This window comes from Haliotis rubra, unplaced genomic scaffold, assembly GCF_003918875.1.
Source record: "Haliotis rubra isolate DU_JTF1 unplaced genomic scaffold, ASM391887v1 Scf212, whole genome shotgun sequence".
In the NCBI taxonomy this organism is placed as follows: Eukaryota; Metazoa; Mollusca; class Gastropoda; order Lepetellida; family Haliotidae; genus Haliotis; species Haliotis rubra.
In genome coordinates, this window is record NW_025766137.1 from 29,922 (window position 1) to 318,279 (window position 288,358).

General features: G+C 40.3%; 3 protein-coding genes and 2 long non-coding RNA genes across 5 annotated transcripts in view; 1 reads left to right on the forward strand and 4 right to left on the reverse strand.

The window, feature by feature from the left end:
- Positions 1–19,603: 19,603 nt before the first annotated feature.
- Positions 19,604–19,791, reverse strand: LOC124276725. The gene is made up of 2 exons (XR_006898633.1): positions 19,752–19,791; positions 19,604–19,704 (listed from the first exon to the last, which is right to left on the reverse strand). It is a non-coding gene; the product is annotated as an uncharacterized LOC124276725 (long non-coding RNA).
- Positions 19,792–26,522: 6,731 nt separating this feature from the next.
- LOC124276722 (GRIP and coiled-coil domain-containing protein 1-like) lies at positions 26,523–110,328 on the reverse strand. The gene is made up of 7 exons (XM_046712364.1): positions 110,324–110,328; positions 103,900–103,904; positions 89,810–89,940; positions 79,558–79,749; positions 78,337–78,703; positions 44,680–44,819; positions 26,523–27,829 (listed from the first exon to the last, which is right to left on the reverse strand). The coding sequence occupies exons 3-7, from the start codon at positions 89,873–89,875 to the stop codon at positions 27,038–27,040; spliced, it is 1,557 nt and encodes a 518-aa protein (XP_046568320.1). The 5' UTR covers positions 89,876–89,940; positions 103,900–103,904; positions 110,324–110,328; the 3' UTR covers positions 26,523–27,037.
- LOC124276726 lies at positions 36,837–52,424 on the forward strand. The gene is made up of 3 exons (XR_006898634.1): positions 36,837–37,085; positions 43,459–43,463; positions 52,415–52,424. It is a non-coding gene; the product is annotated as an uncharacterized LOC124276726 (long non-coding RNA).
- Positions 110,329–113,175: 2,847 nt separating the features above from the next.
- Positions 113,176–150,869, reverse strand: LOC124276723. Its single transcript, XM_046712365.1, has 6 exons — positions 150,792–150,869; positions 140,017–140,129; positions 121,366–121,520; positions 119,901–120,023; positions 114,268–114,478; positions 113,176–114,087 (listed from the first exon to the last, which is right to left on the reverse strand). Exons 2-6 carry the CDS (start codon positions 140,099–140,101, stop codon positions 113,945–113,947), a joined length of 717 nt encoding a protein of 238 aa, XP_046568321.1. The 5' UTR covers positions 140,102–140,129; positions 150,792–150,869; the 3' UTR covers positions 113,176–113,944.
- Positions 150,870–288,031: 137,162 nt separating this feature from the next.
- The window catches only part of LOC124276716 (adhesive plaque matrix protein-like), a 951-nt gene continuing 624 nt past the window's right edge, over positions 288,032–288,358 (reverse strand). The window contains 1 exon segment of the mRNA XM_046712358.1: positions 288,032–288,121. Coding sequence (XP_046568314.1) covers positions 288,032–288,121 — 90 coding nt within the window.

Consider the following 288,358-nt stretch of genomic DNA (forward strand, 5'->3'; position numbering starts at 1 on the left):
GGACCCTTTACACACTGTGATGAACCTAGGTACCAAACATGGAAAGAATCTAGTGAACGGTTCTTAAGATATTCCAATTCGTACGTACCGACGGAAGGACGGAGCCTAATACTATATCCCCCGCCGCGTGAAGATCCTGGTTAGAATTGATCTTCAGTAAACCATGCTTGTCGTAAGAGGCGACTAACGGGATCGGGTGGTCAGGCTCACTGACTGGGTTAACACATATCATCGTATCCCCAATTGCGTAGATCGATGCTCATGCTGTTGATCCCTGGATTGTCTGGTCCAGACTCGATTATTTACAGACCGCCGCCATATTGCTGGAACATTGCTGAGTGCGGCGTAAAACTAAACTCACTCACTTATCATTAATGGTCGTTTTGGCGAAAACTACATGTAAAGGTTGCAGTTTAGTTGATTACTGTATTTGCTCATTTAATATGTTGAAAACAATAACACATTTCAGTGTACTGGAGTACTGGATTTTGCCCCTGCACTCTCAGATGCTCATTGTGCCTTGAGTTTTAACATGTGTAATGTAAACATTACGAACTGTCAATCAAGACCAGAAACTGACAATAACACGGGCTCCACGTGCTCCCACCGCCGCTGGGACAAACGACTTGCTTCTCAATTTCATCATTGCAATTGGTCATGTATATTTAAAAAATCTTGTTTCTGATATCAACAATGTTTTATTGATTGTGCTAAAAATGTTTTTGGTTTTAGAAAACCCCAAATGTCATTCAGTTGCATAATAGGCGACGTCAAAAACCTTGGTTTGGTCGCTATTGTAAGATCAGTCGAGGAAAATATCATCATGCTTAATCTATTTTTCAAAAACAAAGTTATGGAAAATAAAATAAAAATCGTACAAAAAACTTTGGCCAAATTTCACAGAAATGATTTACAGGGTAAACTATCAAAATTATGGAAAGATGATTCAAAATCATTTTTGGAAACTGTTATGAAACGACAATACAGATAAAGATCCACCAATACTTGAGGAACTTTATTCATATTTCAAAGAGTTAAATTCTGATTTGCACGCTGAAGAACCTGATGATCTCGCTGATCAGTTTGACGTAAACACTGAACAATGTAACGCATTTCTTAACAGTGCAATTTCATGTGAAGAAATTCTGTTTGCTATTTCTAATTTGAACAATAATAAAGCCTTTGGCCCGGATGGTATAATTAATAAATATTTTAAAACTACTCAAGATGTCTTATAACCTGTTTATGCCAAATTGTTTAATACAATTTTAGATGATGGTATCTATGCAGCACAGTACCTATTTATAAAGGTAAAGGTGGCCAAATATAATCCAGAAAATTTCAGTCCAATTAGTCTCGTAAGTTGTTTTGGTAAATTATTTACAAGCATCCTTAGTAATAAAATTCAAAATTTTACAGATCAAAATATTTTATCACAAGCACAAGTAAGATTTCGTAAATCATATTCTACAAATGATCATCTATTTACTCTCCATTGTTTGATAGAGTTATTAAGATATAGAAAGAAGAAATTGTTTCATTGATTTTAAAAAGGTTTTTGATAGTTGATGGAGGGCAGCATTATGGAGTTAAATTGCTTGAAAAAAGTATCTCCAGTTATAATTTCTCCGTTTTTAAATGATTAAGAATCATTTTAATGTCCAGAGATTGTCTGAGTTTAATTATCAACTCAGAAGCATTCAATACCATGTTGAACTTCTCCATGATTTTGTTGTTGTTCTTTTTCATGCCAACGACAGTCCTCATAGCTTCCTCAAGGGTTGATCCCTAAAAAGTCGTTAATCATTTTGAATTGTATTGTAAAACATGGAAGTTAACTATAAATATACAAAAGACGAAAATTCTTGTATTTTGGTGGTAATAAAAAAGATATTTCTCTTCATAATGTTCCCATCGAATATGTTAATGAGTATAAATATCTTGGAGTTATTTTTGACGGAAAATGTTCTTTCAAATTGTCTATTTCAAATCTGTCAACAAGCTACTAAAGCCATGTATTTTGTTTTACGCAGAAGTCAAATGTTAAACTTACAACAATGTCAACTACTGTCTGTATACACATCTCTTTAAATTTGATTCAATGGTGAAACCAATCTTGTTGTACGGTTGAGAAACTTGTGGATATGTTAATTCAAACAAATTGAAAATGTACTTATTTGTTTTACGAGACAATTATTACCTGTTAAGAAAAGTACCCCACTGAATATATACTCCTCACAATAAGCAACACAAATTTTTAGTCTCATTACATTTTCATTTATTGAAAATGCAAATCATGGTATGATGCAATAGAAAGGTGAAACATACATACATATGATTAACAAATGAAATGAAATGGGATTTATCAATAATAGACTTACAAATCATCAAAAGAAACTGACAATAACACTGGCTCCATCATCAAGAGAATGTACCCGTGAAACAGTCCTCCCAAGGTCCTCCCAGATTGTATCACCTATTTCAGCACGGCTCCCTTGGGGGCTGCATAAATCGCCTTACAGGCGCATGCCGCGCGTCGTTGGATAGCTGTGTCCTGTAGCTACACGAGAATGTTTCCGTTTGTTTTTACGCAACTTTATAGCCGAGCAATTAAGGTTTCTGTGATTTTAAGCTGTGCGTTTTTCTTCCACGTAGGCCCCGGTGGAAGAAATTTGTTCCACCCAGCCTCCGGTGGAAGTCGCCTGCGCCATGGCATTTTTCAAGCCTTCTACTTTGCCATATCTATGCATGTTATACGTTCTTGGAAACCTGGGGAAACGCTCTCTCCAAATATGCAAACGTGAATATTGTGCTGCCCCTGGTAACCAGTCCAGATTGAAACTCCGACGTGATGTTTTGTGTAATGCTGGTGTTGCATGGGAGTGAAGGGGCGACCCTTAGAGGAGAGGCAATGACGGCGAAACGGTAGCTGGCGCAGGCAAACCAGTTCGAGTCCCGGCAGTGGCTCAGAGGCGACTTGGCAGTAAGAAAGCGCAAACAGTGGTGGATTTCTGCTGGAAGCAGGACGAAATGATGGTGTTGCATGGGAGTGAAGGGGCGACCCTTAAAGGAGAGGCGATGGTGGCGATACGTTGGCGGGCGAGGCAAACCAGTTCGAGTCCCCGGCAGTGGCTCAGAGGCGACTTGGCAGTAAGCAAGCGCGAACGGTGGTGGATTTCTCCTGGAAGCAGGACGAAATGCTGGTGTTGCATGGGAGTGAAGGGGCGACCCTTAGAGAGGAGGCGATGGTGGCGAAACGTTGGCTGGCGAGGCAAACCAGTTCGAGTCCCGAAGTGGCTCAGAGGCGATTTGGCAGTAAGCAAGCGAACGGTGGTGGATTTCTCCTGGAAGCAGGGCGAAATGATGGTGTTGCATGGGAGTTGAGGGCGACCCTTAGAGGAGAGGCGATGGTTCGCGAATCGCTGGTTGGCGAGGCAAAACCAGTTCGAGTCCGGCAGTGGCTGAGAGGCGACTTGGCAGTAAGCAAGCGCAAACGGTGGTGGATTTCTCCTGGAAGCAGGACGAAATGATGGTGTTGCATGGGAGTTGAGGGGCGACCCTTAAAGGAGAGGCAATGATGGCGAAACGGTAGCTGGCGCAGGCAAACCAGTTCGAGTCCCGGCTGTGGCTCAGAGGCGACTTGGCAGTAAGCAAGCGCAAACGGTGGTGGATTTCTGCTGGAAGCAGGACGAAATGATGGTGTTGCATGTGAGTGGAGGGGCGACCCTTAAAGGAGAGGCAATGACGGCGAAACGGTAGCTGGCGCAGGCAAACCAGTTCGAGTCCCGCAGTGGCTCAGAGGCGAATTTGGCAGTAAGAAAAGCGCGAACGGTGGTGGATTTCTCCTGGAAGCAGGACGAAATGCTGGCGTTGCATGGGAGTTGAGGGGCGACCCTTTAGAGGAGGCAATGACGGCAAAACGGTAGCTGGCGCAGGCAAACCAGTTCGAGTCCCAGCAGTGGCTCAGAGGCGACTTTGGCAGTAAGCAAGCATAAGAACGGTGGTGGATTTCTCCTGGAAGCAGGGACGAAATGCTGGTGTTGCATGGGAGTGAAGGGGCGACCCTTAGAGGAGAGGCGATGGTGGCGAAACGTTGGCTGGTGCAGGCAAACCAGTTCGAGTCCCGGCAGTGGCTCAGAGGCGACTTGGCAGTAAGCAAGCGCAAACGTTGGTGGATTTCTCCTGGAAGCAGGACGAAATGATGGTGTTGCATGGGAGTTGAGGGGCGACCCTTAGAGGAGAGGCAATGGTGGCGAAACGTTGGCTGGCGCAGGCAAACCAGTTCGAGTCCCGGCAGTGGCTCAGAGGCGACTTGGCAGTAAGCAAGCGCAATCGGTGGTGGATTTCTCCTGGAAGCAGGACGAAAAGATGGTGTTGCATGTGAGTGAAGGGGCGACCCTTAGAGGAGAGGCGATGGTGGCGAAACGTTGGCTGGTGCAGGCAAACCAGTTCGAGTCCCGGCAGTGGCTGAGAGGCGACTTGGCAGTAAGCAAGCGCAAACGGTGGTGGATTTCTCCTGGAAGCAGGACGAAATGATGGAAATGCATGGGAGTTGAGGGGCGACCCTTAAAGGAGAGGCAATGACGGCGAAACGGTAGCTGGCGCAGGCAAACCAGTTCGAGTCCCGGCAGTGGCTCAGAGGCGACTTGGCAGTAAGCAAGCGCAAACGGTGGTGGATTTCTGCTGGAAGCAGGACGAAATGATGGTGTTGCATGGGAGTGAAGGGGCGACCGTTAGAGGAGAGGCGATGGTGGCGAAACGTTGGCTGGCGCAGGCAAACCAGTTCGAGTCCCGGCAGTGGCTCAGAGGCGACTTGGCAGTAAGCAAAAAGCAAAACGGTGGTGGATTTCTCCTGGAAGCAGGACGAAATGCTGGTGTTGCATGGGAGTGAAGGCGCGACTATAGAGGAGAGGCAATGACGGCGAAGCGGTAAGCTGGCGAGGCAAACCAGTTCGAGTCCCGGCAGTGGCTCAGAGGCTTAATTTGGCAGTAAGAAAGCGCAAACAGTGGTGGATTTCTGCTGGAAGCAGGGACGAAATGATGGTGTTGCATGGGAGTGAAAGGCGACCCTTAAAGGAGAGGCGATGGTGGCGATCACGTTGGCTGGCGCAGGCAAACCAGTTCTAGTCCCGGCAGTGGCTCAGAGGCGATTTGGCAGTAAGCAAGCATAAGCGGTGGTGGATTTCTCCTGGAAGCAGGACGAAATGCTGGTGTTGAATGGGAGTGAAGGGCGACCCTTAGAGGAGAGGCGATGGTGGCGAAACGTTGGCTGGCGCGAGGCAAACCAGTTCGAGTCCCGGAAGTGGCTCAGAGGCGAATTTGGCAGTAAGCAAGCATAAGCGGTGGTGGATTTCTCCTGGAAGCAGGACGAAATGATGGTGTTGCATGGGAGTTGAGGGGCGACCCTTAGAGGAGAGGCGATGGTTGCGAATCGTTGGTTGGCGCAGGCAAACCAGTTCGAGTCCCGGCAGTGGCTCAGAGGCGACTTGGCAGTAAGCAAGCGCAAACGGTGGTGGATTTCTCCTGGAAGCAGGACGAAATGATGGTGTTGCATGGGAGTTGAGGGGCGACCCTTAAAGGAGAGGCAATGATGGCGAAACGGTAGCTGGCGCAGGCAAACCAGTTCGAGTCCCGGCTGTGGCTCAGAGGCGACTTGGCAGTAAGCAAGCGCAAACGGTGGTGGATTTCTGCTGGAAGCAGGACGAAATGATGGTGTTGCATGGGAGTTGAGGGGCGACCCTTAAAGGAGAGGCAATGGCGGCGAAACGGTAGCTGGTGCAGGCAAACCAGTTCGAGTCCCGGAAGTGGCTCAGAGGCGACTTGGCAGTAAGCAAGCGCAAACGGTGGTGGATTTCTCCTGGAAGCAGGACGAAATGCTGGTGTTGCATGGGAGTTGAGGGGCGACCCTTAGAGGAGAGGCAATGACGGCGAAACGGTAGCTGGCGCAGGCAAACCAGTTCGAGTCCCGGCAGTGGCTCAGAGGCGACTTGGCAGTAAGAAAGCGCAAACAGTGGTGGATTTCTGCTGGAAGCAGGACGAAATGATGGTGTTGCATGGGAGTGAAGGGGCGACCCTTAAAGGAGAGGCGATGGTGGCGATACGTTGGCTGGCGCAGGCAAACCAGTTCGAGTCCCGGCAGTGGCTCAGAGGCGACTTGGCAGTAAGCAAGCGCAAACGGTGGTGGATTTCTCCTGGAAGCAGGACGAAATGCTGGTGTTGCATGGGAGTGAAGGGGCGACCCTTAGAGGAGAGGCGATGGTGGCGAAACGTTGGCTGGCGCAGGCAAACCAGTTCGAGTCCCGGAAGTGGCTCAGAGGCGACTTGGCAGTAAGCAAGCGCAAACGGTGGTGGATTTCTCCTGGAAGCAGGACGAAATGATGGTGTTGCATGTGAGTGGAGGGGCGACCCTTAAAGGAGAGGCAATGACGGCGAAACGGTAGCTGGCGCAGGCAAACCAGTTCGAGTCCCGGCAGTGGCTCAGAGGCGACTTGGCAGTAAGAAAGTGCAAACGGTGGTGGATTTCTCCTGGAAGCAGGACGAAATGCTGGCGTTGCATGGGAGTTGAGGGGCGACCCTTAGAGGAGAGGCAATGACGGCAAAACGGTAGCTGGCGCAGGCAAACCAGTTCGAGTCCCAGCAGTGGCTCAGAGGCGACTTGGCAGTAAGCAAGTGCAAACGGTGGTGGATTTCTCCTGGAAGCAGGACGAAATGCTGGTGTTGCATGGGAGTGAAGGGGCGACCCTTAGAGGAGAGGCGATGGTGGCGAAACGTTGGCTGGTGCAGGCAAACCAGTTCGAGTCCCGGCAGTGGCTCAGAGGCGACTTGGCAGTAAGCAAAGCATAAGCGGTGGTGGATTTCTCCTGGAAGCAGGGCGAAATGATGGTGTTGCATGGGAGTTGAGGGGCGACCCTTAGAGGAGAGGCAATGGTGGCGAACGTTGGCTGCGCGAGGCAAACCAGTTCGAGTCCGGCAGTGGCTCAGAGGCGATTTGGCAGTAAGCAAAGTTTAATCGGTGGTGGATTTCTCCTGGAAGCAGGGACGAAAAGATGGTGTTGCATGTGAGTGAAGGGGCGACCCCTTAGAGGAGAGGCGATGGTGGCTTAAACGTTGGCTGGTGCAGGCAAACCAGTTCGAGTCCCGGCAGTGGCTGAGAGGCGACTTGGCAGTAAGCAAGCCGCATAAACGGTGGTGGATTTCTCCTGGAAGCAGGGGACGAAATGATGGAAATGCATGGGAGTTGAGGGCGACCCTTTAGAGGAGAGGCAATGGTGGCGAAAGCGGTAGCTGGCGCAAGGCAAACCAGTTCGAGTCCGGCAGTGGCTCAGAAGGCGACTTGGCAGTAAGCAAGCGCAAACGGTGGTGGATTTCTCCTGGAAGCAGGGACGAAATGATGGTGTTGCATGGGAGTGAAGGGGCGACCCTTAGAGGAGAGAAGCGATGGTGGCGAAAGCGTTGGCTGGCTGGCGGCAGGCAAACCAGTTCGAGTCCGGCAGTGGCTCAGAGGCTTAATTTGGCAGTAAGCAAAGCATAAACGGTGGTGGATTTCTCCTGGAAGCAGGACGAAATGATGGTGTTGCATGGGAGTGAAGGGGCGACCCTTAGAGGAGAGGCAATGACGGCGAAAGCGGTAGCTGGCGCAGGCAAACCAGTTCGAGTCCCGGAAGTGGCTCAGAGGCGAATTTGGCAGTAAGCAAGCGTTTAAGCGGTGGTGGATTTCTCCTGGAAGCAGGACGAAATGCTGGTGTTGCATGGGAGTGAAGGGGCGACCCTTTAGAGGAGAGGCGATGGTGGTGGCGAAACGTTGGCTGGCGAGGCAAACCAGTTCGAGTCCCGGAAGTGGCTCAGAAGGCGACTTGGCAGTAAGCAAGCGCGAAGCGGTGGTGGATTTCTCCTGGAAGCAGGACGAAATGATGGTGTTGCATGGGAGTTGAGGGCGACCCTTAGAGGAGAGGCAATGGCGAAAGCGGTAGCTGGGTGCAGGCAAACCAGTTCGAGTCCCCGCAGTGGCTCAGAGGCGACTTGGCAGTAAGCAAAGCATAAGCGGTGGTGGATTTCTCCTGGAAGCAGGGACGAAATGCTGGTGTTGCATGGGAGTGAAGGGGCGACCCTTAGAGGAGAGGCGATGGTGGCGTAAACGTTGTCTGGTGCAGGCAAACCAGTTCGAGTCCCGGAAGTGGCTCAGAAGGCGACTTGGCAGTAAGCAAAGCATAAGCGGTGGTGGATTTCTCCTGGAAGCAGGGACGAAATGATGGTGTTGCATGGGAGTTGAGGGGCGACCCTTAGAGGAGAGGCAATGACGGCGAAACGGTAGCTGGCGCAGGCAAACCAGTTCGAGTCCCGGCAGTGGCTGAGAGGCGACTTGGCAGTAAGCAAGCGCAAACGGTGGTGGTTTCTGCTGGAAGCAGGACGAAATGATGGTGTTGCATGTGAGTGAAGGGGCGACCCTTAGAGGAGAGGCGATGGTGGCGAAACGTTGGCTGGTGCAGGCAAACCAGTTCGAGTCCCGGAAGTGGCTCAGAGGCGACTTGGCAGTAAGCAAGCACAAACGGTGGTGGATTTCTCCTGGAAGCAGGACGAAATGATGGGAGTGAAGAGGCGACCTTTAGAGGAGAGGCGATGGTGGCGAAACGTTGGCTGGTGCAGGCAAACCAGTTCGAGTCCCGGCAGGGGTTCAGAGGCGACTTGGCAGTAAGCAAGCGCAAATGGTGGTGGATTTCTCCTGGAAGCAGGGCGAAATGCTGGTGTTGCATGGGAGTTGAGGGGCGACCCTTAGAGGAGAGGCAATGACGGCGAAACGGTAGCTGGCGCAGGCAAATGGTGGTGGTTTCTGCTGGATGCAGGACGAAATGCTGGTGTTGCATGGGAGTGAAGGGGCGACCCTTGGAAGAGGAGCGAGGGTGTGAAAACGGTAGCCAGTTTGAGTCTCGGCAGTGGCTCAGAGGCGACTTGGCGGTAACTGTGCATGATTTGCCGTGTCAAATCTTTGCAATTCCCTAAGGTGTGGCATATGGGAAAGGAGAGGTATATTGCTGTAGTGTCTACAGCTATGTATGCGAGTCACCCAATTGATGGGTAGACGCGATGGCATTACATGCCAGACGGACATTGACGTTTTCTGACGTTTGTTATGTATGTTGATGTAAATTGTAGTATGTGTTGTACATCACGTGTAGCAGCTCCACTGACATTATCAACAGTACCTGAAGAATTCACAGAGATCTGATCTACCACGACGACCTTCCTACGTAGACTCAACTGCGCCTTCACAGCAATCGGACTTTGAAATCAAAGTTGTATCCTTCCAGGTTTAATGTTTCGTATTATATATTTGTGCTGACATGTTTGAATTATCTGTCCATTATGCAATTGTTAGGTATTGAATTCGTGAGCTATGGTTATCCATGTGGGTATATGACTGTGATGCACAAATGCTTCGTCATGATCATGTTCGTCATACAAATGGGGAATGCAAAATAAAGTACAAGTTAACAAACACTCGCTCTAAACTAACACTAACCACAAACCGATGTAACATAAAACTAGCGTGAAAAGGCAATAAGTCCTTTCTCTCTAATCTAAAACGCTAACCCAAAAAGCGAAAAACATAAATTAAAACTAAAGCTCTACGGCCTTCTCTTTAAGCTGAATCACTAACCCAAACCGCAATAACATAAACTTAAAACAAAGAAGGTTAAAACGTAAAATAACAATAACAACACGAAACAAAGAACTAATAATACCGGTAAATTAAAGGGGAAAAAACATCGAGGTGGGCAATAAGTCCTTCTCTCCCAAAACCGAAAAAAACATAAATTAAAACTAAAAGCCTACGGTCTTCTCTTTAAGCTGAATCCCTAACCCAAACCGCAATGACATAAACTTAAAACAAAGAAGGTTAAAACGTAAACCAAAACCGAAAAAAAACATAAATTAAAACTAAAAGCCCACGGCCTTCTCTTTAAGCTGAATCACTAACCCAAACCGCAATAACATAATCTTAAAACAAAGAAGGTTAAAACGTAAAATAACAATAACAACACGAAACAAAAACTAATAATACCGGTAAATTAAAGGGGAAAAACATCGAGGTGGGCAATAAGTCCTTCTCTCCCAAAACCGAAAAAAACATAAATTAAAACTAAAAGCCTACGGTCTTCTCTTTAAGCTGAATCCCTAACCCAAACCGCAATGACATAAACTTAAAACAAAGACGGTTAAATCGTAAAATAACAATAACAACAAAGAACTAATAATAACCATAAATTAAAGGGGAAAAAACATCGAGGTAAAGTCGGGCATGTGAAACTGAAATATAATCCTTGGCTCAAGTTCTATGAATTGAGTCGGTCGGTCGGCCGGCCGAGGCATTGATAGTATTGTTTCCAGGTGAGGGGAACATGCTTTCAATGTCTACGAACTAGCCCGGATATTTGTCTTCAATTCCACCTGGTGTGATGGCGAACTGAATTTTTGCTATGTTTGCACTTGGTGTGATGTTGTCTGGAAGGATGAATAAAACGTTTTCTTTGCTGCGTTTAGCCTTGGTATTGTCTTTATTTCCATGTGAAGAGAAAACGGAGAGACGTTTTTTGTGATATTTAATTCTTATTGTTTGTTACTAAAGGTCACCTTCACACAATTACATTCCTAAAGTAGCTTCATAGTGAGTTCTTACTCACCTCATTGTCTTCAAATGAGCCTTGATTGGTGTCACGTTTGCAGAGGCACTTGTTGTGGTGGGGCACACAGGCTTTGCTCTGATGTTTTGATTGTAATGCCTAATCCGAGAGTTTCTGAGTGAGACATGGAAGCCAACCAAGTGGCGGGAATTATGACTGAAAGCGCCAATCGTTGATCGGTTGTTTAATCGCATAAGTGAATGGGATGAGTGAGTCGTGTCAGGTTTAAGCTACCAACCGCCTTAATCCATGAATGATTGATTGACTCTGTGACCTCAAGGCAGAGCTTAATACAAACACTTTTCAATCGCTTTCGGGCTATATATACCTAGCAGTCAGATACAAGCATCACTGCACTTGTGCTAACATTGTTTGACACAACTCATTGTTGAAGACTTCATTCAAGCCATGGCCTACACACTTTTAAAGGTCCTGTTTCAAAGCCCGTCCACTTTGCCATCCTGGGACATAGCTTCGCGGCGCGGCGACTTGATCAAGTCTGTCCCCCTCCGCGTGGCATCATCACTCCGCGGCGGATAGGAGGGGCGACTGTCGCCGGATGAAAGCAGTGGTGGATGCCCTTGATGCAGGTTTCCAGGGCATTGTTTTCTTTCAAGTGGGAGAGAACGACGGTCGTCGGCCAACTGATCCTCAGAACCTGGTTGAGGACTTGCTGGATCTTCTGGACTACCTTCGATTGGAAACGGCCGGGCTCCAGAGCAGTGATAGGAAGTCTGTTTCGAGGGTAAAACCAAGGAACATGGCGGTCTCTGCCTACAAAGCGGAAGGTGGAGGAGGCGAATCGGCGCTTTGAAGAGGATGTTCGCGCCGCCCGTCTGGATGCCACCTTTTGGGACCACAGCCAGCACATGAGGATGGGACCTGCACTGTTAGGCAAGGATGAAGCGTCCACTTGACATCAAAAGCCAATGCCCAGTTCTGGCTTTCCATTCGTAAGTGTATGTGTAGGTACGTTTGAGCGCCCATGCCCTGTCCGGTAGAACATCATTTTATCTTAATTCCAAAACTCAATAATTGTCGTTTCGGCCCATTGTGTTTATATACAGCAGTGGCAAAAGGGTTCCGCGTGTGAGACAATCAGTGCAAACGGGACGCACAGATCAGTCAAATCTGAGCGCACGGGGCTTAGCTTGGGATGGCTTTAAGGGTGGGAAAACGTGACGACATCCGCACGTGTCGCACATGACGTGAAAGCTAAGACACGGGGCTTTCGATCCATAGTAACAATAAAAGCCTGTGGTTGATGTACGAAACATAACAAGCATCTGCAGCGTGAAATACTACCGTAAATCGGGTCAATTCGGGCTTAAAAGCGCCCCGGCTTCTACACCTCTTTGGATTGACCAAACAAATGAAGCATTACAGTTGCTGTTGTGGAATGTTCTGCCATTCTCTCTGTAACGCCTGCTCAAGGTCATCCAGAGTCTGGGGGTGAACATTGAGACCGTAAACACGACTTCCAATAGTTTTACGCCGCACTCAGCAATATTCCAGCTATATGGTGGCGGTCTGTAAATATAAAATATATAATAATAATATGTAATAATAAAAGCCTGTGGTTGATGTACGAAACATAACAAGCATCTGCAGCGTGAAATACTACCGTAAATCGGGTCAATTCGGGCTTAAAAGCGCCCCGGCTTCGAACCCGTTAAAGACAGGTCACTTCTGATGATACCACCAGTTGGCCCTGGGAACCAGCTTCACGTCGATGTGCAACATGTCAATGGGTTGTGTATATTTGTCGTCCACGAGACGTATAAAAGATGATCGCAGAGCAAGGCTCTTTTCTTGGTAAAAAGACATGTCTATATCAGATGGCCAAATGGACGTGGACGTCCAACCAGGTGCCCCACGTCGACCCCCTGACGATCCCAGGTGCCTTATGCGCGTGGCAACATTTTCATATATGATATGTGTGCATATGTTTCTTTCTCCGGGTGCTAGAGGCGATTAGTGCAAGCGGGATGCAGGGATCAAACCCCTTTGATATGAAATCTGAGCTGTTGTGGCTCCCCGTCACACGCGACGGGCTTAGCTTCGGGGCTTTAAGGGTGGGAAAACGTGATCGACACCCGCCGCATGTGTCGCACATGACGTAAAAGCTAAGACACGGGGCTTTCGATCCATAGTAACAACAAAACCCTGTGATTGATGTACGAAACAAAACAAGCATCTGCAGCGTGAAATACTGCCGTAAATCGGGTCAAATCGGGCTTAAAAGCGCCCCGTCTTCGAACCCGTTAAAGACAGGTCACTTCTGATGATACCACCAGTTGGCCCTGGGAACCAGCTTCACGTTGATGTGCAACATGTCAATGGATTGTGTATAGTCGTCGTCCACGCGACGTTTAAACAACAACACCCACCGTTTCTGGCCCCTGATATAGGGCTGCAAAATGTGCTGCATTGATGGAGCAAAATGTTAACATTAAGGGTCAAGTCAGTTTTGGACAGTGAAGCAGTGTTCAGTAACGAATATGACCACCATGAGCACAAATGCAAGCTTCTACACCTCTTTGGATTGACCAAACAAATGAAGCATTACAGTTGCTGTTGTGGAATGTTCTGCCATTCTCTCTGTAACGCCTGCTCAAGGTCATCCAGAGTCTTGGGGTGAACATTGAGACCGTAAACACAACTTCCAATAGTTTTACGCCGCACTCAGCAATATTCCAGCTATATGGTGGCGATCTGTAAATAATCGAGTCTGGACCAGACAATCCAGTGATCAACAGCATGAGCATCGATCTTCACAATTGGGAACCGATGACATGTGTCAACCAAGTCAGCGAGCCTGACCACCCGACATTAAGGGTCAAGTCAGTTTTGGACAGTGAAGCAGTGTTCAGTAACGAATATGACCACCATGAGCACAAATGCAAGCTTCTACACCTCTTTGGATTGACCAAACAAATGAAGCATTACAGTTGCTGTTGTGGAATGTTCTGCCATTCTCTCTGTAACGCCTGCTCAAGGTCATCCAGAGTCTGGGGGTGAACATTGAGACCGTAAACACAACTTCCAATAGTTTTACGCCGCACTCAGCAATATTCCAGCTATATGGTGGCGATCTGTAAATAATCGAGTCTGGACCAGACAATCCAGTGATCAACAGCATGAGCATCGATCTTCACAATTGGGAACCGATGACATGTGTCAACCAAGTCAGCGAGCCTGACCACCCGATCCCGTTAGTCGCCTCTTACGACAAGCATAGTCGCCTTTTGTGGCAAGCATGGGTTGCTTAAGACCTATTCTACCCCGGATCTACACGGGTCCACGACTTCCAATAATGTCTCAAGCATGTTCAATGGGATTAAGAACAAGTGACCTTGCAGGCCAGTCCATATGTGTGATGTTGTTGATCTAAACAACATCGTTAACAACTCTTTCTCAGGCATTATTATCCATGGACGGGCATTATCATCCATAAAATGTGAAGTTAGGACCCGCTTGTTGTACCAGAGGAAAGATTACAGGTAGGTTTACACTGTATGTGTGAAGAGTAGAGAACATTCATGCCACACATTGTGCATGTTGTTTCTGAGGGTGGTTGTTTTCGGGTGATGTTATCAATGTTATCAGATAAATCAATTTGACAGTCACTGAAGATTATGTATTCTTTGAATAATTACTTTTCAGTAACATGTCCGCAATAATCGTTATCGAGATTTATAAGGATATTACACTGAAAATACTTGTTGCTTCATTTTTTTGTGAGGAGTATTTATGCTTTATGGTGAATTAGGTAGAGTCCCACTTTCTGTTGATGTTAAAACTTGTATGTTAACATTTTGGTCTAAATTATTTACATACAATTCACCAAAGCTGTCTTCAATGTTTTATTCTATTGCATATAATCTTCATAATGAAGGTATTCACAGCTGTAGCTGGATTTCATGTATAGAGAATATTTTTAATAACATTGGTTATATACTAGCCACATAAAGAAACTGTGCATTGTCAAAATATTATCACAGTTGATAAGTACGATAATAATGTCAAAGGTACATATAAACTTTAATGGAGGGATCATGAGACCATAACAAGTCGGGAGAATTTAAACTGAAAAGTCAATCACAATGACGTCACGAGTCTACAAGCGGGACAGGGGTCAAACGACCATGTCACAAACTCAATAACGGGTATGTCCACCATCGGCATTGAGAACAGCAGTGCATCGACGACGCATAGACCCTATCAAACCTGCAAGGAAGGCTTGTGGGATGTCACGCCAGATTCTCTCAAGTTCTGTTGCAAGGTCAAGGACGTTATCTGGCGGATGAGGAAGACGGCGTAGACGTCGATCCATCTCGTCCCAAACATGCTCTATCGGGGAGAGATCCAGTGAATTTGCAGGCTAAGGCAGTAAGTCAACATTGTGGTGTTGCAAGAAATCCATAGCAACCCTTGCCGTATGAGGGCGGGCATTGTCCTGTTGGAATGCTAACCCAGGGCCATGACGTTGTAGAAAAGGAATTGCCACAGGTCGAAAAATCTGATCCCTGTAGCCCACACCAGTTAAGTTTCCCCTGACAATCACCAAAGGAGTTCTTTGGCGTGCTGTTATTCCACCCCAAATCACCACGGAACCATCACCAAAGCGATTCCTCTCCAAGACACAGGCCTGTGCATAACGTTCTCCCATGCGTCTATAGGCACGTTGACGTCCATCACTATGGGAAATGTTAAACTTGGACTCATCTGTAAAAACAACATTTCTCCACCAAAACAAGGGTCTGCGGACATGATTTCGGCACCACATTCGGCGAGCTTGTCGATGACGTTGTGTCAGGATAGGCCCTATGGCGGGACGTCGTGGTCTGATCCCGTGATGACGTAAACGTTGTCGAACTGTGTTGGGGTGGATACGGCAAAGTCCTGGGATAGTTCGGGCAGTCATCACTGCAGTCTGAAACCTGTGGCGAAGATGGGTCACCCTTATCCATCTGTCCTGTCTTGGCGTTGTTACACGTGGACGTCCAGAACGTGGCCGATCGATGACGTCATTTGTTTTCTGGTAGCGTCTCACCAGTGCAGAAATGGTGAGCCTTGGCATGCTATGCGTTTCAATAGCCGTTTAATTTTTTGAACGATCGCAAGGGCAGGGGTTGAGCTTTCCAAAGTTACAGTATTGTGTGGCATTCATTTGCTCTGTTTCTCTTTCCCGGACTGCACGTGCAACAAAGTATTGCACGTCTCAAGGACGAACCCACTGCCGTCACAGAACGTGGCACGTGCATGCATGTTGGATACATGTCACTAATCTCTCGGAGTTGAAATCCTTATGTTTCTACACAGGTTTGATAAATTTAGATTTAAATTTTTGTATGTACAGTTTCTTTATGTGCCTAGTATATATGGCTTTCACAGTCTCCTATTTCATCTTCCTGGACCAAAAATACAGCTCATTCCATTTTAAATGCAAATGCTATTCAAATCTGGAGCTCAGAGGTGGAAAATTCCAAAAAAGGTCAAACATATTCTCTTTTGAAATCTCAATTTAATTTTGAAAATGATCTAACGTCCCTACCCTTTAACAAAGTTATCCCCTTAGTACATTTTCATACTTCATGCCACCATTTACCAGCTGAAAAAAAGGAAGATGGAATAGGATACCAATAGATGAAAGAAAATGTAAATTATGTTATATGAATGATGTGGGTGATGAGTTTCATTATATTTTTAATGTATTTATACTCACAGAAATGAATAAGGGAACACATGAAAGTACAATTGTTCCTTTATTCTTTTCCAGGTTTCTTCACAAGGTATGTATTGCACTGTGGGTGAAATTCTGGAAATAAATAAAGGAACACTTGTACTTTCATGTGTTCCCTTTTTCGTTTCCATGAGTATATTTTAGAAAGGAAACATCAATGTACATACAGCTTCCTTTTATAAAAAGACCAACTGTACTGAACCGCAAAAGAAACGCCACACCACTAGAGGTTTCTTAAACCACACACTTTAATTTGCCCTAATCAACAATCAAATCCCACGATTGAGTTCAAACCTGACAATTATGGTCAAAATATTTTCGGGAATCACATTAAGAGTTCACACAAACAAAATCACCAAAAAGGTTACTATTAGGATACCTCAAAGTCAGTATCGTGTGTGGCCTCTATGGGCATCGATGGCGGCGTTGCATCGTCTCTACGTGGAATGAATTAGCTGGTTGATGAAGGCCATAGGCTCTTGAGTCCATACTCTGTGAAATGCCTGATCGAGTCCAGTCACAGTTGTCGGCCTTGGTTGGAGGTCATTCAGTCTTCTTCAAATCTCGTCCCAAAGGTGTCCTATTGGACTTAAATCTGGACTGAGTGCAGGCCATAGTAGGGTTTGGATGCCATGTTGTCTTATTAAGTCCAATGTTACTCTGACAGTGTGGGCACGAGCGTTTTCTTGCTGGAAGATGTGATTTCTGTGACGTCCAAAATGTGGTACAAAGTGGGGTTTTATGACTTGGTCAGTATAGCGAGTAGCTGCCACGCCATTTCCTCATCCTGGACTGAGAACCTGGAACACCACAGGGCCAACTCCCTGGTTCATTGCACCCCACACCATGATGCTTACTTAGACCATCCCATGAGTATCTTTCAAATACACTCATTGGAAACCGTTCCCAACACCTTCGCCATATTCTCACTCTGCCATCAGCTGTCGAAACACATTATCTGCTTTCATCAGATAAAGAGCACAGTTCTCCATTGTTGATAACCCAATTGCGATGCTGAGTTGCTCACTGCAATTGGTTTTGGCGGTGAGGAGTCCTGAGGACAGGATCATGATATGGTCTGTGACAGCAGAGGTTTCTTCCGCGCAAACGTCAACACACCGTATCGGTTCTAATGGGTCTGTTCTAATGAGTTCCAGTGGTCTGGTGTGCTGTTTTCGTCGCTCTGGGGAAGCGATCCTGCAGATGGTTGCGTACAATCTGTCGGTCTTGACATTGTGATGTTACTGAAGGTCCGTCTTGGATGGTGTTAGTGGCCTGACACCACTCCTGCAGTTGGTAGATTGTCCTAACATGAACATTAAAATGATTGGCTACCCTCCCTGCAGTCTGACTAAAGTACTGTCGGAAATGCTAGAAAAATCCTTTTTGACTTTTATGTAAAAATCACAGATATTACAGTTACTTAAATAACAAATATCACTAAGAAACATCTACCTAATGTAGACCGAGGGAATAAATTTTGAGACGTGCCCTAAAATGTGTTTTTACATATGAAAATATAAAAAACTAGAAAAATAAGGAGTAGTGGAACATTATTTGATACTAACATTAACTGCCTGTGTTATGTCATCAGCATGCACGGTACCAACAGGTGAAATTGACACTTGAGCACAGCTAGGGTGAGGGGTCATCTCAATACATTTTCTTCTTCATAATGTTGAATATGTGTCCGTATAGTATACGTATTGGTTATGAACGGGATCATGTGATATCCACATTTCGCACACCACCAACACCTATAGATATATTTATTTATATATGTGTGTTTGTTTTGAAATAAACATACGAATTATTGTGCATGAGAAAGAATCCCATCACTTGTTATTTTATTGATTGATTGTAGAAATGTGCAACGTTTTAATAAACGTTTTGCATGTCAACAGTATATTTCTTTGCAAAAATATGGATGTCAATTTAATCCAGTTGTGAACATTGGCCAAAGATTTAACGAAGTCAGTGGTATAGCTTCTTTAGAACAGATATATTGTCAGCGATGAGATCTGGCTATGTCGAAGTTGAAACGGATGAGCAATGATAACTTGTTACCTTGTTGTTTGTTTGCTGGAAAGTCACTGTATGAAAATAATCAGTTAATCAAAGTAAATTTATGATGGCCCGATGTGTATAAAACCAACTGTGTGAACGAAAATTTAACTCGATGCAAGTACACATTTTACTCAACTATAACAGACATTGGAATGAAGACCAGTAGAACACTTAATCCGAATGTGACGAGTCTGAATCTGTGTCTTGGTGCACTGGGATCACAACAGGTGTCACAACACTGATGTCCACTCTGTCACGTTACGGTATTGGCGTTCAATGTCATGGACGTGGGCCTCTGCCTTCTGCCAAACGATGCATGGATCAACTCCTTCACTTACGAGAGCTTGAAGGTAGTGTTGTTCCTCACAACGAACCCTTTACAGTTTGCCCAGATAACTTAGATTGTGTTCAGTTCACAATGTCTCACAGGTGAACGTAACACAACGTGACCGTGTTGAGCAGCCATCGGCCCTGTACTGAATGGGCTTCCTGTTCATGCGGATCTTCTCCATCAGCTGTATCTTTGTGTCTGCCGATCTGTAGTGAACACTACACGATGTGAGGAAATCCTGCATCGTCTTCTTCAGGCTTCTCATTGTCAGTGTGATGCTACATGTTTCCCGAACATTATGGTAGCTGGCATTGTCCATCACTATGACAGTGGGCTGATAAAGATTGGGCAAAAAGCTGATGTTCCATCCAAACCATGAAGACATCTCCGTTCATCTCCTGATGGTAATCTCCACTTGATTTCTTTGCCTCAAAGACCAACTCGCAACCGTTGATCAAACCTGTGTCTCAGCTTCCTGCATAAAGTACAATCATTCGGTTGCCCTGCCCAGATGGTACCACTGGGGCTCTCTGTCGGTCCGTAGAATGGTTCTTGTTGACCCAAGTTTCATCCAGGTAAACTATCTGGAAGCCAAGGGCACGGTACTCTGCCACAGTTCTCAAGTAAAGGGTTCTCATGGACCCAATAAAGACAGCTCTGTTATCACCACGGCCTTTGTACTTGAACCCCATCTCATGGAGGGCAATGATGAGGGTGGTTCTAGAGACGTTGATACTGTCCTTAATTTCCTCTCTGATACTCCTACATGTAGGTGGAATCTTCTTCTCATAAAGTTTGTAGACCGCCCGTCTAATCACTCCCTTGTCAAAGTTATCAAGGATGGTTTTACCTCCCGGTTTTGGTTTTGAGACGGTCCCTGTCTTGGAAGATTTGTTTACAATATTGTAAACTTGTTGGTAAGATATACCAACAGCTCTACAAGTTCTGTAATAAACCCTTTCTAAACTCTGTCTTTCTCAAGCACAAAAAACTTATAAACCTTTGCAACAATCGACTGCAAATCGTTGGCCATAGTAAACATTGTGATAAAGACGTGCATGCATGACAGGAAACTTATTTATTAAGATTTAAGATTTATCTTCATTTTTCTTCAATGAAGAAACGATAATTAAGTCAAGTAGCACAAACATTCAACATTTATTTGTTTAAAAGAAACGTTTATTTATATTTTTGCACCACCTGTATTATTAGCTAATAATACAGGTGGTGCAAAAAATATAAATAAACGTTTCTATTTTAGATTTCTCATATTTAACTGAAAAAATCTTGAGTTGTTGATTTGGTACGAAATTCTCTCCTGTAAACTGCCCGTTAAATGCATGGGAATGTTAAATAGATTGAAATAAAAATTAGGTACACTATAGGCGAGTTGATATGTTGACAACATAGTACATTTATCACCTTTATCAAAGTATTAAGGCTAAAAAGCATTTTTCTAGCATTTCCGACAGTACTTTAGTCATCCCAAGGCTTGGTTCCTCTGATATCTCTTAAGTCGTGGCATGGCGATTGTGTCAAAACAAGGATGATTTCAGGTGAGTTTGGGACTCATTTTCATTGGTAGGGTTGTCACGCTATGCTCATGCATTTTCATTTTCATTATTGTCATACCAACCTTTTACCACGTCTGCATTTTTAGGTGAGTTTGGTAGATATGCTTTTTCATCAGAAAACACACTGATTTTTGTAATAACTGTCAATTTGGATTGCAAAACATGTTAACAATCTGTTACAATCATAAAAAATACGGCACCTTGTCAGAAAGAGAATTTGCATTAGGTTTTGAAAGGTTGCGTTTCTTTTTTGGTTCAGTATATGTTAGTGACATTACAATTATTTGCACGATAATCGAGCAAACAAAAGATGTCGAAAACCCATAACACATTGATATGTTTATTAAAAGGAATCAAAATCATCTGAATTTTAAACTCATCCTCACGGTTTGTGGACATCAGGCATGTCCTTGCTCTGTGAAATGAGGCTGTATTTACAAATGATCCTGGAAAAGAATTGTACCTCATATGCCGAGGATATCAGCCTGAGTGTAATAAAGTTCTGTTCTGTATTCAACAAGGAAGCTGTCCTAGACTTCTCATCCTCTGAGTGTCAGTCGTAGTCACACTTGTGATTGGTTGCTTCATAAATCCCCTTTGTTATACTCAACACAAATTTCCAGGGAGTGGGTGGTCCCAAATTACGTGATTTCTTATGTGAGGCCCCTTTCGGTCTTCAGGCCCAGACTGTCCCTAGTATCCATATCATTACAACTTGGTAAGCTCTATGTTTAATGTTCTATGTTAGCTCTATGTTCCAATCCTAAGCAGCTGATCCTCAATTTTATATCGTAAACTGAAATAAGTTCTAAATACGATGTTTCTCTAACTTCCGGAAGTTAACAGCCTTTCAACGTAGTCTCGTGAGAAAAAACGAGATCTCGTCCCCATTTCTCTGGCATCCAAAAGTCTTACACTTACCTTTTACGCTCTTTGAGTTTCAGCCTTTACAAAAGTTATTATTTCGTCTTTACGTACGTTACTAGTTTTTTTCTTGTAGGGGAAGTGTCCCTTTACATTTTTGGGTACTTGGTTTGCTCGTACCGTTAGTGTTCGCTGTTGGTCGAACTGTCTTTATGCCTTATAGTGCCTAGCCAAGAGGCAGAACAATCAAGCCAAGTGGCAGAAAACAGTGTTCAAATCACTGCAGATGGTTCCTTTGAGGAAGAATCAAACCGCGGTCGTAAGAGAAAACGAGTGGACTGGAAAGGTTTCATGATACCGAAGAAACGTGATCAGGCGAAGGCCGTTTTGAGGTCATCTAGCAGCGATGTTTCAGATTCATACGATTCGAGCAGTGTTTCGTCTGATTCGTCAAGTCCTACGTTTTCCAGTGATTCAGACTCTTGTGTTGAAATCATCCAAAAGAAATCAAAATCTAAATAGAAGAAATAGTGCCACTCTTGGAAAACATTACGTGACACGAGATCCAAAATGGCGGACGAGTATGTTCGTTTTCAGCCGTCAACTACGAAAGTGAGTTCTACCATTGCTGATGACATGGTTGATTATGCCTCGAAACTATTCACTACCTATGAGAAAGACCAGGTGTTAGATACCTCGATTCTTGAGGAAAACCCAGTGCCCGAAGGTATTCGGGTCCAGAAATTGGACGATGAATGGCAGGACATGCTAGAAGAAGGCAAATATGCGTCTGTCAAAGCCACAGAAGCTGCCCTAAAGCATATTCAGACGCGAATCATGAACGTCATGGGGCCCCTAACTAAAACATGGGCTATTATGGAGAATGTTAGGAAACATGGAAGTGAGAATTTAGAAGTCCATGATTTTCTGGCCCTAATAGAGAAATCTGTGTGTTTGCTGGGACAGGCAAATGTTGTGACTGTTTTTCACAGGAGACTTAACATCCTGGCCAAAATAATGAAGAATCAGAAGAAAGCCCAGCGATTCTTGACTAAGAATGCTAAACATCTCTCTTCAAAGAAATTGTTTGGGAAGACATTCTACAAGAAATTGGATAAAGTATCCAGAGAACGCAAGAAGCGAAAGTCAATTGAAAACCAGTTCACCTTTTCTCATAAGAGACCGAAGCTGTTCAAGCAAGACAGAGAGGTGACCTTTCAAGCACCCTTTCAAGGGAGGCCTCCCGTCAAGAACAGAGGCGGAGGCCGATTTCCTTATGCCAACCCAGTCACTTACAGTCGACAGCACAGCAGAGGCCGCCTCAACAGTTATAACAGAGGCAGAGGTTCAGGAAACAACGCCATGCCCAACAGCAATCAAACCAAAAGGTATGTCACTTTCATTATCAAACCCACAAATACTGCATGCTCAGCCTCTGAAATATCCCATGAATATCCCAGTGTCACAGAACCAGCCTCAAATAGATCAGTTAACCCTTCTAGACATACACTCAACAGAAATTGGTGTGTGTGTGTGTGTGTGTGTGTTTCGTGGGGTGGGCGGGCATCAGACACTTTGTAAGCAATTGGGAGAAGATAACCAAAGACCAAACCATATTGCAAACAGTAAAAGGGTGCAAAATAATGTTCAATCAAAGACCATACCAGAACAACCCGGTCGCACAATGTCCAGTCAAGACAAACAGATCATGTCAACAGAGATAGACAAAATGCTACAGATGGGGGCAATTTGCAAAGTCCTACTGAACAATTCGCAATTCTTGAGCACAATCTCTGTAACAGACAAAAAGTCAGGAGGATACCGACCAGTATTCAATGCCAAATGATTGAACAAGTTTGTGACTTATCAACATTTCAAGATGGAAGGAATGGTGACAGTCACAGAGATGCTGATGGAGAACAATTATATGATAAAACTAGATCTGAAGGACGCATATTTCTGCGTACCAATACACAACAAGCACAAGCAATTTCTGTTTCCAATGGGAAACAGAAACTTACCAGTTTCAATGCCTTCCATTCGGCTCGGCATCAGCACCCAGAGTTTCCACAAAACTCATGAAGCCCGTCATATCCATACTCAGACGTCTGGGCATGAGGATCGCAATTTACTTAGACGATCTGATTATCACCAATCAGAATCAGGAACACCTTATCATGGACAAAAACTCTGCCATCTTACTACTGCAGAAACTGGGCTTCGTGATCAACTGGAAAAAGTCCATGTTAGAACCATCACAACAGATGGAGTTTTGGGGGTTCAAAATAGACACGAAGAAAATGACCTTAGCATTACCGTCAAACAAAACAGACAAAATAATACAGGAATGCAGAACAATGATCTCCCAGAGGAACACTACAGCACGAGAGTTATCAAAACTAATAGGGATGTGCACAGCTTCAATAATGGCAATTCTACCAGCCCCTTTGTATTACAGGAAACTGCAAATGTTGAAGACACGAGCATTGTCAACAAAGACAATACGACGACAAGATAGAAATCTCAGATGTGTGCAAAGAAGAACTCAAATGGTGGATAGACCACCTGAACGAGTGGAATGGAAAGTCATTCATCAACCCATCTCCAGACCTAACGATCACCACAGACTTATCCCTATTAGGTTGGGGAGCAGTCTGCCAATCACAAATGACGGGGGGACGGTGAAGCCCAGAAGAACAAGTGCATCACATAAACGCACTGGAATTGAAGGCAAGCCTACGAACCATACAAACATTTGTGAAAGCAAAATCGCAAATACAAGTTCACATCAGAATGGACAACAAAACAGCAGTGGCTTACATCAACAAGAAAGGCGGAACGAGGTCCATTGTCCTAGTCAACCTGGCCCAACAAATCTGGGACTTCTGCATAGAGAGAAGATATCATTAACAGCAGAATACCTCCCAGGGAAGGAGAATCCGATGGCAGACTGGGAATCCAGGCATTTCACAGATCCAGCAACTGGATGCTGAAGAAGTCAGTATTCGATCAGATCAATCGATTAAGGGGAGCATTGCAAATTGATCTATTTGCAGACAGATTAAATTACCAATTTGACATTTACGCCAGTTGGAGACCAGACCCCCACTGGAGTAGTTGGTGTGTTGAAAGGGAAGTTGATCCGTTTCAAGCCATTTTGGCAGATATAATCAACTTCCTCAGTGACACTTCGATCAGCTATTTCTTAGATACATCCTAAAATTAATGGGATACCAGTAGGTCAGTATGACGCTATCAAAGAAACAATGACTGCCATTTTCAATGAGAGACCACCAGCCCGCAAATACTCTGACATCTGGGATGTTGGAATAGTACTGAACTACATTTCAAAACTAGGGCAGAATGAGGCTTTACCAGACAAAACCTTGACGCACAAACTAGCTATGTTACTAGCATTGACTAACGCTAGTCAAGCTTGTGAGATACACAGCATCAATCCAGAGCACATTCAGGATTTGGGAGATAAAGTTGAAATGACTTTAATCAGACACACAAAAACTAAGAAAGTTGGTTTCAAATCAGAGAAAATAACTCTGTATCCGTTCACTCAAACGACTCTGGATCCGATTATCACACTTAAAGCCTACTTAAAACGGACAAAACATTGGCGTACAAACACAGAACAAAAACAGCAACTCTTCTTAGGGTACACGGCTCCACACAAACCAGTCGTTACATGTACCGTTTCCAATTGGTTGAAGAACATTATGTCACTGGCAGGGATTGACGTGGACAAATTCCAAGCTCACTCAACCAGGGCAGCGGCTACATCGAAAGCCAAAGCTCAGGGAATGTCTGTAGAAGACATAATGAAATGTGCCAATTGGTCTAAAGCAGGCATATTTAACAGGTTCTACAACAAACAAATTGATGGTTCGGATACAAGTTTATTTGCAAAAAAAGTACTACACAGGTAACTTTCAACCATCGTATTTAGACCTTATTTCAGTTTACTCACAAAATTATAATTTCATTTCGCATGCTACGCATGCTTATAAAATTCCCCATTATTACCCTGCATAACCCAAGCTGCCTGTTAAGCACTAGAAACTGAAATAGTCATATGACATCTCCCACCAGGTACACAGTTTCTGCTGGGTGAACAGAGCCAATTTTGAAGAAACTCACTTGCATAAGGTGAGACAACATGAGTGCTCGTAAGAGTAGAGGATAGTGAATAGTGTGGATCACCTCACCGGTTGATCACATCTGAAATGCTATGGTGGTTCAGTTCTCTGACAGGGCAAAGCGACAGTTTTTCTGTATCATCAGGCCCAAGAATCGTTGACAGCAGTGGAATAGTAAAAAGTCTATCTGGCTGTCCTGGCAAGTGATTCTTCACTGTAAAATCAAATTGGAGACCAAGGAAAACTTTGGTGTTCTTCCGCTTAAACTGACACAGTTCACATACAGCACATGGTGTCTCAGTACTATTGATAGATCCAACAATGGTGGACGAAACTTTCTGGATTGATCTGCCAGCTAGTAAGAGTGCAACGAGGATTGGAGTTCACTCACATTTTCAAACTTTTGTAGCAGTCACTGTAGCTACAAATGTGTTAATCACACCTTTAACAAACAGAAGTCAGGGCTTTTCAGGCCAGAGACATTGTGACTATGGCTCATTTCTAAAGTAATGTTCCAGAGGTTATTCAAAGCAGATTTATAGCATACAACATCCTCTTGATCTCTTTACCCAAAAGAACCAGTTCCGATCATCAGTGGTGAATTGTTCCATACACTGTGTGAAACCTATTCACATGGGTGCTCTCTATTGAGAACATTGGAGATTATATACTATTCACACTTTGCTGAGGATCAAATCATTGATTCAACAGAAAACTATGATGTGGGGTCTAATTTGGTTTAAATATCTAAGCTTATTGTAATCATGAATCCTAGGTTTCAGTATGTCACTGCATCTGGTGGATCCCATACCTGCTATTGACATGTGTTGTTTATTTGTCAATGACTTGTTCCATGATTTGCAAAATGGTTGATTGGTGCCATGAAAACCTTTTTTATAGTTCCTCATATCAAGTGCATAAGGTTAGATTAAAGTGGCTGTTTGCCTAAAGAGGGGTTACCATGTCATTATTTATCTAGTTTTAAATGGATACAATTTCAAATTATAAATCTATGTTTAGTAAAGTTGGGAATTCTTGTGATCCTTAGCAAAGTGTGAGTAGTATAGGTCTTTGAATGGCATTCAGAAGTGATACACATAAGGAAGAGAGATTTTATGGATGTCAACTTCTATATTATGAGGAACAATGCAAACATATACTCCGAAATGTTGTGTTCCTCCTAATAAAGAAGTTGACATCCATAAAAACTCTTTTCCTTATTGGAGATTATATACACCATCCCAAACTTGAATAAGTGCCTTGAATCCTGCATCAAGGAATGTGGATATTTGACAGAACAAAGTGATAATGGCTGTAACCTGATCCTTGATGAAAAAAGTTGATATTCACTGATGAAATGCTCTTGGATAGATGCAGTTTATCAGCTATCCATGTCAACAAAGACACTGTGTCAATACTCTTGATACTACACAAGAGTTGAAGGAGGATCGGTTTGTTTCACATTCTTATGAGCAATGCACGTTGCTTGGACCACTGTCTACTGTAGGTAGGATGGTTGAGTGTACTGTAAAAATTTCAGTGTATGATTCATGGAAAAAAGAAGTATCTGGACAAAAAAGGGGAAATTTTGTCTCAACAGTAAATATGACTGCATAATTTTCAGCACCCTACAAAGAAGCATTTGAATTTACCATATCTTTCTCTTTTGGACTGAACTGCAATATTGTCATAATGGCCTTTAACATCTGCTTTTTGCCACTTTTATCTGAGCTTATGAGAAAATTATACACTACATTTTTTAAGTACTCCAGATTGGCATTTTCTCGCGTGACATTTCTTTGCTGTTTCCATAGTTCTTCTGTTAACTTCTCATTTTCTTCTCTGAGTTTATCTTGCCTTAGGGTACTGGCATGTTCGATATCCCTTAATGCTCCTTCTAACTGTCTTTTATGTTTCCTCAAACTTGACAGCTCCACATCCCTTCGTGCCTGTTCTTGGGAAAAGTGTAACAGCAAAGTTTCTCCCGGATGTCCATGTGACTGAGCAAGAAGTTCTTTCACTGCATCTTTCCCATCAGTATCTTCTTGCTTGCCAGGTTCCATGGCAACATCTGAGCATTCATTCATATCACTGACATATTCTGGGTTCACATTGTGACTTGTAAAAGTTTTCAGTGCTGCGATTTCTCCATCCTTCTCTGCTAACATTGCAATGGTCCTCTCCCTCTGCTTCTTTAATTCATACTCCATTTCCTTGATTTGTTTGGCATGTTGAGATTTAATTGTTATGAGTGTTTGTCTGTGTTGTTCCTGATCTGCCTGCAGTGTTTTACTTAGGTGGTTGATTTTCAAATCTTTGGCTTCTATGACCTCCTTATGCTCCTGGTGACCTTGCCTTAGTTTCTCTCGCAGTTGGCTGATTTGATCTTTCAACATCTCCAGATCTTTGTTGGATGAATCCTGCAACAAATCAAAGATCATGTACACAGTGCATTGGAACAGATGAAATGTTCAGACAAAAATGTGAAAAAATCAGGAGTAAATTTAGTTCATTTTAAACATAGCATCATGGCTTACCTGACTAGTGACATTTTTCATATTGTGCACATGAACAAGATCAGGGTGAAATTCAAGGTTTTCAGTGAGACGTCTCAGCATGTTGCTGTACATTTCAGTGATAAAAAAACAACAGAAATTTGTTCTGATATTGTCTGAAACTCAAGTGGCAGCATGGAAACACTTTCTAATTTTTCCTAAGGTACTCTGGGACTACTGGGCCATTTATGGGTGGGCCTAAACCTCACATATTAGAGGTAGTATTCTAAGAATTATTATCATTGTTGATAATGTTAAAAATTCTTATGAATACATAATAATATCCAGGTAGCCATGAATCATCTAGATGGAATTCCCCTGACACTTACATCTTAACTGTTTCTCTTAACTCGGTCCTTGGTTTTTCATGATATGAGCGGGTAGCACGATTCACATGCATGTGGATTGTGTTTGGCAAACCCTTTCAAAATGAAAACTTGTTTTTCATTACCTATTCAATGGCACCATTGACATATGATCATCATCGATAGCTACATTACTAAGATGAAATATATCAGGGGGTTCTTATTAAGTTCCATGTGTATATATGCTAATCAATTCTGGAGGTTGGGGTTTGATTGATGCAGTGGCTCTTCATGATAGAATTTTATTGTGTACTTTTGCACATATTTATTCATCAGATGACCCTCTGGTGATGCATGTCAAAGACTCATGAAGAAAACAAGGCGTTCCACAGCTATTTTAAGCATGTAATGGCTGGACAAAATCTCAAAGTTGAAGTTGATTTTGTTGATGGTGATGGACTGTGGGACAGAATAGTGATGGGGATAACCAGGTGAAGTTATTCACCAAGTTTGCCCAGAATCGGTCATTAAAGGAGCAGCTTTCTGGGAAACCACTGCATCATGTATATATGTAGGATTTAGATCTATGGCGGGTTTCCTAATCTGTTTGATTGTTCAATTTTTACATGACGTCTTTGCATAATGATGTCATTACGCGATAACATAATCGCTAACCGTTCCCGATGTTATTCGACACTAACCGTTCATGGCGATAATAATCTCAGGAAAATCTTCAAAGCTAAGAAAATGGGAACCATAGAAAATGATGGTTTTGTAATTGCAGAGCCACCTACAAAGAAGAAGAAACCTGTATCAAAAGATCCCAATGCAGAAACATTTTGGAACAACATGGAAACAATATGTGAGATTACAAAACTGAAAACGCTTAATCCAAAATGGGGAAGTGTAATGATTTGCAAGATCTTCTTGTTTGCAGCCAATGAAAGAATGGTAAGGAATATCCTTGAGAATTATTTCTTTGACGAAACATCACAAGTGATTTTTAAGAAAAGTGTTGAATAAGACACCCCACATCGGCCATGTTGCACTAAAGAAGAAATGGTAAAAATCATTGTTAAAAACCACACACTGGATCGGCGGCCATTTATTAAAGCATTCGCCGCTCTGTTTTCCCGGTTGTACGGGAAGCTGTTAAGGTGTTGTTTGACATCAATGTAAAATGTGAGGAATGCAACAGTGCAGTGAATTTACCCAAAACCACCCGGACGAGGAAGCCAATTCCTGCGACTTATCCTAACTCCCGGTAGCAAATAGATCTTAAGAAGATGCCCACCTAGAAAGGGTTCAACTATGTTTGTAACATTGTGGAGTGCCTTTCCCGGTTTGCACTCTGGAAAGCTGTTATAGTGACTAATTCAGGACAGCCATCGTCCAAATATTTAAAAAGTCCCAAAACTATGTAGCCAAGAAATGTGAGAGAGTTATTGTAAAAAATTTATTCTGCATTCTTAATCCCTATCACTACCGCAGGTGGTTAATGTTTTTGTAAGGTTCAAATCATAGTTCATCCCTTTGCCTGCCCGGCAGTTAATGCTATGCACCTGTGTCGATATGCTAAATTTATTCGATGGGAGGTTTCTGTTATATCACATTTTCTATCTATGATATCCCCCCACAAAAAAAATGGTGATTTCCAAAAATTTCCAATTTGAAAATATCATTTCCAAAAATTGGAAAATTAGGAAGGATTTTACCACTACTTCTTTCAGTTTCTCCTTTACCCAAGGATCCCCATGAGTGTGTAGACTTACTATTTCATGCATCTTTTGTTCTGTAAGAGTTCTTACTGTTGATATACATAATGCATCTTGCATATGACATATCTATTTATGAGAACTGCAGGAATATAAGCAGTATTTTGATATTATCCATTTGTGCTTTATATTAATGTAACTGCATCTGATGCGTGAAGAGATACATTTTTGAAAGTTGGGATCTTGTTTAAAGGAAGTGTTTTCTATTCGTCGTCCTATGCGATCAACTAGGAACCAATTCTATATACAGTATTCACTCATCTGCATCCTTCTCGTTCTAAGTGTCAAAAATTGATATTGACTGTTATATTTGCCCCTAGTATGGCTAGCATATTCCAAAATACTGTTTTAAGTGCATGTTTTACTTGTTATCCACAGAAGCGCAAATATTTTCCTCTGTCACGGTTTGTATAAACACAAATTACATAGACCTACATTACATCATGGACTAAATATACGTTTACCGGACTCACTGACTGACTGGACAAGGTTTATTACATGTCATAAAAGTGAACCCTTGCCTGGGAATAAAAAACAATCTCTAATTGGTACCCTCTAATTAACCCCTGCCACAAGTGATGGACTGTTTGGGTGGTTTATCATTGCGTAATCAACAGTCAACAAAGCATGAAATGTTGTTTTAAGACTAGGCGAATAGGGATGTAGGCGAATAGAGAACAACCCATTTGGGTTTGTGGTCAGAGACGGTGTTATGCAATTGGTGTATTCACGAAATATCATGAACTTGTTAATAGATAATTGGTTATGTTGTCCACACACGGGTGGACTGAGGCAAAAAAACAACCCAAATGAATTCCTTCTTAAAAACTTCATAGTGTAACTAATTAATTTGGTTATTTACAATACAAAGTGACTGAATGTTTAATACATTATTAAGTTTAGATCACGTTAAATAATTTCTAGAGAAATCAGTACACAAGTTCATATTATACAGATGTTTCCAGAGGCAAATAGTTTATGAGATTCTAGTTTAACTTTATGAAAAGCATGATATTCCAAAATAAGCAAGCCAATCTGATCTTTAATGCTCAGGAATTATTACCACTTACATGACAATTATAGTCTGAGAAGGTGTAGGCTCAGGAAACCGACCTTTCGATTCTTATAAGGCTCAGGACGTCGACAAGCGGTACGCTTTGAAGTTTGGGTGATATAAAATGGCTAATCTCATGTGACGTGTTATTACAAGGCTGATGGTTGATGGAAGTGAACACATCGCACACGGAAGCCGATCGTGTCAAAACATGATCAAAACATGATAATGATGAACACATTTAAAGGGGCACTGATCCAGAGCAATTTCCATGGACTGGTTGTTGCTTTTGCTACTGTTTTTCTCACCTGAGTACCCGGATGATATCCCAGTATTCTTGACTGGTCCGTGATCACTGTTGCGCCACCCGCATGCACAATAGATAGTATAGGTATAGATTGATGAACAAAAATGAAATCTTTTTTACTCAATAATATTTCCATGTATTTCTTATGCAACAATGAAGTTCTTTTCATATCCTCCAAACAGTGTCGGCCCATAAGTTTTTTCAGGCAAATTAAATTGCATGTAATATAGCGAATACTACTCCCTTGTTGTAACCCATGCTTGGTGGTAGAAACGCTGATTGATTAATTGCTTTTATCTTGCACAGCGGATTTGTCAAAAGGTAGTGTTTATGTATGTAGATTTACTAATCTATACTGAATACACCCTGTTGTAAAGTACCTGTGTAAAAACAACGTCTTTCCTTCAAAGGATTAACCGCCAATACGTTGATTGATTGCTCATTATTGGCTAACTAAATTACTTTTTTAAAGAATGGTGGACATCATGCAATTAGTTGCCAGGTGTGCTATCTTGGGTGACCAATGGGACTATATACCGATGTGAAAAACCTGAAACAGTGACGTGATCAGTTGAGAAACTACCACTAGTTATCAATCAATCAATCGTTTATTCCACCATGGCTACGTGAAATGCTCGAATTTGATTGGTCAGTCAATAAAATCAGACGGTATCAATTTGGATTGAAAATGCGTCTGATTTCACGGCGCTTCACTCCGCATGTATACAACACTGTCGCACGACTTCAGCTTGGCCACCAACATGACTAATATCAACACAACAGACGTGATGGAAATGAGAAATTCGCACGATAACGGTCTTGCGAAACACAAAATATTAGCCACTCATACTCCATCATGTCCCGTTGCATCGTTCAAAATGTCAAAAATTGAACCACGAGAATTCCGCTCTCTGCCTCCTTGCCTGCAAGGCTGTCACTGCTATATTCGTACACTTTGAAAAGCTTGGCCACAATTGTGTCCCAAATGATGAGAACAATGTTGCAAGGAATCCCAAGTTAGTCGCATGTACACAAAGCAGCACTGTCTGTCACTCTTTCGTCGCATGCCCGGGTGGAGGCACGTACGTGAAATCATGATCGACACTTGCCAGTCATAAAAATTAACAGTCTTTGAAGAGTTACAGGTCATAGGTCGATCAGAAAAAGATGTATTCTTCGATTCTGCAGGGTTCAGGTTCGACAGTCAGTCAAGTATTTTCCACTGTCACTTCGAATTTCAACCTTTCGCAAAATGTAAACACTGGCTCGTCCGCCATTTCAAACTGTTGCGTAACTGTCTACTTCTAAGAAAATAAGTAGGTCAGACGATTCCATTATAGTGTGGCCAGGGGGGTACAGTAACACGGGACACAAAACAATAGGCTGGTTTCGGTCGTGTGGAGTTATGAGTATAAAAACCAAGTTCTTAGGTGTTACATTATTGCATTGAATAAACAGTAGTTTGTTTTCTTTGGACAGAATATTTTTTATGTTGCAATGTTAAAAAAAATACGAACGGCACCTACCACTCCCTTCACAGACGATTTCAATGCGCCTCTTGTCCCATGCCGGATTACGCAGTGTCTTCCGCAGGACGAGGAAGTTCGATGTTAAATCAGTTATGGTAGAATGGAGATAAACATACTGTGTTTGGAAATTAGATGAATGTTAGACTGAATTGATTGTCTCTAAATTAATCATTTGAAACCTCATGCTACGCGTTCGGCTTCAAATGAAATTTACAGACTATCAATTTGGTCTAACATTCATCTAATTTTCAAACACAGTACGTTTATCTCCTAATTCCGCATATGTGGCCTCCGGCCCATATACAGATGATGCAACAGGTTGGCATTTGCATGTTACAAACTTTAGTATCTCAGACGTAGTGCACAGTGAAAATAATGTTGTAGCTTAATAATAATGTTTGTATCATTAGATGCCATTAGGTTGATGAAACTAGTTTTTATATTATAGGATGTACAGACAAACAGTAGGTATTTAGATCTTAAGCTTTCATATGCTGGACATATCATAACAAAATGAAATTCATCTTCAATCATGGCTAACTTACACACTTTACACAGTCGCAGTGACCACTAGTTATAACGACATATCACTTTTTCACATATTAGACTGTTAAAAGACACATGACATGGAATGGGATTCTTTGTCAGCTGCAGATGAATGGCATCTCATTCCTTTATGTTGATATTGGTGGATACATTCCTCGAACAAGGTAATAGCCTGACATAGTTGCTATAACTTTTGTCTGTTTTAATTTTAATATTTGCATTCTGTTTTTCTTCATTTGTTGTAGCATTCAACAGAATCATTTTTTCGCCGTGAAGTGTAATGAGACAGACAACATAAACTAGGTCGCACTAAGGGCGTGTGTGTGAATATGATTCTCGTTGGCAATCTATAAAATGTCTACATATTACAGTCATGTTATAAATTCACTATAAGTATAAGCAGATTGTGTGCCTTTTATTAAGTTTCAAAATGCATACAAATATGATGATAAACTAATTAGGATCATAAGACAAAATACTAAAATACAAAGACGTACATTGACTTCGTTATTTTTCAGTCCTAACATGCTTTACCACCGGCAGATGGTTAAACTTAAAAATGTTTTTTTTAATTATCATAATAATGAAGATGGAAATATTATTGAGAAAAAAGATTCCATTTTTTGTTGTTGCTCAGTCTATAACCTTATACTATCAATTGCGCATTTTGATGGTGCAGCAGAGGTCACGGACCAGTCAAGAATTCTGGGATATCATCCGGGTACAAAAACAAAAACAAAAGCAACAACCAGTCCACGGAAATTGCTCTGGATCAGTGCCCCTTTAAATATCGAGGTAAAAAAACACAGAAATAAGATCAAATTGGATCAGTCACTATACCATCTATGCATTAGAAAATCTAAAAAAGCCTACACTACTGGGATACTTTATTGCAGTCAAACAGGAACTATCGGGGGTATTTTCAAATAACGGCATCTGATGGGCATCCACCCTTCCTAATGTCCCGCTGTTTAGGTTGAAGAAATTTTGTCAAGGTGGCCAGAAGCCCAGTCCCTGTGTCCATCATGGTCGAGGGAGCAGATACTGAACAGCTTGCAGCTTGGTTTCGTAATAAGACTGTTGGCGAGAAACATTAATCGCGCTGGATCAGTGCCCCTCTAACTACATGGGGATATATAATGAGAAGAAGCATGAAAGTGTACATTTGATTTCGAAATGGCTAATGCTCAGCTTGAACATAAGTATATTCCTACCTCTTGTTGGTGCAATATGCTGGAGGCCAGACAACCCACGAAGAAGAAATACCGATACCTGGAACGTCGTCTTCAAGAACTGAGACACCAGGTTCAACTGGTCAGACAGTTTGCTGATTCAGCGTCTCTTCTTTTACATCTTTAATTATGTTTTAATGTACGTATAAATGTGCATGTATATTTAAAATTTTGTAATATTTTGTAACATTTCGTAATATGATGTAATATAGCTATTTATAATTCCTGTAAAATGTAGCATGTTGTAACATGGTTAAATAAATCTGTCCATATAGTCCCCCGTTAGCACTCGTGGCTTATGCCTTGTATGTGTTTTATGTTTTAATGTATATATACTAAGTGAACTGAGACTGAAATAAACACTATCTTTATACATATATTTGGCTTGTTATATCATTAGGTGTGCTCTCAGCCACATAATCCGGATTATCCTCTTCTAACAACACGTAGGCCCATCATTCTCTCTATAATCCAATGTTATTTGCTAACGGACGTGAAGTTTGGACCAAAGGTCGACGTCCTGAGCCCTAACCGTTAGAGAAGAGTGTTCAAATCTGCAGTTGCCTGCTGTTTAATGCGACTCTTAAAAGGCTTGAAGCGACATTTGCATGTTCATCTTTTGATGATTGATATAAAATATGTTTCCGTAGTGACACCCGTGCCAAAAGAACTTTTTTTTTGTTTAGAAAATGTTAAAACCTGCCAATCGTAATCCAATGCTTGTTTGATCGGCATTCTTACAGTACGACTTTACAGATGCCGATTTCTTGTTGATGCATAGAGAGGAGTTTCCATGTTTATTCTCACGCCGTTATCAAGACAAAAGTTACTACAACCAGGTGAATACTAGTAGAAGTATATATGCATAGTGACAAGCAGTAAATTAACAACAACAGGTAATTTAGCAAGTAGCACATCGTTGGTCGGGGCCAGCAGGAGAGTAAGATCAACAAATTGTAAACAGGTTGATTGGATGCTAGTTGAACAGCTAATTGACAGATTCTATCTGTAGTCTAAATCCACGCCATTGTCCAAGTAATGGAATCAATCAACATTCAATCAGCTTGTTTATCCTGAACGATGTACAATGAAATGCTGCTCTATTCAATAACCAGGGAGTTGTTATCACGCAAGTGGTACAGTACCTGGCCATAAGTATACGTGATTTTGACGTTCACAATGTCATGCGCACGGGAAAAGGAGGGGAAACTCAAACAACGTAACTTGATAATGCTTGAAAGTCTTACCATAATATTTTGTCAGTTGACCCTTCATATGCAGCACTTCCGGTGCACGGTCAGGTAAAGACCGATATAAGTCTCTAACATAATCAAGTGAGAGCTTTTCCCACACATGCAGAATTTCTGCGTAAGGTTTGTCAGGTTTGTTGATGCGATGTGCGACGGACTGCAACCGCCTCTTAATTGTTAACCAGAAATTTTCAATTAGATTGAGATCAGGAGACTGTGGGGGCCATTCTGTGTCAATAATACCATTTTCTTCTTTGTAGTTTTTCACACTTCTGGCCCGATGTACGGGAGCATTATCGTCCATGAATACATATGGCTCGTTTGTAGAATGATGGGTAAGGAAGGGCTATAACTGGCCAAAGATTGTTTTCAAGGATGTCTATATACTTTGCAGCATTGATGTTACCATTTACTGGGGTAAGAGTTCCAATCCCCTTGAAGGTGACACCCCCCCATATCGTACTTTACGTTGCGAGGGCCGACACACTAAATGCATCCAGTTTACTTCATCGCCCTTTCTCCACACATACACACGCTTGTCACCTCCAATAACAACCTTACATTCGTTAGAAAACATGTATTTACTCCAGTTATTATCAACTGTGAAATTCCTGCGTTCCTGACACCACAATCTGCGTTTTTTTCAAGTTAACCTCCCGAATTGACACTGATTTTTTGGCAATCCGTCGTTTATATCCTTAGAAATTGAATTTTCTTCTGACAGTTCCCTCACTGAATGTTCGAGTCTTATTTTTGTTAAATTTGTTTGTAATATTTCCCAATGTTGCCCGACAATTGTTTTTGACACACCTGATTAACGACGTTCGATCACGATCAGTGAATAGTCTTCTTCGACCGCTTCGCAGCTTTCGTGTCAGTTGTCAATTCATGTGATATACGACCCATTGGCGCGGACGATTGCCAGAGGGGAAGTAAACAAGCAGACAATAACTTGTAGGCATGTCACGTGACAGGCACATGACAGGGAATCTATTTTTAGAAAATCAGTGTTTCTAAACACTGAATGTGTCTCACGGTGCGAATCTAAACGGCGCATTCGTTTTAGCAAAAACAACGTCATTTCCAAAATCACGAATACTTATGGCCAGGTACTGTATGTTTCGTTATGTATCCCTATACTGTTTACTGCAGTATAAGTGAGATCTGATTCAGTTTGCGAATGACCAATATTTTGAAGCTGATTTAAGTTCTACTTTAGTAAACTGCTACCTAACAGATTGATCTCAGATTAAAACATATCATTCCAAATTCGTTTAATCCTATTTCAGGTACTAAGAAATGATGAAATTTTACATATTAGATATAAATCTATCGGTACCAGTTCGACGTGTGTGGTCATGAGTTAACTAACATAGTGATTATATATTTTTAACCATTACATGTGTCATTAAGCATCATTTATGCCATTATAATGTTCTCTGATCCATTCCATCATACAGCATTTATTTCATTCAATGTTTTGAAGCTCACATGATGACATGAAAAATGTTACTGTTCCAGTTAATTTTGAAGTGTAAAATGATTTTCATTCTTCAAGTGTTCCAACCAATATAGTCATTATGGTTACAAATGGCCTGATTTTTAACACCTCTCAAGTAAGATGTTAATTCAGGAGTGTACGCACACACGTCCACACAAAACATCTGTAATTTGTGAATTCTGTTCGGACGAAAAAAAAATATCTAATTTGATAAGAATTATTATATAAATTATCTTCCCTCACTCTGAGAGAAGCATGGCATAATTCGTTCACTTTTTCATAATTTTATCTGCATGAAAGGAATTATAAAAACTGTGAAACAAACCACCGTATATTACCATTTCACCAACATTGCGATATTGACCATGGAATAATGTTAAGTCCAGTCTGTTTTCAATATCACACATACATACAAACAGCTTAACACAAAACAATATGCAATCAACCAAATTCCATACAATACAACTTTTACCGCCTGTGCATACCACACTGTTGACGAATCTCTCAGGCGTATTAGAGCAATAATCACATCGCGACATGTCAAACAAACCTACAGCTCTGTAGATTTAAATAACTTACCTTTTTAATAAGAAAAGCAAGATTTATGGATGTCAACTTCTTTATTGTGAATAACACGACGTTTCTGAGCGTATGCTTGCTCCTTCATCAGGTGAAAATCGGGTCGCAACAAGTGTAGAAGTGAGCACAGCTCACATACCCCCGCTTCCCACTTTGGGACATGGAAATGACTGATATTGATATATATAAAGTGACAAGGATCAGCAGCTCACAAGACTTTCTCCTTGACTCTACTAAACTTTATATACATGTTAGATAATAGTTTTGCCATGTACTGATTACAGTAATAATTTATGGAAACATTTTTATTTTTTTTATCTCATGGAAACCTGACATACAATTGAACTTGACTGTCTCATGTTGCACACAATGAAGTGGACGTAGATGAAGATTGTTATTTTTTAGCACATGGCATATCTGTGGGTCATGATTAACTTGTGTATTAAGTTTGGTGAACCTAGCATGTATAGTTTCGATGATATGCTGTGGCCAGGTAACCATCAAACACATTTTGCACAAAGTCATGTTTCCATGGAAACAACAACAAAACAAATTCTGAATTTTTTTTTTATTAAAATAGCAAAAGGCACATCAATGGGTAATGATTAACATGTGTGTGAAGTTTGGTGAACCTAGCATGTAAACTTTATGAGATATGCTCCGGAAAACCATCAAACACATTTGGCACCAAGTCGTGTTTCCATGGAAACAGCAAAAAAACAAAATTCTGAAAAAAAATTAAAAGGCACATCAATGGGTAATGATTAACATGTAAACTTTAAGAGATATGCTCCGGACAAACTTTCGGGACGGACGGAAGGACAGAATGAACACTATATACCCCTGTTACTTCGTAGCTTTTTGATTTAAGAAATAGTTTGACCTTGAATTTGGTGAGAAGCCTGATATAATAGCATTGTTTGAATGTAAGGCTAACTAAGTACATGGGGAGTCTTGAGGAGAGTAGTGAGCTTGGGTTCACTACTAGTCAATCTGAATGTTGTATTAAATGGCATTCTTTTGATAACAAATGAAAACATTTTAAGTTTAACCATCTGCCAGTGGTACAAAATGTTAGGACTGAAATAACGAAGTCAATGTACGTCTTTATATTTTGTCTTATAATCCTAATTAGTATATTATCATATTTATATGCATTTTGAAACTTAATAAAATGCACATGATCTGCTTATACTTAGTGAATTTATAACATGACTGTAATATCTAGACATCTTATAGATTGCCAATGTGTATTATATTTCACACACGCCCAAGTGCGACCTAGTGTATGTTGTCTGTGTCATTACACTTCACGGCAGAACATTTTTATTCTGTTGAATGTCATAACAAAAAAATACAAACAAAGTGCAAATATTAAAATTAAAACAGACTAAAGTTATAGCAACAATATCAGGCTATTACCTTGTTCAGGGATTGTATCAATCAATATCAACATAAAGGAATGAGATGCCATTCACCTGCAGCTGACAAAGAATCCTGTTCCATGTCATGTGTCTTTTAACAGTCTAATATGTGAAAAAGTGATATGTCGTTATAACTAGTGGTCACTGCGACTGTGTAAAGTGTGTAAGTTAGCCATGATTGAAGATGAATTTCATTTTGTTATGATATGTCCAGCGTATGAAAGCTTAAGCTCTAAATACCTACTGCTTGTCTGTACATCCTATAATATAAAAACTAGTTTCATCAAAGTTTCAGGTTTTTCACATAGGTGTATCCCATTGGTCAACCAAGATAGCACGCCTCACAACTAATTGCATGATGTCCACCATTCTTTAAACAAGAGTCATCAGAAGATGACATATCCCCCCGGGGGACTCATATATCTGCCAAGTTTTGCTGAAAGATATTAAGACGTTTTCCAGTTGTGCTTCGGAAATGAAACCTACCCCTCACTTTTGAGACTAAGTCCGAATTGTTTCCATGGAAACTGAGAAAATAATAAATCACAAAAATCTGTAAATAGCAAAAGGCACCACTTCAAGATCTGCCTCACATATCTGCCAAGTTTTGCTGAAAGATATTGAGAAGTTTTCGAGTTGTGCTCCGGAAACGAAACCCACCCCTCCTTTTGGGACTAAGCGTTTCCACGGAAACCGGGAAAAATAAAAATGACAAAAATCTGCAAATAGCAAAAGGCACAACTTTAGGATCTGTTTGATATATCTACCAAGTTTTGTTGAAAAATATTATACGGTTTTTGAGTTTTGCTCCGGAAACAAAAGCAATCCTTACTTTTTGAGACTAAGTCCAAAATGTTTCCATGGAAACCAATAAAAATTAAAATGCCAAAAATCTGCAAATAGCAAAAGGCACCACTTAAGGTTCTGTTTGATATATCTACCAATTTTTGTTGAAAAATATCGAACGGTCTTTGAGTTATGCTCCGGAAACAAAATGATGACGGACGGACGGACAGACGGACGAGGCGACGACTATATCCCACCGCATTACATGCCGGTGGGATAAAAAGTAATTTAGTTAGCCAATAATGAGCAATCAATCAATGTATTGGCGGTTAAACCTTTGAAGGAAGGACGTTGTTTCCACAAAGAGACTTTACGACAGGGTGTGTTCAGTATAGATTAGTAAATCTAAATACATAAACACTACCTTTTGACAAATCCAATGTGCAGGATAAAAGCAATTAATTAATCAGCATGTTATCGGTTACTCAGCTGATAATTCCTCTTGCTGCACTTCCATGCGCATATTACATAAGATGTAAAATATTTGCCACATCAGACCTCAATTTATAATGATGAGTATTTACTCCAGACACAAGAAATGCCAACCTTTGTCGGGTAATCATTGTGGTGTTATCTGACTGACTGACTGAGTTTGGTTTTATGCCGCTTTTAGCAATATTCCAGTAACATCACGGCGGGGGACACCAGAAATGGGCTTCACACATTGTACCCATGTGGGGGATTCGAACCCGGGTCTTCGGCGTGTCGAGCCAACGCTTTAACCATTAGGCTACCCCACCGGCCCCATTGTGGTGTTATCACTAATTATACCTGTTATATATTCATTAACTGACCATCAAGTGAACGATGACAAATACATGTGTAGGTTTACCACCAAACAAGGTTTACAGCAAGAGAGAAGTAATCGCTGTATTGCATGCAAGTTTGATTGTCTGAAAAAAAACCTTATGGGCTGACACTGTTTTGAGGATACGAACGGATCGAACTTCATTGTTACATAAGAAATATATATAAGCATTTGCTGTGTACTTAGTTAAAAACTGTATATACCTAAGTAAAATTTCAGAGTTTTTAGCAATGGCAAAGTGGGGTTGTTTAGTTTATCGATTCAAATATATCAAATGTGTGTTTTTGATATCTTAGCATACGTAATAGACATCATATTTTTACATGATTAAATATTGAGGTAAAAACACAGAAATAGGATCAAATTGGATCAGTCACTGTACCATCCAAACATTTGAAAATCTGAAAAAGCCTACACTACTGGAATACTTTGTTACAATCAGACAAGAACTGTAGGGGATATTTTCAAATAACGGCATCTGATGGGCATCCACCCTTCCTAATGTCCCACTGATTAGGTTGAAGAAATTCTGCCAAGGTGGACAGTAGCCCAGTCCCCATGTCCGTCACGGTCGAGGGAGAAGGGGCTGACCAGTTTGCAGCTAGGTTTCGTAATTAGACTGTTGGCTGGAAACATTATTGCTCTGGATCAGTGGCCCTTTAACTGCCTTGACTCACTCATTAACAAGGCAGTAGTCAGTAGGCCTTGTTAATTGGTGAATCTTAAAGGTCACATGCGATGTAAAACACAACTTCGCAGATTCTGATACCTTTCGTTATGGACTTACCGAAACAAATCATCAAAAGTGCAAATACAACTTATAAAGTTGAAAAATAACGCGATGAAAAAAACCGTGTGAAATCGGAGTTCAAACGATTCACTAATTTTCCCCCAGCGCTTGGTGAAAAGTGGTTTCAACAGCTGGGCTGCGCTGCGCCGGGCTGCGCTCATATAGCACACGTGCAGTGAAATAGGTTCGCGCAGCTTGGAAGCGGGTTGTCCGGTGAATACTCGGTGAAGGCTTTGGTGTGAGCTATTTTTCTAATGTTTTGTTGCTATTTCACAGGCGCAAGCTTTTTATATGTTATGACAGTAGATTACCGATTTAACTGTTTATATAATTTCATTTGTCTATTTCACCACATGTTCTTCTTACCGAGTCACTTTTTTCAGTTCGATACTTAAAAGCAATGTCATTATTTTAGCATTGACAGAATTTCTAACTGTGATATAAATTTGTCGTTGTCACAGACAAAACTCAATGTCTGTTTTATTGACACCTATGTGTCTGCCTGCCTGTCTGCTAGTGACAATATTCAATACACAACTTCGATCACTGACCACATGCAATTTGAACTTAACACCTATCAGGCTATACACCATAAACAAAACGCATTGATTTATGGCCCGAGTTCGGTCTCTGTCACATTATGTCACAGACAGGCAGGTGTGATACTTGTACACATGACATATTATGATGTCTGTTGATTGCCAAATGCTATACACAAAAAATGAGTATGTATTTACAAACCCCAACATCTCTATATACACACACAATGAGTCGTGAGGGCATCTGCAAATGAACCAGCCGTTATAATTGAGTGCACACCCACCTGCTCTGACTGGGTTCGGGATCCCGGCTGCTTCGTTTCTTGGGAAGTAAACCCAAGTACAAAATATTGCACTTTTGATTTGCGATTGTACGCTTATACTTTTGTTTATATGTTTTTTCATAATCAGCAATGTATATTATATGTCATGAATAAGTGATAATTGTGTTTTAATTATGTATCATTTTTTGGTTGCATGTGACCTTTAACTGCCTTGACTCACTCATCAATTATCAAGGGAATAGGTCTGGGGGCGTACACAGAACAATCATTTACCATCACCCACCAGTTATCTCCCCTTGTGGACATTTCCAAAATTGTAAATCTCATATTTCCAAAATTGGAAATGTCTTGGAAACATCATCTTACCAAGGCATTTCCAAGCTTGTAAATGTGGATTTTTTTTCCCAGTGTATATTGCCAAATTGGACGATAAGAGTGTATGAATATCGATCACGCAATAGCTAGGATTATACCTTGAGTGGGTTGCTTGTAACAGTCCTTTAACAGTATGAAAATGTTTGTTATTATGTGTAACATTTTCATCCTGCTTCATGAATGTAGATTCTATGTCACAAAGCCTGCCTTATTATCCACGTTAGTTAGCAGTCTACTATCACTATTAGAGAACAATGTGAGTAGGTAAATCTCCATAATTGTGCACCCTGGCACGATGGGGGTTAAAACTGTTATTTTGGAAAACTACAGTTAACCCGTACTGTTTGCAGGTCCCGTATGCGACTTAGACTAAAGAGGAGCCTGAGTTCTTAGCTCAGGTTCACATGGATGTAGAGGACGAGGACTGCAGCGACAGGTCAGCTTGGGATGAGGGGTCCAGGAGGAGGGGACGAGGGGGACCAGGAGGAAGGGAGCAGGGACGCTCAGAGGAGAGCAGACACAGTTGGAGGGGAGCACGCGGTACATGAGTCGACCCGTCCGAACCGGAAAAACACATCTGGTGAGTATGCTTTCAATCACCCTCGTTTTACCAAATTGTAGATAAGTTTTAAATTCCCAAATAATTATTAGACTATCATTTTAGCTCTATATGAAATATGTGGACTACACGTATCCACTTTAATCTTATGAACTGTGTCGACTATCTTCTTTAACCCTAAGACTATAATCTTAATCACAAGCCTTGGCTTGGCTACTTTGATTCTTACTAAACGTAAGACATAGACATAGACATAGACTGAAATTGGTGATAGTGCTCCTATTCTGGAGCAGAACTTTAAAAACCTTTCAATACTCTCCTTCCACTTTTCTATATACACACCTAAATATTTGACATAATCATAACTCGTAGGCATAATCATGAGTATTTTGCCATTGCGGGGGATATTGATGACTTTGTCTTCTTGTTTTTCACTGTTTTTAACAATGTTTCATTTCACTCAAACTCAACAAATATTGAATCAGTTGCTTCACTGCATGTTCCAACATGTCGTTTAAAGTGCCCACTAAGCACACAAAAAGTTGCATTTACCTTAGTGTATAAATGACCTCACCACGTTTATATACGACTATCAAATTTTAGGGTGTTCCCTTATTTTTTGTTTGTAGTATATCCACAAGTCTTGCAGATAAATATTGAACGGTTTTTGAGTTATGCTCCGGAAACGAAGCCCACCCCTCCCTTTAAGACTAAGTCCGAATCGTTTCCATAGAAACCGGGAAAAATAATGCCAAAAATCTGTAAATAGCAAAAGGCACCACCTTAGGTTCTGTTTGATATATCCACCAATTTTTGTTGAAAAATATTGAAAGGTCTTTGAGTTACGCTCTGGAAACAAAATGATTATAGACAGACGGACGGACGGACTAGGCGTCAACTAAATCCCAACCGGGGGGATAAGAACTTTGACTGTAAGTCCTGATAATTTGTACTAATGCACACACTCGGAATCTGTGATCTACAAAATGAAAAACTAATGCAGATAACTCACCTTGTTTTTGTTTTTGAGAACAGACTGTGCTCGCAACTTGTATCTTTCAAATTCCTCCTTGACATGTTCTAATTCTTCTTTGTACTGAGCACATTGTGGATGCTGGCTGTCTGTCTTTTCATTATCCCCCTTCAACAGACCTACAAAAAAGGGTTAATATATGATGATAATGTGGTAATTAAAATAGTTCCCTATTTTGATACTCAAACAATAATATTAGTGTTTTTTTCTCAAAATTTGCCCAACACAGCAAGTCAACTAAACAATTACTTTGCAGGTTTTAATACATCAGACCCTACTTAATCAGGACTTTTAGGCCAAAACTAAGTTTAGAAAGCAGAAATATGGTAAAAGACAATTTAAATGACTGACAAAATTGTCCCCCACAACAAATTTTCAACTAGGGGAATTCATCTGGCTGGGTGTTTGACCTGCAAAATTTTAACAACTGGGTCACCCAGTCAGTCCAGTCAGCCTGCTTCTATCGTAGATGATTTAATTCCATTACAGAGCTTTTTTGTACACTGGAACTGGTGTCTTCACACACCTTATGTGTTAACTTCAGCCTTGGCCAAGTCACGTTTTTACTTTGTATATGAAGTGTACCTCTCCTTTTTCAAAATATTGTGGATCGGCCTTTGCTTTTTGATAACCTTGTCCACAATTAATGTCAAGTGTAAGCCTTAGTGGTTTGTCACAAACCAAAAGTAGACCTTATGGATATTCAGCACATATTACTACAAATGGAAAATAAAACCTGTTTAGGCTAAATATGTTTTTTACATTACAACCTCATTTCACAAACAGTAGCATGAAACAGTGACATTATCCACAAGATAATATAGGTAATCAGGGTATCTTGTACTAATCAGCACAAATATAAATCCAATCACATTCAGATGGCGAGGCAAACAATGGTCAAAAGTACACACGAGTCCACTGAAGGTCCATAAACACAGACTGTCCATAAACACAGACTGTCCATAAACACAGACTGTCCACAACAAAATAGCCCATGGATGTAATCCTGTATACGATGTGTAACAGTTCTGTTTGTTGCTGTCATCCAGAATAGTGTAGTACTGCCTTATATGTCTTGAAGAACTCTTGGATACGAAACCAGAAGTGGGAGCAATTTCCCCCCCGAGTCTGAAATAATAAAATACCTACTCACTAGCCATTGTCTGCAAGTAACAATGTTAAAAGACAAATATTGTCTAATCTTCAACACCAAGGCGATAACTCTACTTATGTAACTTTGTTAAAGAAACCAGAAACGTACTCACAAAAAGGCCTTCTCCTCGACAGTATGAAGTTAAACTGTGTTAAATTCAACTTATCAAGACTTTATATAGCAGATTTTGAGAACCAAATGCATGCTTTCAACATGAATGAAATGGTGTGTTTGGGAGATCTGTTCCCACATTAAGGCTGACATCCACCTCTACCAAAATACACCCTGAATAACTTTCATAAAAGAGCATGAAATGTGACAAGGTTACAACAATGAAGCTGTCAGGATTTAATCCCTGGCAGGAACTGTCTGGAAAAGGACTTGGGGCAGAAAGGGCTCTACTGCACCCAAACAGGATAGTAGAAATAAAAACCTAGTTCAGATTGTTGATTGTTTTTTTTAGATAGCATAATCTCAGGGATGAGATCAAAGGCAGTGTCCAATGCATACAACAAAGCACGGAATATTAATTTTTCTGTATGAGATGAACAAATAGGAACAATTACAAGTATTGTTAGTAAATTTACCTCTGGATTATGGTTGCCATATTCCTGTGGTTACCCCATTTCTGGTGTCCCCCGCCGTGATATTGCTGGAATATTGCTAAAAGCGTTGTAAAACCAAAATTCACTCACTCACTCCTGTGGTTACCACAGACACATACAGAAAAAATGGAAATAAAAACGATCCCTACATCATAGTTCCCCTGGTGGTATGCCTCACGGACCAGTCAGTATCACACCGCATGCAGACATCTCTGATCAACCGCTCGCCCCCCTCTGGAGCCGGACTGACGTAGACTGGAAGCTTGTTGTTGCGAAGGAAGATGCGTGTCTAGATCTAAGTGTCTGTTTTGGTTGATCTGTCTGTTTTGAATAAAATCCTGAATTGACGTCAGCAATCCTAGGAATGACATCCAATATCATAGAGAGGTTGGAGGCACACTGATGAGGTGTAGAATCCTGTCTCTCAGGATTAACCAGCGGTCCGGAGGAGGATAAATGTAAGACACTCGAGAGTCCAAGATTGCCCTCCAAAACTTGATTCTCGAAGTTGGGACTAACTCTGATTTGTCGGGATCCACAATTAGTCCAAATGAGTAAACACATGGACGATGAACTTGGTTTGCTTGAGTAGAGTTTGCGTGATAGTATTCCTTGCTAAAAAATCGTCCAGGTATCCATGAATGGCAATGTTCCTGCGATGGAAGAAATTTAGTATGGGATTAATCATTACGGTGAAGAGCCAAGGCGCTAGGGATATTCCAAACAGAAGCACTTGAAACTGAAATTTCCTGCCGTTGACTGCAAATCTGAGATATTTCTGGGAATGTGTAAATATGCATCCTTCAGATCTATGCTTATGAATTTCGAGTGAGGATGGATGAGTGTGCGGAGGTTGCTGAGCGACTCCATCTTGAAATTTGGTGGTTTTAGGAGAACACAAGAAAGACACACTGGAGAGTAAAATCCCTGGAAGGTATCGTCACTGGGAAGCTCTACTACTGCCCGTTTCTCCAAACATTTACCTATTGTCTGAGTCGCTGAAGAAAAGCGTGGTTCCTGCAGGAAAAATCTCCGTCCTGTGGGCTGAGTCGTCACTGGAGGTAAACTCTCCCATGGTAGAATAAATCCCCTCTTCACAACTGAGAGGATCCAAGGGACCGGCATGATCTGTTTCCAATTGTCTATGTACAGGGAAAGCCAGCCCCTCCACAGGGGAAGGAGTAACTGGTATCATAAAAACGTGGTCTAGCTCTGTCCGTTGACATAACTGGGTTGTAAGGCTGAGAGGAAAGCGTTTTTGGAATGTGCACGTCAAAATCCCTTCCGCCCCCTCTTGAGGAGCGAAAGGAACCTCTACCCCTATTTCTTCCTCCGAAACTCTGTCACTGCTCCCAGGAAGGTGAGGTGAGGTGAAATTGGGTTTAACGTGGTGCTTGAGAATATTTTGCTCATATGACGACGTGCATGCGTGTGTATGTGTATGTGCGGCTGCTTGTACTAGCCCAGACTTAAGCTGGTTTTATAGTGCTAGCCCACTGAGATACCATGCCGCAGTGAAGCATGAATACCCCACTCAGACACATTATACTGACTCCTAGCCGACCAGTCCTTGTTGTACACATTAATGCCGAGCGCCAGACAGGGACCAACAAGTACCATATTTTAACGTCTATTGGTATGACGCGGTCGGGGATCAAACCCGTGACCTTCCGCTCTCCGGGCGGATGCTCTCAGCTCCCGGGAAGGAACAGAAGATGAGCGTGATCTGGATTCCAACATACGGTCAAAGGTTGATTTTTGTAAGGAGTCTGAACGACCCAAGGAGGAGGAGCGAGGCATAGTAGATGATGGAGTACCTCTCCTACTTCTAGGAACACTCCTGAATCTATTTGAGTAAGCATAGCAGAGGCTAATTGCTGATTAAGATTACGCGAGGTCACAGCATCCTTAGTCGTAATGGCCTGATGACACTATCCATTAATGATGGCAGAGGAGTTAATGGGTTGCTGAAAAATTTGATCCTTCAAGGAATCTGGGAGGTTCCTCACAGAGTGTAAATGTTGAGAATGAACCACGGCAGTCAAACGTCCTAAGGTGTTAACTTGGGCATGCATAGCATCACTGACCCCCTGGTAAACTATGTCAAGGAAAGAGTGCACTAAGGCAACTTCGTGGGCTGACATCGCATCTAAGGTATCCTTCTTTACCCTCTTTGCCCTAACACGGCCACAAACCAATTCACATATGATAATATATCTACAGAAGATCTAGCTGCCATATCTAAGTCACGCACATCCTTGTTAGATAGGTGAATGAAGTGTTCCTTAGGAGCCTTAGAGTCCAGTTGAGAATAATCATCATCCAGCTCAGGTGGAGCAGAGGGTAATAATCTTCATGAATACTGTAACCCAGGTTTTGAGAGATCCTAGGTAAACCAGATACATTCATGGTCTTGGCAAGTTGCGTCTTGACTATAGATGAGTGAGGTAGTGAAAGTCCAGAGGCACGTTCAGATGGAAGACATCCCGATGTCCCCAGCTAATTTCCAGCGCTGGTTGATTAGATGGAGGAGGCACCGTAGATGATGAAGTTCATGAATGAGTTCAATTTTCTCTCTAAGAGACCATTCTGGTACGTAATCATTAGCTTCCATATCCATGGAAGGGACTGTCAACATACCGTCTCTCAAAACAATGGCTGGATGCGAAACGGGTAAACACTAGATACGTGCTGATCCAAAAAATCCGGGACTAACGGAATAATAGGAGGGTTGTCAATATCCAGTGACCTGGACTCCCCAGCCACCTGATCAAACGTGCCGCCCGTGGCTAAGGTTGAGGACCACTGAGCTTCACATGCCATCCAAGCCAGCCGTGCTAACCCTAACTTGACCCTGGGCTGACCCAGTGACAGCTATGTGATCAAAGACATCCGAGTCAAGACCACCCGACCTGTGCAGCATGCTTGCGTCGTGTGCAGCTTCAGACGGCAGGAGATGACCCTCTCTCTGGGACAGAACTCCTGAACCGCCTACGGATACTAATCCTAGACTGTGTCCCAGGCCGACATCTTACGGGACTAATCGACTTAAAGGGGCACTCATCCGGAGCAAATACTGTAGACTGGTTGTTGCTTTTGTTATTGTTTTTCTCCCGTGAGTACCCGGATGATATCCCAGAATTCTTGACTGGTTCATGACCTCTGCTGCACCACCCGCATGTGCAATTGATAGTATAAGTATAGACTGATCAACAAAGAGGAAATCTTTTTTTACTCAATAATATTTCCATCTTCATTATTTTGATAACAATTGAAAACATTTTGATCGTGGTAAAACATGTTTGGACTGAAAAATAACAAAGTCAATGTACGTCTATTAGTGGTGGTCCGATTAATTGAAATAAACGAAGAATGGTCGCAATCACTAAACGACCAAACAATCAATCATGTTTTCTCATAATCGACCACAAACAATTCTGGAACATTCGTTTGCATTAACAATATATTTCACAAGGTTGGTTTTGTCTGTTACATTTCATAAGCACTACAAGATCATTCCAAGTCAGGATTGAATTTATCTTGAAGACTCAAGGAAAATTATGTTTCTAACATACTAGTCCTCCTCTAAAGATGTGAAATTTGAAAATGCATTTTGTGCAATTTGCTAAAAAAACTCTCAAGAACTACATGTTTTTTCTATATTTTTTTGTGCATTAACAAACATAACCAGGAAAATTTGATAAATGACGCTAATCAATTATTTTCGATGATTGATCGATTGTAATGAACCAATCATCAATTATGAGATTTTAAACAATTCCCAACACTAACGTCTATATATTTTGTCTTATAATCCAAATTAGTTTATTATCATATCTATATGCATTTTTAAACCTAATAAAATGCACATGATCTGCTTAAACTTATTGTGAATTTATAACATGACTGTAATAACTAGACATTTTATAGCTTGCCAACGTTGATTATATATTATTTCACAAACACGCCCTTAGTGCGACCTAGTGTATGTTGTCTGTCTCATTACACTTTACGGCTAAAAAAAAAAAAGATTCTGTATAATGCTACAACAAATGAATAAAAACAAAATGTAATTTTTTTATTAAAATTGATATTTTATACTTATCCTGACTCCTCCTTAATTGCTTGTCTCTTTCTTCTTGCGAATGATAGTGGAACACTTGAATCCCCTTTTGAAGCTCCCTTAAAAAAAGCGGATGTAAAATCACTCACCCAGTGTTATCTCCCTTTTGACTCTTTTGGCGAGAAAATGTGTCACATGATCCGACATGCCCCTCACTCTCTCCTGAATAAGCGCCCGACACCTGGATTACAGGGAATCCAGAGTGCCACGAGGGGAGGTTGGGAGGGCTTACCTCATGAGTCAGGATAAGTATAAAATATCAATTTGAATAAAAAAATAACATATTTTTCCTTATCCTGACTCATGCTTAATTGCTTGTAGAATCCAACAGAAATGGTGGTGGGTCAAGCCACTCTGGATGCCATGCTGATTTACGTCCTGCATACCCCCCTGAGGGAACTTCTTATAGTACTATGCTGATCCTTCCTTCCAGCTTCCTCTGATGAGTTTGGGGGGACCACAACTTAACAGATTTTCCGGAACCGCTTCTCCTGACAATAAAAGTGGATTTATACGCCTCCATGACTTGATTTCCGCATCAAATGGAGAAGTGACCCTTCTTCATATATGAGTAAGTCCTTACAAGTATAGGGTCTGTCACTCATGCTAGCCTATCTTAGTGTCGGCTTTTACAAGTCATGTGATAACGGGTGAGATTCATCTCAGCGTCTTTGAGGAACCGTCAATTGTTGTGCTACAACAAGAGGCCAAAACTGGTGGATACCGGAGACATCCTCGGTAGCAATGTCTCTGAGGTAGTGGTTGGCAAACACCGTCTCCGACTTCCAGAAGCAGCCCTCCATTATTGTCGAGATGTAGCAGTTTCCATGTAGAGCAAGTGTCGATGCCAGTGCTCTGACTTCATGAGGATTGGAAGCTCGTGGTGGCTCGAGTCCTGCTGCTTTATAGGCTCTCAATATGACGGCTCTCATCCATATTGATATTGTTGTACGTGAGATTTCCGTAGGTGTCTCAAGCAGGCACTTTGAATTTCTTTTGTTGGTCTTCCAACTTAAAGGAGCGTAGTAGAGCTAGTATCTCTGGTACTTTAGTCAGTTTCACACCCGTCTTCATGGTGATAACTGTACTGAGGGCCGCTAGGTATGTAGAGAGTGTTGAACCTTTTAACCGCCTTGTTTGTCTTAGATGACAAAGATATTCCGCCACTTGAGGATGTGTTGCTTCCATTACCGTGAAGCCCTTCCTTAAAGCGTATTTCTCAAAACTCTGCCACTTGTCGCCGTACAAGCTGCGGGTTGATCTACGTAGAGCTAATGTGACTGCATTCGCTGCTCTGGCGGAGGATCCTCTTTTCTTCAAGCAAGTTTTAATACGTTCCATGCTATAGTTGGAATATTGTTGGATTGCCGTGTACTTGCTTGGTGTGCGGATGAATTAGTAGGTTCGGCCACTCTGGAAGTTGTAGGGTTGGATTTCCGAGTTCTTTAATGAGGATGGGAAACCACACCCTCGCTGGCCAGTAGGGCGCGACCAAAATCAGATGCAGGTTCTTCGTCTGCTTGATTTTCTGTAATACCTGCGGTATTAGAGCTGGAGGTGGAAACGCGTATGCGTTTAGTCCTTCCCAGGGTGTGCTTAGAGCATCTGTTGCCCATGCTTGTGGATCCGGAATCGGAGAGATGAATGTTGGTATTTGTTTGTTGAACCTTGTAGCAAACAGGTCTATCAGAGGAGATCCTATCCTCTGTATGATGCATCTGAATGAGACAGGGCGTCTGCTATCACATTCTTGGCTCCGGGAATGTGACATGCTTTCACATCGATGTTCAAATTGTCTATTATGCTGAACAGATGAAAGCTGAGATCTAGAAGTTTCGTTGACCTTGTTGATCCTTGTTTGGTGACGTAGAACGCCACTATGGAGTTGTCCGTATGGATCATCAGTTGTGCGTTCCTTAGTATGCTGGACCAGTGTAGTAAGGCGTTTATTATTGCTTTCATCTCGAACATTCGACTTCCGAGTCCACCATAGGAGATATGGTTTTAGTCCGTCCGGTAGTCCGAAGGAGTCTGGACTGTCTAGATGAGCGTTCATAAACACTTGTAGTGGCCGCAGTTGTAGTCTTCCTCTGCGTGTCATGTCTTGTGCTGACATGAGAAGACCAAGTAGGCTCTGCCAACTTCGTAGTAGTAACGGAGAGAGTAGTGCCTGTATCTTGACCCAACGCTCCTCTGGGACGACTATGCGATTCTGCGATGTGATGAACCGTATTCCTAGGAATTGCAGATCCTGTGTGGGTTCTAGTTCCGATTTGAGGAGATTACTAGCCATCCTAGTTGTGTGAGTAGCCTGATTGTGAAGTCTATAGCTAGTTGCAGTTCGGGTTGACTGGGATCTTGATGAGCTTGAATCCCGTCGTCCAGGTAAAACGCACTGTGTAGACCTCGATGATGTAGATAAGTGATGATTGGCTTTGTCACTCGAGTAAACAACCAGGGGGCCGACGATATTCCAAATGGTAGAACCTTCCATTGGAAATGACATCCGTTGAAGAGGAATCGTAGGTATTTCCTTGAGTCCGGATGTATCCGGATGTGAAGATACTCATCCTGTAGATCTATGCTGGCGAGGTAGTCTAATGGACGTACGAGTTGTTGCAGTTGAGGCAGATGTATCATTCTGAACTTTGAGGGGCTGCATAGATAATCTTGGTTGAATTTCCTCATGTTGTATATAAGTCGGAACTTTCCCTGGAATTTTTCTTTGGTACTAAGAAGATTGGGGAGTAAAAAACGGGCGTGACGAATTCCTGTTTTATTTCTTCGATCGCTTCCTTCTCGAGTAGAGTTGTGATAGCGTCAAGTAGGTTCTCCCTCTGGTCGGCAGCATAGTTGTGGGCCAGAGAGTTGCTTGTCAATGGTGGTACTGCTTGTAGTTGTATCTTGTATCCTCTGTGTAGGATCTGGGATACGCAGTCGTCCTGAAGTATTCCCCAATTCTTCCAGTAGCGTTGTAGACATCCGCCCACTGTTGAAGGTTGTATGGGAACGGCTGGGGGTGGAAGACTCCAGTCGTTCCGAACCCGTCCTTCAGCGTCTAAAGTTCCTGGCACCTCTGGATGCCCTGCCTCTTCCGGGGTTACCTCTGGGAGCTCCGGTTGGGCGATGAAAAGAATCCTTGCCTCCTCAGGATCCGCCATATTTCTTTTCCCTGGCTCTTTGTATTCCTGTAAACTTCGACTTGCCAGAGTAGCGTTGCGAGGTCTGATGGATAACACTGGCTAGTGTGTCGATGGACTTGATCATCATTACCTCCCTTGACTCTTTCGTTACTTCCTTGGCTACCTCCTCAATTTCCCCTGCGAAGATAGATGGTGCTGACCACGGAGCTCTGTATAGTGACTTGGTGAAGCGTTCACTCCACGTACAGGAAGACAGCAATCCTTGTCTTCTTAATAGTGTCAGTCCTGCTGACGTAGATGCCAGACGTTCAGACATGAACTGATGATCTTTCTTCTGGGCTAGTAATGCCGAGTAGATCATTCTATCTTCTTCCATGGTCGAGTTCCTAAACTTCGCGATGAGAGTTTCGTTGATGGCTCTTGAAGGTACGTCTGGTAGTTGTGTCTAGTTGTGCCAACTTCTTATCTTCCACTTTGTAAGTCCTGGCTCGGGAGTCGTTGATGATCTTGTAGTTCTCATCTATCTCGGGGGCCTTCGTGAAGGGTTCCATGTGGTGAAGAGAGAACTTCTTAGCGTTGAATGGTGGGACGCTCTGACTCTGGCACCTCATTGCCTTCCTGAAGGCTGTGCTGAGGTTTCCTGGTACATCTGTGACAGGATCGATGGGTGGAAGAGTAAGTGTATCGAAGTCCTCGTTAGACATCCTGTACTGAAACGCTTCATTATCCTCTTTAGAAGGTGATGCAAGTTCTAGTCCATTTGCCATCCAAGATTTAATCTCTGATTCCCCCATCATCTTCAGATTTGGAGGCTTCTAGTTCTGGAGATGGTTGCCATTCTGTCTCTTTCCTGCGTGGAGATCTGCGTGGAGATCTGCGTGGAGACCTGCATGGAGACCTGCATGGAGACCTTCGTGGACACCTGCACGGAGACCTTCACGAAAGCGACGAATTCGGAAAAGGATCCTCCTTGGAGTCTTGAGATGTATCTCTGTGCCTTCGCGAAGGTGTAGATTCTCTTCTATGGTGCCTTTGCAAAGGCTCCTGATGGCTGTCCATATCGGAGGAGGATGATCTGCGATCCTCCGGTGAACGTCTGGTTCAGCTCCTTCACGAAGGCTCCTCCGCTGAAGGTGTCGTGGTATGTCGTAGAGTGTGTGATCCTTCATGCAGGCTTCCTCCTTCGCGCAGGCTGCTATCCTCGGTGGGATGTGATCTGCAGGCTGCTTGTCCTTCGCGCAGGCTCGATGTGGATGGGGCCTCCGTCGCTGCTTTCTCCTGCGCGAACATCCGTTCCATCAGGTCCAACATCTGCTGTGTAAACTGCTGCATGAAGACCCTGGGGTTGAAGCTCTGCGCGATGACGACTGCTGCTGCTGCACTGCGGATGACGCATCTGAGAGTACCGAGGCTTCTCCCAAGGACTGCTGCACTTGTGACGAACTGCCATCTCTATGTGATGTCTGCGTTGATAAAACGACTTCTTCTTCTGAGAAGACGATGCCCTCATCTTCTTCGACTGCGATGAGGTTATAGTTGATGTAGATGACCTCTTCTGTGGAGCCGGGGCTGCCATCAGTCACAGCGACCTGCTCCGCAGACGCAGCCGGTAAACCACTGGAAAGGTGAATGTCAGTAGACAACAACAAACGGTTATCAACGCAATCATTTGGTTTAGTCATGACTTGTGAAAGTCATCTAGACCTGTCCTTGGCACGCCTAATAATGGAATATAAATAATTATTAAATTCAAATTCAGATAAATACTGACAAAGTTGACAGCGAAAGCTGGAAGAACATGGAGAAGTACAATTAGGACATATTAAACGCGGATCAGCAAACGACAACCGGTATCTGCAACGACTGCAAGCTTTCATCAAATGTAAACACGATGAAAAACATGTCAACAACGTGAATAAATACAGATAATTTGGACAAAATTTCAAACCATATTGTTGGTATATCAATCCTAAAGCCGTATACAGGTAATTTAGAAGCAAAGGCCTAACATTTAAAGGATATAACGCCGTATAGGGGACCCAGGCGCTCTCACAACCGTCCTCAAGGGTGAAGAAGGAGAGAGTGAGGGGCATGTCGGATCATGTGACACAAAGGGAGATAACACTGGGTGAGTGATTGTACGTCCGCTTTTTTGAAGGGAGCTTCAAAAGGGGATTCAAGTGTTCCACTATGATTCGCAAGAAGAAAGAGACAAGCAATTAAGCATGAATCAGGATAAGGAAACATTATAAAAATTAAAACAGACTAAAGTTATAGCAACAATGTCAGGCTACTACCTTGTTCGAGGAATGTATCCATCAATATCCACATAAAGGAATGATATGCCATTCGTCTGCAGCTGACAAAGAATCCTGCTCCATATGTCATGTGTCTTTCAATAGTCTAATATGCGAAAAAAGGATATATCATTTCAGGTTTTTCACATTGGTGTCTCATTGGTCACTCAAAATAGCACACGTGTCAACAACTTGCATGATGTCCACCATTCTTTAAAAAAGTAATTCAGACAGAAATAAAATAATTAGCAATCAATAAATTTATTGACGGTAAATCCTTTGAAGGAAGGACATTGTTTTTACACAGGCACTTTACGACAGGGTGTATTCAGTATAGATTAGTAAATCTACATACATAAACACTACCTTTTGACAAACCCACTGTGCGAGATAAAAGTAATTAATCAATCAGCGTTTATCCTTTGATCGGTGTTTGTTATCTGATGTTATCGCCCAAAGGCGCTCTGAGTCCACGCTGGAGCTAAAGGTAAGCTTTGGTAAAAAAGATGAGACTTTAACTGGCTTTTGAAAGATGCAAGTTCAGTCAGTGATCAAAGTTCTTGTGGTAGATTTTTCCAGAGTTTTGCACCATTTGAAGAGAATGCTCGGTCACCAAATGACTTTGTTCTTGTACATTGAATTTGCAGAAGAGATTGGTCACTGGAGCGAAGAGATCGGGTTGGCACATAGGGTTTTACAAGTTGTGAAAGATACCCTGGAACCAGTCCATGGATGCATTTAAAAACAAGAAGCAATACTTTGTATTGGATTCTGAATTTGATTGGGAGCCAATGGAGATTTTTCATGACAGGGGTAATATGGTCAATTTTCTTTGTTCTGCTGATCAATCTTGTGGCTGAATTCTGGACTCTCTGTAGTTTGTGTAGCACATGATTTGGAAGACCACTGAGCAACGAGTTGCAGTAATCAATGCGTGATGTTACATACGCCTGCACCAGAGCACGCGTTGTTTTCTCGTCAAGGTACCTGCGGATCAGGCCGATATTTCGAATGTGGAAATAAGTGCTGCGACAAACACTGTTGACATGTGGTTCCATGCAGAGAGATGAGTCAAATACAACACCAAGATTCTGGACTTGAGAACTTGGTGTGATTTCACAGTGCCCAATAGAGAAAGTGGGAAGATCAAGTTTTGCTGGGGTCTGAAAACGATGAGCTCGGTTTTGTCGTCATTTAATTTCAACCAGTGCGTTGACATCCAAATTGTGATACAGTCAACACATTCCTGGACTGCTGTGAATGTGAAAGAAGTTGAGGCAGAATCGAGAGGCTTGAAGGACACGTAAACCTGTGTGTCATCCGCATAAAGATGCATACTGAGGTTAAAGGACCTGACATTATCACCAAGAGGGGTTGTGTAGGCAGTAAAAAGCAACATGTGTAGGTTTACCACCAAACACATGTTACAGCAAAGGAGTAGTAATCGCTGTAAGGGAGGGTCACCCATTTTGTTCTGGGGAGCTAGGGGTGGTGGTGGGGGTGTCAGCAATTTTGTACACACGTACTAGAGGGGTCAGCTATTTTGTACATTACAAGAAGACAAAGTCATCAATATCCCCCGCAATGGCAAAATACTCTTCATGATTATGTCTATGAGTTATGATTATGTCAAATATTTAGGTGTGTATATAGAAAAGTGGAAGGAGAGTATTGAAAGGTTTTTAAAGTTCTGCTCTAGAAAGGAACACTATCACCAATTTCAGTCTATGTCAAACTTGTTGCCAAGGAAATGCCAAAAATATTTTATTCAGAAATCCAAAACTACCAAAAGGCACCAGTACACCACCAGATCTATGTATGTGCCAAGTTTGGTGAAGAAACATTGAACGGTTTTAGGGTTCAGCTCCGGAAAAGAGCACTACCACCAATTTCAGGCTAAGTCAAACTTGTTGCCATGGCAACGCCAAAAATATTTTATTCAGAATTTCAAAACTACCAAAAGGCACCAGTACACCACCAGATCTATCTATGTGCCAAGTTTGGTGAAGAAGTAGAGAACGGTTTTAGAGTTCTGCTCCGGAAAAGACAAATGTGCACGGACGGACGGACTGACGCACGCACGCACTGAGTCCATTTTAATACCCCCGTCAAAACGTGTTGTGGGGATAAAAATATGCTTAAAATTATGCTTAGAAATTATGGGAAGTGGAGGGGGGTCACTTATTTTGCACATGCTTCTACATAAAAATCATCATCACCCCCCCTAGCCATAAATTATGAACAGTCCCTAATTGCCTAAAAAACTTATTGGCTTTGAAGTCTTACTGTTTTGAGGATACTAACGAAACTTCATTGTTGCATAAGAAATACATATAAGCATTTGTTAAAAAATGTATTTACCTCCATTTACTTAAGTAAATTTTCAGACTTTTCTAGCAATGGCAAAGTGGGGTTGTTTAGTTTACGGATTCAAATACATCAAATGTGTGTTTTTAATATCATAGCATAAAAAAACATCATATTTTAACATGACATGATTCAATGTCGAGGTAAAAAACTCAGAAATAGGATCAAATTGGATCAGTCATTATACCATCAAGGCATAGAAAATCTGCTGGGGTACTTGATTACAATCAGACAAGAACTACTGGAGTATTTTCAAAAAACAGCATCTGATGGGCATCCACCCTTCCTTATGTCCCACTGTTTAAGTTGTAGAAATTCTGCCAAGGTCTGTCACGTCACGGTCGAGGGAGCAGGTACGGACCAGCTTGCAGCTTGGTTTCGTAATTAAACTGTTGGTGAGACACATAAATCGCTCTGGATCAGTGCCCCTTATAGGTCGACTGGGACTCAATTTGCTTCTGCAGATTGGAAAACTTGAGATCATTACGTGACTCCAGCCCATTTAAAGATTTATTTACAGAGTCTGAAAGTTTGTCTCTAAGGGAATCAAACAAATTAGTAATGGGGGCCAGATCAAACCATGCAGAAGACTTGGATTTTGAGGAAGAAGAACAGGAACTACTTTTGCTAGTGCTGTCAGATTGACTACATTGGGAATCTGAGGAATATTTAGCACGTTTTTGAGAGTCAGAAGACAGAGGATTTCCTCTGTTTAACAGAATTCCTGGCGGCGTCCATTTTGATCCAGTCGTCAGGGTTAAGACTTGAGCACAATATACACCTATCGTCTATGGTACAGGGAGGATCCTTCAGACACACTGCACACAAGGCATGAGGATCTAAAGTCACAAAGTTAATAAATGAGATTGTTGCACCAAGCAATGCGATTGCACTTACCACTCTGTTGAATTGATCTTGATAATTCACAGATAAATCGATAACAACAAATCACAGTAGAAAATCTTTTCCAATTTCCTGAATACGTCCTGTGCGTAGCACATACAGAAAAATTGTGTGGTTTAAAAGGGCGTGCTCTGATGTCACAAATTAAGGGGAGATAACTCGGGGCAACAACTTTGACTTAGGGATCGTTTTTTCTTTTCCATTTTTTCTGTATGTGTCTGTGGTAACCACAGGAATAAGGCAGCCATAATCCAGAGGGAATGTTTACGCCTATAATTATAGATGATATGTGTTGCTATTCAGGATAGATTTGTTTTGGAAGGCGGTTACGATGCAAGTTACTTCAGCACTTTCTCTTCACCAATCAAATACTTTCCACTAATATACTGATTCTGTTCAACTAAAATTCTGTTCCTTGATACTTTGATACTCTAGATCCACAAGAAGGATATATTAGGATGCATACATACATAAACTATTAGTTTCAGCAAAGCTACAGGTAACTTTTTAGGTCATTGAGTTATGTACTCGCTTGTGTTCATATCAATTGGGTATCCTGTATGTTTATTTAATATACATACAAGTAAAAAAATTGGGTATCCCAATTTTCCTTGAATAACCAAATAAATTGTACCCACTTCACTCAAAAACTCAATTGGGTATTAAACATTTTATTCATCCACGAACACACACACACCTACCTCTTTAATATCTGACATTAGACTTCAGAATATATTCTTGGGTCTTAGACATGAAAAATAAAATATGAAAATAAACAAAAGAATAGGACATTTTACTATTGCTGCTCTTCTGAAGAAAACAAGCATTGTCACTAAGGTGACATAATTCCCCGCCACAAATTATCAAATCAAACTTAAAAAGTAATGAAAGTGAAGGTCGTAGTTTAAGATAAATGTCAACAAAACATGACCAGTCAACCTCTCTTGATATCTTGCTCTTCAGTTTTTCAAACACAAATATTTTCAAGACTCACTTTGACCTTGACATGAATGTCATAGTGTATGAAATATGAAATAGTAATAAAGAAATTGCTTATTGAAAAACATTCAAGTGAAGTCTTGAAAGTCTATGAAGAAAATCCAGTAAACCATTCTTGAGATATCTTGCTGACAATCTTAACAAGCGCCAAGCTAGTGATCCAGCGACCTTGAGGTGTCGGGATCGAGCCCACCTGTGACCGGGTGTAAAAACCTTGGAGTCAACTTTGTGTGCAGACTCTTTCAGTGTTGTCACAACCCCTAGTGTACAGTACACAACCCTGTGCACTTAAAAGAACCCACGAATCCGTTGGTATATGACCAGATGGTGGACACATGAATACGTGCAAACACTTAGTTGCAGGTACAGCAACGTGCAGTGAACTTGGACAAAGTACTGTGACTGTGTCCCTGTCCACCCAGCTGTGAATGGGTACCTCGTGAGGGTGAGAAAGCCGTGAAACTCAGTGCGCCTAGTGGCTGCAAGAGTTGTATGCTCCCTGGGGAGTTGAGATTGATAATACAATGTGCCGTTGAGATTGACATCCAGTGATCGAGGGAAATACCAGCGCCTTGAGCATGTACTAGTCACGTGGATATGTGCGCAATATAAATATCATGTAATAATAACATGCAGTTTAGTATGCTGAAATCTTCAAAGTGTCAAATAAAGTGAAGGTCACCAAAATCGACTGGGCCCTGCGCCTTAACTAGATAAAGCAAGGTGTCAAATATGAAGAAAGTCCAGTGAATGGTTCTTGAGATATCTCGCTGACAAGCTTAACATTCAGGTTAACTTGCTGAAATCTTCAAAGTGTCGCAATGACCTTGAAAATTATGTGAAGGTCCCTAAAGTTGACTGGGCCCTGCGCCTTCTATAGATAAGGCTTGATATTGAATATGAAGGAAATCCAGTGAATGGTTTTTGAGGTATCTCGCTGACAGGCTTAAAATGCAGGTTAACATGCTGAAATCTTCATGTCTCCGTGACCTTGAAAATTAAGGGAAGGTCACCAAATTCAACTGGGCTCTGTGCCTTGCCAAGATAAAGCAAGGTGTTGAATATGAAGAAAATTCAGTAAACGGTAAAGGGTAAAACGTTAAAGTCCCCTTGTGACCTTGAAATGAAGGTCAAGGTCACCAAACCTGACTAGGACCTTTCTTATACCGTTATGAACCTAGGTACCAAATATGAAAAGAATCTAGTCAACAGTTCTTAAGATCTTCCAATTCGTACGTATGTACGGATGGACGGACGGAGCCTAATACTATATCCCCCGCTTCACGTTAATCGCGTGGCGGGGAATAATAAAATATGATACAACATCCCAGACTGATGAAATTTATCAGCAGTAAAATTGCTTAAGGATATGTCTCAATTGGGTATTTTGCCTTTATCCATTAATAATTATTGTAAAAATATAATAGTTTAAATGTTGGTTTACGAGTTATTTATGCTTGATCTGTAATATGAGAAACGATAAGAAAGACTGCAAGTTGCCAAGTTCAAGTGCTAAAACAGAACCTCACAATATACCTCAGTTATTTCATCTATCCTCAGCTTACGCCAAATTCTAGTAGGTTTGGTGACAGGAACTAATTCCCCAATATATAAGCTAAGATTTGACATTTTTGTGTGTACGCATGTAAGATCATATTTATTGAATATTTACAAAAATTCAAGCGTACTTGTATGCAACAGACTTTATAGGAATTGAGTTTTGAATTTACACAGATATGCAGCTTATCTGTACCTCTGTTTCAGCATGATCAATAATAGTTTATAGATAAATGTCTAAGGTGATAAAAATCAATACCCCAAACAAACTATTCACAGAGAAACAACTTACATCTACACAGTTTACAATATACTTCAAGATAAATCATAGACTGAGGGAACATGAACCCATCACTAAGACACACTATTCTATAAAACAACAGTTATGTCTGCATAGTATAATACACTGCCCAGATCTATTTTATACAAGTAAACTGTCGGGCACACCTCACTGTGCCGGCACGATTTTTCAGGACATTAACTGGGTAAGCACAAGACAGAGCGACTTGTTCCTGCAAGACCTCTGGAAAGACTTCCAGTATAGTCCAGTCTTGTCTTCTTGCTGCATATTGAAAAAAGCTGGTACAATATCACATGCTGTCAGAGCATGAAACATAAGATTTCTCCTGGTCCAAGACCTGCTTTGATTTCATGAGTAACGAAAACATTTTCCTGTCCCACAGGCGAGCCACAGTTTGGACTGAATTGGCAAGAATATCTGTGAAACCATAACAGCAAGCACTACACCAACTGTGCATATTATAATCATGTTTGCAGCATGGGCAATATAAACCCGAACTTTCTTTTCTTGCTCCTGGACATACTGAATAAGAGCTTTTGAGAAAAATTGGAAAAGCTCCCCTATCTTCATGTAGTACCAATGACATGACTATGAACACCTTTGACCAATTGAGCTCTGTCTGTTGGTTGTGTATCTATCCCCGATCAGATGCCAATGTGGTACCTCACTAGCATATTTATCACATGCTTTTTGACAGTAGCAGGTTTCAACATTTGAACAGTAACAGCTCGGTCTATATCAAGCTGGAACCCTTGCTTCAAGACAAGCCAACAGATCACATCTTGTTCCAATGTGCAGGGAAACCTGTCTGATTTCCATGACGGAAAAGTTCATCTAAATTTCCCCCACGTTTGACACCAAATATACAGCCTAGAGAAGAGTTCCATGTCACTTTCCATTATTTTTAGTCCTTATTTACCATTTTTAGCAGCCTTTGCTTTTGAGTTGCCAAACAAAATTATATCGTTTGGTGAAATAAACCTTGTTCTCTACACAAGTTGTTCATTTGTAGTTCTTTTGCCACATAGTATGTGTATCAGTCAATATTGATTAGATCAAAAAACATTTCAAAATGCTGTCAGCCTGCCACCATTTAGGATAGAGAGTGTATTTATTGTTTTGAAATGTTAGCTATTATTGTAAAGTAATCTATTTCTTCTCTTTGCATGTACCTGTAAAATATTTATTGTAATTAAATGGTATACCGGGATAAACCTTCCTCTTGGACTAATAACCAAACACTATACCTTCCCTGGGGAAAAAGTACAGCAGGTCATTTTCCCCCACCCGTCCACAACATCTCCTTCCCAGTTAGGCAATATCCTATCCTAACTGGATTTCAGATATACTAAAAATAAGAAGGGGCATGGTTTAGACAAGGCTATATATTGCCCCAACTGATGAGGCCCTTGTCAGATTTACTGAACATGATGTTGGGAAAGGTTCAACCTTGGATGGATTATTTCCGAATAGATTTCTGGTGCAAGTTGGAGTCATGAAAGGCAGAACAGAACAGTCCTCAAGAGTTTAATGTTACCCTCCCTAAAGCATCTTTTCACCATGTTTCCTAATCAAAAAATGAATATAATAAATGATGTACAAAAAAGATGTGTTAGGTTTGTGTGGAAGGATAAACCCGATAAAATAAAATGTACTACTGTAATACAGACCTATCTGGACTTCCCTCGACCTCGGTCGTTTTTCCTGGCATATCTTCCTCGTCCTAAAAAAGGACTGTTAACTCCTCGGCCTCTACCACATGTGTAGCTGCCATATTGTTGATATGGATGAGGCCCTCTGTCCAACTCGATGTACCCCACCAATATCTTTCAATTGTTTCACTACATCCACTCTAAACAATAACTCCGGAGTAGATTCCAACAAAGTGGAACAAATCCCTCTAAATTCTGGTTTCAGCTCGCTTTGAGCGCATACTTATGCCTCGTGACAAGTTCGCTATTACAGCATCCCAGAATTCCTAGCCTAGCAACGATTTCATGTCTTCGTACACTTTGTATTCCAGGCCAGATATATTTGCGAACAAAGTGTCAACCACCTTGCAAATAGCTGTCGCACCTTTGATAATACCTGTCTGCACTTTCTGTAATGCTCTATCAGAATTTCTGGCATAATTGTCCCGATTGATTTTATTTTAATTCAGGGACATTCAGGGACTTGCAATTTCCGTTTCTTAGTGTGACTTCAATCTATCATCATTGATTTCCTCTCAGTCCCTGTTTTGTCTAGGTTTTAGATTAAACAGCGATTCCACTATTTTCGCTAATTGTGGGTTGACTGCTGTACCCAGTCTTTCAGACAAACCAACACTGTCACGCATTGCACTGAAATCATGGTCCTCAACAGGAGAAACAATGGGCGCTATTCAGATCGTCATTCAATGACTGAAACTGATCGGCACATGACTGAAAATCATTGCTGGCATTCTCATGATATTCCTCGTCAAAAGTGTCACCATCGCCCTCATAATGGTCATAATCATAGCCCTCATCATCATCATTTTGAGACTGTTCATGCACCGACCGGAAAGATTCATGCACGCTTGAAAATCCTTTGTTCATGCTATAATTCATGTTTCGTATTTCACCAATCAATAATTCCAAGTTATTTGAGTTACTGGTGGAGGGCTGTGTGTCCAGTAGGTTAGTTGTGGTATATTCTGGCTTTCTATTCGAATTAGCTTTAGACTACTTAGCCTTCTCTTTAATTTTCCTCCACCAAGGTGGACTGCTCAGTGGATTCCTCCATGTTTGAACAACACCATCACCACAAAAATTATGTAGAGACACACTCACAAAGGACGTAACAATAGCAACCAATAGTATCCAAACCCCCCAGTTATATACACTCCCCTCCTAAAGATGTAAGGAAATAATCTTGGAAAGCAAATTCTTTACGAGAGCCACTGAGATGTGTGTGTACCTGATGCTGTCGGAACAAGCACCGATGTCTACACGTGCAACACGCAATCTCATGGGACCGACTTATCATGTGACTGGATTGATAGAATTATTATTTCAAGACAATATGTAATTTTACAAGCACAAAATAATGGTCAAATAACAAAATCTACTTTTAGTAGTTCATTGAAATCATTTGAAAATGAGATATATTACCATTACTTGCAGCGTCATGAAGTGTGGTTGACAAAAAGGAAGAATGAAATAATTTTAGTGATACATTCTGATGGACATATCTGAGTAGACACCACAGGGTATAGCTAAAACATTATGCCATGACAAAGAATGTAATTTTCTGACTTAAATTGATATTTTCTACTTATCCTGACTCATGCTAATTATGCTTGTCTCCTTCCTCTTGCGAATGATAGTGGAACACTTGAAATCCCTTGAAGTTCCCTTTAAAAAAGCTGACGTAAAATCACTCACCCAGAGTAGCGTCCCTTCCTCCCTGTGGCTCCCTTTTGGTCACCTGACCGACCATGCCTTGTCATTCTCTCCGTATGAATGCCCGACACCCGGATTTACAGGGAAATCCAGAGTGCCATAAGAGGGGAGGTTGGGAGGGCTAACCTCATGAGTCAGGATAAGTATAAAATATCAATTTTAGTCAGAAAATTACATATTTTTCCTTATCCTGACTCATGCTAATTATGCTTGCAGAATCCGTCGGAAACTGTGGTGGGTCAGGCCACGTTCTGGATTCACTAGTTGTAGACTTACGTCCTGTATTACCCCCCATGGGAACTTATGACGGCACTGTTGAAGATTCTGTTCTTTCAACTTCCCTCTGATGAGACTGGGGGGAACCGCAACTTGTCAGATTTCTTCCGAAACTTCTCCTGACATTTTCATGTGGATTTAGATATACTAATATTCCATTAGTTATCTATTGCAACTCCATCTCTTTATGCGCGCATCAAATGGAGATGCAACCCTTCTTCATGTACGAGTATGTCCTATACAAGTACAGGGTCTATCACTCATGCTAGTCTGTCCTAGATGTGTGCATGGACTTACAGCCATTGCTCTCCAGAGCGTTGGTTTTCACAAGTCACGTGATTAAAGGGGTGAGATTTACTCAGCGCCTTTGTGGAACCGATTAGTTGTTGTGCTACAACAAGTGGCCCAAACTGGTGAATGCCCGAGACGTCTTCGGTGGCAATGTCTCTGAGGTAGTGGCTGGAAAACACTGTGTTCGATCTCCAAAAGCAGCCCTCCATTATAGTTGTAATTGAGCAGTTTTCATGCAGAGCAAGTGTTGATGCCAGGGCTGTGACTTTGTGTGGGTTGGAGGCTCGTGGAGGCTCAAGTCCTGCTGCTTTATAGGCCCTTAGTATAATGGCTCTCATCCAGATAGATATTGTTGTCCGTGAGACTTCCGTGGGCATCTCAGTGGATAAGGGTATGAATAGGAGCTTGAATTTTTGTCTCCTTTTTTTAGTTCTCTGTAGGTAGACTTTAAGTGCTCTGACTGGGCATAAGGATAAATCCTGCATATCCTGTGGCCTAAGGACTGTAGATAGTGTTGGGATGTGGAACTGTCTGTCAGGCTGACCGGTCAGTTGGTTCTTGGCGATAAAATCCCATCTCATCCAAGATGTACGATGTCACGATGTCTTGTTTCAAATGGTTTTCGTTCAAAGTCCAGAGCATGTATTTCTGACATCCGTGCAGCTGTTGCTTGGGCGATCTGGAACAGCGTTTTCTGAGTTAGTAGCTCAAAGGATGTCCGTTCTAGAGGCTTGTAGGCATCACTGGTGAGATGTTGTAGATCTATGTTGAGATCCCAGGCAGGAGCCTTAAATTTCTTTTGTTGGTCTTCCAACTTGAACGAGCATAGTAATGCCAGAATCTCTGGTACTTTGGTCAGCTTGATACCCGTTTTCATGGTGATAACTGTACTGAGGGCAGCCAAGTAAGTTGAGAGTGTTGAACCTTTTAAGTGTCTCGTCTGTTGAAGATGACATAAGTATTCCGCCACTTGAGGATGTGTTGCTTTCACGGCTGTAAAGCCTTTCCTCTTTGCATACTGTTCAAATTTCTGGCACTTGTCGTCGTACAAGTTGAGTTGATCTGCGTAGAGCTAGTGTAACTGCTTTAGATGCTCTGGCGGAGTACCCTCTGGTCTTCAGGCAAGCTTTAATACGCTCCACGCATGTAGCTGAACAGTGTCGGGTTCCTGTGAGCTTGCTTGGTGTGTGGATGGACGAGTAGGTTCGACCACTCTGGTAGTTTCAGGGTTGGACTTCAGGGTTGGACGGGAAACCATACCCTCGCTGGCAAATAGAGAGCGACCAAAATCAGTTGCAACGTAGTAGTCTGCTTGATTTTCTGTAGTACTTGTGGTAGCAGTGCAGGAGGTGGAAACGTGTAAGCGGTTAGTCCTTCCCATGAGATGCTTAGAGCGTCTGTTGCCCATGCCTGAGGATCTGGAGTCGTTGAGACAAATGTTGGTTGCTGTTTGTTGAACTTTTTTGCAAACAGGACTATTAGTGCGGATCCTATAGTCTGTATGATGAACTGGAATGCTTCTGGATGCAACATCCATTCTGTCGGGGATGGTTGTAGTGGACGAGATAGGGCGTCTGCTATGACATTCCTTGCTCCCGGAATGTGGCATGCCTTCATGTAGATGTTCAGGTCGTTGACTATGCTGAACAGGAGAAAGCTGAGTTGTAGCAGACTTGTTGATCTTGTTGACCCTTGTTTGTTGATGTAAAAAGCAACTGTGGAGTTGTCCGTGTGTACCATGAGTCGTGCGTTCTTTAGTACGCTGGACCAATGTTGTAAAGCGTTGATTACTGCTTTCATCTCCACACAGATTGATGCTTGACATCTGATCCTGACTCGACCACTTCCCTCCTGCCACTTCGTTGTTGAAGTGTGCACCCTATTCTTGTAGGGATGAGTGTTGCAAACCGGCTCTGTCCAAAAGGTTCCTCTGCAAACATTCGACTTTCGAGTCCACCATAAGAGATATGGTTTCAGGCTGTCCGGTAGTATTAACGGATCTAGGCTGTCTAGGTGGGCGTTCACAAATACTTGTAGTGGCCGCAACTGTAGTCTCCCTCTGCGAGTCATGGCTTGAGCTGAGGTGAGTAGACTGAGCATGCCTTGCCAAGCACGTAGTGTCAACGGACAGTGCATTGCTTGAGATATCATCTGTTGTATCTTGACCCAACGATCCTCTGGAACGACTATGTGATACACTGGTGTGATGAGTCGAATTCCTAGAAATTGCAGATCTTGTTTCAGCTCCATTTCCGACTTGAGGAGATTTACTAGCCATCCTAGTTGAGTGAGCAGCCTGATGGTGAAGTCTAGTTGCAGTCTGAGTTGACTGGGATCTTGATGAGCTTGAATCCCGTCGTCCAGGTAAAACGCACTGCGTAGACCTCGACAATGTAAATATGTAACGATGGGCTTGGTCACTCGAGTAAACAACCAGGGGGATGACAATATTCCAAACGGTAGAACCTTCCACTGGAAGTGATGTCCGTTGAACAGGAATCGTAGGTATTTCCTTGAGTATGGATGTATCGGGATGTGGACGTACGCGTCTTGCAGATCTATGCTGGCGAGGTAGTCTGCTGGACGAACGAGATGTCGGAGCTGAGGAAGATGTATTATCTTGAATTTTGCTGGTCTGCATAGAAACTCCCGGTTGAACTTCCTCATGTTGTAGATGAGCCGAAATTTCTCCTTGGAATTCTTCTTCGGCACAAGGAAAATTGGGGAGTAGAACCCGGGCCTGATGAGATCTTGATCTATATCTTCTACTGCCTCTTTGTCGAGCAGGGTCTTGATAGCGTCGTCCAGTTTCTCTACCTGGTCGGCTGCAAAGTTGAAGGCCATCAGGCTGCTTGTGAGCGGCGGGGTGGCTTCCAACTGTATCTTGTACCCTCTGCTTAGTATCTGGGACACATTGTCGTCTTGTAGAATTCCCAATTTCCCAGTATCGTTGAAGACGTCCACCCACTGTCGAAGGTTGTACAGGAAGAGCTGGGGTCGGAAGACTGGCCTTCAGCGCTTGATTCCCCTTGCACCCCTAGGTGCTCGGCCTCTTCCGGGTAACCTCTAGGAGCTCCGGTTGGGTGACGAAAGGAGCCTCTTCCTCCTTTCATGCTGGAATACTTCTTTTCTCTGGCTCTCTGGACTCCTGCAAACTTGGATTTATTGGAGTAGCGCTGGGATGTCTGACGAATCACATTAGCCAAGGTGTCGATGGATTTAATCATCATAACCTCCCTCAAGTCGTGAGAGACTTCTCTGGCAACTTCAATTCCTCCTCCAAAGATGTAAGATGCTGACCATGGGGCTCTGTATAAGGACTTGGTGAAGCGTTCACTCCAAGTGCATTCTGACAATAACCCTTGTCTTCTTTCTCAGGAGAGTCAGGCTCGCTGATGTGGATGCTAAGTGCTCCGACATAAACTGATGATCCCTCTTCCGCATTAGTAGAGCGGAGTATATCATCCGGTCTTCTTCGGCGGAGGAGTTCTTGAACTTCGAGATGAGTGTTTCGTTGATAGCCCTCAATCTGGCTAATCCGAAGAAAATACGTCTGGTGGTTGTATCCAGCTGCGCTAACTTCTTATCCTCAATCTTGAAAGTTTTCTGACGGCAGTCTGGAGCCTTCAGGAAGGGTTCCATCCTATGTAGTGGGAATTTCCTGGCGTTGAACGTCGGGATGTGCTGACTCTGAGACTTGGTGGCTTTATCAAAAGCTGCGCTGAGGTTGTCTGGCAATCCAGGAGTTCACTTCCGTATCAGAGAATATGCCTTCACCTTCTTCCTCTGATTTGGACATCTCTCGCTCTATGGATCCACGACGACTTGAGTCTCTATGAGATGATCTGTATGAGGAGCTTCGCGCAGGCGAGCGATCCCGATGCGATCGTGTATCCTTTCTGGAGTCTTGAGATGATTCTCTAGGTCTTCATGAAGGTGGGTTTCTGGACATAGCTTCCCCTCTGTAGGAGTGCCTTCGCACAGGTTCTCAATGGGCGTCAGAGTCCGATGGAGATGAAGACTCATATCTGCGACGTCTATGGGGTTCAGGAGAAGCCTCGATTTCTTCCTGCGTGGAGACTTCTTAGAAGCAATCTCTGGAGCGTCTACGGCTGAACTGACGTTGGTAGCGGTGTCCAGACTCCTCACTTCAGATTGGGAAGATCGTCGTGTCCGTGAGCCTTCGCACAGGCTTCCCTCTTCATCCGGATGTGGTGGAGAGAGTGTAGAACCTTCACTCAGTCTAGTCGTTGTAGAGGTCTTCATAGCAGCCTTCTCCTGAGCAAAGCGTTGTTCCATCATCGACATCATCTGGTCTGTAAACTGTTGCATGAACAGTCCCGGGTTGAAGTTCTGCGTTGTCTGAAGAGACTGCTGCAGGGATGATGCATCTGATACTGAAGAGACATCAACTAAGGCTCGCTGCACTTGTGAACAGTTGACGCTGCTGCTATCTCTGGTACCCAATGTCTGCGTTGATAGAAGGTCTTCTGTCAATTTCTGCGCTGATAACAGGCTTCGTCTTCTTACTGACGATGGAGACTTCCAGTATGAGGATGGGTGGATCATCATAAATGTCTGCTTTTTCCGGAGGAACAATCTTGGCTGAGAAAGACCTCGTCTCCTGCGTAGAGCTGAGCATAGACTTAGATGAAGTCTTCAAGGTAGTAGCCTTCTTCTTCTGCGTAGAAGATGATTTAGCCTTCTTCATCTGCAACAAGGTCAGCTCAGTAGACGATGATCTCTTATGGCCTCCAGCGTTCACCAGTGGTACATCGACCTGCTCCCGAGAAACGTTCAGCAATTCACTGGAATTATGAATGTTATCAGCGCAATCACTCGATTTAGAATACCTACGTACCCAGTCCTTAGCACGTCTATGGATGGGAAAAAAGGTAATTAGTAAATCAGGTTAAATTTACACAAAACTTACAGCGAGAGCTGAAAGAACGTGAAACAGTACAATTAGGGCATAATAAATGAGGGTCAGCCGCAGACACTCAGTACCTACAACGAATACAGGTTTTCATCAAATGTAAACACAATGAAAACAGAAGTCAAACAACGGAAAATTTAGAACAAATTTCAAACCGTAATGTAGAATATAATCCTAAAAACCGTATACAGCAATAATTTTGATGTAAGGTCCGAAATTATGAAAGGATACGTGCTGTATAGGGACCCAGGTGCTGTCACAACCGTTCTCAAGGGCGAAGCAGGAGAGAGTGACAAGGCATGGTCGGTCAGGTGACCAAAAGGGCGCCAAAGAGGAAGGAGACAAGCATAATTAGCATGAGTCAGGATAAGGAAAAATATGTAATTTTTTGAGTAAAATTGATATTTTATACTTATCCTGACTCATGCTCTTTTTGCTTGTCCCCTTCCTCTTGCGAACATAGTGGAACACTTGTATCTCCTTAATTGAAGCTCCCTTCAATGTAAAATCACTAATTGGTACTCACCCAAGAGTTGCCTCCCCTGCCGCAAGCGCGGGAACAGGTGTCGCCACCCTCTGGCCTCATGCTTCACTCTCTCCTGATTTTGCGAGCCCAACACTTGAATTTACAGGGAAATCCAAAGTGTTATGTGGGGAGGATGGGAGGGCTAACCTCATGAGTCAGGATAAGTATAAAATATCAATTTTACTAAAAAAATTACATATTTTTCCTTATCCTGACTCATGCTCTTTTGCTTGTAGAATCCACCCGGAGTGGTGGTGGGCATAAACAGAATACTTTGGATTAATAATTAGTGATTTAAATAACTTATACTGTAATAACCCCTGCGGGAACTTCATAAAGGCATTGACTTAGGATATTTCCTTTATAATAAGCCATAGGTTATATATACCATAACTGGGGTATTACATTACTAATAGACTGATATACCAAATTATAGATATAACAAGCTACTCTGATAGAGAAGCTGTACAACTGAACATAAAACTCAGTATGAGCTTAAGGTTGAATAACCTAAGCTAAATATATACATAGCCCTAGAACTCCGTGGAGTTATAAGCTAACTAATGTATGTATAATATACATAATAATCTCGTGGGGGTGAATATTAACGCCTACGAGGGACTGTCAGTTGCTGGGCGAGGACCAAAGGACGAAATGGTGAATGCCAGAGACGTCCTCGGTGGTGATATCTCTCAGATAGTGATTAGCAAACACCATGTTTGATTTCCAGAAGCATCCTTCCATAATTGTATTCAATGAACAGTTACCGTGAAGGGCGAGGGTGGAGGCCAATGCCCTGATTTCATGTGGATTTGATGCTGTTGGAGGGTCCAGTCCTGCTGCCTTGTAGGCGCGTAGAATGACAGTTCTTATCCATATAGATATGGTGGTACGAGAGACTTCTGTCTGATTAGTAGGCGATAACGGGATGAACAATCTTCTGAGCGATCTTCGCCTTGTTTTGAAACGACGTAAATAGATTTTGAGAGCTCGTACTGGGCATAGAGATAAGTCCAATGTATCTTGAGATCAGAGAATCGAGGATAGCGCAGGGACGTGAAATAACCTGTCTGGTTGTCCTGGTAGTTGATTTTTGGCGATGAAATCCCATCTTAATCCAAGGGGCGCTGTGTTTTGATTGTCATCAAACTGTATCCTCTCATAATCTAGAGCGTGAATTTCAGATATTCTGGCTGCCGTGGCTAGCGATAACAGGAAAATTGTTTTCTGTGAGAGAAATTCAAAGGTTGTCGATTCCAATGGTTCATAATCCTCACTTGTGAGGTGTTGTAGCACTACATTCAGATCCCAAGCTGGGGCGTGGAACTTCCGCTTTTGGTCCTCCAATCGGAAAGCACGTAGTAAGGCCAGTAACTCTGGTGTTTTTGTCAATTTAACACCCGTTCTCATAGAAATCACAGAACTAAGCGCGCGGCAAGATATGTTGACAATGTCGAGCCTTTTAAATGTTTGTTTTGCCGTAAGTAACACAAATAGTCTGCCACTTGAGGATGCGTAGCATCTCTTGCTGTAAAACCCTTGTTTGCTGCATAATTTTGAAACTGTGCCACTTGTCGTCGTACAAGCCACGCGTTGAGTATCGTAAAGAGCAAAGCGTGACGCTTTTGCGCCCTGGTAGAATATCCTCTCTTGTTTAAACACATTTTAATACAGTCCATCGTGAAGTTTGAATACTTCTGGGTTTCTGTGCACCGTTTGGTGTGTGGATGTATTAACAGCTTTGCGCTTGGGTAGCTCTAGTGCCGGTTGACCCGATTTCTTGTATTAGAGCGGAAACCACGTTCTGGCCGACCAGTAGGGTAGCGACCAAAATGAGTTGTAGGCTCTGTGTTTGGCTGATTTTCTGTAATACTTGAGGTATTATTGCTTGGGGAGGAAACAGCGCACGCATTGAGGCCTTCCCATGATATGCTTAAATCCGTTGCCCATGCTTGTGGGTCTGGAACTGGTGACACGAATGTCGGTAGTTGATTGTTGAATCTTGTGGCGAATAGATCTACTAGCGGCTCCTATTTGCTTGATTATCTGTGCAAATATATCTCTGTATTGAGCATCCATTCTGTCGGGCGACGGTAGATGTGGCGAGAGAGTCGTCTGCTAGTATATTCCTGGCTCGGGGAATGTGGCATGCTTTGACATGTAGATTTAGATCTTGGATTAATTCGAACAGTTGAAAGGTTAAAGTCAAAAGGTTCGGCGATCTCGTTGAGCCTTGCCTGTTCACATAGAACGCCACTGTCGAGTTGTCGGTATGTATCATCAGGTGCGCATTCTGTAGAATGTTGCTCCAATGTCTTGTGGCGTTGATTACAGCTTTCATCTCTAATGAGTTTATGTGGAGCTTGCTTTCTAGCTGATTCCATAACCCTGATGCCGTCTGGTTGGTGAGATGAGCTCCCCAACCTTGGAGCGACGCGTCTACATATAGATGGGTTTTGAATTCCTGCTCTGCTAAACAGATCCCTTCGCAGACATTCGATTTCTTGGTCCACCATAGTAGATGAGGTCTGAGATGTTCCGGTAGACTGAATGGTTGTAGGTCGTCGAGATGTGTGTTGATGAAGACCTGTAAGGGACGTAACTGTAATCTGCCTATGACTGTCAAGTCTTGGGCTGATGTTAGAAGACCTAGTAAACTCTGCCATTGTCGAAGTGGTAGCGGAGAGAGTAGGGCTGGAGGAATGATCTGTTGGATCTTGAGCCAGCGGTCTTCTGAAATGCGACTATACGGTTGAGATTGGTGATAAATCGAATGCCTAGGAATTGCAGATCTTCGCGATGGTACTAGGTCCGACTTGTGTAAGTTTACTAACCATCCCAGCTGTGTTAGTAGCTTTATGATGTAGTTTAACTGTAGTTTGAGATGCTGTGGATCTTGATCTACTTGTATCCCGTCGTCGAGGAAGAACACACTGCGTAGCCCTTGACGATGTAGATAGGTGACAATCGGTTTCGTTATCCTCGTGAATAACCATGGGGCTGATGTTATTCCGAATGGGAGTACTTTCCACTGGTAATGTAACCCGTCTAGAGTAAACCGTACGTATTTCCTGAATTCGGGATGTATAGGGATGTGCAGATAGGCATCTTGTAGATCTATACTGCCCATGTAGTCCATGGGAAGAATCATGTGCCATAACTGCGGTAGATGTATCATGTGGAACTCCGGTGGTCTGCGTAGATAAGTCTTGTTGAAGAAGCTCATGTTGTAAATGAGTCTGTATTTCTCCTTGGACTTTTTCTTGGGTACTAGGAAAACTGGGGAGTAGAAACCTGGTTCGATGTTTCCTTGATCTATTACTTCTATGGCCTGCTTGGTTAGGAGTAATGTAACAGCCTCTCTTAACTTTAGTAGTTGCTGTGCCTGTACCTCGAACTTGGGAGGGTTGACTGTTAGTGGAGGCTTGGCCTGTAGTGGGATCTGAAATCAGCGTTGAAGAATGTTGGAGACATAGGTGTCTTGAAGTATTCCCCAGTTTTCCCAGTGTAGTTGGAGGCGTCCACCCACTTGTGACGGTTGTACTGGAACGGCTGGGGTGGAAGACTCCAGTCGTTCGAACCTGTCTTTCAGCGTTTATAGTTGCGGGAACCTCTGGGTGTCCTGCCTCTTCCTGACCCTCCTCTATAGTTGCCATATGGGCGTTAAAAGAATCTCTTCCCCTGGAACTGGCTATCTTCCTGTCTCTTGCTCTTTGTAGGCCCGTGAATTTAGATCTCCTGAGTATCTTTGTGAAGTCTGTCGAATGACACTGGCTAACGTGTCCATCGATTTAATCATCAGGACTTCTCTGGAATCCTTGGTGACTTCCTTGGAGACTTTGTCTATTCCTCCGTCAAAGATGGATGGGGAAGACCACGGGCTGTATATAGTGGAGCTGTAAAGTTCTCACCCCAGTTGCAGGAAGCGAGGAGGCCTTGACGACGAGCTAAGGTCAGTGCTGCTGAGACAGACGTGAGATGATCTGTTAACAACTGCTGGTCCTTCTTTTGCATCAGTAGGACCGAGTAAATCATTCTATCATCTTCAGAGGTAGGTATTCACGAAATCTGGTGATAAGTGTCTCATTTATTGTTCTAGATCTATTTAGACCAAAGAACATACTCGTCATGGTTTCTATCTGAACCAATTTTCGATCATCAATCTTGTAGTACTTGTTCTTGGCATCGGAGATCAGCTTGTAGTTCTCATCGATGTCTTGCGCCTTGAAGAAGGGGTCCATATTATGCGTGGAGAACTTCTTGGCGTGAAAGTTTGGCAGATGTGGTGTTTGAACCTTCGTGGCTTTGTTGAATGCTGTATCTAGGTTCTGTGGTACCGCCGCAATCGGGTCGATTGGGGGTAGTGTAATAGCATCTGCATCATCTTCTTTCATCAGATAAGTCTGCGTCGAATTGCCACTCTTGGAAGGTGATGAGAGATCTAGATTATTGACCATCCAATATCTTATCTCTGCATCTGAGAAAATAATTCCTCCATCATCTTCCATTCCATCATCATAAATGAGAGGTTGTTGCTCTTCTGATGTAGGACTGTGTGGCTCTATCTCTATATCGTTTGACGCTTGTGGAGATCTAGTTGTAGGCTTATGTGCAGACCTGTGAGGTGATCGACGTGGTGATATATGTGGAGATCGGGCGTGGTGATCGGCGAGGCGATCGTCTTGGTGATCTACATCGATAGGTTGATCTTCTTGGCGACCTATGAGAGGGACCGTTGGTAGCTTGAAGCTCTTGTGTAGTCCCTCAATGTCCTTTTGATGATGATGATCTGGGTTCAGGGTGTCCTTCGCGAACGCCAGCGAAGCTTCCTCTGCGTCGGTCCTGGGGAGCGGTGATATGACAACCAGCGAAGGCTTCCGTGAGGTCTGATGATCAGATTCCGTGTATCTGAGTATGGCGCCGAAGAGGGTGATGATCTTTCCCGCCTTCGCGAAGGCTGTACATCTGGGTCCTTCGTGGAGGTGGTCTGTGACTTCCTTCGCGAAGGGGCATCGTCGTGGCTGCTACGTTGACTGGGGGTGCCTCTGGGGTGCTGTCTCACGTTGAAGCCTTCGAAGGCTTCCGGACCCTGGGATGGCTGCTTCTCCAGTCTGTAGTGGCCTTCCATCATGATCATGATCTGCTTCATTAGATCGTCTGGGATGATCTGCGGCGTAGTAGATGGTGCCCTCTCTGCGCTGATAGCGGTGGGGCCCTCCAGCGATCTCGTCTGACATCAGTGTAGAGGCATCAGGCTGCATGGTGATCTCTGCTGAAGTCACTGTCGCTGTCACTGGTAAGCTTCTTGTGGCGTATGTCGGGTATGATGATTGGTTGATCATCGTAGAGGCCCAATTCTGCTGCTGGAACGATCTCTGCTGAGAAAGTTCTCGATGACTTCGAGATTTCCCTTTGGAGGATGACGCTGCCCTGGGGAGTCTGAAGTCTGCGTTGAGAAGAGCGTTGAGGCCCTCTTGGACTTTATCTGCGATGACGGGATGTCTGGGGAGGCGGTCGCTTCTTAGAGGTGACGGACTGCATCCCACGCCTCTTCCGATGGGGTCTCAAGCAGAACACCAGACGGGAGGATCGCTTCGACAGCAGCTGACTGGATGGGAAATCCGATGTATCGGCCATGTCTACACCTAGTTTGCGTGACCTATCTGCAACACGTCTCAAGACGCAAAGATGGTATTTATTAAAGGCAGAATTGGTTAAATTAATGCAGTAACTGCAGCGTGAATCAAACGCACAAGCGTAGTACAACTAGGGCATACTACATGCGGATCCGCAGCGGAAAAACGTAATCTACAAATAGTACAGTTTTTCATCAACGTAATACTAGCTGAACAATCACGAATTCACGTGAATAAACAGTAGAAATACGATTAATTATCAATGCAAATTAATGAAGGATACTAGCTATACCTTTATCGTAAACTATAAGAGGTAACTAACTAAGAAAACCAAAGGATATAGTGTGTAAGGAGACACAGGTGCTCTCACATCCTGCTCACTGGGCGAAGAAGGAGAGAGTGAAGCATGAGGCCAGAAGGTGGCGACACCTGTTCCCGCGCTTGAGGCAGGGGAGGCAACTCTTGGGTGAGTACCAATTAGTGATTTTACATTGAAGGGAGCTTCAATTAAGGAGATACAAGTGTTCCACTATGTTCGCAAGAGGAAGGGGACAAGCAAAAGAGCATGAGTCAGGATAAGGAAAAATAAGGGTTTTTTCATATTTAATGGAGTAATGTACATCTGAAAATGGAAGAATTGAGAATTTCACACAGGACACCACTTTCTTTTGAAACAGTGTAAATTTGTAAGAAGTTTTTGTTCTTTAATTCAATAAAACGCTCATGTATATGCATAGTTACCTATATGAAATAAATGCTCTCTAACAAACTTAACAACCTCAAAGTTTATGAATAAGTAAGGGTTGAATATGAGATAAACTCAATCCATGAAAATCTAACATGTAACTTAACAAATGTCGCACAGTCTCACTCTTTCTTGGATGGCAGTGATCAGTTTCCAACTGGGTCCCTGGCCATCCCTCTGCAGTCAACAGATTATTTATATTATTGTGTATAAAGAAGGAAAATGAGTCCTCTGTACTAACTAGAAAGCAAATTCAAACAAACAGTTTAAAGTTTCAACTGTGTATCTGTCGTGTTGCAGATGGCAGACAAGACAATGACATGCCAACACCAACTGAGGCAAAATATACACACCTTGAATGTTAATAGGACTTTCCAGAGTTGTATTGGCAGCATTAAGCAGATGTGATAGATGAACTATTCTCTCCACTATTGCTTCAGGATCCAAGTGACTATCTTCTACTGGAAGGGAAGAGACGGCAGCTGTTGCCAGGACTGTGTTCTCGTGATCAAGCTGACTAACCCTCTCCTTCAGCCTGGTGATCACCTCCTGGTCTTTCACCCTCTTCTTGTCATAGTTGCCCACAATATCAGATATTTCAGACAGTTTGCTTTCCAGACTGCATATTCTCTCTTCAGACTGTTGTGCACATATATTGTGTTGATATTCTGCCTCATTTGCTCTCCTTGTTTCTTCAGAAACTTGCTGCTGGTAGCTTGTCTACATGAAGAAAACAAATCTATATACATGTATGTATGTAAACTACAAATAACAGTCCACTGAGCTACTTAAGACCATCATGCCTCCCACATATCTCCCAACAAAATCTACTTTTCTGAAGCCCCTTCAGGTCTTGTTAATGAAATTGAATTTTAATATTTGTGGAGGTACCCTTGAGTTGCAATTTCATGAGCTGTGTCAAGTGTCAATTTTGGACCCAAGGTCCAGGGAAGGCTTGAAACATCTTTAAATGTCATATGTATTATAACATATGAAACTGAAGGTATTGCGGTTGTTATGATGCCATTTCTATTTGGAAATCATCGAAAGTATAAATATTCCGTAACTTTAATTTCTGCAAATGGTATTGGGAGATAGTAAATAGAATATCCCAAGGTCAGAGTGACCTTCTGTAGAATATCCCTGGGTCATGGGACATTCCACAAAGCCCCCAGGTCATGGGGACTATCTGTAGAATATGTCCCGTAATCAATACCAACATATAAGAAAAATAAAACAAACATTTTCTTTCTCGTTCTTGGAATTTGATTCATAAGATGATTGGCCTGAAACCCTTTCATTTTACTCCACCAAGAAGTGTGAGCTACTGTTTCAGACAGCCACATGTTTAAGGGTAAGATCTACTGAAAATATTGAGGTGGACAACTACTGGTTACTATATTAGACTCAAATGTTTTCAGTACAGGCTGCTTACATCCATTGTCTATATGTATGAAGAAGAAATCTTGAAAAAAAATGCCTCGAAAAAGAATTGTTGTTGATAGATAAATCTGGCCAATATTGTGACACATGACAAAGTCTATTTTAACTAAAAATAAAAATGTTAAAATCACCTTGAGTTCCTCCATTTCTTTCTGCAGTTCCAACAACAGTGGTGATGGAGTGTTAGATTTGTTGTCGGATTCCTTCAGCTGATTCCTTACGATAGTCAATTCTTCTGACAATGAATTAATTCTTTTTTCGTACAGTTCATGGTCTTGTGAGCCATTATTTTTCTCCTTTAGGGCACTCTGTACTGCATCAAGCTGGATAAAAAGAACACAGAATAACAATTAGGAATAAGATATCAAACTCATGTATATAATTCACCATCCACCAAATGTTTGCAAAATTGTAAGCTGGCATTTACTGAAGTGTGAAATACAGTTATCATACCTCAATGTCAGAACTTGAGATCTCATACGCTCATGTAATCATGAGAAATAGAATAGATCCCTTATACCACACAAAAAACAACAACCTAGTTGTTTATGTGTCAATGAAAGTCACCTTACATCGATCAAGTTAACCTCAGCTGTTTTAATTTTTAATTTGCATTAATTCTTTTACACATGCAGATTGAAACATCACATAAAACAAAACAAATTCAATGAAGCAGTTTCACTTGGGTTATATGTGGTTTCTTACATCAATCTCCAGGCTTGATACCACAAGCAGGAACTGAAGATGTTGGCTACAATTGTTTTTAGTGATGCATGCTTATTGTAAAGAGTTAACCTGATAAACTGACTCCTGGTGCTACACTAACCCATACAATGACAGTGACGGCTTCTGCTAGGCAAATACTGACTGACTTGAGTTTGGTATTCTAGCAACATCACGGTGGGGAACACCAGAAATGGGCTTCACACATTGTACCCATGTGGGGATTCGAACCCGGGTCTTCAGCGTGACGAGCCAACGCTTTAACCACTAGGCTACCCCACTGCCCCACTAGGCAATTACACATACAACAGAAAGAAAAAACAAGAACAAGGTGGTATGAACTTTTTCTTAGTATTTTCATAAATACTATACCAAGGTACAGGTCATGATTAATAATAATAATAATTGATTTATAGAGCGCCTATTTCCAAAAGATATTGCTCAATGGCGCTATGAAGAGAAAAGATTGTAGACAATGTCTATGGAAAAGAGAGTTTGAACAGATGAGTTTTTAGGGCAGTTTTGAAAGCATCAGCAGATTCTCTTTCTTTTAGGGTGAGTGGTAGAATGTTCCAGAGATAGGGGGCTGCATCAGAGAACGCTCTTGATCCCATGGCCGTTTTGACGTGAGGCTGTGTAAGCAGTAGGGAGTTTGACGAGCGGAGCAATCGGCTTGGAACATGGAGATGAATGAGGCTTTTAAGATATTGAGAAAACATGTTTTCATAGATGCAGCTGTGTGTAAGAAGAAGAAGTTTGTATTGAATTCTGCTTGATACAGGAAGCCAGTGAAGGATAGGTGTCACAGTTTGGTAGCGTGGTGCACAGGCAACAACACGGGCGGCTGAATTCTGAATCCGTTGGAGTTGTGAAAGGAGCTGTTGAGGAATGTTGTAATAGAGGGAGTTGCAGTAATCAAGTTTAGAGAGAACAAGGCTGGTCGTTAGAAGCTGGGCGGTGTTGAAGTCTAAGAGGGTTCGGATCTTGCTGATATTGAAGATATGGTAGAAGCATCCTTTGCTGAGTGATTTGATTTGATTTTCTAATGACATTGTTGATTGAAAGATGACACCAAGATTTTTTGCAGAGTCGGACTGCGTGATAACATCTTGTCCAATTTCAAGAGATAAACTGTCAGGCACTTTTGAAAGTTGATGCCTGGATCCGATGGTTAAGAACTCAGTCTTTGTGTCATTCAATTTCAGAAAGTTCAAGGTCATCCAGTCTCTTATTTCAGCAATACATTGTTGTATCTTCAGTGCACAACCTTGAGCAAGGTTAGGCTCCGCTGACAGATATAACTGATTGTCATCAGCATAAAGGTGAAATTTCAGTGAGTGCTTTCGGACAATGTCACCAATGGGAAGAATGTACAGACTAAACAGTAAAGGTCCAAGGACAGATCCTTGGGGAACGCCATAGTGGAGTGGTGATGCAGTGGAGAGTACAGATTCCACTTTGACGGACTGTGACCTATCAGATAGGTAAGAACGTACCCAGTCAAGGACAATTCCATCGATACAGACTCTGACCTTCAGACGCTGCAGAAGAATTTGGTGATCAACAGTATCAAAAGCACTGGAGAGATCCAAAAGAACATCTCTATGGCGGTGGTCTCTAAATAATCAAGGATTGACCAGACAATCCTCTGGTAACCAGCATGGGTATCTCTATCCACGCAATTGGGATATGATGACATTTGTCAACCAAGTCAGTGAGCCTGACCACCCAATCTCATTTGTTGCCGACCCGTGAAGGTCTGGGTTAGGATGAGCTTTCAATAACCCATGTTTGTCGTAAGAGGCGACTAACGGGATCGGGTGGTCACGTTCGCTGCCTTGGTTCACACATGTCATCGGTTCCCAATTGTGCAGATCGATGCTCATGCTGTTGATCATTGGATTGTCTGGTCCAGACTCAATTATTTACAGACCGTCGCCATATAGCTGGAATATTGCTGAGTGCGGCGCAAAACTAAACTCACTCACTCATTAGTTGCCTCTTACAACAAGCATGGGTTGCTGAAAACCACTTTAACCTCGATCTTCATGGGTTAGAAAACAATGAAATAAATATACATAAATAAAAATGATGATGTACATGAATTTGCTTCAGGAATGACTTTAAAAAAAATGGTAATGTGAAATATAGTGTCAGGTTTATTGGAAAACTAAATAAGACAAACATTTTTTGGGTGTGTGAGTGTGTGCCTGCACTCGCATGTACGTGTGAGTGTGTGTCATTCTTTGTTTGTGTCTCTGTAACATAATTTTGTCTATGCCAGGATGAAGATTATTTTGGACCAGACCAGAAGAGTGCTGGTTGTGAGCTAAATTCCAGACACTAATTCGTCTCTATTGGTTAATGAGTGAGAGTGAGTGGGTTTAGTTTTACGTCGCTTTTAACATATAACAGCGGGGGGACACCAGAAATGGGCTTCACACATTGTGCCCATGTGGGGAATCGAACCAGGGTCTTTGGCATGATATTGGTTAATGAATAACATTTAATGTTCAATTGTTTAAAAGGTTAAAGGGAAGTATTAACTGAACAAGCTATCACTTTAAAATACACAATATTCATTTGAAAAGAAAATAATTTGAACGCAATCGCTATGATGATTGTTACTTACACAGTGAATATCTCCTATTTTTTTAAATACAAGTAGGTTTTAAGGTTCTTCCTGACTAATATTGCCCTTTGAAATTATTTCTTCAAGACAATAAACAGCACTGAAACTGTTTGTAGATTATATTCAGTTTGGATGCTTGATGGGCATTTAGAAGTTGGATGGTAACATAATAACGGATGGTATGGATTTACAACTTCTTTATTATTTACAAGACAATGTTTCTGGGCTACTTCTTGCCCCTTCATCAGGTGAATTACAGAATATGATTTACAAGCATAACATATATAGTGCATACAGGAGGCCAGTGAGATGAAAATAAAGAATGAGATTTACAGAGATCAAGGAGATTAAGTGATATGTTTTGATTGAGATGTACAGAGTTCAAAGAGATTAGGTGGTATGTTTATATTATAAATTGGTATGTGCAGAGAGTTTATACAACGAAAAGGATATACATTGATTGGAAGCCACTTATGAAAACAGGGATAGGAAGACACACATCAAAGTATGTACAATGATTAGAAGCAACATGGGAACAAATGTACAGCGAATTGGTAGCTTTTAAAAAGTCTTTTTTTCCATGCACCAAGCATTCGGCAGTAAAATACCCTGATCCCTGTAAATTTCAGATTTGGCGCGGCCGATCCAGATGGCTTCCATCATTTTTCTTTTCCGCCAATTGCTGATGTTGACGCCCTCAAAATATCAGTGTCATCACAGTTGATGGTTTGGCTGGGATTTCTGATCACGTGTTTTGACAATTCTGATTTCCTGTCAGAGTTCTTCACCAGTGTTTTGTGCTCTTTCATGCGAGTACATACAGGCCTGCCTGTTTCACCTATGTACAGTCTGTACTAGAGAGTGTCCCCATTAATTGCTAAATATATATAGTCAAGTCAAGTACTTTATTCCGTATGTAGGCCACAGGCCCATATACAACATACATACATTTGTTTACAAATATAGGTACAATTTAGAAAGGTAGTTAATGAATATTATGAGGCAGGATGTTCATGAATAACCTATACCCAAAGGCCTTTTCAGCTATTAGAAATTGTCATGCATCACAGAAAAAGTTGTTTAACAAACTATCATCATTATAAACATAATTGTTGACAGTTGGCACGGAAGGGCACACGGCAGCAATGGGAAGAGACAGGTGCATCTGATGCATGAGCATTTCATGATAACTGCTGTGTGCTGATGACGAAATTAAGTTCACTGTACAGGCAAAAAAGTTCATTATTAAAGTGTATGATTTGTTTTGCACTGAGGCGGAAAGGGGGAGGCCGTTTTATGCCATCGATAGGTATAAGAAAAGTGCTTCCAAGGCATTGGGAGTTTCTAGACGGGCATTGAAACATATAATACAGAAGAGAGACAGTTTTGTCGACACAACGCATGTAGGGGGCATGTCAAAAGCATCAAAGGTGAATAACTAAGACAACTTCCAGAAACCAGGTCAGACAGGTATAACAAAACTGTACTCAGAAAACAAATACATGTCATTAAACGTATTACAGAAACACCTTGAAAACCAAAACAATTTGTCAGTAATGAAATACACACTATGGCGACTCTTACTTTCTTTTGGGTATAGGTTAAAAAAAAGAGCAGGAGAGAACAAGAGAGTATCGTCCGAATGACCAGATATCGTATGTTTGAGAAATCATTTTCTCAGGACTATTGTGATGCGGGGTATGAGCCGGTGTATCTTGACGAGACTTGGGTAAATGTGTCTCATACCACCAGCAGTCAATGTGTACCCAATGGGAATAAGGGATCACGAAGGAAACTGCCGCTGGTGAAGGGGCAGTCTAAGTAAACTTAGGCTCAGTATTATTCGTTACACTGCTATACTGAGTCTAACGAAACCTTGTGGAAGGTCGCGTCAGGTAACCTTTGAGCGACCTATGACCGTCCAATCAAACGCAAGACGACAGAACGGATTTAACCAATCAGACAACGGCTATTATTTAGGGTCTCGGCGGGACTTACAAAATGGATTTACATTTCCCCGGTCGCCAACACTGATCTCACAACAAATGAAAGCCCGCATAAAACACAGATATATGACCTGCAGATTATACGCTTTAGGGTTTCTGTTGACATGGTTATCATTAGCTAATATTTCCGCAAGCTGACATCCTTGAATACTGACAAAACGCTATTTTCAGCGACTGTTTACTCACAGTTGTGGCGTGCTCCATGTGCATCACTCGGAAGCGATCGTACTAAAAATAGCATTCGGAATCTTTCGGGTAAAAAACGTTTTCGAGGTAAAAGTTCAAAAGGTATGTGCGAATGTCAACTTTTGCGATTTGGTAAGCTGTGTTCTGATTGGTCAATTGAAAAGGTTACCTGACGCGACCTTCCACAAGGTTTTGTTAGACTCAGTATAGCAGTGTAACGAATAATACTGAGCCTAAGTTTACTTAGACTGGTGAAGGGGAAAAGATTGATTATTCTCCATGCTGGATGGGTCAGCCAGGGCTTCCTACCTGGTTGTGATCTGGTGTTCAGAGCCAAGGCCAAAGACAATAGGAACTACCATACAGAGATGAATGGAGACGTGGGTTCAAAATACGTTAGTTCTTATAGTCCCTTATAGTCATGGACAATGCGCCATTCCAACAGCAAAACTCTTAACAATTGTCAGGGCGATATGATTGCGTGGCTTCAAAAATTCAACATCCCGTATCTGTTGAAAGTGACGAAGCCTCAGCCGTATGAAATCATCAAAACCCACAAACAAGACCCCGTATACAAAGTAGACACTTACATTAAGAATAAAGGTCATGAAATATTGCGCCTACCACCATATCATTGTGACCTAAATCCAATCGAGATGATATATAGGGTATTCTAAAATACTAAGTCGGGTGAAATAAAGATGCTTTCTAACTAGGTTTAAGAGGATGATGTAATAACCCTGACAAGAAGAATAATAAATCCCATTTATTCTCGGGGATTTGATCTCAAAGGAATTTAGCATGCTGGTAAGTATTGGGTCCTCTCCAATAGGAATCCCATGATTGGTAAGGACTGATGCCAATGTAGATTTATATCCCTGAAGAGTGTCGTGTAAAAGATCTAAATTCATATTGAGATGAAGCAGAAGATCTGCTACCATAGGCACTGTTTTAGGATCATCAGCGGTTCCACATCGGACTCTCCACTGCTGGAATCGGTTCTACTTCAAATCATACATGGCAGACCAAGCAACCAATTTTGTGAATTGTGTATATATTCATTTTGGGACTGTTTGGATGGATAAGAATTTCCTCCGGGATGATAAAGTTATATCTTATCTTAATATAGACGTTAACGGCCGCTCATGCTTAGTACATGACAGAGTGACAGTCTGTCAACGTAACCCAATAATTAGAGTTATCTCCCCTTATCGAGTCCTTGAAAATGGACTCGAGTCCAGCTAAACCCGACTCGTACTTGAGTTCTCGAGTACCCAAGGAAGCCCTAGTGTTGACCAGAGGGGCAGACAAAGAGGTTGGTTTACCAGCAAAAGGAGAAGATCTGTAAACCATGTGTGTGTTGGCCATACAGGTGCCACTAAGTACAGAGTTATCTTGGCAAGGACTTGTAGGATTTTAGGTGGAAATGTGTACACAATATTGTTGGAAGTTGACATGGGGTCCCCTGCATAGGCTAGAGGATCCAGAACTGGACTGGGGAAAACTGGTCATTGGTTGTTGAGCAACGTCGCAAAGAGATCTATCAGCAGGTTCTCATACAATCATGCTATGTGGCTGAAAGCATCCAATCTTAGAGCAGAATATTGTCTGGAAAAGATTGCATTGCCAAGCATGTGTCTGGCAGTAACATACACTTAAGACTGTCAGGTCATAAAGTTTTCTCATGAGATCATGAGTTACCCCAAGTCAGCTGATGTTGGTTACCACTATAGCATTGCACATTACAAGAAGTATGAAGGAGTTCTGTAGGTGTAGTGACCAGTGCTGAATGATAAGCAGAACAGCCTTTGTCCCCAAAATGTTGAGTTCAACACTCAGAGATTGGCACCCCAATTTTTTGAGTGACGCATCCGTGAATAGGTGACAATCAGGATTAGGCGTCCTGAGTGGAGTCCTGTGGATAACATTGTTGGGAAACAATGCGAGGTCCTTGAACACTAGCTCTGTGGGTGTTATGATAGATTCTACCTGTTACCCTTGATGCTAGTTGATCCAAGATGCAGGCGACCTCTGGTTGTTAGATCTTGCATGGAGGTGAGTGCTTCAAGCAGTAACATCCACTGTAGAGTGTGAGGAGATTGCTGATACAGTGCTACCAAAATCTGGGGATTGCCCCAGTTCATGTCTTAGATTTTGGATTTTTTGCTTGTGATCAATGCTACTGTAAGCTGATAAAAGGGAAACACTGTAATTTCTGTCATACTTTCATTATTCTGTGATTGGCACTTTCAAAATTGTGTTGAACTCTTTAATACCACTTCATGGGGAAGAGGGTTACCCAAATGTGATCTCAGATTTACCATAAATCCACATTGGTTTTTGAGAGCTTGACTTCACTATATATATTGTAGGACCAAATTCATGGGCAGTTTGTTCTACTGTCCAGCTTGAGGGTAGCATTGTAAGAAGTTGCATTTGCACGGCCTGTGAAAAGGATTTAAACTTTGTTTTCGTTTGTTCTATTAGTTCACTGAAATCTTTACATTTTTGGCACTCTGTTGAAGAAGGAAACAATTTGGAAGGGTTTACATCAAACGTTTTTGAAACTTTGGTGACAACTGCTGATTCAACTTGTGCAAATTTCTGTTTAAGATAAGCCTTGTGATCCCCTTTACTAATTGTCTGTGCATGAAATGGTGCCAGACCTTCCGCAGATAATCCTGGATTGAAAGGACTAGTATAGAGAATGATAGTCCGGTGAAAGGTCCCCTAATAGCGATATTTTTGCTAACTACTTCCCCTGTCTGAGTAAAAAATATCGCTGAATGATGGTGGACCATCATTCGACGTCTGTAAAATTATAAGTGAAAAAGTATTAGAGATAAGATATTATTAAAAGTATAACAATTAATAAACAAGAGAAATTAAGATACCAGAATATAGCGATGGATTCGCTTCAAAGTGTGGATTATTTCTGCGAAAGAGGTGTACTGAAAAAAATATCGGTCTTAGCAGGAAATACAGCAAAGGTTGTAGGTTGGACAAAGATCCAGCAGAGTCATGCTCGAAAACAGAACAGTTGTTTGTGCAAACCCAAAACAGGCGCTTGCGTTAAAAGAGAACTCTCACTAAGCGGAAACACAAATAGAAATGAGCTTTTCAGCGATCAGTCACAACATCGGTTTTTGAGTTCGCGTAGAACCAGCCAGAACTTTCCTGAAAGACGGAGAAACTATAACTTGGTATCCAACCATTTTGATAGTCTTACCAAATACCATAAAACTAGATTTTCTTTGTGGAAAATTAATGTTTTCTACACCACAAAGTATACTCCCTTAAAAAAACAATTCTAATGCTGAATTGTCAACTATACATCCATGCATAAAATAAGCACCACCCTGTATTTTTACCAATTAATTTTGTCTGAAGTGAAATTCTAAACTCTTTCCAAAAAGTAACCTTTATAATTTGGTAGAGGAAGCATTTAACATTTCAAAAACGAAAACATCATTGAAATTACTATGTACTTTAATTAGGATAATTGCCTGCACATAAAACAGGTGTTTTCCTGTCCGAAAACAAGCTATCTTATTTTGAAAAGTGAAAGTAATAATTGATTGTTTAACTTGGCCTATAAATTCATTATTTATTGTGAATGGATGAAGGATTGGAAACTAAGATTTAGGAAAAGTTACAGTCAAACTAAAAAAAAGTAAAATTTTAAAATGCAGTCAAAGTTGCTTTACAAACAAAACAGATTTTAGCTGTAATTATCAATATCCGGCAAGGAATAGTGTTTATTCAATACAATAAACTCAAAATCATGAAAGATTTATTCCAAAATCTTATTAATGTGGCCTTTTTCAGTTTTTGTCAATTAGCAATTTGAATTGTTGAAAAAAGGTCTGAATCTTTTGACATTCGTGTTCTTCCTGATTATGCATAATTAAAGCTTACTTGATGTGTAAATGTCATCTTGGTATATAACAGAATTGTTATTTGTAGTCAAAACAAAATTTAACTGTGTAGTTTGAGCAGGAGAGGAATAGTTATTTTGGGTACAAATTCAGTCCCATCACCTTTTCATCAATATATTCTTTCATAAAGAATATGGTTATGGTATTTGTAAAACTGTCAGTGGATAAAGCTTCTTTAACTACAGGTTGATTCAATTGATGGCTATGCCCTAACTTTTCTGTAGCATCACATCTTATTTTAAAAATAGGTTAGTGCTAAATTAATGCACGGGTGTATATATTGTATTTGTGGAAAGCAAAAAATAGAAGTACATCATGTAACACAGATCCATATAAAATAGAAGACATATATCTTGAGCAAAATCACATGACAACCTACATCCTTATGAAATAAGGAGTTACTGATTTGAACACTAAGTTATCTTTGAGACAAATAACACATAACACACAACCATATGCTAGAAAACGGTATAAGAATCTGTACCGAAACATCGCCATTATTAAAATAAAGAAGTTGATCATCAATAAAGTCTTGTCATCTCTATACCACCAACTTCTACAATGCCACTCAAACAAATCATTTAAGTCCACATTTGGTCAGACATATAATTTTCATGCCGTATTTTATTCATGTTTTACAGCACCCACGGTATCTTTGCAAAATAACTTGGTGAATAGATCTTTGTAAAATAACTTTGGCATTTTGGCATTTGGGCATTTTGGCTTCTGTGAGTAAGATTTTAAAACTCATACATGTCACTGTCGGACGCATGCAGTGGGCAAGCTGTATGTTTCAATGAACACAACGGGCAGTTGCACCGATTGCGTGTAACACAAACGTGTGTACTGAGATGGCATGGTAATGATAAATCAATACATTTTGGTTTAAGAAGGATACCTGTGCTTCCAGCTGTTCTTTTGCAGTCCTCTCCTGAGCCAATAATAATTGCAGTTCCTTAAGCATTACACCATGATCAGTTTCTTCTTTCTGACGCTCCAGCTGATGTGCACGAATTTTGCTTCTAAGCTGTAAAAGAAAAGTAATGATGTTTTTGAGAGAGAGAGAGAAAGAGAGAGGGGGAGGATGGTGATGGTGATGGTGGTGGTGATGATGATGATGATGATGCAATCTGTCATTCCTATTTTCCTTGTGAGACTGAATAAGAAGGCAATTTGGCCAGTGCAATCCATGGATTCCCAAGAATATATCTTGCATTCGTCTGTCAAATGATTGAGCCTGGAAAGGCAAATATTCATAAAGTCCCCATCATCAGGGAGCTGGATTTGGTTCCTCCTTCCTTTAGAATGCAAGCTACCACAGTAGTATTTCCTGTGGCTATGACGACTGAGGAGTGAGCTTGTTCATATGGACTCCCCATCTCATATTAGATGATGATCTGGTGTCAGATTTACATGGGTAATGCCACTGTAGTTTCATCAAACCCTTGGTATTTCAATCAGAGAGTCTGAAGGTCTGGAGTCGATTTAACATCAAACTCTGTTTGTATGTCATATCTTGAAGAGTTGTTGAAAGGATGGTTCATTTGCTTCCACATCTCGGCTTTTGTCAAGAAATGTCCCAATAGAACATCATGTGTTTTAATACTGTTTGAAATAAAGTCATTTGTGCTTCAATTAATTAATTTGTAAGATATTCGCCACTTATTCATTCAAACAGAACGAAATCCATGCTAATGTTGTCTTCTCAATAATCCCTGTTCAACAATCAGTCAATCTGAACAATAATTGGGTTAATTAATCAGGCAATGTACACATTGACTGGTTATTTCAGTCATTGTACACATTGCCTGATTGTAGACATTGCGTGTAACATAGTGACCAAAATGAGCCGCTTTAGAACAGATGACTTGCAGGCTGCCTGATCCATGAGAGGTCAGCTTACCTTGTGATGGGAGCAATGGAGCACATGTCTTGGTTGTCACTCATTATCAAACAAAAGGATCCCGACAGACAATCAGCTCGCAAATTGTGTGACATAAAATAAAGATAAAAATGTAATTTTTAGAGTAAAATTTATATTTTATACTTATCCTGACTCATGCTCTTTTTGCTTGTCTTCTTCTTCTTGCGAACATAGTGGAACACTTGTATCTCTCTAATTGAAGCTCCCTTCAATGTAAAATCACTAATTAGTACTCAGCACGAGTTACCTCCCTTCCACAAGCTGGCCAGGGGAACATAGTGGAACACTTGTATCTCCCTAATTGAAGCTCCCTTCAATGTAAAATCACTAATTAGTACTCAGCACGAGTTACCTCCCTTCCACAAGCGCGTGAACGAGGGCGCCACCTCCACCCATGTGCCTCACTCTCTCCTCATATACTGAGCCCAACATTTGAATTTACAGGGAAATCCAAAGTGTTATGTGGGGAGGATGGGAGGGCTTATTCATGAGTCAGGATAAGTATAAAATATCAATTTTACTCTAAAAATTACATATTTTTCCTTATCCTGACTCATGCTCTTTTGCTTGTAGAATCCAACAGAGCCGGAGGTGGGAATATATAATACTTTGGATTTTAATAATTAGTGATTTGAACTGTGATGATTGTAATAACCCTATGGGAACTTCATAAAGGCACTGAATTGATGAATTCCTGCTGCTAACTTATCAGCTGCCATATAAAGGTTATTACAATGTACTTATTATGATAAAGTATATATAAGATTAATACAATGCTTAAGACTAATAGACTTAAGCTTGTTAATATGCTAGTATAAACTCCTTAGAGTTTGTTAGCTAAATTACTTTAAAATATAAACATAGTACTAAGCTTAAGATATGATTAAACTTAAGCTAATTATATAATAGCAAAACTCTTTTAGAGTTTGTTAGTTAATGTACTTATATGATATAGACATAGTGCTGAGCTTAAGATATGAATAAGCTTTTAGCTACCTATATAATAGCAAAACTCTGTAGAGTTTGTTAGCTAATATATTTTTACAATATGAGTATAGTACTGTGCTTAAGATATAATTAACTTAAGCTACATATATAATAGCCAAAACTCTGTAGAGTTTATTAGCTTATAGATTTATAATGTAACCATAGTACTAAGCTTAAGATAAGATTAGACTTAAGCTAAATGTATATAGCAAAAAAAAAACTCCTTAGAGTTTATTAACTAATATACTTTTATGTTATAACCATAGTACTGAGCTTAAGATATAATTAAACTTAAGCTATATATATAATAGCAAAACTCCGTGAGAGTTTTGTTAGCTAATACATTTTATAATGTAACCATACTGCTTAAGATATGATGAAACTTAAGCTAATTGTATAATAGCAAAACCCTTTAGAGTTTGTTAGCTAAAATACTTATATGATATAAACCTAGTATTGAGTTTATGAAGGAAACCTTAAGCTACATATATAATAGCAAACACCGTAGAGTTTGTTAGCTAATATACTTATATGATATAAACATAGTATTGAGCTTTGAAGGAAACCTTAAGCTACATATATAATAGCAAAACTCGTGAGAGTTTGTTAGCTAATATACTTATATGATATAAACATAGTATTGAGCTTAAGATTTGAAGGAAACTTAAGCTACATATATAATAGCAAAACCCGTCAGAGTTTGTTAGCTAATACAAGTTATAATGTAACCATAAAGTTTAAATTATGATGAAACTTAAGCCAAATATATAATAGCAAAAACTCTTTTAGAGTTTTGATAGCTAATATACCTATATGATATAAACATAGTATTGCGCTTTAAGATATGAATAAGCTTAAGTTACATATATAATAGTAAAAACCCGTGAGAGTTTGTTAGCTAATACATGTTATAATGTAACCATATTGCTTAAGATATGATGAGCCTTAAGCCAAATAGCAAAAACTCTTTAGAGTTTGTTAGCTAATATACTGATATGATATAAACATAGTACTGAGCTTAAGATATGAATAAGCTTAAGCTACCTATATAATAGCCCAAACTCTGTAGAGTTTGTTAGCTTATATATTTTACAATCTGAGTATAGTACTATGCTTAAGATATAATTAAGTTAAGGTAAATATATAATAACCAACTCTGTAGAGTTGTTAACTTATATATTGTATGATGTAATAATCATAGTACTGTGATGATAAAAGAACTTAAGCAAATTATATATAGCATGTAGCTATTTAGTACTGTTATAAGATAAGTAGAAATCTGTAAGATTGACTTATCTTCTCCGAGGAACTGTCAACTGTTGTGCGAGGACCATGGGATCGAATTGGTGGATACCTGAGACGCCCTCGGTGATGATATCTCCCAGATAATGGTTGGCAACCACCATATCGGATCTCCAGAAAATAAACCCTCCATTATTTCAAATAATATTGTGTAGATCAATTGTAGAAGTTAGCTTCTAATATCATGAGTATTAAAAGCTCATGGAGGGTCGGATTGGGTCCATCCGCCTTGTATGCACGTAGTATGACAGTTCTGATCCAAACGGAGATATAGTAACGTGAGATTTCATTCTGCGTGAAGTTGATGATAGAGGAAATAATCTGTTGTATTATTTCCTTCTGTTTGTTTCGGTGGAGATAAATTTACAGTGCTCTTGCTGGCCATCGTGATAGAATCATCGTAACATGGAGTCCAAGTATGTCATCCAGGCGTGTTCATAAACCTCACTTGTGAGGTGTTGGAGCACTATATTCAGATCCCCAAGTTGGAGGGTGAAACTTCCGCTTTTAATTCTCCAATCAGAAAGTTTAAGTAGGTTTACTAACCATCTAGTTGTGTTAGTAGCTTGATTATGAAATTCAGCTGTAGTCTGAGACGCTGTGGATTTAGATCCACTTGTATCCCGGCCGCTCAGGTTATTCGCCGCTAAGTCCTTGACGATGTAGGTGCACAACCAGGTGTGTCTGTCCTCGCTGAACTTTATGTAAAATTGCCTGATTGCCGCGCCCTCGCCCTAACTTGACAGGGGAGGTCTCTAACCTGAAGAAAGCAGCCCAATCATGAAGGTTCAGATTAACTGGACTGTAAGGAGGCTTGCTCGCTCACTGATATATAGTTGTCACTTGTAACGTAAGTCTTGAACTGTGAACTAAGATCGACCTCATGTAGGTCGTTGTCCAACGCGGTCCAATCAGAACAAGGCATTTTGATTCTGTAGAATACCCGCGCTGTGATGTCACCGTGTAGCAGGAATAAACCTTGTATAAAATCTTGCCGTCGTTGATATTAGCATAATCGTCGGTCTTCACCGTAGCTTCCTGAAGTTACCCGAGTGACCACGTGTTTCGAGGGTTAAGGTAAACGCGTGAAACCTCCGGCGCGAAATACCTCGCTCTGTAATATTAATGCTGGGTAGGTTATTTTCCTGGCTGTCGTGAATGTAACTTCAGTTTTGAATATAATTCCGACTTCCTTATATAAAGGTACAATAAACTTGCAAGTTGTCAGCTTGTAGACTGTATACATGAATGTATCGTCATAATTGTAGAATTAAAGCTGAACTTGACGATTATGAGTTAACTCGCTGTAACAAGGCTGCTGTTCAATTTCGATATTGAATTGTCTGCAGATCTGCGTAATGGTCACGCATGTAGATAATCGTATCGTAGTCCGGGATTGCATATTCTAGCAATCTATACGGAAAGGTTGATTTCTGTGAAGATCTATGCAACGTCGTTGATTAATTAATATAGCGACGTTTTGTGCTGTAAATAGCCTGTGCAATTGTCTTCGCGTAGGCTTATAGACGGCATATGGCATACAGTTGATAGACAACTTATGCGATGTCTTGAACGGACTGACGAGTAGCTATATATGACGAGTGGCTAATATATGGAGACCTTGGAGGAGAATTCCTCGGTGGACGCCGGAGACTTCGCAAGCTCTCAAGCATCCATTCTAGATTTCCTGTGTGAGGTAGACTTGAGCCACTTAGCCTTCGCGACCTTCGCTGAAGGTATCGAGTCAGAGCCCGATCAGTATATATATAATATATGAGCTTTGCTTCAGCGAATCCACCTCTGTGTTCAACAGGAGTGAGTGAGTGAGTGTTTTGTTTTACGCCGACTCAGCAATAGGTGGGGTCGGTGAAGCGCTTACTCCTCCGCGGACGCCCCTTGTATCTGGTGAGGCTCTAGCTCCTTCGCTGAGGTGGCCTGGGACTTCCTTAGCCGGCGTCTAGAATCCGATCAATATATGAGCCGCTAGCTTCATACAGGGTGTGGTTCTTGCTGGTTCTGCATAAGTAGAGCCGAGTAGATCATCCTATCATCTTCAGAAGTCGGTCACCTAAATCTGGTGATAAAAATCTCATTGATCGCTCTAGATCTATTAATGTTAAGAACATACGCTTCTGGCGCTTGAACTGTTATGGCTTTATGGTAGGCTGTGTCCACATACTGTGGCACCGCAGCAATCGAAGTCGATCGGAGGTAAGGTGATGGCGCCTGCCTCGCCTTCCTTTATCAGGTATGTCTGCGCCGAAGTTGCCACCTTTGGAAGGTGAAGAGAGATCTAGGTTGTTTACCATCCAATATCGTGATCTCAGCCGCCTGAGAAAATGATGCCTCCATCATTTCCTATCCCAGCATCGCTGATGAGATGTTGCTGCTCTTCTGATGGTGGACTGTGTATTTCTATCTCTATGTCGGGTGACGCCGGGAGACCTGACTGTAGACTTGTGTGCAGACTTGTGTGGTGACCTGTGAGACGATCGACGCGGGTGATGTACTTAAGAGATCGGCGCGCGGTTAACGGGCGCCGGAGATCGTGTTGGTGATCTGCGCCTATGGGTTGACCTTCTCGGAGACCCTGTGAGGAGAATGTTGATAGCTTCGCTGAAGCTCTTGTGTAGTCAGGTGTCCTTCGCTAAGGCCTTCGCGTAGCTTCCTCTGCGTCCGGTCCTGGGGAACGGCGATTTGACCTTCGCGAAGGCTTCCGTGAGGTCTGATGGTCTGAGTCCGCATCTAAGGATGAAGCCGAGGCAGGTGATGATCTATCCCGCCTTCGGGAAGGCTGTACATCTGGGTCCTTCGTGGAGGTGGTCTGCGACTTCCTTCGCGAAGGTGGCTTCGTCGCGGCTGTTACGCTGATGGGGTGCCTCTGGGGTGTCGCTCATGCTTGGAACCTTCGCGAAGGCTCAGGCCTTGGGCTGGCTGCTTCCCAGTCTGTAGTGGCCCTCCATCATGATCATGATTTGCCGCAACAGTTCATCTGGGATGGTCTGGCGACGAAATAGTCGGTGCCCTCTCTGCGATGTTAGCGGCGGGCCCTCAGGGAAGTCGCCTGACGCCAGTGTAGAGACCTCAGGCTGCATGGCGATCTCTGCTGATGTCACTGTAGCTGTCTCCGGTCGCTTCTTGTGGCGCGACGCCGGGATGATGATCGGCTGATCATCGAGAGGCCCAGTTCAGCGGCTGGAACAATCTCGCTGAGAAAGTCCTAGTAGACTTCGCTGATTTCCCCTCAGAGGTCGACGCTGCCCTGGGGGTGCTAAGTCTGGCGCGTTGAGTGTTGGTAGCGCCGGGACCCTCAGGAAGATCATAGAATATCAGCGTTGGTACATCAGGCTGCATGTTGATCTGCGCTGACATCACTGTTGTCGACATCGGTCATTCTTTGATGTACATCAGGTATGATGATCGGCTGATCATCATACAGGCCCAAATTCGCGACGGGAACAATCTCGGCTGAGAAAGTTCAAGTAGACTTCGCTGATTTCCCCTCAGAGGTCGCGTTGAGATGCAGTAGAAACCCTCTAGTCTTCGGCCGCGACGATGGGATGTCTGGGGAAGCAGGACGCTTCTTGAGGAGGCGGCGGACTACGCCCCACGCCTTCCACCACTCTAGCGAACACCAGACGGGAGGGGGTCGACCAACAGCAGTAGACTGGCTTAGGGGTTCAGGTGTATCAGTCATGGCTAGACTCTGCATAACGCGACTCCATCTGCTGCGCTGCCTCAAACGCAAAGTAATTATTTAAAAGGCAGAAATGGATAAATTAGTACCGCGAACTGCAACGGAATAAAATGAACATGGCGCAGTACAACTAGGGCATATTAAATGGATCAGCAGCAGAATAAAAACGAATCTGCAACAGAACAGAATTTTTATCAACGTAATCCACTGAAACAAACACGGGCCCCTTGAATAAACAGTAGAAACACGACTAAATATCAATATATAATTGTTGAAGGATACTAGCTAAACCTCTATAGATGTCTATACGAGGTAACTAACTAAATATAATCAAAGGATATAGTGTGTCGTGAGACACAGGCGCTCTCACGTCCAGCTCACTGGGCGAAGAAGGAGAGAGTGAGGCACATGGGTGGAGGTGGCGCCCTCGTTCCCGCGCTTGTGGAAGGGAGGTTACTCGTGCTGAGTACTAATTAGTGATTTTACATTGAAGGGAGCTTCAATTAGGGAGATACAAGTGTTCCACTATGTTCGCAAGAAGAAGAAGACAAGCAAAAAGAGCATGAGTCAGGATAAGGAAAAATTTACCTCTAGCTAATAAATCATAATTTTTAATAATTGTCCCGCTTTACAATTTCCAATGCCTTTTGTTTCATAAGAAAACATGATTGGAAACATAATCCCTACAGAACAACTGTTCCTAAAGAAGGTTTAACCTGCTTGCCTGTTCACACATGCCATGCATCACTGTTTTGTGAACACAACACCACCAGCATCCATTCAAGTACAAGCTCTGGCAGGCCATTGGATAACGCAGGTGATTGATACATTCTAAACTCTTCCTGCATAGTGTTGCTCGTTATCCAGACATCATGTATGGGTAGTTGCAGTAACAGCAGGTGAGATGTTATGCACACCAACATCTTTTGCCAACTGCATGCTGGTGGGGATTGGAGCAGGATCCTCAAGTGATTGGGAAACTTGTCAAGGATCTTACCTCTGGTAAGTCACTCAAGTTGTATTACAATAAACATTTGTACATTGTTTGACATACACATTATGAATGTACATTGAGGGCGATGACAAAGGTATCGTTGACTGCACAGTTTTAAGCCAAAACGGATCTAGTATCCTCTGAACTATTCAATAACGTAAATTTGTTTCATACAGCAAACTGAGTTGAATCCCAGCACTTCCCTATATCCTTGCCTATTATTCCCATTACAGTGTAAGAAAAGTCCTGAAGATGCATTTGATAAATATGTGTGGGTTGATAATAAATGTGATCCTTTTGTTCCTTCACTGCAATCAGGAAATTGTGCAAATGCTCTGGATGATGCTTGTGATCTATTGGAGACTAACATTGAAAAGGCAGTTTCTCACTTTGCTTATGGGGTTTGAAAGGTAGCAGACATTTTTAAGAAGTATTACAAAAGAAAAAGAGCTAGATTTCTGGGTAATTGGTAATCAGGGAATATCTCTCAGCTAAGCAAGAATTCAGGCGTGCGTTATGAGTCTTTAGAAATAATAGACAAGCTGTGCAGCTTGATCAATGTAAGCACTTAACAGGGAACTTTTGAAGTACATAAGACCATGTTCAATACATTGATTACAGAAATAACATATAGTTGATGCTGTAAATAAACTAAAAATGGAAAATCTTGTTCCCCACAACCTTGAAGCAGAGATGTTTAACTTTCGGTGTTGCTTCCCTATGTTGCTTGTTTATTCAATAAATCAGATTTGACAGGATACTTCCCCGAAGTGTGGAGCCATAGCATAATTGTATCTATACATAAAGGAAGAGCTACAAATGATACAAACAATGATTTAGTCAAACAGCAGGATGGTTTCAGACATGGTTTTCAACATTTTACAACATTCTTACAATTACAGCATGTATGCCGAAATATTCAAGTAAAGAAAAGGAGTGAGTGAGTGAGTTTAGTTTTATGCCACACTCAGCAATATTCCAGCTATATGGCGGCGGTCTGTAAATAATCGAGTCTGGACCAGGCAATCCAGTGATCAACAGCATGAGCATCGATCTGCACAATTGGGAACCGATGACATATGTCAACCAAGTCAGCGAGCCTGACATATGTTGCCATCAGCAGTTCACGTTTCCTCCCTGATCTGGGATTTAGTTTTGAAAATACTTAAAACAAAATGAAAACAAATTAGTGGTAGAGAGACTTTTGACTAACATATTTCAAGGAGGGTATCTTCCCATAAGACAGAGCTCCCAAAAGACAGACCGTTTAAAACAACACATTTTATGGTTGGTTGCATAAGGCTTAGTTAAGCTGTACCCTTGATAATAATGGTATATGCCCAGATAAAAAATACAACACTAGGCATTAACTATAGTTTTATCAATTCACATAATGATTTATGATTTTTATATTAAGACATATTGCATCAACATATAGGTACAGTGAGACCCTGGATACCCGGACCCCAAATATCCAAATATTTTCATAAAAAAGACAATCTCTTATGCTGTAAAAGTGACTGTCCATAACGGATATGCAGTTTCCGTCTCCGGACGTAAAATTTTGCAAACCAACTGGCTAAATCATCCGGACGAAGCTTTGATCTTCCGCTGACCGTGTGAAGTGAAGCGCGAGTGTCCCACGTGTCTGGACACGAGACAAGGTCTGCTAATCCGGATTAATGACCGATCAGCAGGGTATTGGTGGTGATTAGTAAGCCTATCTGGCACAGAGTTAATTGTAATTGGCAAACCAAAACGACCACGCTGTTTTGGAAGTGATTTTAAACCAGAAGTGTATGCTCGCAACCGTTTCAACACCACAGCCTGGATGACAGAAATCCAGATATCCGGATATTCAGTTATCCGGACGATTTACGCAAAAACGAATATATCGGGATATCCGGGGTCTCACTGTACACCAACATACATTTGCGAGATCACATTTACTTGTGAATATTATCAAAAACAATAATTTATATACATGTACCTATCAAACATATGAAACCAAGCACCATATACTATTTTACATCACATGTTTGTCAGTGCACAGATAACACATAACAGAAAGTCACTTGAACATCATCATTTTCTCGTTTCACCTTGCTCTTGGCATACAGGTAGCCATCTAGAAGGGTGATCGGAAAAAAGTCACAGTAAAAAAGTCATGGGAAAAATAACTATTATAAAACATCGTGTTCTATCCTGTTTTATAAATACTATTTCACTTTCACCTTAAGTAATAAAAACATCCTGTGATTATTCACGACATAACACTAAAGTTGCCAAATTGATCAAAACTGGACTTTGTTCAATGTTTTAACATGTATCAATATGCTGTATGTTCTCTGTGTCACTATATGTGATTTTGGAGAAAAACATTTCGGTTCTATTCTGATTAGTAATGTGATTTGGGCACTGGAGATAGGAGTGTGTTGTTACTATACTCTGTAGTGACTCTGGGTCAGCTCATTAATTAAATAGGGGGGGGGGGGGGAACAGCATGGCTCAGCTACCATGGGCTGGTTGTAAAAACAATAACAATAACCATTTACAACACTACATCAACAGTAATTTCCAAATCTATATTACTCTTTACCTATTTCATATTTTTTACCTTTTTAATTCGGCCTCCCATTCCAGGGATAGAAATACTTTTTTTTCTTCTAAGTGTGCCTTAGGGCACCAGGCAAATATTTTAGGTGTGCCTTTCAGAAATCAAGTGTGCCCACATGTTTTTAGAATCAATGACTGTAGCAAGGATGATGATCTTTTGCAATTTATTGTCACAAACCAACAAATGTAACCAGTTTTCCGTTCTCATTGATATGGCTTCTGTTTAAGATGACTATTTTATTTTTCATTTGTTCTGCTTTCCCATCACTTTTAATAGCTAAGAATCATGTGAGAGGTTCACTTTTTTCAATATGTCTAACATACACAATTTCCTCTTCACTAACCGAACTATCAGTACTCCCAACACTCTAAATGGAAAAACAACCAGATTTCTTTATATCATCCATCATAATTCCAGTGATTTCCTGGGCGTAAAAGTCAATAAATGTTTGCTTGTTTGTCATTTGCTTAAGTGTTTTGTTTGGGGATTAAATGACTAAAGGTGAGCTATGTCTCTAACAAATTAGGCGTGCCATAAGGGCACCAAGAACATTTTTTATCTGTGCCATTTCGATATTTACCGTGCCATGGCACGCTAATACATGGGGTATTTCGAAACCTGCATTCAAATTTCCCTTGATACTCAGTTTTTTTGGTTTTTTTGTGTGTAGTAACACCACTCTTGCAAAATTTCTATTTTTTGTTCCCCTCATTTCTTAATAAGTTTATTACCTCATCGACGAAATACCTTAGTTGTGCGTGTGACGTTGAATAAAGCAAATAACTACTACAGCTCAGCTAATTACGTAATTTTCTGAATAAAATTGATATTTTATACTTATCCTGACTCATGCTCTTTTGCTTGTCTCCTTCCTCTTGCGAACGTTAGTGGAACACTTGTATCTCCTATTGAAGCTCCCTTCAATAAAGAACAGACGTAAAATCCCTACTCACCACGAGTTATCTGTGTGGCCATTTTGGCGGGAAAGTGGCGCCACCGTACTCCCATGCTTTACTCTCTCCGAATTATGAGCCCGACACTTTAATTTACAGGGAAATCCAAAGTGTCTAGCGGGGAGGTTGGGAGGGCTTACCTCATGAGTCAGGATAAGTATAAAATATCAATTTTATTCAGAAAATTACATATTTTTCCTTATCCTGACTCATGATCTTTTGCTTGTAGAATCCGACGGATTTGGTGGTGGGTCAAACTACTTCTGGATTTCATGTAGTGATTTACGCCTTGCAAACCCCTATGGGAACTTCATGGTAGCACTTCTTTTACTGCTAGGCTCTGCTGCTGCTGTAACCCTTCACTTCCAGCTTTCTCTGATGGGGACCACAATTGTTAACTTTTGGTCCTTGTTTCTGTTAACATTTCATGTGGATTTTGCAACTCCATCTCTTGATGCGAGCATCAAGTGGAGAAGCCGACCCTTTCCTGTAATGAGTATGTCCTTACAAGTACTGGGTCATATCACTTATGCTAGTCTGTCCTAGACGTGCATATAGACTCTAAAGTTGAACTCTCCTGAGTGTAGGCTTTTGCAAGTCATGTGATAAAAGGGCGAGACTCCGTCTCAGGGCCTTTGTGGGACTGTCAATTGTTGTGCTACAACAAGTGGGCCGAAATGGTGAATGCCAGAGCCGTCCTCAGTGGCGATGTCCCTCAGGTAGTGGTTGGCAAACACCATGTCCCATTTCCAGAAGCAGCCCTCCATTATCGTCCTGATAGAGCGATTCCCATGTAGAGCGAGCGTTGATGCCAGACCTCTAACTTCATGTGGGTTGGAGGCTCTTGGAGGATCAAATCCTGCTGCTTTGTAGGCCCGTAGTATGACAGTTCTGATCCAGCTTGATATCTTAGTGCAGAAGACCTCCGTCTGTATTGCTGTCGATATCGAGACGAAAAGACACTAGAATTTCCGTCTCCTGGACCTGGATCTTTGTAGGTAGTCTTTCAATGCTCTCACTGGGCACAAGGATAGGTCCTGCGTATCCTGTGGTCCAAGGACTGATGATAGTGTTGGGACGTGGAACTGTCTGGCTGGATGACCTGGCAGTTAATTCTTCGCTATGAAGTCCCATCTCAGTGCCATATGCACGATGTTTTGATTTTAATCAAATTGTGTTCTCTCGAAGTCCAGAGCATGTATTTCCGACATCCTTGCTGCTGTTGCTAAGGTTATCAGGAACAGCGTCTTCTGCGTCAAGAACTCGAATGATGTTCTCTATAATGGTTCGTAGATGTCACTAGTGAGATGTCGTAGAACTACGTTGAGGTCCCACACCGGAGCTTTAAATCTCTGTTGTTGGTCCTCCAATTAAAAGGGCGTAGTAAGGCCAGTAACTCTGGTACTTTCGTCAGTTGCACTCGTCCTCATGGCGATAAGTGACCTCAATGCTGCTAGGTATGTTGAGAGTGTTGACCCTTTTAACCGCTTCGTTTGTCTAGGTGACAAAGGTAGTCCGCCACTTGAGGATGTGTCGCTTTCATGGCTGTGAAGCCGGTCCTCGAAGCGTATGTCTCGAAGCGTCGCCACTTGTCGCCGCGTACAAGTTAGGCGTGTAGACTTGGCGTAAAGCTAGTGTGACTGCTGTCGCTGCTCTGGCGGAAAATCCTCACTTGTTCAAGCATGCCTTGATACAGTCCACACGTGTAGCCGGAACACCTCTGGGTTGCCGTGCGCCTGCTTTGTGTGAGGATGTACTAGTAGATTCGGCCCACTCTGGTAGTTGCAGTAGAGGCAGTCCTAGGTCTTGTATGAGAATAGGGAACCATATTCTCGCTGGGCAGTAAGGCGCGCCCCAAGTAGTTGGAGGTCTCTCGTCTGACTGATTTTCTGCAACACCCTGGGTATTAGAGCTGGTGGTGGAAACGCGCAATCGTTTAGTCCTTGCCAGGAGATGCTTAGCGTGTCCGTTGCCCATGCCCGTGGATCTGGTATTGGTGAGACGAATGTTATCAGTTGACCCTTGTGGCGAAGAGGTCTATTAATGGTGCTCCCATCTCTTGTATGATCTGCTTGAAGATCTCTGGATGTAGCATCCAGTCTGTTGAGAATGGCTGCGTTTGACAGGATAGTGCATCTGCTATCACATTCTTGGCTCTTGGAATGTGGCATGCTCTGATGTGGACATTCAGGTTGACTGTTATGCTGACCAGTTGAAAGCGGAGGTCCAGAAGGTTCGCCGACCTTGTTGATCCTTCTGTGGATGTAGAACGCCACTGTGGAGGTGACTGTATGTTCCCTCAGATGAGCATTCTTCAAAATGCTGGTCCAGTGGAGTATGGCGTTTATCACTGCTTTCATTTCCAGCATGTAGAAGTGCAGATCTTCTCTGCTTTGGTCCATATCCCAGCTGACACATCGTTGTCGAGGTGTGCTCCCCAAACTTGGAGAGATGCGTCCACATAGAGATGCGTCTTGTACTCCGGCTCTGCTAAATAGTTGCGTCTGCGACCATCTGATCTCTGAGTCCATGCTATTGGATATGGATTTAATCTGTCCGGGAGTCCGAGTCCTTGTTCGTAGCCTTCCGGAGTTACACGAGTGACCACGAGTATCGAGGGTTGAATGGTAAACGCGCGAAATATTTCGCTGCGTAATACCGATGTAGGTAGGCTGTTTTCCTGGCTGCTGTGACTGTTACTTCAGTCCTGAAGATAATGTCGTTGCCCTTTTTATACAGATGATCAGCTGAAATCTGCACGTTGACAGAGCTGCTCTTGTAGACTGCATACATCTATCTCAATGAAGCGTCGTAATTGTAGAATTAATGCTGAACTTTGTTGGAAATTCTACTCAGGGAATCGCTGACGAGTATGTAGTTACCTAGCCTTAGCAAGGCTGCTGTTGAACCACACCAGTGAGAATATCTGCAGATCTGTACGGAAGTGAAGATCTTTATAAGGCCATGAGTCTTCTAAAGTAGATATATCAATCTATGTGAATCCTGTCCTGGATTCAGTCTGAAGATCCGTGCCGGTGATGAATTCGGACAAGAGTACCCCTCTTGAACTTAATGACATGCCCTTCAGTCTGTGTGCCGACGAAGATCTTTCCCTTCTAGGGTGACGCTAGGTCCAGTTGCCCTCGTGTCCTTGTTGGATAACCTTGAAGATCTGCGTAGCGATCTGCGTGGTGGTCGGCGTAGTGTGTCTGTATGTCTGTGTGTCTTCCTGGCAATATATTCCGAAATTGTGATTCCCGTGATGATCTGCGAGGCGTCGTTGATGCCCTTGATGTATGAAGATCCTTTATTAGGCTCATCATCTGTTGACAGTCTCTGAAGATAGCGCCGTCCTGTGCGCAGGTTGTAGACGACATGTAGCGTTCTGTTGAGAAGCTAAGTACTGCGACGTCTCTGCGTTGGCGATGGCCTGTGCGAATGCCTTCGCGCAGGCTCGGTGACGGCATGTGGCGTTGTGTTGAGAATCTAAGCACTGCGGTTTCTCTGCGTTGTAGATGGCCTGCGCGAATGCCTTCACGCAGGCGTGTTGACGGCATGTAGCGTTCTGCTGAGAATCTAAGTACTGCGGCGTCTCTGCGTTGTAGATGGCCTGCGCGAATGCCTTCGCGCAGGCTTGTTGACGGCATGTAGCGTTCAGTTGAGAGACTAAGTACTACGATGTCTCTGCTTCGGTGGGGATCTGCGTGAAGACCTGCGTGAAGACCTTCGTGGAGACCTGCGCGGAGAGGAGCCGGGTGAACTGCGTCTGTAAGGCGACCTGCGGGGAGACCTGCGCAGAGGTGAGCGTCTCTTGGTTCGCGAATGCCTCGGTGAATCCCTTGACGATCTATGCGATGTTGAAGATGTCTTTGAGGCTGTGTCCGAAGTCCTCCGCGAGTGCCTTCGTGAATGCTGATCATCTGATACGGCATCTGGGGATAGGCGTGTCGTCCTTCGCGAGTGCCTTCGCGAATGCTAATCATCTGATTTGGCATCTGGGGATAGGCGTGTCGTCCTTCGCGCAGGCTGGTTGTCACGTAGCTGGAGGGCCTCTCTGAAGCATTGTCTGCGTTGGAACCTCCGCGAAGGTCCAGGTCCGGGTCCGTTCTGCAGACTGGTTGTTGATCATGCGATGCTTTGAATGTCTGCGGTGAGAGATAAGCTGCCCTCTCTGCGTTGGTAGCGATATGGCCCAGGGATCTCTCATCTGCCGTCAGTGTAGATACCTCGGACTGCGTAGACAACTGCGCTGACGTTACTGTTGCTCGGCCCGCTTCTACTGGTGATGTATCTTTCCGTCATCGGGACAATCTCGGCCGAGAAAGTCCTTGTAGTCTGCGCAGACGTCCCCGTAGAGTTGGTCGTCATCTGAGGGGTGTGTAGCCTTCTCTGGGTCGAGGATGGCTTCTTTTTCTTCGTCTGCGATGATTGTAGAGCTGCCCTCTCTGCGTTGATAGCGATATGGTCCAGGGATCGCTCATCTGCCGCCCTCGGACTGCGTGCTGTATCTCTGGGATGATCAGCAGCGGCTCATCATGAAGTCATTTCACTGCCATCGGGACGATGTCTGCCGAAAGGTCCCTGTAGTCTGCGCAGGAGTCCCTGTAGAGCTGCTAGGCGTCATAGGGTTTTGAGGCTTCATTCTGCGTAGAGGATGGCTTCTTCTACGTCTGCGTCGAGGGGTTGTCCGATGTAGAAGCCAACGTCTTCGAAGTAATGGTGGACAACATCCCACGCCCATCCTCCGAGGACACCTCCAGCCGGTTACTTAATGGTAGTAAGTCGTCTGACAGCAGTAGACAGCTCGTGAGGGACTCAGCCAGTTTATCCATGACTTGTAAAGTCACCTGGATTTGTCGGTAGTACGTCTAAGTACAGAGAAAAAATTATTTATTAAATTGAATTACTGTTAAATGCTTATAAAGATTACAGCTATAGCTGGAAAAACATGTTGTTGTGCAGCTAGGGCACAGTCAATGCGGGTTTGCAGCAGCGAACCTAAACCTACAACGAAAATAGGTTTTCATGAAATGTAAACAACTGAACAAACACGGACAATTCCGTGAATAAACAGTGCTAAATACGATTAAATATCAAACCATATTGTTGAAGAATACTAACTAAACCTCTATAAAAGTAATTAAAGGATATAGTGCCGTATAGGAGACACAGGCACTCTCACAACCTGCCCACAGGGCGAAGAAGGAGAGAGTGAAGCATGGGAGTATGGTGGCGCCGCTTTCCAGCCAAAACGGCCACACAGATAACTCGTGGTGAGTAGGGATTTTACGTCTGTTCTTTATTGAAGGGAGCTTCAATAGGAGATACAAGTGTTCCACTAACATTCGCAAGAGGAAGGGGACAAGCAAAAGAGCATGAGTCAGGATAAGGAAAAATAAAGTATTGTCGGAAATAGAAAAAACCTGTTATCTACAATTTATGTAGTTAATATATGAAAGTGTGAAACATCTGTTAAACTAAGTTCAGCCTAACAACATTCTCAGTGGTACTTTTTCTACTTTTCCTGAGGAGAGATTAGTGCAGAAATGAGCAATGTGTTTTTTTTCTAAGTCCAAAGAGACTTATTTGGAACAGACCATGGTTTTATGCAAATTAGTGTGCGATGATATTGTATTACAAAGGACACTTTTTAAATGCCCATTATGTAATTAAACTTGGCTTCATTATAAAAAATAATAACTTTAACACTGAAACTAATAAGGATGTAGCTGCCATGGAGTCTCACTATCACTATAAAAAGAAACAGGTAGGAGGGGTCGCCTCAAAAGCAAATCCAGGGTGGGTGTCGCAGACGGTGGTTGATGTCGGGCTGGGGGAATAAAGATATCAGCTAAGATAAAATAATCCTTTAGGCGAATTAAACTGGGGAAGAAAAAGGCATGTCATAACAATTTACGAATAATATCCAATCCTGTCGATCTTTTGGTGGTCATGCCACCTATATATTTTGAGACATTTCATACGATGGCTGATATAAGCTTTTCTATGGGTATCATACTCTTTTACATATCACAACATAAACTGTATGAAAGAAAGACATGAAAGATGTTAATCAATAGATGAAACATATTCAACACACAGACCCGTGATGGTCCGGGTTGTCGTAAGAGGTGAGTAACGGGATCGGGTGGTCAGACTCGCTGACTTGGTTGACATATGTCATCGGTTCCCAATTGCGCAGATCGATGCTCATGCTGCTGATCACTGGATTGTCTGGTCCAGACTCGATTATTTACAGACCGCCGCCATAAAGCTGGAATATTGCTGAGTGTGGCATAAAACTCACCCACTGTTCAACACACATAAAAAAACATAAAATATCATTGAGATGACCCCTTGTGCCTGTAGGCAGCACATGCATTTCATACCTGGTTGAGCGACCTAATTGCCATCTATAGTCTGATCTATTGTTTTCAGCAGCCATTCGTATTTTTTCTAAGTTTTGACCGATTTTACAAGTAAACATGCTTTTCTGGATATCCTATTATGCAACCCACTGAACGCCCAGTTAGGCCGATGTCGGTTATTTCGACATATGCTATTTGCAATTGTGTCAATTTTAGGGATACAGAGCGACAGCCTCAAAACAGTTTTTTTCTATTTCCGACAGTACTTTAGTGTACTCATTGAGTCTGTCCCAGGAGGGTGACAACTGGACAAAATATTACCCGCTGTGACGAAAACCACCAAGCTCTCCACTGAGAAGATGAAGTGCTAACAATCGTATGACGTCATAATATGATGCATGCCATGCCCAGAGTTCGAAAACCGTTCAATCAGCTGTTTTTGTGTTCACTTTGTACAGATTTATTTTACCAACTTTCACTGCTTTATTTAAGCTATTTTATACATTGAGTGGTTTGCACACTCAGCTTAAACATAATTAACCATTTTTATAGCAGTTTTGAGCTTGTCAGAATATGTTTCACCTATCGGCTCGGGTGACACTGCTACAAACAGGCGTACATCAGACCATATTACCCTTGAGTACATTGGTAGTCAAAGAGTGTATTATAAAATAATAATGTTGGATATTAAAAGCAATATATGTATTTGTGGCATGGTCTATACTGTGACTGTACAATATATAGTGTAAACAAAATTAAAACTAATTCACTGGAATTAAAAACAACACATGGCAAAGGAGACCATGAAAAACACACACATTTCTGCTATTTAAGAACACACAATTGGTTAACTGGTTGTTAGGCATGATTATATTGTATGTGCCTTGATAGTTTATACTGTACATATACTAGGATACTGTAGGATAACATTAAGTTGAGGTCTGTGATTTACAACTGTATGAATCCTTGGTCTTCCTGCCGGTGATCACAACAAGCTGCTTCAAACTGGATTAAGGGATAAAGCTCCAGTACTGTACTTATAATTTATGTTTAGAGGCCCAATTTAAAGGCTGTCCATTCACACTGTTTTTCAAAAGCCATTGTCTGAGAACCAATTCTTTTTATTGTTTTAACTCTAATTATCCCAAACTTAAGCATAAACAAATCAGTATCTCTTCCTGCAGTTAATGGTAAGAAAGTATAACAAGGTATTCTTCAGTTAAAAGACACATGACATGGAACAGGTTTCTTTGTTCTTTCTAACAGTTTCTGTATCATGATATGTGGCTGGATGGTGTAGAAACTCAGATGAAGAGCAACAAAGAGGATCCTGATATGATTTGGGTGTCTTTATAGACATTACTAAGGAGTGACAGTGTGGCATCAACAACTCTTCTCCTTGACCTGTAGGCGTACTGAAGCAGGTCCAGCAGGTCCGCAACTTCCTGTCGGAGATGTCCCAGCAAGATGCGTTCCAGCAACTTCATTGCTATAGATGTGAGAGCAACTGGCCTATGTTCTCCGTCTTTGTAGTTCAGGCAGAACAGACCATTCTTGTAGAGGCAGATGTGGCGGTTGCACCAAGTGTAGACGTTGCACCAAGCACGTGACAAGACATGGCACTGAACAGTTCTCCATTGTGTTTAGTTGTGATGCTTTATCTAAACATGGTGCTGAGCACCAAACAAATGTGTCTAGTCATGATCATACAAATGGTGGGATCCTCAGGCTCTTTCAACACTTATTGGTCATGGAAAGCACACTTGCTTAAATTGCAATTGGTCATGTCAGGGTAGGCTTTTATGGATGATCAGTTTAAACCTTGTTCAAGAACATTTTTCTGAAAGGATGACATGAACATAAATGTCATATGATAGGCGGTATAAATTAAATATTCAGTATGTTCAAAAAGAGAAGGAACAAAGCAACTATAATCCCACAATAAGTCTTCTTTATATCTGTTCAAATCCCGGAGGGGACTCAACCCAACAAAAGTACTAGAATCTGTACTTTACTAAGAAAGTGTAATCCCAAATATAATATATGTTACATTTGACCACTTTCTAAATGGCATTTTATATTTTATGAAATATCTACTCTGTTAGCAATTAGCCAAAGAGGATATGGTCATCAGTTGAATTACCCTTCTGTGAAACACAGTGAGTTGATGCAACTCATTCTGCATGGCTCCAAACCTGTTTCTGATCCAAGATGGAGAAAGCGTGAAAAAGATCAATTGGCCAGGCTGTAGCCATGATGTCATTTCCATTAGTCTCCCTTTCATCAATCTAAGCCACAATGAAGTGATTTTCTCTGTTTTTCTCAATCCATTAAAGATGCCAAATGGCCCCTTGTTTTGCATGGGGATGTTACTTATTTCTGCCTGCCACTGTACAGATTCAGGCATTAGAGGGAGACAGGGCATTGTCAGTCCGGCAACCGCATTACGTTGTCTATGGCAACATGGACTCACCGCTTGGGATCCTCACAACGACCCTATTTTGACACATAGACACCGACAGCATCGATCTGGAGTGGGCTCGGAGACATCATCAGTCAGTCACAGTGACAGCTGAGTTTGTGTGTGGAGAAGTCGTGGTGAACGTTATGCGAACTGTTGCGTGAGACAGGGGGTAGTGTGATGGTTTGGGGAGCATCAGTGTGCATTCAAGAACACCTCTACATGTTTTCAGAGGACATGTCACGGCTGTTGCCTACACTAGGGAAGTTTTACAGACTCCCGTTTCCCCATATGACCACCCATCTACGTCTACACATGATACAGCAGGACAATGCCCGAACACACACAGGGAGGCACACTATGGACCTTTTTTACTCAACAAAATATTGCTGTGCTAGACTTTCCCCAGATCTAGCACCCATTGAACACATGTGGAATGGAATTAGTAGGAGAACTGCAATGGGACCCCCACCAGTCAACTCGAAACATCATTAAGTGTCAAGCAACAGATACCCCAAGATCTGATGAGATGGGTCGACTTCTCTCTTAGACGTCCATGTGAAGCAGTCATTAATACCCACAGAGGGCATACCTGTTACTGGGATTGTTTCCTATCTTCTTGTTGATTTCCTTTTGACCCCGTCCTTTCGAACGAAACCTGCGTTTTCATTAAATAATTCTTCTTTAACTTGATGTTGTTCTTTACTAGCAGTATCCCAACACGAGCTGAATTCGACGTTCTGGTGATTTCGACGATTGCATTGCTCGCTCTATATCGGGTGAGTACATGTGCGATCGGAGTGCACAAGCAGTTTCACTGGTAGGGCGGGTGCCCAGTCGCACAGTTACAGAATTTTTTTTACGTTTTTGTCTTACATCGACGAAAACCCCCGACACCACGATACTTTAATTGCATAGGTACCCCACGATTCGAATGACATATTATTGGCAATATGTTTCTAAAGTAGTTCAGTATATGTTCGCAACTGATGTTTCCCTTTGATATAAATTGAGAAGTAGTTAGAAATGCAGACATGAGTTTTCATTCAAGTTATCTCTCCAGAAGGCCATGACTGACAATGCTGATCATGACTTGCATAATGTTCTTTGCTTCTTGTGGTTCTGAATACCCAAGCTACCATTTAAAATGTTCCCCACTCTGACATTAATATTTTCCAGTTTTCAAAACCAGCTTTGAATAGCACTGTGGCCATGAGAACTGGAAAATAATACAGGAATGCTTGAATGTTCCTGTGATCCTTTATTTGTTTCTCTCAGTATATGTTTTTACGATTATGAAGTAGTGAGATACCCTTTAATGAATAGTGCTTGTTTCCAGAACAGAGTACAGAAAGATAAGAATACTGAAATCTTTCTCACCTGAAAAGAGAGAACCTCCCTCCTATAAGAGTTCATGCAGAATGCATGAGGAGGGCAGGTGAGAAAGGAAGTTCAGAGAGGGGGACCAAAAGGCCAATCATAATACAGATAGCATCTGACAGGTGTCAAAGGAAGTCAGATGCTGGACAGTTACATTAGGTGGTGGAAGTGTCTAAAAATAGAGAGGGGAAGTCCAGGTGAAGCTGGAGGTGAGGTGAAATTGGGTTTAACGTCGTGCTTGAGAATATTTCGCTCATATGACGATGTGCATGTGTGTGTATGTGTATGTGCGGCTGCTTGTACTAGCCCAGACTGAAGCTGGTTTTATAGTGCTAGCCCACTGAGATACCATGCCGCAGTGAAGCATGAATACCCCACTCAGACACATTATACTGACTCCGAGCCGACCAGTCCTTGTTGTTCCCATTCATGCCGAGAGCCAGGCAGGGACCAACAAGTACCCTATTTGAACGTCTTTTGGTATGACGCGGTCGGGGATCAAACCCGCGACCTTCCGCTCTCCAGGCAGACGCTCTAACCACTACACCACGGAGGCCACAGGTGAAGCTGGAGAAATCAGAGGCTGCTATAAGGGTACTCAAGACTGAAGATGTTAGTGGGCTGACATTCAACTGCAGATAAGGACAACATATAATGAAAACAGCATGAAATAATGATGATGATTATGATGATAATGTGGATGACAATGTGTATATATAGATGTTTATGATAAGACTGTGGGGAATTATGAGAGGGTGGTACTTAATTGGCTATAACTCAGTCAGAGGTATAGCCACCACCCTGCTACATAAACAAAGCCAATCTCAGATTTTACACTGTATCATTTTCTCATACTGTGAGACATCCGTTCATCTACTTGTTGCATACACTTGCTCATACGTTTTAGAAAATGCATGAGAAGAGTATGGTAGCAAGAGATAGTTAAACATAAATAGGTGTATTCCAATTATTTCCTTGATTCAACACAATATATTATAGTTTCCGTAAGCTTGATGCCATGACTGACACAAACTAATGCACAACAATGATGGTGCTTCTCCTCACTTGAATTTTTTTACTATTTCCTTTGGTCATAATGAATACATGTACAAATAAAAAAGAAAATAACAACCAGCAGATTCTCAGAATCTTTCGGCCTACTCACATGCCACATTTATACACATTGCATATACATTGCTTGAGACAACAAAAGTTTCCTTACAAATATCCTGCGTACTACTTGTGTCTGTGAACACGCCATTTTTATAACATTATTATACATATTTGGTATTTTCATTGAGGTGAGGTTATGAATGAAAATACACATGATTGTTTCCATCTTGCTCTTTACATTTTCGGTTGTAATGCTTCTTCGTATTATTACACACTTTTTCATGTCAGTATTTAAAACTTTTGCTTTGGGACTAGACAGGAGACCAGTTTAAGGATCATGCCCGCATAGCCCAAAACTGGCTGTAACTACTCTGTTGTATAAACAAACACGTTGGGCTATGTGGGAATGGTTATAACTTTTGGGCTCAGGGATTAGTTGTACTAAATAAACACAAACTTCTATACAGATTGATATAGTCTGTTACAGTTTATTATCTGAACTTACACTTTAGACCCTTATAATTTATAAGTCAACATTTATCAAATAGGAACATGAAACATGAAACCATCAATTTCACCATATCGATATCTGGTCTTCAGAGTCTGGAGTTGAATCTGCAGATCGTGGGTGTCAAAGTGGTTCCATGTCTGTCGACCTTTCTGAACCCATTGCTCAGTCACAAAGTCCGCAAACTTATCTATGTCGGTTACTTCTGATGGTCAGTCTTCTAAAGCATGAACCCACACATCGTCTACTCTATCTAATGGCACAAACGGTAAACTGCTGCATGTCTGATGAATTTGTGGACTTCTGTAATGTCTCTGGAAAACCGGGTAAGGCGTTGCGTAAAGTGGAAGAAGCAGCCCTTCATCTGGACACCTGGGAACACTGATGATACACCATTCCAAGCTGCGTTTTCAAAGTCCATGAAAACACGATGTGGGGTCAAAGGCATTGGTGATGACGTCTTGATCTTATCAAAAAACCGAACGTATGTTGTCTCTTTCTTGTCAGGAGGCAATCCATAAACTAGGGGGAACATTTCACCGTTGACGAAGGCATGAATAGTGTAGACTTGCTTGAAAAGGTTTGGACAGGACTTGAAGGTACCATCTCCATACCAGGTATCTGCTGCAGCTAGATGACGGAGGTTATCTGGGGTAGCCAGGATGATCATGTCGGTGTCGTCAGCAATGATGAAATTCTCTCCAACTGTAATCTCACGCCACACACCAGTCAGGTTGATGTCGTCTTTGTCTTGGGCAGTGGAGAATGGAGTTTGGCAAGGCTTCGGCAGCGGGATGACGAACAGGAATCGAAGTTGGGCATTCTGGCAACCAGCTGTTCTGTCTCGTTGGACCAATCACTGTTGCGATAACCTGCCAATATCAATAAAAAATATTGAAGAAGGATACATAAGTATAAGATAAACTTATAGGTGATTTACAAAAAACAAAAAAAGTTCAATTTCAGCTTTATATGATGGTTAATTTCTAATGGACTGTCAAAAACATGGTTATTACATAATATTTTCAGAAGTGAAAAGAAAACCCACACACCTGCAAGCTCTTCTTCGTAAATAGCTGAAACAGGAGTCACTTCTTCCCTGCTTCTTTTCTTCATCTTGTTCACGATTTTGGCAACTTCAAAAGAACGGCGGTCAATCTGGTGGTTGTGCTTCTGGTCTGACTTCACTAAGGCAGCAGTCTGTGTTGTAGCTGTAGCTCGACAACCTCTGGGATGATGTCTGCAGCGCCAATACACTGTGTCCTGTTTTCATAAGGTTTCATAATGGCATAACATTTCAGCACTTATTTTGAGGGTTATTCTTTCATTGTAAGAAAAATGAGTGTGCATTTTCAAGCACTGACATCAGTTAATTAAAAAACTTCATTTGGTTTCACATAAGAAAAAACATGATATTTTTGTGTACACATCCCCTTTAACTTTTAAGACACAATACAAATGAAGATACTTTCCTGTTGATCTTAAAATGAGGATGTCGTGAAATGATACATCATAGCCGCCCTCCAATTAGGTGATACAGATTAGTGTTGTCTTTTCTTGGGATAAATGTGAACTTCTTTTCGAGTTATCACAATTATGTGTTTTTGAAACTGCATGATAATGCAAAAGACTGATTTCACAATCTCGAAAAAAAAATACAAAAATTAAAATTGAAAAAATTGCATATTTGTATAATTATCCTATCTTATACTATGTATATTATGCTTTTTCTTCAGTCCAGGTGTCAACATGATCCTGGAAGAAAGTTCCCAGCTTCAAAAACACCTGAACGAACCATACCCCATTCTGTATACACTAACACTAGGTCACATATCAGTAAAACACTGTGTGACCTGATCACCTTCACACTGATTCTCTTTCTGTTGCATACAGGTTGGTGTACTGTAACCGTTGGGTGGGCGTTCAGCATGTGATACAGAAAAAATATATACATAAACATTTTTGTTTTAATTTTCAAATTTCTTATTTCAGTGTTGCATCCAGGAATTTGGGATTAAGGGGGACATCCCCCTTAACTTCTACAAAAGAGGGGGACCTGACACCAAGCAGGGGGGATCACATATTGACTGAAGATAGGTATTTACTGTAATTCTGATGCCGTCACAGCAATGATATAGGTCAAGAAACCGCTTTGGGTATTTGGCATGAAAAGAGAGAGAATAATGAAACTGGTTTGGTTTAACAAACGGAAGAGTTTATCAACAAGATTCGTGGTCTTGTTTATATATTTACCAAAGACGCTTTTGATTTGCGATATGTAAATGTGTCCACACTGACACACAGGTTACGCAGATGTGTGAGTTGACACAATATGATAGGTATGTGGTCATTCATATTGAGTGACAAGTTGCGCATCGATTTTCAATTTTTGCAGGAGATGTAAGTTAATCGAGGGGAATCTAGCAAGCGCAGCCTGGATGCAACACTGTATTTAGATTGTTGAAAATACAAACTAGTGTAAGGGTTTCTTCATCAAAAAAGCCTGTTGCACCACTAAGACAGAGAAAACGTGGACTTTTTCACACAGGTTGGCATGCCATTTAACAAGCATAAGCTTTGACCCAGGTGAATCCTATCCTAACTGCATCCTAATCTGAGGGGTTGCTTCACCCTTGTAGGTATCTACACACATATTAGGGGTGGGCTATAATAGCGGTTAACCAGTATATTACAAATCAAACTTCGCAATACGATATATTGCGGTACACTTTTTGCGAACTGGTTCACCCAATATGATCGGCAGTTTCTGTGACCATAATTGGTAATTTTCATGATGTAGTAAAAAAATACTAATAACATTTGTATTTCCTTGATATTATAATACATTTATAGTTTTGAGAATGTTTATTGGTCAATCACATCTGAGTCCTGACAGTGGCCAGTGGCCAGTGGCATGGTTTCAAAAGAAAAAAACCCCAGTAATTTCATTACCTTAGTTAAAGGCTGGGGTTCAAACCTGTACACAGATACACAGATGGGGTGTGGCCTCCTTGCCTTGTCAAAGCACATTATGCAACAATAGTGGAAATGTTGACACTACACATTACACAAATATAGGTCACTTCTCATTACAGGTATCTCAAGCCACAAGTAATTATCACTGGTTAAAATTATTGGTCATTGTTTAAAGTCACTCAAGCACATGAGCCAGACCGGACATTCTCCAACCACGCAGGATTATTTCGCGATCTTTGTTCACCCTTTCAAGTTGGATTACTTTTATAAATGTTTGTCATGATCAAACATGGCAGCGTAATCAAAACATCGTCAGCTCATTTCCATTTATTGCTCAACAATTCAGGTTATTTGGTAAATAACAAGTATGAAAAGAAAATGAACAACATCAAAATTAAAGATTGAGGGTGTCACATTTTATCATCAGATTCCTGAGCTTGCATTAATTTCGTGACACATTTTAGACCAGACCCTTGCACTAGCATTAAATTCATGACGTATTAATTTCATGATTTACAGTATATTTCATCTTACCTATAAACCACAACCGTAGTGAATGGGTAAGTTGAGAAGAAGAAAAGAAACGATCAACAATACTGCAACAAGTCTTTGACCAACTGCTGAGACATGACTTGTAAAAAGACAAGAGATGAGCAGGAAGAAGATTGGTATAACATTTGTGTAGATGGGCACACCTAATGGTAACTTCCAAGACATATGCATAGGTCTCTACAGTATGAGTATGTATACCCTCGTTTTAGAAACTCATCTTGGAACCTGATGGAAGAATCAACCTCAATGAAAAAGCTTGAAATATTTATTGCTGTATGTACATGATACAACCTGCAATACTGGAGTTTGCTGGTATCCTCATCTGCACAGATGGGCACGAGATGGTTGAACTGATTTTGTCCTTTGACATGAAAAACCAAGATGTTCCAAAGTTTTTGGAGGCAGAGGCCGTTTCAGACCTCCAAAGCAACCTGCAAAGCTACACAGCAACAGCTCACTTCTGGCCATAACAAAGGGCTGCCTCTCACATTTTTTGAAGCATTTCTGTTTCTCTCAGGCTGACACTCAAGCTTTTGTTCAGATCATGTCTACTGCTCCAAGTGACCTCATCTTGCTTTAGAAAAAGTTACCTAACCCATGTCATGTTTCAACTTTCTACGAGGCTACAGTAAACCAATGTGATGTACTGTTACACTTACATTGAATCTACACAAATCAAACAAGAAGTTTGTTTTTGTGTTATTGACACCACAACCAGACATGTGCAGACATGTGTCAGTTTGTCATCTCTCACAGCAGGTTCAGAGTACTAATTTGAACACAGATCTTCATGGATGTCAACATTAAGAATGATGAGAGCATTTGCCAAACCATCACCACGAGACTCGAAGGAGATGCAACTATTATTGGTGGCATCATCATCATCATCAGTCTCAAGATCGATACCCTCATCTAAACAAGGATGCTCCTCACAGAACAGGACTGCTCAGTTAGAGTATAATCAGGGTTGTCATGTCGGCCAGCATCTTCGGATCATCAGTCACAACCATCAATATTTTCACTTACAGATCCCAAACCCGATACAGTAACATTGTAGGTGGATTGTAGGTGTAGTATACAGCAGGTGGCCATATTATTACGCACAAACATGGTGGACCGATTGTTGACGACAAATTTACACGGGAGTTCAAAGTGTCATAACTAGTTAAATATAAACAGTCTTACCTCAAAATTTTGTGGGGTGTCCCTTGTTCCTTATTATTTTCAACATCCGCCTTGGAATCGATGAATAAAGATTTCTGATGAAATCGAGGGGAATACCGGTATTTTCCCTGATGTCCCACACTTCTCGTTCCAAGTCGGCAGCTGACTGAATGTTTCTTCGGTGTCCCTGAAGTCTATTCTTCAGGTAGAGCCAACAGTTCTCAAAAATAATTGCATCTGGACTCTGTGCAGGCCACAACATTCCAATGTCATTTTGTCGCTTGTAATCCTGAACGACACGGGCCCTGTGTACAGGGGCGTTGTCATCTTGGAAGATGTACCGGTTTCCCGGAAAATGTCTGGCTATAACAGGCCAAAGCATATCATCGAGGATTTCTGTGTATTTCTCAGCATTTATGTTGCCATTAACAACACAAATGGTACCAACGCCATGCCAGGTGATAAAACCCCACACCATCAAATTGACGCGTGGTTGTCGTCCCAGACAAAGTCATTGCGGGAGGTATTCTTCACCGGGCTGTTTCCAAACAAAAACACAATTGTTTTCCCCAATGATAATTTTACACTCGTCAGAGAAGATTACTCGATTCCAGTAATTATTCACTGTACGATATTGCTGTCCCCTTGCCCAGGCCAAACGATTTCTGACATTATAGTCACGAATTGGATTTTCCTTTTAACAACACGTCTATGAAATTTATTTTCATATAATCATCTCTTTACAGTTCTCACCGATAAACGTGTAGCCCTATTGTTGTTCATCTTCTCAGTTATTTCACCCAAAGATGAAATCCTATTGTCTCTGACCAACCTCAAAAGTTGTCAATTGTCCCAAGGAAACAGTTTTCTCATACGGCCGGTTCTGAGACTGATACATGTTGATTAAACTGCTTTACCACCGAATATACACTGCTTCAAGGCATTCCAAAATCTTGCAATGTTAGAACATTTTTCTCCACTTTGAAACCTTTTTACAATTAATTTCTTAAGTGGCTCTGTCAAATCAGCTGATTTCCTCATTATTGCTGGAAATAGCCAGAATATGTAGCAGATGACAAATGGATTAAAAATAGAGTCACTTGACATCATGATCGATCATGTGACAAAATATTACGACGATACGCAGTGTCGTTTTTGAGTAGCAGTATTCTAAAAACGGGCATTGCTATACACGATATCAACGCCGTAACAATTGTACATAATAATATGGCCACATGCTGTACATGCGTGAAATGTCACCACAGTCAACTAGGACTACATGGTATTACCGGTATACCGCAATACACTTTCAAACAATACGTACTGCAATATTTTTTCCGAGAACTGGTATGGGCAAAGAAGTTTTTGTGATTATCTTTATGGTTTAAATGAAAATCTACACACACTTTCATTCACAACAAATGTTTTCCTTTGTTATTCATTTACAAAACAGCATACTGTAATGCAATAAACTTTAAGATATCGTTCCAGGCTTCCACAACACAAACATAACCCATTTAGCATGAACTGCGGGGTCCGGTGGAAATCTGTGCACACCATCACCCGACCCTGGGAGCAACTTCCGGCAATGCAACGATTCGGCATGTCTTCGTTGACGTCGAGAAATCAGCAAAATGACAAGCTTGTTACACACTTTATATACAACTAACTGAAAATCCTTCCTCACATAACGTCACTTCCGGATTGCTGGCAACAGAGTTACGTGTGAAGCAGAAGACTTTTTGGCAATTTTTAATCGCTCGGTATTAATCAAACACAAGTTTTTTAAGAATGAATTTGGTGTTCCGCTTAAAACTAACCACAAGTCTTTCATATGTAATGGTTAAAAGAGTACAAAAAACATAAGTTCATTTGTTATTTAAACCATTTTCCCCACATGTAAAGTTTGAGTTACAGGACAGAAAAGCTGGAATATTATACAAGCTCATGTGAAGTAAACTAAGTGTTTGAATGTTATAAACGATATAGGTACCCTCATTTTTTTCTTGTCTTCAAGGAAGCTTGCCTCCAGACGAGACTTCTCCTCAGTGAGAGTTGCAAGAGAGGAGGACAAAGTGTGGATCTGTCTTGCCTCATCCTGACTTTCTCCTCTGACCTGCAACATATTATAAGTGCACAACACATTATAAGTGCACAACACATTATAAGTACACAACACAACACATTATAAGTACACAACATATTATAAGTGCACAACACATTATAAGCACACAACATATTATAAGTGCACAACACATTATAAGTGCACAACACATTATAAGTACACAACATATTATAAGTACACAACATATTATATGTACACAACATATTATAAGTACACAACACATTAAAATACACAAATCAATGCAATTTAACTTGTGACCCATGAGCTATGTACATGAATCATTATGTATCTGTTCATTAACTCATAATAGGCATTGAAACTTCTGTCTCTATTACACCATAGCAATAAATTCTGTATGTTGGCTGCAATCACACAAAATCAAACCTTTAGATTATCAACAGAAGTCCTCTTTGCTGTCAACTGTTCAGAACTATAGTCTGTCAACTTTACTTTTGACACCCCGTGTTAAGCAACACAATTTGCCTCAGTATGTGTGTATGCGATGAAAATTAGATATATGCCATTTGTATCTCAACGCTAGACACACAACTGTCTCTGAAATGAACATATTTTACAGAAAAAAACAGTTCATAACAAAATATATATTGTTACGAGAGTGTTTTTTTTTGTAATTTGTAATATCACTTTGATTAAGTGATAGTTAATATGTTTAACGTTTTTAGTAGGGGTTTTGGCTTGCATCTCGCATTATATACGTTCAATGGCAATAGTATTTGTAGCGGCACGCCCTTTTGATAGCGCTTCAGAGTTGCCTCCCTTGGCTGGCTTTATTTTGTTTTGACTTCCGGGTCTTGTCATCTCTTGCCTAGATGACTTCTGATGCAATAGAAGTTGAACTCTTAGAATTATAAACAACGAAAGCTATTGTTTGATAATTCCCGGGAAACTTTTACATCATTGCCAGATTAGGTGGGTTCTGCCTCTGGTACACTTCCTGTATAGTTAACAGCAAATCCTTCCACCTTCAAACGGACTTTTTGGCACAGGAAGTGTGGATGTTAACCATGTCAATGTAGCAAGAAATTTATCGCACAATATTATCACTTCGACCCCATCTCGCTTTCGTGGAAGAAATCATTTACATTTTGGGAGAATGAAGAGATAAGCAATTACAATTAGTATGAGTCAGGTTATGGAAAAATATGAGGTTTAATTATATGGAATGAAATTATCCAGGCATGTTAACAGAATAAATGTGGTAGTGGGAAGTTTCTAAGGAGATGTCCACCCTGGACACAATTTGCCAGATCATCAACAGACAGGGCATGATATTAGTCAAGTGAGTTTAAACATGTTAAAAAGGAGTACTCACACTGCTTCCCTGGTCAGCTGCAATCTGGCCAGATTGGAGGGGCTCACTGAAGTCACGAGGATCACCACACGTTCTTGGGGCAACAGACAGAACCTTCAAGCTTGCCTCAAGAGCTTCTTTTTCTTTAACAAGTCCTTTGTAGGCTCTAACAACATCTGTATAGAAAACTATGTTGTCAAAAGAAACATTATGATACAGGTTTCTGTCGACTATGCACTTTTTGAAGACGAACACATCATGAAGTAAAGTAACAGATCATATTTCAATTTTTTCTGTATGTACAAATTACACAATAAACATCTTGATCATTGGCTGAGCGGACAGTCATGTGACACCTTATCTGACAGTTAGGAATAATTTGATGTTAACAGTTTTTTGTGAGACTGATTCTAAATATGATTTATTCTCTTTGGTGAGGAAACACATCTACATGTCCAATCATAACTGCAAACAACTTGAGACCAGATACTTGTCACAGTGAAAACATATGTTCAAATGCCTTACGTTTGTAGGTACACTGTATGACATTATCTGATGTCCACAACACATATTTTTACTGATATGCAATTTGTTCTATGTATGTTGAAACACTTGATAAAAAAGAGCTGGGAACTTCTAACTTGGCCCTACTGAAAACAAATCAGGTGTCATAACTTGTGTAGACAAGTATTTATTTTGTCTTTTTAATTTCCGTGTTCTTAACCTCGCTGAGAGAATTTTATCTGATTCCAGTCATGCTTGATTTTCTGAATATAATCTTCTACCTTCAGGCCGCCGATACCAAATGCTCCGTTTTAAAACAAAAAGAGTTTTAAAATTCTTTTGTTCCAGCAAGTATTCGCCTTTTAAATGGCTGTTAACTTTGTCTGTCTATTGTGTTGTTTTGTGTTTTCCTAACCTTTATGTCATTTTAATATTTAATTATGTGACCCTTGGGGTAAAAAAGTATTGTCATTGTCATCATTGTCAAAGTTTCAGATTAATTTCTAGTAGTTTCAGAAGAGATGTTTATGAAGGGATTAAGGTACTAAAGATATTTTGCATTCTCTAGAATGGTCACTGCAAAATTTGTTATCTTATCAAGATGCCTTGAACAAATGTGGCACAACATCTCACCAACAATGTACAGGAATATGTACAATTTAGAGTATTATGTATATTGTATATACTTATCATGCATTACATATTGCACATTGCTCTTTCTAACAAAGTGTTTACTAAAAAGGATGATGATCTAATAATAATAATAATAATAATAATAATATATATCATTGAAATTTCTGTCCCTTTAGACACCAATGTGATTGGCAAGATTCAGGAAAAGCATACTAAGTATGCGAACCTCGCTTTTGAAATGTCTCGCTTGCATCCCAAGTACACTGTCGTCAGGCTCCCCATTGTTCTCGGTGTCCTTGGTTTGGTACCTCCTGATCTCTTGGCGCAGATCAGGAGAGTGCCTGGGTTCTCCACCGGGAGTACAGCCCTTCTGACATTTTGGGTAATGCAGAAGGCTGTAGTGTTGGGGAGCCTTAATATTCTCCGGAAAGTTCTTGGTGGGTTCGACTATAGGCAGCGTTTCCTGGGAGAAGTCCCTTCGCTGTCTGGGATGCGTGTAGAGGGGGCGAGGCCCCTGAGCTGATGATGAGCCTTACCAGCCTGACTGTGCCAGGATCAACCGAACCCTCTCTGCTGCATTTTCATCTTTAATCTGTAAAACATAATCTGAACCCTCTCTGCTGCATTTATATTTCAATCTGTAAAACATAATAATAGCATATTTGTACCATGCATATATCCATGCCTAAGCATTCTCAAAGCGGATAATCGCAATCTGACTGTTATTACCCCAGATGAACTATGCTGCCTGTGAAGCGCTAGAAGGCTATAGTCACATGACTTATCCGACCAGGTACCCATTTTCTGCTGAGTGAACAGAGGCAGTTTTGAACAAACTCACTTGCCAAACTTGAGACCAAATGTATCACATGTGCTTCGTTGTGGGGCAGGACTAAAGTCCTAGAAACTCTCAGGAGTCAAGCTCACGGTCACCCATCCAAGTACTCTCGGCGCTCAACGTTGCTTAACTGATTCGTGACCTGAGCTCTATGCACAGGACCACACACCTCCACACATCTAGCAGTACTCTTCTGCTGAACATGACCTCTTTGGGGAGGACATGAGTACGAACTTTGGTAGCGTAGCACAGATGTATAAAATAGGCACAAAATTGATGCGAGTGATGCAAGTGATGCGAGATTAGAATCTATGTCGAAACGTCGCCTCCACAGAATAAAAGAAGTTGTATATCCATAATAATTGTCAATATAATTCATCAACTCAACTTCTAAAAATGCCCATCAAAGAACTCTACAGGTTTGTTTCCATTCTTTTTCATAGAGATCTCCCTTGGGGTACATATAAGCATAAGACTCCTAAAGACTGAGTCTAGGGAGTGGCATTCTGTCTAGTAAAACAAGAGGAATTCCAAAACTATAAATTGAATAAAAATTCTCACTTACCTGGTCACGTGTCCACCACAGCCAATCGGGTGAAGACGTGAACTAGGGTCAGGGTTTGAACATACTAGCTCACAGAGGGAAAGAATACACATGTAGCTTACTAGAAATTCACCCCCCACAGCTCCCCTCAATTTATGAGAAGCAAAGATAAGGAAAAGCTGACAATACATCCCAGAATAGCGAAGATTTCCAAGGGAAAAAATGTTCGAGTGCAGTACATAGTAATGCATGAAAACTGGGATAAAAAAAACACCAAAATAAACCTGACATCAGGGAAAAGGGTAGAAGTTTTCTTAAAACCAGTCACCAATATAAATAAGGCAGATAGTGAAAAAACTTGAAAGCTCAATCGGCTAGAGAGTTAGGACCCTGCCCACTGGTGAGAACCAAATGACTGAACTCAGCTCGCTCGCTGGAGTGTCTGTCATTGTGATACATGAACGTACTCGGTCGGCTCCGAATGAGCCTTCAGACCTTCGGGAGGTATATGACCTTTATGAGTATAACCCATAAAAATGGCAGAGACAAGCCACCAAGAGATGATCTGCTTGTTCACCGGAAGACCAACCTTACCCCACCATAACAACAAAACAATTGATTATCCTTACTGATATCCTTTGTTCGTTTGATATAAGCCTTGAGAGTCTTCTATGATGTGAGCACGTCGTAGAGAGGTACTGCGCGCTGTTACATGAAAGGTGTCTCAGGACGTTAAGTATCTGTCAAACGAATGCTGACCCTGTCTTTATGAAAATCAAATGTGTGAATATCACCTACCCGCCTGCCAGATGTCACCGTTACAAGAAAGCTGGAGGGAAAGAGCTGATATATTATGAAAAAGTGGACCGGACAGCCAATCAAGAATGATTGACAAGTCCCACAGGGGACTAATCCTTTGTACAGCTGGACGGACTCTGTAAATGCCTGCTAAAAAGCGCTGAACAAGAGGGTGCTGCCCCAAGAGTGCACCGTCAACAGGAATGTGAAAAGCTGATATAGCCATAGAATATCCTCGAACAGTTGGTCCCGCAAGACTGGCTTCCAACCAAGACTGGAGGAATCCTAATACTGAGACTAAATCTGCAGAAAAGTGATCAAGAATCCCTCTGCTGACACACCAGCGTGAATAACAGGCCCATCTATCCTCATACTGAACGTTTGTAAATTCCCTCAGCAAAGCCAGAATTGTGTCTGCAACTGATGCAGGAATTACTCTCACTTGGAGGCTATTCCGGACAGCGGCCAAGCCACCTACTGAATCCTGGGATTCGGATAGGGCGTTCCGTTCTGGGATGGTAGGTCCAGTCAAAAGGGTAATAGTAGAGGAGGCTGAGCCAGAAACCTGGGAATTACCGGAAACCAACTTTGAGCAGACCAAACAGGTGGCAGCAGCACAAGAAGTTAGACTGGTTGAGTGGCTTGCTGCGACAGGACCTTGGAAATCAGTGGTATTGGTGGTTATGCCCACAGTACCCTGTCCATCCATTCAAGCTGAAAGGCGTTGTTGGCTTTTGGTATCCCAAAACACCAGTATCTGGTTCGTCACCCCAGAGGCAAACAGATCCACCTGGAATGACCCAAACAACTGGGAGATAATCCCGAATATCCCCTGATCTAGCATCCACTTGTGTGGGGCTAGTACATGCTGTGAGAGTGCATCTGGATGAATGTTGTCTACCCCCAGGGGATAAACAGGCAATCCCCCATATGTTGAACTGGTTGCACCATAGTAGAAACTGCCACGCCTCCTGAAGGAGCGACTGAGACACTGTGTCGCCTTGCTTCAGGATGTAAGTCATAGCCATCTGGTTGTCCATTTCTAGAAGCATCACATGGCCACGAACTAACTCCACAAAGCTCTCGAACACCCGGTGGACTGCTCTCAATTCTAGCATATTGATGTGCAGGCTGACTTCCTGCTCATACGAAAGGCCTGAGACTGAACGGTCGCCCAGGACACCCCCAACCTGTGAGGGAGGCGTCTGTTTGAATCGAGAAGGATGGTGTCAGGGTGTCCAGGGGGAGCCCCCTGGATAAGTTCCAGACGTCCGTCCACCACGGCAAGTGAGGAATCAACCAGTCGGGTGTCTCAAGTAGCCCTCTGAGTGGGACCACAGCTGAGCTAAGGCTTGCTGTATGGGCCTCATCCTCAGACGTGAATGCCAAACCACATCCACCATTGCCGCCATGTTGACCAGCAACAGAAGCCAAGTTCTTGCTGAGGCAATGGGCGACTCGAGAAACTGAGAAACAGTCCTCTGGACCTTGACGATACAGTCTTGAGATAGGGAGAACCTTGCCCCCAAGAACACCCGGTCCTGCGTCGGAACGAGTTCTGATTTGATCCAGATCCTGATAATCCAGACCAGTTTCACGAGAATATTCATCACATGGAATCTTGGCCCAAGTGCTGACCTAACGCCCTTAGTAGCCAGTCATCTAGATACGAGTGACAACACTGTGACCTGGCTAACTGAGCTGGGATTAGCATGAGTTTGGTGAACACCCTTGGTGCTGTGGGGATGCTTAAGGGGAGCACACAAACCTGGTAGCAACGCCCATCAAAGGAGAACCGAAGGTACTTCTTGAACTGAGGGTGCATATGTATATGGAGGTATGTGTCTTTGAGATCAATTGACATGAGTCAATCCCCTGTCTTGAAGCATGGGATCACTGAGCGCAGTGTCTCCATCCTGAAAGACAGCACCTCCGTCCTTCTTGGTCACAAGGAAGGAAGCGGAATAAAACCCTTCTCCTTCCTGACCTTCCGGAACCACCTCGATGGCTGCCTTGTCCAGTAAAGACTGAACTCCGGCACGCAGGACTTCCTCCTTCTCTTGGTAGGCTGGCAACGGTGTGAGCCGAATCCCGGAAAAGGACGGAGGATCTCGCCACCAGTGTGGCAAATAGCCTTCCCTGAGTGTGGACAGGACCTAGGGATTTGTGGTGGCTGCTTCCTACTCAGTCCCTAAGGAACAGTCACAGCCAGCCGCCTACACTGATGTGAGGCATGAGGCAGTGCGTCCCCACCGTCGGCAAGTCTCCGCTTGCTGTTGCCGGGGGTGGTAAGGGCTTCTTGGGGAAGTTCAACGGCAAGCCAGGGCTGGCTTCCCCTTGCCATGTAAAGGCTGCCCTCCGCCTACTCTGCAATGGCGCCATCCATTTGGCAGAGTCCTTTGCCGGCGCAGAAGGATATGTGGACGCAAGAGGCGAGGGCCGCTGGTGAGTAGAGGAGGGGTGCTGACCGCCTCAGCGGCCTCTCGCACTACCTTCAATGCCCCAGGGAACAGGGTAGCTCCCATGGTATAGGGCAAAGAAAGTAGCACCTGCTGTATGGCTGGTGAATAGCACGCCACCGAAAGCCACAGACACCACAGACGCCGCAGGCCCATAATGGCGCCGATCATCTCATCTGGAGAGAGAGAGAGAGAGAGAGAGAGAGAGAGAGTATACTCGTGATAGGCAGTCAACATGTTAATCTGATAATGAAATGATTGAAGTTACCTGTCAGTTGGCTTCATGGACATAGAAACCTTAATAGGATACAGTTTTGATTTGAACTGATCAGTGATTTATTCCAAAGGCAATGAGTAGTACATAAGTTTAGATTTCATCATCGTTAAAACCTGTTGGGTAGAGTTGTGCACACATATGATGGTATTAATATTTCACAAAAGGGACAATTACAAGTATTGTTAGTAATTTTTAGGAAACTTACCTCTGGATTATGGTTGCCGTATTCCTGTGGTTACCACAGTCACATACAGAAAAATGGAAAAGAAAAAAGTTTACTAAGTCATAGTTCCCTAGTGGTATGCCCCTTACCCTGTGGAATTATCTCCCCCCCTTAATTTTGATGTCACATCGCGCCCTTTCAAACTTCACACTTTTTTTATGAAGAACAAATTGACTGCCATGATTAGCTAAACCCCATAATCCAGAGGTAAGTTTACTAACAATTACTAACAATACATGTAATTGTTCCTAATTATAGGCGTAAACGTTCCCTCTGGATTATGGTTTCCTGAATCCCACATAAGGATGGAGGGTATAAGCAAAAGACGAAAAGGCAAACGAAAATCTGAAAATACTGAGAACCTTAGTCTCAGATAAAATGGGAGCTATGACAACTGATATAAGGAGAATGTTTGTATAACTGTAAATTATAAGAATACTGACCTGGGATCATTCACTCTAAAGTTAGTAGATTAGCCCGAAACCAAGGGAAGGATCCAACTTTCAGGGATAACGGTAAAAGGTGCTAACGGGATTCTATGACGTCCCTTCCGGTCTTATGACGCCACTCCCGGTTCGTGACGTAATATTCTCCCTTCAGGTTACGTAATCGGTGTGATCAAATAACACCAGTGGTATACCAATTCAATGAATAACACGTGACCCAAAACTAGGTTAGATATTCCATGATATCAAGAAGACTCTCACCCCATGAAGTATATGGGGGGGCTTCATCCCTCATGGACCAGTCAGGATGACACCGCATGCGGACAACTCTGAGAAACCCCGCCCCCATCCTCGTCGTGTAAAGTCCATTCCATTGGAATTATTCTGCCTTGCCTGGATAGAGAGTCCGTCTGAACATTGAAACTGCCCGGAATGTGACATGCCCTCACTGAACATTTTGGTTAAGTCCACAACTGCAAACAATTGCTGAGTCGCCCGGAGTAGCTGGTGAGATCTTGTTCCTCCATGCTTCATGATGTCGGAGACTACAGTTGAGTTGTCGGTGGATCCTGCCGTGTTGAGTGAAATCCTGAATTGACGTCAGTGATCCTAGGGACGACATCCAATATCATAGAGAGGTTGGAGGCGCACTGATGAGGTGTAGAATCCTGTCTCTCAGGATTAACCAGCGGTCTGGAGGAGGATAAATGTAAGACACTCGAGAGTCCAAGATTGCCCTCCAAAACTTGATTCTTGACGTTGGGACTAAGTCTGATTTGTCGGGATCCACAATTAGTCCCAAATGAGTAAACACATGGACGATGAACTTGGTTTGTTTGAGTAGAGTCTGTGTGATAGTATTCCTTGCTAAAAAAAATCGTCCAGACATCCGTGAATGGCAATGTTCCTGCGATGGAGGAAATTTAGTATAAGATTCATCATTATGGTGAAGAGCCAAGGAGCTAGGGATATTCCGAACGGCAGCACTTGAAACTGAAATTTCCTCCCGTTGACTGCAAATCTGAAATATTTCTGGGAGCACAAGTGAATTGGAATGTGTAAATATGCATCCTTCAGATCTATGCTTATGAATTTCGAGTGAGGATGGATGAGTGTGCGGAGATTGCTGAGCGACTTGAATTTTGGTGGTTTTCAGAAGAAGTTTTTGTTTAGTACCTTCAGGTCTGTAATCATGCGCATCTCGTGTGTGTCTTTCTTGGGCACAAGAAACACTGGAGAGTTAACCCTCTGGGAGATATTGTGACTGGGTATCTCTACTATCGCCCGTTTCTCAAACAATTTATCTATCGCCTGAGTCGCTGCAGAAAGGCGTTGCTCCTGAAGGAAAAATCTCCGTCCTGTGGGCTGAGTCATCACTGGAGGCAAAACGTCCCATGGTAGAATTAGTCCCCTCTTCACAACTGATAGGATCCAAGGATCCAACGTGACCTGTCTCCAATTGTGTATATACAGGGAGAGTCGTCCGCCAACTGGGGAAGGAGTAACCGACCTAAATGACCTAGCTCTAAGTCTATGGACATAACAAGGCTGAGAGGAAAGTGTTCTTAGAGTGTGTAAGTCAATATCTCCTTCCGCCCGCTCTAGAGGTGCGAAAGGAGTCTCTACCTCTAGCCCTCCCTCTGGAGCTCTGTGACTGCACTTGGGATGGAACAGAAGAAGAACGTAATCTGGATTCTGACCTACGGTCAAAGGCAGATTTCAGTAGTGAGTCTGGACAGCCCGAGGTGACAGAGTAAGGCATAGTAGATGATGGAGTACAGTCATCCCTCGCAATAACGCTCTTCGCGATACCGCGGATTCGGTTAAACCGCGGGGTAATCCATGGCTCCCATAAAAAAAGTTGCCCAGTGATCACACATATTCACGTCATCGAAAATAGCACATCAACAAATCTGCTGTGGAGCTCTGGTTAATCACGTTGTAAACTAGTGAAATTCAGTGCGGCTTGCAATTAACAGTGTTTATCGTACATATCCATGGTTTTTCAGATGCTTAAAACATGCAGGGTTTTTATCAATAATAATAGATGAACAGCAAAATATCGTAATAACTTTATCATAAAGACATGTCATCAGCCGAGTACTTACAACGTTTGCTGTGATGCAACACACGCCGTTATTGCGCGGGTAAACACCGCCATCCGAGAATGTATGATGTCAGAAAACACATTTTATTTGATAAAATTCAATCCCATTTTCATTCATTAAAACTGTTTACAATAACAACGGAGAAACCGTGAGTGAAATGGCATTACCTCATTCCATACAACGCCCGCTTACCACATTCGTGAGGGTCCGTTTTTCACGCCTACCACGATAGCACCAATTTCACATTTTTCTCAGCAATCACGAACAGATTACAGCCTTGTCATCCATTGACCCAAAGACCCGCGTTATTGACTCATTGAAGTCATATTTGACAATTAATTGCAAACATTTTGTTTTTACAATCAAAGTGGCACATACCGCAGGAAGTCAGCGGTGACTTGTCAAACTGTCTCCTACGTAAAATGTATCCAGCCAGGTAACCCAAAGTGCTTAGCAATGCTAATTATTATGTTAAATATGTCTGTAGAAAACATGCATTATATTTATACGATAGCAATATATAAGATCTCTGTTAGAATAACTGCTTGACATATAAATTATTCTGATAATGGAATAGAAATTCTTTGATGTTATATTTTCGGATCGTTTTTAACTGATTCACCGGTACATTGGTACATTGATTGCTATTTCCGCCTTAGTTGAATAACAGGTAGTTGGTACATTGATTGCTATTTCCGCCTTAGTTGAATAACAGGTAGCATGACAGGAACAACAATTGAATTATCATGTCTTGTGATGTTTGATTGCAAGTTTCATGTACATACATCTAATTTTGATTTACCGCCAACAATACGATATAGCTTTGACTGGGCACAATACATGAAATAGCAGTTTTGTTATGTCCAAGGAAAACTCGCAGCAAACTTGGAACAAAGTACTGTGACTATGTGTCCCAGTCCAACCAGTTGTGAATGGGTACCTCGTAAGGTTGGGAAAGCCACATTAACTCAATGCACCTAGTGGCTGCAAGAGTTGTATGCTCCCCAGGGAGTTGAGATTGATAATACGAAGTGCCGTAAACATGCATTATATTTATACGATAGCAATATATAAGATCTCTGTTAGAATAACTGCTTGACATATAAATTATTCTGATAATGGAATAAAAATTCTTTGATGTTATATTTTCGGATCGTTTTTAACTGATTCACCGGTACATTGGTACATTGATTGCTATTTCCGCCTTAGTTGAATAACAGGTAGCATGACAGGAACAACAATTGAATTATCATGTCTTGTGATGTTTGATTGCAAGTTTCATGTACATACATCTAATTTTGATTTACCGCCAACAATACGATATAGCTTTGACTGGGCACAATACATGAAATAGCAGTTTTGTTATGTCCAAGGAAAACTCGCAGCAAACTTGGAACAAAGTACTGTGACTATGTGTCCCAGTCCAACCAGTTGTGAATGGGTACCTCGTAAGGTTGGGAAAGCCACATTAACTCAATGCACCTAGTGGCTGCAAGAGTTGTATGCTCCCCAGGGAGTTGAGATTGATAATACGAAGTGCCGTTGAGATTGACATCCTATGATCGAGGGAAAAACAAAGCGTCTGTGAGCAGCAGAGCTGGAACTCTGTGCTATATAGAGTATAATATATATATATAAATATACGAGAGTTCACAGCATCCTTAGTCACAATGGCCTGGTGGCACTGTCCATTAAAGATGGCAGAGGAGTTGATAGGTTGTTGAAAAAGCAGGTCCTTCAAGGTATCGTAGAGGTTCCTCAGAGCATAAACGCTGAGCGTGATCCACGACAGTGAAATGTCCTGAGGTGTTAACTTGGGCTTGCATCGCATCACTGACTCCCTGGAGCAACTTCGTAGGCTCACATCCCAACTAAGGTATCCTTCTTTACCCCCCTTGTAATCTTGAAAGATGGGGAGAAGCAAGGCCCTAACATGGCCACAAACCAATTCACATTTGATAATATATCTACAGAAGATCTAGCTGCCATATCTAAGTCACGCACATCCTTGTTAGATAGGTGAATGAAGTGTTCCTTAGGAGCCTTAAGAGTCCAGTTGAGAATAATCATCATCCAGCTCAGGTGGAGCAGAGGGTAATAATCCTCATGAATACTGTAACCCAGGTTTTGAGAGATCCTAGGTAAACCAGATACATTCATGGTCTTGGCAAGTTGCGTCTTGACTATAGATGAGTGAGGTAGTGAAAGTCCAGAGGCACGTTCAGATGGAAGACATCCTGATGTCCCAAGTTCCACGGGAATTTCAAGCGTTGGTTGATCAGATGGTGGTGGCACCGTAGATGGATAAGGTTCATGGATAAGTTCAATTTTCTCTCTAAAAGTCCATCCCGGTACATAATCATTAGCTTCCATATCCATGGAAGGGACTGTCAACAAACCCTCTTGCATAGCAATCTTTGGACGAGACACGGGGAAAACGCTAGATGTGTGCTGATCCGAAAGATCCAGGACAAATGGAACAAGCATTGTCACTAAGGTGACATAATCCCCCGCCGCAAATTATCAAATCAAACTTAAAAAGTAATGAAAGTGAAGGTCGTAATTAGATGAAGTTAAATGTCAACAAAAACATGACCAGTCAACCTTTCTTGATATCTTGCTCTGTAGTTGTTCAAACACACAAATATTTTCAAGACTCACTTTCACCTTGACATGAATGTCTTAGTGTATAAAAAATGCAAAAATAGTAATAAAGAAATTGCTTATTGAAAAACCTTCAAGGGAAGTCTTGAAAGTCTATGAAGAAAATCCAGTGAACTGTTCTTGAGATATCTCGCTGACAATCTTAACATGCAGTTTCACATGCTGAAATCTTCAAAGTGTCGCCATGACCTTGAAAATTAAGTGAAGGTCACCAAAATCGATTGGAACTTGCACCTTCCCTAGATGAAGCTTGGTGTCATATATGAAGAAAGTCCAGTGAATGGTTCTTGAGATATCTCGCTGACAATCTTTACATGCAGGTTAACATGCTGAAATCTTTAAAGTGTCGTTGTGACCTTGTAAATTATGTGAAGGTCACCAAAATCGACTGGGCCCTGCGCCTTTCCTTGATGAAGCTTGATGTCGAATATGAAGAAAATCCAGTGAACGGTTCTTAAGGTATCTCGCTGACAAGCTTAACATGCAGCTTAACATCCTGAAATCTTCAAAGTGTCGCCATGACCTTGGAAATTAGGTGAAGGTCACCAACATCGACTGGGTCCTGCGCCTTCCCTCGATAAAGCTTGGTGTTGAATATGAAGAAAATCCATTAAACGGTTCTTGAGATATCTCGCTGACAAGGGTAAAACGTTAAAGTCCCATTGTGACCTTGAAATGAAGGTCAAGGTCACCAAACCTGACTGGGACCTTTCTTTTACTGTGATAAACCTAGGTACCAAATATGAAAAGAATCCAGTCAACGGTTCTTAAATTATTCCAATTCGTACTTACGGACGGATGGAGCCTACTACTATATCCCCCGCTTTGCGCTAAACGCGCGGCGGGGAATAATTATAGGCGGGTCAATATCCAACAACCCAGACTCCCCAGCCGACTGATCAAACGTGCCGCCCGTGGCTAAGGTTGACGACCGTTGAGCTTCAGCCGAACTGTACATGCCCACCAAGCCAGATGTGATAAGCGTAAGTTGACCCTGGGCTGACCCAGTGACAGCTGTCTGATCAGTGACATCTGAGTCAAGACCGCCCGGCCCATGCAGCATGCTTGTGTCCGTGCTAGTAGTAGCAATCAGATGACTGGCACAAATTGCATGGTGATCTACCAACACCGGCTGAAACCCAAAGACAGAGCTCCTAACCTGTCCACGGGTACTGACCCTAGACTGTGGCCCTGGCCGGCATCTTGCGGATCTATCAACTTAAAGAACCACTAAACTTTGTTTTTTGTTACTCTTTTAACCATTACATATGAAAGATTTGTGGTTAGTCTTATGCGGAACACCAAATTTATTCTTTAAAAACTTGTGGTTAATTAATACCGAGCGATTAAAAGTGGCCAAAAAGTCGCCTGCTTCCCTCTCGCCCGCCAACGAAACCACAGACAGGTTACGTAACTCTGTCGCCAGAGCACTGCAGTGACGTCATATGAGGAACGATTTTCAGTTAGTTGTATAGAAAGTGTGTAGCACGCTCATCATTTTGATGATTTCGACATGAACGCCATTACATGCCGAATCGCTGCTTTGTCGCCAATTGCTCCTAGGGTCGGGTGATGGTGTCACCATGCACAGATTTCCACAGGACCCCGCAGTTCGTGCTAAATGGGTTATGTTTGTGAGTAAGCTTTAGCGGCGTTGTGGAAGCCTGAAACGATATCTTACTTGTGTTCAGATCGCTTCACGGAAGTTAAAGAATCAAAACTACTTACTAGTTGTAGTAAAATATGTATATGATTGATGACCATAAAGATTTTCCATGACACAACTTGTAACATAAGCCATTTCTTCCTCGTAAGTGAGCTTGTGGTCTAAGTAACAATAATATTGTAAGTGGTATTATATTGACACCCACCTCGCTGCCAGGAGAGAAATTGTTATGTTATACGCTATGTCATGCAAAATCCCATTGGCTATCAATAAAATACATATTTTACTACCAGTAGAAAGTAGTTTTGATTTTGTAACTCGGTGAAAACAAACCTAAATAGCATTTATCCACAGACTGGCGGAAGTTCCGACAGTAGCATTTCATTTTGAAAATTGTAAAGTCTGTTAGAATTAATGAGATTATAGTTTGTTTTCATCAAGTTAGAAAATCAATACTACTTTCTACCGTAGTTAAATATGTATTGGAATCATAACCAAACGGATTTTGCATGACACAACTTATAACATAACGATTTCTTCCACGGAAGCCAGGTGGGGGGTCGAAGTCACAATACTGCGCGATAAATTTCTTGCTACATTCACATGGTTAATGTCCACTCACCAGTATGTAGATACTAGTCAATGTGCGCCTTTATATTTGGTCTTATAATCCTAATTAGTTTATTATCATACTTTTATGCATTTTGAAACTAAATAAAAGCTGACGATCTGCTGATACTTATAGTGAATTTATAACAGAACTGTAATATCTAGACATTTTATAGTTTGCCATTGTGAATCATAATTTCACACACACGCCCTAGTGTATGTTGTCTGTCTCATTACACTTCACTGCGAAAACAATTATTCTGTTGAATGCTACGACAAATGAATAAAACAAAATGCAAATATTAAAATTAAAACAGATTAAAGTTATAGGAACAATATCAGGCCATTACCTTGTTTGAGGAATGTATCCATCAATATCCACAAAACTGTTCCAAATGATGTGTCTTTTAACAGTTTAATATAATGAAAAAGTGATAAATCTGTTCAGGTATTGGTGTATAGTCTCATTGGTCACCCAAGATAGCACACCTGGCAACTAATTGCATAATGTCCGCCTTTCATTAAAAACAGTAATTTAGTTAGCCAATAATGGGCAATCAATCAATGTATTGCCGGTTAATCCTTTGAAAGAAGGACGTTGTTTTTACACAGACACCGACATGGCAGAGTGTATTCAGTATAGATTAGTAAATCTACATACATAAACACTACCTTTTGACAAATCCGCTGTGTAAGATAAAAGTAATTAATCAATCAGCGTGTTATCGGTTAATCCTTTGATCGATGTTTATAATGTTGAATATTTACTCCAGACACAAGAAATGCCAAATGGGAACCTTTGTCGGTAATCTAAGTGTGTTACCACTAATTATACCTGTTATAAATTCATTAACTGACCATCAAGTGAATGATGACAAATAACATGTGTAGGTTTATACCACCTAACACGGGTTACAACAAGGGAGTATTAATTGCTGTATTGCATGTGAAAACTTATGGGCCGATTAACTGTTTTGAGAATACAAACAGATTTTTACATGACATGATTAAATATCGAGGTAAAAAACACAGAAATGGGATCAATTTAGATCAGTCATTATACAAATAGGGCCTAACGACACCAATCAATTGTGACAGAAGCGCCTATGAAAACAAGTTGTAACTCGAAACTAGGCAAAGCAGGAGACAAAATTAAATGCCAGTAGATTGTGAGAACATATAGCTTTCATTTTCCACAACAATTGTCACGATTTCAGGTTTATACAAGCCTGTAAACAAGATAATTTACCCCCTAAAATGTAGATGAATTCTGCATCGGCCCTCAAAGCTATTCCTCATATGACGTCACAGAGTCGCGCCGCTCTGATTGGTTGAAATTTCGTTCGCAGGTGAGAATTGTGCACTGTTGTCAAAAAGGTCGATTTAAGTCAATTAAAGGTCGAAATGAGTAGTTTTAATGACGGGGTTTCATTTATAACGATGCCAGTTAGTGATTTATGTATTTTTACCCCCTAGGGTTTATGTGACCTTTAAGGTTGACCAGGACAAGGGAAATATATGCTGCGGCCTGGGATTTACCCTCTATGTCTAATGAGAATAAAGGCTGCGGGTGTGGGGTCAACTCGTTTATTCTGAAAGTAGGAATCAGTAGATATCAGCAGATATCAGTTGACGCTCTGTAACAATAGTACAATCATAAGCACAATTTCATTCAGAGGTTAAGATATAAACATATTATATCCCATTACATCACATAACATCAATAAGCATATGTTTACAGGTACATTACTATCTGTACTAATGCATACTTCATATGCTCATACCATTAGAAGTACACATACAAATATATGTTTCTTACAGAGGTGTTTACCAAATTATAATGAGTGTGTGAGTGAGTGAGCATGGTTTTACGCTGCTTTTAGCAATATTCCAGCAATATCACAATGGGAACACCAGAAATGGGCTGCCACATTGTACCAATGTGGGGATTCGAACCCGGGTGTTCGGCAGGACGATCAGACGCTTAAACCACCATGCTACCCCACCGCCCCTACTAAATTATAATATATCATCATGAGAGTGAGTTTAGTTGTACGCCGCACTCAGCAATATTCCAGCTATATGGCAGCGGTCTGTAAATAATCGAGTCTGGACCAGACAATCCAGTGATCAACAGCATGAGCATCGATATGCGCAATTGGGAACCGATGACATGTGTCAACCAAGTCAGCGAGCCTGACCACCCGATCCCATTAGTCGCCTCTTACGACAAGTATGGGTTACTGAAGATCAATATACAACAATAACCAAATACATCACTTATGTATAAATAATGAAATAGATTATAACAAGATGCATAACCTGTGGGTGACACGGGAGTGTTGCTACTGGCAGTCAACCCTCTGCATACTTGCTACATGTGATACCTGAGCCAAGCAAATATAACACTGGAACGAAATATATGTCACGTGACTGAGAATAGTTCAGACACAACACTGAACACAGAAATCTAATTACAAGGAAGGGTTTACTTCATTGTGTGATTTATATAAATGTGCATAATCCAATCACCAACCAATGCAATTCTACTGACCAATCTGTTAACTTGATCTTGATAAATCACAGATAATTCGATGAAGAATTTCACAGTAGAAAAAACCTTTCCAAATTCCTGGATACGTCATGTGAGTAGCACATTCAGAAAAATTGTGAGGTTTGAAAGGGCGTCATCTGATGCTACGAATTCAGGGGAGATAATTCCACAGGGTAAGGGGCATACCACTAGGGAACTAGGACTTAGTGAACTTTTTTCTTTTCCATTTTTCTGTATGTGTGGTAACCACAGGAATACGGCAACCATAATCCAGAGGGAATGTTTACGCCTATTATTTAGACCAAACAATATCAGTCTCTGTTCGTTTCATTAGTACAGTGAATGCCCTGTGGTTTTTTCAAATGTTCATACTTTGTGCTTGTAGGGGTAAATGACACAATTTAAGAAAACACACTGGATTAGATACAACTAAAGTACCATTCCATATGCAGGTTTCCAAACTGTCATTGTAGAACGTAACTTACAGTAGGCCATTTGTCCCAGTGATCAACAAGAGTCATCAGAAGATGACATATCCCCCTGGCCCCACATCTTTGAAAGAACAAATCATCTGACAGCTTGATTTTAGACTAAGTGCAAATCGTTTCCATGGAAACCGAGAAAAATAAAAATGACAAAAATCTGCAAATAAAAAAAGGCACCACTTTGGGATCTGCCTCACATATCTGCCAAGTTTTGCTGAAAGATATTAAGAAGTTTTCGCGTTGTGCTCTGGATGCAAAACCTACCCCTCCCTTTTGAGACTAAGTCCGAATTGTTTCCATGGAAACTGAGAAAATAATAAATCACAAAAATCTGCAAATAGCAAAAGGCACCACTTCAAGATCTGCCTCACATATCTGCCAAGTTTTGCTGAAAGATATTGAGAAGTTTTCGAGTTGTGCTCCGGAAACGAAACCCACCCCTCCTTTTGGGACTAAGTCCGAATCGTTTCAATGGAAACCGGGAGAAATAAAAATGACAAAAATCTGCAAATAGCAAAAGGCACCACTTAAGGTTCTGTTTGATATATCTACCAAGTTTTGTTGAAATGTATTTAACGGTTCTTGAGTTATACTCTGGAAAAGAAGCCCACCCTCCCTTTGGGGATTAAGTCCGAATCGTTTCCATGAAATTCGGGAAAAATAAATATGCCAAAATTCTGCCAAATGGCACAAGGCACCCCTTTGGGATCTGCCTCACATATCTGCCAAGCTTTGCTGAAAGATATTAAGAAGTTTTCGCGTTGTGCTCAGGAAACGAAACCCGCCCCTTCCTTTTGAGACTAAGTCCGAATCATTTCCATGGACTCCGAGAAAATAATAAATCACAAATATCAGCAAATAGCAAAAGGCACCACTTCAAGATCTGCCTCACATATCTGCCAAGTTTTGCTGAAAGATATTGAGAAGTTTTCGAGTTGTGCTCCGGGAACGAAACCCACCCCTCACTTTTGGGACTAAGTCCGAATCGTTTCCATGGAAACCGGGAAAAATAAAAATGACAAAAATCTGCAAATAGCAAAAGGCACAACTTTAGGATCTGTTTGATATTTCTACCAAGTTTTGTTGAAAAATATTATACGGTTTTTGAGTTGTGCTCCGGAAACAAAAGCAATCCTTACTTTTTGAGACTAAGTCCAAAATGTTTCCATGGAAACCAATAAAAATAAAAATGACAAAAATCTGCAAATAGCAAAAGGCACCACTTAAGGTTCTGTTTGATATATCTACCAAGTTTTGTTGAAAAATATTGAACGGTTCTTGAGTTATGCTCTGGAAACGAAGCCCACCCCTCACTTTTGGGACTAAGTCCGAATCGTTTCCATGGAAACTGGGAAAAAAAAAAATGACAAAAATCTGCAAATAGCAAAAGGCACCACTTAAGGTTCTGTTTGATATAACTACCAAGTCTTGTTGAAAAATATTGAACGTTTTTTGAGTTATGCTCCGGAAACGAAGCCCACCCTTCTTTAAGACTAAGTCCAAAACGTTTCCATGGAAACCGAGAAAAATAAAAATGACAATAATCTGTTAATAGCAAAAGGCACCACCTTAGGTTATGTTTGACATATCTACCAATTTTCGTTGAAAAATATCGAATGGTCTTTGAGTTATGCTCCGGAAACAAAATGATTACGGACGGACGGACGGACGGACAGACAGACAAGGCGACGACTATATCCTACTGCATTACATGCCGGTGGGATAAAAAGGAAAAGTAACTAGCTGAGCTTGGAATGATCTGTCATTCTATAGTAGTCCATCAATCTTACGTACTTACTTATTTGTGTCTATGGATCTGTACCCGCTGTGATTCAACAGTAGTATGTTGGTCTGATATACCTACCTCGCAGTCTCGTTTCATATTTCTGGATCTGTTCCTTCTGTGATTCTACAGTGTTTTGAAGGTCTGCAGCTGTTGGTCGTTCCATTGGAAATTAGGTTCAAAGCTTCATTTCGCTACAATACAAAAGAAAGAAAAAAGTGCAATGATAATTTGCAAATAACTTCCATTGTGTATAATAAACATGTAGCTGTTAAAAAATCATCAAAATGCCTGAAAGCAATGCTACTAAATAGTGTTGAACAAAAGCTATCACTGTTAAATAATTCTCAGAATTCTACCAAATATTTTGCCATCCTCACTATAATAAACAAGTGTTTGCCACTGATATGGCAATGTCCTCCGCCGCTAAAGAATGGAATATCTATATTTACTACTTTTTTTGGGGGGGGGTCACATACAAGATGCCTGAAATGACTGGTGTCTGCATAATCACCCAATGTAGGCTGTCAACATACTTGAAACATTGGGTGCAATGGTTTATGAGATATCCTGCTTTAAAAAGCGGTCAAAGTATTGTGGTGACCTTGAAAATAAGGTGGGGATTAAGTCCGAATGAGATATCACGTTAACAACAGTTTGAAAAGTGGTCAGTGTCTGCGTAATCCCCCAATGTAGGCTAACACCAAATTTGAAGACGTTGGGTACAACAGTTCATGAGATATCACGTGAACAAGAGTTGGAAAAGTGGTCAAAGTGTCGTGGTGACCTTGAAAATAAAGTCAAGGTCACGCAAATCGATTGGTGTCTGCGTAATCCCCCAATGTAGGCTGACACCAAATTTGAAGACATTGGGTACACGTACGGACGCTGCTGAATACACAGTTGATAATTCCTGTGAATATCTCTATCACACCATTGCCAGAATAGCCAGATGGACTGTTAAGTTCTGACATCTATGTAATGATTAGATTACAGCTTCGTTTGTGTCTTGACTAAAGTTTTATTTGTCAATAATCCCAAGTCAAAATCATACAGCCTTGACAGGGCAAAACCAGCCACATTGACAGCAATAAAGAAATGAAATTCTTTTACAATGTTTGTTACTCACCTTTTACAAAATATATACTTAGGACATTACGTCATCTTGCGAACCTTTACGTCACATATTTCATATGGTTACGCAAAAATACAACATAATATACATTAATTTTATGTTCTTTACATTCTACAATATTTGTTTATACTATTATAAAAGTTACATAATTGTTTGTCTTCCGTAGCAGCCACAAAGTACTTAAAAGTGTCTCAGAACCGTAAACACATTAGCCATGTGCTTTCTAACTGAATGTGATGCACCCTAAAAACATTTACCCGCAAGAGTTACCCCCCCTAACCATAACTCAAACAAAGAAACAAGCTTGAGATATCACACTCAATAAAAATTGAAGAGTCATAAAATCCCTTGGTTTTGGGCCTGCACAACCTAGTCAAGTGTTGTTGCCATCAACAAAAACTTATCAAACACCCTTTGCTTCTGAATATGTGACCACTGTGGTATTGTCAATAGCTTGTAGGATCACTGATATGGCAATTGATGTTTCCATCTCATGGGTATTTGAGGAGAATTCCTGTCATCATACTTGGATTAGTTGAAAGTAAAAACTTTATCTAGAGCTTAGATTAATGTTAATGTCCCCAGGCATGACAGTCATCAGGAAAATGACTTAAAAATTGCCTTGGGTTTCTAATGTCAGCCTTTTGGGGCACATAAGATGCCCTGGTATGAAAGGAATACGGCACCCATAAACTCCTTTTTTCCTTCATAAGTTCCAGTATCCCTTAGCATTAGGGCTGCGCAATATAACCGGTTCATGCAATATATTGCAATACATGCTTTTGCATCGCAATATGAATATTTGCTGCAATACCCACCCCTACTTAGCATAGGGTTGGCCTTGTTCAGGCTTTCTTGGCACGGATCGACACCTCCGAAATTCTTCTGTGGGCCCTATCCAGTCTAGTATATTGCGGGGCCTCTATCGATTCAGATGATAAGAAGTCTGAGCTGTAGCAGGATAAGGTGTGTCCAAGTTTTGACTTGCTGACAATCTCTACACTACGTAACAACTGCCTCGATGTCTTTGTCAATGTTAAACAACCCCACAAAAACTGCACACCACCTCCTCCATCCTGACCATTCCTGGATGAGGAAGATGAAGTACACTGAGTATCTCTACTCCAAACTTCTAAGGGATGGCGACTCGTAGGCCCAATAAAATACAGTCTTGTTCAACAGATAGCTCTGTTTTACTGTTGAAGTAAGGATTCAACTCTTCATCCACTTCTGCTGGCCATCCTGTCTGTGTAAACTGTAGTACTCTGGAGACTTCATCGCCCTCCATATACCTCACAGCTGATGATTTCTTAAAGGAATATCTTTCAGATTAGGTTTAGGTTGGTAAGACCACGATCTCATTTCATTCTGTGATGACCCATGAGCAACCTTTCAACACTCTTGTTTTGAACCAGCATATATCACTGTCAATACTTTGAAACCCATACCGGAAACATAAGTTTGTTTTTCAGATTTCACTTTACTGAAAATTTGTTGACTGCACCCATTGATGTGTTGACGTAGTTACCACCACCACTCATTTGTTAAAGGTTCTCATTAGCTATTCATCTGCTAATGCCACATCCAATGCCTGTTGTCCAGTGTTGAAATGTATGGTACCTCAACAGCAACTTCCTCTGCATGTAGTAGGGCAAATAAATCTGTCCCTCAAACTTTCCAACAAAATTACAATACAAGAGGCTGCCATGTTCTTCTGCTGAGCAGCGTAACTTGTAATTGATTGTCCTGGCTGCTGCTTTGTGAAACCTAAATCTTTCTGCCGCAACAAGTCTTTTTCAAACATGTCCTATTAACAGCTGTACAAATCCCTTCTTGGTAGGTTTTTCAGGAACTCTCCCATGTTTCTGCACATACAGAACTCAGCAAAATTCCCCTTTGTTTAACCCAGTTGTCTTGATTATCAGGTAATTCATGCACAATAAAGATTTCTTGCAGTCTCCCTAAATAACATTCAATGTCACCACCTTCAGTATTCAACTCTTCAAATAGCAGCCATGCTGTTGCCATTATGGCAATGACAGTTAACACTATGACCAGGTAGTTCCACAAACCTTGAAAATGATATATGTCCATTCCGTGTTTTGTTAATGTTCCGTGAACACAGATGCATTTTCTATTAGGGTCCCTATTAACTCATCCTCGATAATCTCTAGGGTATACGATCCCTACACCCTGTATGCATCCACGGCTTGGCCCGATAATTATATTACCTCCCTTTGCTGGCTCCACATTCTGACAGTAGCCAATCAGCTAAGCCACCGTTACATCCGAGCTTGCCAGTGTCAACAAAGATAGCGGTCGCAGTCGCGAAGGTTTGTTCGCAGTGCCATTCAGATTTTGGGGGAAATCATACAGTCAAATTGACAGATCTGAAACTTTAAAAAAATATACGAAAGAACTCCTTCTACCTATTTCAGAGTACCTCTGCATCAACTGTGTTGCCAAATTTAAATGGTTAGATAATTTAAGAAGCGAAAGTGAGTTGTGATTGGTTCGCTCAACTTCCCAACGTAGCCACCTGATTGGATAAAAAGCCAGCAAAGGGAGGTAATAAAATCATTGGGCCAAGCCGTGGATGCATCCAGGGTATAGTGGAGAGTGATCGAGGATGCTATTAACTTTGATAATGAGAAATGGTGTTCGAAGTGGTGAAACTTCAATTCCTGAATGATATTGTTGTATCCGTTGTATCACAAGTCGTATATACGGGTTCAAATATTTATTTAGGTTTGTTACAGTATGACAATCAGAGAACGGCTAAGATGGCTGACCATTTTCCCACGCACATACTCAGTTGCACGTGTGGTTTATGACATGATCTGCTTAACATGTGAAAGAGAGTTCCCTCCACGAAGTTTTATCGCATATACACCACAGTTCTAGCATTAAGTTTAACAATTAGCTTATAGTATTAGTATTGAGTTTGTAGACCGGGCTTTAAGTCCCCCTCCCCATCACCCCCCGAAAAATATGTCAATTTCCGGTTACCCGACAGACCCTATCCTATATTTATATGACAGTCACTATTGTACATATGTATAGGCTAAGTAAAAAATTTATGTGCCCTGCATATTTGTATTTGCATGCCAGATGTATTGGTTTATCATACATGCTATATCTGTAAGTGTAAGGAACTGTATCATACTTGAGTGACAATGTGTATTTCAGGGTGTAACAAACAAACAACTAACTAATCAATAAATAAACATGATTCCCACCAGCAGCTGTGTTGCAAATTATTTCAACCACAACCAACCCTGCTTGGAAAGAGTATTTTAGCAAGAATTAAGAAGTTAAAAACAGATGCAGTATACAAAAAAGTGTATTGGTAAATTCAAAATCCTTCAGAATGACAACGGTAATTATCAGCAGTTATGACTACCACTCATGGTTACAATGAAACACAATAAAAACAAATAATACACAGATAATCAGGATGTTTCTGCTTAAGTCCATCACATATTTATGTACAAATGATTCCTGAATCAAGGTAAGGTCCCTCGCAAAATCCTGTTGAACGATGCAAGTGAACACATTTTGTGAAAAATCAATCACCAGTTGTGATGTCATAAATCAACTTTGTTGTACATATTTGGCAATTTGGAGCACCTTTAGAATTCAGCACTACACCTTGTGATGATTGTCTCTGTCGTAGGTCAGATGTCACTAAGACAAGCAACCAGTTTTGTGAGAATCCATCAGATGTGAACATGCGACCTTCAGATTGTTAGCCCGACAGCTAACCGACTGAGCTACGGCCACACTGTTACACAAAGTGCCAATTTACCTAGGAGGGATTTACAGGACGCAAATTCCTGCGTCCTATACGCATAAAAATTGACAATGGACACAACAAAATGTATTTGTGCGTCTACAGGGACTCAGAAAAAGTCCAAATACTTTTTGTAAAAATTCCAATCAAGTGACTATAAGTTATCACTGAGTTTGCTACTAGCTGGGTTATGATATTATTTGCAATTCAATTGCTGTAACAATGTGATGATCATGATACACAATACAATAACAGTATAAATAATTATATTTAAGTGTCTGGGACCCACATTTTGTTGTCCAGGACCCCTAAAACTTAAGAGAATGAGTCCCAGGGACCCTCAAATACAGGACTCCATGTAAATCCCCCACCTACCGGTAGTTATTCCTGTGGCTTTACGGAAATGAATGGAAAGCATGGTATAGGTCATGGACAATTACAAAGGTTACAGGTAGATGTGGTGTCTTGGGATTTTAATCTACGGACAATTGCCAAATGGCTCCTATGCCATTTAGCACACTCATCCCATTCTGTAACCTACAAGCTACAGAGTGGTGTGGAATGAGCCGATATGGCGTGAACTGAAAACTGTTGTTGACGTCAGGCATCAGATGTTGAATTCACAGTATGCATGAATGATGTGCTTTTATAAAAATCATCGGGTGATTTTGTGACAGAAAAGTGTTGTAGGGAACACTGTAAGGATAATGTGGATCACACTAAGGAATGAGGGAGACATGAGCATGTGTAGTGACGGCACGAGGGTAAGTTAGCCTTCGATCATTGCTGAACAAATGTTGTGTGTGAAAATGGCTTAGTGTGAGTTCCAGGCCAAATTCTATTAGACCAAATTTTCTACATAAAACCATTTCATTGTGTACTTTCCACCTTTTTGTGTAAAATAAGTATTAAAAATGCGAGAGGAAAGGTATGGTACAACACATGCATTACACCGGACATCTACCTACTTTACTGGATGAAGACCCTTACCCTAACCCCTCGAAATAATCGTAATAAATAGAATACATTGACTGAAGCGGTACAGAAACAGCTGACGTGTACAGTGTAATGCAACAACATTCTTACCGCTACGAAAATAAAATATACTAATTAACTCCATTTCTGTGAGATGATGCAAATTACTGAATGAAAAAAAATATTATATATATGTTTAATAGTTCCCATTTATAATTCATTTTGTCCTAAAAGTTACATTGAAACCAAAATATAGAATATATTTAAAATAAAAGTGCTTCCATAAACTGGCGCTTGCTATAAATGCACCGCTGCAGTCCATATTTAACTCCCTACATAGCTTGGCTTGTGTGAGAATATGAGCATGTTTGGTCACTGGCCAAGATGGCAGATATATATAATACAACTATTTATTCTATCGGAAGTTGTTCCCTTTGTCAATGATCTAGGGAACTAACTCTGGGACAGCCGCATTGATAGTAATTCACTTGTCAACGGTCTAAGGGAAATAACTCTGCCCCCTGATTGGCTGGAGAGCGTCCCTGCCATGTTCACTTTTGGAAGAATAAAACAGTGACCATTGTATTGACATTTTCCTCCTATATTGCGGGTCCCACTTACACAATGACAATGCGTATATTGTCAACAGGACACTGAGAGGAGCTTTAGCCTGCACACATGATAACCGCACAGCAGTCTGACATCAAACAGCATTGTTTTTGGTAACTTTTCGCAAATTACATCATAAGGTCTTGTGATATAATTTGTAAAGTTTGTGATGCTGAATTCTAAAGGTAGGCCGGCAATTTCTTTAAGGTGAAGGTCGGTTGAACAACTACATTTTGCAGAATTCAATATCATACCATATCATATCATGCATGGACATAAGCAATTCCTTTGAGGGTTTGTTTGTTTGAACTGTATTTACATTAGAAATTGACACATTCAGTATAGTACATAACATAACATAACATAATGAAATGTAGCTATAACTGCAACATGTACTTTTGTTCCTATTATGAGCAATATTCAACATTGTAATTTCATATAAACAAGTTAATGACCAGGACCCGGTTGTATGAAACTTTAATGAAGCATTAAGGTGCCATTAAACATTCATGAACTAATGTATCGTTAAATTCTGTTGTACTAACGTTTCAAAGACGGTGTGTCGTCATTAGCACGTCATTAACTTAATGAAGGTTCTGGGGTATCATTAGAGCGTCATTAACTTCCTGGAAAAGTGTATGTTGCGCCAGAATTTTGTTTGCGCAGCATTGGATCTACCTACACCTGTAAAATTACACAGAAATGTAGAATATTAAATTGCCTATATCATAGTGTAAACTCAAGTGCAAATACTTAGGCTGTTTGAAAAATAGACACTGCTATACGTTATCCCGAATTTTGCTATGAGTTAAAAACAGTAAATGTCTCCGCTGTTTATCGTGCACTGATAAAAGTACTGTGCTACTATATTTTTAATTTGGCATCTTTACGGAAAGTGTGAACGAACAAAATACTGTCTGATATCTGAACGACATAAGTATGTATTAATTTGGTTTGTGTGCTTATGTATAACGTTTTACACTCAATCTTAAAAAATGACTCGCAATATGTGTTGAAAATGGATTTTCCTCTATGACGTCAAATGACTACAAAAGTTCATATGCTTATTTAAAGATAAGGGGGCATCACTCTGCTATGCTTAACAATTAGTCATTGTAACTCAGATCACTTTGAGAGAATTTGCTGTGGATAAGGACACTACCGGTATATTTCTGTGATGTTTTGTTCACGGTATTATCGAAAACAATGATAGTGAAAACAGTTGTGACAAAAGAGCACCTGGCAAATGATTTTACGTCATTGTTTTGTTTATAAAACAACATAAACAAATTCATTGAACAAGACAATTCCTTTAAGAATTTATGCATATACGTTTTATGAAATGAATAAATCATTGTTATCTATTTTGTCAGTTTCACTTAGGTTTAAAATACTAAATGCTGATAATGAAATTAGTTTCATGAAACATATCTGAACAATACACAAATTATACATTAATACTAAAAGTGTAATCCGCAGGACAGTGTGATTGTGTTTACTCTTATTCAACCGACCTTCACCTCAAAGAAACTGCCAAATATGTACAACAATGTTGACGTATGACATCACTACTGATGACCAATTTATCATGATCTCATGAAATGGCGGCTTCGTGGATAGACCTATGGGTGCCCAGGATTTTGTGAGGGTACCTTCGTCCATAACTGTATGATGTAATTAATCAGAAACATTCTGACTATCTACGTATGGTTATTTGTTTTTATTGCTTTCATTGAAAAAGCCAGAAATGCTGATAATAGCCTATGTCGTTCTCCGTGATTTTGTGTCTGGCATGGCGTCACGCTGCACAGAACTTTCGTATGAATATATCAAATTACTGTATTGTATCCGTTTTTAATTTTCTAGTTCTTGCTACGATACTCTTTCCGTGCATATTCTAAAACTATTGAGCTCATGCATGCTACAAGTAGACAAATTGATGTCTATAAAATTGAAAAATGCTGCACAGTATAAAATCTGATTTTTGCTTTGTTTACATTTCTAGCAAGCGCTGTGTTATGAGCACAACGTTTCGTTTTCACACCCAATATATTTCGTTTGTGTCTAGACACTTGGTGTTAGTGATACAGACCATTTGTAAGTCGATTCTACAATGTATGAGGAATTCACGGATGCATTTGTCACAACTGAATATCAAATATACGTGTCCTATGACCCGCCTTGGCAAACTTGATTTTGTAAACACTATTCAATATGGCGGAAAGCTCACTTCGGCGATCGTGTTTGTGTATTTTCAAAAACATCCCAACCGATTCTAGGTTTATCGGCGACGTTCAAACATATTTAAAAAAATAATTGTGATTTCCAGTAATTTGTAATAGTGTCTACTTACAAAATGTACATCCCATTACAATGTGGATCTTTGTATTGGAATAGTTTGGTTCAAGCCATTTTTATGGTTATAATCCATTTGATATATACTTATGTCGTTCAGATATCAATCAGGTGGTATTTTGTGTTCTCACACTTTCCCTAAAGATGCCAAATACAATAATTCATTGTACAGTGCTTTATGAGTGTACGACAAAAACAGGAGACGTGCTGTTTGAACCCATATCAAAACTCTTTTTTTCAGACCGCCTTAGTATTTGCACTTGAATTTACACTATTGGATAGGAAATGTAATATTCTACATTTCACTTTAATTTTATAGATGTAGGTAGATCCAGTGCAGCGCGAGCGCAATTCTGGCACAACATTCACTTTTCAGATCTTTACTGGCTACTGAACAGTTATCGCCATATTTTAGCGGTATTTTCAAAATTACTCCGCAGTTCATTAAAGTAATGAAACAGAATTAATTATGATACTTAATTAGCTATTCACCAGTGTGTCTAGGCCTTTCACTGCCACTGATCGTTTTTTTTAATAACGCTGCAGAAGGGAATCATGGCAGCATAAATAGATGTTTTCTCACAACTAACTGTAACAGTTATCGCCATTTCAGAATTTCTCATGTCATTCGTGAAATAATATTTATCATCCAAAACTGTGTTCCACAGTAGATATCGCTTGTGTGAGATCAGACGATATCTCCTAGGAGATATCGTTTTGACAGTAGCTTTTCTACAATGCCCTGACAATGCTCTGTCATGAACTTGTTGACGTCACAATGTTATGACATCGCTGTTACTTTATCAACTCGTGGTGATATATTTGATATCATAAGACACTCGGGTGAGATTCTCTATTTATCATCCAAAACTGTGTTCCACAGGAGATATTGCTTGTGTGAGATCATACGATATCTCCTAGGAGATATCATTTTGACTGTAGATTTTGTACAATGCCCTGACAATGCTATGATGTCAGGAACTTGATGACGCCACAATGCTGACATCGCTGCACTGCAAGTCTAATGGTAGTACAGTCTTCAGAGATGTACATTTTTCATTGAAAACTAATGAAGAATGATTTATGATGATAAATAGAATCTCACCCTCATGTCTTCTGATATGTCGTCACGATATGGCTGAAATATTGCCGATGTGACATTAAATATTAACTCACTCACTCACTCTGATATCAAATATATCAACACCCGTTGATAAAAGTAAAAATATCCTCAGCAAGCCTCGGATATTTGTAACTTTATCAACTCGTGGAATTCATATCATAAAGTAACCTTGAATAATTGATTGTGTGACTAGTTGTGTGGTTTTTTTAACAGTAGTTTGATAGGGAATGAAACAATTAATGACTTCCGTGAACTTGAACTTGCTATTATATAGATCATGTGACATCCCCCAAACTAATTTTTTTTATAGGGTTCATAACTTTATCTTTACTTTTTCTCTAATGTTACTTACAGTGAATAATTTTCTTTTGCTGTTTGTTATTGTTGTCAAATGGATCTACTGTAGGAAAAAACACTGGATTTGTTATTGAGCGGAACTGCGCACGAGTGATACTGATGTTATTGGCGATAACTGTTACGCGGCGCTATCTGTTCGGCAACTAGTAGAGAATGTACGTCAGAAAACCACAATTCGGTAACCAAGGGAGGTCATGTTTACCGTGAGCTTGCTTGAAAATTTGATGCAGTTATCATCATATTTTAAACCAGACACACTTATTAGAGACGATTTCATTCATGAATTCAAATGACACTGACAGGTAGAATCTAAACTTGTTATATCCACATCTTCATTAAACTTCACGACTAACCCACAGTCTGTAGTAAACCACGGTGTCGGAAAGCCCTAGCTAAATTGAGCCTTTGCTGAATGAGAGGACAGGTTTTTCTGTTTCGTGTTCTCGTGTATAAATACTCCAATTTCCACTACCATCTACATTTCAATTTGTCTGACATGGCATATTTACCCATTTAGACCAGTTCGACGTGGCAGATCTAGTTTGATTCGAACGATGGCGGATTCAGCTGCGACTGATCTTGTAATCTCGTATGTGAAGACAATGGCAACGTCGCATCTTGCTTTTTTGAAAGTATCGATATGAACGTGTTTTATTGTGAAATTTCATGTGATTTATAGTTTTATACATATTGATAATGTCTAATGAAAGGAACCGGATTAGTAAACAAGCATTAGCTTATATGAATACCGCTCCGGCATACAATGCAAGGATGAGTAAACAGGTCATGTGAATGATATATAAATGCTGCAAAATCGAGAAATAACGCCAATCATTGTTGAACAGTATTTGTCATACAAACAAATTATTTTGGATCAAATCTGCCTGTTAAATTTATAAACGAGTGCACTAAAAAAAAAGTTCTTTGTTTACTATTGAGGAACAGTTTCGAAACAAAATTGATTTTAGGTCAAACCCTTTAGTATAAAAAAAATGTATTGTTACTTCTACTTCAAAATAAACATAACAAGCAATTAAAACGTTTGGCACAATTTAATAAAATTCAAAAGGCTTGAAGATACATCATGAAACGTGTCAGCAAGCGGTGACTTACAAAATGTTACAATAATGTAATAATGTACCATATATCTCCCACACAGTACAATTAAGTAGATATTATGTAGTTTGCATATTGAAACTGACGGCTTGACAAGGAATTGCTTGATACATTGCATGACTCCACAAACCAGTAAAACTACTGGGAGGGAGAGAGGAGGGTAAACCACTCGTGTGCGACAGCGGTCTCCATGCTAGCAGTAAACGCGGTGTTACGTAATTCCCTCTACACCAAGGAAGATAACTCTTCACGTCACAGTCAAAATGCCTCAAAAGTCATGGACAGGTCGAAGGGAGGCAACTCTTTACGTACTGTTAAAATCAGTTTTACTCAAACCTAAAACTATACTTTGACGTACATATCGATGTAAAGAGTACATGGAAAGAAATAATGAGCAGATTTTCATAGTTATGGCCACAAGAGCAAGATGATGTTGGAGATATAAATCTTTCATATTTGTGCGCATTGAGGTCACTACTTTCAAGTCGGAGACGAGAATGTATGATTTGACAAAATCTGCTACCGAAATTTAAGTCAAAATGACTGTAGATATGAGAATCGTTTAAAATTACATTTTTGAATCTCGATAGGCACGGTGATTCTCTATGTTCGGCCGGTAATGAATTTCATAACTTAACAGTATCAGGAAGAAAGGACCTCGCATAATTTACAGTTTATAGTCTGAAGATTTGAATCACTGCGCAGATTATTACCAACGACATCTGCTACCCTAAGCGGTACACGGTTACTAAGATAACTTGGCGTAGTGCTATTGTCCATTTTGTAAAACATAGTCATTTTATGAAAGTATCTTCTACGACACAACGGGTGACAGTTCGTTTCTTTGTATATTTTATGATGGCTGGTGCCACGAACAGCACCACACACGGTTCTTAGAGCATCAAGATTGAGCTTCTCAAGTATATCTGCTTGCTGTTTAGTACAATTATCCCATATAGGACTGCAATAATCAAAAACTGGTAATGTGAACTGTTTGTACATGGTTTCTAATGTTTTCGGTTTTAAACGATATTTGAGACTTCTTAGACAATTCACCATTGGTGCAACTTTTTTTTAAGCACAGTCGTTAAAGTGTTCTGCATTGGAGTTGGATGCAATTTACGAGTAAAGCGTATTGACTCTGTCTTAAAGGGATACTTGCCATTTTTCTGCCCATTCAGCAATTGGCTGTAAATCATCGTTCATATCAATAGCATTTACCTGGGGATCATCAATTATCGCATATAAAGAAGTATCATCCGCAAAAAGGCGTATATTACTATTTATAGCTTCAACTATATCATTTATATCAACAATAAACAAGAGCGGCCCCAATACTGAACCCTGGGGTACTCCAGCAAGTACAGCTTTAGTATCAGATCTAAATCCATTAATTACGACACGTTGTTCTCTATTTTCAAGATAACTCTCAAACCATGTTAACAAATTACCCTTTGTACCATATCGTTTTCATTTATAAATGATACCGTTGTGCGGCGGAAAGGGAATCTAATAGATGTCAGCGTTCGAAATAGCTGCCCCACCGCCCGGGACGGGTTATTTTCGGAAAGACTTTCGCCCGTATCCCCTCTTAAATTTCATTCTAGTGAGAGAGTGAGTTTAGTTTTACGCCACACTCAGCAATATTCCAGCTATATGGCGGCGGTCTGTAAATAATCGAGTCTGGACCAGACAATCCAGTGATCAACAGCATGAGCATCGATCTGCGCAATTGGGAACCGATGTCATGTGTCATGTGTAAGACTTCCGCCCGTATCCCCCCTAACTTTTAACAACGAGGAAAAAGATATCTATATATTCAGGTAATATTTATTAATGATAACGATGATTTAAAGCGAATTGCCGAATGGCAAGTATCTTTTAATCCCAATAAGACAGAGTCAATACGCTTTACTCGTAAATTGCAACCAACTCCAATGCAGAACCTAACATGAATCGTAATGTCATTAATTCCAGATAAGTCATAAACATTTAGGTCTTATACTTCAGCATGATTGCCCATGGAATGAACACATTAACGACTGTGCTAAAAAACGTTGCACCAATGGTGAATTGTCTAAGAAGTCTCAAATATTGTTTGGGACTCAACCCAACAAAAGTACTAGAATCTGTACTTTACAAAGAAAGTGTAATCCCAAATATAACATATGTTACATTTGACCACTTTCTAAATGGCATTGTGTATTTTCATGGCATTGTGTATTTTCATCGTTTAAACCGAAAAACATTAGAAACCATGTACAAACAGTTCACATTACCAGTTTTTGATTATTGCAGTCATATATAGGATAATTGTACTAAACAGCAAGCAGATATACTTGAGAAGCTCAATCTTGATGCTCTAAGAACCGTATGTGGTGCTGTTCGTGGCACCAGCCATCATAAAATATACAAAGAAACGAATTGTTACCCGTTGTGTCGTAGGAGGTACCTTCATAAAATGACTATGTTTTACAAAATGGTTAATAACAATACCCAACTTACCTTAGTAACCTTGTTCCGCCTAGAGTATCAAATATCGTTGGTTATAATCTGCGCAGTGATTCAAATCTTCAGACTGTAAATCTGTAAATTATGCGAGGTCCTTTCTTCCTGATACTGTTAAATTATGGAATTCATTACCAGCTGAACACAGAGAATCACCGTGCCTATCGAGATTCAAAAATGTAATTTTAAACGATTCTCATATCTACAGTCATTTTGACTTAAATTTCGGTAGCAGATTTTGTCAAATCATACATTCTCGTCTCCGACTTGAATGTAGTGACCTCAATGCGCACAAATATGAAAGATTTATATCTCCAACATCATCTTGCTCTTGTGGCTACAACTATGAAGACTCTGCTCATTATTTCTTCTCATGTACTCTTTACAACGATATACGTCAATTTGTGTATTTTTTTCTAAAGGATTTGACCTAATATCAATTTTGGGAAAGATTTCCGCCCGTAACACCCGTATTGTTTAAAATCATTATATGCCTAAGAATATACGCCTAGGTTTTTTTTATAAACAGCCTATGCCTAACTCTAGCTCTAACTCTAACCCTAACCCTAACTCTAACTCTAACTCTAACTCTAACTCTAACTCTAACTCTAACTCTAACTCTAACTCTAACTCTAACTCTAACTCTAACTCTAACTCTAACTCTAACTCTAACTCTAACTCTAAATCTAACCCTAAACCCTCGAAATAATCCTAATAAATAGAATACATTTCAAGCGGAGGTTACGGGCGGAACGCTTACCGACAAAGCAGCCAAATTATCAAAGCATAAACACAATATCTGTACACATCACACGAATATGTACAAACTACGAAAGTACTGAAAGAGACTAACCTTTAGAAATGATCCCAATAGCTCCGCAATAAATGTCATAATCCAAACATATGTCATTCAATATCAGCAGGTGCTTTCATGGCAAGCTGACAGTAGAAATGTCCTGAACTGTACTTAAACTCAAAACTTTAATAAGCTAACAAGGTTTAAGACAAAGGGACAGTAAGTGGCAGGCTTGGGCAGGCTATTGTGTTGTAAGTGCGCGAGGTGATTGTGGCTGAGGCAGAAAACTCATGTAGTAAGCTGAGAGAGATTTAGAAAAGCTGAAGAGTGAATTATGTAATGTTTAAATTATACTAAACTGAATATTGAATTTGGTTAAAACTAAAGAATAAAGACTCTTAATATATCCTGTCAGATTTCAAAACACTGAATTACGTAAAAACGAGGTTGCCAATAATACTCGTATATAGCTGCAAAACTGATTACAGGATAATTCTAATAACAATTTCTGCACTTCTATAAACTATCAAAAATACATATGGGAAATACCCAAGAGATACATGTATGTCACGATGCCTAATTATTTCCAATCTTGTATAACTTATAACTTTTGCAACTGAAATACAAATCTTCGTGATGGCCATCACAATATGCATATAGTGTAAACATATTTTATTCAAAATAAATTGAACTAGGATTGGTAAACAAGCCGTAATGGCTTATTTGAATACCTCTCCATTTCGTTGATACATGAGTAAACCAAATATTAAATAGTATGCAGCATGATAGGAAAGCAAGCAACCTGCGTATTGAACATCATTAATCATTTATCAAATCTAAGCGACTTTATAATAAAAGTATGGACAAATTTTAGTATAAACGAATTTACAAGTTTATTTTAGTTTGGATTACAATTTAGGACAGAATTTATATTATATCCATGTTCGTAAAAATACATGCGATGTCTGATGTTGGAATAATTAGGACAAGTAAAGAAGTAATGTAAAGTATCCTTATAGTGACCGGTGTCTGCACAGGACGTCGACCCTTGGGTGAAATGTCACGGTTCAGTTAAGAAAAAAGGTCGACTTCTTGTCCATAAACCTAGTGACCACAGGAACAGAATGGATCAACTGAAATGTGCCGTTCAAACATGTGCGCTTTCACTGCACCCAAGTCTGAGGCGTGAGTGGATAATTTGGCAGAAACGTGTACCAAAGTTTTTATCAAATATATTAAAATTAAGTGGTTTTGATGATTGTAATACATTTTTGAATTGTCCTATGGTTTCAATATCGTACATATTCTCAGGCAAATCATTCCATTGTCTTATTGTATCTGGTAAAAACGAATTGCTATACAAATTACTACGACATATTATAGTTTGAACGTTATTTCTGTTTCTTAATCTATGGTCACTTAACTGTGATACTTTTTAGGGCAGTAGATCAGTTAAATAAACTGGTGTCATATGATGAACCATTTTGTAGAATAATGATAACTTGTTAAATTGTCTACGGTCAACTAGGGGCATGGAGTTAGTTTCCTTATATATTAAATCATGACTTGTTCCTCTAACTGCCCCGCAAATCGTCCGCAGAGCGTCTAAATGTAGATTTTCGACAAGTTTTTCTTGTTCTTTAGTACAGTTATCCCAAAGGTGCGAACAGTAATCGAACATTGGTAATATATATGACTTGTACATTTGCTCTAATGATTTTCTAGATAATCTCTATCTAAAACTACGAAGACAATTTACCAATGGACTAATCTTTTTGACCAATTCACCAATGTGGGAGTTCCATTTACAGTCTGATTGCAAGGTTACTCCTAGGTGCTTATGGTAGCCGACTTCAGTAATGTCTACTCCATGCATACCAGTATTTCTACGAGTGAATAAAACAGCTTCAGTCTGACCAGGATTAAAGCTAACCTGCCATATTTCATCCCAGTGAGAGATCCTGTGTAGGTCATTATGTAAGGAAGCGGCAGTAACAACATGATTATCAACAATAACATATACCGAAGTATCATCGGCAAAAAGACGAATGTTACTACTGATACCCTCAATGATATCATTTATGTAAACTAAAAACAGTAATAGCCCAAGGACAGATCCTTGTGGCACCCCAGCAGTGACTTTCTTTAGATCTGAATTGTAATTGTCTATAGCTACTCTCTGTAATCTATTGTCAAGATAACTGGAAAACCAATCAAGTAACTTACCCTTAATACCATAAGCTTCTAATTTCACTATGATTCCCTTATGCCAAACCTTGTCAAAAGCCTTGCTTATGTCACAGAAAACTGCCCTGACTTCTTTGCCATTGTCTAATGCACGTAGTATAAAATCATACAGGTATGTCAATTGGTATACAGTACCATCCCCAGGCATGAATCCTGACTACAAATTGGTCAATATGTTATTATCTAAAAACTACCCTTTTTTATGAATAGGAATGACAATAGCTTCCTTCCATATTGTTGGGAATTTACAATATTCTAATGATAAACTGAATAGATTAGTAAGAGGAATATAAAGGGATGGCACAATCATTTTGATAAATCTGTTACCTATTTTGTCTGGTCCACTGGCTTTGGAAATATCAACTGATAACAGGATGTCTCTTACTTCTTGTGTAGTCAATACAATAGACTCAAGTGAAGTCTTTACTTTACATTCAAGTGTAGGAGTCTCCTTATCAGGATAGTCAACTTGTGCATGGTTAGCAAAATATTCATTAAATATATTTGCTTTATCTTTACTGTTATTGATCAGATTATCGTTATGAATAATCGAAGGAAATTTCTTATAATCTCCATTTTGGGATTTTATATACTTGTTCACTAAAGCCCACCAAAATTTTGAATTACTCCCCTGATTGATTTTATCATCTAAATCAGAAATATATTTCAATGTGGCTACTCTCACAGCTGCTGTTACTTTGTTCCGTAGAAGCCTAAACCTTTGCCAGTCTTTATCATAATTTCGAGTCTTTGCTTTTTTATGTTGTCTATTTCTTTTCCAGATAAGTATTCTTATAGCACTATTCATCCATGGATTGTCCCGAGGTCTTATAGTTACCACATTGTTTGGGACATAAATATCACATATATTTCTCAAGACATCAACACAATTCATGTCTTAGAATATCAATATCATTACATCTAAAGATGGTATCCCAGTCAAGATTGTTGAGGCCTCGATTCATTCCCTCAGTATTAGCTAAATCATAGTAAAACACTTTCCTTTTAAATATTAAAGGAGTTGGATCAGAGCCCTCAACAGAGACAAAAACTGGACAATGATCACTGCAATAAGGATCTAGCACACCCAAGGTGCGAATACAATTAGGGTTTAAAACAAAGATTAAATCAATTAACGTACTAGTCGTATGCATATAAATTAATTAGAGGGTACCAATTAGAGAATATATTCTCTTACAATAAGCCTATTATTCCTTGGCAAGGGTTCACCTTTATGACATGTAATAAACCCTGTCCTGTCAGTCAGTGGGTCCGGTAAACATTTATTTAATCCATGATGTACCGTAGGCCTATGTAATTTGTGTTTATACAAACCGTGACAGGGGGACAATTATTTGCGCTTCTGTAGATAACAAGTAAAACATACACTTAAAGCGGTATTTTGGAAAATGCTAGCCATACTAGGGGCAAATATAACAGTCAATATCAATTTTTGACACTTAGAACGAGAAGGGTGAAGATGGGTGAAGTTGTATTAATATATAGAATTGGTTCGTAGTTGATCGCATAGGACGACGAATAGAAAACACTTACTTAAAGATCACATATACATTAGGGGGGTACAAATACATAAATCACTTATTGGCATCGTAATAAATGAAAACACGTCATTAAAACTACTCATTTCGATCTTTGATTAACTTTAATCGACCTTTTTGACAACAGTGCACAATTCTCACCGGCGAACGATATTTTAACCAATCAGAGCGGCGCATCTCTGTGACGTCATACGAGGAATAGATATGAGGGCCGATGCAGAATTCATGTACATTTCAGGGGGTAAATTATCTTGTTTACAGGTTTGTATAAACCTGAAATCGTGACAACTGTTGTGAAAACTGAAAGCTATATGTTCTCACAATCTACTGTCATTTAATTTTGTCTCCTGCTTTGCCTAGTTTCCGAGTTACAACTTGTTTTCATAGACGCTTCTGTCAAAATCGCTTGGTGTCGTTAGGCCTTATTTGTTCGAGCCAGACGCTAGTGATAGCGAAAACGATGATCAGCCTCGCTCATCACGGTTACGGTTAATTTCTTCAACCTAAACAGTGCGACATTAGGAAGAGTGGATGCCCATCAGATGCCGTTATTTGAAAATATCCCCGGTAGTTCAAAGCAGTGTGGGCTTTTTCAGGTTTTCTAATGCCTGGATGGTATAATGATTAATCCAAATTGATCCTCGATATTTAATCATGTCATGTAACAATATGACGTCTACTACGTGTGATATTAAAATTGACATTTGATTTATTTGAATATGTAAACTAAACAACCCTACTTTGCCACTGCTAGAAGAATCTGAACATTTACTGAGGTAAATAGGTACATACAGTTTAAATTAAATTTGGATGCAATACAGCAATTAATACTCCCTTGTTGTAACCCGGGTTAGGTGGTATAAACCTACACATGTTATTTGTCATCATTCACTTGATGGTCAGTTAATGAAATTATAACAGGTATAATTAGTGGTAACACACCACTTAGATTACCCGACAAAGGTTCCCATTTGGCATTTCTTGTGTCTGGAATAAATACTCAACATTTATGAACATCGATCAAAAGAATTAACCGATAACACGCTGATTGATTAATTACTTTTATCTTGCACAGCGGTTTTGTCAAAAGGTAGTGTTTATGTATGTAGATTTACTAATCTATACTGAATACACTCTGTCGTGTCTGTGTCTGTGTAAAAACAACGTCCTTCTTTCAAAGGATTAACCGCCAATACGTTGATTGATTGCTCATTATTGGCTAACTAAATTACTTTTTTTTAAAGAATGGCGGACATTATGCAATTAGTTGCCAGGTGTGCTATCTTGGGTGACCAATGAGACTATACACCAACGTGAAATACCTGAAACGATGGTTCACTTTTTCGTATATTAGACACATCACTTGGAACAGCTGCAGATGAATGTCATATCACTCGTTTTTGTGGATATTGATGGATACATTCCTTGAACAAGGTAATAGCCTGACAAGTTTTTCCTATAACTTTAATTTGTTTTAATTTTAATATTTGCATTTTGATTTTATTCATTTGTCGTAGCATTCAACAGAATCACTGTTTTCGCTGTGAAGTGTAATGAGACAGACAACATACACTAGGGCGTGTGTGCGAATTATGATTCACATAAACTATAAAATGTCTAGATATGACAGTCCTGTTACAAATTCACTATAAGTATCAGCATATCGTCTGCTTTTTATTTAGTTTCAAAATGCATACAAGTATGATAATAAACTTATTAGGATTATAAGACCAATACATGTATAAAGACGTACATTGACTAAAGTACTGTCGGAAATGCTAGAAAAATGCTTTTTGACTTATATTTCAAATTCAGAGGTATTACAGTTACTTAAATAACAAATATCACTTTAAGAAACATCTACCTAATGTAGACCGAGGGAATAAATTTTGAGACATGCCCTAAATGCGTTTTTACTGATGAAAATACCAAAAACTTAAAAAAATAAGGGGTAGTGGGACGTTAATTGATACAAACATTAACTGCCTGTGTTACGTCATCATCATCCACGGTATCGACAGGTGAAATTGACACCTGAGCACACGCTGGGGCGAGGGGTCATCTCAATAGATATTTGCTTCAAAATAGGTGTACGTATAGTATACGTATTGGTTATGTAAGGGATCATTTGTGTATGTGTGTTTGTTGTGAAATAATCATACGAAATACTGTACATTGGAAAGAATCCTTTCACTTGTGTTATCTTATCGATTGATTGTAGAAATGTGCAACGTTTTAATAAATGTTTTGCATGTCAACAGTATATTTCATTGCAAAAATACGGATGTAATTCGGTCAGTTTAATCTAGTTGTAAACATTGGCCAAAGATTTAACGAAGTCACTGGTGTATCTTCTTTAGAATATATATATTCTTCTACTCCTAAATTTTGCAGACCGCCCGTCTAAGTACCCCCTTTGTCAAAGTTGTCAAGGATGGTTTTACGTCCCGGTTTTGCTTTTGAGACGGTCCCTGTCTTGTCTGATTTGTTTACAATGTTGTAAACTTGTTGGTAAGACATACCAACAGCTCTACAAGTCCTGTAATAAACCATTTTATACTAATGAAAGGTTTACCTCTGTCTTTTTCAAGCACAAAAAAATTATAAACCTTTGCAACAATCGTCTGCAAATAGTTGGCCATAGTGGACGCTGTGATAAAGATGTGCATGCATGACGGGAAACTTATTTATCAAGACTTAACATTTATATTAATATTTCGTCAATAAAGAAACGATAATTAAGTAAAGTAACACAAACATTCAACATTTATTTGTTTAAGAAAAACGTTAATTTATATTTTTACACCACCAGTATTATTAGCATAAATGTAAAGACTATTTCAGATTTCTGTTGTTGAACTCAGAAAAAATCTGAAGTTGTTGTTTTGGTACCAAATTCTCTCCTGTAAACTGCCCTTTAAATGCATGGGAATGTTAAATCAATTGAAATAAATATTAGGTACACTATAGGTGAGTTGATATAATGACAACATAATACATTTACCACCTTTCTAAAGATATTAAGGCTAAAAAGCATTTTTCTAGCATTTCCGACAGTACTTTAGTATCTACATACTGGTGAGTGGACGTTAACCACGTGAATGCAGCAAGAAATATATCGCGCAGTATTGTCACTTCGACCCCCACCTCGCTTCTTCCGTGGAAGAAATCGTTATGTTACAAGTTGTGTCATGCAAAATCCTTTCGTTCATGATTCAAATGCATATGTAACTACGAGTAGAAAGTAGTTTTGATTTTCTAACTTGATGAAAACAAACCATAATCTCATTAATTCTAACAGTCTTTAGCCCGTACATTTTTCAAAAATGGCGGCGCCCTGTCGCGAACATCCGCCAGTCTGAGGATAAATGCTATTAAGGTTTGTTTGCACCGAGTTACAAAATCAAAACTACTTTCTACTGGTAGGAAATTATGTATTTGATTGATGGCCAATAGGATTTTGCATGACATAGCTTATAATAACAATTTCTCTCGTGGAAGCGAGGTGGGTGTCAATATAATACTACTTACAATAATATTGTCACTTCAACTACAACCTCGCTTCCGAGGAAGAAATCGTTATGTTACATGTTGTGTCATGGAAAATCTTTTGGTCATCAATCATATACATATTTTACTACAACTAGTAAGTAGTTTTGATTCTTTAACTTCCATGAAGCGATTTGAACACAAGTATGATATCGTTACAGGCTTCCACAACACTCGCTTCGCACTCACAAACATAACCCATTTAGCACGAACTGCGGGGTCCTGTGGAAATCTGTGCATAGTGACACCATCACCCGATCCTGGGAGCAATTGACGACAACGCAACGATTCGGCATGTCTTCTTTGATGTCGAGAAATCATCAAAATGACAAGCTTGCTACACACTTTCTATACAACTTACTGAAAATCCTTCCTCATATGACGTCACTGCAGTGCTCTGGCGGACAGAGTTACATAACCTGTCTGTGGTTTCGTTGGCGAGCCAGAGTGAAGCAGGCGACTTTTTGGCAACTTTATGGCAACTTTTAATCGCTCGGTATTAATTAACCACAAGAGTAAAAAAAACCAAAGTTTATTTGTTCTTTAAACAAGATCCCAATTTTCAAAAATGTATCTCTTCACGCGTCAGATGCAGTTACATTAATATAAAGCACAAATGGATGCTATCAAAATACGGCTTATTCCTACAGTTCTCATGAAGAAATATGTCAAATGCAAGATGCATTATGTATATCAAAAGTAAGAACTCATGCAACCAAAAAATCAAACATAATTAAAACACAATTATCACTTATTCATGACATATAATATACATTGCTGGTTATGAAAAAACATATAAACAAAATTATAAGCGTACAATCGCAAATCAAAAGTGCAAAATTGTGTACTTCGGTTTACTTCCCAAGAAACGATGCAGCCGGGATACCGAACCCAGTCAGAGCGGGTGGGTGTGCACTCAAGTGTAGCGGCTGGTTCATTTGTAGATGCCCTCACGGCTAATTGTGTGTGTATATATAGAGATGTTGGGTTTTGTAAATACATGCTCATTTTTTGTGTATAACTATTTGCAATCAACAGACATCACAACATGTCATGTGTTCAAGTATCACACCTGCCTGTCTGTGTAATTACATAATGTGACAGAGACCGAACTCGGGCCATAAATCAATGCATTTTGTTTATGGTGTATAGCCTGATTGGTGTTAAGTTCAAATTGCATGTGGTCAGTGATAGCAGCTGTGTATTGAATATTGTCATTAGCAGACAGGCAGGCAGACACACAGGTGTCAATAAAACAAGACATTGAGTTTTGTCTGTGACAACGACGTATCTATATCACAGTTAGAAATTCTGTCAACGCTAAATAATGACATTGCTTTTAAGTATCGAACTGAGAAAGTGTCTCGGTAAGAAGAACGTGTGGTGAAATAGACAAATGAAATTATATAAACAGTTAATTTACTGTCATAACATATAAAAAGCTCGCGCCTGTGAGATATCAACAAAACATTAGAAAAATAGCTCACACCAAAGCCTTCACCGAGTATTCACCCGACAACCCGCTTCCAAGCTGCGCGAACCTATTTACTTGCGCACGTGCTATGAGCGCAGCCAAGCTGTTGAAATCCGTTTTCCCCAGAAAAGTCTGGGGGAAATTAGTGAAACGTTTGAACTCCGATTTCGCGCGGTTTTTTTCATCGCGTTATTTTTCAACTTTATAAGTTGAATTTGCATTTTTGACGATTTGTTTCGGTAAGTCCATACCGAAAGGTATCAGAATCTGCAAAGTTGTGTTTTACGTTGCATGTGACCTTTAACAGAACAAAACATGCGCGAAATAGTAAGTCTATACACTCATGGGGATCCTTGTGTAAAGGAGAAACTGAAAAAAGTAGTGGTAAAATCCTTTCTAAATTTCCCAAAATTTCCAAGCCTTGTAAATATCATCTTTCTAATTTTGGAAATTTTGGAAATATATTTCCGAATTGGAATTTTTTGGAAATCATTTATTTTCTTGTGATAGCTAATTTGCTAGGTCTCCTCATTCGACTGTACATCCAGATTGTTTTGACAGTGCATCCTGTCATTGGCAGGACTTCAGAGTTCATTTTGAACAGGTCTCTGCATGTAGAGAAATGTAGAGAAAGCACAACAGCTAACAATGTGTTTATGGGGTACTGCTGAGACGTTGTTAAGTAATCTTACAATTGGACAGTTGAATGATTACAATGCAGTCAAGAATGCTTGAGGTCAAAGGTTTAATCCTAGAGGTAGAAGTTTAGCCTTCAGAACAGAATTTAGAAACAGAAAACAAGGTAAGGATGAATTTGGGTACAAGCTCCGATGTTTAGGTTTGCTTGCTTATCCTGAGGCTTCTTACACATCCTTAAAGCCACATCTGATTGAGCAGTTTTTGAATGGCTTGACTAGTTTCAATATGAGAAAACATGTGTCCTTCTCACACATCTGAAGCTAGGATTGAAACTCAGAGTAACGCCAAGGAACCCTTAACTCTAGAGGCTATAGGAAAGTTGATCGACAAAAAGTTAGATCTTTTCAAAAAGGAAAGTCAGAGAAGGGAACCCCCTCGTTGTTATGTTTGACATGACAACGGTCATCTGAGAAATACTTGTCCATATCTTGAGAAGTTAGGATTAAGTGCTGATAAGTCTGGAAATAGGACGGGGAAACTAGTAGATGCTGAGTTTGAGGCCGCTATTTCAGCTCAGTTAGATAGGCCAATTCCGACAGATAGATATAGCATTGAGAATGATACCTTGTTGCTGCAGAATGAGCAATCTGCTTCCACGGATAAAATAGTTTTGCGCACATTAAGACCTGAAAAGTGCATGCTAAAGTTGAAGGGGAGTTGATACAGGGTGCCCAGTTTCCATTATGATGATTTCTGTATGCTTGGTTTGGAGGGAACACCTTTAGAGGTAGTCAACAAGGATTTGCATACAGCAAATGATACTCCCATACGGTTTGTATAAACACAAATTACATAGGCCTACGGTACATCATGGATTAAATAAATGTTTACCGGACCCACTGACTGACAGGACAGGGTTTATTACATGTCATAAAGTTAACCCTTGCCAGGGAATTATTTAGGCTTATTGTAAGAGAATATATTTTCTAATTGGTACCCTCTAATTAACACCTGCCACAAGGGATGGACCGTTTGGGTGGTTTATCATTGCATAATCAACAGTCAACAGACCATGAAATGTTGCTTTAAAGGTCACATAAACCCTAGGGGGTACAAATACATAAATCACTAACTGGCATCGTTATAAATGAAACCCCGTCATTAAAACTACTCATTTCGACCTTTAATTGACTTAAATCGACCTTTTTGACAACAGTGCACAATTCTCACCCGCGAACGAAATTTCAACCAATCAGAGCGGCGAGCCTCTGTGACGTCATATGAGGAATAGCTTTGAGGGCCGATGCAGAATTCATCTACATTTTAGGGGGTAAATTATCTTGTTTACAGGCTTGTATAAACCTGAAATCGTGACAATTGTTGTGGAAAATAAAAGCTATATGTTCTCACAATCTACTGTCATTTAATTTTGTCTCCTGCTTTGCCTAGTTTCCGAGTTACAACTTGTTTTCATAGACGCTTCTGTCAAAATCGATTGGTGTCGTTAGGCCCTATTTGTATAATGACTGATCCAAATCGATCCCATTTCTGTGTTTTTTTACCTCGATATTTAATCATGTCATGTAAAAATCTGTTTGTATTCTCAAAACAGTGTCGGCCAATAAGTTTTCACATGCAATACAGCAATTAATACTCCCTTGTTGTAACCCGTCTTAGGTGGTATAAACCTACACATGTTATTTGTCATTATTCACTTGATGGTCAGTTAATGAATTTATAACAGGTATAATTAGTGGTAACACACTTAGATTACCCGACAAAGGTTCCCATTTGGCATTTCTTGTGTCTGGAGTAAATATTCAACATTATAAACATCGATCAAAGGATTAACCGATAACACGCCGATTGATTAATTACTTTTATCTTACACAGCGGAATTGTCAAAAGGTAGTGTTTATGTATGTAGATTTACTAATCTATACTGAATACCCTCTGTCGTGTCGGTGTCTGCGTAAAAACAACGTCCTTCTTTCAAAGGATTAACCGGCAATACATTGATTGATTGCCCATTATTGGCTAACTAAATTACTGTTTTTAAAGAAAGGCGGACATTATGCAATTAGTTGCCAGGTGTGCTATCTTGGGTGACCAATGAGACTATACACCAATACCTGAAAAGATTTATCACTTTTTCGTATATTAAACTGTTAAAAGACACATCATTTGGAACAGTTTTGTGGATATTGATGGATACATTCCTCGAACAAGGTAATGGCCTGATATTGTTCCTGTAACTTAAATCTGTTTTAATTTTAATATTTGCATTTTGATTTTATTCATTTGTCGTAGCATTCAACAGAATCATTGTTTTCGCCGTGAAGTGTAATGAGTCAGACAACATGCACTAGGGTGTGTGTACGAATTATGATTCACATTGGCAAACTATAAAATGTCTAGATATTACAGTTCTGTTATAAATTCACTATAAGTATCAGCAGATCGTCTGCTTTAAATTTAGTTTCAAAATGCATACAAGTATGATAATAAACTAATTAGGATTATAAGACCAAATATAAAGACGCACATTGACTAGTATCTACATACTGGTGAGTGGACATTAACCATGTGAATGTAGCAAGAAATTTATCGCGCAGTATTGTGACTTCGACCCCCACCTCGCTTCCGTGGAAGAAATCGTTATGTTATAAGTTGTGTCATGCAAAATCCGTTTGGTTATGATTCCAATACATATGTAACTACGAGTAGAAAGTAGTTTTGATTTTCTAACTTGATGAAAACAAACTATAATCTCATTAATTCTAACAGACTTTACGATTTTCAAAAATGGCGGCACCCTGTCGGGAACATCCGCCAGTCTGAGGATAAATGCTATTTAGGTTTGTTTTCACCGAGTTACAAAATCAAAACTACTTTCTACTGGTAGTAAAATATGTATTTTATTGATAGTCAATGGGATTTTGCATGACATAGCGTATAACATAACAATTTCTCTCCTGGCAGCGAGGTGGGTGTCAATATAATACCACTTACAATATTATTGTTACTTCGACCACAAGCTCACTTACGAGGAAGAAATCGTTATGTTACAAGTTGTGTCATGGAAAATCTTTATGGTCATCAATCATATACATATTTTACTACAACTAGTAAGTAGTTTTGATTTTTTTAACTTCCGTGAAGCGATCTGAACACAAGTAAGATATCGTTTCAGGCTTCCACAACGCTCGCTTCGCACTCACAAACATAACCCATTTAGCACGAACTGTGGGGTCCTGTGGAAATCTGTGCATGGTGACACCATCGCCCGACCCCTAGGAGCAATTGACGACAATGCAACGATTCGGCATGTCGTCGTTCATGTCGAGAAATCATCAAAATGATGAGCGTGCTACACACTTTCTATACAACTAACTGAAAATCGTTCCTCATATGACGTCACTGCAGTGCTCTGGCGACAGAGTTACGTAACCTGTCTGTGGTTTCGTTGGCGGGCGAGAGGGAAGCAGGCGACTTTTTTGGCCACTTTTAATCGCTCGGTATTAATTAACCACAAGTTTTTAAAGAATAAATTTGGTGTTCCGCATAAGACTAACCACAAATCTTTCATATGTAATGGTTAAAAGAGTAACAAAAAACAAAGTTTAGTGGTTCTTTAAGACTGTTAGGATGTAGGCGATTAGAGAACAACCCGTTTGGGTTTGTGGTCAGAGACGGTGTATTGGTGTATTCACCATATATCATGAGCTTGTTAAGAGATAATTGGTTATGTTGTCCACACACTGGACTGAGGTGAAATCAACCGAAATGAATTCCTTCTTAAAAACTAATTAATTTGGTCATTTATTAACAAAGGTGACTAAATGTTTAATACATTATTAATTTTAGATCACGATAAATAATTTCAAGAGAAATCAGTACACAAGTTTATATCACAGATAATTCCAAAGACAAATAGTTTATGAGATTCTAGTTTATGAAAAGCATTAAATTCCAAAATAAGCATGCCAATCTGATCTCTAATGCTCAGGAATTATTACCACTTATATGACAATAGTTTGAGGAGGTGTCAGCTCAGGAAGCCGACCATTGGATTTTTGATAAGGCTCAGGACGTCGACAAGCGGTACGCTTTGAAGTTTGGGTGTTATTTTAGCACATGGCTAATCTCATGTGACGTGTTATTACAAGGCTGGTGGTTGATGGAAGTCAGCACATCGCACACGGAAGTCGACCGTATCAAAACATGTTCAAAACAATCATATGAACACATTTAAAAGGGCACTGATCCAGAGAAATTTCCGTGGACTGGTTTTGATATTGTTTTTCTCCCGTGAGTACCCGAATGATATCCCAGTATTCTCGACTGGTTCGTGACCTCTGCTGCGCCACCCGAATGCGCAATTGATAGTATAGGTATAGATTGATCAAGAAAAATGAAATCCTTTTTACACGATAATATTTCCATCTTCATATTTATGATAACAAATGAAAACAGTTTGAAGTTTAACCATCTGCCAGTGGTAGAAATTGTTAGGAATGAAAAATAACGAAGTCAACGTACATCTTTATATTTTGTCTTATAATCCTAATTAGTTTATTGTCATATTTGTATGCATTTTGATACTCCATAAAAATCATACGATCTGCTTATACTTGTAGTGAATTTATAACATGACTGTAATATCTAGACATTTTATAGATTGCCAACGTTAATCATATTTCACACGCGCCCTAAGGACGACCTAGTGTATGTTGTCTGTCTCATTACACTTCACGGCGAAAAAAAATGATTATGTTGAATGCTACCACAAATGAATAAAAACAAAATGCAAATATTAGAAATATAACAGACTAAAGTCTGCAACAATGTCAGGCTATTACCTTGTTCAAGGAATGTATCCATCAATATCCACATAAAGGAACGATATGCCATTCATCTTCAGCTGACAAAGAATCCTGTTCCATGTCAAGTATCTCTTTACAGTCTAATATGCTAAAAAGGGATATATCGTTTCAGGCTTTTTCACATTGGTGTATAATCTCATTGGTCACCCAAGATCGCACACCTGGCAACTAATTGCATGAGGTCCGCAATTCTTTAAAAAAGTAATTTAGTTAGCCAATAATGAGCAATCAATCAACGTATTGGCGGTTAATCCTTTGAAGGAGGGATGTTGTTTTAACACAGGTACTTTACGACAGGGTGTTATCGGTATAGATTAGTAAATCTACATACATAAACACTACCTTTTGACAAATCCGCTGTGCAAGATAAAACTAATTAATCAATCAGCGTGTTATCGGTTAATCCTTTGATCGATGTTTGTTTTTGTATCTCAGCTGATAATTCGTCTTGCTGCACTTCCATGCGCATATTACATAACATTGTAATACATTTGTCACATCAGACCTTAATTCATAATGCTGAGTATTTACTCCAGACACAAGAAATGGGAACCTTTGTATGGTAACCTGAGTGGTATTACCACTAATCATACCTGTTATAAATTCATTAACTGACCATCAAGTGAATGATGACAAATACTAGTAACATGTGTAGGTTTCTACCACCAAACATGGGTTACAACAAGGGAGGAGTAATCGCTGTATTGCATGCAATGTTAATTGCCTGAAAAAACGTATGGGCCGACACTGTTTGGAGGATACGAACGGAACTTCATTGTTGCATAAGAAATAAATGTGAGCATTTGATGTGTACTTCAGTTAAAATTGTATATACCTAAGTAAATTTTTATTTGTCATAAATATACTGTAAGCAAATAAAAACGCAATTGGTATTTGTTGTCCTGAAACTTACAAAAGTTCTATTGAAGATTTTTTCCTGCGATACAGAGGATATAGGGATAAAAGGCTGTTATTCTGGCCCATTTCGAGTTCGAGTCCCGGAGCATTCCTCTCACATGAACTTTGATACTTAAAACTGAACCTTTGACATTTCTCGTAAACACAACCACATTCATGAAACACGTTGTGCACATGCATTACCTGCACCCAGGCCCTGTAAAACTCAACTCAATCACTTTGAGAAAATGCCACACTTGACACAAGACGAAAGGAATCAGGTTATCGGTATGGTCAGCCAAGGTGCTTCAGATGTGATGATTGCCAGGCACTTTAATGTGCATCCATCCACTGTAACTCGACTCAGACAACGTTTTCGGGCTACCGGAAGTGTTGCTGATCGTCCGCGACCTGGTGCACCACCTGTGATAACAGCTCGACAAAACCGCAATATCCGAGTTTCACACTTGCGAAAACGGTTCCAAACAGCTGGTGATTAGGCAAGGAGGACAATTGGGACATGTCAACGTCATTTCAGCGCCCAAAAGGTGCAAGGACGCCTTGCTGCCTTCAACATCGGTGTCGTCACCCGTACCGTGGTCCAACCTTATCGCATCGACACAGACTTGCCAGACAGCGATGGGCAGCAAATGGGGCCAATCTTGGCAACAGGACATGGTCAGATGTCATTTTTGCAGATGAATCCAGGTTTAACTTATCCTTTGCAGATGGACGTCAACAGATTTATCGATGTAAAGGAGAAAGACCTGCGCCAAACTGTATCCTTGAACATGATCGTTTTGGAGGTGGTGGTGTCATGATCAGACCACAGACCATCAGAGGCTGCAGACCATCCAACAGCTGTTCCTGAGAAATGTGTGTCTTTCAATGCCCCAAAGACTGCGAGCATGTCTTGCAGCGCACAGTGGACACACACGATATTGACTGCAAGTGACCCCTCCTTTGTTTGATGTCTTTGTTGCGTCACTGATGTTGTTGTTCACTGGACATTTTCAGATGAAATTATTCACAGATCTTGACTTAAACAATATCTGCCAGTTAGGTTTATATATGTTGAAATTAGTGTGAGTAAAGAAAGTATGAATGTCAAATTGCGTTTTTAATGGCTTACAGTATATAATATGTAATAGACATCATATGTTTACATGACATGATTAAATATCGAAGTAAAAAAACGCAGAAATAAGATCAAATTGGATCATTCACTATACCATCCATGCATTATAAAATCCGAAAGGCATACACTGCTGGGATACTTTATTGCAATCAGACAGGAACTACCGGGGGTATTTTCAAATAACGGCATCTGATGGGCATCCACCCTTCCTAATGTCCCGCTGTTTAGGTTGAAGAAATTTTGTCAAGGTGGCCAGAAGCCCAGTCCCTGTGTCCATCATGGTCGAGGGAGCAGGTACCGACCAGCTTGCAGCTTGGTTTCGTAATTAGACTGTTGGCGAGAAACATTAATCGCTCTGGATCAGCGCCCCTCTACTACATGGGGATATATAATGAGCTTAAGCATGAAAGTGTACATTCGATTTCGAAATGGCTAATGCTCAACTTGAACATAATTATAGTTTATTCCTACATCTCTTTGGTGCAATATGCCGGAGGCCAAAGACAACCCTCAAAGAAGAAGAAATACCGATACCTGGAACGTCGTCTTCAAGAACTGAGACACCAGTTTCAAAATGGAATGTTAACTGTTAGACAGTTTGCTGATTCAGCGTCTCTTCTTTCACATCTTTAATACATTTATAATGTACTTGTTTAAATGTGTATGTATATTTAAAATTTTGTAATATTTTGTAACATTTCTTAATATGATGTAATATAACTATTTATAATTCCTGTAAAATGTAGCATGTTGTAGCATGGTTAAATAAAATCTGTCTATATAGTCTCCCGTTAGCACTCGTGGCTTACGTCTTCTATGTATTTTATGTGTTTTATATTTCTATGTATACTACTCAAAACAAGTTAAGGGTCATGCGATGTCATCATGTTATGTTATTGATGAGGCTTGTTGCATTATGTATAAATCCAATTTTACATTCCGTATATGGTAGTTTATTCAAAACCATTGCAGAACCTGGATAAAGGCTGCAGATAACCGTGGTGCCAATAATCATCATGTGGTAGGGTGTTTAAAAATGAACAAATTGAAACATCGAGTGCTTCACAGAAGCGCCACCACTGTGCGTGTGAAAGATGATGTTTCATCATGAACAACATGTGCACGTGTTCTTCGTGGGATTAGTGCTGTGCATGCTTATTTTCCCTATAAAACTTGTAATTTTCGCTTTGTTATTGTCACTTGAAATTCAACAATAGCAAGACGTCAACTGAGCATGACAGACAGAGGAAGAGCTCTTGCGTGGCTTCAAGATGGCGAACCTCAACGCAGTGTGGCTCAGAGACTAAATGTGAGTCAGAGTGTCATTGGAAGGTTATGGCACCCGTTTCGTGTCCCTGGAATGCTGACTAATCGACCACGTTCTGGCAGGCCTCCATCAACAACTCCTAGAGAAGACCGATACCTGACAAATATGGCTCTCCCACAATGCAGAGTAGCTGCCAGACAATTCCGTGATCAGCTGAGAACTGTTACAAGTACCCTGGTATCTGATCAGACTGTCAGGAACCGACTGACGAGGAACAATCTTCGGGCACGGTGACCAGCAGTACGACCACCGCTCCTTCAGCGACACATGACGGCAAGACATGACTGGTGTAGACGCCATGTTCGTTGGCAACGTGCTCAGTGGGCATCAGTTTTTTTCTCCGACGAGTCTAGGTTTACTCTACAGTTCAATGATGGTAGAACTCGTGTGTATCGGCGTCCAGGAGGGAGGTTTGCTGACGTTAACGTCAACCAACGTTTGCCATTTGGAGGCGGGGGTGTCATGGTTTGGGGTGCGTTTTCCTTTCATCAAAGGTCACCTCTCTATGTCATTAATGGTACCCTGAAAGAAATCGCTATCTACGGGAGATTTTCAGACCCCTTGTTTTGCAATGTTTACAACGTACCGGCGTCGGATCCATATTCGAAGGTGGCAATGCCCGACCACACTGTGCCCTTGTTGTGACGGACTTCCGTAGACAGAACAATGTTCAGCACATGGAATGCCCGGCATATTCAGCAGATTTAGCTCCTATGGAACGTGCTTGGGACGAGTTGGGACGTCAGCTTCGTAACAACCACGCCCCTCCAAACAACCGTGTAGAACTGGCCCAGTATCGCATTGCAGAATGGCAGGCAATACCCCAAGTCTTCTTCCCACGTCTGGTGAACAGTATGAGGCAGAGGTGTACTGCTTGTCTTACTGCTCGAGGTGGTTACATCCGTTATTAGTCCAGTGTTGGCGTTTGAATTTTCACTTCTGACAGTAGGTCACTTTGACCTTATTGATCAGCCATAACTTACATTCCTGCTGTTTATGTCTCCCGCTATGGTTATCATGAAATGTTGGCTCGAGTTGTTATATGATCGCTACATTTTACTGTTATTTATATTTGTAGTTATGGCCATTAAAAGTTTTGACCCTTAACTTGTTTTGAGTAGTATATATATATACTAAGTGAACTGAGACTAAAATAAAACACTATCTCTATACATATATTTGGCTCGTTTTCTCATTAGGTCAGCCGCATAATCCGGATTATTCTCTTCTAACAACACGTAGGCCCATCATTGTCTCTATAATGCAGTGTTAATTGCTAACGGACGGGACGTCGACCTTTTTTCTTCACTCATCCGTGAGGTTTTGACCAAAGGTCGACGTCCTGTGCCCTAACCGTTTGAGAAGAGTGTTCAGCGAGAACGAGGCTGTACACGAGACGGTCGGGTGTTAGAGCTCTGGGGCAGAATTATGCGTTTCAGCTGAAATTATTAGCGTCAGAACGCTACACGTAAGTTGTATGCACAATGAATGTGCGACAATATGACTAATACAAATTCTAAGCGACAAAAACAGAAGAACAAGCGTAAAACACCGCCCACAACACCCGACAACGTTGAAGACCCACCCAACATCAAAAGAAAGATGGCGACCAAGCAAACCATCACCGGACCTCAACACGAGACTCCAACTTCGTCACAACAACAAGCACCGGGTTCCCAGCAGCAGCAACATGTCTACACAAATCAGAGTAACTACAATTCTCTACCCGGTATGTACCAGCCTTATCTTCATTTCAAACCTCAATACTCACCTGTACCGAACCTACCCTCCCCACCTCAACAGGGTGTAAACAAACCACCTCTGTGGGTAAACGAACTTTTTCAAGAACTTGCAGTCCTAAAAACACAGACATCTAAGCTTGACACTGACTAGTGAATTATCGAACATTAAATTACATTTGGTAAGGTTGGACAACAAAATGGAAGAAATGGAGAAAGTGAAACTACAGTGTCTGATCTAGATAAAAGTATGACATTCATGAACAATAAATTTGAAGAATAATGACAATTATTATGGATATACAACTTCTTTTATTCTGTGGAGGCGACGTTTCGACATAGGTTCTAATGTCCTTGTCAAGCAAGTATCACTTGCTTGACAACGACATTAGAACCTATGTCACTTGCTTGACAAGGACATTAGAACCTTTAGAACCTATGTCACTTGCTTGACAAGGACATTATAACCTATGTCGAAACGTCGCCTCCACAGAATAAAAGAAGTTGTATATCCATAATAATTGTCATTATTCTTCATGAACTCAACTTTTAAAATGCCCATCAAAGAAATAAATTTGAAGAATGGAGAATCGAGAGAGATGAAATGGAACACAAACTTAGAGAGTGTCAGAGTGAAATAAAACAAGCAGAGTTAGCACGATTGAGGCTTTAACAGCTGAGACTGAGAGAGAATATGGTAGATCTACACATAAGGTCTATGGCCCGTAATTTGCTCATTATGGGTGTCCCGGAGCAATTTAGTACTGACACCGGTCCAGAAAACACTGGTGACAAAGTGGCAGATATCTTGTCGAAGTTGGAAATGCCTGACATGAATATTGAAAAATCCCACAGACTAGGACCTTCAAGAGGCACCTCAACTAAACCTCGGCCAATTATAGCCCGGTTAAAAAATGCCCAGCTAGCAGACGACGTGAGACATGCATCCTACAAGAAACTCAAGGGATCCCAGTACAGAGTGGTCGAACAGTTGCCGGAAGAGGTTCGAACTTACAGACAGAACACACTGTATCCTCTTATGAAGAAGGCTAAAGATGAAGGCCAGCGTAGTCATATGGTGAAAGACAGGCTGTATGTTAACGGAAAGTTGGTGAAAGTAGATCCGCCTCCACCCTACCGGGTACCCACCCATGTGTCTCATTCTACAGGGGCCACTACAATGAGGGATATGCCCATGAATGTTAATCAACAAGGCAGCCGCCCATAGGACACTCGCCGTGGACACGAGGACAATAACACAATTAGAATATGTGAGAGTAACAATGACAGTGATTTGGATACTGAATATCCGTGCAGTGAGCAGCTGAATATTATATCCATAAATGTGTGTGGACTGAGGAATAAACTAAAATACAAAGAATTTACAGAACTCATCAATACTGGTGATATTATAGGTGTACAGGAAACCAAAACAGATCATTTAGATAATATTGAAATTGAAACTATAACGTGCATCTGAAAAACAGAAAGTAAACTGGAAAAATTTCTGGTGGATTTGGTATAATAATTAAGAAAACAATTAATGAATATGTATCATTTGTACCTACTGACTGTGATATTGTGATGTGGGCCACGGCTAAAAAGACTCTATTTCATGCAGATAAGAACATTTTTATTGGATTCGTGTACATTCCATCGAAAAACATAAAATATGCCAGCGACGAACATTTCTTTCTATTTTATAACGAAATTTTGCAACATTATTCTAATAATAATACTGTTATTCTAATGGGGGACTTTAATGCCCGTGTTGGAACGGTCGATGACCTATGTGAAATCGACAGGTATTGGTCGGCACATTTTACTACACGAATCTGACCTATAGCTAGATATTGATTCACTTTCTAATAATTTACTTCAAATGGCATGTCTCGACATAGATCCTCTATGGACCTGGCACGTCCCACAAAATATGGTAGTTTTCTCTTAGACATTTGTAAAGGTACATCATTATTTATACTTAATGGTAGAGCAGGTAGTGATAAAGATATTGGATCATTAACCTGCCGTGATGCAAGTGTGGTTGATTATGCAATTGCCAGTGTCGACGCTGCATGTCTTATATCTGACTTTCATGTACTCGAATTTAATTCTTTATATAGTGACGTTCACTCGCCTTTATTTCTACAATTACGAACACAGGGAAAACTCAATTTTTCAATATTATTATTTTAAATGTTTTTACATTTAGATATACAGTGTGGGGACCGTTGTCGATTCGTACCAGCCAAAATTGACCTATTTGTGTCACATGTTAACAAAAACACATTGACAGACGTTGTAGATTGCATCCGTGCAGCACGTGCAGTAAAAATTTGAAATATACTTAGTGGTACGGTAACGACTGTTTATCTATGAAAAGAAAATTTAGAAAAGCTGAACGTAAATATCAACATACCAGACATGAAGAAGACAGACGGAACATGAGAGCACAGAATCGTATTTATACGAAAACTGTAGACAAACATTATACAGCTTATATTAAGAAGACACAAGCAGAAGTTGGACATGTGGCTAAAAATGAACTGACTGCTTTTTGGAAATACTTAAAATCTCAACCTTCTAAAGATGAAAACATTTCTTTAAAAAACTTTATGACTATTTTCGGTCACTAAATATTAACAATGAAATTGACGATGAAATGATATCATTTGATATTGACGACCTTACAGAATCAAACGACGAACTTGATAGAGACATTTCTACAGACGAAATACTTTTGTCTAAATAATAATAATAATCTGAAGATTAAGAAAGCTGTAGGTGTTGACAAAATAGAAAATGAATATATTATTTCCACCAAGGACATATTCTTTCCTTTTTATTATGAATTATTTAAGCTGGTCTTAGAAAGTGGATATATCCCGGAAACCTGGTTAACCGGAATTATTAAGCCTATTTACAAAAAGAAAGGTGACTGTAATAACCCAGAAAATTACCGACCAATCACTTTATTGTCATGCCTTGGGAAGGTGTTTACCTCTGTCCTTAATGCAAGACTTAACAAGTATGTTGAAGGAAATAGCATTTTCTCTGAAATACAGGCTGGGTTCAGAAAAGCTTATTCGACAGTGGATCATATTTTTGTCTTAAGCAGCTTGGTGGATATTCTTAAATCGGTTAAAACAAAATTATAGTGTGTCTTTATTGATTTCCAAAAGGCATTCGACAACATTTGGAGAATAGGTTTGTGGCAAAGGCTTCTGTTCTATGGTATCAATGGAAATTTTTCAGGATAATATTTCATATGTACGATAATATTAAATCATGTATCAAATACAATAATGATATTTCCGGATATTTTCGCTGTGACAAAGGTGTCCGTCAAGGCGAAAATCTCTCACCACTTTTATTTTCTTTATTTTTAAATGTTGCTGAAACACGTATGTCTTTTTCTCATTGTGAAGGAGATACCATTGAAAGAACTATTGGTATTATTAAGATATTATTGCTGTTGTATGCTGATGATACAGCTTTGTTGTCCGACAATCCTGAAAATTTACAGCATTGTATAAATGTTTTTCATAATTATTGCAAGCAATGGAAATTGACAGTAAATGTTTCAAAGACGAAGGTCATTATTTTTGGATCAGGACCAGCAAAACAGACAAAATATGATTTTACACTAGATGACAAGCAGCTTGATATTGTTGACGACTACAAATGTATGTATATCTAGATGTTAAATTTCATAGAAATGGTAAATTTAATTTTGCTATTAAGACATTACATGACCAAGCATTAAAAGCTATGTTCGCTTTATTATCAAAGTCCAGAAATATTCATCTACCAACTGACTGTATGTTTAAATGATTTGGTGGTTTGGTTTTACCATTAATGTTGTATAGCTGCGAAGTATGGGGTTACACAAATGTCGATATTTTGGAAAATGTACATCGATTATTTTTAAAAACTATTTTGAAATTACGGAAAAGCACCCCATCTTATATACTCTTTGGTGAAACAGGACGACTACCCATTTCTATATATATTAAAAAACGCATGGTGTCATATTGGTTCAATTTTGTTGCAAATACAAACAGAAATAAGTTTACAGCTATTATCTACGACACCATTATACATAAGTTTTCTTACAATATCTTCTTATCGCCATGGATTGTATTTGTCAAATCTGTTCTAGATGATTGTGGTCTGTCGTATGTATGGTTTAACCCACGCATTGTCGAACACCAATGGGTAATTTCGACAGTTTCTAAACGATTGTCTGATCAGTTCATACAGAAATGGCAGGCTGATCGGTCAACTTCGCATAAAGGTCACCTAAATTGCTGTATAAAACCTATGTTCGGTTTAGAGGAATACCTATTTTATTCATCAAAACTGTTCCGTCCTCTCATTAAATTCCGTACCGTTAATCATCATTTGCCTGTGGAAATAGGTCGATGATCAAATATCCGTTTTGAAAACAGATTATGTGAACTGTATGATACACCACATGTTGGTAATGTATTTCATTACCTCTTTTGAATGTCAATATTTCAGAAAGAAAGGGAGTTGTACATGCCACGCTTCTGTTATGTAAATCCCAACTTTTATAAGCTTGGACTGCTACTTGGGCAACTGTCTCACCGCCGCATGTCATATATCCTTTAATTATCAAAATTTATCAAATGCATACTATCTACCTTTGACTATTATTATTACCATCGTTCTGACAAGACATTGTAAATGTGTACAGCCACATCATATTTATAAAAATATGTATATCCATGTACCACGGTGAGTGTTTTTTTTTAATAAACTTGATTGATTGATTGAAATATGCAGTCGCCTGCTGTTTAATGCGATTCTTAAAGGTCACATGCAACGTAAAACACAACTTTGCAGATTCTGATACCTTTCGGTATGGACTTACCGAAACAAATCATCAAAAATGCAAATTCAACTTATAAAGTTGAAAAATAACGGGTTGTCCGGTGAATATATTTTGAAGGCTTTGGTGTGAGCTATTTTTCTAATGTTTTGTTGATATTTCACAGGCGCGATCTTTTTATATGTTATTACAGTAGATTACCGATTTAACTGTTTATATAATTTCATTTGTCTATTTCACCACACGTTCTTCTTACCGAGTCACTTTCTCAGTTCGATACTTAAAAGCAATGTCATTATTTAGCGTCGACAGAATTTCTAACTGTGATATAGATATGTCGTTGTCACAGACAAACCTCAAAGTCTGTTTTATTGACACCTATGTGTCTGCCTGCCTGTCTGCTAATGACAATATTCAATACACAACTTCGATCACTGACCACATGCAATTTGAACTTAACACCTATCAGGCTATACACCATAAACAAAACGCATTGATTTATGGCCCGAGTTCGGTCTCTGTCACATTATGTAATTACCCAGACAGGCAGGTGTGATACTTGTATACATGACATGTTACGATGTCTGTTGATTGCAAAATGTTATACACAAAAAATGAGCATGTATTTACAAAACCCAACATCTCTAAATATACACACACAATTAGCCGTGAGGGCATCTACAAATAAACCAGCCGTTACACTTGAGTGCACACCCACCCGCTCTGACTGGGTTCGGTATCCCGGCTGCATCGTTTCTTGAGAAGTAAGCCCAAGTACAAAATATTGCACTTTTGATTTGCGATTGTACGCTTATAATTTTGTTTATATGTTTTTTCATAACCAGCAATGTATATTATATGTCATGAATAAGTGATAATTGTGTTTTAATTATGTATCATTTTTTGGTTGCATGTGACCTTTAAAAGGCTTGAAGTGACATCTGCATGTTCATCTTTAGATGTATTGGTATAAACTATGTCTCTGTAGTAACACCCGCGACGAAGGAACTTTTATTTGTTTAGAAAATGTTAAAACCTGTATTGAGAATGCAACGCCAATCGTAATCCAATGCTTTACAGATGCCGATTTCTTGTTGATGCATAGAGTTTCCATGTTTATTCTCACGCAGTTATCAAGATAAAAGTTACTACAACCAGGTGAATAGAAGTATATATGCATAGTGACAAGCAGTAAATTAACATCAACAGGTAATTCAGCAAGTAGGACATCGTTGGTCGGGGCCAACAGGAGAGTAAGATCAACAAATTGTAAACAGGCTGATTGACTCAGACTCAGACTAGTTTATTCAATACTACAGGCCTTATGACCTAAGGTACAATTACAGCACAATATTATATTTTGTCACGTGAATGTGATATAATAAACAAAACTTATAATAAAGAACGGCGTGCATTAAATACATGCTTCAAATATAATGATAGTAATTTGATTGTTTGTGGATTTTGTGAAGAAATAAGTTTGATGAAGTTACATTTGTTTGGCACAACAGAAGTTAACCAAGGTAAATATTTCATTCGAAGTGCAGAATATTTTGGACAGGAAAATAGTATGTGAACTTCATCTTCGATGTTGAGATCCATGCAATGTTCACAGCAGATGGTATAGTCGTACTGTTGTTTCTCCTTCCTGTATGCATTTACCTTCAGATTGTTCAATGCTATTCTGAATTTACTGAATGCACGTACCAAAGACTTGTCTTGGAGACAAGTAATATATGTTTCTGTGTTAAAATCAGTTTTAAATCCAGAGTATAATGACAGATAACTTGAGGTAGAAATAGACATATGCCAATCCTGGATAAAGATATCCTGTAACCTTTGTTTGAAAGTGCTGATAAATAACTTCTCGTCACCAACTTGTTGTGATAACCAAGTCCATGCGAAACCTGTTGAAAAGAGCAGAGATCTAACCCCTGACACCCAGTTATGTCTTCCATTATCGTCTAAAGATTTGAGAAGAAGATAGCTCTGCCTTGGATATCTAGAGAAGTCCATTCGTAGTAGTTTCAACCAGTATTTGATTACTCTCATTCTGGTATACACAAACACACTGCAGCGACCTGTTTCACCCAATATTGCTTTGTTTGATGCAAATTTCCCAACAGATATAAATCGTTTAAGGAAAGAGGTATAGACCTTTTCAATTGTTTCATTGTATAATGTTCCCCATATCTCGGAGCCATAAAGAAGGATTGGTAAAATCTTGCAGTCGAAGATAGTCATTGCTGTAGAGAACGTCATTGCTTGGTTACGTTTAAATAGCTGGTATACTGGCCTTAATGCTTTCGATGCCTGTGATGCGAGATTGCTACATGCAGCTGACCATTTTAGCCTAGATGAGAATAGTAGACCAAGATACTTGTAGTATGTTGTACACTTCAATTGTTCACCCGCATAGAACCACTCTTCCTTCTTGCGTATAATTCCACCATTACGAAAAACGATTATTCTTTTTTTATCGATATTGACACAGAGTCCCCAAGACTTGCAGTACTGGTATAATACGTCTAGTTGTTGTTGCAACCGTGTAAGAGAACATGTTGACGTCATCAGCAAATAACAGCATCTTAATATCCTCGATGTCCTGAGAAACAAAGACTCCGTGTTTGCAGGTCTGGTAGATTTCAGAGACTAATTCATTGATGAAAACAGTAAATAAAAGAGGACTTAGCATACATCCTTGGCGCACTCCAGAACTTGTCAGGAAGGAGTCAGTTTTCCCGTTGTCAACCTTCACACATGCTTTGACTGACGTATACATATTAGCCAGTACGTTATATATTTTACCATGACATCCATGTATTAAAAGCGAGTAAAGCAGTTTGTCCCTATCTACCAGATCAAAGGCTTTTTTGAAATCAATAAAAGCGCAGTAGAAACGACCCCCTTTTTTGCAAAGATATTTTGAACATAATGCTTGAAGGGTGAAGATATTATCAACTGTTCCATAACCTGGGCGAAAACCAGCTTGAGCTTCAAGGATAACCTCATTTAAATCAGTCCATGTTCGTAATCTGGTTTCCAGCACAGATGTGAATATTTTTCCAGCCACATTAAGCGAAATCCCTCTGTAGCTATTGGGGTCAAGAGTAGATCCAGACTTGAATATCGGCAATATCAGTCCTACATTCCACGCATCTGGGAACAGTCCAGTATCTAAAATTTTATTGAAAAGTGGTTTCAGAAATATTAAAAGTGACTTTTGAACGGCTTTGAAGAAATCCGGGGGTATGCCATCATCACCAGGAGACTTACCAGATTTAAGATTGGATGCTAATTGAACAGCTTATTGACAGATTCTATCTGCAAATCAACTTCAGTATGACAAAGTCGAAATCCACTCCATTGTCCAAGTGATGGAATCAATCACTATTCAATCAACTTGTTTATCCTGTACGATGTACATCGAAATGCCGCTCTATGCAATAAACAGGGAGTTGTTATCACATAAGTGGTGTGTTTCGTTATGCATCCCCATACTGTTTACTGCAGTATAAGTGCGATCTGCTTCAGTTTGCGAATGACCAATCTTTTGAAGTTGATTTAAGTTCTACTTTAGTAAACTGCTACCTAACAATTTAATCTCAGATTAAAATTCTAAATTCTAAATTCGTGTAATCCTATTTCAGGTACTAAGAAATACTGAACTTTTACATATTAGATATAAATCTATCGGTACCAGTTTGACGTGTCTGGTCATGAGTTAACTAACATAGTGATTATATATTTTTTACCATTACATGCGTCATCTATGTCATTATAATGTTCTCTGATCCATTTCATCATACAGCATTTATTTCATTCAGTGTTTTGAAGCTCATATGAAAACATGAAAAATGTTATGGTTCCAGTTCATTTTGAAGTGTGAAATTATTTTCGTTCTTCAAGTGTTCCAACCAATATAGTCATTATGGTTGGATGAGTTTTTATTGGGTTTTTTGTTTTCATTCAAAATCAGTACATACAAATATACAAAGTACATGATGCAACAGAACCTGTACACAGTAAAACAGAAATTCATATGGGTTGGCATTACACATACTGGAATCATCATTAGTATAAAGCTGGGAATGTGTGCAATAGAGATGACGATTTTCTGTCAAATTGTAATATGTTTTGATTTTTATTGGCAATAAACTTTTCAGTCTTGAAAATATCACTCACTATTTTTACAAATGTATCCAGTGATAACTTCTTGTTTTTAATACTTGATACATGGATGTATTTTTTACTGGCAAGAAGTATGTGGTTCATAAGGTCGTTATTATTTCCGCCAGTTAAGACTGTATATTTTGTCAGGGTAAAATGTTCTGATGATTTATCTTCAGTATATTCTTTCAGTTTCAACCAGAACGTTTTCACACATTCACATTCACAATAAACATGTATCAAATTTTCTGACATTAAATTACAAAATGAGCAAAGTTCATCATCTACTAATTTCATTCTTGTTGGATGTTATATATGTGCACACACCCACACAAAATATCAGTATATTTGTGAATTTTGTTCGGACAAAAAAAGAAATATCAAATTTGATAAGAATCACTATACAAATTATCTTCCCTCACTCTGAGAGAAGCGTGGCATTATTCGTTCATTTTTTAATAATTTTATCTGCATAAAGGAAGGGATTATCAAAAATATGAAACAAACTTCCGTATACTACCATTTCACCAACATTGCGATATTGACCATGGAATAATGTTAAGTTCAGTCTGTTTTCAATGTCATAATATGCGAGGTCCCTCATTCACATATACATACAAACTGACAACTTAACACAAACCAATATGCAATCAACCAAATTCAATACAATACAACTTTCACCGCCTGTGCATATCACACTGTTGACGAATCTCTCAGGGGTGTTAGAGCGATAATCACATCGCGACATGTCGAACCAATCTACAGCTCAGTAGATTTATATAACTTACCTTTTTTAATAAGAAAAGCAAGATGTATGGATGTCAACTTCTTTATTGTGAATAACACGACGTTTCGGAGTGTATGCTTGCTCCTTCATCAGGTGAAAATCAGGTCACAATAAAGAAGTTGACATCCATAAATCTTGCTTTTCGTATGCATTCCACTTCTAAATGCCCATCAGAGATTTAACTTACTTCCAGAGGTTTCTGTAAGAGGCATAGAAACTGGGAACTTGGTTTTCCTTCCAGAGGCTGTCTTAACGGTTCACTCCCAAAAGACAGATCTCCTAAAAGACAGACCTCCCATAAGACGGACTCAGTGAGTACACTAATTAGCTGAGCCATGCTGTCCACCCCTATTTAATTAATGAGCTGACCCAGAGTCACTACAGGGTACGCATAGTAACAACACACTCCTTAATTAAGCCTTATGCAGCCAACCATAAAATGTGTTGTTTTAAGCGGTCTGTCTTTTGGGAGGTCGGTCTTACGGGAAGATACCGTCTTAACTGCCTTGACTCACTCATTTATTAACAAGGCAGTAGGCCTTGTTAATTGGTGAATCTTAACTGCCTTGACTCACTCATCAATTAACAAGGGATTAGGTCTTGGGGCGTACAAAGAACAATCATTTACCATCACCCACCAGTTATCTCCCCTTGTGGACATTTCCAAAATTGGACATTTTTGGAAATCTCATATTTCCAAAATTGGAAATGTCTTGTAAACATTATCTTTCCAAAATTGGAAATGTCTTGGAAACATCATCTTTCCGAGACATTTCCAAGCTTGTAAATGTGGACTTTTTTTCCAGTGTATGGTTGAACATGGTTTCACTAGGATCGCTAACATAGGTGCGATTTAAGGTATCATCTGCAGTTAAGCCTTCAGGGAAATAAGCTGTTCTTGATAGAAACCTGATGTTCCCTACACTAGAACTTGATCATCAACTTGACTTGAAAATCGAACAGACGGGTTTCCGGTTCCTGTGCGATTCAAGTTCAACACGCCAATTTCCCTGTCTGTCAACACCCTATCTACAACTCTATGGGCACGCAGTGGTTGAAATGGAACTGAGTGGTCAGTTCGCAAATCACCTGCAGATGTCCTGGAGTTCTGTTGCAGCCTTTCGTTCATCTCTACTCCTAACCCAGGTATACTATTTCTATTGGACGAAGAGACGAAAGGTGTAGATGTCAAGAAGATGGACTGATCTCTTAAACCAACATCGGACTTAACAAACCCATTATTGATACCACTGTCAGACAAGGTCAGTAGCTCTTCTTTACTTAAAACATCCATAACAAACAACTATCAGACACGACAATGAAACTGAAAAAATTTAAATTCCTACCAGCAACAAGAAACCTGATCCTGGTCACGGCACCAAATCTGTAATAGGCTTCTCTGTCCGGTGACAGTTGAAGTTGGCTATAGTAGGGTTTAGGACCTTGCGTTGTGTACTTTTTTATGTGGTGGTGGTAAAGTAGCCAACTTCAAGTAGGCTCTCTGAATCAGGCCTCATTGCTGGTAAAAACATAACAAATAGAAAAGAGAAACTCAATAATTTATTTACAAAACTTAATACAGTGAAATTATCACTTCTTAAATCTAAACTAACCTAACAACCTACCTATCCAGCTAACCTAACCTATTCCTAACAACCTAACCTAACCCTTAATGAGACATGGCTCTGGTTTCCGAGCCCATGTCCAAAAATAAATATATTAATTTTCTATGTAAAAGTAAATGAATGTAAATAATAACCCCCAAAAGCCTATCTACTTGGTCTGGAGTACCAGGACTCAAGCACCCGAAGTAAATGTCATCATCTCTGGTGAACCAGTGAGCTAAAGACAAGGAGTGCTGTGAAGCACATGCCAGGCCGACCACACCAACCTGCCGGGTGTGTTGTGGCTATGCATACCAGCATAGCCGAGAACACACTAATAACCCATGTTATTTAACCCATCCCCATATAGAACTAAAACTTTACCCCAAATATCCTAAACTACCACATCTGCACAAAACCTGAGAAACAGGCCTGAAAATACAATTTAAATGACAAATTATCTTGTTTCGTGATAATGGATTTCTAGCTTCACATTTTGCTGGCCACGTTTGTTATCACCCGTGGCTTTACTTGAGTTTTCTGAGAGCATCGGATGGAAAATTGGCGTGCATAAATACGATGTTTACCGGCATCATCATCAATAAACTAAAGTCTAAATGAAACATGGGTAAAATCCTGTAATCTTTCTCAACATTTGCATGACCTAATCCAGCATGATTTGCAGGCAGAGAAAAACTGCTTACATTGGAGGCTTTCTGATGGGATTATTGTCAAAATAAAACTCCCTCTAGACAAAATGCATGTGAAAAGAACATTGATATTCCAGAATGCTATAATCACGGTCTTTGACAAGTCATTATTTGGTATTAACAAAGATGTGCTATATACATGGCTCTACCCACCCTAATGACTCTCGACCGCCTTCGTGGTGTAGTGGTTAGAGCGTCCGCCCGGTGAGTGGAAGGTCGCGGGTTCGATCCCCGACCGCGTCATACCAAAAGACGTTAAAATAGGGTACTTGTTGGTCCCTGCCTGGCGCTCGGCATTAATGGGTACAACAAGGACTGGTCGGCTTGGAGTCAGTATAATGTGTCTGAGTGGGATATTCATGCTTCACTGCGGCATGGTATCTCAGTGGGCTAGCACTATAAGCAGCTTAAGTCTGGGCTAGTACAAGCAGCCGCACATACACATACACACGCATGCACGTCGTCATATGAGCGAAATATTCTCAAGTACGACGTTAATCCCAATTTCACCACACCTAATGACTCTCGTGTTATCACATCAACAAACAAATGATATGAAATACAAAGTAATTTTCAGGCAATTGATGAACAGCTTTTATCCTCTCTGTCAGCTGATAAACTCAAATTAGAAAATATTAAGGAAATTCAGGCCAAAGAAAAATATTTTAAGACTAGGACCCAATGGTATGAAGAAGGGAAAACAACTACTACGCATTTTTTTTTACCATCTTGAGAATCGACACTATACCTCTAAACTGATTAATGCGCTTATTAAAGAGAATGGCGATGAAATCTTAGACGGTAGTGAAATACTTATTGAACATAAAACGTATTATGAAAATTTATATAAATCGTCCGGTGACATAAATATTGATAATAGAAAGTTTCTGAACTCTGTCACAGTTCCTATACTAGATAAGCTGCTAAATGAAGAACTGGAGAAACTATTTGATCTTAAAGAAATAACCTTTGCAGTTAAATCTATGAAATATAATAAAAGTCCAGGCTTAAATGGATTTTCTACAGATATTTTCAAGTTCTTTTGGAAAGAACTAAGCATATGGGTATTTAGATATGTTAACGCTGGTTATGATAATAATTTGCTACCCATTACAATGAACCTGTATCCCCAAATCTAATAAAAATAGGAAATACCTTAAAAACTGGAGACCTATTTCTCTCCTGAACTTGGTGCATAAAATAATCAGTACTTGCTTACCTATTAGAATAAAGAAGACTCTTCCCCATCTTATCCACATGAATCAAACAGGTTTCATACCAGGTAGAAGTATCAGTGATAACATTAGATTTGCTATATGATATTATGTTTGAATTGAAGGAGAAGAATAAACGTGGAATGTTACTCCTCATAGACGTTTAAAAAGCCTTCTCTAAAGAATTTATTATGCTGGTTTTGGATTACAATTTAGAAAATGGATCTCAATTTTATCCAATAACCCTAGCTCCTATATTGTACAAAATGGACATATGTCTTTATCTTTTATAAATGAAAGAGGCTGTAGACAAGGTGACCCAATATCACCCTATTTATTTGTAGCAGAAATTCTAGGCAATATGATCCGACAATATAAAGACATCAAAGGTATATTACTGAATGACCAAGAATATAACCTAGGCCAATATGCAGATGATACTGAACTTTTTCTTAAAGGCTCTGAGTCTAGTTTGAAGGCAACTATTGAAACAATGAACATGTTTTATGAAATGTCTGGATTCAAAATGAACACTGAAAAGACTAAGCTATTAGGATTGCTCTATGGCAGGTAACAGTTTAAAGCTCTGTGAAAACTTGACCTTGATTGGCACTCTGGTAACTTTGAAATTCTCGGTATTACACTTAATGCAAAGTTGCAAGACCTTTGGGTGATAAATACAAAAAAGCGAATGGCAACAAATAGAATCTTGGCTTCATGGAAGCATAGATCATTAACGCTAAGTGGAAAAGTAACTGTGGTTAAGACCCTAGCCCTCCCTACCTTAGTGCGTATTTTCTCTTCTCTTCCGAACCCCCTGAGACATTCATTAAGGACCTAAACAGAACTTTTTTCAAGTTTTTATGGAATGGGAAACCAGATAAGATAAAGAAAATCTATATGATTAGGAAACATGAAGAAGGCAGCCTCAGAATGGTTCATATTAATGCATTTATTCCAGCTCTGAAGTTATCCTAGTTAAGAAGATGTATTCAAAGTCCTAACTTCAAGAACCCAAGTTACTTTCCTATAGGTGAAATATTCACACTGGGTGCCAATGTTGATACTTAATTTCACTGTAAGAAACCGTATTGGCAAAGTGCCTTGAAGACTTGGACAAACTATGTAAGAAAAGAAAAGGATTTCTCTTAATATTAATGACATTTTGTCCAAACCCCTATGGCTCAATCATCATTTTAAACATAAAACAGTTTTGATTAAACATTGGCACAGTAAAGGAATTTACTTTGTAAAAGACATATGTAGTAAAAGTGGTTTAATGACTTTTGCTGAACTGAAGAATATGTATGATATTGGAGGCACGTTTTTGGATTATCATAAATCACTTTGTTGCATCCCTTTTAGTTGGAAAAGCTGTGTTAATGATCAATCATGTATCAATAATTCAAATCAGTAACCTGTGTGTAACAAATGGGTTGAAAACTTCAAGGTGGTATTTCCTCCCTGGAAAGATTTCTTCATTATAGGTATTGTACCAAGGACGGAAAACTTTAAGAGCTCCAAATGAAATTCTTACATCGCATAATCTACACCAAGAAAGAACTAAAACATATGAAACTAGTGAATGAGTACATTTGCTCCTTCCGTAAAAATGATGGTGAAAGCTTGTCACATGTTTTTCTAGAATGTGAGCATGTTAAAGAATTCTGGTTGAGTGTGGAATTATACTTGAACTCTTTTTTCAAGGAAGAAATAAAAGTTGACACTTGTGCTATTCTATTTGGATTCCCAGCCATATTTAAGTTAATTAACCACTTACACTTGTTATGTAACAGACATATATTCTTAAGTCGTCTAAAAAACCCAATCCTTTCCGTTGATACAGTGATAAAAACCTTCAAACAGATATATGCTATTGAAAAATGTATTGCCCGCAAGAATAATAAAGGGGCGGCATTTGTGACTTCATGTTTTTCAAGAACACTATATCTTGCTTTGACTATTTATACAGTAAGCTTTGCGTCCATATGTTCTGGCGGTAGAGCTATGATTAATTCATTATAATTTACAGTACATGATTTCTGTGTCATTCACTTTGTTCATTTTTGCCAGAACCATGTAATACTATTCATAGTTCTACACAATTTGTAACGCCTATTGTGTCAAAACTATTTGTATGAGAATACTGTAATTGACTGTATCTCTGTATCTGAGACATATTGCTTACAATTGTGCCTACTGTCTTTAAATACAACCATGCTTGTAACGTGACTTGCTGGAATATAAAAAACCTAAAAAAAACCAAACAAACAAATGAGACACCTCAGTGTTACAAGACTCACTTTTTGATATTCTACAAGAATGTGGAGATTAATTTTGTATTTGTGAACCCGACTTAGTGATGATGATGATTTTAAGATTTTACATGCCCTTTCCGACATGATGCATATTTCGCACAAGGGCCCGACAGGTCATTTTGTGTTTGATCGAGATAGTGACTGACTGACTGTGTTTAGTTTTACGCCGCTTTTAGCAATATCCTAGCAATATCACGGCGGGGGACACCAGAAATGGGCTTTAATACATTGTGCCCATGTGGGGATCGAGATGGTGGATGATACTGAAGTAAAGATACTGATTGTATATATACTGGCCACATAAAGAAACTGTGCACACAGAAAATATAAAGATAGGCAGACAGCGTCTTTATACATAAATAAAGGTGTCAACATAGCAATTATTGGAGACAATCAAACGCTCATGCAGGTGCCAGGCGACGTGACGTCATTGATGGTGGCCTATGGACTTGCAATGTGTTACTGCACGTGCAGCCTGTGCAGCTGCACACAACATGTGAAACTCAGAAATTGCTGTCACTGTCGAAAGCTTGATCTCTCGTCATTCAAACGTTCACAAATTCACATGAGAAGTCACATGCACACCATGCCAAGATGAACATCTGCTTAACGTCATGAAGCCATTGGAATGGTTCGAGCAGGCATGAGCCAACAACAGGTGGCAGCACATTTCCAATGTCATCGTAACACGATATCTGCATTGGTCAGGCGTTATGGAAACAGTAATGATTTGCCGACCACCCACGTTCTGGGCGTCCCCGAGTAACGACGCCAAGACAGGACAGATGGATTCGGGTGACTCATCTCAGACACAGGTTCCAGACGGCAGTGACCACGTCCAAAACATTCCCCAGGCCTTCAATGTTCATTTGGTAGCCTCTATGCGTCGTCGATGCACTGCTGTGCTTCACGCGCATGATGGTCATACCCGTTATTGACTTTGTGACATCGACGTGTGACCCCCTACTCAATTTTGAACTTCTGACGTCATCGTTACGGATATTGTTCATGTTCTTTTGACATGCTGTTGTGGCCCGATACTTCAGCTTATAAAGTGTCCACATCATTTCGTCTTTTCTGTGTTGTATTCCAATTCTGAAGGAATTTTTTTCTGTGTGCACAGTTTCTTTATTTGGCTAGTATACATGTGCATCTCTGGCTTCCTGTAAATCTAATTGTCACTTAATTAGCTGTATATCACTCTGTTCACATCCCCTTATCCTCAATGTTTGTGTCAACTACCTATATTGATGTATTACCTATATTGAGAGAGATGTATTTAACTTGCCTGGATGTACCAGCTTATCGTAATGCTTTGAGTATATTCAGGCCATTAGTTAATGATAGATACTGGAAGAAAATCTGGTCTGACAAGAAATTCTAGATTATATCCATTTTGTGTTATACCTGTAATTGAGACAGAGTATCACATGTGTCTGGATTGTCATTTTCACTATAATCTTAGACATTCAATTTCGCCTTGGTTCTATTGTACTCATCCTTTTTATGATAATCTTGTATTACTTTGCTCATAACAGGGTTTTGTTTCTCGCATTTAAACAACGTAACAAATTTGTTTTATAACCCATGGCCCCTTCATTGAATACACCAAAGTATTACTGATTTATGAAAGTGACAGAGACGTACGGGTTAGCCGACAAGTCAGTGTACAATGTGGTGGTGATGAGGATTAGTGTCATATAAATAATTACAATTAAGTCTCACATGTCTTGGCTACATAGTTTTTGGTCTTTGGAAATATTTGGAGGATGGCTGTCCTGAGTTAGTAGCTATGACGGTTTTATGAACGGAGATTGAATATTGAAGGCTCAGTCCAGGAGGCTGAAGGACTGTGAAGAGATTGTTTCCAGTCAAGGTAATTATCATCAACTCATTGTTTAAAATCATTTACTATTTGTTTGTTTAACGTACACCAACCGGTAGCTAAATTGATGACGTAAATGCTGCTTGGATATCATGCGTCATCATCGTCATCATCTTTGTTTCCTCCTTTGTGGGGGATTAGATGCGTATTACATCAACAAGACAGCATGAGTATGTACGTTGAGGAGAGAGTTAATTTACTCATAGAGAAATATGATGTTATGGTAGAGATAAGGTAGAGGTGGTTGAGGCAGCGTCGGTATGGGCGAGGGACACAGAGTTCAGTTCATATTGGATCGGCGCTGGTAGAGTAATCTAGATTTGCTATGTTTGTGTGTGAGACATGGCATCAATAGTTATCAGCCGCTGGTAGGTTGGCATGACCGACATCAAGAAGAGAGCTGAGTGAAGGTGAAAGTCGAGGAGAACGTCTGGGTCAGTGCACTTGTCCTGGGGACGTCCTATGATGTATTGCAGGAGAGTTTCGTCATCACAGTTGTTCAGGAGCACATGGAGACTCAAGGGGAGACTATCGAGGGTGTAGCTACAAAAGATGTCATGGATTGCCTTAAGAGCTACTGACGATATGTCTCAGGAGGTCTGTGTAGATTTGGGCAGTTATAAGTTTGTGGAGAAACATCAGTTGACGTCGCGTTATCTCCTCTTTGATAGGCATCCATCCAATCATGCTTAGGCACATGTCAGTGCGGATACGTGGCGGGAAACCTTGGTTCTTCTTAGCCATGTAGCGCCATGTTGTTTCCAGTTTTATTTCATCCTTGATGAGTCGTTTGGTCCAGAGTTCACTACCAAACAGCAGTGTGAGTAGTACAATTCTATGCACAGTTGATGCAGCTACGAGAGGGTTTACACCATTTGGTTTTATGCCTATTCCAACAAGAGAGTGAAAGGCTGCTTTTGCTTTGCGACATGTTTGTACTATGGACTCTGTATGGCTGAGGTCTGAGGAAGTTTTTGTTCCAAGTGACGCACTTGCCAACTGGAATAGGGTTTCGGACTAGAACCCATTCTGTAGGAGTATCGTCGGCGGCTTTGCTGCTAAATACGACGACTTGGCACTTTGTTGGGTTGATTTCATACCTCCATTTCAGGGTGTAGTCGTTGACGATATCAAGTGGAGCTTGAAGACCTGAGGGGGTGAGAGAGAAGTGTCAGGTCACCTGCTAGAGTTGGGTTACCAAGCTGAAGGCCTCCAACGGTAATTCCATGTCCAGAATCCTGAAGAATATTGAGGAGTTCATTGATGAACACGAGATACATAAACGTTGATAGAACACCGCCCTGTCTTAACCCTTGTTGGATTGGAAATTGTGCAGAGCGACAGCCATTTACAGCAACTATGCTTTTGAGGTCAGAGTGGCAGTTAATTAGCAGTCTTAGAGATTTACCTTTGATTCCAAGATCAAATAATTTCAGGAACAGTCCATTGTGCCAGACAGTATCGAAAGCATGTTTATTGTCAATGAATGCAGCATATTTTACTACCAAGTTCAACATTGTGGCTGATAGTCTCTCTTAGGTTGAAGGATGCTGTTGTACTTCCAAGTCCGGTTTGATATCCTTGCTGTTGGGGATTTGGAAATGAGGTACTCGTGTGCATGATCCACTTTGAAATCCGAGTGTTGATGAGCTTTTCAAACAGTTTGTATACGGAAAGGCAAAAGAAACGCAATTGATTTAGGAAATTGTAAAAATTCAGTCTGAGATATTTAGTATGCAATAAACATTGCGAATACATTTCCTGGGCTGAAATGTTTAATTTTGTGAATTGTTCGATTAATATTGCCTCATTTAAGGTTACTAGTCACTTATAAAACATATCGCTAAAACATACCATGGTGCCGAGAAATCGAAGTTTCACGGTGAAATGAATATGCACCTGCACTGAAATGGCTATAAAATGGTGCAGATTGTTGGTCTCTGTCACTATTCGATAGCTGACTTTTTCAGTTTTAAGTAGTTTATGTACCTCAAAACGAAAAGCCCGCGAATTAAAAATGTATTGGCTAATTTTATCGGCACACAGGCTCCCGCAGCGGCCATTGTTTACGCGAGGCGCTTCACGTTGAGCTGCATACTGTCCGATATTTTCATTTAAATGTTATTATTTTTTTGTAATTGATCAAAATATTTTATTCTTTTATAATATAAAAACAATAATACAGCTTATTTTCGAAAAAGTAACGAATTTACGTAAAGATATTATTCACAAAAACAATCCGAGTCGTTGCATCATCGACTGGCTGACACGGAAACGATCATGGCAAAGGTAGTAAACAATCACCTCAACATGTATCGCAAATCCGTATTTCCAAATACGCCCCAGTTTAAAACTATAACTTCATTTTCTGAATTCAGATACACACAAATATCAGTTTTCTTAAAATAAAGTCTAATATTCAACGATTTCCAAAATGGTTTCGTTTGATAAACTTCGTGAAAACATCGGTAATGACCAGCTGTTGACGAGTGTGGATGGCACGTGTGGGCGCGGCGTAACTCGCCAATTTGTTGTTGAATCACTTTCACATATAACCACATATCTAAGCTAATAAATGAAAACGATCGATAAAACCTAAAACATGCATAAATGCAATTACGACTGAAGGTTGAATTCACAAAATGTTACATATATCTAAAACATACTGCAATACTTGCATTTTTTTCCGCGATTGCGGAAACCGGACCAACAAGCCTCTCGCTAAATATGGGTGCCTTCGAGAAAGTTCCGGAATTATTTTCCCGCCAAATAATAGGGAAATGACGTAATTATCCATTGTAAACATCCTCACTTGTTTATTTTTCATTGACCTGGGTAGTCACGGTTCATAGAAATCTCCCTCAATCTTAATATTTCTGTATTTTTTTGTGACCCGCAAGAGAACTTATATTTGCATAATGGCTTCCGCGATCGAAGATTTTCGCGAACTATTCGGAAATTCGGATAGCGAAGGTGATGAAGACTTATTCGGGTTCGATGACATGGATTTGGAAGAGGTTGACAATTTGGACATTGGGGACGCTGAAGGAGAATTTTTGGAGGACCCCTCAGTCGGAATGAGTGAAACACCGTGGCTACGAGATTTTGTTGATCAGACGGGGCCAAGAAATACAGGTGAAAATTTAAGTGAGTTTGATGCCTTTTCACTTTTTTTTCAGTGATGAAGTGTTTGATTTACTTGTCACTGAAACCAACAGGTATGCAGCACTATTTATGACTGAAAAGATGGACACGTTGAAAGTACATTCACGTGCTAATAATTGGAAACCGGTTGATACCTCCGAAATGAAGGCTTTCATTTCTATCCTGTTAGTGATGGGCTTGTCAAAGAAACCATCGTATGAATCTTACTGGTCAAGTGACCCACTACTTGAATGTAAGGGGTTCAAAGCTATCATGGCAAGGGATAGATTTATTCAGATACTTATGTTTTTTCATTTAAACGACAATGTCACAGATTTCCCCTAAGAGGATCCAAGACATGAAAAACTTTTTAAAATAAGACCTCTAATGAAAATTCTTGTTCCAGGATGGCAGAGGCACTTCCACCCAGGCAGGGAGGTATCTGTGGATGAGAGCATGATTCCTTTCAAATGACGAACAGGTTTGCTGCAGTATATGCTAAATAAACCATATAAGTGGGGTATCAAGTCATGGGGTCTGGCAGACAGCAGCACTGGGTACATATGGAACTGGCAAGTATATACAGGGAGACAGGAGGGAGACCACATGGTTTGACGTATGAGGTTGTTACGTCATTGTGTCAGCCTCTGTATGGTAAGGGTCATCATGTGCACATGGACAACTTTTTCACTTCTCCTTTTATATTCCAGGAATTTAGTGACAACTAGACTGGTGCATGTGGCACACTGAGGGCCACCCGACTGGATGTACCACAGCCTCTCAAGGATGCAAGACCAAAGGCTCGTGATGATCCGCATTTATATAGGGATAATGAATTCTTGTATATCACATGGACTGATAAAAGAAAAGTAAACCTTTTGACCAGCATTTCACAATGGTTCTTGTTTTTGGAAAAGAGTAAGATCTAGGTCATCACCAAACAGCTTCAGAGAGGTGAGAAAACCAAAAGCAGTTCAGCTCTACAGTCAGCACATGGGAGGCGTGGACCAGACAGACAAGCAGCTGCAGTACTACATGGTGCTCCACAGGTGTTGTAAGTGGTGGAAAAAATGTGTTTTTGTACCTGATGGAAGTTTCATTTAGTAATGCGCTGATAATCTTCAAAGCTGCAAACCCAGGTAAGAAGGTAAGTTCTGAAAAATTCAGATTGGCCATTGCAACCAAGTGCCTGGAGGGTTATGAGCGACAGGGAAGAGCACGATCTGGACGTCCTGCAGCCAACCTGGAGCGTCCTGCCAGACTAACAGCTCGCCATTTCCCAGGTAAGACCCAGGATAAAATTCCCAAAGGTAAGATCTGTTGCAATAACTGTGTGGTTTGCTCGTTCAGACCTACCAGAAGACATCAGACCACCTTCATTTGCAAGAGTTGCAATGTTTACATGTGCCCTGTACCATGTTTCGAAAGGTACCATTCATTAGTAGATTATATAATTCAGTGCTACCCAGGTCTCCATGATTTTGTTCTTGGGAGGTACTAGTAGTTGGAGTTCATCAATTTTGTGCACATGTACTTGGGAGTGTCATCAATTTTGTGCACATGTACTAGGGAGTGTCATCAATTTTGTGCACATGTACTAGGGAGTGTCATCAATTTTGTACTTTAAAAACCTAAAATTATGCTGTAAAATTATTGATTTTCTACATGACATGACGGGGGTCAATTATTTTGTACATAATTTTACGGTGGGGGCATTCACGTTGTACATGGTTCTCCATACAAATCATCATATCCGCTCAGCAATAAATTCTAAACGGTCCAATTGTTAGTGTTATTGTGTCTATTTATTCTGTAATTATATATTTTAGTATTTATTCAATTGTATATAGGATATATATTTTTTTGAAAACATATTAGTCAAATTTTTCTATTATTCAAATGCTTTATCATATTATACCAGTATATAAGGAATAAATTCATTCTAACCCATTTCGCCGAGCCGTTTTCGCGCACCTGTCAACAGCGGGTTATCTTGGGTCGTACTTGCCACTCCAAATAAAACGTGTCCGACAGAAAATAATTCAAGATATTGTTCAATTTTCTCCATAACACTATTAGCTATGATCAATGATATTCTCATAATAGTCGTTTGAATGATCAACATGTGTTATTTCGTCTAATAATTCTTCAAATAAATGATACTGACAAACTTCCATTTCGTGTTGACAAACTACCGCTTCCGGGTCACCGGAGCATTGAAGGTCAAACTGGTTTAGAAATATGCGAATTTTATCGCCAAAGCCACGTAGTTATCCAGTATGATTTATCATATTTACATTTGTTTTGTTTATTTTGAAAGTAATAGACGAATTTCAGTGCTGCAAACGTTATAAATGAATTTCTGTAATGAAGGAATGAATCAGTTGACGTCTCCCTTGGTGTGACCTCACCTCCGGCAACCTTTGCCTGAACAGTCGTGAACAAGCGTGATCTTTCTTACCGTTTATTTAGCGTACTAATAAACTGAAAATAGCAATACCATCGACAAAGGAGATCACCGACTTTCGTTCGATAACACATGTACGAATGAAATATCAACATTACCGAGGTTTAAATAGCAACATTTGAAGTCGTGTCCAACGAAGCGCGCCATGTTTGATTTTAATAAGTCTGCTTGTACTACGAGACAGGTAAGTACAACCAGAAATTATTGAGAATTTAAAGATTGTATTTTTTATATTTTTTTTCAGTCATTACTCACGTATTAAATGTGAATATTAGCAGAACAAAACTCCAGATTCAAAGACAGATGAACAGTTAGTATTTTGTCAAGTCACCATGGGCAGCAATGCAGGCTTCAATGCGGCGGGGCTCACTACTGATCAAAGAAGTTAGAAAGTCGTGGTCCATGCTGTCCCAATATCGGACCACCTCTTCTTTCATTTCAGCAATATTTGTCAGATTTTTCTTATTGACACTTTCCTTCATAAGTCCCCAAACATTTTCTATTGGATTTAGGTCAGGGCTATAGCTTGGCCAATCTAATAATGTCATATTTTGGGTCCGAAACCAGGCCTGTGAATGCTTTGAACGATGTTTTGGGTCGTTGTCCTGCTGGAAAATCCAAACATTTCCATAGAACACGTGAGCAGATGGAAGTAAATGTCCCTCAAGAATATCTGTGTACTGCTCACTGTTCACCTTCCCTTCAAATACACAGAGGGGCGTTGCCCCTAACACAGATATTCCACCCCACACGTTAAATTTCGGACTGTACTTTGGGCGCTGATACAAAGGTTTTTCAGTTTGTTTGGTCCAAAAATTTCTGTGTATTAGGAAACAGCCACACAGAACTTTCATCTGAGAAAATCACATTGTCCCAGTTAAAAATTCTATGCTGTAAGCACCAGTTCAACCTTCGCTCCTTTTATTCAGGTTTCATGATCGGTGATGGAATTCCTCGACTTTTCTGCCAACCCATTGCATGCAGCTCAGTTCTAATTGTCTCCTTACAGACAGTCACAGTTCCTCTATCAATCATATCCAGCCTTAAGTTTTCTAAACTCCTTCGTTTGTTTTTAGAAACAAGAATACCAAGCCGCCTCCTGTCACCGACAGTCAATTTTCTGGGCCTACCTGCGCCTCCCTGGTGCTCAATGCCATATCCATTTGCAATATTTTTCAAAACACGATAAACAGTGGAAAAAGGGATGCCTGTTCTACTTGAAATCACTTTAGCTGATCTCATGTCCTTGTTATAATACTCTAACATCAACTTCCTCTTCTCTAAATCATCCATACTGACGATCACTGAAAATGTCGTCTGCTAGCAAGTAAACAAGGGGGGATAACTCTTCACAAACTAATGAAAAGAATTAACGGAGTTGTCTCTCTTGAATGAAACCAAGCACTTGATAGCTGGTCAAGGTTGTTTATACTAGAAATCCAATTAAACATATTCCTAAAATTCTCAATAATTTCTGGTCATACTATATATGGAACCAAACCCCCTGAAACTTGGGTTGTAGCATGCGTAAACGTCTTGTTCTATGTCCTGCATTTTGTATGGCATGACACATTAAATTAAACTAAATATGGTCATTTGAGCAATTGACACGATGACCTCGAAAATACAAAGGTATTTTGACGAAACTTTGCATACGGTATTTTCCTGTTATAATTCATACTTTTCCTTCGCGCTGGTGCCTGCCAATGAAAAAATACGAATTTTCACTCAGCTATATTTGAGATATCGGAGAATAGATAGATGAAAGCAACAAGCGCTTATTTTACGATCTAAACAGATTCCTGATACGAAACTCATTTCACCTACAATCACTTAATTCAAGGAACTTGACGAAAATTGACATTTTTATAGTCCCCTTCGGCCTTAACCCACGTGTGTTTGAAAATATCAGGAAATTTTTGATAATTATGTTAATTTTTCAATCTAGTATTAATGTGCAAAATATTGGTTCAGTTGTCCCTTTTTTCATGACGCACCAACTGTTTGAAATCACCCACCCTCTTTACAACCACTATCGAGTGATCGAGGCCACCATGTTTGTCCTTCACTTTCAATAGACTCGCACCAACGACGAGCTACTCTATTTAGGAAATAAAGTTCACTATACCCCAATGTGTTTTGTAATAAAGTATAGTTTTGCCCTTAACTATTATAATTAAAGCACGAGGACGAACTTTATTTCCTAAATATCGCGCCACGAAATAAAAATAATACTGGTATTTTATTTTTAACCAATCAGAGAGTAGCTCGTCGTTGGTGCGAGTCTATTGAAGGTGAAGGACAAACATGGTGGCCTCGATCACTCGATACCGCTAATTTTCCAATAAAGTCGTGTATGGCAGGTAAAATCAGTAACTCATTTCATTTGAGATGTTGTAATGCGAAAGTGGAATATCTAGCGATTACGAAAAGGTTATGTCTTTTCGCCGATTGCGTGTTTTCCATTGAAATACTTAGTACTTCTTCGCCGAGAGGCGATGATTTTCGTAGGCAGGTTTTTGGCGTACAAATGAAAAAGTTGTCTTTTCCCGAGTTCCAAGCAAAGTTACTCGGTCAATAGTGCACCGATTTTGATAATTTTGGATTTAATCGAAAGTGAATTCATCTGGCTTTATTTCAGTAAGAATCCCGGTTGTGTATTTCACAATTTCCCACCCAGATTTCGCCCATTTACGAGAGGGGGGTGTTTGACAAGTTTGTGTGCGTTACATCCCTTTCCTTCTTTATCTATATATGGATATTAGTGTACGCTTGTAGGACCCAGGACGTATTATTTTCAGCAATACAAGCCCCTGTGTTTACAACGCCTTATGCTGAAGTTAATTCAGCAGGCTAAAGGTTAAACGTCGTTATGCAACCATGCAGACCACTGATGACCGTCCAAGAAGTGGTGGGCCAAAAGTGACCACGCCCAGACAAGACCGGTTCATCTGTCGTCAACATCAGGCAGATCCATTCCTCTGTGCCAGTGAAACAGCCCAAAGGACCATTGGAGCTCACCAACACCCCATTAGTGGCCGTACCGTACGACGTCGACTGATCGCCAACAACCTGAAATGTCGCCGCCCAGCTCGTCGTCCTATACTGACCCCACGTCACCGTCAGGTTCGTCTTCAGTGGGCAACACAACATCTGAACTGGCGTCACAGACAGTGGAACCGTGTGATCTTCTCGGACGAGAATCGATTTTGTCTTTCCCATGCTGACGGACGTGTCAGGATATGGTGAAGACGAGGTCAACGTTATGCTGATTAGTGTGTGAGGGAAAAGAACGCATGGGGCGGCCCGAGTGTAATGGTATGGGCAGGTATTGGCTACAACCAGAGACTAGGGCCAGTTGTGTTTCAGAATATTGATCCTGGGAGGTGGAATGGTGTGAATGCTCAGCGGTACATTGATCAGGCTCTCCAAACCCATGTTGTGCCACTTTTTGCCAGGCATCAGAACCACATTTACCAGCATGATAATGCAAGACCGCATGTTGCAAGGGTAACACAACAACATTTGCAACATCACAACATTGCTGTTCTGCCCTGGCCATCCACAAGTCCCGACTTATACCCAATTGAACATTAATTTTGTTGGACGAAACTCAAAGACGACTGAACCAAGTTCGTCCAAGGCCAACAAATGCTGCTGAACTTCGAGCAGCAGTGCTCCAGACAGTTATCAACATCCCACTGAACTTTACCAACAATTTGGTGCATTCCATGTACAGGCGTTGTGCCGCAGTGGTAAATGCAAATGGCGGTAATACACGGTACTGACTTTTGTGACCTTGGTGCCTGATCATCCAAGTCTCATTGAATGTTACATCCTATCCCAAACTTTTGTCAAACAAATGATCTTTGCAACTGTTAACGTGTATGCATGTATCAGTTCCATATTGACTTCTGAAAATGTTATAAACTATTTATTCGACTGCACTTGCGTTTCTTTTGCCTTTCAGTATACATACTGGTAATAACGAGGTAGAGAGTCTTTAAGGGTGCAAACGTTGAGATCATCGAGTATCATTTTAGGGGCGTCTGGAGAGATATTCTGAACATGGTTATGGATGTAATCTGAAGCCGTCTTGTTGTTGGCGCTCGGTGGTATATACTGCACAGTGACAAATATCTGACCAAACTCTCGGGGAAGATAGTAGGGTCTTAGTGAAACGCACAACAGTTCAGTGTCTGGCGAGCAATAGGTCAGGTTGCACAATGTTCTTACACCATTTAGGGATGCATTTTTATATTTTGTGTTTCTCATCGCCCGGGGGCGGTGGGGTAGCCTAGTGGTTAAAGCGTTCGCTCGTCACGCCAAAGACCTGGGTTCGATTCCCCACATGGGTACAATGTGTGAAGCCCATTTCTGGTGTTCCCCGCCGTGATATTGTTGGAATATTGCTAAAAACGGCGTAAAACCATACTCAGTCAGTCAGTCAGTTCTCATCGGCCCGACCGACCCTTCTAATTTTACTGCCGAGACCCCAAAAAACACACCACCTCCAATAGACTTTCCGGTAATTTCACTGTCTCTATCTAATCTGATAGGGTATCTAAATCCAGAGAGTTCTAAAGTGCTGTTGGGAACAGTGTCATTTAGCCAGGCTTCTGTAAAACACAAAATGCAACTGTCCCGATATTCCAACATGTAGTTCACACAAGCAGACAGTTCTGTAAGTTTGTTTCTGAGAGATCGGACGTTAGATAGCAATATTGCGGATGGTGGAGCCGATGTCTAACACCACCCCTCTTACCTCGTTTGAGATTTTTTTCCGGATTTCCATGAATTATTACTAGCACAGTCAAAAGGTATATCCATTTGAAGAGCACTGATATCCGTAAAACTCCTGAGGGAGAGTATATCTTCACGTCCGTACTGAATCCAAGCGCCATGTTGGCTACCCAAGCGGAGTTGAACACAAATTGTCAAAACACAACGAAATAAAAGCATCTAAGATAAGGAACAAACTTGATGGAAGATGCGACGTTTCAATACATATTCTTGTATCGTTATCAAGCAGGAATCTGTATCGAAACGTCGCATCTTCCGAATAAAGAAGTTGTTCATCCATAAAGTTTGTTCCTTATCTGATTCACCAACTTCTAAACATGCCACTCAAAGAAAAAAAAGCATCTAAACAAAATAAATATCACAAAAGTATATCAGTAGCTTCCTCATGTTGTTAGCGTGTTTTCTATGCAAAATTATCACTATTGACCACACAAGAACATCATATAAAATAGACGAGAGCTAACTCTGATACGTTTCCGAATTATTTCAGGTGAACAATTGACTAGACTTAGCATATGTTTATGACGGGGCCACCGATGGGGCAGGATACGCTCACCTGATATCAGGGCTTGCTTCGACCACACACCCGTTTTGTGCGAACATATCGTCATCTATTTATGACTAGATCGTTTAGTTCAGGGTCAAGATAGGGTTTCAATCGACTTGCAGAAATAACAATAGAGAATTGTTAGATGTCATGAGTGATGATCAATAGGCCAATCATCCATGATTATGTTTACATTAAGTTGTTAACGATTTGATGCAATGGTAGCGTAGCGATCGGCAAACCAGGTGGGGGGAAGCATTTCGAGTCTGGGGTCATCTCAAACATTTTGTATATTTTTTAAAATCTTTAATCCTCGCAAAGAAAAGGGCCTGTGATTCAAACCAGTTTAAAATATTTGAATCTGAAAGTGCACATATCTCCTGAGCAGGACTTCCTGTGCTAATCATACAAAGTCTAACAGGCAGACAGTTGAAGAAGCAGGAGGGTACAGTGAACATAAAGTCTCGCTTGAAGATTACTTTTCAGTAGAAATGTTCCATGGATTATTCACCTGGATAGAAGAGCTTCATACAGCTTTATCATCAGGAGGGGAAAGAATGGTAAGAACTGTATAGACGGAAGTCAAATTCATCTGTCTTATCGAGTATGTTTCTTGGAGACAAAATCTTTTTTTAATCAATTACTTGACTAAAAGTATTCTGCAGTTCCGTCGTACAATATTTTTAAAATCCTTACGTGATATATTATTCCTATCTGAATCATGTAGAGATGGTGTTACCTCCATGATTAGAAAACTAAATGTTCCCGACCTTTACAGAGATCTCTAAAAGAAAGGTGGGCTTTGGCGGTTGGGTTTGACTTTGTAGCTGTTTACACTGCTTTAGTCTGAATAGTGATGGGTACGACATGAGGAAGGCCACTTGTGACGTCACATGCCGAGGACAATCAAATTCGGCTATATCATTTGCGTAACGTCAGCTGGTAACGCTTCAAAGATAGCACATCTGCCTAGACCATACGAACATCTTTTAATTTTTTGTGCCAAAAGCTGCTTTATTATACTTTTAATGCGTCTAAAATATTTGTAAAAATAATGTATATTTTTATGCTTTTATCATCTCATTGTCTAACTATTTAACGTATATTTATTTCATACAGCCTTTTAATAATTTTTCGGTGATGCACATTTTATGTTTTATATATCGTCTCTCATAACTCCATAGGAGTGGCATATATATTTTTTTTATTGTTTAGAAGTTGAATGTAATGTTTTATATGTATAGATGGTGAGATGTTAATAAACAATCTGTCTGTCAGTACGAAACTGCCCACAGTCCTTATGTTGAGTCGATTTTGACACAGGTAAACCATAATGAACGTCTACGCTGAGCCGAATTGCACATGCAGATGGCTAAACGTCCTGCAAAATGCGGTTATTTGCGTCATGAAGTCGCCATCGAAATCACCTGTCCTCAATCCGATCGAACACGTATGGGGTGCTCTTCGGAGAAGTCTTCGTGCCTTGAGATTTCAAGCCCAGAATGTTCAAGAGCTGGCGCCATGTTGGGACAACAATGGCGCTGATTGCCTGATGCTGTGTTCACGGGTATTAGGTAGTAAGTGAGACTATGTTGTCTTGCTTCTGTGAATGCAAGATTGGACATACGCTGGACAAGCTCCATTACAGATGGCTAGTCCCTATGAAAAAAAAAGGTGATCCCTTCGTGCTACTGTTGACTGGGGAGGGCGCACCAAGCGCACCTTTAGGCCTTATCCCGCAACACGCTTTGTTCTATATTGATATGTTTGGGACATAATGTAATATGTGAAGTTTCTTTTTTTATTAGTGTACTTTGCTCCTTCACTTGTAGTTGGACTGCGAATTGTGTAAATTTGAGATGTGAATCGGAGACGTATCAAGTGTTGAGTCGCAAAAACTATGTGTTAAGGTATCCCTCGGTCCTCTACAGTGTGTGCTCGGATCCCATCTACTGACTGACTGAGTTTGGTTTTACGCCGCTTTTAGCAATATTCCAGCAATATCACGGCGGGGGACACAAGTAATGGGCTTCACTCATTGTACCCATGTGGGGATTCGAACCCGGGTCTTCGGCGTGACTAGCCAACGCTTTAACCACTAGGCTACCCCTCCGCCCGGATCCCATCTAAAAATGATGGGGATTATAGCTTGCACAGCTGATTGACAAGTAAAGTCGCTGCTTATTTCTCCTTAACAGGCAGTTTGTAATACGATTCTAGGTACAGATTGTTTGTTTGCATCAAACACTGTAAACCAATCTAATGATTTCGAAAGCTGATAATCAAAAAATATAACGAAACTCGTCTGCTATCGTTGTTGAGTTGCACATATGTCATTTTCTTAATTCTCCATATATGTTTTTTCCAGCTTCCAGTTTCTAAATAAACTGGGAAATGATGGTAAAACGTCCTTTCAAATGAGGTTGGCATTTGCATGTTACAAACTTTGACGTCTCAGACGTAGTGCACAGTGAAAATAATGTTGTAGATTAATAATAACGTTTGTATCATTAGATGCCATTAGGTTGATAAAACTAGTTTTTATATTATAGGATGTACAGACAAACAGTAGGTATTTAGAGCTTAAGCTTTCATACGCTGGACATATCATAAGAAAATGAAATTCATCTTTAATCATGGCTAACTTACACACTTTACACAGTCGCATTGTTCTTATTACGTGATAATGCTTCTTTAAAGTACGGAAGTGCTGGGCCATTTAAAAAACCCTGAGCTTTCAACTTACGCTGAAATTTTTAAAATATGTAAATTGAAATTTCAAGATACATATTTTATTTTATTCATTTGAAATTTCCAACTGACAAAACATGTACACTATACTACGGATACCTTTTTTGGGCTGTTCGCCTTTTAATGTTTTTATAGAAATTTCAAGTTATAATATATATAGATTCATACCAAGTTCAAATATCAAAACATTTTAACCTGTCTTGAAATTTTAACTTTGTAACTTGACATTTCAAGAACCCACCGTAACACCCTGTCAGGAGTCCGTATGGTGTGTGATATCTGGGTTGTAAGTCTTGTTGGCTTAATATTGATATTACGGTGATATTTACTTTCAAGTAGATCTCGAAGTGGATAGTGTGCTTGAATTATCAAACGCCATCTCTACATACCCCAAGGCCAAATATAGAGATAGCATCAGGCGGCCTAGGACTATACATTGTCTTCTAAAGCTCGTTGCATGTAAGCAATATACATCATAATGAGATTGTCTGATGAAAGTCGAAACATACTCATGTACATTAAACTTAGGCATCCGTGCAAATAATATAAAAGAGGCATGCATCATAATACCCCCACCTCATTAATTTCTACCTTTTGGACTCATGAAAACTTTCTAACTTGATTACTTTATTGGATATTAAATCGTCTGTTGTCATAGTCTGACAGGTCTTCCTCTAGATAGTTGTTTAACTCCGCAGCTAATGTCTAACCTTCCATGTAGACTGACTCTCCAACAAGACACCATTAGCAGAAATAGCAACGAAAACACAACCCCAATATAACGGAATAGAGGAACAATCTTGAAAAATAAGAGTTTGAGCAAGGCGTATTTTCTGCTGAATATTTAGAGTCGCCATTAAATTTTGTTTTGAAAATTTAATGTATCACCATTTTTTGTTTGATATTATTTGCCACACAAAAACTATGGCAAATCAAGTTGACATTTGTCAGTCTATTCTCACACGAACGCATTTCAAAGAGTATATTGTTGAAATTTTAAACTCTTACACATGATTTGAATTGAGATTTTACTGTATGATGGCCAAATCAACATCCACGCGCTTGCTTCCCCACTGTTTCCTGATAGTTCCGTTTGACACATATGTTGGAAGAAATCCTGTTGTTTGACCAGCTAGAGCTTGTTTTCCACATGCCCCAAGTGTGGCTACAATGCTATCACATGACGGCGCCACCGAAGCCAATATATCTCCACAACTCTCCGAAGACACTGCCTGCGTGTTTAAACACAAACATCAACTATTTTTAAGGATGGCATCGTTACACGACTCCCAAACTAATTAGACCATTCATTTATAAACAGCCTTCAAGTTAAAAGATTGCTATACAAGTGAGGAAACAGCCCCATATGTTACCCCGACTTGCAGGTAGCCACATAGCGTGTATTGTGAAACACTCTCCACCCAGGAGACCGACGGGCGTCTGGCTCGTCCTGGAAAATGGCCGGAAGAGGAACAAGGAGAATATGTTCCGGCTGTGCTTCCACTGCAGGCAGCGCCCCTCGGGGTAATGACGTCACACTTCCCGCTTCATTGTAGCTAATCAGTGCGGCGTACTATTGCTTGTGACAGTAACTACTGCAGTCAGTCACTCCTGGGGCGGTCGAATTCCAAGCAATGTAAAGTAACACAGTTTGCAAACACAGTGAAAGCTATAAATAACCATGCCTTATTTTGATTTAGCAGACAATACAAAACACACTGAAAATGTGTTGGAGTTTACATTTTTGTTGGAACTCGCTTAATGTGATCCTTGCACCCCAATTTGATGTGACAGGCTGCGCATAGACCTGGGTAAACAGGCCGCTGAAAACTTTCTTACCTCACGTATCACATATTTATTCAGATTCACCACAGTATACCGTTTAGGGATAAACATGATGGGTTTCAGTTCAGACATTTGGTAGAACCAATGTAGATTCTATACCTGTAGTTACGTGGCAGTACGTAATTCTAATTCTAAGTGGAAGCAATGTAAGTGAGGCAATCATAAAATTCGAGCGTTCTGTTTTATAGGTTATACTCTTTCGGCAGCCGTTGGGTAGAGTGACCTCCCTTGCTTGTTTATTGTCCCCCGCCGAAACGCGGAACGGGGGACTATGTATTCAGCGGCGTCCGTCCGTCCGTACGTCCCGATTCTTGTTAACGCAATATCTGATGAACTGTTGTACCCAATGTCTTGAAATTTGGCGACAGCCTACATTGGGGGATTACACAGACACCAGTCGATTTGGGTGACCTTGACCTTATTTTCAAGGTCACCACGACACTGACCACTTTTCAAACTGTTGTTAACGTGATATCTCATGCACTGTTGTACCCAGCTTCTTCAAATTTGGTGACAGCCTACATTGGAGATTACGCAGACACCAGTTTATTTTGGTGACCTTGAACATATCTTCAAGGTCACCATGACACTTTGCACGCTTTTAACTCTTGTTAACGCGATATTTCATGGACTGTTGTACTCATGAACTGTTGTACCCAATGTCTTGAAATTTGGTGACAGCCTACATTGGGGGATTACGCAGACACCAGTTTATTTTTGGTGACCTTGAACTTATCTTCAAGGTCACCATGACACTTTTAACTCTTGTTAACGCGATATTTCATGGACTGTTGTACTCATGAACTGTTGTACCCAATCTCTTGAAATTTGGTGACAGCCTATATTGGGGGATTACGCAGACATCAGTCGATTTGGGTGACCTTGACCTTATTTTCAAGGTCACCATGACACTTTGCACGCTTTTAACTCTTGTTAACGCGATATTTCATGGACTGTTGTACTCATGAACTGTTGTACCCAATGTCTTGAAATTTGGTGACAGCCTACATTGGGGGATTACGCAGACATCAGTCGATTTGGGTGACCTTGACCTTATTTTCAAGGTCACCACGACACTGACCACTTTTCAAACTGTTGTTAACGTGATATCTCATGCACTGTTGTACCCAGCTTCTTCAAATTTGGTGACAGCCTACATTGGGGGATTACGCAAGCACCAGTTTATTTTGGTGACCTTGAACATATCTTCAAGGTCACCATGACACTTTGCACGCTTTTAACTCGTTAACGCGATATTTCATGGACTGTTGTACTCATACACTGTTGAACCCAATGTCTTCAAATTTGGTGACAGTTTACATTGGGGTATTACACAGACACCAGTTTATTTTGGTGACCTTGACCTTATCTTTAAGGTCACCACGATACTTTGACCGCTTTTTAAAGGCAATATCTCATAAAACATTGCACCCGATGTTTCCAAGTATGTTGGCAGCTTACATTGGCTGATTATGCAGACACCAGTCATTTCAGGCATCTTTTATGTGACCAAAAAATAAAAAGTAGTAAATATAGATATTCCATTCTTTAGAGGCGGGGGACATTGCCATATCAGTGGCAAACACTTGTTGTCCTTGAAACATTCGTTGCCCTTTCGGTATGGAGATCCCGGTTGTGAAGAGCTCCTACAGGTTATCCTACCCCTTATCCTTATCCTACAATAAGAATCAGATCAGACTGAACCATCTGGCAGCTGTGAATATTTTGTGTTTTTTAAACGTAAATCCACCCAGAAATTAAAACTGATGTTTTAACATTTCGTACTGTCTGATTTAACACGATGACTTATGCTGAATGTGACCATTTAAGTGGGTGGCATTTTGTGTAGAACAGGGGTTGGTCTGTTAAGCTCGGAAAGAGAACTGGTACTTTGTTTTGTTTTATTGCTGCTTTAAGACCAGACAGTGCACACACCTGGAGTTAATTAAAAAAACTAAAATAGCAGTCAATGGGAAAATGCACAATTTTGTATGGCCTTTACATGCTTGTTAGCGGTTTGTTATTCACTTACGGACTTCAAGGACTGCAGTTTCCAGAATCATGGTACACTAACGGTTTGTCTCTGAATATATATATTTCTGCTGAAACTCTTGAAGAGCAAGACAAGGGCGTTTCGAGGCCTCTTTCCATCACTTGCCCCGTCTGAAAGCATGGATTAGCTGCTACAGCATTCAACACTTCCTTCAGGATTAGACAAGATATGCCTTAAGGTTTAAGTGAGACATTTTACAGTAAAGACTAAAAGACACTGGTGAGCGCACTGATTTGTGCAATATTGCTGCTACATTTCGACCGATTTCTTTTGCCTTTATGTTTGTAAACGTACGAATAAGTGATTAGGGTCAGTTGTTGATCTCTCGTTTATCTTGTGTGGTTATTTATCAATTTCCCAATTTAGTTTAGTACCCACCGACTTATGGGTTAACCTTTGTGTATTAACTTGGGTATCAGATAACAGGTAACAATTGCAACTTTTCTTGGAGATAATCATGCCCCGTATAGTGTATGTGAAGGCATAAAAAAACTCGAGAAGTGTAAATGAAGTATGAAATGAGTGTGAAAATAGCACTTTTGATGTAATTGACAATGATGTGAGAACAAATAACATAAATTACTATTTGTATCAGAATCTTGTGCCAATGCATTCTGTAGGTTATTGGTGTGTGAATGTGACAGTAGTATAAAATGTATCTTTGTGCATATTCCACACAATTAAACAGAGAGCATAAGTCATAAGTGTTAAATGTCTTAACTGTCCCATTACCTTTTCTTTCCACTCATTTGTAGCCCAGTCGTCTGAGGCGACGCAATTCGTTGTTGCGTCGCTTGGACACACTAGAAACCAATGCTCCTGAGTTCGAATTCCGGTTTCCCCCAATTTGTTTCCAGATTCTTCTGCACCACACCCGTGCTCGTAGATTTCACCGAAATGGTACAATTCTGAGATCCTCATCACCAAGGTCTTTCCTTGGGTGATTAAGTCGGGTTTCAACAAGCTTTGTTTGTATCACGGCTTGCAATTGTCAGCTGCATGTGGGAGGAACTTCCAATGTAAAGTATTGTAAATATTTACGCGCACGACCCATGGGAAATCCCCAAGCGCAGGTATCGTGCAGACAAAAGAAAGATATAAGTTCAGGGGAAAATCAAAATTCAACTTTCTATCCCACTGAACGATGAATGATCCTGCCACTAAGCAGTTATCAATTCCATTTGTATCACGCAAAGTTTATATTTTACAGAACATTAGTGTATGGTGTTGGCGTTGCCCCTCTCATGCGTTCAACACGTAAGCGGTCATAAAATCACTTTCCGAAACACGTTTGAATTCATTATTTTTGCTGTCTGGACAATATCTGCCTCGTTCTCTTTCAGCGTAGATTGTGTCATAAGCTACGCTCGATACGCTGGGGTATACCCTAGGCGTAAAAGCTGTTCATGTATAATCGCTTACACGAAGTTGGTTCATTTCCTGATGTCTTGGTAAAATGTCCACAACAGTATTTGTATACCTGGGTGTACAGAGCGCGACCAAGTGTACATACATCACACTGACAAATACACTACCACCATCTCCCCCTCACACATCACATACACACCACAAGTACATACCACATTACACTTCACACACGCACGCACGCACGCACGCACGCACGCACGCGCGCGCCAAACAACCTGATGTTTTTTGAAAATTGGTGTTATCACTTCCATCCATGCTTAGCCCTACCGCAATACAGAAGAGTTTTTGTTATATATTATAATGTTTTCTTGGCAATTACTTAATTTAAAAAAGACATGATATATTAAATTCGGACTTTGGAAATTTTGCACTCGTGTGTGGAAAAACATATATGTCTTCTGCAAAAATTAAGATTTTGCATTGCCATCAACAGAATAGACTATTTATCTTTTGGAATATATACTATCACAAAAAGTAAGGTATATTCCATGCTGGGATGATATTGTTTGTAAACCAAGTTGTATGGTTGTATATGGATTTAAATGATTATTCCATCTACAACATGTTATAATGTTCCTGCAAACACGCCAGTTATCTGCAAGCGTTTGTCAAGATGACCAGGTGAACATGATGTAGGTAAAATTTACAGTGAAACTTGTCAGTGTGTTGCTGTACATCTCAGTGAAAAAACTAGACTGAAAGTTGTTCTGATATTGTTTTAAACTCAAACATCTTTTTACATCAGGCGTGTCAAGTCGGAAACGGCTACGTGCAAATGACATGAAGATAAAGCACTGTGGCAAAATCTCTGAACTTTTCACAGTCAGTAATTACTTTTAGTATGCGAATAAATGTTGAAGGCTTCTCCCTTCGAACGATGTGAGGTTACTGAGAAAATTATGTAAATATATATTTCGAAGAAATGAGATATTTAAGGGGTAGAAAAAGTCAACTGCGTATTTTACCGAGTTGATTTAGAGCCATGCTGCCAGGCTATCCACCATGTTCAAAATACAAGCAACAAAACCCTTTGTACTTCAATTTGTAACCAATTCTACAATTCCGACTCTATGATGAGCGTGTGTTTATGAATCACCGGTGGTTCCCATCACAAACACATGCAAACGTTAGTCCATTGTTCACTTTTCACAGTTAACAAGTCAAAACAGGGAATTGCATCAGCCAAATTGTGGTCACTAATGCATCAAATTTTGAAATGTCTACGATACAACTTTTTGGAAGCTTTACAGAGACCTTTAATATTGTAACCATGGCCGGACAACTTCTGAGCTCTTTGAAAACTTGATAAAAATAACATACAAAGGTAGTGAAACATAAACTCCAAAGGTTGTAGCTGTTGGAATATTTCTCGACATAAAGAGATATTAGTACAGTGTTGTCGAGATCTTTTTGTAACTCTTAAATATCTACGCATCGATTTAGATATGAACACATGAAGTGGTCTCACTGGTTTCCATCTTAATATCAAGAGAAGGTAGGTAATCAGTGGGAATTGGTTATTTGAGTTTTATTGACAAGTACAGATAATCGATGTACCTGAAACTCAAATTCTTGGCCAGATTATCAAGCTTTGATTTTGCCAACCCAAGTAGAAATTCTAACTCACATGCATAGAGAAACAGATCCAGAGGAGAGAAGCGAAACCGGTGTCAGAAGGGATGGCGAATTCTTCTCGTAATGTTTTACCTCCAAGATTTAAGGAATGTTATCAATGGGAGAGTCTCATATTTCACAAACTGTTTTCTCAGTAAACTCCAGCTGCTATTTGCTTTCATGTTTTACAAATTGTCCTCACCCCTTTATATACGTAGCGGGGGCAGCATATTCGACCATCTGGAGTCACAAAAACGGTCTGGCACGCTCAGTCAGAAGAATCTGCTATTACCTCTTCATTTGGTCACACCTGATGTGCCTGACTGGACCAATTCTGTCGATGCAGTCATCGATTCTGGGTATTGAGTTTTAGAAAGAGATCCATTTCATGTGTCTGCAGCATCAACAATGGAATTTTGAATGAATGATGTCCTGGTGCAAAGATGTATTGCACTTCCTTCTTCAAGTTTGATTGGATTCATCCGTTTGGGATGAATACTACTGGAATAAACTTACTGTGCATCATTTGATATTGTGCAATTTGTAATGCAAAAGGAATAATAACATGACTTGTGGTGTTTTCCTTCATCACTGTTTAACTGTTGACACTAAGCGATTGAAGAAACCTTGGGGAATGTTGTTCCATGTCTGAACATACGCTTGTCCCAATTCAGCTAACATCAATGGCTGATTCTGGGCTTGGCGTAAACGTTGCTCAGTTTAGGTCCTGAGAAACAGCTGACCAGGGGAGTACTGGAATGTTCTGCTGTCTCGGGAAATCTGTCACAACACGAGTTACATGTGGACGGGCATTATCTTGCTGAAGTATGAAGTCACGTCTCTGTCCTTGAATGAACGGGTGCACATGAGGCCCAATGATCTCATCCCTGTATCGAGGCCCAATGTTCTCGTCTCTGTATCGCAGACCTGTCAGATTGCCACTGACAATGTCAAGTTGTGTCCGACATTGAGATGTGATCCTCCCACCCCCACCCAACCCCCCCTACCATAACGCTGTCTCCACAAAACCGTTGACGTTGAACAAGGTTCACCTCGGCTTCTGTACATCCTTGTCCTGCCTTCTGTACACCCTTGTCCTGCCTTCTGTACACCCTTGTCCTGCCTTCTGTACACCCTTGTCCTGCCTTCTGTACACCCTTGTCCTGCCTTCTGAGCTGTCCAGATGAAATCGCGACTCGTCTGGGAACAAAACATAATCTTGTCTCCTGTACCGTAGGTGCTGTCTGCACCTGGCAAGACATGCCTGTCGGTGACGTTGGAGAAAAATCGCACATAAACCAGGGATGGAACGAGCAGTCAAACTGGCAGTCTGGAATCTATGTTTCGATGAACACCAAAATGTCTGGCCACATCATTTGGGGCCATACTAGTCTCCAGCCTACCCACGGCGCGGAGACACTGAATTTCTGTAAGCAATGTCTTAACGAAGATTGAAATTAGCGTGTTTTCCACAACATTATTAAGCCTGAGAATAATCAACCGTTCTTCTATCATCAATATCATGTGTGTGAATTTCAGCTGCCAAAAATGTGAGCAATGTCATTGTGCACAAAGGGCAAGTGCCACCGCGATATGTGACATCAAATTTCATGCAAAGTGCTTTGCTCCATGTGTATATAGGGTTATTTTTATAGCATTTCAAATAACTTTTACTTTATGCAATTCAGTTCCTTTTCCCGTGAGTATAGTTTCACAGAAACAACACCAGTTACATCTACACCATGACACAATAAATCTGTATGGCGGGGTGCCTCTGTAAGCATGTGAACAAACTCTTGAATTAACTCTGACACTTGAGCCTTTTGCTCAGATGATAAATGACCTAACTTGACATCTAAGTTAGCTAAAATATCATGGTCAGAAATACCATAATATAAAGTTTACAAAGTACAGTTGTCGTTGGTATTAGACCACACTGAGTAGTTGCATTGTCATTCCTTTCAACAAACTTTCTCAAAACTTTTTGTCATAACATGCCTTCATGGTATGTGCTGGAACTCCAGAAAGCAGAGACCAAAATGACAGCAAAAACATACTCCAACCAACTCATTTTAGACCTATCATTCAGCCATTGCTCCTTCAGTTACTTTAAAGGTCCATGAACCATGGCACAGGACAAGGCCAAATGGTCTAAATCCAAAACACTCCTGAACTGACTCACTTACAGAAAACGATAACAAATCCATGCCTTCACCCCAATCTCCGGTAAGTTCATCCTGTATACACCAGCATTCCTCAAGACGACAAGTGACTTTACATGGAACGGTTACCTTCAGCTGACACAAAACCTTTGCTAACATACACTAAGGACACACCTCTCACACACCAACAGACTTTGATGACAGGTCTGAAAATGCTAACTCCTCAATAGCCGAACCACAAAAACAACTGACATTCACAAAAACATTAAGGGAAGAATAAAACTTGTTTCACTCAGACATTATATATGTCCTAGCTTACGGCAATATATAATTGCAGGTTCTGAATGCAGATCCAAAAGCATCTTCAGTAACAACTGTAGCTGAACTTGACTTTTTTGTCAATGAACAAAATGCTAGATTAACACTAGAGCAGATGAACAATTATTCTCTTAATTCACCCCATGAATTCCAAAACGATTTTGTGATATCTTAAATTCGGATCCTTTACATCCCCACCCCCCAAAAAAAATAAAAATAAAAAAATAAAAAAATATATTTTTTTTTGTTTAACTTGTAGATTTCCACATTAAAACCCGGGTATTCCAGCAATTCAACCAAAGGAATTCAGGGTGAAACCATCAAACAACAAATAAATGCTATACATTAAAAACGAGTGTATCAGAAAGTTAACAAATCAATACAACTAACTGCATATATAGGCATGGCGGCACACTATAGAGTGGAAGTACAAAATTCAACGGCAGTACGATTACAAGGGCAGTGTAAATAGAAGCGGCAATGAGAATAATGCTAGTTTTAATAGAGTGTAGCGAGCAGCAACAGTCATCACACTTCCCAAATAGGTCGTTACGCCAAACACCCGGGTTCGATTCCCCACCTGAGTACAGTGTGTGAAGCCCATGTTCTGGTGTTGTTCCCCGCCGTGATATTGCTAAAGGCGGCGTAAAACCAAACTCACTCACTCATTCCAAAATAGGTCATGGCTGGATATTCCGGGTAAAAAGATGATCTTCACACAACTGCCGACGTACTTCACCCGACTTAGATATCACAAAATGTAGATTTGCTAGACATACCCAATGAACACTGAAATCACTGACAGATTGTAGATTTTTAGTTTTTAGTCAGTTCTTAAACTTGTCTTTCATGATACAGGAATACCATCAACAATTTATATTTATCTTAAAACGTCAAGTAACATTATTGTGGTCCCTGAATACCCAGTTGAACCGTTATTCGTTTCGTCCTTGATCTGATATGTTATCATTTGTTTAGCACCAAGTTGGAATCGTTGAAGGGATTATTTAACCATAAAGTTTTCATAACTATTTCAGCGAAATCATATCATAATTTCATGCGGGTCCTCTATTAGAGTATTTTCTTTGTGCTTATTGCTGCTGTGTGGGTCAGTACACCTGCACTGATATCAGTCCTGAATAACTGCAGCATTATCTTAACCAACACCAATAGATAGATTTATAACATGACAAAATATCTCACATATTTGCTGCGTATGATGTTCCTATCAAATACTGTCAATTATTTAACACATCACCTCATACCATAGGTTTTATTCAGTTAACAAGAAATGTATATTTTACGTATGAAGAAGCAACACCATCTCCAATCGTTTGAGTATCTTTAGTAAATCAGTTTTGAAGACCTGAACTAGAAACATCATAACGATAAATTCTCAATGATGTAACCATGTTTCCAGTGAACATTTGACAGTTCAGACAAGCTCATTCCGTTCACTGCTATGAAGGTTCAGGTGGACCCCCTTCCAGGTAGGCTGTGTTTCCGGGATTTCGGTTTCAACAACAAAATAAAAGTAAAGAGATATTATTCTTATATCCCAGATGTAAGGTTGAAAAGGGTGGGAAATTTTCATACACCAGCGTCAGCAGCGCTTCTGTCGTACGACATTGTGGATGAGAAACCAGTTGTAATGCAAAGTGAATCTGAAGTGGCAAATCTAAACCCAAAAGGAACGAACGACTAGTATATTCACAGAAGCAAACATGGCAAAAACGATTAATGTTGTAGTGCTGATAACTATGGTACTACGACACTATTCGTCGTTTTCAAGATTTTGGCTCACAGTCCTCAAGAAATCACATAATCATCAATATCCGACCACAATGTCGATATCTGATGTAACCTCCGCCAGATGCAAGAACATCCCTGACCCTCCCCCACATTGACTGTATCAGACGTTGAATTTGACGTTAACACACTGTGTTCAGGGCTTGAGGGATGGCGTGTTCCAATACATCAAGATTTGCGCTGGAGAATATCTCTGGCGTGGTGTGTGACCCAAGGTAGAGATGACGTAAGAAATCACCAACGGCACGTGCGCGATGTGGCTTAGCATTGTCGTCGTGGAAGACTGGCCTTGTGTTCAGAGGATGGTAATCGGAATGTGGTACAACAACCCTGTCTAGGATGTCAGTGATGTAGTGTCATCCATTCGCATTTTGCCTGATCCTCACAAGATCAAGTTTACAGTCATGTGAGATGCACACATCATCAATAAACCCCAGCCAAACGGTACATGCTCCAAGATATTCCGTTGGGCATATGCAGTGTTTATTCTGTGCAAAACACGATGATCAGTGACCTCAAATTAGAAGGGACTTCAAACGCGTGTCCCCCTTTGGGGGTTTGTTTGTTTGTTTTTGTTTGGAAAATGACTAAAGGCCAGCAGATTGAATTTAATGTAATGCAATGGCGGAGCCAAGTGGGGTTCAGGGGATTTGACCCGATGATTCTGAGTAGGGCTGTATCTTCGCCAGCATCCACCAACATCTTTTGCAACATGCCAACATTTTCGAGCAGTAAGAACAGTTTACTGAAAGTTGATATTTGCCTAATGACGGGTACACGTATTGCAACTGATACTCGCCTTTGATCGTTTCAGGTGCATAGCTAAAAAGCAATAATAATTGACTATGTATCAAAAGAAACATCTAATATAACACAATTATTATGTGAATATAAATGGCTATAAGGAGGTGGAAAATACCAGGTGTTGCAATACCTGTTTTAGTGAAAGTATATTAATGATTTTATTCATTTTGTGTTTTTCCTGTTTTGTTTAGTATATGTCAAGACACCGTCTGGAGACTTTCGTGGGAGTAAACCGTGTATTATGCGAGCAACATGTAACTGTTATATACAACTCATAACAAGGACCAAGTAAAAAAATATGATAGATATGAAGAAGCATACACATTGTACAGAAAGTAAAAACATTAACATATTTTTAGGGATATAATTCATACTGTCAAGAAAGCAGTTGGTGATCAGTAGGGATGGATATTTACAACCGTGCCAATAGAGGCAACAAGGAGAGATACATCTGCTTCTGAGTCTGTGGCACGTAGAGACCTGGGGTAGAAGTGTCCAACTACCTAGTAATAAATTGGGACTAGACAGGGCAACCTGTGTCAATGAACACAGTCAACAGTCTTCTCATGCCCAACACATATGCATATCGTAGGCCTTATTTCAACGTGTCGGGTCGGCTTTCGATCGGCTGGTCATGTTAGGCCGTGTGAATCGAAATTGTGTTATACCGGTCTGCTAAACTGTCGTATTGATTTGTTTTGTCTTAGACAAATTATACTTTTCAAGTTTGTAACTTTGCCAAGAAGCCTTTAGCTTAAGGGCCAGTTTGTTGGATGTTGTTTTTTACTAAAGCATACCATTTCCGCATCAATTTGGTGAAAGCTTTCTTGAATACTGCTTATATATGGCATCGCCTTTAAGGTGCTCCATATTGGGCAGGGGACAGATATGTTGAACCACGATATATTTAAACATTGGAAAACAAAAACAGAAACCTCAAAACGGCAGCTCTACTTCGGCACTCTGATGATGAAATAAGGCCCAGATTATTGTATTCCGAGAGAAATACTTGATGTCGGTTCCTTGTCTTGGAAGTTATTGGTGAACGTGCTACAATTTCATATTCACTTCATTTCTTTAAGTTAAAGGATTCAAGGTTAAGCCGATGTTAGTTGAACGATGTCAAAACGTTACGACCTGGAGCTGTTTTGATTTTTGATAAGCCCCTTCATTTCGACGTGGCCACCTCTGGGACATTGATCGTTGTCCACCTGAACAAACCGAACAAAACACTTTGCATTGAATGTGTCATTGAAGCCAAACGATTCACATTTTGTAAACATAACGGTGTGTTTCCACCCTTTTGACTTTCGATACAATAACTTTACCAAGTTCTATTCAAGTTGAATGTTTCTCCATGCCCCGGACTTCTACATCCTATGACCTACTTGCTCTTTTAGAAAGAGAAATGTGAATTTTTAACAGATTTCATACAAGGATAAGGTTACTTTCTTCAGCTGTGGTAAAAGTTAACATGACGGCACTGCATGTACTCCGCTTTTGAAATGTCCTCACTGTCAAGATGATCATGTCCTTACTGTCAAGGTGATCATGTCCTCACTGTCAAGGTGATCATGTCCTCACTGTCAGGGTGATCATGTCCTCTTCATGGTCAACTGAAGTATCATTCCGTTGCACTTTCTTCAGCTGTTGTAAAAGTTAACATGACGGCACTGCATGTACTCCGCTTTTGAAATGTCCTCACTGTCAAGTTGATCATGTCCTCACTTTCAAGGTGATCATGTCCTCACTGTCAAGGTGATCATGTCCTCACTGTCAGGGTGATCATGTCCTCACTTTCAAGGTGATCATGTCCTCACTGTCAAGGTGATCATGTCCTCACTGTCAAGGTGATCATGTCCTCACTGTCAAGGTGGTCATGTCCTCTTCATGGTCAACTGAAGTATCATTCCGTTGCACTTTCTTCAGCTGTTGTAAAAGTTAACATGACGGCACTGCATGTACTCCGCTTTTAAAATGTCCTCACTTCCAAGGTGATCATGTCCTCACTGTCAAGGTGATCATGTCCTCACTGTCAAGGTGATCATGTCCTCACTTTCAAGGTGATCATGTCATCACTGTCAAGGTGATCATGTCCTCATTGTCAAGGTGATCATGTCCTCACTGTCAAGGTGATCATGTCCTCACTTCACTTTCAAGGTGATCATGTCCTCACTGTCAAGGTGATCATGTCCTCACTGTCAAGGTGATCATGTCCTCTTCATGGTCAACTGAAGTATCATTCCGTTGCACATATGTCGATTGTGAATAAACAATTAGCAACGCCGATCCAAGGACAAGGACAAATATAGTCGCATCTACGAACACAATAGAACATTATTGTTATGGTTCTGTAGTTTAAACAGTTAATACGGTTGAAACAGCATCACTTCAATGTCAGGTCTGTCATGGGCGATAGGAGATATGATAAAACAAGTTTCTGAAATTGAAACTCAAGAACAAAAAACATAGTTGCCCCAAAAATATTTAAAAAAGAAAGTCAGTATCCCCTGTTACTCAGACTTAACAAGTAAAAAAATGTTTTCGATTTTCGGGACACACTGATTTATATCAAAGAGACTTTGAACAAAGCTTTGACATCGTTCATTTTTCAGTGCAAACACACAAAGTGACATTCAATTCTTAAGTGTACCCTCGAATGGCTTGGATAACTGCCTGCGCCAAACGACCCCGTCAGTCGTCGTAACCGTTGCAGAGGAAACTGTCGCCATTCTTGTTGCAAAGCTGCTTACACGTACTTGTATCTGTCGCCAAATAAAGTCCCACGTATGTTCCACGGGATTCAGGTCTGGATCCATGGCAGGCCCCGGAAGGTGATTCACTGCATTATTCTGACTAAAAATGACACTGCACGAGAACGGTGTGGCCTGAGGTTGTCATCCTCGATCCAGCACTTCCTGGACATACTGATCTCCCGTCACATTCCCATGTATAGATACCAAGCCATGTTCACAGCCACGAGAGACACTTTCCCACACCATGACGGAACCTCAAACAAAGGCAACATTTGGCTGAACGACTTTTGCTGCAAATGCTGTATTACGCTGCCTCCAAACTCAAGTTCCCATATTCCAGCGTTGCGGAGGTAAACACCAAACCAAACGTGCTTGTTGGTGATGATCGCTCAGTAGAGAGCGTTTGATGACCCTTCTAGAGTTGTAACGGGCTCTCCTTAGGCGATTCCGGACAGTTGTTTTAGAGAGCCGCCGAAATGGTAACCATTGGTGCTTCAGAACGGTGCTTGTGGCGAACAGTTGTTGTCGAGTGAGGCTCAATAGTACCGTCTTCACGATCTGACGTCAACCTGGGTCGCCCAGAACGTGGGTGATCCTTCACCTCATTGGTTTCCCTGTATTTTCTGACCAAACGACTGACAACCAATTGCTTTAAAGGACATACCAGAGTTACGCATGCCGATAATTTTGATATCTCTGGTCATCTTATTTTTTTCTTCTTATCATAGTGGTAGAAAAATGATGTAGATTCAATACCGACATGTGGCACAGTACAAACTGCACTTGTGAAATTTCGGGGGGTTGCGTCTGGACATGCTAGACAGGGTGTGTTTGGGAGACACTTTACAGCAAAGACACCTGCAATAATTTCTTAAATGAACATAATTATCATACATATCACCAAACACAAGCCGAACTTGAAGAAATCCACATGTACAGACGTAGTGGCATATCGGTAAAGGCTCGGAATACCAGGATAAGCAACAAGGGATATGCGACTAATGAAAAATCACAACTTTTAGGGCAACTTTTAAAACAATTACGAACACTTGCATCAAGAACATTATTAACATGGAAAAAACGGACAAAGTTTTACAAATATTTGATCACAATATATGCGACTGGAAATAAACCAGGACCAGTATCGCAGTGTGCGAAATTTTAAGAAAATAAAACTAAAAGGTTGGAGAGAAGGTTTGCGTTAAACTAAGCGTAAGTATGGAATTTGATCTGAGAAACAGAAAGATAAGGATCACTGAAAAACATTCAGCATCTTAGTTTTAAGAATACTTAGGTAAGAAATCAGTGATAGGTTTGTAGAAACGATGAGCAGAATCAATTTTAGAAGTTTCAGAAAGGCCATGAAATAGAAAAATCTCTGCATTTAACTCTGATAATTCCGAGGACAAAAATGAACCATTTCCTTTGACCGATGTAGGAATGGATCATGAAACCACATCTGTGTCGGATAATAGCCATTTCAGTTATTGAATCATCTACCAGAAAACTCTCTCTCAGCCCTGTTATATTTATTTTACAGTATGTTGGAAACGGGAAATTTTCATCCTTCAGGTCCAGGCACATAGGTACCTTCACCTTGGCACGAAAGCCAGGTAATATTACAACCCAATATCATCAGTAAAAGTATGGAACAAGTTATCAATAGGCGTCTTGTCTGGTATCTGGAATAATATAGTCGGATAACGTATACGGTTTGGTTTTTAACATAAGAGGAGCATCAGTGATCATGTCAAATATAGAAGTTTTTGTACGGGATAGTTTGATAAATTACCAAATGTATTCATCTTTTCTGGCTTGGAGAAAACCTATGGTACGACATGGAATGTTATCATGCACAATATGGCGAGCATGCTTTATTGCAGGTGTTTTAGAGTGAGCTACACGAGTACTTTAAGGAAGTATTTTATCAGTCACTCTTCTTCGTATTAATATAAACAACCTTGGAAACGTTCGGATTGAAAATATTGATGAGTCATTGTTTCTTGATGATTTTACTAATTCATGCTGTGAACATCGATAAAGGACAGTTACAACTTAACCGTAGTAAGATTCATAAGTAGTCACCGGACTACTGATTTAAGTTTTCAAAGCCAAAACATGTGTTTATGGTTTTATAAAACGCTAAAAGGACCCAGTGATATGCTTAGACAAAATTCCAATCGGAATGGTCAAGGAGACATCTTTTTTAGGAATAATGCTACATCGCTTTTATATAGTAAAGGTCTTTTCAATTTTAAATAGGACAAAGACACGCAAACTTTGCCCCATCTTTACGGCTCTAAATCGGATCATGACTGTTTCATTTATGGTTCAGCAAGTAAATCATATATTAAAAAAAAAACCATTGATCGTAAAGGTCATAGAATGTAGAAAGTTTGTATATATATGCTGCAGCCAAGGAACCCTGTCCTAAAAATAAAAATAAATCTGGCAGTACAATATGTTCCTCAGTCTCAGTTTCTGTTCATCCACTCCAGTATTTAACACTGTTTTAATCATACTAAGTAATCAAAGAAACCCAGTCAATTTTACCACCATTCAGTGACATCTTTAACATTCGTATTTTCGACTATCTAGAATTGCCGATTCCAGACTACATGGTAGTCATTACAGCCTCATTTGGGGTTTACGAAACTGAAAAGAGTGATACGAATGTTTAACAAGCTTTGCTGGAAATTAGACTTCCACAAGCTTTTTCACCGATGGCGACACCTATTACACATAATGGTTTCAGAGAACAAAACAGACGGGTCTTTAGCTTGAACACGTTTTATTAATTCTCCACTGTCCACAGACACAGCGTGTAACTCTCACTTCATAGTTCATACATTTATGTGATAAAAATATGAACATTCAATTTAAATGAAATCCATGTATACATAATACATATCACATGTATTCCATATCCAACACAGATTATACAATTTCGCAATTGAATACGGTACACTATGAAGTTCCCTGATGATATGGAAAAGCTTGTCTATCACGTTTATAGTTGTTTTAAGACTGCAGGAGAGAGAGGGGGCCTATATTATCCCTTTCTAAATATCGGAAGAGATCCGCCAAGGTTCTCGGTATTACTTAAAGAAAACTGGCATACATTTTGCACAAGCGAGATGAGACAGCAAGACAAGTAACGGGGTCGTCTCACAGACAATTTCAGTAAATAAACCTGACAGTTTTCAAAAGGAAATTGTGAGAAATACAATCCGAAGATTGTTTGCAGAAAACAAGTTCATATCATGTACTCTATTGAAATGATACATGGAAAAAGAATATCCGTTGATTGTGTCCACACATTGTCTTTGGAAGTATTACATTCTTTTGGAAATTGCTACAGGAAGATCTCAGGAGAGACAAGACATGTTTTGTGTGAGAGAAAAGATGTCTCTTTGAGGAACAATTACCTTCGTACCATCAAGAAGAAGAGAGTTGAGGGATACGAGATTATCTACCTTGATGAGACCTGGGTAAATGCATGTTAGTGGGTTGCTTCTGACGCCAAGACGTCACGCAAACTCCTCCTTGGCAAAGGAGAGAGACTAATCATTTTACATGCTGGGTGTGAAAGTAAAGGAATTCTCCCAGGATGTGAATTGGTCTTCCGCCCGAAATCCAAGGACAACAGAGATGAATGGCACTGTGTTCTTGGAGTGGACGGAGAAACAACTGCTTCCTGCTCTGCAAATAAGTCCCTCGTCGTTATGGACAGCGCCTCTTATCACAGTGTGCAGGATCTAGATACCAAGGCGCCGTCGTCAAACTCACGGAAAAGGAGAAATGATAACTTGGTTGCAGATGAACAATGTTCCCTTTCCAACAAAAGCAACAAAGCCTGTACTGTATGACGTCATGAAGCTAAATAAAACCAAACCTGTGTACAAAGTGAACAAACTGTTACATACACACGAGCATGATGTTCTTCGTCTACTCCCTTATCATTGCAACTTGAACCCTATCGAGATGATCTGGTGTATTGTAAGAAGGTGATGCTGGGAGACAAAACGAGAAATGTAAACTATCAGATGTTCAAAAACTCAGACTCGGAATTTGGAAACATTTTACAGGAGGTTTAGGCCAGGGCCTAGATTTTCGAAGCTCTCTTAGCGCTAAGATAGTCGTAAGTTAATGTTAATGTATGGCACTTCCGACTTTCTAAGCGCTAAGAGAGCTTCGAAAATCTAGGCCCTGGTGTGTAGCAAACGTTGTGACAGATGTGTAATCCGCATACTGGAGACGTGATGGTTTACACCATGCAACAGTCCAGCCCATTGTGATCTAAGTCGACAGTGATGTAAGTGACCACAGTGACAGAGTTCGGCTGTTACAGTGCTTGTACAGACTCCCGTGTAGCCAAATGTATTAAAACAACAGATATCTTATGATAATTTGTGAAACCACTTTTTTATTCCTTTATATCAATGCGCCAAATTTATATCATGAGTTGGTACAGGGAAACAAATAAGAAAGATGTGAAAATTGTTGAATTTTATTTGTAACCCCTTGTAATTAGGAATTCATCGGTACGATTTTGGAGCAAACAGACTATAAATACCACAAAAACATGATACACCAACACACGTACGGGACATGACAAAACGCAAATACAGATTTATCGAAGTTAACATGGTTAATAACCATAGTATAAAAAAGTTTTCTGATCAATGCAAAATATCAAGTGTAAACTACTCACATATCTTCTTGGCCCTTTGCACACCTACAAGTTTCAGTTACCGCAGTTAACATGTGCCGTGTGCTCTGGTCGCCCAGACGACTTTACTATTGGGACCAAAATAAAATCGGGATTATTTTACCGGCGCGGACCAAAGCAAAACCCGGATACGGGGAAATCTAACTTGGATGCTATCCCCCAACAATGGTACTTTATCATTGTGTTTAACTGGTGAACTTCCATATTTATGACAGAGGGTAATTCTATAGTATTCAGTTTACATTTAATGGACATTCCATGGAGATCAGACTCATAATTTTCCGATAGTTATACTTTTTGCCGGCAATCAACAACAATAAAACTGGCCGTCCCTTTTAAGTTGTAATTTTGAATTGTCTTTTTAATTCTTCCATGGCTAACAATGGCATCATCTTATATGTGCTTGTGCAATTTTGCAAGGAGCGCATGTGTGTGCTCAGTGTGCCCAGGTGTGTTTGGGTGTAGAGGATTTAAGTGTGTGTGTGTGTGTGTGTGTGTGTGTGTGCGTGCGTGCGCGTGCGCGTGCGCGTGCGTGAGTGTGATACGTTATGTGTGTGTCTATATGATACGGTGTTGAGTGTCCATGTGTGCACCCGTGTGGCGTTATGTGTGTGTTAATATGATACTGTGTGGAGCGCCCATGTGTGTAGATGTGTAGTGTTAATTATGTGTGTGCTTGTATGATACTGTGTGGAGTGCCCATGTGTGTAGATCTGTAGTGTAACGTGTGTGCTTGTATGATACTGTGTGGAGCGCCCATGTGTGTGCTTAAATGATACTGTGGTGAGTGTCCATGTGTGCACCCGTGTGGCGTTATGTGTGTGCTTATATGATACTGTGTGGAGTGTCCATGTGTGTACATTTGTGTGCTTAAATGATACTGTGTGGAGCGCCCATGTGTGCACCCGTGTGGCGTTAATTGTGTGCTTATATGATACTGTGTTGAGTGCCCATGTGTGTAGATGTGTAGTGTTATGTGTGTGCTTATATGATACTGTGTGAAGCGCCCATGTGTGTAGATGTGTGGCGTTATGTGTGTGCTTAAATGATACTGTGTGAAGCGCCCATGTGTGTAGATGTGTGGCGGTATGTGTGTGCTCAAATGATACTGTGTGGAGTGCCCATGTGTGTAGATGTGTGGCGTTATGTGTGTGCTTATATGATACTGTGTGGAGTGCCCATGTGTGTAGATGTGTGGCGTAATGTGTGCTTATATGATACTGTGTTGATCGCCCATGTGTGTAGATGTGTGGCGTTATGTGATTGCTTATATGATACTGTGTTGATTGCCCATGTGTGTTCATGTGTGTGCTTATATGATACTGTGTGGAGTGTCCATGTGTGTTATGTGTGTGCTTATATGATACTGTGTTGACCGCCCTTGTGTGTTCATGTGTGTGCTTATATGATACTGTGTGGATTGCCCATGTGTGTAGATGTGTGGCGTTATGTGTGTGCTTATATGATACTGTGTTGAGCGTCCATGTGTGTAGGTGTGTGGCGTTATGTGTGTGCTTAAATGATACTGTGTGAAGCGCCCATGTGTGTAGATGTGTGGCGTTATGTGTGTGCTTAAATTATACTGTGTTGAGCGCCCATGTGTGTAGATGTGTGGCGTTATGTGTGTGCTGAAATGATACTGTGTTGAGTGTCCACGTGTGTAGATGTGTGGCGTTATGTGTGTGCTTAAATTATACTGTGTGAAGCGCCCATGTGTGTAGATGTGTGGCGTTATGTGTTTTCTTAAATTATACTGTTTGAGCGCCCATGTGTGTAGATGTGTGGCGTTATGTGTGTGCTTAAATTATACTGTGTTGAGTGTCCATGTGTGTAGATGTGTGGCGTTATGTGTGTGCTTAAATTATACTGTGTTGAGTGACCATGTGTGTAGATGTGTGGCGTTATGTGTGTGCTTAAATTTTACTGTGTGAAGCGCCCATGTGTGTAGATGTGTGGCGTTATGTGTGTGCTTAAATTATACTGTGTGAAGCGCCCATGTGTGTAGATGTGTGGCATTATGTGTGTGCTTAAATTATACTGTGTGGAGCGCCCATGTGTGTAGATGTGTAGTGTTATGTGTGTGCTTAAATTATACTGTGTGAAGCGCCCATGTGTGTAGATGTGTGGCGTTATGTGTGTGCTTATATGATACTGTGTTGAGCGCCCATGTGTGTAGATGTGTAGTGTTATGTGTGTGCTTAAATTATACTGTGTGGAGCGCCCATGTGTGTAGATGTGTGTGCTGAAATGATACTGTGTGGAGTGCCCATGTGTGTAGATGTGTGGCGTTATGTGTGTGCTTACATGATACTGTGTTGAGCGCCCATGTGTGTAGATGTGTGGCGTTTGTGTGTGCTTAACGGTACTGTGTTGAGCGCCCATGTGTGTAGCTTATTGGGGTATACGTATATGTGTATTGTGTGGAAATGATACCGTGTGGGAGGTGTGTTCGGTGTCATGTGTGTGTGTCTGTTTGCTGTGTGTGCGCGTTTAAATGTGTGTAAGCGTGTAGATGTAAGAGGCCCATGTGTGCGTAGATGTGTGGCGTTAGTAGTTTTCTCTAAATTGAAATCGCCGGTTTACCCAGCGTAGATGTGCGGCGTTATGCAGCTTTAAATTGGTACTCGTGTTGAAGCGTCCATGTGTGTAGATGTGTGGCGTTATGTGTGTGCTTAAATTATACTGTGTTGAAGTGCCCACCATGTGTAGATGTGTGGCGTTATGTGTGTGCTTAAATTATACTCGTGTGAAGCGCCCATGTGTAGATGTGTGAAGCGTTAATGTGTGCTTAAATTCATACCGTTCGTGCGCCCATGTGTGTAGATGTGTGGCTTTACGTTTGTGTGTGTTGCTTGTTAGGTGTACCTATATGGTATTGTGTAGAGTGTCTGTGTGGAATGTGTTAGGTGTCATGTGTGTGTCTGTTTGCTGTGTGTGCGCGTGTACGTGTGTAAGCGTGTAGATGTATGAGGGTGTAGGTTCGCAAGAACGTATAGATGCGTATAGATGTTTTGGCGTGGTTGTATGTAGGCGTGTTGGTGTGGAGGCATGTAGGCATAAATGTTTGTAAGTGAGCAGGTTTTTATACGAGTAAGCGTGTAAACGTGTATGCCTTTATGTGCGAATAATTGTGTTTATGCGTAGAATGAAGAATTGTTTACAATCTTTACACATGTGTTCAGCCGGGTAGAGATCGAAAAAATATGAAGACTGCCATGGAGTTGTATGAACAACTCCGCTTACAAACACAATGATTCGACACGAGTACAGATGTGGGTGTCATGCAGCGAGTCAATGTGTTCTAAAAATAATTTAAGTAGCCTTGATTTGTTTCTATGTATTATGAGAAGTCGTGATCCAGCGTCTATCTTGCAGACTAGATTTCCAATTGGTTCTCACAAGCTGCAGTCCGCCAATCCGACTTCATTTCAAGAAAACCACACATTTAAAACGTCTTTGTATGTTGTTTGCGTCAGTAATGGGCTTGTTTGAAACAAAGTGTCACAAATATTTTGCCAGCGGATGCAAATCCCGTAACCAAGTATCTTTTCAGTGGAGCTGTGTGCTGTAATGTCTAGCGCCAAGGTGTAGAGCGCGCAAACAGAAACTACGTTGACAAGTTAGCACTAAAGCCTCGAATAAACACTCTCAATTGCTGTAGCCATACCTCACACGTTCACAAACAAACGCAATCAGTTTTACTGTAAAAGACATTTTCAGGAGATTATGTTTTCTGTGAAATAGTGTTTACTAACAGATTATGAAATGTTTAAGGGTAAATCATCAATTACATTGCGTTTACTCAGAACAGAATGTTTTCCAAGTGATTGTTTATGTAGAATGACTAACATCACTTATCTAATGCACACAGTTAATGTTGAAGTTTCTTTTACAGATTTTCGGTGTTTCTCCCTGTTTCGGCAAGCAAGTAAACCACACAACTGAATAATGATCAATGCCTGTACTACGAAATAACAGAACTAATTACCAGTAGATTGTCTGAAGATGTGTTGCACTATGTATGATTATACGTACGTACAAGGTTAGTTTCAGATGTAAGCAGCCATGATGAACCACGAACTCAATTTTGAAAGAATTTACTTCTCCGACAGAATTATTGATTTTATTGGACTACAAACACCGGTGAAATATTTGCGGAGAAAAAATGCATCATTTTGCATGTACACCGACAACGTGTAACATTAGCATTTACTTTACAACAATACTTGGTAGTTATATTGCCTATATACGATATTATTAAACGAAGCTTTATAGAACTGGCATCGTGGTTAAAACTGGTACTTTCAATCACGATAGTATCAACAATAACCAGATGAAACGGAAGAATTCCGCAATACTGAAATGTTTATCGTGAACCTTACATGATGCCATAGAGTTAAATCCACAAAAGCAAAAGTCAGCTGAGCAGGTCCTGTAACCCTTTGAAGATGTTTTAACGTGAGGCACGTGCTGTTACCAAGTAGTATCAGTTCCTTGCAGAAGAAGGACTTAACAACTAAAGCCATCCACGAAAATATGAGCACAACATTGATGCCCTTCCAGTGCCTCTTAAAAGTGTTGAGTTGAAGCATGGTACAGTGACCCTTAAAGATGATCCCCGTCCTAGAAGGATATCACGCCAGCAACTCGGGAAATGATCCAAAGAATCCACGCTATGGGGATGACCTATGGGTGAATGGTTGAGCGTCAAATAGCCAGTTCAGTTAACATTCGACAAGAGAGAGTATATACAATTATAGGAAACTTTGGTGATGAGCTTCTGACATCTGATCAAAAACGCACCAGGAACAAAATGTCTTGCGATAACCTCGCTCTGTTGGTAATCTCTCTGATGCAGAAAGGTTCTCGCAAAGATACGTGATTGTGCATGATGTCTGACACCAAACAAGGTGAAGATTCTCCCTACCGCTGGAAACTATATGTCTTCAGTCTTCTGGGATGCCAATAGTGGCCTAATGATGGTCTACCTTTCCTAGGGGCGGTGGGGTAGTCTAGTGGTTAAAGTGTTCGCTCGTCACGCCGAAGTCCCGGGTTCGATTCCCCACATGGGTTCAATGTGTCTAGCCCATTTCTGATGTCTCCCGTCGTGATATTGCTGGAATATTGCTAAAAGCGGCGTAAAACTAAAACTCACTCACTCACTCCCTTTCCTAAGGCCAGACAATAGATGGAACACATTATGCCGCACTTTTGAGGCAGTTTGAGACATGGGAAGTCGAGAAAGGGTGCGCTACTCAGTCAGGACAAGGCAACAATGCAGAAGTCAGTTATTACTATAATCCACGATTGCGGCTTTGAACTCTTTCTGCACCCACCCTTTTCGCTTGATCCAGCAATTTCGAGCCAATTTCGACTCGAGCGATGATGTCATAGCAGCCGTGGAGAACTATTGGACAGCCAAGAAGGCGTTCAGCGAAACAGGGGTAAAACCCTTCAATTATCTTACAAATAAATCGATTTTCATGTATTATGGTAAAGTCCTCACCCCTGTCACCTCGTCGTGTGTACATACTTATTCAATACCTAGTACAGCACAGGCAAAGAGACATTATAGTCTCAACTCTCCTCTCCAGTATTTGTAGACGTAGCAGTCTCAAACACGCCAATACTGTCTCTACATATTGACCAAGACGCTTTTTGTATTTTGCCTCCATAACTGAATGAATGCTTTCTTTTGGTCTTTCACGGGTTCGTTTGGTCGGAAAGGACTAGTGATAATAACATATTCGTTTGGTAGTCTTCCCAATACACAAGGGGAAGTCCGTATTGTAGGGGTAGATGGTTCGGCTTCCTATCGTTTGTTTGATGTTGAACCTTATACGTCTGTAGTACAAGGATGGCCCAAATACCACCATGCTAATCCTGTGTCAACTTGCGTTTTTGGAAGATTTATCATAATCGCAATTGCTCAAACATTTTAGCATGTGTATATCAAGTTGCAATTCCAACAATTATCGAACACAATAATGAAACAGTGATGTTTCTCAAGGAATTGTCAAACTATCTAGGGTTTGCTCTTGGTGCTAAGAGTGATAGAAGAGGATAGGACCAGTGATAGGACCATGTTGCCCAGAGGCTGATGTGGGGGAACGTGAGAGCATGTAGTCCTGTGGGTGATATGAGAGAACGTGAGAGCATGCAGTCCTGTGGGTGATATGAGGGAACGTGAGAGCATGTAGTCCTGTGGATGATATGAGAGAACGTGAGAGCATGCAGTCCTGTGGGTGATATGAGGGAACGTGAGAGCATGTAGTCCTGTGGGTGATATGAGGAAGCGTGAGAGCATGCAGTCCTGTGTATGATATGAGGGAACGTGAGAGCATGTAGTCCTGTGGGTGATATGAGAGAACGTGAGAGCATGTAATCCTGTGGGGGATCTGAGAGAACGAGAGAGCATGTAGTCCTGTGGATGATATGAGAGAACGTGAGCGCATGCAGTCCTGTGGGTGATATGAGAGAACGTGAGAGCATGTAGTCCTGTGGGTGATATGAGAGAACGTGAGAGCATGCAGTCCTGTGGATGATATGAGAGAACGTGAGAGCATGTAGTCCTGTGGATGATATGAGAGAACGTGAGAGCATGCAGTCCTGTGGGTGATATGAGGGAACGTGAGAGCATGTAGTCCTGTGGATGATATGAGAGAACGTGAGAGCATGCAGTCCTGTGGGTGATATGAGGGAACGTGAGAACATGCAGTCTTGTGATTGATATGAGAGAACGTGAGAACATGCAGTCTTGTGATTGATATGAGAGAACGTGAGAACATGCAGTCATATGAGTGATATGAGAGAACGTGAGAACATGCAGTCATATGAGTGATATGAGAGAACGTGAGAACATGCAGTCATATGAGTGATATGAGAGAGCGTGAGAACATGTAGTCATATGAGTGATGTGAAAGAACGTGAGAACATGTAGTCCTGTGGGTGATATGAGAGAACGTGAGAACATGTCCTGACACGGATCTCTGGAAACGTTAGATCATATAGTCCTGTGAGTGATAGCCGTATGTTAGCACAATACCGGGGTTAGAATGAGCCCCAGGCCTTGAACAAGTTTGCAACGTAAGCGGAATGAATGAATGAATGAATGAATGAATGTCTTTTTTTCCTCCAGATTTCAATCCAAAGATTATTTACATATATACATCAAATATTCACAGCAACATATTCACAAGGCGGGTACACACATGTACAGAGCAAAGGCAAGGAAGGATCTAAAATACACACTTGAGTGAGGATACCATGGAATACAGATATTTACAAAATAAGACAATCACACATCTCCATGACAGCATTTCATCTTCTGGCAGTAATTCTATTTGTACAGATACATTGACGTGAAAAAGATCTGAAAGTTTGGAAAAGAACTGATTCCTGTTGTACATATAATGTTCACAATGTAGAATTATATGGCAGTCATAGTCATTACCCTGTCTTTCACGGAGTTCAGAATATTTTGAAAATTTGGCTCGAGAATTGATTTGTATACAAAATTGAAAGATGTCTCTATATTGTGGATAAACATACATCAAACACTATAGTCTATGTACACCAAAGGTACATTTGGTTAGGTGGTGTCTGGACATATCCTGTCTGACACAGACTTGAGTAGCCCATCGTACAGTTTCAGTTTCATTAACACAGTTAATAACTATTTTACGCCATGATGATTTACATGGAAACTTCCCAATTTCAAGATAATCACTGACATATTTAAAAAGATTGTATTTATACTATGTGACGCTGTTGTTCTATTTTGAAATGTGGCTAATTGGGCACAGAATAAATCCTGCCAAGAAATAAAAGTCTACATTTATATATATGTAGCCACCCATACTCCACATACCAAGGTTTCCTAGCACCGAAGCAGATGAAAAATGTTTGCCAAAGCCCTGAATACATCTGGCAAAGTATCTTTGCGTGCTTTCGACCAATTCATAGTCTTTACCATGCAGAATAGGTAAAAGTTCACACCCATAGAAGCTTGTAGGGAGTATCATCCTCCTCCATATTTTTACACAGGAGGTAAGGATGGAGATCTTTACTGTTTAAGCCGAGATTACTTAGGGAGTTTGCAGATTGCCGTGCAGTCTAGATTTGGAGGAGAAATCAGAGGAAAGCATGATACCTCCATATTTCACTTATTGCAATGTCTGTTTCGCCAAATTTGAAATAATAATCACATTGGCCTTTCTTAGATTTACGGAATATAATGCAAGTACTCTCTAAACCGTTATATGTAAGCCGCCACTTACAAGAATAGCTATACACAGTGTCAAGTGACGACTGTAGACCTTTAGGAGAAGTAGAAACAAGTGTAGAGTCATATACGCGAATACCATTGGTTAAGGTAGTTTATGCATTATCTATTTTGTTTTGTATCCAGAGCAGAATTGTGGCGGGTGCTCTTGTTAGTTGAATAGTTATACGACTCCTACTTTTGGAGAAATTTACATTATTCACACACCAACTCCATATCATCTTGTAAAGTCTTGCGATAAATATGCTACTCAGTTGTAATGGGTGGATTATATTAGTATCATAAACTCTATGGATTCTAACGGATAAAAGACACACACACACACACACTATTATATGCTCATCTGAAGATACTGGTTGATGAATGGTTTATGTCGCAGTGAGTCACATCTAAGTTATATGACGTTAACATCTCAGTAGTCAAAAGTAGTTTCGCTCATAAGCATATATCATACACGAAAACCTGTTTAAGAACACAAGTATACCTTTGCGCAACATGACATGAGATTGTCGTGAGGATTATTCTCTGTTAGAAGTTGTAACAACCGGTGGAGTCAAGACAACCAGAAAAACAAATTAACCAAAAAAGATGCCCTAAGCCGTTTTCTTTCTTGCACTTGCCATGAGAGATCAACACTACCAATTTGACAAAGTACCACCCTCATTTTCGCTATAACATCAGAAGCCCGAGTAGAATTTCCCAATCTACAGCTCTAGGTGACGAATTTTGGAGACTTATTCAAAATCGCGTGCCTCTAGTCGAAACGGTAATTACAATAATAATTGTTGGTCTAAGAAGACCGTCCCCTACACCATCCTTGCCTGTACCAGCCCCTCTAGGGCATCCAAGTATAATTGTCAGAAGAGCGACGTGGGGTCACTTTGCTGCGTAGCTTCCTGTGGCTTTCCGTCGAGTGGATATCTTCAAGCACACTCGCTCTAATTAGCCTCATCTCAATTGCTTTGGTCTCCATACTCTAGTTTACGGGTGAGATTATTTTGCAGTTGGTAGTAAGACATAATATATGTTCTACGGGTACTGAAAACACGGGCGTTAACTAGCACGCTGAGACTCTATTTAATATAAATACAGAAGACTGCGCTTGATTGGGAAACTCAAAGTGTCTGATACACTTACAAACTTACAAGATGGTAAGTGGCAACTATTCTGGTCGTTTTATGTGTCCTGGGCGCAGAGTCATTTTGAGATTTCTCTCGGTGAGGCTACATTGATTGAGTGTAGTGTCCACTGTCTGTCTACAGTGCCCACTGTGTGGTTCCGTTGATCACGCAGTGTCTTTATGATACGATGACATTCACTTCCTTGGACTATTGTAGTTGAGAACATGCTGCAAACCCACTCGACAGGTAGTTTGTGAACATTACACAAGCCTACAATACGTCATCTAGGAAAATACTTGAGCTATATATAAGCTGAAGAAGCTGTGGACTGAAGCTTATGCCAGGGACACCTGAGAAGTGTTTCCCCTGGCGGAAAGTGGGGTGGGTTGAACGGCATTGTCCACCCATCGCACGCTCCGCCGCAGGTGTGATGGCCTATCAGTCAGCGTGTTTTGTCACCAAAGGTTTGCTATTGAGTGGAGTCAGTGTAGTATGATATCTCTCGTGACACTAACTGCTGCTCCTACGCTCAGCTCGCCAATTTGTACACTTTAATTGAGTTTACAAACACTTACCCGCCAGGAAATAACATAGCTTCTACATATAATGATTTCAAGTGTTCTCAGTCTGCTCTCCGTACATTTAGACCCCCTGGGACAACGCTGGAACCATGAAGACACTCTTGTCTAATACCCGCGGGTTACCTATTATGGTCCTTTAAACAAGAGGGCAAGAGGGAATATTTGGAAAAGACTGGGTGACAAATGCAAATGTTTTTGATGGTTTTGAACTATTCACTATCTTTGTGAAGAAGTCACTAATATTACAAGGACAGTAACCCGCTTTGTGACTCGGATGGTCAGATACGTTCAGATTGTGATACACAGTTTAATCAAATACACGTCGTCATCCTCAAGAATGTGTACAAAGCCCGACAACCGTGCCTCTTCTGCCCAAAGTTGATGTTACATTAACTGGAAATATTCTGAACAATATACTTGTTTCATTATTGGTTCATAATTATCTTGATGCAAGGACAAAACATGACAATAATGATTTACACACATTTGCTCTCACCCATTAACTGGGATTCAAATTTACCAAGTTTCCATTGACAAGAGAAAACCCCAAGAGAGAAGTGTTTTGTTTGACGCCTCTGACTTGTAGAACATGCGTTGTGTTGGTGGTTCTATAATTAATTGGATTGTCTTCACTTTTTTAGTGCCCACTTATCGAAAAGTGTTATTTTTTTTAAAATGGTAACGCATTGTAATAATCTCAGTACCAATACGTGCATGTGCTTGGAACTGTCTGTAATCGGAACTAGACCCACAAAACATAAGGAATTAGTGAGACAGACAGTGGCAAATCAAATACTGTTACTAGTTTCACAGAACTTGATCGGGCTATCCTGCACTATTACATGGTAAACCGTTGTTACGTGGGTGTTTACCGAGTTGAGGATCTCAAGTGTATTTGTTTGCATTACCCGTAGGTTAAGAGTCAGATGAGAATCTAAAACCGTAGTTATATGCATTTCATTCAGCTTTGCTCTTTATATGTTGGTTGTGATTGAACAATCGCCCTTAAAGGAGTTCACGCAGGAAAGTCGATCAGAACGTTTTTTCCATTCGAATATTATTACCAGTGTTTGTCGTAATGCTCTCGCTACACATCACAATCCACCGGAATAAACTGTGATACGATAAATTCCATATGCACATGGGAGTGTTGTCATGCGGGAGTTGTGTTATACAGTAGTATATATATACATGTAAAAGGAAATTCACAAAATAATGACACATTACGAATTTAGCTCCAACAAGGGGATTTTCAACTTCATTTTCCAAAGTTTTGAAAACAGTTCGAACATGGGGGAGGGTAATTCTGTCAATAATTATAGTGCATTCCTTTAAATTATACACTACAACGATGTATACACTTGTAAAAGATCTATCGCATATATATCGAGTTTGTAAATAATTTCTTTTGAAACACACACACACACACACACACACACACACACACACACACACACACACACACACACACACACACACACACACACACACACACACACACACACACACACACACACACGGATATTGAGTTGCTGTTGACAAGCAAAGTGACATGTTAGGGCGTGGCCTGGCTCGCGAATTGTTTGTTTGCAAAAAAACTTAGTCTACTAATAATTGAAAATATGTGGTCATACGCTGAAACTGAATTCATTCGCATCCTTTTCGTTTGACAAATCGATCCAATAACAAAATAAGACAGAATATGAATTTTTTTTTGAGAATCCCTCGTAATCAGAATGAAAGAACAATGTAGATCTACATGGCGACAGACATATGTCATGTCTGTTCCATTCGTACGGAAGAGATAGTATCACCTACTTAGGAGATAGCTAAGTCCTCATTAGGAGATAGTGGCACTAGGACGCTTCCGTACGTTTCCGTACATTCGTTTTCACTTATTCAAATTGGTATTTGTCTCCTCCTTTGTAGAAAAATGGAAACAATGCGGATTTCAAGGATTTACGGAAGACATTTCTTTTCGCTCCACCCAGAAGACACATATGGAAAACTATGTCTTATAAACTTCAAAAAATCTGGTGACTGGTGATGATCTTCATATATTTGGAATTTTGGTATAAAACTTAGTGACGTACATTCGAAAACCTACCATCGGGGTGAAGCAAAACAAAAGAAATCTCATATACTGTATGAATTCATCATAGTCATATTGCAATGACTATATTGCTTGTTTGTTCATTCGTCCGTCCGTCCGTCCGTCCGTGCATGCATGCATGCATGTATGTATGTATGTATGTATGTATGTATGTATGTATGTATGTATGTATGTATGTATGTATGTATGTATGTATGTATGTATGTATGTATGCATGCATGCATGCATGCATGTATGTATGTATGTATGTATGTATGTATGTATGTATGTATGTATGCATGCATGCATGCATGCATGTATGTATGTATGTACGTACGTACGTATGTATGGTGAGTCTAAACTTTTGATGGGAACTATATATTGAGACTCGTGCTACATAATGTCTGATACAAGAGCATAAATGAACTATGAACTATGAACTAAATGTTAGGTGATACTATAACTCTGAACTTGTATTGAATGTTTTATTAATACATGCACCTTGCTGTTTCGAATATCTCAAACACATCCAGGAAGGAAAGCATGAATGTTTTGTGTCGCCCGTTTAGGCCCATTTGCTGTTTAGGGTTGCCCCTGCATATCAACATCTGCAGACGTATTGCGTCGTACACAATCATCATGGTGAAAATCAACCACCTAGCGCCTGACAGATACAAGCATCTTATCTTTATACCCATAGAAAAGGGCGCATCAAATAAAAGATACTGAGAAATTTGCACGTGGCACTAGTCTTGGAGAATAAGGTCAATCGATTTTAATAATATGCTAAATATGAAATCAAGTGTCAATTTGTTGTTTCATATAAGTAGTGAATACTGATTATATGCAGCGGTTTGTGTGCATTCTGGGTATGACGAAATATTTCCAAACTAACTCTTAAAATCTTTTATACGAAAGATAATCAGCAGAAAGGTCCTGTCTGTGATATTATATCTGTTCACATTTGCTCTTACTGAAACATTGCTGTCATATTTCTCGACAAACTCAGTGATGACATTGAATCCAAAACTGCCAGAGGCTAATTTGCACATCACGTGACCAAACTAACGCGTAAACAAACGTGCATTCTGAAATTTGTCCCTGTGTCATTCGGCGCTCTCTGCTTAATGTTTTGTATAATTCAATATATAGTGACTGCGAGGGGCATGGCAATGTATATTTCTACAGGGATGTGTCAGGGTCGCTCTCAGAAGGTCTTCGATAACAGCACAGCAACATAAAAAATGGATAACAACGGAAATGGGATTTCCTCGCCCCCCCCCCCCCCAAGAATTCAAGAATTAGGATATATTCTCAGTGGTTGTTAACCATTATCTGTATCCAAATTTGGAGTCACATCAGACTTGATACAGACCAGACGCATTACCAATATATTGAAAGGGCAGAGTAAGATGTGACGAATCGTCATAAAACTCTCGTCTGTGATCTACAAAGCTGGCAGCATGGAACTCTGGGTAGGACAGATTTCGCGATTGTCAGTTTCATTTTTCTCACGTCGTATTCATCTGTCGAAATGACAAACGAAGCATTCGTGGATTTAGCAGAACTTTGGCCAGTGTGTCTATCTTGGCAATGAGTTTTTTAAACATTATAGCATTTTCATTTTCAAATAGCCGTGTTTTTCTGAAGATGTCCGAGGTAGCGCCCCGTGTTTGAATTTCGTAGTCTGCTAGCATTACAACATGGACATCGTATGTTGTAATACCAAAAATATTCAACCAAAACACTTGAACGTAGGATTACTAAATATTTGCATCTTGTACCTTGCCACTGTGTGGTATCTGTTGGGGTAGGGGTTGGGAAAGGGATAGGCATATTTACCAGGGAGGATTTTGTGTCCTTTTGTTTGGTACATAGGTGTATAAGTAATCGGGTTTTTTCGATTTAGTGATCCGATAGACTGGAAATAAACACACAAACAACAGAAACTGTCCTTGAAATAAGGTGGTAAAAATTGATATTTTGGGAAATAATTACAGAATATGTGGTCAATCGTCTGATCAATATTTTAACATAACCAGTATTTCGACAAAATGCATACCGGGTAACATGAGAAAAAGTGACACGTGTTAAAATATATGTAGTATAACAACTCCTTTAACAATGTCAACGTCTGGTTTGCCTTGATACAGGCAGCAGTGGTTGAAAACGACCTGACGGATATTGTGGCAAATGTCAACCAAGGATTGGCCCATATGAACTTGTCGGCTGCTTCTGGTTCTGCTACAATACGTTCATCGTGTGGGCGGGCATTATTCCGTTGCAAGAAGACGTTACGTACCTATGTTGACTGACACAAAAGGGTAGAGCATGATCGCCGTCCCACGAGCGTGGGCTATTCAAATTTTCATTAACAATGATGAATTGTGTTCTCTCTTGAGCTGCGATACCACTCAGTACCATTATACTTCCACCTATAAACTGACGACGTTGTGAAACGTTCTCCTGGACGCCTGTGGAACCTCGTACCAGAGCTGTCCAGTATGTTGGTCCAGTATTGTCTTATGAACCTCAGATTTCTGAATAAATGTATTTGTATCTACTTTTTAATATATATGAAGCACGTTTTTTTGCGTTATAATATGCATAAGTTAAAACTTATAATTAGTCCTCCTCAGTCCTCCTGAGGGTACAATTCCCCAGATGGGTACAATGTGTGAAGACCATTTCTGGTGTCCCCCGCCGTGGAATATTGCGTAAAACCAAACTCACTCACTCTTGTCCTTCTCTCTGCCTTGCTGTCTGGAGTCTTGTGTGGGCTTGTCAGGGTTAGCTTTGAGGATATGGAGGCTATTTTGGTTGATTTTGATGGCATTACCTTCATCGCCTTAAAGATCACATGCAACGTACAACACAACTTTGCAGATTCCGATACCTGGTATTATAGCTTTTAGGTATTATATACATTGCAATCTATACGTGAGGATCTACAAGTGAGAGGTTACATGTTCTGTGATGTTGTTGTGAGGCACTCGTTATATTACGAACCCGCCTGGGTACCCATAAGAGAGCATAGAGAGAACGTAAACTTTGTTTTTTATTCGAGATAAATGATTTTATGTCTCCGTCCTATCTATATTCTGCCAAAAGTCCCAGATGTTATCAGTGTCCTTCGCACCAAACCTAAGACACTCGTGTGAACCCTTTCACCAATCGACTTTTCGATTGTGGAACTCAATATTCCAAAGGTTCACCCGAATTGTATATGTTGCAATAAATGTGAAAAAGCATATCATTTTCTCATGAAAAGTACTTAGTTTAGTCATCATGCGCGTAAATATGTTCGATAGCCTTAAAAAGGATGTTCATAGAATGCCTGCTGATGTGAACCTACTCTTGAACACCGATCTAGATCTCATAGTTACAGAACATGAAGCAACATTTAAGGCAATATACATGTACTCCTAAAAGATGATATATAAAACCTGTTATTTAATGTTTAGTATACCTATTGCATGTTTTCTTTGTATTTTGTCTGGTGAGGTGATGTGAAATTTGGTTTAACGTCGTGCTTGAGAATATTTCGCTCTTATGAATACGTGTATGCGTGTGTATGTGTAGGTGCGGCTACTTGTACTGGCCCAGACTGAAGCTGGTTTTAAAGTGCTAGCCCACTGAGATACTTTGCCGCAGTGAGGCATGAATACCCCACCCAGACACATTATACTGACTCCGAGCCAACCAGTCCTTGTTGCACCCATTAATGCCGTCCGCCAGGCAGGGACCAACAAGTACCATATTTTAACGCCTTTTGGTATGGCGCGGTCGGGGATCGAACCCGCGACCTTCCGCTCTCCGGGCGGAGTATTTTGTCTGGTCAATGTCATGACTGGTAATTTTTCTACTTGCGATTTTGTTCTGTAAGATGTACGACTGAACACTCCAAAGAGGTAATTACAATCGTACTAGAACATAATAAGATAATATAATACCGACAGACAGACAGACAGGCAAGCGTGCACGCACGCACGCACACACATGTATGTACCCATGGCAATGTGGTCACTGCATTCATTGTATGTAGTCTGTTTTAGTAGCCTGCCATGAGTTGGTTTGTTGTAGCTTGTGGTCATGTAAACTGTATAATATTGTATTAGGTAAGATTCCAAACATTATGTTCTAACTTCGTGAAGGTGATATATGTTCATTTCAGGGGTGGGTGGAGGTGGGGTGTGGGGTGTGCTATCGGCAGCTTCTGGGATTCCCAATTTCGTTGACGGGGATGGGTTGGTTACTAAGTAGAGTAATATTGAGATGGAATAAATTGTAAGGTTTATTAAGTGATGACCGGACCCACCAAAATAAATAGTATTTTAAAGGAGTAAAGGGGTTGTAACATAGGGGATGAAGTGTGTTTACAAGGTGTCACTTTATATTTTATATAGCGTGTGGCTATTATTGCTGGATGTCTTCCACAACTATATATGGAGGAAACCAAACCTCACAACCAGTAATCTGTCTTTATTGATGGAGATTTACATCACTATTTAATGGCTGAGCACAACGTATCTAGGCAGCTGTGATTGTAGAAAAAGAGTAAAAGTAGTTGTATCTACGTATACTGACTGACTGACTGACTGACTGAGTTTGGTTTTACGCCGCTTTTAGCAATATTCCAGCAACATCACGGCCGGGGACACCAGAAATGGGCTTCACACATTGTACCCATGTGGGGATTCGAACCCGGGTCTTCGGCGTGACGAGCCAACGCTTTAACCACTAGGCTACCCCACCGCCCCATATCTACGTATACCAGCGTGTTATAGTGGTAGTTGTGATAGTGATAGAAGAAATGAACGAAGCTGTTTCAAGTGGTAATTTCCTGGATTAATAAGCCGTGTGATATTACAATGTCCTAGGTTGTCACGTACACTGGCAAAGTGACTACTAACGTTAAACAAGCAACATAAATGCAAGCTCAGTTGTATTTTATAGACAGTGGTGGTACGTTACATTATATATTTTCCCAACAAGCAAGTGAATACATTCAAACATTCACAAGACAGTTTAGTTGGACTGTTCTTGCAAGTTTTAATATATAGTAACTGAGTTCACACAAAGTAAGTCTTTCTGAAAATATTACAACCCAGTTCAAACGAGTCATGATCAATGCAACCAGTTCCAACAAAACCATGATGTATAATATTGCAAGCCAGTTTGGCAAGCCGTTTTCACGTCTATTTCAATTGATTTGAAGATATCTTGAATAAAAGTAGAGACATCGTGAATTGAAGTTATCTGGACAGGAATTTAGGATATTTATCTGAAGAATAGAAATACTTATCTGTAATAACATTTATGATATCACGAAATGAATTTAGGATATAATCTTAAACAGAATTCTTGATATATATGGTAAAGTGACTTAAGGACACAAACAAATTAATTTTTTGAATGATATCAGAAATTCTGTTCTTGGTACCGTGCAATTAAAAACACATACGATTTATTTAATTATTGATTAATGATTGATTGAAGTTAATTGGTGATTACTTTCTTCCGGTCTGCTTCAATGTGCGCTGCGACAACCTGTGACGATTTAATTATATCAATAATGCGTTTGTGGATATGCATAAATTCTTTCAAGTTATCTTGAACTGAATGTAAGATTTAATTTTGAATTGATTTTAGTATAATTATGTACAGTATGATGGTAAGTGTTTTAGTGATATCTTAAAAGCCTTTTCAGAAACGCCGAAAGGTAATCTTAGTCACATTTTAAGATATCTACTTTGAATCTCAGATATTTTCGATAATTCAAAAAAAAATGAATCTTAAGAACTTTATTAACATCTTTAAATATAATATAGATATCTTTAAAACAATTGAATATATCCGTAATTTGTAAATAAACAACTTTCCATGAGAAGGTTCAAACGAGACCATGAAGCATAATATTCTGACCAATTCACACAGGTCCATTGCAAATATTTCACAAGCCAGTTTATCATGGAGACTAGATGAACTGACGTACAAAAGAAGGTGTACACTTGGTGAAGCGTGATGGGCTGTCAACGTTGCATTTGGGTACGATGTCTATGGTGCTCTGGTAACATGTACACAATGTATGTGACTTGTATGTCACAATCAAAACACTTTTCAAAATATTTACATTGTGTTGTAATCCCAAAGCACGAAGATGTGTTATCCCCCGTCTGCCAATATATATTGACACAAGCCAATGGTAAAAGCCATCCGTAAACATATTGCAACCCTCTTCACGCGATGTCCTAACAGAAATATTCCAACCCAATTTATACATGGTCACAGCAAATATGTATAAACTCTGTTTACTGCAACGGTTACGGTGAATATAAATGCACAATGAATGTAAAACATTGCAACCATATCCCACAAGTATAAATGTACACACATATGAATGTATAGGGCAGACAATTATACAGAGCCCTGGTGAACAAAAGAAACAGCTTGGGTTCCAACTGGAAACTGTCAAATTGTTGTAATTGACACAAGTGTTGAATGTAAAGTACAGTTGTACAGCAAGGTTTGTTCTCACACGCGCGAGGCGCTTGAAAGACATGCCGGACATAGCTAGACGTGACCGGGATAGTTGATGGAGTCCCCCGCCACGCCGGTGTCGCTGCCCCCACACGAGCACGCTGGGATTAGTGTCTGTTTGGGGTGGATGGACGGGAATGGGGTGTGTTTGTGTTCACATTTTTCATCGCTTTTGTAAATTACAACCTTGAAAATATATTGCTTGTTTGCTTTCAACACGTGAATACGCCAATCATGCCTGTAGGTCATTACAGGTGGCTTGACGTCATGAACCATATAAATAATTATAAATTCATGCTAGCAGACGTATCGGTTTAATTTCTGTCTCGGCTTAAGAATGGGATCTTTGAAAAATAGTTCAGGAATAGTTCGCGTTTGAGACGTGGAAACTACCCCAAGTTGCTGTCGGTATAATGGGATCGCCGCCTCCTCATAGATTACTGTGTCTAATTATCCTTGTTTAGAGTCGTTATAGATACCTTACTTCACAAAATGGCAGTCCGTATTTATGTTCAAGACCTTTTCATATAATTTTAAGTGGTATTCCAAAGCTGCAGTTCCGACTAAGGACAGGCATGACGTATAGAGTAGAACTATCACAATTATTAGAATACGGCATTTGGATACAGAGGCTAGTATCAATGCCCCCAGGGCCTCGCGTCATCTCTGGTAGAAACAGCCTGAGATCCACAAGCCGCATGCTGTTCACTGGTAGTTCTGTTCGTCGTATTGATACAACGAAGGTCACTGTCATTTTCAGTGTCTCTTGATTTAAACTGTGTTCATGGAACTAGTTGTCAGCGCATACACTGTGACGCATTTAGTATGTCCCTTACTGGCTACAAAAACCGCCAGGTTTGTAACTTTTGATGCAATCTGCAATCATGTGCCAAGCAAGCAAACCTGAGGTATGCAGTAGATCCTACCAACAACGGAACATGTCGGCTTACGCTACAGTCCAATCTTCCAAGTCACGACTGACATGAAACTCAGTGAACAATACCCCAAGCGGTAAAAACATAACACATACACACACACACATACATATATGTACGTATGTGAAACACACATACATCAACATACGACATATATCTACCTATATAAAACACACATGCATCAATATACGACATATATCTTCCTTTACAAAACACACATGCATCAATATACGACATATATCTACCTATATAAAACACACATGCATCAATATACGACATATATCTTCCTTTATAAAACACACATGCATCAATATACGACATATATCTTCCTTTATAAAAAACACATACATCAATATACGACATATATCTTCCTTTATAAAACACACATGCATCAATATACGACATATATCTTCCTTTATAAAAAACACATACATCAATATACGACATATATATCTACATCACAATATACGACATATATCTACCTATATAAAACACCATTCATCAATATCATAAACACACATTCATCAATATACGACATATATCTACCTATATCAAAACACACATTCATCAATATAAGACATATATCTACCTATATAAACACACATGCATCAATATACGACATATATCTTCCTATTATAAAACACACATAAAACACACATACATCAATATACGACATATATCTACCTTTATAAAACACACATACATCAATATACGACATCATAATATACGACATATATCTTCCAATATATAAAACACCATGCATCAATATAAGACATATATCTTCCTATATAAAACACACATGCATCAATATACACATACATCAATATACGACATATATCAATATACATATATCTTCCTATATAAAACACACATGCATCAATATACGACATATATCTTCCTATACAAAACACACATACATCAATATACGACATATATCTTCCTATATAAAACACACATACATCAATATACGACATATATCTACCTATATAAAACACATCATCAATATACGACATATATCTACCTATATAAAACACACATGCATCAATATAAGACATATATCTATAAACACACATACATCAATATACGACATATATCTTCCATAAAAACACACATACATCAATATACGACATATCCTATACAAAACACGACATATATCTTCCTATACAAAACACACATACATCAATATACGACATATATCTACCTATATAAAACACACATGCATCAATATACGACATATATCTACCTATATAAAACACAAATGCATTAATGTAAGACATATATCTTCCTATACAAAACACACATACATCAATATACGACATATATCTTCCTTTATAAAACACACATACATCAATATACGACATATATCTTCCTATACAAAACACTCATACATCAATATACGACATATATCTTCCTTTATAAAACACACATGCATCAATATACGACATATATCTACCTATATAAAACACACATGCATCAATATACGACATATATCTTCCTTTATAAAACACAGATACATCAATATACGACATATATCTTCCTTTATAAAAAACACATACATCAATATACGACATATATCTACCCTTTCAAACACACATACATCAATATACGACATATATCTTCCTATATAAAACACACATACATCAATATAAGACATATATCTACCTATATAAAACACACATGCATCAATATACGACATATATCTTCCTTTATAAAACACACATACATCAATATACGACATATATCTACCTTTATAAAACACACATACATCTATATACGACATATATCTACCTATATAAAACACACATGTATCAATATAAGACATATATCTTCCTTTATAAAACACACATACATCAATATACGATAATATATATCAATATACACATACACATATATCTACCTTTATAAAACACACATGCATCAATGTAAGACATATATCTTCCTATGCAAAACACGCATACATCAATATACGACATATATCTACCTATATAAAACACACATGCATCAATATACGACATATATCTACCTATATAAAACACACATGCATCAATGTAAGACATATATCTTCCTATACAAAACACGCATACATCAATATACGACATATATCTTCCTTTATAAAAAACACATACATCAATATACGACATATATCTTCCTATACAAAACACTCATACATCAATATACGACATATATCTTCCTTTATAAAACACACATACATCAATATACGAGATATATCTTCCTTTATAAAACACACATACATCAATATACGACATATATCTACCTATATAAAACATACATACATCAATATACGACATATATCTACCTTTATAAAACACACATACATCAATATACGACATATATCTACCTTTATAAAACACACATGCATCAATATACGACATATATCTTCCTTTAAACAAATACACACATACATCAATATACGACATATAAAACACATATACATCAATATACGACATATATCTACCTATATAAAACACATATGCATCAATATACGACATATATCTACCTATATAAAACACACATGCATCAATGTAAGACATATATCTTCCTATACAAAACACGCATACATCAATATACGACATATATCTTCCTTTATAAAACACACATACATCAATATATCACATATATCTACCTTTATAAAACACACATGCATCAATATACGACATATATCTACCTATATAAAACACATATACATCAATATACGACATGCATCTTCCTTTATAAAACACACATACATCAATATACGACATATATCTTCCTTTATAAAACACACATGCATCAATATACGACATATATCTACCTATATAAAACACACATACATCAATATACGACATATATCTTCCTTTATAAAACACACAGGCATCAATATACGACATATATCTACCTATATAAAACAAACATACATCAATATACGACATATATCTTCCTTTATAAAACACACCTACATCAATATACGACATATATCTACCTTAATAAAAGACACATGCATCAATATACGACATATATCTACCTATATAAAACACACATACATCAATATACGACATATATCTTCCTTTATAAAACACACATGCATCAATATACGATATATATCTTCCTTTATAAAACACACATGCATCAATATAAGACATATATCTTCCTATACAAAACACGCATACATCAATATACGACATATATCTACCTTTATAAAACACACATGCATCAATATACGACATATATCTACCTATATAAAACACACATGCATCAATGTAAGACATATATCTTCCTATACAAAACACGTATACATCAATATACGACATACATCTTCCTATACAAAACACGCATACATCAATATACGACATATATCTACCTATATAAAACACACATGCATCAATATACGACATATATCTACCTATATAGAACACAAATGCATTAATGTAAGACATATATCTTCCTATACAAAACACGCATACATCAATATACGACATATATCTTCCTTTATAAAACACATACATCAAAACACACATACATCAATATATCACATATATATATACCTATGCATCAATATACGACATAAACACACATGCATCAATATACGACATATATATCTTTATAAAACACCTACATCAAAACGACATATACATCAACATGCATCAATATACGACATATATCTACCTTTATAAAACACACATGCATCAATATACGATATATATCATACATCTTTCCTATACAAAACACGCATACATCAATATACATATATATAAAACACACATGCATCAATATACGACATATATCTACCTATATATATAAAAGACATATACACATACATCAATATACGACATATATCTTCCTTTTATAAAACACACACATGCATCAATATACGACATATATCTTCCTATATAAAACACACATACATCAATATACGATATATATCTTCCATATATCTACCTATATACACAAATCAATATACGACATATATCTTCCATACATCAATATACGACATATATCTTCCACTACAAAACACGCATACATCAATATACGACATATATCTTCCTCTTTAAAACACACATTCATCAATATATGACACATATCTACCTATACAAAACCCACATACATCAATCTACGATATATATCTACCTATATAAATTACACACGTGCATCAATACAGGACAATATCCCCCTATAGATGACACACATGCTTCCATATACGACATACATTCACACACATTACATACGCATCGATGCATCATGGTAATAATAGCATCAAACATAGCATTATTTAAAGGCACTTTTCATATCTATCATCTCTACACAAAATATAGTTCATTAAAGACTGAGCTTGAGGAGGTGGCTTGCAGCATCAAGGATTTGTAGCTTGGTTTTGCGACCTTCTATTTGTCAAAGTGCCTACACATGCAGAACCTACAGACTGTAATCTGTTGTTATAAGACTGTTGGCAGAATGGCATGTAGGCACATTGTGAGGACACCAAGTACTCAGTCATTCAATATCTTGCGCGTCCAAGACACAGATGCACCTCGTTCTCATGCTCTTTATCAAATTCATAAAGAAACCTTGCGAAATCGCATTCCATTCCTCTACTAGAGCTCTGCGAAGTCCTGGGAGATCCACTGGTGCTGAGTGACGTGTCGACCGAGTTCATCCCAGGCATGCTCAATTGGGTTGAGGTCTGGCGAGCATGCTGGCAACTTAACCCGCTCTACACCCTGCTGCCTAAGGAATTCCGCGACAATCCTAGCCCTATGAAGCCTAGCGTTGTCGTCTTGCAGTAAAAATGGTCGACCATAAAAGCCATGCATAGCTTGCAGGAATGGTACTGCTGCAGGAGCCAGAATCTGTCCGGTAAGATTACCGTCGACCACGGGCAGTGGAGTACGTCCAGTAGGAGTTGTCCCTGCCCACCCCCACCCCCACACACGACCGAAAACCCAACCCCCAACCCCCGACCCCCAATCCTCTGCCGACCATCATGGAAAGACAAATTCACGAATTGAATCTGCTTTCATCTGTGAAGAGCACACGAGACCATTGACGTTGATTCCAGCGGCCATGATGTCTACTCCATCTCAAACGCGCCTGCCTGTGACGTGGTGTTAGTGGTGGACGAACTGCGGTCGCCTAGAGTGGAGTCCTGCTGGCCTTAAACGTTGACGCACTGTGCTCCTTAGTCTGTCTCACAGTCCCTGAACCACATTATTTTCCCTACTGCCTAGCTCTCTCTGCAGTGCTAAAGCCCTAAATAAAGCAAGTCTAGATTTCCACAGGTTCAGGGACTGAATCTCTGGTCTGCCTTGGGCTCCTTTTCAATTTAAATGGGCTTGTTTGTTACTATCAAATCCTTAGTCTAGGTGCTCCTGGATATCCTTACATTGTTAACATTTAAGTGTTCTGTCTGAAGATTTGCTGTGTTAAGGAATCTGTCACGTAAGGGGCAGTGTTAATCATGTGCCTATCATCTCGGACTGTTGTGAATCTGGGTCGACCAAGTCGACGTGCATATTCCACGGACCCATTGGCTTGAAATCTTTGCCACAGTCTACCAATAGCACTCTGACTCACATTAAAGAGGACAGCAACCTCCTGCTGAGTTTGACCAGATTCCAAAAGGCCTATAGCCTCGCCCCTTTCAGCAAGTGTGAAAAAAACGTCTCATTTTTAGCTGCGATTTCAAACAGTAACCTGAAGAGTGAACGACAGTGAAAAAGCATCAATGCATTTGTATTGTCCTCCACTTTCCATGGACAGAGCAACTTGCACGTGCAAATCATTGACATTAAGTGGCAAGTGGATTTCCATATTTAAATAAAAAATGTGCCATTTGTAAGAGAATCTATCGGACGTTAAAGAACGTAATAATGAAATTTCAACGACCTGATGTGTTTTTGCATACTTTTAAGAAAGTTTGTAAAACATTCAGTTGTATATATTTCAAACAAAAACGAAGACTTTACAACTTTTAAGGAACTGTGTTACCAATAGCTTGACCCTTCATTAATGACGCCGAGTATATATAACTAGCATTCATCAGTAAACTACATACATTCAGACATACAAAACGCGCCTACATCAATACACGACATACATGTACACATACAAAATACACATGCGTCGATGCACGACATACACTGACACATATAAACCACACATGCATCAATAAATGTCACATATTACATACGCATCCATGCTCCAGATACATGCAGATATACTGGCGGGGAAAAGGTAATGGTACATAACATAAAATTGCATAAAATAAAAGTTATTTGAAAAGTTATTAAAATAACCGTAAATAAACAAGTAGCAAAGCACTTTGTATAAAATTTGATGTCACGTGTCGCGCGTGGCACGTCACTTTGTGCACAATAAACTCACCCACTTTTTGCATGCGTTTTTTTATACATGAAGTTCACAAACCCCATATTGAAACTTGAAGAACGGTTGACTATTCTCATTATTATGAATGTTGTCGAAAACACTTACATTTCAACCTTAACAGCGCGTACGTCATGCCACGGCTTACAGAAAATCAGCGTCTCCGCGCCGTGGGTGTGCTGGAGACTGGAATGGTCCCAAATGAAGTGGCCAGACATTTTGTTGTCCATCGAAACACGATCTCATCTCTATGGAGAAGTTTTCAACATAATGGGAACACGGGAGATTTGCCTTGGACAGGCCGTCCGCGCGTCACGTCAGCAAGACAACCACATTCGGCTCACCCATCAAAGGAATCGATTCCAGAGTGCCAGTTTGACTGCCCGGACCATTCCTGGCTTACGTCCAATCAGTTCCAGGACTGTATGGAAGAGACAGAGGGAGCACAACATCCGGCCCCGACGGCCTGCAATACGTCCAATTTTGCTCCAACGTCACCGACAGGTACGTCTTGCCTGATGCAGACAGCATCTACGGTACAGGAGACAAGATTGGGATGGTGTTTGGTTCAATGACGAGTCGAGATTTCATCTTGACACCTTACATGGCAAGGGTGTACAGACGGTATGGTATGGGGGGCATCACATCTCATGGTCTGACACAACCTGTCATTGTCAATGGCAATCTGACAGGTCTGCGATACAGAGACGAGATCATTGGGCCCCATGTGCAGCCGTTCATTCAAGGACAGAGACGTAACTTCACACTTCAACTAGATAATGCCGTTCGTGTCGAGACAGATTTCCTGAGACAGCAGAACATTCCGGTACTCCCCTGGCCAGTTGTTTCTCCGGACATATCCCCTATCGAGTACGCTTGGGACGTTCACGTCAAGCCCACAACTAGCCATTGACGTTATAGCTGAATTGACACAATAGTTGGTTCAGACATGGAACAACATTCCCCAAGCTTTTTTCAATCGCTTAGTGCCTTCTATGCGTCCTCGTTGTCAAGCCTGCATCGACGCCAATGGTGGACACACGATACTGAATTTGTGAACTGACTTTTGGCACCACATCGATCTCTTCAAGGACGTGTCACGAAGTCTCGTGTCAGATCATACCGATTTCGATATTATCCTGTCAACAGTTAAACAGTAATTAAATAAAACACCACAAAATGTGTTATTATCTTTTTGCATTAAAAATGGCACAGCATCAAATAATGCACAGTTACTTTATTCGAGCAGTATATAAATTTTATTATACATGGATTAGGAAAGTACATTCATTCAATCATACAAAATGTATCAATATCCATGCACTACATACTCACATTAATACATGACGCGCGAAAACGAAACAAATGACATACATACATACATAAACACACACACACACACCACACAAACAAACAAACATACATACATGCACACACCACACACAAACATACATACATACATACACACACACCACACACACAAACATACATACATACATACATACATACATACATACATACATACATACATACATACATACATACATACATACATACATACATACATACATACATACATACATACACACACACACACACACACACACACACACACACACACACACACACACACACACACACACATACATACATACATACATACATACACACACATACATACATACATACATACATACATACATACATACATACATACATAGAAGTGCATTAGCAAAATTTAGATGTGGCACAGTACCAATCAACATTGAACTGGGCAGATATGCCAATATTCCTCTACAAGAGAGAACATGTTTTAATTGTGTGAATGTAATTGAGGATCAATGCCACGTTTTACTTAATTGTCCAGTGTACAGTGTCGAGCGAAAGAATCGTATTGATAATTGTCTTAGAATGTGTCCGGATTTTATGAATGTAAGCAGGGAGACTCTATAAGAGGGAGTGGTCACTCCTCGGCAAGCTCCTAAGCTATGCCTCGGCTCAGCACGTGACCAGTGCAGCCAAATATGGCGGTAGCGTAGTTTTTAAGATTGAGCCCGGTTTATTTTCAACAGCTGATTACATACGCTGAGTGTTGTGACAACTGAAAACCTACATGTAGAAGATAAGTTACCTATTCTGTCACTTCATTTTAAGTCAAATACTTGTTATAAGTGTCAGTATAAGTACAGTAGCTTTGTAGTAAAGTTTCAAGTGGGCATGTTGTAGCTAACTGGCTTCAATTCTCAGTACACAGCGAAGAAAGACTAACTTATATCGCTAAAAACTTCTTTCACATATTCGTTTAATTTTTAGAAGGGAAATATACCTTTTGTTAAAAGGTGTTTGCAAGTAATAGTGATAGTTTTATAATTTAATTTTTTTTTGTTAGGGTGTATTTGAGGTGTGTGAAAAATATGACATATCTCCGATCTGCCATTGAAATACTACAGGGCGTTGTTTGAGTGTTTCTAGTTAGTGTTCAAAAACATCTTTCACATACACCTTCAATTTTTATGAGGGGAATATACCATCAGGTGAAAGGTGTTTGCAAGTAATAGTAATAGTTTTATAATTTAAAAAAAAATGTTAGTGTGTATTTGAGGTGTGTGAAAAATATGACATATCGCCGATCTGCCATTGAAATACTACAGGGCGTTGTTTGAGTGTTTCTAGTTATTGTTCTAAAACATCTTTCACATACACCTTTAATTTTTATGAGGGGAATATACCATCAGGTGAAAGTGTTTTGCAAGTAATAGTGATAGTTTTGTTTTTTTTTTGTTAGTGTGTATTTGAGGTGTGTGAAAAATATGACATATCGCCGATCTGTTCTGATACGCCATTGGTGCTTGTGATGCTTAAGTGTTATAGTTCTAAAACTTTTTTTTTCTTGTTGATCTTAGTATTTGACAAAACTGGAAAGGTGTTTACAACGCTTTGTGATAGTTCTAAACTTTCTGTTCTTGAGGGGTCTGTGACAGTGTCAGTTAACATTCTGTCAATGCCCATGTCATTCCACACATGCAATAAGATATCTGAATTAGCTACTAATGTAAAAAAATGTCTCAAAGTAGATTTTTTATAAAAATGACAGCTGATGTTAACATGTGTTCTACCGATAGTTTTGCGTTCTTTAACATGTTTGGGGAGGGATGGCCGTGGTGTATCATTTATTCTTTCATTCATTCACATATGTTCTTTTTCTTTTGTTCTTTTTCTTAATTTCTTTCATTCATTCACATAAAATTCTTGCTCTTAATTAATTAATTCATTCATTGTAAAATTCCGACCTATACAATACACTGGCTGAAGTACTGTTAAACGCAGCCGAAGTTGCGCTGGGACTGAACCAAGTCACTGTGTGCGTTGGAGCATGACGGGGCACACGTTAAATAGTACAAATGGTAAAGAAAGCAAGCGAGTGACCTATCCCTGTTGTAGAGTATCCCTGATGTAAGCAATACTCGGAAAACTGCCTTTATCTTATCTAATGAAATTTTATGTTCTGAAAGTGCCAAAACCTGCCATAGTATTTTGAAAAAGAGAAAATATGTTTTATATCAGTAACATGTACGAATTAGGTTTTATCGAGAATATTCAGTATTATAACTTGTAAATACCTGTACATATATCGTCTCTCATAACCCTGTACGGAGTGGCCCGTGTATTGATGATGCTATAATGTATATTGTTATGTACCTTGTAACGGGGTGAGACGTTACATCATTGACCCAATTAGCATTCCGCCTGGTGTGGTCCCTAAGCGCAGTTTGCAACCATTTGCAAGGATGTGATGTTGTGACTCAATAGACATCTTCTGATTATCATTTTTCAAATTCTCGTTTGCTTCATTCATGTAATTTTCACAGCTATTTTCCCCTTTCCACCAAACGGAATTTGTTTCGGCGGATAGTCAAGGCTGGGTGTCCTTTTGTACTGACGTTCTATATTACTTTCTATACACAGGAATAAAAATGCCAATTTCTGGGTCAACCCATATTTCAGTTGTTCTCACATCTCTTTGGAAATGAAATAGAAAAAATGGAAAACTTCCTTTCGTGCATTTTTATCGTCAATTGTAATCAATTTTCATGACAACACATATGGTTTTGGCTGAAATGGTGTTCTTAGTCTTACATTTGTTATTTACATGATGGTAGTGTTGCAATGGTGGGGATTTCCATATTTGTGTGCAGATGTTAGGGTATATTGCCTACATTTCTTCGTGGCTTGATTCCGAATTCCTTGGAAGGTCTAACCACGCTAGATTATGAAAATACACTTAGCGTAAGCAGAAGGGACAATACAGGTGTTTCACCTATTGTCAATATTCACATTGAAGCTCACAAATCCTAATTTGTTGATATCACCTCAATAAATCTCCAATCGTCACCTCATCTCACAGCGTTTCAGACCGGCACGGTGATACGTCTCGGTTTACCCTGAACGTGAGAGCTACAAAGCAGAGTACCGATCACGAATGTGATTCCAGCGAATAAACAAGTCGCTACATCCTGTAAGCGGCGAAAGTAAAGGTTACTTTTCATACCCGGTGTGTTTATGCAGCAAGACCCCCGCCACCCCGGTCGTTGAGTGTTGCAACACCTGGCAGACAGCTCGACCCAACCCGAGAACAGCGTCATACACAGGGGCGGGCGTCAAGCCTGCTCCCGTCACTCACTCGTCGTCTAAAACATTCTTCTACTCGGTACTCGACACCTGCCTACTCACGGACAAGACACACCACTCAGTAAAGGTTGTAAAAGGCATGATTTTAAAACATTTACAATAATGGTTTCAGAAAATCAGATATATTCAGTAGAATGTGATAGTCAGTGATGACTACTCTGTCAATTCAAACATATGTAGCGGTCAACATGTCCCATCGCTACGTCGTAGTTGTACTTGATCATTTAACTATCACGCTTCACAACAATATTCATATCCTCACAGCCGAAGCCATGTGACCACCTGACAACAACAGTCAGTCAACGCTTTCACAGAGGGTAACATAGGCGTACGAGTGTGGAGGGAAGGGGAAGGGTTTTGGGGTGGGCGGCGACCAAACTTTTAGGGAACATAGAGTGTGTTACGCTGGGTAAGCAGCTGGAAATCGGTATGGCATGTTCACAGTTAAAGCAAGGGGCGTATACGTAGCGGGGTGTGTGATGTGTAGGTAGTTAGTGGATGGTGTGGTGTGTAGGTAGTTAGTGGATGGTGTGGTGTGTAGGTAGTTAGTGGATTGTGTGGTGTGTAGGTAGTTAGTGACATGGTGTGGTGTGTAGGTAGTTACTGGATGGTGTGGTGTGTAGGTAGTTAGTGAGATTGTGTGGTGTGTAGGTAGTTAGTGGATGGTGTGATGTGTAGGTAGTTAGTGGATGGTGTGATGTGTAGGTAGTTATTGGATGGTGTGATGTGTAGGTGGTAAGTGGATGGTGTGGTGAGTAGCTAGTTAGTGGATGGTGTGATGTGTAGGTAGCTATTGGATGTTGTGGTGTGTAGGTAGTTAGTGGATGGTGTGGTGTGTAGGTAGTTATTGGATGGTGTGGTGTGTAGGTAGCTATTGGATAGGGTGATGTGTAGGTAGCTATTGGATAGGGTGATGTGTAGGTAGTTAGTGGATGGTGTGGTGTGTAGGCAGTTAGTGGATGTTGTGGTGTGTAGGCAGTTAGTGGATGGTGTGGTGTGTAGGCAGTTAATGGATGGTGTGGTATGTAGTTGGATAGAGGATGTCTTGGTATTTAGGTAGTTGGTGGATAGTGTGGTGTGTAGAACATTCCGGCACTCCCCTAGCAAGCTGTTTCTCTCGACCTGTCCCCTATCGAGTACGCTTGGGATGAAATGGAGCCACGTTTACGTCAAGCCCACAATCAGCTATTGACGTTAGCTGAATTGGAACAAGCGATGGTTCAGACATGGAACAACATTCCCCAAGATTTCTTCAATCGCTTAGTGTCGTCTATACGTCGTCATTGTCAAGCCGGCTTCAACGCCAATGGTGGACACACACGACGATGAATTTGTGAACTGACTTTTGGCACATCTCTTCAAGGGCGTGTCACGATGCCTAGTGTCAAATCATAAAGATGTCGATATTCTCCTGTCAACAGTTAAACAGTGATTAAGGAAAACACCACAAATCATGTTATTATCTTTTTGCATTAAAAATGGCATAACATCAAATAATGCACAGTTACTTTATTCCAGTAGTGCTTTATGGGGACAAGTATAGGCCATGGGGATAAGTCCTGGATGAAGGCGGGTAACCAGGTGTATTAGAGTTAAAACTCTGCTTCTACTGTTGGGTACTAGCATATTTTGAACAGTTAGGGACCATTCATTTTATTTATGAGGGACGGGAAGATTTTGTAAATGAATCGTGTGTTCAGAAATATGCGGTCTGTTTTGGCAGTGGTGAAAAAATGTAACTTTGTTTGCGGAAAATATCCAAACTTCAGTACGTTTGTGTTGACAGTGAAAATAGTAGTCTGTTTAATTATGACCAATAAATAGATAGTTTATGTTTTTAGGCCGACAAAGAAATAGATTGAATGCATTTTGCCATTTAGAAAGTTGTCAAATGTAATACGTGTTACATTTGGGATTACTCGTTCTCAGTAAAGTACAGATTCTAGTACTTTTGTTGGATTGAGTCCCGTTCGGAATTCGAACCCACATCCTCACAGTCAGGCACCTAATCACCAACACAAAAAGTCAGCCATATAACCCGTTTAGTCATAGTTCTCAAAATATGTTTAACACGACCCCACTCCTCCCGATAATATCAAACGCTTGTGAAACTTACATACATATTTAAAGAATACTTAATAATAATATAGTCTCGCTTGCATCCCAAGTACACTGTCGTCAGACTCCCCATTGTTCTCGGTGTCCTTGGATTGGTACCTCCTGATCTCTGGGCGCAGATAAGGAGAGTGCCCGGGTTCTCCACCGGGGGCACAGCCCTTCTGACGCTCTGGGTAATGCAGAAGGCTGCAGTGTTGGGGAGTATTCTGGATGTGTTGGGGAGTATTCTCCGGAAAGTTTTAGGGGGTTCGACTAGGCAGCGTTTCCTGGGAGAAGTCATGCATTTTTCATCTAAATCTGTAAAGCATAATAATATCAGAGTGATTTAAAAAACAACAGGCGGGAGATAAACTATCCGTATGACGAGAACATCTGGCAATAAACTCTTTCCTTTATGACAAATACATTGTTTTACATATTCACATACAATAGAACTATTTCAGATATCAATAAATGTCTATCTCTAAAGAAAGCTGCTGGGTATAGATTAGTCACCATTTACTCAGAAAAACTGTAAATTCCAGTAGTGCATATTATTTAACATGTCACTAAATTTGTGTGTGTGACTAGCCAATGGAAGTATGCAAATGTTATGCCCTCATTAAGAAAGATGATCATTCGGTTGTATCAAATTATCGCCCAATTTCACTTATTAGTTGTGTTGGGAAGTTGTTTGAAAGAGCTGTATTTAAGCATGTTTGTAATTTCTTTGTGTCAAACGATCTTTTATACAAATATCAGTGTGGTTTCCGGAGAGGTCATTCTACTGTACAACAACTTGTAGAATTTTATAATCAGATTTGTATATCACTTGATAACAAAGAATACTATTGTATGGTCTTCTTCGGTGTATCAAAGGTCTTTGATAGAGTTTGGCACAGAGGCCTTAGGCTTAAATTAGAGATGCATGGGATATGTGGAAAGCTCCTTGATTTGTTTAATAGTTATGTAACCGATCGCAATCAGTCAGTTTTTGTTAATGGGTCGTTATCCAAGCCTATGGTGTTGAAAGCAGGAGTTCCCCAGGGATCAGTTTTAGGCCCATTTCTTTAATTGTGTATGTAAATGAGATAACCGATAAGCTACATTTTATAACTCTTGCTGACGATACTTCACTGGGAACTTTATAAAGGACAAACAAGTGATGGAATGAGTCATGAATGAAAATCTAGAATTATTAAGCGATTGGGTAAAGGCCTGGTTAATTTCTTACAATCTGGGAAAAAATGAAGCTATATTATTTACTTTGAATGATGGCCTAAAACACATTAATTTGAAGTTTGATAACTGCACTATAAAAACAGTCGATTTCATCAACATTTGGGTTTAATCTTCACGCCTAACGGGAGTTGGCATCATCATATTGAAAACATTGTCAAAAAGACATCTAAAATGATTGGAACATTTCGGAAATTTAAGTTCCTACTAAACAGAACAACACTAGCGAAAATATATACTGTATTTATAAGGTCACACCTTGAGTACGCATGCAAGGTATGGGATGGATGTTTGATTGAACAAGCCAATAGATTAGAAAAACTTCAACTTGAAGCAGCTCGCATACTTACTGGTCTTCCAAGATATGCATCTTCCAGTTCATTGTATTATGAAACGGAATGGAATCTACATTCTGAGAAAAGGAGAAGACGCAAATTAACATTATCTTATAATATAAATTCAAAAAGGTCTGGCACCAGTTTTTCTTCAGGATTTACTCCCACCTGTAGTAGGCAACCAGACAAGTTATGAGTTAAGAAACCAAATAATTTTAGCCAACCATGTACAAGACTGGGGTACTCAACATCATCTTTTATTCCATAAACAGTTAAAGTGTGGAATGATATTCCCTTAGCTATTAGAAATTGCGACTCTGTTGCATCGTTTAAATCTTACACCCACTTGAAGGAAAAATGCGCACCTATATATACTGTATATTATTCATATGGAATGAGGAAGTTCAATGTTATGCACACTAGATTAAGATATATGACGAGTACACTTAATTATGATTTATTTAGAATAAATGTAAAACATGACGCATCATGCCAATGTGGCCATAGATGTGAGAATGATTTTCATTACTTCCTTGAATGTCCATTATATATTATTCCAAGACATAAACTGTTAAAATCTTTAGAAAATATAGTCAAAAACAGAACACTGATTGGTATTAATCTTATCTTACATGGCAATGCAGGTCTCTCAATCACTGCAAACCAGAATGTTTTCAAATATGTACATATCTATATCTCTCAAACAAAACGTTTTCTCAGTTAACTTCTGTTGTAAATATCCTAGCCTGTGTCTGTCACTTGTGTACTTTGTTGTAAGATGCATTGTGTAACTATCGGCAGGTGGCTTTTCTAAGTTGGACAACTGGTGATCAATCCTTTTCTTGAATGAATAAAATATGTTTAAAACAAAACAATAGAACTATGTTGAGCTATGTCATTGCCAAGTTCTAATTCATGTAATACAACCTTTGATAAACGGAGTAAGAAGTATGATATTCCGTATGTTCATGCACGTAATGCAATAATACCTGGAAGTTTAATTTAGGCGGAGACATGAAGTTGGCATGAAGATAAACGTGTTCCTGAATTACACGTCAACATAATATTGGAATTAACATATACTCCTTATTGTACAACGTGCAGAGACCGAAAACGGAGTACTGGGGAGCCGTGGTCAACGTAGGGCCGAAACAACGTCCGTATACATGATCCCTTTTGCCGCAAAAAGAAAATATGAAAAATCAAGGGTAGATAATATAACCCATCTCGGATTATATGCCGAAACTGATTTGAATGAAAGTAAAATGACGTCAACAATAATATACATGGAAACATACTACAGTTTCACATTGTGATTGAGATGTTAAACATAACTAAATCTTCTCATCCATTAATATCTCGTATCGCTAATTGCAACAATTTCTGATCTCCAAAAACCGTGAAGAAAAGATTATACACAAAAAAGAAGGCGATTAATTTCGACATGGCATATCTCCAATTAAAATAGAAAGAATGTCATTTAAATGGAATATAGCTGTATCACTTAGTATTTTCCCGAGGTTTGATGGACTAGCCTCTAGTCAATGTACTTGTCACGAAGTGTCAGTTTCTGTAGTGATTGAGGGAGGAAGGTTATTCCAGCTATCAGAAAGGATCCGTGTGGATTTGTCAGTTAAAGTTGCCACCATAGGCAAGTTGGGTGTCTGGGCGATAGGCCGAGCTCCTGTATCAATCATTACATGGAGTAGAATGGACGACGAGGTGTTAGGTTTCTTACAGACCTCGTATTGTCCCGGACAGCACGTAGTCATGTTTGACCCGTGGCCCCAATTTATTCCTCTCTCATTCTGATGTGCCACATGGGTGTTGAGCAGGGAAGGCTGTTCGCTCTTCATCCATCTCGGCACTCGCTGCGGATCAAGTCTTCACCCCGTAGCAAACTCAACAATCTGTTTGATCGCGACAGATTTGTCGTTCTCAAAAGGAGCTTTACAGTCATTTTAGCGAGTCTTTATTAAGATACCACTAAAACCGACAGAACAGGGCGTCCAAGTGTCCATAAGAGGGTGTTCTTCTCGTCACTGAACATTCGGAGATGGTGAATATTTAGAAAACTTAATGGGTCGATACTTAATTCGTGCTCGGAAAGTTCGTTAGCAGGTGACTTATCAATGGAATAAAAGACCAAATGATCAATGCCTGCTTACGTTCAACATGTGATAACGGCAACCGTACAATATATAGCTGATCAAAGTTATCGTTATTGCCAAAATGTAGTAACTGTAGTCATGTTATCATCTATTGCCCTTTGGAAAGACCGAGAGACCTGGTGATGGATGTCAAAGTATCTCTTAAATGTCGGAAAATAATCGAAATGAAGTCTGGTAGTTTATTTTTCCCCAAACCTCTTCCATGTAGAGAAGGAAAGGGAGAGAAATTACATGTTTGAGTAAAGATTTTTTGAAACGCATTTTGAAGTATGTATTCTTAGATTGTGAGTCTCCCATATATGTCGTTTATCATGAAAATGCATGATCAGGTTTCTCACATTAACTTTTCTTTATGTTTGTTTGTGGATTTTTCTGTTCTTGTTGTTGTTGTGTTGTTTTGTTGTTGTGTTGTGAGGAATCAGTATGTAAATATGCTTCAAATAAGGCAGTGCTTGGAGAAACCGGTCGTTCTAATATGTTTGTAAGTAGTAAAATACGAGCTGTTAAATACTGGATAGAACTTTTACATATGTGTCCATCTAGGTAACCATAACAATGCTATCTAATGCTTAAGTCAATGGACGAAAGTGGTAAGCATAACTGGGTTTCGCAAATTCGCTCTGTATTGTTTGATTCTGGTTTCTCATTCGTATATTTTTGCCAAGATGTTGAAAAACTATTTATGCATAATCTACAACAACGTTTATTTGATATATGTGCACAAGATTGGCATAATAATATTTCTTCATCCAAAAATCTGTCATTTTATGCAAGTGTTAAATCTGTGGTACAACCTGAGTACTACCTGTTAAACATAAGTGATAAATCTTTAAGAAGAAGTTTATGTAAATTCAGAATTTCATTACATGTTTTAAAGAGTACTGGATATCGTAGATAACAATCATGTGACGGCAATATTGTGGATATAGTATGCAAAAACATGTGATTTACTTGAAATTGAAGATGAGTACCATGTATTCTTTGTTTGCCCATAATATACTCATATTCGGGAGAAATTTCTACCATCGCTATATAATGTACAACCTAGTAAGCAAACATAAACACCATTGAATCTGTTGCCTTGTACTTGAAACATATTTTCCTCATACATAATTCCCGTAAATCACGTGACTAAGTGATTAAAATGTTATTGTAATTGTAAAATAGGCCATTTGGCCCATAATACCGAAATAAAGAATCTTGAAAATTGAATAAATATGTCATTTCAATTAATTTGACAGGCAAGTTATTTTTCATAAAAACCATATTAGTAACGTCAACAATGAAATCAAACGGCAAGGTAAAGCGAATTATTTCAGTAGTTTCGGAATAATAGTATAAGCATTACAAGGATAGTGTAAAGATAGTTATTGCAGTAATAATTAAATGCGTAATGCAATGATAAGTAATTGAGAATATAAATATATAAGTACTATCAAATTGGTGAAAATAATAGCCTTATATCCGTAGTCTATGAAACCAAATCACAGATGACAGTGGCACGACATTGGTAATGAAACGATGATTACATTATAAGGTGGAAAGTGACATCAACTTGGTAATGTAAACAATAGTGATATCAGTGGTCATGGTACTGAAGGCGGTGGTCGCGCTCTGTAAGGTGGTCACGCTCTGTAAGTTAGCCACGCTCTGTAAGGTGGTCACGCTCTGTAAGGTAGTCACGCTCTGTAAGGTAGCCACGCTCTGTAAGGTACCCACGCGCTGTAAGGTGGCCACGCTCTGTAAGGTGGCCACGCTCTGTAAGGTAGTCACGCGCTGTAAGGTAGCCACGCTCTGTAAGGAGGCCACGCTCTGTAAGGAGGCCAAGGTGGCCACGCTCTGTAAGGTGGCAACGCTCTGCCAAGGTGGCCAAGCCACGCTCTGGCCACGCTCTGTAAGGCAGCCACGCTCTGTAAGGAGGCCACGCTCTGCCACGCTCTGTAAGGAGGCCACGCTCTGTAAGGTAGCCACGCTCTGTAAGGCCAGCCACGCTCTGTAAGGAGGCCACGCTCTGTAAGGTAGCCACGCTCTGTAAGGTCTGTAAGGTGGTCACGCGCCTGTAAAGGTGGTCACTCTGTAAGGTGCCACGCTCTGTAAGGAGGCCACGCTCTGTAAGGTGGCCACGCTCCTAGCCACGTAAAGGTGGCCACACGCGCCACGCTCTGTAAAGGTAGCCACGCCACGCTGGACACGCGTTGTAAGGTAGCCACGCTCTGTAAGGTGGCCACGCTCTGTAAGGTGGTCACGCTCTGTAAGGAGGCCACACTCTGTAAGGTAGCCACGCTCTGTAAAGTAGCCACGCTCTGTAAGGAGGCCACGCTCTGTAAGGTAGCCACGCTCTGTAAGGTGGCCACGCTCTGTAAGGTGGTCACGCTCTGTAAGGAGGCCACGCTCTGTAAGGTAGCCAAGCTCTGTAAGGTGGCCACGCTCTGTAAGGTGGCCACGCTCTGTAAGGTAGCCACGCTCTGTAAGGTGGCCACGCTCTGTAAGGAGGCCACGCTCTGTAAGGTGGCCACGCTCTGTAAGGTAGCCACGCTCTGTAAGGTGGTCACGCTCTGTAAGGAGGCAACGCTCTGTAAGGTAGCCACGCGCTGTAATGGGGCCACGCTCTGTAAGGTAGCATTGATTGCGTACACGGATGTCGTCACTACATGCAGCATCGTTATCCGTATCAGTGTGGTCAGGGATACATGTGTAGGTAGTGTGTTGATGACATGCGTGGGGAACAGTTTGGCCATGGATACCTGTGTAGGTAGTGTGTTGACGACATACATGGGGAACATTGTGGTCATGGATACATGTGTAGGTAGTGTGTAGATGACATGCGTGGTGAACAGAGTGGTCAGAGATACATGTATAGGTAGTGTGTTGATGATAGCGTGGGGAACAGTTTGGTCATGGATACATGTGTAGGTAGTGTGTTGACGACATGCGTGGGGAACAGTGTGGTCATGGATACATGTGTAGATTGTGTGTTGACATACGGGGGGAGCAATGTGGTCAGGGATACATGTGTAGGTAGTGTGTTGAGGATATGCGTGGGGAACAGTGTGGTCAGGTATGCATGTGTAGGTAGTGTGTTGACGACATGCATGGCGAACAGTCTGGTCATGGATACATGTGTAGATTGTGTGTTGACATGCGTGGGGAACAGTGTGGTCATGGATACATGTATAGGTAGTGTGTTGACGACATGCATGGGGAACAGTGTGGTCAGGTATGCATGTGTAGGTAGTGTGTTGACGACATGCGTGGGGAACAGTCTGGTCATGGATACATGTGTAGGTAGTTTGTTGACATGCGTGGGGAACAGTGTGGTCATGGATTCATGAGTAGGTAGTGTGTTGACATGCGTGGGGAACAGTGTGGTCATGGATACATGAGTAGGTAGTGTGTTGACATGCGTGGGGACCAGTGTTGTCATGGATACATGTGTAGGTAGTGTGTTGATGACATGCGTGGGGACCAGTTTGGTCAGGAATACATGTGTAGGTAGTGTGTTGATGACATGCGTGGGAAACAGTGTGGTCAGGGATACATGTGTAGGTAGTGTTGATGACATGCGTGGTGAACAGTGTGGTCTTGGATACATGTGTAGGTAGTGAGTTGATGACATACGTGGGGAACAGTGTGGTCTTGGATACATGTGTAGGTTGTGTGTTGATGACATGCGTGGGGAACAGTGTGGTCAGGGATACATGTGTAGGTAGTGTGTTGACCACATGCGTGGGGACCAGTGTTGTCAGGGGTACATGTGTAGGTATGGTGTTGATGACATACGTGGGGAACAGTGTGGTCTTGGATACATGTGTAGGTAGTGTGTTGACGACATGCGTGGGGACCAGTTTGGTCAAGAATACATGTGTAGGTAGTGTGTTGATGACATGCGTACAGTGTGGTCAGGAATACATGTGTAGGTAGTGTGGTGACATGCGTGGGGAAACATGTGGTCAGGGTACATGTGTAGGTAGTGTGTTGATGACATGCGTGAGGAACAGTGTGGTCTTGGATACATGTGTAGGTAGTGTGTTGACGACATGCGTGGGGACCAGTTTGGTCAGGAATACATGTGTAGGTAGTGTGTTGATGACATGCGTGGGAACAGTGTGGTCAGGGATACATGTGTAGGTAGTGTGTTGATGACATGCGTGAGGAACAGTGTGGTCTTGGATACATGTGTAGGTAGTGTGTTGACGACATGCGTGGGGAACAGTGTCATACATGGTCAGGAATACATGTGTAGGTAGTGTGTTGATGACATGCGTTGACGGGAAACAGTGTGGTCAGGGATACATGTGTAGGTAGTGTGTTGACGACATGCGTGGGGAACAGTGTGGTCAGGATACATGTGTAGGTAGTGTGTTGACGACATGCGTGGGGAACAGTGTGGTCAGGGATACATGTGTAGGTAGTGTGTTGACGACATGCGTGGGGAACAGTGTGGTCAGGGATACATGTGTAGGTAGTGTGTTTGACATGCGTGGGGAACAGTGTGGTCAGGGATACATGTAGTAGTGTGACGACAGTGTGTTGTTGACATGCGTGGGGAACAGTGTGGTCAGGGATACATGTGTAGGTAGTGTGTTGATGACATGCGTGGGGAACAGTGTGGTCAGGGATACATGTGTAGGTAGTGTGTTGATGACATGCGTGGGGAACAGTGTGGTCAGGGATACATGTGTAGGTAGTGTGTTGACGACATGCGTGGGGAACAGTGTGGTCAGGGATACATGTGTAGGTAGTGTGTTGACGACATGCGTGGGGAACAGTGTGGTCAGGGATACATGTGTAGGTAGTGTGTTGATGACATGCGTGGGGAACAGTGTGGTCAGGGATACATGTGTAGGTAGTGTGTTGACGACATGCGTGGGGAACAGTGTGGTCAGGGATACATGCATGTAGGTAGTGTGTTGACGACATGCGTGGGGAACAGTGTGGTCAGGGATACATGTGTAGGTAGTGTGTTGATGACATACGTGGGGAACAGTGTGGTCAGGGATACATGTGTAGGTAGTGTGTTGACGACATGCGTGGGGAACAGTGTGGTCAGGGGATACATGTGTAGGTAGTGTGTTGACGACATGCGTAGGGAACAGTGTGGTCAGTGATACATGTGTAGTGTAGTGTGTTGACGACATGCGGGAACAGGGGAACAGTGTGGTCAGGGATACATGTGTAGGTAGTGTGTTGATGACATGCGTGGGAACAGTGTGGTCAGGGGATACATGTGTGTTGTGTGGGGAACAGTGTGGTCAGGGATACATGTGTAGGTAGTGTGTTGATGACAGCGTGGGGAACAGTGTGGTCAGGGATACATGTGTAGGTAGTGTGTTGACGACATGCGTGGGGAACAGTGTGGTCAGGGATACATGTGTAGGTAGTGTGTTGACGACATGCGTGGGGAACAGTGTGGTCAGGGATACATGTGTAGGTAGTGTGTTGACGACATGCGTGAGGAACAGTGTGGTCAGTGATACATGTGTAGGTAGTGTGTTGACGACATGCGTGGGGAACAGTGTGGTCAGGGATACATGTGTAGGTAGTGTGTTGACGACATGCGTGGGGAACAGTGTGGTCAGGGATACATGTGTAGGTAGTGTGTTGACGACATGCGTGGGGAACAGTGTGGTCAGGGATACATGTGTAGGTAGTGTGTTGACGACATGCGTGGGGAACAGTGTGGTCATGGATACATGTGTAGGTAGTGTGTTGACGACATGCGTGGGGAACAGTGTGGTCAGGGATACATGTGTAGGTGTGTGTGTTGTTGACATGCGTGGGGAACAGTGTGGTCAGGGATACATGTGTAGGTAGTAGTGTGTTGACGACATGCGTGGGGAACAGTGTGGTCAGGGATACATGTGTAGGTAGTGTGTTGACGACATGCGTGGGGAACAGTGTGGTCAGGGATACATGTGTAGGTAGTGTGTTGACGACATGCGTGGGGAACAGTGTGGTCAGGGATACATGTGTAGGTAGTGTGTTGACGACATACGTGGGGAACAGTGTGGTCAGGGATACATGTGTAGGTAGTGTGTTGACGACATGCGTGGGAACAGTGTGGTCAGGGATACATGTGTAGGTAGTGTGTTGACGACATGCGTGGGGAACAGTGTGGTCAGGGACACATGTGTAGGTAGTGTGTTGACGACATGCGTGGGGAACAGTGTGGTCAGGGATACATGTGTAGGTAGTGTGTTGATGACATGCGTGGGGAACAGTGTGGTCAGGGATACATGTGTAGGTAGTGTGTTGACGACATGCGTGGGGAACAGTGTGGTCAGGGATACATGTGTAGGTAGTGTGTTGATGACATGCGTGGGGAACAGTGTGGTCAGGGATACATGTGTAGGTAGTGTGTTGACGACATGCGTGGGGAACAGTGTGGTCAGGGATACATGTGTAGGTAGTGTGTTGATGACATGCGTGGGGAACAGTGTGGTCTTGGATACATGTGTAGGTAGTGTGTTGACGACATGCGTGGGGAACAGTGTGGTCAGGGATACATGTGTAGGTAGTGTGTTGACGACACATGCGTGGGGAACAGTGTGGTCAGGATACATGTGTAGGTAGTGTGTTGACGACATGCGTGGGGAACAGTGTGGTCAGGGATACATGTGTAGGTAGTGTGTTGACGACATGCGTGGGGAACAGTGTGGTCAGGGATACATGTGTAGGTAGTGTGTTGATGACATGCGTTGGGAACAGTGTGGTCAGGGATACATGTGTAGGTAGTGTGTTGACGACATGCGTAGGGAACAGTGTGGTCAGGGATACATGTGTAGGTAGTGTGTTGATGACATGCGTGGGGAACAGTGTGGTCAGGGATACATGTGTAGGTAGTGTGTTGACGACATGCGTGGGGAACAGTGTGGTCAGGGATACATGTGTAGGTAGTGTGTTGATGACATGCGTGTGGGGAACAGTGTGGTCAGGGATACATGTGTAGGTAGTGTGTTGATGACATGCGTGGGGAACAGTGTGGTCAGGGATACATGTGTAGGTAGTGTGTTGACGACATGCGTGGGGAACAGTGTGGTCAGGGATACATGTGTAGGTAGTGTGTTGACGACATGCGTGGGGAACAGTGTGGTCAGGGATACATGTGTAGGTAGTGTGTTGACGACATGCGTGGGGAACAGTGTGGTCAGTGATACATGTGTAGGTAGTGTGTTGACGACATGCGTGGGGAACAGTGTGGTCAGGGATACATGTGTAGGTAGTGTGTTGACAACACACTACCTACACATGTATCCCTGACCACACTGTTCCCCACGCATGTCGTCAACACACTACCTACACATGTATCACTGACCACACTGTTCCCCACGCATGTCATCAACACACTACCTACACATGTATCCCTGACCACACTGTTCCCCACGCATGTCATCAACACACTACCTACACATGTATCCATGACCACACTGTTCCCCACGCATGTCGTCAACACACTACCTACACATGTATTCATGACCACACTGTTCCCTACGTATGTAATCAACACACTACCTACACAAGTATCCATGACCACACTGTTCCAAGTCTTCTATATAATGAAGCGTTTACGTTGCCATAGATCGCTAAGTTGATGTACAATCCTCTATGTAATGAGAGCTGGGGTTTACGTTGCCATGGTCCTCTTTACATAGATCACTAACTGTAGGTACTGTCATCTGTATAACGAGCACAAGGCGTGAGGTGTTTTGAACGTCGGTACAGCGAGCACAAGGTACATGCTTGTCCTCATGTATGGTATATAAAGAACACTAAGCGTCTGCAGCCATGTTTCTGTTTATAAAGAACACTAAGCGTCCGCAGCCATGGTCCTGTTTATAAAGAACACTAAGCGTCTGCAGCCATGTTAAGGTTTATAAAGAACACTAAGTGTCTGCAGCCATGTCACTGTATATAAAGATCACTAAGTGTCTGCAGCCATGTTACTGTTTTTAAAGAACACTAAGTGTCTGCAGCCATGGTCCTGTTTATAAAGAACACTAAGCGTCTACAGCCATGTTACTGTTTATAAACAACACTACGCTTCTGCAGCCATGTCACTGTTTATAAAGAAGACACTAAACGTCTGCAGCCATGGTCCTGTTTATAAAGAACACTAAACGTCTGCAGCCATGGTCCTGTTTATAAAGAACACTAAGCGCCTGCAGCCATGGTCCAGTCTATAAAGAAGACTAAGCATCTGCAGTGATGGTCCTGTTTATAAAGAACACTAAGCGTCTCCAGCCATGGTCCTGTTTAAAAAGAACACTAAGCATCTGTAGTCATGGTCCTGTTTATAAAGAACACTAAACGTCTGCAGCCATGTTACTGTTTATAAACAAAAATACGCGTCTGCAAACATGTTACTGTTTAAAAAGAAGACACTAAACGTCTGCAGTCATGGTCCTGTTTATAAAGAACACTAAGCGTCTGCAGCCATGGTCCTGTTTATAAAAAAACAAAGCGCCTGCAGCCATGGTCCAGTCTATAAAGAACACTAAGCATCTGCAGTGATGGTCATGTTTATAAAGAACACTAAGCGTCTCCAGCCATGGGACTGTTTATAAAGAACACTAAGCGTCTGTTACTGTTTATAAAGAACACTGAGCGTCTGCAGCCATGTTACTGTTTATAAAGAACACTGAGCGTCTGCAGCCATGTTACTGTTTATAAAGAACACTAAGCGTCTGCAGCCATGTTACTGTTTATAAAGAACACTAAGCGTCTGCAGCCATGGTCCTGTTTATAAAGAACACTAAGCGTCTGCAGTCATGGTCCTGTTTATAAAGAACACTAAGCGTCTGCAGCCATGATCCTGTTTATAAAGAAAACTAAGCGTCTGCAGCCATGTTACTGTTTATAAAGAACAATGAGCGTCTGCAGCCATGGTCCTGTTTATAAAGAACACTAAACGTCTGCAGTCATGGTCCTGTTTATAAAGTACACTAAGCGTCTGCAGCCATGGTCATGTTTATAAAGAACACTAAGCGTCTGCAGTCATGGTCCTGTTTATAAAGAACACTAAACGTCTGCAGTCATGTTACTGTTTATAAAGAACACTAAGCGTCTGCATCCCTGTTACTGTTTATAAAGAAAACTAAGCGTCTGCAGCCATGTTACTGTTTATAAAGAACACTAAGTGTCTGCAGCCATGGTCATATTTATAAAGAACGCTAAGCGTCTGCAGTCATGTTACTGTTTATAAAGAACACTAAGCGTCTGCAGCCATGTTACTGTTTATAAAGAACACTAAACGTCTGCAGCTATGGTCCTGTATATAAATAAGACTAAGCGTCTGCACCCTTGGTCCTGTTAATAAAGAACACTAAGCGTCTCCAGTCATGGACCTGTTTATAAAGAACACCAGGTATAGGCAGCCATGGTCCTCTTTATAAAGAACTCTAAGCGTCTGCAGTCATGGTCCTGTTTATAAAGAACACTAAGCGTCTGCAGTCATGGTCCTGTTTATAAAGAACACTAAACGCCTGCAGTCATGGTCCTGTTTATAAAGAACACTAAGCATATGAAGCTATGGTCCTGTTTATAAAGAACACTAAGCGTCTGCAGCTTTGGTCCTGTTTATAAAGAACACTAAACGTCTGCAGCCATGTTACTGTTTATAAAGAACACTAAGTGTCTGCAGTCATGGTCCTGTTTATAAAGAATGAGCGTCTGCAGCCATGTTACTGTTTATAAAGAACACTAAGTGTCTGCAGCCATGGTCATGTTTATAAAGAACACTAAGCGTCTGCAGTCATGTTACTGTTTATAAAGAACACTAAGCGTCTGCAGCCATGTTACTGTTTATAAAGAACACTAAACGTCTGCAGCTATGGTCCTGTATATAAATAAGACTAAGCGTCTGCACCCTTGGTCCTGTTAATAAAGAACACTAAGCGTCTCCAGTCATGGACCTGTTTATAAAGAACACCAGGTATAGGCAGCCATGGTCCTCTTTATAAAGAACTCTAAGCGTCTGCAGTCATGGTCCTGTTTATAAAGAACAGTAAGCGTCTGCAGTCATGGTCCTGTTTATAAAGAACACTAAACGCCTGCAGTCATGGTCCTGTTTATAAAGAACACTAAGCATATGAAGCTATGGTCCTGTTTATAAAGAACACTAAGCGTCTGCAGCTATGGTCCTGTTTATAAAGAACACTAAACGTCTGCAGCCATGTTACTGTTTATAAAGAACACTAAGTGTCTGCAGCCATGGTCCTGTTTATAAAGAACACTAAGCGTCTGCAGCCATGTTACTGTTTATAAAGAACACTAAGCGGCTGCATCCCTGTTACTGTTTATAAAGAAAACTAAGTGTCTGCAGCCATGTTACTGTTTATAAAGAACACTAAGTGTCTGCAGCCATGTTACTGTTTGTAAAGAAGACTAAGCGTCTGCAGCCATGTTACTGTTTATAAAGAACACTAAACGTCTGCAGCTATGGTCCTGTATATAAATAACACTAAGCGCCTGCAGCCATGGTCCAATTTATAAAGAACACTAAGCGTCTGCAGTCATGGTCCTGTTTATAAAGAACACTAAGCGACTGCAGCCATGTTACTGTTTATAAAGAACACTGAGCGTCTGCAGCCATGTTACTGTTTATAAAGAACAATGAGCGTCTGCAGCCATGTTACTGTTTATAAAGAACACTAAGCGTCTGCAGCCATGTTACTGTTTATAAAGAACAATGAGCGTCTGCAGCCATGGTCCTGTTTATAAAGAACACTAAGCGTCTGCAGCCATGGTCCTGTTTATAAAGAACACTAAGCGTCTGCAGCCATGATCCTGTTTATAAAGAACACTAAGCGTCTGCAGCCATGTTACTGTTTATAAAGAACAATGAGCGTCTGCAGCCATGGTCCTGTTTATAAAGAACACTAAACGTCTGCAGCCATGGTCCTGTTTATAAAGTACACTAAGCGTCTGCAGCCATGGTCATGTTTATAAAGAACACTAAGCGTCTGCAGTCATGGTCCTGTTTATAAACAACACTAAACGTCTGCAGTCATGTTACTGTTTATAAAGAACACTAAGCGTCTGCAGCCATGTTACTGTTTATAAAGAACAATGAGCGTCTGCAGCCATGGTCATGTTTATAAAGAAGACTAAACGTCTGCAGCCATGTTACTGCTTATAAAGAACACTAAGCGTCTGCATCCCTGTTACTGTTTATAAAGAAAACTAAGCGTCTGCAGCCATGTTACTGTTTATAAAGAACACTAAGTGTCTGCAGCCATGGTCATGTTTATAAAGAACACTAAGCGTCTGCAGCCATGTTATTGTTTATAAAGAACACTAAGCGTCTGCAGCCATGGTCCTGTTTATAAAGAACACTAAGCGTCTGCAGCCATGATCCTGTTTATAAAGAACACTAAGCGTCTGCAGCCATGTTACTGTTTATAAAGAACAATGAGCGTCTGCAGCCATGGTCCTGTTTATAAAGAACACTAAACGTCTGCAGCCATGGTCCTGTTTATAAAGTACACTAAGCGTCTGCAGCCATGGTCATGTTTATAAAGAACACTAAGCGTCTGCAGTCATGGTCCTGTTTATAAACAACACTAAACGTCTGCAGTCATGTTACTGTTTATAAAGAACACTAAGCGTCTGCAGCCATGTTACTGTTTATAAAGAACAATGAGCGTCTGCAGCCATGGTCATGTTTATAAAGAAAGACTAAACGTCTGCAGCCATGTTACTGCTTATAAAGAACACTAAGCGTCTGCATCCCTGTTACTGTTTATAAAGAAAACTAAGCGTCTGCAGCCATGTTACTGTTTATAAAGAACACTAAGCGTCTGCAGCCATGGTCATGTTTATAAAGAACACTAAGCGTCTGCAGCCATGTTATTGTTTATAAAGAACACTAAACGTCTGCAGCTATGGTCCTGTATATAAATAAGACTAAGCGTCTGCACCCTTGGTCCTGTTAATAAAGAACTCTAAGCGTCTCCAGTCATGGACCTGTTTATAAAGAACACCAGGTATAGGCAGCCATGGTCCTCTTTATAAAGAACTCTAAGCGTCTGCAGTCATGGTCCTGTTTATAAAGAACAGTAAGCATATGAAGCTATGGTCCTGTTTATAAAGAACACTAAGCGTCTGCAGCTATGGTCCTGTTTATAAAGAACACTAAACGTCTGCAGCCATGTTACTGTTTATAAAGAACACTAAGTGTCTGCAGCCATGGTCCTGTTTATAAAGAACACTAAGCGTCTGCAGCCATGTTACTGTTTATTAAGAACAATGAGCGTCTGCAGTCATGGTCCCGATTATAAAGAGCACTAAACGTCTCCAGTCATGGTCCTGATTATAAAGAACACTAAACGTCTGCAATCATGGTCCTGTTTATGAAGAACACTAAGCATCTGCAGCCATGGTCCTGTTTATAAAGAACACTAAGCATCTGCAGTCATGGTCCTGTTTATAAAGAACACTAAGCGTCTGCAGCCATGTTACTGTTTATAAAGAACACTACGCGTCTGCAGTCATGGTCCTGTTTATAAAGAACACTAAGTGTAGCCATGTTACTGTTTATAAAGAACACTAAGCGTCTGCAGTCATGGTCCTGTTTATAAAGAACACTAAACGTCTGCAGCCATATTACTGTTTATAAAGAACACTAAGCGTCTGCAGCCATGGTCCTGTTTATAAAGAACACTGAGCGTCTGCAGCCATGTTACTGTTTATAAAGAACACTACGCGTCTGCAGCCATGTTACTGTTTATAAAGAACACTAAGCGTCTGCTGTCATGGTCCTGTTTATAAAGAACACTAAGTGCATGTTTCTAGCGTTTTCGATACACATATATAGAATGTTAAGTGTATATTACCGCGTGGACAGCTCAGTAGAGGTAGGAGTGACTTGATGTTGTATCACATGGGGAACTGGTGAATGCCGAAAACACAATTACAACCACTTCTCTGTTACAGGTCAACTCCCGCATTGCCTCTATATTGCTATGAAGTGAACAAGTATTTAACGACGGAAATTGATTAAATGTCGGATAAAACGCCGTCTCTGGTCGTAAAACATTCAAATTGCCGTATTGATGCCATCACTTGATCTGTCTCCCATTGTTGAATTAACAGAATATTTCCATATCACACAACTAGGGTGGAAACATGTATACATTACGAGCTTGCTTAATTGCCTTTAATTTCATTTCCGAGAGGGAAATAAGTTCGTCAATGTTAGCGCAATGGCTGACAAGTATAATATGATATTGACAAATACTAAGGGCCATTTGGACGTTGTCCGCTTTATTTCATCATGTTCGGGTGATTGGAAATGTGGTGATAAATTTCAATTGCCTGTCTCTTCCAACTGACCGCAAACAAAAGCATAGCCCGTGCCTGCCTGCACCTGCGTTTAATACGCTATATAAAACATCCCTCAGTCGTTTGTCGCCAGTCAAATTATTCATGGGAATAACATTCATGTCTCTCCAGTAAATTTAGGTTTTAGAACTACCGTGAAGCAGATTCCTTTGTTCCTGTCGAACACTAAGTAGCACGTATAGATTCAAAATAAATTGGGTGATGAGCAAAACGTAGGGAATTTAATCATGACCTTGTTTATTGCAAGTTTTACAACACGTGGAAAAAGGAGTTCCAAGTATTATTTTCTGAATGACTTTCCATAGCACAACTGTCATTACATGAACATGAAGCCCTTCCAGATGGATATTCCGCCGGGCTGTGTGAGTTCTATGCATTCCTTCTTCATGTCAAATGCGTGAAAGTCAGAGAAGTATGATAGAAAACAAAGAAAATGCTACGCTGTATAATCGAATAAATAGACGGTACACCAAGTGTGCTACAATGTCTAAAAGCCACAGATGTGTGGTGGAATAAATAGACGGTACACCAAGTGTGCTACAATGCCTAAAAGCCACAGATGTGTGGTGGAATAAATAGACGGTACATCCAGTGTACTACAATGTATAAAAGTCACAGACGTATGGTGGAATAAATAGACGGTACATCCAGTGTGCTACAATGCATAAAAAAACAAAGAAGTATGTCGGAATAAATGGAACAACCCAAAGTGTGTTCGAAAACAAAACTCGTCTGGCATATGATTGAATGCACATGAATCAAAGACGTATCATGGAATAGATATGACATGATTCAAAGCAATTGCAGATAGAATGATATAATACGTAGAAGTCAGGGACAGTGTGAAATAATAAAGGGGTATCATGAACAGTATGTCATATACATGGAAATGATTATCAGTGTGATGAAATACATACAAAAATGCGAGCACCGGGCAATAAATGAATACACACTATGCTCCCACAGGCTGGATCTAAAGAAATTACCCTTTGTATAGTCTTACATAATTCCCTTTCGCACGGATACACTATTTTATAACAGTATTTTAGTTATGTTAACTCTGTTTGGTAAAGGTCCTTATCATTGTTTGTGTGAAAATGGGTTCCGGATAGAACTTTCTCATAATAGCTACATATCTGGCGGAGCCAGATTCGGAGAATGATATTGTTCTCAAGGAATTCAAGTGCAGCCTTAGCAGTGACTGTTTTCGTAGCTTCCCGAATCTCCTGGTCTTAATTTCATCCCGTAATTGCGGAAAGGAAGCCGCATAATATGCTCCGTTTAGTGTCTGGCCTTTTGGAAGATACTATACCATACTGTCACCCTGGTCATCGCAGAACACAGGCGCCATAGCCGTTCCATCGGTTAGGAAGACTGCCGTCTTTGGTGGTGGCCCTCTGTTTTGATTGTCGATTAGACCTATGCTGGACTTGAACTCATTCTTCATCCATAACCACAATGACGAGCTAGGTTATAACGAGATATGGTGTTTCTGGAGCGGTTTTCAGTCCGTTTCCAAAAGCTTTGGAACCAGACGACCGGATACTTTCTTTATGGGCAAATTTTCTGAGATAATGGTATGTACATGTATACTGAACTAGCTATATGACACGTACTCAGTCTTTCGTCCATCGGTTATTACCATTGCATGGATATTATTGATCAGTTCTGGTGTTGCTGACATAACAAGCCTTCGTTCAAGGTGCTCGCTGCTATCTTTAAGTCTTACCGTCCACCCCTTTTCTGTGGCATAGGAATAGGTATCCTTCACCAGTTTTCTACTCACATCTTCATGGATGACTTTTGGTAGTATGGACTTTTTCTGCAAGTACTTGATTGCTACATTTTCCTTATGTTTGTCATTTTGAAAGGCAACAGACCCCTGCTTATTCAGTGTCCTGTCTCATCGAAACATTGTGTGGATCCTGTTAGTGATACCATGTGTCTGCACTGTGTAGCCTTTCTAAAACACAATGTGCATCTGTTTTCAAAACAATATGTATATCAGCGTGTATGTTGTGTACCCTGTCAACAGCAGCGCTGTGTGGACATCAATACTTGGATACCATGAGCATCTTCCGCTCATTAATTATTTTTTTCCAGTCGAATGCCTGCGATTGCAGAGAGTGTTGGCCAGACAGAAATTGGCCACGGACGTGACAGTTAAGGGTTTTGAACGCTTCACTGATCTACAAATGAGGGAGATTTAACACATTTGGACACGATTGACGATAAACGAACATCACGGATGTGTTTTGGCTAACAAATAAAAACTGATAATAGACAGGAACAAAAGATCCCCTACATTCAAACAGCTCTTTATTTAAACTGCTTGAGTGAACAAAGCCCTGTACAAGTAGCTGAGTCTGCGCTGAGCACTTCTCGTCATATCGCTCGCGTCTGAGAGGGGATCCAATTAGAGAATAATACCCTCAACAACCTTGTCTCGCATACATACTCACTCCAAAGCAGTTTACTCGTTTGACGAAATAATTATATCGTGAATAATGGAATCACACGGAATGTAGAAGTACATTAAGTAAGCCTAGTTGATATAGTCAATACCAATGAACAGTACGAAATTGATACCGAAGCTTTCGGCTTTGGACATCATCACTCATTAACGCTTTCGTTAGGTCATAATATAATACCATGCCAGTCCATTACTTAACTAAATTATGCTTTTAGGAACATGTTGCGGTACAATAATCGTCAATACTTGCCTTCTACTCACATATTCAGCTGAACAGTATATATCGTGAACAGTATATATCAAACAATGGTAAATGTTGAACATTAAATATGTTACTGAAAAAACGAGCTAGTATGTAGTTTACATACAACGTTTGGGGTATGTGGTGTGATGCTCCGGGTGGATCATAAAACTTCAAAACGGTTCAGTCAGATATAAACTGTAATAAGTTGTGGTGCCGTTAAGCAAAATGAAACAAGTCAAGCTTTCGATCTGTTGTCCCCTCATCACGTACTGAAGATACCCAAACCTCTTCACATTTAAAGTTATATAAAAAGTAATGAATGTCAAATATCCTTGGAGTAAAGCTCACTTGTACTTCCAATCACAAGTAATCAATGACAAATCAATTCCTTAGATAACAGCACACTGGTAATTCCAATAAAAAATAATCAATGTCAAATATCCTTGGAGTAAAACTCACTTGTACTTCCAATTAACGGCTAATTAATGAAAAATATTGAGAACAGAAACATTTCTGAGCGACATGACATTTTACAAGGCCAAATAAAGAGAATGACAAAATTTCAAGTGAATATGAAATTTTGGACTTATCCACCTCTGCATGATTCTCAGGTGGAATGTTACTTAATATGCCAAGAATGGACATGATCAACATACCATATTTATTATTTACTATTTATATTTTTTTTTTATCTCTGTTGAACTTTTAATAAATATGCTGAATGAACATAACGTCTTGTCTAATTGATTCTACTGGACTGATCCATTATAAGAAATAGGTATCTTTGCTTGAGGATTAGTTGTGCGAGTCTGAAATGTTGTTGTTTTAAGCTGCCTAAGATATGGCTGTCTAAGTTTTGGGAGGTTACCGGGAAGACACCCATCCCACAACACCAACAGCTTATACAAAACAAAGTTCACAGTCGAAAGCACAACCAATCCACTGCCTATTACCAGTCAGCCAGGATACGTTGTTTTTTACATCACTCTCGCAAATACATAGAACACAGCTATATGATATACATTACCCAGTAAAACGTCTTGGCGGCCAATCGCCACTCATAGTAACAAAATAATACGTAACTGATAAAGAGAATGAGTTATATCATATTGACACATAAAAACGCATTACAAAACGCCTATGTTCACTAGTCTGTTTTCGCACCAGGTTCCAGCGGCAGAAAACATCCTCTCGTCGTTCAACAAAAGAAGAGCAAACTAAGTTCTCAAATTGTAGATAACACCCTAAAACTGGGCAACACTTTGTAATTCCCCTTAAAGTATATCTTTACTTGAAAATGTGTATAAAGGAGATCTTAATGACACATTAGCCTCTTCTTCTCCAAAACATAAACAATTAAAACACTATCTGGGATGTGGTAGTATATTTGTGTTCGGTCTCTATACAGATTTGTTTAGGGAAGCATACACATATCCACAGTGAAATCTTTCAAACGAGTTTCAAAGTTTAATTATTTTAAGAATTCGATGGAAGTTATTAGTAAATGATGTGAAAAAAAAGATCGTTTGGGATAGATATGTTTATAATTTGAGTCACAATGGACAATTCCATAGAGTACCACACAGTTTATTTACGACGTTAAAACAAATTTGGAGGTAAAACTATGTTTGAAAACCGTTTGTATTCCTATGGCACACGAAATATTAAAGATGTGCTGAAAGAAAATTGTGAAAGTTTATGGACTAAAGGAAAATATGACAAGAAGCATAACATTCTACAATACAATGTAAGAATGAAAAAAAGCTATTAAGTAACGCTAAATCGAGAAAGCAACAGGTTCGCTGAAACCAAAATGATTGATCTTGCTGATTGAAAGCGGCTGTAAATTTATCGATAATATATAGATGAAGCATATATTTAGCATAAATATCATCGAATTGATCACACCCATCAAAAAATAAGATTGATGATGATAATGATGATGATGATGATATGGACATTTAACGTGCGCTTTCCGACATAGCACACGGCTCCTCCAGGCCATTTAGTGTTTGATCGAAAGATATGGCAACCTGAAGGGAAGGGGGATGACCTATGGGATTGTTTGGTTGGTATTTGTTTTGCCTGTGTTTATATTTATTTTTTATATGTTTGTCATTTTGAGAGGCAACAGCCCCCTGCTTATTCAGTGTCCTGTCTCATCGAAACATTGTGTGGATCCTGTTAGTGATACCATGTAATGTCTGCACTGTGTAGCCTTTCTAAAACACAATGTGCATCTGTTTTTCAAAACAATATGTGTATATCAGCGTGTATGTTGTGTACCCTGTCAGCAGCAGCGCTGTGTGGACATCAATACTTGGATACCATGAGCATCTTCCGCTCATTAATTATTTTTCCAGTCGAAGATGCCTGCGATTGCGAGAGAGTGTTGGCCAGAACAGAAATTGGCCACGGACGTGACAGTTAAGGGTTTTGAACGCTTCACTGATCTACCTAAATGAGGGAGATTTAACACATTTGGACACGATTGACGATAAACGAACATCACGGATGTGTTTTGGCTAATAAATAAAACTGATAATAGACAGGAACAAAAGATCCCCTACATTCAAACAGCTCTTTATTTAAACTGCTTGAGTGAACAAAGCCCTGTACAAGTAGCTGAGTCTGCGCTGAGCACTTCTCGTCATATCGCTCGCGTCTGAGAGGGGATCAATTAGAGAATAATACCCTCAACAACCTTGTCTCGCATACATACTCACTCCAAAGCAGTTTACTCGTTTGACGAAATAATTATATCGTGAATAATGGAATCACACGGAATGTAGAAGTACATTAAGTAAGCCTAGTTGATATAGTCAATACCAATGAACAGTACGAAATTGATACCGAAGCTTTCGGCTTTGGACATCATCACTCATTAACGCTTTCGTTAGGTCATAATATAATACCATGCCAGTCCATTGCTTAACTAAATTATGCTTTTAGGAACATGTTGCGGTACAATAATCGTCAATACTTGCCTTCTACTCACATATTCAGCTGAACAGTATATATCGTGAACAGTATATATCAAACAATGGTAAATGTTGAACATTAAATATGTTACTGAAAAAACGAGCTAGTATGTAGTTTACATACAACGTTTGGGGTATGTGGTGTGATGCTCCGGGTGGATCATAAAACTTCAAAACGGTTCAGTCAGATATAAACTGTAATAAGTTGTGGTGCCGTTAAGCAAAATGAAACAAGTCAAGCTTTCGATCTGTTGTCCCCTCATCACGTACTGAAGATACCCAAACCTCTTCACATTTAAAGTTATATAAAAAGTAATGAATGTCAAATATCCTTGGAGTAAAGCTCACTTGTACTTCCAATCACAAGTAATCAATGACAAATCAATTCCTTAGATAACAGCACACTGGTAATTCCAATAAAAATAATCAATGTCAAATATCCTTGGAGTAAAACTCACTTGTACTTCCAATTAACGGCTAATTAATGAAAATATTGAGAACAGAAACATTTCTGAGCGACATGACATTTTACAAGGCCAAATAAAAGAGAATGACAAAATTTCAAGTGAATATGAAATTTTGGACTTATCCACCTCTGCATGATTCTCAGGTGGAATGTTACTTAATATGCCAAGAATGGACATGATCAACATACCATATTTATTATTTACTATTTATATTTTTTTTTTATCTCTGTTGAACTTTTAATAAATATGCTGAATGAACATAACGTCTTGTCTAATTGATTCTACTGGACTGATCCATTATAAGAAATAGGTATCTTTGCTTGAGGATTAGTTGTGCGAGTCTGAAATGTTGTTGTTTTAAGCTGCCTAAGATATATGGCTGTCTAAGTTTTGGGAGGTTACCGGGAAGACACCCATCCCACAACACCAACAGCTTATACAAAACAAAGTTCACAGTCGAAAGCACAACCAATCCACTGCCTATTACCAGTCAGCCAGGATACGTTGTTTTTTACATCACTCTCGCAAATACATAGAACACAGCTATATGATATACATTACCCAGTAAAACGTCTTGGCGGCCAATCGCCACTCATAGTAACAAAATAATACGTAACTGATAAAGAGAATGAGTTATATCATATTGACACATAAAAACGCATTACAAAACGCCTATGTTCACTAGTCTGTTTTCGCACCAGGTTCCAGCGGCAGAAAACATCCTCTCGTCGTTCAACAAAAGAAGAGCAAACTAAGTTCTCAAATTGTAGATAACACCCTAAAACTGGGCAACACTTTGTAATTCCCCCTTAAAGTATCTTTACTTGAAAATGTGTATAAAGGAGATCTTAATGACACATTAGCCTCTTCTTCTCCAAAACATAAACAATTAAAACACTATCTGGGATGTGGTAGTATATTTGTGTTCGGTCTCTATACAGATTTGTTTAGGAAGCATACACATATCCACAGTGAAATCTTTCAAACGAGTTTCCAAGTTTAATTATTTTAAGAATTCGATGGAAGTTATTAGTAAATGATGTGAAAAAAGATCGTTTGGGATAGATATGTTTATAATTTGAGTCACAATGGACAATTCCATAGAGTACCACACAGTTTATTTACGACGTTAAAACAAATTTGGAGGTAAAACTATGTTTGAAAACCGTTTGTATTCCTATGGCACACGAAATATTAAAGATGTGCTGAAAGAAAATTGTGAAAGTTTATGGACTAAAGGAAAATATGACAAGAAGCATAACATTCTACAATACAATGTAAGAATGAAAAAAAGCTATTAAGTAACGCTAAATCGAGAAAGCAACAGGTTCGCTGAAACCAAAATGATTGATCTTGCTGATTGAAAGCGGCTGTAAATTTATCGATAATATATAGATGAAGCATATATTTAGCATAAATATCATCGAATTGATCACACCCATCAAAAAATAAGATTGATGATGATAATGATGATGATGATGATATGGACATTTAACGTGCGCTTTCCGACATAGCACACGGCTCCTCCAGGCCATTTAGTGTTTGATCGAAAGATATGGCAACCTGAAGGGAAGGGGGATGACCTATGGGATTGTTTGGTTGGTATTTGTTTTGCCTGTGTTTATATTTATTTTTAAATGTGGGATTATAAGCGACCTAAAAGGCCAGTTTTGATAAGAAATATACGTAAGGCTTTGTAGGTTTGCATGTTTTTAGTAGGTTTGTAGTGTAAGGTGTGTGTTCCATTCTGTGTTCTTGGTGGTGTATGCAGTGTAGTAGGACGTGTTCGGGCGTTTCTGTTTCGTTGCAGTGGGTGCATTTGTCTGGGGTTATTTTTATTTTATGCAGATGGGAATTTATTTTTGTGTGACCTGTTTGTAATTTAGTTATCTCCCTGTAAATATTTTAGATTTTTGGTAGGTTTATACTTTTTTAGTGGTTTCTTGAGAAGACTTTTTAGCTTAGAATTTGAATTTTGGCATTTACTTTGCCACTTTAGGGAGATTTCCTTTTGTTTTGATAGGCTTTTGATTTCGTTTTTAGATAATGGCATGTTTAAGTGAACTTCTGGGAGTTTAAGTGCCGCTTTGGCAAAAATTAGATTGTTAACCCTAATTGGACTTCTCCGCTATTACGAAAGGTGAATTCCCTTTGTTGTTTGAACTAAATGTAATATACTGTGTAGAAGGGGTTGCCTTAGACTACTGTACTGTAGCAACTGACCAACAAGAAACATTTCAATAAGGCGCTCAAGAATCACAATGTGGTGCAGACATTTAAGACTTTCTGAAGTGAATAAGTGAGGTGTGTTTCCCGCCGGTGATGCTGACATAATGGCATTCCGTCTTCATGTTAAAATATATAGATTAACAGTGAGAATGTTCCACGTTAACATGGTATTGTACTGATGTAGTTTAATGTTGAAACACAATATGTCAAAGAAAGTTGTAATAAGTAGTGTTTTGTTCTTCGGTTTGGTATTTAAAACGTCGAATTTTGACGAACTTCTATGTTTAAATATATAGCCATGTCGGACTGTAGTTTGACATCGAAATGAACAGTCTTCATGTGAGGTATAATGATGTCCAAACAATGGAAGAAACGTTTTACTGTGATAACTTGTAGTGTTGAAGCCTGACAGTGATGTAGTTTCATATTGAAATGTATTAAAATGTGTTTGATTTTGATGTTGAAATAGACTTATTGTAATGCCATTAACTTCTAATTGTTTAGTACAGTAGTGATGATTTTTACATTGAAATAGATACTGTGACGGCACGTTAATCCGAAGCCTTTCATCCTGATTATTTCTGAATAAGTCAACATGTGACTAAAGGGACATAACTACATGGCCATGAAATCAAGAATATGTGGTAATCCGGATTTACTGGGATCGGTAACGGTGATTTGTTTACTAGTATTCAAATCATGGAATATTTTCGTCCTTAAATGAACCTTTTCCTATCGAAAAGACTAATTGCTTGAGGCGTATTTATATATCGCATTTAAAGAACACGTTTAAAAGGTTCAGTTGCAGAAGCTTGACATATCAATTACAATAATAATTATTGTTAATCAAATAGCGAGAATACTGCGTCAATAAATATTTTTCCTCTCAAAATAACTATGAATTCTGTTTGTCTGAATTTCAAACTTTGTTAAAAGAAGCAATATGGATTCTTATTCAAACTAGTGAAAACGATGTGAAGTAAGTCAAACCCCCATGTATAGTTACTATCTACGGAGCCTGTGTGTTAATTGCTGTTGCTTGGCTGTATTATGTTTTCACACATTTTTTCCTTTTTCATTTCGCGATGACGCATAACATAACGTTGCCAAACCAGACAAATATGCTACCTTCAGAATAAATAGGTGATCAGTGTCACATGAAAAGCCCAAGAATATGACAGCAGAATTATTTTAAAAAACTTACAGTTGAATTAAAGTTCAGGAAGTGATTTGGGGCTTGGTTGGTTTTAGATACGCTCATTTGCAAATGCATCTCCAAATGACAACCTTAAACCCAGGTAGGTAATAACCTTTCTTAGAGTCTAGAATTTAGCCTAATGACAAATATCAAAATCACATCGGTCACAAATAACTGGCCAATATGAGGCAAAAGAATCCCAGAAATAAATTGGTAGTTGCTGCATCCGCGTCAAGTATATACCTCGGAAGTAAGCGACTGGGACAAGACGTACAGCAATGTCGACCACTCAGTTCTACGGTCATGCTTATTGAACTCTTACCTGCCGTTACGTTAATCTGCAGACACGGCGTTAGTTTGCCCTAGATGTAGCAGAAGCCGATGGCTTCGAAAACCATTTTACTACTTATCATGTTTTGCGGGGGGTTTATCGCGCCTCCATGCCTGGGTTTCGTTTACACACACTATAAAGGAAGGCAACATTAAACGTAGAATGTACTTTGACATTGGAACAGTTGGAGAGGAAATTCACATATTTGTTTCACAGACATTCAAGCCATTTTCTTGTTAATATACTCATGCCAATAATGGTTGTCACCCCCTTCAATTTTTATTATTGGAGAGGGGGCGTGGGTGTGGGTGGGTGGGGGTGACAACCATTATTGGCATGAGCATATTTCACACTGAGGTTTGTTTAGATTAACTTAAAAGATTCTTTGAACATATTTTTTAGCATCTAAAACAATTGTAAATGCCACAACATGTTGAATCGTACATATTTCTGGGATTTTAATCGTGTGTCTGTCTCAAATAAATGCGTTTGTGGTCCCCTTATTTACTGCAATATGTATTTGTTTTCTTCTGGTCTGTATGATGTTTCCCTTGCACAAGGCATTGAACCGCCGGGATAGAAATTTAGACGCGTAGAATGTATACCTTTGCTAGAAGGCGTGTATATAAGGGCTTTTTGGCACCGAACCTATTTACTTACATAGACCAACTTACAATTAACTGTACTAATTTCTTGTTTTCCATCAGGATCAAGATGAGTTATGACATTCGTGGAGAAAATGACGACGTTACACCCATAAACAAAAATAAGTGTATTATGAGTTTAAATTGAAAAGTGAAGTCACATCACAGTTCCGATTATACGTGAGCGAGAAATTGGCAGGGTTGTATTTTTGTTCTCAAGCTGTTATCGGAGAAAAATCATATGAAATCTACTTTGTATGTCGCACGGACGGCGTGTACCAAGCCACACAGCTACACAGGCATCAAGACACACAATAAAAAACTATATCTGTCTGTCTGTCTGTCTGTCTGTCTGTCAATGTGTGTCGTACACGTACATTGCGTGAGGGTTCCAGATCAGAATAGGTCCCAATGTATGATTGTTTTCAGGGGCGGCTTGATGTGTCGGGGGTCAAGCTTGCCCACTTGATTACGTGCCACCGTACCCAGAAGGCGTGGATCGAGGTTCTCAATCACCGGATCGTCTGGTCCATACGCGATTATCTTCAGGCTGCCGCCATAGACTCCGTTATATACTGGGGTTTTCTAATTGTTCTGTACTTCGTACACAAAAAGTGAGACACACGACTTTGAATTCACTTTAGTCTTTAAATAAAATATGGCTCGTATTTGGATGCCTCCGCCCTTTGCCCCACAGATCTATCAATTCATTATAGAAACTCTTTTGGTTGGCACCCAAAGAAGCCTTCGACAGCAGATTTCAGTGCATTGAACAGATCTAGAAACATGCGCACATACCTAGACGCATCAATACACAAACACATACGGAGGTAGTCTGGTTTATGAGTTAACAATGAAGGCGTTGTTTTTAACAATACAAATGAATACATCAACTGTGAAATATTCACATTAGAGAAGCAAATGGTCGATTTTCTATTTTGAAAAAAATAATAGATAAATCTGTTTATTTTCGCTCAAGTTCCACAATCAATAACATACCATTTCCCTACAGCATATGTCTATATTTCAAACAGTTGGGGGTCACATTAACTTGAGATCCAAACAAGAACATACTCATTGCTGACAATGACAGAACACATGCTCTGCTCGTATATGTTGCATGTGACGTCAGGGGCCCTGTAGACACGGCCGACAAAGACATGGCGTACACCGGCTGTGCGTGTTTGTGTAAATTAGACACCAAAGAAACTGCAAGTAACCTTAATATTTCCATAAAGTCTCCACGCAATGCTGGTAATGGGCAAGACCGGACATGAGAGTATACGGCTGGGCCTCATATGAGTTATGTTGTTTAGCAATGTGGCCCATCATGTCGGCTCAACAGATGACCAGAGGCCTTCTGGCGTGTACTATTTGTAAATGCACACTTGTTTAATCGCGACTGTTTACATCAACATATAAATACAGAAGCGCACACACATCGCCGGCTGTCCAGCTGACTGGAATACAGGGGCCAGATGCTGCCGACATGTCCACACACACTGCCGTCCATGCAGCCAGATAAGTGCATACCAATACACTTTCTACATTGACATGAGTGCCCTTAATCACGGACAGACGGACAGACAGACGGATGGATGATTGATGGATATAGCATAGTTAGTCAGAATACGTCGTACGGGCTATACAAGTAGGTAGGAATGTAGATACGTAGGTTTCGATAGGTAGGTGCGTAGGTGTAGGTTAGTAGGCACGTAGGTGCGTAGCTGTAGGTTGATAGGTAGGTAAGCGGGGGAGAGTAGGTAGGTAGGTACGTTGGTACGTAGGGGCATAGGTGTAGGTTGATAGGTAAGGTGGGCGTGGGTGCGTAGGTAGGTAGGTTGGTAGGTACGTAGGTGTAGGTAGGTAGCTATGTAGGTAGGTAGGTGGGTGGATGGGTGGCTATAGGTAGGTGGGTATCTATGTAGGTATCTATGTAGGAAGGTGGGTATCTATGTAGGTAGCTATGTAGGTAGGTAGGTGGGTGGGTGGCGATAGGTAGGTGGGTAGCTATGTATGTATGTAGGTAGGTGGGTGGGTGGCTATAGGTAGGTGGGTAGCTATGTAGGTAGGTAGTTAGGTAGGTGGGTATCTATGTAGGTAGGTAGGTGGGTGGGTGGCTATAGGTAGGTGGGTAGGTAGGTAGGTTGGTAGCTATGTAGGTAGCTATGTAGGTAGGTAGGTGGGTGGGTGGCGATAGGTAGGTGGGTAGGTAGGTAGGTGGGTAGCTATGTAGGTAGCTATGTAGGTAGGTAGGTGGGTGGGTGGCGATAGGTAGGTGGGTAGCTATGTAGGTAGGTAGGTGGGTGGGTGGCTATAGGTAGGTGGGTAGGTAGATAGGTGGGTAGCTATGTAGGTAGCTATGTAGGTAGGTAGCTATGTACGTGGGGGGCTATGTAGGTAGCTATGTAGGTAGGTAGGTGTGTAGCTACGTAGGTAGGTAGGTGGGTGGGTGGCGATAGGTAGGTGGGTAGCTATGTATGTAGGTAGGTAGGTGGGTGGGTGGCTATAGGTAGGTGGGTAGCTATGTAGGTAGGTGGGTGGGTGGGTAGCTATGTAGGTAGGTAGTTAGGTAGGTGGGTGGATAGGTAGGTGGGTAGCTATGTAGGTGTAGTTAGGTAGGTGGGTAGCTATGTAGGTAGGTATAGGTGGGTGGGTAGCTATGTAGGTAGGTAGGTGGGTGGAATGATATGTATGCTTAAGGTGGATTAAGGTGGTGGGTGCTAGCCTATGGTGGGTAGCTATATAGGTAGGTAGGTGGGTGGGTGGGGTAGCTATGTAGGTAGGTAGTTAGGTAGGTGGGTGGATAGGTAGGTGGGTAGCTATGTAGGTAGGTAGTTAGGTAGGTGGGTAGCTATGTAGGTAGGTAGGTGGGTGGGTAGCTATATGTAGGTAGGTAGGTGGGTGGGTAGCTATGTATGTAGGTAGTTAGGTAGGTGGGTAGCTATGTAGGTAGGTAGGTGGGTGGATAGGTAGGTGGGTAGCTATGTAGGTAGGTAGTTAGGTAGGTGGGTAGCTATGTAGGTAGGTGGGTGGGTAGCTATGTAGCTATGTA

Excerpts from the sequence above, each read along its gene's own strand:
- LOC124276722 (XM_046712364.1), bottom strand. The coding sequence starts at position 89,875 with ATGCTTAAGGAACTGCAATTATTATTGGCTCAGGAGAGGACTGCAAAA. Across the intron at positions 44,820-78,336 it reads AAGTCCTATTAACATTCAAG|GTCTGTTGAAGGGGGATAAT; the intron begins GTGTGTATATTT and ends CCTTTTTTGTAG. Across the intron at positions 27,830-44,679 it reads TTCTCAAAAACAAAAACAAG|GATTCATCCAACAAAGATCT; the intron begins GTGAGTTATCTG and ends GATTTGTTGCAG.
- LOC124276723 (XM_046712365.1), bottom strand. The coding sequence starts at position 140,101 with ATGGAACGACCAACAGCTGCAGACCTTCAAAACACTGTAGAATCACAG. Across the intron at positions 121,521-140,016 it reads ATATGAAACGAGACTGCGAG|ATGTTGTTAGAGCCTACAAA; the intron begins GTAGGTATATCA and ends TTTTCTATACAG. Across the intron at positions 120,024-121,365 it reads CAGCTGACCAGGGAAGCAGT|GTCAGAGGAGAAAGTCAGGA; the intron begins GTGAGTACTCCT and ends AATATGTTGCAG.